Below are 288358 nucleotides of genomic sequence, written 5' to 3'. Positions count from 1 at the left end.
GGAGGGAATAAGGGGCTCATAAAGGGAGACCTGGAAAGGGGAAAACATTTGAAATGTAAATAAAGAAAATATCCAATAAAAATGATACAGCAAAAGAAAATAATCTGAGCTCTTAGGAGATGAAAGGAGATTGAGGCCAGCCTGGATTATACAGTTAGCTTCAAGCCAGCCTGGATTATACAGTTAGCTTCAAGCCAGCCTGGATTATACAGTTAGCTTCAAGCCAGCCTGGATTATACAGTTAGCTTTAAACCAGCCTAGGCTGCAGAATAAGGCCCTGTCCCAAAATAAATTAATAGGTGCCTTGAGACTCAAAACAATTAAAATATAAAAGAAGACAAATTTCATACAGAAGAGCAAAAATGAATACATTGAAATGACCATTAAAATGTTTTCTAAAATCTCAGAGAAACTAAAGTGTCCAAAGTAATTTTTTAAATAGTTGTAGAGAAGTAGTACTTTTGGATCCAGATAAAGTAAGAGTGCATAAGGCATTGTGAATGCAAAGCAAGAGAAAGGGTAAATAGAATATAGAATCACCTGAGAAAATAAATATGTTACAATGTAGTAGTCACATCAAATTATTCAAACGTTAGAAATAGCCAGAAAATGATTGAGATGCTTTGTGAATGTATATCAAAGAACAATGTGATAATAAATGTAAAAAAAAAACCCTAAGAAACCATTTTTCATCTTACAAAGGAAATATGTTTGGTAATTCGGTATTGGTAAAAAACATGGGCATTTATTCAGTCTATTGTAACATACTTTTAAGAATGTCAGGTAATATTTAAAGGAAATATGCATATTACAAAGTTATTAAATTACAACAAATAATTATGTGCATATCTTAACATACTCACCGGGGTTAAGGGTATATATTGTTCCTTTTAATGAGAAAGAAGAAAGAAAATTATACAGTACTGAGACAATGTTCAATGCATAAGATAATATGGAATCATATCAATTCCACAGAAACTAGTTTATGAATTTGTTAGGACAAAATATGAATAGAAATGTTAAAAAATAGAGCAATTATGTATTCAAAATGATTCTATGTGAGAAATAATAACCAAGTATGGATAATCTGTAACAGTGCAATATTAATAAAATGCTACACTACTTATGAAAGATATATTTTGCTGAATGTGTATGTGGTGTGCATGTGTGTGTGTGGGTACATGAACATGTGTGTGTACGTGTGTGCGTGCGCATACACACACACACACACACACAGAAGCCAAAGGAGGATATCTATATCTCTGCCTTATTACTGCCTCCTTATTATATTCCTTATTATATTACGCAATCTTTAAATAAAAAGTCCAATGTGTTTTAACTGGAGAGATGGCTCAGTGGTTAATAGCACTCTTTTACCCATTGCTCTTCCAGAGGACCGAGGTTCAGTTTCCAGCACCCTCATGGGCGTTCACAACCATCTGTAATTCCAGATCCAGATGGATCCAATGCCCTTTGCCACTACTGACACCTGCACTCAATTGCATATAGAAACGTACACATATATACAATTAAAAGTAGTTTAAAAATATAATGTTAGATCATTGCTTGGAATTAAGGACTAAAAGGCCTTTTTAAAATAAAAACAGTTTTTAAAGTGAGGATTTTACAGTAGACATAAAATGAACTTTGTCAAGATACATGTAAAAATACTCCCAACTTTTGTTGGATAGCATAATAATCCTGTCTTACAAGATTGCTGATGACAGTACTTCTAAGACATATAAATAAAACCATGTCAAGGAAAACATATCTTAAGTTTAGGTGTAAAATTTTTCAAAACCTACTTTATTTAGGGTTCTTACATGCTTCAACTTCCCTTCTAACCCACTGACCAAAGGTAGGGAAAAAAGGTTAATATGAAATAGGTGTTGTGGACCTGTTTAGAATTAGTTCTTTGGGAGCGATTCAACTCTTCCTTGTCAGGATACCAGCAGTTCAGTTCAGTAGCAAACACCAAACACAAACCAATAGTGGCAGCTCTATCCAACAGAGAGAGCAAGGTTCTGCTGAATCTGCAGAGGTGGCCAGAATCAGCTGGAACACTACAAGAGTTCTTTACTGCACTTCTCTCTACAAAATGAAGACCAGCAAAGACCAGCCAAGACCAGCAAAGAAGCACAGCACAGCACAGCAATGCAAGAACGACCTCTCACTATTTATGGGGTTTCATTTACACTCTTTCCAAACATCATATGCCCTCTCAAGCAAAACATCACATGCCCTCTCACATGTCTGCTTCAGCAAAACATCCTCTCACCAGCTTCTTGAAAAACATCACATGACACAATGGAGTCTCCAAAAGAAAAAAAAAAAAACAGAAATTCCCACTTACCTTAAGTATGAATCAAATAAAATATGTTATTAATTTTCCTAGGGGAAGATTTTTTTCTGGATAGATTCTTAGTGGTATACCATAGTATTTGAAAGTCTGAGAGAAAGAAGATGGCTCTGGGCCTCAACAAAAATTTAATATTGTAAACTTATCGATACTTTAGATATACTGGAGGATGGTAAGAATCCAGCAATAAGTTGATCAATATTGCTTACAAACCAAGTAGAAAATATGTGATTCATATTTAAAATAGCTATAATAATATTATTCTATAGTTATATTGGTAATTCATGTGTGCTTCTGAAGTGTCAAAAATACTGAAAGCATAAACAAAAAGATAAAAAACAGATTTTCAATCGTAGAAAAAAGCCTTGTTGTTTTGTTATATATATTCTAAGTCTCTACAAACATATTTGTGTCCCACAGTCTTACAGTCTGATTTTAATTTGTGAAAATTGAAATATATTCTTTATGAAAAATAATCGTTTTCCATTTTATAATACAGATTTTTTATTTTAGCTCAGACAGAATTATACCTGAAACAAAAATAAATTAAAAATATATGAAACAGTGATTTATGAAATCATGATGGTTGAAGTTTCAAGTCTAGACACAGTACAGATTACAATGCACAGACCAGGAACATTACTGTCTCTTTGAGTTCTGAATACTGCTTTGAACTGACAGCAAAGGAAGGTATAGCTTGCAGAACAAAATTTCAGAGACCTGAGAATTCGTGGAAATCTCTAGAGATTATCGACAAAGTTTGGGCACACTTTCTGATTGCAGAATTCAGAATGGAAAACCCTGTAACTCAAGAGGCACTGATTACAATATGAAGAATGTAAGAACCAGAGGACCAGGAAGTCTGTTGTGAGAGTGTGCCTCCTAGAAATGATGGAGAACACATGTTACATAAACACTATGGCCTCTTAAACAAGACTTGGACAAAGAATACACATACACACACAAACACAAACACACAGCACATATATGCTAACATGAAAGGAGTAAATTTCACAGGGCCTCAATCCTATAGGCAACTAAAGAATGCTGAGATCAGGAGAAAAACTCTTCAGGAATGAGACCATTAGGTGGTTATCCAATACACACTAAACATCAAGTTGTATTTATAAAGTTATGTATGTATGTATAACAATAATAAAAAAGAGGCCATGAAGAGAGTGGGGAGGAGAGGGTGGAAGACATAGGAGGGATGTGAGGAAGAAAAGGGAAAGGAGAAAAGCAATGTAATTAAAATTTAATTTTTAAAATAATATGTAGAGTGGTTTTGCTTTAGAAGTAAGGAAATATCATCCATACACTAAACACTGTTGTTGGTTTTTTGTTTTTTGTTTTTTACTTAACAGTATTTAAAAGCAAGACAATATTATCACACACATTCCAAGTAATTTAATTGTACCTCATGATGAAGTTCAGGTATATTATTTATTTATAGAAACATAACAAGGCTGAAAAATATAATTTTTGACATCTAATGCCAGATTATCAGACATTCAAAGAAGCAGTGAAGTATGTCAACTAATGAGGAAAAGTGAGTTAAGACTGATTTAGACTGTTTATGGTTTATATAAAGGAGAGCTACTGATGTTTTTGAGTTAATTTTGTATCCAGACACTTTGCAAAAGTTGTTCATCAGCTGTAGGAGTTCTCTGGTAGAAATTTTGGGCTCATTCATGTACACTATCATATCATCTAGGAATAGTGACATTTTGACTTCTTCCTTTCCAATCTGTATCCCCTTGATCTCCTTTAGCTGTTCTATTAGTCTGGCTAGAACTTCAAGTACTATATTGAATAGATAGGGAGACAGTGAGCAGTCTTGACTTCTTCCTGATTTTAGTGGAATTGCTTGAGTTTTTCTCCATTTAATTTGCTGTTGGTTATTGGTTGTATATTGGCTTTATTGTGTTTAGGTATGGGCCTTGTATCCCTAATCTCTCCTAGACTTTTAACATGAAGGGTTACTGGATTTTGTCAAAGGCCTTTTCAGTATCTAATGAGATGATCATGTTATTTTTTTTCTTCAAGTAAATAGTAGATTACATCGATGGATTTTCATATATTGAACTATCCCCGCATCCCTGGGATGAAGCCTATTTTACAATGGTGGATGATTTTTGATGTGCTTTTGATTCAGTGCATATTTTATTGAGTATTATTGCATCAATGTTCATAAGGAAAAAATGATAAATAGCCTGAGAAAGAAATCAGGGAAACAATACCCTTTTGTTGCCACAAATAATATGCAATATGGTGTAACTCTAAGCAAGCAAGTGAAAGACTTGTATGGCAAGAACTTCAAGTCTCTGAAGAAAGAACTTAAAGAAGATATCAGAAAATGGAAAGATCTGTCACGCTCAAAGAACAATGGGATTAGCATAGTAAAAATGGCCATCTTACCAAAAGCAATCAACCAATTTAATGCAATCCCCATCAGAATTCCAACACAATTATTTATAGATCTTGAAAGAACACTTCTGAATTTCTTATTGGAAAAACAAAAAACCTAGGATTGCTTAAACAAGCCTGTACAATAAAGAACCTCTGGGGGAATCACCACCCCTGATATAAAGCTGTACTTCAGAACAATAGTAATAAAAACTGCATGGTATTGGTATAGAAAATAGATAGGTTGATCAATGGAATAGAATTGAAGACCCAAAAATAAACCCATACATCTACAGACTTAAGACCCTTGCACATATATAGCAGATGTGCAGTTTGGTTTTCATGCAGGTTCCCCAATAACTGGAATGGGTCCTGTCCCTGACTCTGTTGTCTACCTATGAATTCTGCTTCCCTAACTGGACTGTCTTGTCTGGACTCAGTAGAAGAAGATGTACCTAGTCCTATAGTGACTATGTGCCAGGATGGGTTGGTACCTGGGTAGATGGGGGGAGGACTCCCCCTTCTCAAAGGAGAAGGGGGGAGGAAAGGGAGGGAGAGAGTTATGTGAAGGGGGGATTGGGAGGAGATGGGTGGCTATGCTCAAGATATAAAGTGAATATATAAATTAATGAAAATAAAAAACTGATTTAGAAATGAAACATGGCAACATTGGTAGAAAAGGACAAAATTGAACTATTACTATATAGACATCTCAAGGTTCAGAAAATTATGCAGAAGAGGAGGCAGTAAGTTTCTAAAAGACAGAGGTTGTGTATGACTCCAAGTAAACTGTGTCTTCCAAACACAACAGGGATAATGCAAATCTGAACTCAGAGACTGTAGCAGCACTCACAAGGCCTTCACAAGTTCAAAACAGACAGTGCCCAGAACTGAGAAAGAGAAGTAAAAACAGGCTCCCTTACCAGAACATATCTCCAACTGATACTGACTTTCAAAGGATAAATATTAGTTCTTTTTTAGTTGAGTTGCAACCACATTTCAGGGCAGGCCTCATGCCCAGAAGTACCTGGGCAACAGATAAACTCAAAATTTATCAATTATTAATTTTCTCTAGTTTTGTTTGTATATACTTCTTTTATTTGGAGTATTTTGTTGTTACTTTTGTTTTTGTTTTTTTGGTTTTTGGTTTTGGTTTTTGATTTTTGAGACAGGGTTCTCTGTGAAGCTCTGGCTCTCCTGGATCCCACTCTGTAGACCAGGCTGGCCTCAAGCTCAGAAACCAGCCTGCTTCTGCATCCCAAGTGCTAGGATTAATGGCATGCACCACCACTGCCTGGCCTGTTTTTTGTTTTTTTCTGTTATGACTTTTGTTTTTGGTTCTTTTTTATTTTTGAGAGAGAGAGAGAACATGAAATTGAGTGAATAGGTAAGTGAGGAGAATTTTGAAGAAATTGAGGGAGGAGAAAGAATATGATCAAAATATATTGTATATAAAATTTTTAGTATATGGAACTGTATTCTATAGGTTCAAAAATAACAATATAGATAGGTTAAACATATTCCATAGGGACAAGTTTTTTCCAAATATATCAAGCTTTAAAATAGAAATATTTTAAAATTGAAATGCTTGAGTTGTAAAACAAACACTTACCTGGATTAACAGCAGATAAGTCATCTATGAAAAAAGCATTAGCCAGGCAGTGGTGGCACATGCCTTTAGTCCCAGCACTTGGGAGGCAGACGCAGGCAGATTTCTGAGTTCAAGGCCAGCCTGGTCTACAGAGTGAGTTCTGGGACAGCCAGGGCTACACAGAGAAACCCTGTCTCAAAAAACAAACAAACAAACAAACAAAGCATTAATGAACGTGAAAGCAGCAATAAATCTTATAATTAATCATAAGACCATAAATAGAACCATAGAGATATATGAGACAAGTATAAATGGAAAAATAGAAATATAGTTCAAGATCTTGAAAGAAACAATATAAAAAGATTTTTGGGAAAAATGAGTTAAAAATCTTCAAATTTCAAGAAAAATAGATACCCACAGTACAAAAAAAATTAGACAATTCCCAACATAAAGAAATAAAAAAACCTGAAGAGATGGAGGTGGCTCGGTGGCCAGGAGCTCTGGCTCCTCCAAGCACACACATGTATTCATTTACACAGTCTGTGACTCCAGTTTCAGGGGATCCTACGTCCTCTTCTGGCTCCATGGGTGCTGCATGCACATGGTACACAGACATGCATACAGGCAAAATACCCATGCACATAAAAAATTCAAAATATATTTTTAAAATGAAAAAAGTAAGCCAAATTCTCTGAAAATTAAATTACTGAACTGGCCCCCCTTTTCCCTTCCCCTCCTCTCTCCTTCCCAGATACCTCTCTCTCTCTCTCTTTACTTCCCAGAGATTAATCTCTTCCCCCTACTGAGCAGGACTGTAGCATCCACACTTTGTTGTGACCATCTTTCTTCTTGAGTTTCATATGGTCTGTGAGTTATATCATGGGTATTCCGAGCTTCTATTTTGACTAATATTCACTTATCAGTGAGTACATATTGTGTTCTTTTCTAACTGGGTTACCTCACTCACAACAGGGAGAACATTAGCCAAAATACCCAACAAAGGGGAGATAGAACCTGCAGAGACTACATCCAGTGGATAGGCATGGTCTCTGTTGATGGATGTGATCACCTACCCACCTCAAAAATATTAATCCAGAATTCCTCCAGTCAAAAGGAAATGCAGGGACAAAGAATGGAGCAGAAACTGAAGGAAAGACCATCCAGAGACTGCCCAACCTAGGGATGCATCACATCTGTAGACACCAAACCCAGACACTATTATTGATGCCAAGAAGTGCTTGCTGACAGGAGCCTGGTATAGCTGTCTCCTAAGAGGCTCTGCCAAAGCCTGACAAGTACAGAGGCAGATTCTCATAGCCAACCATTGTACTGAGCATGGAGTCCCCAATAGAGGAGTTAAAGAAAGGACTCAAAGAGCTGAAAGGGTTTGCAACCCCATAGGAAGAACAACAATATCAACCAAACAAACTCCCCAGAGCTCTCAGGGACTAAATCACCAATCAAAGAGTACACATGGTGGAACCTATGATTCTAGCCTCATATGTAGCAGAACATGGCCTTGTCAGACATCAATGGGAGGAGAGGCCCTAGATCCTGTGAAGGCTTGATGACCCAGCGTAAGGGAACACTAGGGTGCTGAGGCAGGAGTGGGTGGGCAGTTGGGGGAGCACCCTCATAGATGCAGGGGGAGGAAAGAGGGGATGGGGTAGTGGAGGGGAAACTGGGAAGGGGGATAACATTTGAAATGTAAATAAATAAAATAACCAATAAAAAATGGGGAAAAAAAGACCAAAAAAAAGAGTAGCTTGTTTCCCCAGTGAGACTCCTCAGAGAAAAACTAAATTTCTATTTGCAAGTGGCTGTCAGTTGGACATAGCTTCTGGGTTAGGGATCAGAAGATGTGTCCACTTCTCCTTTTCTTGTACCTTTTTGCTGGGTTCCTTTCCTTCTGTTCTGTTTTGTTTTGTCTACTCTGATGTGTTTATTTTATTTTATCATATTATAATCTTATGTTATATTATATTTTTATAACTTATAAGTCCATTTTCTAATGAGAGACTAAAAGGGATTGGATCCAAATGGGAGAGAAGGTAGGGAGGAACTGGGAGAAGTAGAGGGAAGGGAAACTATAATTGAGATCTATTATATGAAAAAAACCTCTATTTTCTTTTTTTTTTTTTTTTTTTTTTGGTTTTTTTTTTTTTTTGGTTTTTTCGAGACAGGGTTTCTCTGTGTAGCCCTGGCTGTCCTGGCACTCACTTTGTAGACCAGGCTGGCCTCGAACTCAGAAATCCACCTGCCTCTGCCTCCCGAGTGCTGGGACTAAAGGCGTGCGCCACCACGCCCGGCTTCACTTCTTTTTTTTTTTTTCTCTATTTTCAATAAAAGAAAAAAATAAAAATGATATTCATCATTATGGAAGGATTTGGGATAGAAAAGGGAGAATGAGAAATATTGTAATTGCATTATAATCTAAAAATGATATAATTATGTATCACTTACCAACAGTCTATTCACAATTTAGAGCCATTATTGCTTGAGATAATTGATTAGGTCAGAGTCTTCATGAAAATGCCATCACAAACATACATCAGGGTATATTTTACTGATCTGCTAGGCATCTTTCAATAAGTTGTTATTCAAAATTAAACCATCACAACTTCATGTCCATGGGAAGTTAGTATCAGGAACTTTCACAGGTACCATAATCCATGCATGTTCAATGTTCCTTACATAAAATAGGGTAGTAGTTACATGGAATCTTAAAGCACTGTTCTATGTACTCTTATCTGTAGATGAATTATAACACTAAATATGTTAATCCCATGTATTAATATATATGTATATGTGCTTATATAATTACATACTACATGATTTAGGAAATGACTATGAAACTACCTGTAACTGTCTAAAACAGTCACACTTTTCCTAATTATTTTCAAGTGAAGGGCATGGCTTTCAGAGGCCAAATTGATGACAGTTCAGTAATCTAGTTTCCTGTTGGAAAGTTCAGAATCTGTACACAACTGTTGACTACAGATAAAAGTCAACTCTTAAGAACCAAGAGAAAAAAACAGAGGATAACAGATTAATATCCACAGACAACCCCAAATGTGTATACTTCCTATGTGACGTGCATTTTCTCTTCATCTGAGTGCTTTGGACAGAAGATCCTTTGTGTTACCTAATACACACTAAATACAGCCAGGAAGCCCTATCTTTTTTTTTTTTTTTTTTTTAGTTTTTTTATTGGATATTTTCTTCATTTACATTTCAAATGTTATTCCGAAAGTTCCATATACCCTCCCCCCGCCCTGCTCCCCTACTCGCTCACTCCCACTTCTTGGCCCTAGAGTTCCCCTGTACTGGGCATATAAATTTTGCAAGACCAAGGGGCCTCTCCTCCTATTGATGGCCAACTCAGCCATCCTCTGCTACATATGCAGCTAGATACATGAGCTCTGGTGGTACTGGTTAGTTCATATTGTTGTTCCACCTATAGGGTTGCAGACCTCTTTAGCTCCTTGGGTGCTTTCTCTAGCTCCTCCATTGGGGGCCCTGTGTTCCACCTTATAGCTGACTGTGAGCATCCATGTCTGTATTTGCCAGGCACTGGAAGCCCTATCTTTAAGAGGCAAAGTGTTTAACTTCCTTCCCCTCAGTTAACTGTTCCCCTTTCCTTGACAAATGCCACCCCTTTTTAACATCACTGCCCACTGCTATTGGGCAGTGGGCTAAATATTATTATAATTATTTAATTATATTCAAGGGCCATTGAAGCTCTATGAGGGTAGTGGTGATACAACTGATGTATTTCTGGTGCCTTTCCAAATGTCTTCTATAGTTCATGTCCAGTGAATTTTTAATGGAACACTAACCAGTGACATTGAGATTGTACTCTGTTAAAGTGAATCAATGTACAAAACTTAAGGTCCATATATACTTGTAGATACTGTGTATTGATTGCATGAAGTAAATTTAAAAATTAACTTTTATAGTCTCCTTTAAAAAAAATAAAGTCCAAGGGTTACCAATGGGCCAGGAGCAATGAAATGGTTCAGGCTCCTTCAGTATCTTCACATACACGGGGGGGGGGGGGATTCCTAATGCTAGGAGTTCCAAGGCCATCCCCTTAGGAAGCAGGTGTGATAAAGCCTGTTCATCAGAACTTCTGGAACACATCTGCTACTTATAAACTCCAGTGCAGTGCCTTGTGTGAAAGGCAGATGGATGTTAGTTCCCTTAGTTATGTTACTCATACTTTTAAATTTTATTTTTATTGAATGGATAAAATAAATTTTACTTTTATTTAATAGATTTTTCTAAAATAATACTCTGGTTATGGTTACCCTTCCCAATCTTCATGAAGGCTGCAGAACACAGAGAGCTAACCAGCCACAGTGAAATTTCATGAATAAAATTAACTGAATCATCTCTCATGTGAAAACCCTGGCAAGTATTAGTCTCCATCATAGAGAAGCTTCCCTCACTCCTAACTTCTTTTCCACCCAAATTACTATGTTCAATCATTCACCAACATGACAAACCCAATGCCTCCTTAAGGTTGGCCAAATTGCACTGGAGATAATTGAATTAAAATGTCATCTCAACAGTGGGCGCTGTCTTTTCTGATTAGATGGGCTGAAGAGGTCCTGGCCAGAAGTTCTAGGCCTTGCTTTCCCATGATTCCTTCTTATGCACCAGGGATCCCTTGCAGAGAGGTACTGGGTAAACCATGCAGGCCACATGGTGTACTCAGCCATAACTCCCATCCCTGCCTCAGGACAGGGATTCTGTCTGAATATTTTGGGTTTGTAATTTGAGATGACTGCATTTGCTACCCAAATGTTCTACCACTTAGACATCCTAGTTTGATTGCCCCTGCAGTGTCCACCTCCAATAGAAAATGCTGAGAGCAGTTTCTCCTCCTCTCACCTGAAGACAGTCACAGCTCCCAAGGGCCTGAACTTAATTACCTTGCAGTCTCCCTCCCCCAACTCCCAAGTTTCCTTGTGGTGTTCACCCTAGGAGACCCCCTCTGCAGTCCTCTTCCTGTACTAGTGCTTGTGCTCTGAAAGGACTTCTCACCATCTTCCTCACAGCGCTGCGGCTCCTACACTCACCCCATCTATATGAAAGCATGGATCTATTTCTCCTAACTGCTAACACTTGCAGCCTTGCACAGGTTATATGCTTAATCAAAGTTTGGAGCATGTGAGCCCATTTCCTATACTTTATTTAGGGTAGAATTTAATTAGTTAGCCAGAATAAGAAACTAAAGATAATAAGGCAATTATTAACAATTATTATTATTCTATTATTAACAACTTTATTCTGTTTATCCAGTTCTTCCTCATAGCTGAGGAAATAATCCCAACACCATGGTGTCTTGTGACAGATTGCAGATCAGATGGAAAACATCCCAACTTGTTTTACAAAATTGCAATGCTTTTTCAACATGGATAAACAACAGTAAGTGCATGACTAATATAAACTGGAAGCTTAAAACTCAGCCTAATGAGCCTTCTAGAAAATGTAGCAACATTTTAGAATACTAAGAGGAAAAATTCCTGAGTCACTCAAACAGAACAGCGAGAGTGGGGTGGCTCATACTCTCCTCCCACCAGATCTAGATTGAGGGTCCACTGCTTAGTTCACTGAGTCTATGTAACTTTATCTGAATTGGGAACTGTACGTGCACTATAATGTGTGCTGCTCAGAGCAGTAGTATCAGGGGCCAGACTTTTCTAGCCTATTCCTGCTGTTCCTCATCTCTCAAAGCCTCTGCATACCACACTGGATATGATCTAGGATCACTCCCATTGATGCTGGTCAAAAAGGTCAAGATTTTCATCTTGGTGGTTTCAGCACAGGCTCTTGGGCCCCAGAGGAACTCATAGGAAGGAGGGTGGCTGCCAGGCACCTGCCTGTACTCCAAGTACCCTTCTTGTACAAAATTATCAGTGATGAGCTTTCTGGGATCTCCATATATAAAGTGTTCAGTCCCAGCATACAAGCCTATGTTATTCAATATACCCCATACCATGTCCTCACGGACACAGTTGCCTTCCATGAATATTATGCTCAGTACCATGATCAGAAGGCCTGTCTTTGGTAGGCCCTGAACATCAGTCATCATCCCATCATAGGTGAGCTCTAGGGCTACAGTAAGGATATAGGTGTGGCTAGCAGGATCTATTTCCTTTAATTCAAGGCCAAAGACTAATTGCATGCACTCTGAGGCTTCTCTAAATATAACAGCAAAGTAGTCCTGATAATTTCTAATGATATTACTCAGGATTTCTGCCTTGCTGACTGGCTCTTTCATAAGATACTTAAAGAGCAGATATTTTACCAACTCATCTACTTTGGCATCCATCTCACCTGTAGACATTGAAGTACCACATGGCAGGGCCTGTGAGGAGCCTAGACTCTCCATACCTTCAGAGTCTGCACTGACCTGGCTACGTGGAGAGGAAATCATATCAGTGCAGGAGGAGCCAGCTCCTGGAGGACTATGAGAAGGACTTGATGCTCTAGAAGCAGCACAGCCCTCCTCTGAGTTGCCTGATGTTAGAGCATAGGAAGAAGAGGTAGAAGAGAAGGAAGAAGGGAAAGAGGAGGAATAAGTAGAAGAGGATGAGGAGGAATAAGTAGAAGAGGATGAGGAAGAATCTTCTTCCATTGAAACCGCAACACTTTGGGCCTCGGGCTGTCCCTCAACCATACATCTCCTACGCTTCCGAGGTCTAGGCATGATGATAACTCTAGTCTTGAACACCAGGCAGGAGCTTGAAGATATAGATCCAGAGACCTAGGGGAAAAGGGGACAGTAGAAGTATTCATTGTTGACGGTTACTTCACTGGAAAGGCTCACAAAATGCCAATAACAGGCTTTCTATTATGTGTGTTCTAAAGCAACAAGCAGTCCTATCTCCCTGTCACGTCTGTCTCTTGAGAGACTGAGGGGAGTAGTGACAAGTTTCCTCATACTGAAACTGGGGCAGAGCAGAGGCTTCAGGGTTTCCAGAAATGTGCATGAGGCTAAGCAAAGAGTTTTGGTGTACATGTGACATATTTGTGGTTGCACCTCAGCTTTACTCTAGACCTGCCTGGGCTTCCCCTGATGAAATCATCTCAGATCAAGATCCTTACCTAGCTCTTGTAAGAGAGGATGAGGCACCCCACAATCATAGACTGCAACGCTAATACTGGATCCCCATTCTAGATAGGAGCTTGAACTGCACTGTGAAGAGTTAGGCAACTCTCAAATTCCCTCTGTGTTCACTGTGGGTCCTCCCTTGTCTCCTGTCAGGGCCTGGACTCCATCTCATCTACTGGCCTAAAACAAACTCCTGGACCCCACCCTTCTGCTGTCCTGAGGCAAATCCCTGAAACAAACTGCCTCCTCTCTGAAAAGGCAGTGACGGTGCCTTCATCTTGCAACTATTCAAGGCAACTGCAAAAGGTGTTCTAGTTAAATGTGGTTCATAAGTAGGGGATGAGGGAACTGCCCAACTTTTAGCTTTATGGCTTTGCTTCCTGTGATGAGCTGAGACTACAGGGCTTAAGCAAAGGTCCACTCCACTGAGACAGAGGAAAGAGGAAGGGAGGGGACAAGAGGGAGAGTAGGGATATGCCTCTCTTTCATAGGGTTCCCCCAGCTGGCAGGAGAGTAGTTGGGGGCTGGACCCCATCTGTATCGGTGACTTGACTTACTCAGTTCTTACCTTGAGTCCTGGCCGACCTGAGAGCCTCCCTTGATGACTTCAGTCAGGGTTCCTTTAACCAGGGTCTTTAGATCTCTGAGACCAATGTCCTAGAACCAAGAAAAGAGATCTGACAATCCAGCCCTGGAACATGGGAGTCACAGGAGATAAGCTTCTGTGGGTCCTCTGTCTGTGCTCTGAGTTGGAGTTACTTTCAACATCCCCTAGGGTTTCCACCTACTCTGATGATAGATCATGGAACCACAAATAACCAAGGTCACACACTCAGATCAAGTCCCTCAACACCAAGAGATCATGAAAATAATCAGAAGGTTTGAACTGGTGGTCCCATTGCTTCTATGTTGAGTGGGATCCCTAGAGATGCATGCATGGTCCAGACCATGTTGTGTCCATTTACTGCAGCATCTTTATCTGATCTGTGCTTCCCAACAGGCTCACTTTATACTGGTACTCCTCTTCCCATCTGTGTTCCTCTTTCCCACCTGTATTAGTTTAAGTAAGCCGGTCATTCAGCTTCCCCAAGAGCTGGTCCCAGGACACAGGCAGACAGCAAGTCCCTTCTTTCTGGCTGCAGAAACATGCAGTCATCACAAGAGGTCCATGCCTGGGGTCTGGCTCGTCTGGGACTCTCCTCTTTATTTGACATCTGAAGACCTTACTACCAAGGTCTTCACATCCCTCAGACCTCCTATCCCCAGACCTGAGGCAGAAAGGTAATGCAGCCACAACAACCACCCTTCCAGGGCATCCTAGGCAGGAGAACAAGGGCAGACCATGTATGGAGGACGATGTATACTTTCTGATGTTCAGTTCTTACCATGTCTACTCACCTTGATTGCCGGCAGATACTACACACCTACTCTGGTAACCAGGTGTGGCTCTCTTTGCTTCTCTGGTAATCCTATTTACTCAGTCTCAACTTCCTGAAAGACACAGAAGTTAAGAAGGACATCTAAACACTCTTGGGAGTGTTTCTCAAGACTGGCAGAAGGATCAGGAGTCCATTCTTGTCTTAGGGATTCTGAAGGATTTCCTATTTACTTCCAACAAGGTACCTGCTGACCCTCACATCTATCATTAAGGCCCAGGCCACCCTTGCTCCCCACCTTATACCCAAACATAATTCATAGTCTTCCCCAGATTAGTCTGTACATACAACAGAGGCAGCTTTTATATGTATAGTATCAGGGGTCTCCTTGTTCCTCCTTCAGGGATCTGGTGCCTTACCGCTACAGAGGCCTTTACCTCAGAACAAGGCCTGATTCTCCCTCATACCCTACAGGTTGAAGCAAAGGTGCACTACATCAGGTTACTTTGCCCAGAGCTGAAGGGAATGTGGAAGTCTAAGATCTGAAGTGCAAGGGACTCATTTCTAAAAGTGGGCCTCACTGGGTACCAGAATGTGTTGAGTACCCTCTACCCAGAAAATGTCTCAAAAGTACACCTTCATCAATTTTAATGGTTGTCTCCCCTCCAGGAACCTTACAAGCATCTTTAAGTCCACAAGTCCCCAGATGAGGAAGTAGAAGTGTGGAAAGTGCCTCATGCTCAGTGTCTACATGATATCAAAGGGGTTAAATTGCATTGACTGAAGAGCCTGTAACCAGAATGGAAACACTACTCGCTTACAAAGCACAAAAGCTTTTTCATGGCCATCTCTTCTCTAGGAACTTTACAAAAAGGGTCCAGGTCCTCACAGCCACAGATATGGATATGGAAGAGTAGTGTGGCAGGGCTTACTCTTATAAGTCAGAACTTGGACCTCAAAGCTCCAGGACCTCACAAAAATGACTCCACGGACCCCAGGTATCTGGTGGTGGATGTTAAAGGAGAGGGAACTTATTTCTGTACTTCAGCCAGGTTTTTAGGACTATATAGAGGCATGGTTTGGTATACTATCCCTGCCTTTCGATCTACGGTGGCACTTCTGCAACCTAGTTCCCACCATGACTGAAAGACATTGGTGCTCCTCCTCTATCTGAAACTCCTAAATGGCTCCTAGGTGCTGAGTTCTGTGAGAGGAGCACTTCTAGTGGATCCCAACTGAAGCTTCTGCATTCCACTTAAAATTTCCAAATACACTCTGAAAAGAACATTGCCCTCTGTTTTAAAGACCTCTAAACATCATTGTTCCATATGTGACAGACTTGGCAAAATACCACTGGCCCACTATTTAAAACACTACTCACCACAGGAGTGCAGCTAACAATTTGAAGTTCCCTGTACTAGGCGTGCCGCTTCCCCAGGACACTCTCCGGTCCAGTGGGACGTTAACCTCGAAGAGTAGGATTCTTATGGGAACCTCCAAGTGGCCCCACTTGGTGCCAGTCTAACTAAATGGGTTAAACTGCATTATGTGGACACTATCCATCCTGAAAGAGGCCTTTTCCACCCACCTCACCTCAGCAGAAGCACTCACCTCAACACCGAAAGTGTGGCGGGACCGCCTCCAGCATCCTCACAAAATGGCGCTGAATCCTCAATGTCCCAGAAGGCAAGAGGGTTGGGGAGGGGCTCTTTTCCGCAAGTCAGCACTGAGGCAGCTTCTGGGCTCCGTGAATCTCACAAAATGGCGCTGAATCCTCAATGTCCCAGGATGCAAGAGGGTTGGGGAGGGGGCTCTTTTCCGCAAGTCAGCACTGAGGCAGCTTCTGGGCTTCATGAATCTCACAAAATGACTCTAAAACTCCTAGGAACCCAGATATGAAAGCTTGGGGAGAGGCTCATTCCCACATGGTGGCCTAGAGTTTATGCTTGACCTCCAAAAGGATACAATGTAGCAGAGACCCGTGTATCTAGGGGAGCTTCTGAGTCACACTCCCAGCTCCGATCTGGATCAGAAAGTCACACGGTCCACTCCTCTCTGGCAACCTCTGAAATTGTTCTTATGACAGTTTGCACCTAGAGGGAGGAGAAGGGGCTTATTTGCGTAAGTGACCCCTATGTGGTGCAGTCTAGCAGAGCTATATGATGTTGTGTCTTTATAATCAGCTCCCACAGCCCATTCTCTCAGGTCTTACTTTCTCCTCCACGAACAATACTCCTTTCTTCCCTTCTGGGAATGTGTAAAAATAGCACCCCAAGAATGGAGGAACTAACAATTAGGGCACACCACCTTATGCCAGGTTATCCTGATGGGTAAAATGACGTTGCTTGGAGATCTTGAACGTTGCGTTTACAGTCCACCCTAAGCTCTCACTCAACTTCAAAACTACAGCATAACTGTCTCCCATACAGGATACTCAGAGAATGCATTGAGTCCACCAAGTCCTCTGATGAGAATGCAAAACCTGGGAAAAAACTCATTTTCACAAGTCAGTCTGGATTTTGTTCAGGACCCTCAAAAGGATACTGTTGCAACATGGTCCAGGAATGGAGTTATTCAGGTGAGAATTCTGAGTGCTTTCTGAGCTCCCATGTCTGTTTCCAGATGAATACTATGTGACCTCAGTGCATCCATTTAACGCATTCTATTCTGTGGCCCATGCTAGTCCAATCAGAGTGGACTCTGCACATTTCCAGACATGTCTTGGGGTTTTCAGTGCAAATGTTGTCTTCCTATCCAGATGTGAGACATAGAAAGGAGACCCAGAACAGGTATTACAGTGCTGTTTCATCACAGATGTTTTAATCTACTAATTGTTCCTTAATAAACTGACTTCCTCACCAAACACTTGGAATTCATTTCAAAAACGTGGTAAGGATTCTTCTTCCTTTCAATCATTCAAGTAGGAGCTAAACAAGTTCTAAAAAAGTAGTTTAATGACCATCCTTCACAATATAGCTAGAAACCTCTCTCTCCACACCAAACAATAGTATTCTCTTTTCTTCACCAACAGGCCACAGTAACTCTCTAAAATTGTTTCATTTGTTGCATGTTAAGCTTCACTGGCAAAAGCAAACTCTATTCTTTCGTCACTAGAGGAATGTTTTGGGTCATTTGACAATTGATCTTTGTCAGTATAGGAGACTAAGAAAGGATGGCAAATATACTAAGCAGAGAAACCACGGCTCTAGACTCTCAATCCCTGCCAACCGGACCTGAGCCTGAGTTCCAGAAAACCCTCCAATTCTGAGAGAAGATCCAATTAGATCACTAACTGGGGGCTGTGGTAGAGGATTATTTTGCTCATGCACCCATCTTCTCATCTTGAAGATTCCCGGAAGCAGATCTTTTCTAATATCATTGGAAATAACTTTCCGTCTATGAACAAGTTAGTGACGTTTACCTGTCCAATCCTGAGGATTATATATGCAGATTTTGTTACAGCACTAGATTCAGGCCCAATTTATACACAGATTCATTTTTATCTGGTCTTTCCTTTCCCTAAGTCCAGAAACATCATTAAAAAAAAAATAATGTAAGGTAATGTCTATCTTTGGTGGAAGGTGGGGGGAACTGTGTGGGAGAAGTGATGAGGAGGGAAATAGGAATGAGGATCAGGTGTAGGAAGGGGGGTGTGGGAGAGGGCTGAGAGTGATAACAGTAATCAAAGGGGAGTGTTCTGGGACTTGCTAGAGACCTGGGACAAGGGAGATTCAGGGAATCTATGGGGGTGTGTACTGGCCAGTTTTGTGTGTCAACTTGACACAGGCTGAAGTTGTCACAGAGAAAGGAGCTTCAGCTGGGGAAATTCCTCCATAAGATCCAGCTGTGGGGCATTTTCTCAATTAGTGATCAAGGGTGGAGGGCCCCTTGTAGGTGGGACCATCTCTGGGCTGGTAGTCTTGGTTCTACTAGAGAGCAGGCTGAGCAAGCCAGGGGAGGCAAGCCTGTAAGTAATATCCCTCCATGGCCTCTGCATCCGCTCCTGCTTCCTGACCTGCTTGAGTTCCAGTCCTGACATCCTTTGGTGATTAACAGCAGTGTGGAAGTGTAAACTGAATAAACCCTTTTCTCCCCAACTGCTTCTTGGTCATGATGTTTGTGCAAGAATAGAAACCCTGACTAAGACAAATTGGTACCAGCATAGTGGGGTATTCCTACGACAACTTGACCATGTTTTGGGGAGGACTGTGGAAGGACTTTGGAACTTTGGGATTGAAGATCTATTTGATGTTAAGAGCCCTGTGGGATGTTGTGTAGGAGCTTGGAAGATAATGTTGAGAACAGTGTAGAAGATGGAGGCCTGGCTTGTGAAATTTCAGAGGGAAAATTAAAGACTCTTTTCAGGTCCATTGCTATTTTGATTGTGAAGATTCTGTGGTTCTTGTTAGCTGGGGCTGAATAATCAGATGTGATTAATAAGATACCAGAACTATAAAGTGAAACCTTTGTATTACTAGGACTATTGATGCTGGTTAGCTGGAGCTAAGAAATTCGCAGTGATTAAGAAGAAGACCAGCATCATTGAGGTGACATCTTCTGGGAAGTGTTTTCTGAGAGCACAGAGGCTGTGTTCCAGAGATAGCCAAGGTTGTACCTTGTGCTGTGGCTGGACTTGGTAATGTGTAAGAGTCACCCAGGTGGTACCGGTTTTGAAAGGCATGAAAGTGTCATAAAGAGCAGCTGAGGTTTGGCACTTTGAGAGGCCATGGAAGGCCACTGGTGAAGGTGCAGCCTCAGTTGCAATTGATGGCCCAGGACAGAAGGGGTCATGCAAAGGAGTTGAGGCTTGGCACCATGAAGAGAGCCTATGAGAGGCTGTTGGTGAAGCCTAGTTACAGCAGAAGATAGCAGTGTTTGGAGATGCCAGCACCATGAGATGACCACCAAGGACAGCAGCAGTGGAGTACAGGCACCTGGAGCCTAGAAGACAAGATGTGTGCTACAAAGAGTAGGGCTGGAAAAGTGACCCAAGCCCTTGGAGGAGCCCAGAAGATTTTGAATTTGATCCCAGACATTGGATGTTTGCAGTTTGATTTTGCTTTTGATTGTGATTCTGCCCTGATATTTTTCCCTCTTGAAGGAAGAAAATATTTTAGTGGAGCTCACAGTTAAGAGATTTTGAATTTTTAAAAGACTTTGAATTTTAAAAGATATTGGATATTTTAAAGGGCTTGAACTTTTAATATGTAAAGACTGTGGGACATTTAAAGTTATTTAGGTTGGAGATGAGTACGAATGTAAGGGTTGAGGTTTAACAGTGATGTGTTTGTGTGTCAAGTTGACAAGGGGTCAATTGTAATGGCCGGTTTTGTGTGTTAACTTGACACAGCTGGAGTTATAACAGAGAAAGGAGCTTCAGTTGGGGAAATGCCTCCATGAGATCCAGCTGTGGGGCATTTTTTCAATTAGTGATCAAGGGAAAAGGCCCCTTGTGGGTGGGACCATCTCTGAGCTGGTAGTCTTGGTTCTATAAGAGAGCAGGCTGAGCAAGCCAGGGAAAGCAAGCCTGTAAGTAACATCCCTCCATGGCCACTGCATCAGCTCCTGCTTCTTGACTTGCTTGAGTTCCTGTCCTGACTTCTTTCAGTGATGAACAGCAATGTGGAAAGTATAAGCTGAATAAACCCTTTCCTCCCCAATTGCTTCTTGGTTATGATGTTTGTGCAAGAATAGAAACCCTGACTAAGACAGGGTGACCCTAGCTAAGACTCTTAGCAGTGGGTGATATGGAGCCTGAAGAGGCCACCTCCTGTAGCCAGGTGGGACATCCAGTTGAGGGAGGTAGACATCAACCCACCCACAAAACCTTCGACCCAAAATGTGTCATGCTTACAAGATCTGCAGGATTAAAGAAGGGGCAGAGACATGAGGAAATGGACAACCATTGGCTGGCCAACTTGATCACATCCCATGTGTGAGAGCCAACAACTGACACTATTAACCATAATCTGCTATGCTTGCAGACAGGAGCCTAGCATAACTGTCTCCTGAGAGGCTTCATCCAGCATCTGACTGAAAGAAATGCAGATATCCACAGCAAAACATCAGGCAGAGCTCAAGGAGTCTTCTGAGTGAGGGTGGGATAGAACTGAGCAAGCTGGAGGGGTCAAGGACACCACAAGAAGACCTACAGAGTCAACTAACCTAAGCCCATGGGAGCTCACAGAGACTGAACCACCAAGCAAAGAGCATGCAGTGTCAAGATTTAACCCCACCCCACCCCCTGCCATTTTTAGCAGATGTGCAATTTGGTCTTCATATGGGTCCCCTAACAACTGGAGCAGGGGCTATCTTGGGGGAAATCTTGGGTATTCCAAGCTTTTGGACTAAGAGAGCTCACTTTTTAAAAATAAGTTTTAAATTATTAGAACATCATAAATGAGCACCGACATCACTGCTGTTCCTTCCTCCCCTTCCTTCAAGTCTTCCGATGTCCCCTCCTCACAAATTTATGATCTCTTCTTTAATTTCTGTTCTTACATGTATATAAATGTGTGTGCACATGCACATGTTCACATGTATACATAATTTGATGAGTTCATTTAGCATTGTTCCTATGTATGTGTACCTGGCTGACCACATGAAGTTGTACAACCTATGTGGGAACTTGTCCCTTGGAGAAGACTGATTATATCTAAAGAGCTCACTTTTCTTTCCACTGAAGAAGGAATCTGAAAATGGGCCAGACACTAAGAGAACTCCTCTAACTCAATGTCCCAGTAACTGTCTAGTTGACAAATACCATAGTCCTATGTCCCACCCATCAATAAAAGGGAGCTACAGAAGACTTTGGGAGAAAGGCTTATTATTCTGTCAGCAAAGTGAGACCTAATTATAGACCTAATTAAAGGGTATGGAAATTTAGATGATATAATGAGATGTTCTACTGTTCCAGGGACAACTATTGAGGTATTTGTTAGCATTCAATTGGGAAACAAAGGCTGATTTCAGTCCACAGCTGAATGAAGCAAGGAGTCAAGGGAGGAAGGCTAATGCCAGGAATGAGAGAAGAGGTTCTGACGGCTATTCTTGCTTGTCAACTTGACTACATCTGAAATGAACTAAAATCCAAAAATGGGGGGCACACCTATGAGATATTGTGTCCTTGGTTTGAAGTGGGAACTTTGAAGTAGGTCCACATGCCTTTAGATCTTGAGGCAGGAAGATATAGCTTTAACCTGAGTCAAACCTTTTACTGGAAACCTATATAAGGACCTGGATGAAGAAAGCATTTGCTCTTTCCCTGCTTGCCCTTGCCTTGCTAGCACATCCATTTCTTCACTAGCTTTAGAGCTTACTTCTTGGGATTCCAGAGGACTGAACAACAACTGATTCTTGGACTTTCCATTTACAGCCAGTCATTGTTGGATTATCTGAACCGTAGCCTGTACGTCCTTCCAATAAATCCTCTCTCTCTCTCTCTCTCTCTCTCTCTCTCTCTCTCTCTCTCTCTCTCTCTCTCTTTCTGTGTGTGTGTGTGTGTGTGTGTGTGTGTGTGTGTCTGTTCATTCTGAAAGTTCTGTTGTTCTAAAGAACCCTGATTACCCTGACTAATACAGAGGTCTGCCAGGTAAGAGGCCAAATAAGTGGCTTTGTCCTTTTGTATTATGGCCATCATGCCTCAGTGTGTCTGGTGTGCTGAGCATCTAAACATATCTGATTCCAGCAGAGCTGTAAACTGGTCATAGATCCCTTCATGCTTGTCACCACATTTACTATGAAGTCTAGTTTGAATACCTAGGGGACCTGAAAGAAATAAAAGTTGCCATTAATTTATATAGTCTATCTATTCTCAACAGTTGTAAGATCTCACAGACCCTGAGCCAGGAAGCATAAATTAGCTGGTACAAGGCCCTGGGCACACATACAGCAGAGGACTGCCTGGTCTGGCCCCAGTGAGGGAAGACACACCTAACCCTAGAGACTCTTGAGGCCCCAGGGAATGGGTAGGGCTGGCAGTGTGTGTGTGTGGGGGGGGGTAGTAGAGGCATCCTCTTTGGAACAGGGGTGGGGGAAGGAATGGAATGAGGAACTGTCAGAGGGCAAAATGGAAGGGGGATAATGACTGGACTGTAAAAAATGATTAAAGATAATAAAAGCATAGGTAAACATTTTTTCCTGAAGATGAGCTACTTTTTCATTTACAGTCTCAGAGATAAAATAAGACTAATACTTTGAATAAAACAGGGTTCAATCAGAAAAAAAAAGATACCCTAGTTGTATCTTCCATGCTTCTAGGATGTTATATATATTAGTACCTAGAAAACATTTTTTTTTTTTTTACTTATCCAATTGCCCCATGTGGTAACCCTAGTAAACCAAAGAAGACAGGCTCAAGAGACAAAGGGGTTACTGATAGCTACAAAATCAGGGAGCCAAAATAAAAGTGGAATACAGAATACAGTCATTCTAAATCTCTTTTTGTAAAATTGCAAATAGATTTTTTTTAGATTTATTTATTTATTATATGTAAGTACACTGTAGCTGTCTTCAGACACTCCGGAAAAGGGAGTCAGATCTTATTACAGATGGTTGTGAGCCACCATGTGGTTGCTGGGATTTGAACTCTGGACCTTCGGAAGAGCAGTCGGGTGCTCTTACCCACTGAGCCATCTCTCCAGCCCCAAATAGATATTTTTATACAGGGTATTATGATTGTGGTTTCCCCTCCCTCTACTTCTCTCAGCTCCTCCTATGTCCCTTCCATCCACAGCTGTTTCTCATGAGAAGACAAACAAGCATCTAAGGGTTTATACAATATAATTTAATATAATTAGTATACAAACTAACACATCAAAATAAAACAAGCGGAAGAAAGGGGGCCCAAGAAAATCTATAAGAAACAGATATAGACACAGACCTACTCATATTCTAAATCTCATTTGGCCCATTATCACTATTATTCTGCTGTCTCCACAGTTCTAGAGTAGAACCCCAAGTCATCAACAAAAAGGCCTCTAAGGCACTGAGTAGCAGGAGTGTATGCTCTGAAATCTAAGATGTGAATTCCAATTCTAGCCATATAGCTTTTAGAAAGTGCCATTTTTGTGAAACCATGTTTAGGTGCTTGGTAAACTGATCCTCTCAAAGTTGTTGGGGATATTCACAGAATCCACAGAAGCATCTTCAAAGGCCTAGTCTATCAGCCTTAGGCCTTTTGTGAAAGATACAGCAGGATTGGTCCTAGACTATCTAGGGAATTTTTGTTCCAGGCATGTGCATGCCTGAGGGAAACCAAGAGAATCTGTGTGACTTCTGGTGGTCACCAGTGGGTCCTTCCCTAGAGGGTTGAGGAGAGAGAGGCTTTAAGAGAAACATAGAGGAAAATGAAATCCTGCTGCTCTGAGAAAATGCCATGACTAGTAGTTATTAATACCTCACTTTTGCCTTGGAAAGATTTGCTGCTAACTTAGGGTTAAGATCTTGTTTCTTAAAGTTGTCATTTTTATCCTTCATACTAGAACCACTACAAAAGCTTCTATCATATTTCCTTGCCATTTAGTGTGTGTGTTGAAATGGGGTAGCTGTAGCTGATCAGGATATATATGTTCAAGTCTAGATGAGACACATTTGCACCTCAATGCCCAGATTTCTCATATATAAAATGGAAATTGAGAAAGACTTGAAGTGAATTCTATCAAATCAAAAATGAAACAAGGATGTCCACTAGACCCGTTTCTTTTAGTTTAGTGTTTTTAAGCTGTAGCTAGAGTAATAAGACAAGAGACCAAAATTAAAGAGGTACAAGTAGGAAAATAAGTCAAATGGGAATGATAATACATGAGATTCCCAAAACTCCACCAGAAAACTTCCAGAAATGATCAACACTTTCATTGTACTTACATTTTATTTTTTCGTTAAAAAAAAAAAAAAAACCTTTTAAACATTTTACATGTCACTCAATATGTATACAGGTTCTACCTGTTCTCAGCAGCCCCTGGCATGGTCAGTCTTTTCAGGTTTTATTATTTTAATAGATTAGTATGTCCCAATGTTGTTTTGATTTGCATCATCCTAACAAGTGATACTGTGTTCTTTCTGTCTAGGTGATCATTTGCCATCAGGATGTATTCTATTTGACCACAGTGGAATAAAACTGGACCTCAACAACAGAAAACTCTGTAGAAATTTTGCAAACTCATGGAGATTAAACAGCACATTAGTGAATGATGAAAGTAAAAGAAGTAAAGAGAGAAATTAACTTGTCCTCTATTGTTTGTTTACTTTCTCTTTTAATTAGGAAACTGTTGAATTTACTTTAAAAGCTTTAAAAGCCATCAACATGATCAAAATTTTTATCATCTAATTTGCATGCAGGGAATTTAAATTGAAAGCATTTTCTAACATTAAATCATATTTTACCCTTTGCAGCTGGCCTGTTTGTTCATTTAATTTACAGCAACGCTGAATGTGCTATTAAATTATTTAGAATATTTGCTACTGTGTGAGAGCTCCTGGCTTAAAAGTTATTTACATATAGTAGTCTCATCTGGTATTAGAATCAAGGAGTACTGGCCTAGCAAAATGAATTGAACAATTGTCCATATCTCTGTATGCTTTGGCAGAGGTCATGTGTGATAGTAATTTGTTTCTCTTAGACCCTTTTTTATAATTGTACATAAAAACAACCTTTTCCTGGAACATTTAATGGTGGCTTATGTTTTAAAAATAGTTTCAATACACATTCTTCTTTCAAATAAACAATTTCATCCAGAATTGCAAGTTTAACAAGAGATAATATATTTAAAGTCTAATTTACATATATATTATATCTATATTTTGTATGTGGGGCTAGGGTTCAAACACAGAGCCTCATGTATACTAGCATACATTGCAAGCCCATAATATAATATGTAAGAGAAAACTATTGATAACACATCTATAGAGACAACTTTATTACAGAAATTCACACTTTCTTATCTTTCTGCTGGAATAATTGGAAGTAAATACAAGCCATAAGATTTTATTTCTAAGATTTCCCAATACTTTGTATATAAGATAAGAACTTTTATGTAACATAAAGCCAGTGTAATTATACTTCCTAAAAATAAGTAATCATTGATGGGCTAGCAAGGTATCTCAGCATGCAACTGCCTTGTTGACAAGCCTGAGAGCCTGAGTTCAAGCCCTGAAGCTCACATAGTAGAAAGACAGAATCTGCTCTCCAAAGTTGTACTCAGACTGCTGCATCCAGTGCAGCTTAGCTCTGTACACATGTCTGGGATGAATGAATAGAGGACAGACACAGGTACAGAAAAGCTGAGACCAGCTGGGCCATGTTTGCTCTGATGGAGCTTCAACAACTATGCAACAACTCAGAACCTCAGTGCAGTTATTATTACAGCACAAAAATGAGGGCTTAGCTAGTCTCAGTAGAAAGACTCCTTAGGGGAGCAGCCTCAGGCTGTAAACATGCAGGATGAGGACCCAGCACATTAGATGCTTTCTGACAGGTACTCTGTCAGCATTTGCAGACAGAGGAGAGGAAGACTTTGCCAATTTCCTGAGACTGACTCAAGGAAGGCTTTATCAGTTCCCATTGGTCTGAGGCGCTGGTCCTTATCAGGAATACACATCTGCTCAGGATTTTACCTGCTTATTACACATTCACTCAAGGCTTCTTTGCTCCCCCCATCTGACTGCTGTGTGCAATCTGTGGCATGTGCACATGTGTGAGATACAATAAATAAGTGTAAACAATTTAAGTAATCATTGACTGCTCAGGTGCTTTTCTTTTTTTTTTTTTTTTTTTTTTTTTTTTTTTTTTTTTTTTTTTTTAATATTTTTATTACATATTTTCCTCAATTACGTTTCCAATGCTATCCCAAAAGTCCCCCATAGCGCCCTCCCCACTTCCCTATCCACCCATTCCCATTCTTTTGGCCCTGGCATTCCCCTATATTGGGGCATATAAAGTTTGCAAGTCCAATGGGCCTCTCTTTCCATTGATGGCCGACTAGGCCATCTTTCGATACATATGCAGCTAGAGACAAGAGCTCCGGGGTTCTAGTTAGTACATCATGTTGTTCCAACAATAGGGTTGCAGATCCCTTTAGCTCCTTGGGTACTTACTCTAGCTTCTCCATTGGGAGCCCTGTGATACATCCAATAGCTGACTGTGAACATCCACTCCTGTGTTTGCTAGGCCCCAGCATCGTCTCACAAGAGACAGCTATATTTGGGTCCTTTCAGCAAAATCTTGCTAGTGTATGCAATGGTGTCAGCGTTTAGAAGTTGATTATGGGATGGATCCCTGGATACGGCAGTCTCTAAATGGTCCATCCTTTCATCACCGCTACGAACTTTGTCTCTGTAACTCCTTCCCTGGGTGTTTTGTTCCCAATTCTGAGAAGGTGCACAGTGTCCACACTTTGGTCTTCATTCTTCTTGAGTTTCATGCGTTTAGCAAATTGTGTCTTAAATCTTGGGTATCCTAAGTTTTGGGCTAATATCCACTTATCAGTGAATACATATTGTGTGAGTTCTTTTGTGATTGTGTTACTTCACTCAAGATGATGCCCTCCAGGTCCATCCATTTGGCTAGGAATTTCATAAATTCATTCTTTTTAATAGCTGAGTAGTACTCCATTGTGTAAATGTACCATAATTTCTGTATCCATTCCTCTGTTGAGGGACATCTGGGTTCTTTCCAGCTTCTGGCTATTATAAATAGGGCTGCTATGAACATAGTGGAACATGTGTCCTTTTTACCGGTTGGGACATCTTCTGGATATATGCCCAGGAGAGGTATTGCTGGATCCTCCGGTAGTACTATGTCCAATTTTCTGAGGAACCGCCAGATTGATTTCCAGAGTGGTTGTACAAGCTTGCAATCCCACCAACAATGGAGGAGTGTTCCTCTTTCTCCACATCCTCGCCAGCAACTGCTGTCACCTGAATTTTTGATCTTAGCCATTCTGACTGGTGTGAGGTGGAATCTCAGGGTTGTTTTGATTTGCATTTCCCTGATGATTAAGGATGTTGAACATTTTTTCAGGTGTTTCTCTGCCATTCGGTATTCCTCAGGCGAGAATTCTTTGTTCAGTTCTGAGCCCCATTTTTTAATGGGGTTATTTGACTTTCTGGAGTCCACCTTCTTGAGTTCTTTATATATATTGGATATTAGTCCCTTATCTGATTTAGGATAGGTGAAGATCCTTTCCCAATCTGTTGGTGGTTTTTTTGTCTTATTGATGGTGTCTTTAGCCTTGCAGAAGCTTTGTAGTTTCATGAGGTCCCACTTGTCAATTCTCGATCTTACAGCACAAGCCATTACTGTTCTATTCAGGAATTTTTCCCCTGTGCCCATATCTTCAAGGCTTTTCCCCACTTTCTCCTCTATAAGTTTCAGTGTCTCTGGTTTTATGTGAAGTTCCTTGATCCACTTAGACTTGACCTTAGTACAAGGAGATAGGAATGGATCGATTCGCATTCTTCTACATGTTAACAACCAGTTGTGCCAGCACCATTTGTTGAAAATGCTGTCTTTCTTCCACTGGATGTTTTTAGCTCCCTTGTCGAAGATCAAGTGACCGTAGGTGTGTGGGTTCATTTCTGGGTCTTCAATTCTATTCCATTGGTCTATTTGTCTGTCACTATACCAGTACCATGCAGTTTTTATCACAATTGCTCTGTAGTAGAGCTTTAGGTCCGGCATGGTGATTCCACCAGAGGTTCTTTTATCCTTGAGAAGAGTTTTTGCTATCCTAGGTTTTTTGTTATTCCAGATGAATTTGCAGATTGCACTTTCTAATTCGTTGAAGAATTGATTTGGAATTTTGATGGGGATTGCATTGAATCTGTAGATTGCTTTTGGCAAGATAGCCATTTTTACAATGTTGATCCTGCCAATCCATGAGCATGGGAGATCTTTCCATCTTCTGAGATCTTCTATAATTTCTTTCTTCAGAGACTTGAAGTTTTTATTATACAGATCTTTCACTTCCTTAGTTAGAGTCACGCCAAGATATTTTATATTATTTGTGACTATTGAGAAGGGTGTTGTTTCCCTAATTTCTTTCTCAGCCTGTTTATTCTTTGTGTAGAGAAAGGCCATTGATTTGTTTGAGTTAATTTTATATCCAGCTACTTCACCGAAGCTGTTTATCAGGCTTAGGAGTTCTCTGGTGGAATTTTTAGGGTCACTTATATATACTATCATATCATCTGCAAAAAGTGATATTTTGACTTCATCTTTTCCAATTTGTATCCCTTTGATCTCCTTTTGTTGTCTAATTGCTCTGGCTAGGACTTCAAGTACAATGTTGAATAGGTATGGAGAAAGTGGACAGCCTTGTCTAGTCCCTGATTTTAGAGGGATTGCTTCAAGCTTCTGACCATTTACTTTGATGTTGGCTACTGGTTTGCTGTAGATTGCTTTTATCATGTTTAGGTATGGGCCTTGAATTCCTGATCTTTCCAAGACTTTTATCATGAATGGGTGTTGGATCTTGTCAAATGCTTTTTCCGCATCTAACGAGATGACCATGTGGTTTTTGTCTTTGAGTTTGTTTATATACTGGATTACGTTGATGGATTTCCGTATATTGAACCATCCCTGCATCCCTGGGATGAAACCTACTTGGTCAGGATGGATGATTGTTTTGATGTGTTCTTGGATTCGGTTAGCAAGAATTTTATTGAGGATTTTTGCATCAATATTCATAAGGGATATTGGTCTGAAGTTTTCTATCTTTGTTGGGTCTTTTTGTGGTTTAGGTATCAGAGTAATTGTGGCTTCATAGAATGAGTTGGGTAGAGTACCTTCTGTTTCTATTTTGTGGAATAGTTTGTGAAGAACTGGGATTAGATCTTCTTTGAAGGTCTGATAGAACTCTGCACTAAACCCATCTGGTCCTGGGCTTTTTTTGGTTGGGAGACTATTAATGACTGCTTCTATTTCTTTGGGGGATATAGGGCTGTTTAGATCATTAACCTGATCTTGATTCAACTTTGGTACCTGGTATCTGTCTAGGAACTTCTCCATTTCATCCAGGTTCTCCAGTTTTGTTGAGTATAGCCTTTGGTAGAAGGATCTGATGGTGTTTTGGATGTCTTCAGGATCTGTTGTTATGTCTCCTTTTTCATTTCTGATTTTGTTAATTAGGATGCTTTCCCTGTGCCCTCTAGTGAGTCTGGCTAAGGGTTTATCTATCTTGTTGATTTTCTCAAAGAACCAGCTCCTTGATTGGTTGATTCTTTGAATAGTTTTTCTTGTTTCCACTTGGTTGATTTCACCCCTGAGTTTGATTATTTCCTGCCGTCTACTCCTCTTGGGTGAATTTGCTTCCTTTTGTTCTAGTGCTTTTAGGTGTGTTGTCAAGCTGCTAATGTGTGCTCTTTCTAGTTTCCTTTTGGAGGCACTCAGAGCTATGAGTTTTCCTCTTAGAAATGCTTTCATTGCGTCCCATAAGTTTGGGTATGTTGTGGCTTCATTTTCATTGAACTCTAAAAAGTCCTTAATTTCTTTCTTTATTCCTTCCTTGACCAAGGTATCATTGAGAAGAGTGTTGTTCAGTTTCCACGTGAAGGTTGGCTTTCTATTATTTATTTTATTATTGAAGATCAGCCTTAGTCCATGGTGATCTGATAGGATGCATGGGACAATTTCAATGTTTTTGTATCTGTTGAGTCCTGTTTTGTGCCCAATTACGTGGTCAATTTTGGAGAAGGTACCATGAGGTGCTGAGAAGAAGGTGTATCCTTTTGTTTTAGGGTAAAATGTTCTGTAGATATCTTCCAGATCCATTTGATCCATAACTTCTGTTAGTTTCACTGTGTCCCTGTTTAGTTTCTGTTTCCATGATCTGTCCATTGGTGAAAGTGGTGTGTTGAAGTCTCCCACTATTATTGTATGAGGTGCAATGTGTGCTTTGAGATTTACTAAAGTTTCTTTAATGAATGAGGCTGCCTTTGTATTTGGAGCATAGATATTCAGGATTGATAGTTCCTCTTGGAGGATTTTACCTTTAATGAGTATGAAGTGCCCCTCCCTGTCTTTTTTGATGACTTTGGGTTGGAAGTCAATCTTATCTGATATTAGAATGGCTACTCCAGCTTGTTTCTTCAGACCATTTGCTTGGAAAATTGTTTTCCAGCCTTTCATTCTGAGGTAGTGTCTATCTTTTTCTCTGAGATGAGTTTCTTGTAAGCAGCAAAATGTTGGGTCTTGTTTGTGTAGCCAGTTTGTTAGTCTATGTCTTTTTATCGGGGAGTTGAGTCCATTGATATTAAGAGATATTAAGGAAAAGTAATTGTTGTTTCCTGTTATTTTTGTTGTTAAAGTTGGCATTCTGTTCTTGTGGCTGTCTTCTTTTAGGTTTGTTGAGGGATTACCTTCTTGTTGTTTCTAGGGCGTGGTTCCTGTCCTTGTATTGGTTTTTTTCTGTTATTATCCTTTGAAGGGCTGGATTCGTGGAGAGATAATGTGTGAATTTGGTTTTGTCGTGGAATACTTTGGTTTCTCCATCTATGTTAATTGAGAGTTTGGCTGGGTATAGTAGCCTGGGCTGGAATTTGTGTTCTTTTAGTGTCTGTATAACATCTGTCCAGGATCTTCTGGCTTTCATAGTCTCTGGTGAAAAATCTGGTGTAATTCTGATAGGCTTGCCTTTATATGTTACTTGGCCTTTTTCTCTTGCTGCTTTTAGTATTCTATCTTTATTTAGTGCATTTGTTGTTCTGATTATTATGTGTCGGGAGGTATTTCTTTTCTGGTCCAGCCTATTTGGAGTTCTGTAGGCTTCTTGTATGTTCATGGGCATCTCTTTCTTTAGATTTGGGAAGTTTTCTTCTATAATTTTGTTGAAGATGTTTGCTGGTCCTTTGAGTTGAAAATCTTCATTCTCATCCACTCCTATTATCCGTAGGTTTGGTCTTCTCATTGTGTCCTGTATTTCCTGGATGTTTTGAGTTAGGATCTTTTTGCATTTTCCATTTTCCTTGATTGTTGTGCCCATGTTCTCTATGGAATCTTCTGCACCTGAGATTCTCTCTTCCATCTCTTGTATTCTGTTGCTGATGCTTGCATCTATGGTTCCAGATTTCTTTCCTAGGGTTTCTATCTCCAGTGTTGCCTCATTTTGGGTTTTCTTTATTGTGTCTACTTCCCTTTTTAGGTCTAGTATGGTTTTGTTCATTTCCATCATCTGATTGGATGTGTTTTCCTGTTTCTCTTTAAGGACTTCTACCAGTTTGGTTGTGTTTTCCTGTTTTTCTTTAAGGACTTGTAACTCTTTAGCCATGTTCTCCTGTAGTTCTTTAAAGTCCTTCTTGATGTCCTCTACCATCATCATGAGATATGCTTTTAAATCCAGGTCTAGTTTTTCAGGTGTGTTGGGGTGCCCTGGACTGGGCGAAGTGGGAGTGCTGTGTCCTGATGATGGTGAGTGGTCTTGGTTTCTGTTAGTAAGATTCTTACCTTTACCTCTCGCCATCTGGTAATCTCTGGAGTTGTTATAGTTGTCTCTGTTCAGAGGTTGTTCTTCTGGGGATTCTGAGTATCCTCTGTCAGCAGACCTGTACAGACTAAGTTCGGCGGAGTCCCGGAGCCAAGATGGCGCTCCCTGCAGGGCAGGTCACTGTTCTCCGGCTGGGAGGGTGTCGGATGTCTGCGGCCCCAAAAGGGTGCTGCCTCAGCGGTTCTGTGGCTCCCGCCTGTCCCAGAAGCTGTCTGCCTCTGTGGTCCTCACTCTGTCCTGTGCAGACTAAGTTCGGCGGAGTCCCGGAGCCAAGATGGCACTCTCTGCAGGGCAGGTCTCTGTCCTCCGGCTGGGAGGGTGCCGGAAGTCTGCGGCCCCAAAAGGGTGCTGCCTCAGCGGCTCTGTGGCTCCTGCCTGTCCCAGAAGCCGTCTGCCCCCGTGGTCCCCACTCTGACCTGTAGAGACTAAGCTCGGCGGAGTCCCGGAGCCAAGATGGCGCTCTCTGCAGGGCAGGTCACTGTCCTCCGACTGGGAGGGTGCCGGAAGTCTGCGGCCCCAAAAGGGTGCTGCCTCAGCGGCTCTGTGGCTCCTGCCTGTCCCAGAAGCCGTCTGCCCCCGTGGTCCCCACTCTGACCTGTAGAGACTAAGCTTGGCAGAGTCCCGGAGCCAAGATGGCGCTCCCTGCAGGGCAGGTCACTGTCCTCCGACTGGGAGGGTGCCGGATGTCTGCGGCCCCAAAAGGGTGCTGCCTCAGCGGCTCTGTGGCTCCCGCCTGTCCCAGAAGCTGTCTGCCTCTGTGGTCCTCACTCTAACCTGTAGACTAAGTTCGGGGAGTCCCGGAGCCAAGATGGCGCTCTCTGCAGGGCAGGTCTGTGTCCTCCGGCTGGGAGGGTGCCGGAAGTCTGCGGCCCCAAAAGGGTGCTGCCTCAGCGGCTCTGTGGCTCCTGCCTGTCCCAGAAGCCGTCTGCCCCTGTGGTCCCCACTCTGACCTGTAGAGACTAAGCTCGGCGGAGTCCCGGAGCCAAGATGGCGCTCCCTGCAGGGCAGGTCACTGTCCTCCGACTGGGAGGGTGCCGGATGTCTGCGGCCCCAAAAGGGTGCTGCCTCAGCGGCTCTGTGGCTCCCGCCTGTCCCAGAAGCTGTCTGCCTCTGTGGTCCTCACTCTAACCTGTAGACTAAGTTCGGGGAGTCCCGGAGCCAAGATGGCGCTCTCTGCAGGGCAGGTCTCTCTCAGGTGCTTTTCATATTTACACTAGAGACATGCATTTTATTCTCTTTTTTTAAATTATAAATACATCACTTCCCCTCCCTTTCCTCCCTTTAAACCCTCCTTTATACCCTCCCTTGCTCAATTTCAAATTAGTTCCCTCTTTTATATATTCCTAAATATGTAAGTACAACATTCACAGTTTGTATAATGTTACACACACACACACACACACACACACACACACACATTTCCAGGGCTGGCCATTTCACATAGGATAACCAATTAGTGTGCCCTTCCCTGGGGGAGACTATTTCTCCCACTCTATGCATTCCTTAGTTAACTGTAGTTCTTTGTGTAGGATTGAGGTTCCCTGGGTTTTCCCCCTTTCACTTTGGCATGTCTATTGTCCTTGTTGAGCTCCTGTTTGGGGAGTCCTGTCAGTAAGACTTTATGGGTGTAGCTTCTGAAATTCCTAGGAGACACAATCTCACAGCAAACTTCTCCTCCTCTGGCTCGTAGAGTTTTTCTGCTCAGTCTTCCACAATGTACCTGAGCCTTATGTGCACAAGTTGTCTTCTAGATAATATATCTGAATCAATGTCAAAATATGCTACAATTACTTGTTACATTCTTACTTAATTTTTATTCTCTGATTTCTTCTTTCTTTACTTTTTTTTCCTGGAAATTCAACAAAATAAACAGTCATAAACTTGAGTTCTGTTCAGTCTCTCAAAATGTGAGCTCTTCTGAATGCAGCATTTATGGACTATGAGATACAGCAGGTTCATTGTACAGAGTCAGTCTTTTATCTAAGGCATTCTACTTTCTTTTTTGAGTAATTGGTTCAGAAACCTAGGTTTCAGTGCTTGCATTGGAGACTCTCTCAGCTCACAGAGCAAAATAACTATATGTATATAATATAAAATATTTTATACTTCATATTATTACATATGTAAATATAGTAAGCAAAGTATCCATATGGGCATACTTAAACTATTTATATACTAGTGTCAGATTTCAAACCTGGAACAAATGGCTGAGGTGCCTATTTAACATATTAAAGCAGACCTGGCCTGCAGCTTCTCCCTGTATCCCTCAGCCTCTACATGTTACAGGGTCCTCCTGGCTAACATTCCCCACCCAGTACACTGAACGCTCCAGCCCAGTAGGTTGCACTGCTCTTCCCTGTATAATCCAACAATTTCAGCTATCTGCTCTTTTTGTACTTTTAGGCCTCCTGACTGCTGCACCTGGTTTGCCACTCTCCTCTCTCCCTTCTCCTTCCATCTCCCCACATGGCACAGCTCAGTCTGATCATGGCCACTCTGAAATCTCCCAGAGGTCTTCTCTCTCTCTTCCTTTTATCAACAATAACTTTCTCCTGTACCATACCTAGGAGCAGTCATGTCCTTTCTTTTTCCTTTTTCATACTTGTTTTCATTTAACTAGTTACCTGTATCTGTATTAAACTGGGCATAAGTTTATGCTGATTATGTAAACTCTATTTCATCACCAACAAGACCACCTCCTTTTTCTTATTTATAACTCATTCCAACAGTAAGAGATTTGCCTCACATCATTCACCCATGCATTCATTTAACTATTCAGCCCCAGTATACTTATATTTATATACTATTGTTAACAAATATCCATATAGGTTAACCTGTGCTCCTTTAGGAGAGAATTTTAGGAGATTTTAGGAGAGAATTTTACACACACACACACACACACACACACACACACACACACACACACACATATATATATATATATATATATATTCTTTTACTTTAGCCTGTGACATTCATTTCCATGTCACTTAGGGAAGCAAATTCTGCTTTTAGTGAGGTGAATGTGCCTCTTGCATTACTACCATAATTATAATAATTCCCTTACCTTCTATATTTCATCTTGGAATATTTTTTTAAAAATAATGCAAGAAAGTTCATATGAAAGGTCTGGGTTTTCATCCTCATAAGTAGAAAAGAAGGAAAGAAAGAATTCAATCTTTGTGCTGTAAATTTTTGTGACCTTTTAAAAATGTATATTATGTATGTATCATTACATTAAACATTATAAAACCATTAAACCATCACTGTTCTAACAAGTATCCTATGATTAACCAGTTTACACTTTTCTCTGCTGTCCCAATAATTCTTCTCTTACCCAAATTCTGTGTGAGTGGAGGTATATGCCGTCCAGTAAATTCCCAACTGACTCTGTCACAGAATTATATGCATTTAAGGATTACTTATGTCTTGTTAGGTCTTATATATTCATAGGCTGAGTGAATGGTTTTCTGTGCCAGCTGTTGGCATTATCTGTGTTTGTACTTGTTCTCCAGGTTGGAGTTGCAGCTTTCTGTGTGATCCCTCTGTTACACCCACGAAAAGGCATCAAGTTGCATCTCACTCAACCTTCCCCTCTTTGTGACAATGAGAAACATTTAAATACAATTTAAACTTTATTTAAAATCATAGATGTAAAAAAATAAAATATGTACAAAATAAAATAATTTGAAGATATTCTTATAACCACTCTGTAACTTAATTTGATTGAATGAAACATAAGTGTCAGGCCAGTCAAGGGTCTAACTGAAAAATGTTTGGGTCTACTCTGGGATAAGCCCATTGTGGAAGTTTGGTCTCAGTAGGGCAATTAGGATTTTCCTAATCTTTTCATTACAAAGCTATGGCTCAAAACTAGAACCTCATATTTGCTAGACCATTGCTGAACTACAGAGCTGCATTATCAGCCTCAGTTAATATATATGCATGCTATTATCAAACCTGACACTACCAGTAATGCATGACATGCTATGTATATGTATGTAGGTATTTAGAGTAAATTCATGGTGGAAGATTATTTCCAAGTCAAGTTATACATACATTTTCCATTTCTTTAGCCAATCTTGGATATATGCCATAGTTTTATTTTTCTAAAATGCTGCCCTTTACCCATAAATTATCAGGTATTCTTGTATATTATCTTTCTCTGTATCTTTGTTATAGTTTATTCTTTGGTTATATTATCTTCTCTTTTAAGTTCTCTGATGTATTTGTCACTTTTTTTCTCATATCTACTTTAGTTTTATTTATAAAGGTTTGCCAGAAATAAGACTTATTTTTTAAGAACTACCCCTATACTAGTTTTTACTCATCATTTCTACGTTTGCTGTTTGTGTATTACCTCTTTCTTCAGTTTTTTACTCCACTTGATTATTTCCTTTCTTCTGGATTTTTTAAAACCCAGTTATGTTATGTGAATATGGTTTTGTTTTAATCCCAGGTATGGAATAGGGGGTTGCCTCAGATTGTCCACAGCCACTAACTGTGATTTTCTCGTGCTCTAAGAGGGGCATGAGTTTTGCAGATACTTATATTTGTTTCTGTTGCTGCAGTTTGTCAGGTGGTCATGAGCCAAGAAATGAGAAGAAGAAACTGAATACCCTGACAACAAAGTTTGAACTTGCCCGCAAGGAGCTCAAATCCCCTAATCAGCAGGATGTAGTCTGAAGATGTCTAGTACCCCTTACCCCTCTAATCTTCTTCCTCTCCTACCTACTGTTAGAGGTTTGGAAGAGATAAGGGTGGAGAAGGGTAGTAGGTAAAAGAACCCAATAAAGTAGCAAAAAGTATGGGCTACACAAATATTTTGTTCTTTGTTAAGTGTTATATATTTTTAACAAATCCCTTTAAACTACATTTCTTCAGGTAAATACACATGAAGATCTCATGGGCTTCCAGATTCACACATTCAAAGATTTGAACTTTAATTTCTTATATTCAAAAGTTATTTAAGAACATAGAACCATTTTTAGTAATTTTACATATATGTATGCCTGTATCTGTCTGTCATCATCATAATTCATATGACATTTTTCTCAGATTGTCACTTGTTTACTTTTGAAGCCTATTATGGAGGTAGGTTATGACCTATATAATTTGCATGTAGAAATATTGAGGAAAATTTAGTGTTTTACTATATAATAAATTTTGGCACCAATCTCATTACATTTTCTACTTCTTACATTTTATTAAAATGTTTTTGATAGTATCCCACACGTGTATAGTGCATTAAATTAATCACAGTTTTCCACTCTTTTTTAATATTCCTCCTAGCCTGTCAATCCTTTCTCTAACCCTACAAATTCCTTGCCCATATTAATAGGTTTTTTTTTTTTTGGTTTGGTTGTTTGGTTTTTATGTCCACTAAGTTTAAGCGGGGCTATCTGTATCAGTGTGTGTCCAGTAGAGCCTGATGCACTCACCCATGAGTATAGAACTGAAGACATGCAATTTTGTACACGTCTGTAGTTTGGGAAAAAAGCTTTATTGTATAACTAATTCTCTACTATCTAACTCTGTGTCTATTACTAATAATGTTCTTAATCTATGTGACTCAGGTTTAGAAACAATTTTGCTTTATTTGGTCAGTGTCTAGAACCCATGATCCAGTTATCTTGCTATTCCACTATATCTCGAATGTTATCTAGGTCTACTCATTCAAGCTACAATTCAAGCATATCTTTGCTTCAGACACTGACAATTAGAAAGAGCATGTCCAATACAAATACTTTTATTATGTTAATGTAGACATAATTGGTACATATAATTATTACTTATACTATGTTCATTTGATCGCATACATGTTAATTAAGGTTTATTAAATTATACTATTAAAATTTCTTTTACTAAATTTTCCTCTCAATGTTTCCATTCTTGGAGAAGAATTGGTAAATTGTTATTAATATGTACATCTTTTTTCTTGCATGTCTGAAGTTTTGTTTTGCATATTCCATAGTAAAACTATCAGCTTAATAAATGTTAAACCTCATTATAATTAAGGCATTTCAAGTATAGTTAGATATTTTGGCCTTGACATACATTCTGTCTGTGGGATGACAATACTGTCCCTGTTTAATTTTATTTTGACATTTGTTACTAATTTTTTTTTTGAGATGGGGTCTCACTCTGGAACACAGGCCTGCCTGGAACTCACCTGAATTCAGGACAATCTTCTGTTCTTTGCTTCCTAGGTTCTGTGATTGCAAGTTTGGCTTCATGAATATTTTCCGTTTATTTATTTTCCTGGTTTGTGTGTGTATGTGTGTGTGTGTGTGACCATTTTATTTAGGCAAGGCCATTATTATGGTTAAAGTCTCAAACATCTCCCAATGGCTCACATAATGAAAGCTTGTTGCCAGCATTTGTCACTGTTTGGAAAATATGGAAACTTTAGGAGGTGAAGCTAAGTGGAATGGAATTAAATTGTTGAAGGTATCAATGGGACCACTGACAATTTCCTTTTAGCCATTCATTCTGCTTGTTTTAAATCTCAGTATTTTAATCTGCAATTTGACCTAGACAATTCTGTTCCACAATGAGGTGAGCAATTTTTTTTTACATGCTTCTTACCATGATATCCTGCCTCACCACAGACCTAAAAGAATTGAGCCAACAAACTAAAATCTCTGAAACCATGACACAAAATACATCTGTTCTTTAAGTTGCTTTTCTTAGTTATTATTGGTAATGACAAAATTACACACCATACAGAATACAGATATATTTCTTTTTAAAATGAATCTGATAGTTACTTTTAACGATATGTATTTAATTACTCTATATTTAAATTACATATTATTGACTTAAATTTATATGAATTTACTGAACTGTGATTAGCTTGCAATACAAACAGCATTAAATTTATCCATTTGAAGTATATAGTTCTACTTTTAGCATACTTGCAAATTTGTGCTATTATCAGCCTAGTAACTTTAGAACGTTGTTATCATCCTTTAAAAAAAATGCTTGTGCACTTTAGTTATTGTCTACTGGCCTATCAAATTCCCGCTAGATTTAGATTATCATTAAAGTACATTTTTCTTGTTAATTTGACTACTCTGGAAATTTTATGTAAGTGCAATAATCACATATGATCTCCAGAGATAGTGTTCTTTTACATAACTTAGTGATTTTACGGTTCACTTCTGCTCGGAATGTATCAGTGTGATGTTACTATTCTAGATGACAGACACTCTACTTGCATCATACTCTCCTTTATTTGTCAGGATCTCCTTTGGATTTCTGATAACTTAATTATACTGGTAGGCAGAATCATTGACTTTTCTAATACTTAAATATTTTACTTCAGTGTTTGTGGGGGATGCATATGGGTGTGTGGTTTATGAATGCATGTGTGTATAGAGAAGCAAGAAAAGGGCATCAAGTGTTTTCCTGTATCACACTCCATCTATTTCCTTTGAGACTGGGTCTCTTTCTTTAAAGATTTTTTTAAATTAGATGTTTTCTTCATTTACATTTCAAATGCTATCCCCTTCTGCTACATATGCATCTGGGGTGCTGGTTGGTTGTTGTTCCTCCTATAGGGTTGCAGACCTCTTCAGCTCCTTGGGTATTTTCTCTAGCTCCCACATTTGGGGGCCCAGTGTTGCATCCAATAGATGACTGAGCATCCACTTCTATATTTGCCAGGCACTGGCATAAACTCACAAGAGAGAGCTATATCAGGGCCCTTTCAGGAAAATCTTGCTGGCATATGCAATAGTGTCTGGGTTTGGTGGTTGTTTATGGGATGGATCCCCGGGTGGGGCAGTCTCTGGATGATCCTTTCTTTAGTCTCTATTCTGAATTTTGTCTCTGCAACTCCTTCCATGGGTGTTTTGTTCCCCCTTTTAAGAAGGAACGAAGTATCCACACTTCGGTCTTCCTTCTTCTTGATTTTCTTGTGTTTTGCAAATTGTATCTTGGGTATTCTGAGCTTCTGGGCTAATATCCACTTATCAGTGAGTGCATATCATGTGTGTTCTTTTGTGATTGGGTTACCTCACTCAGGATGATGCCTTCCAGGTCCATCCATTTGCCTAGGAATTTCATAAATTCATTGTTTTTAATAGCTGAGTAGGACTCCATTGTGTAAATGTACCACATTTTTAATGTATCCATTCCTCTGTTGAGAGACATGTGGGTTCTTTCTAGCTTCTGGCTATTATAAATAAGGCTGCTATGAACATAGTGGACCATGTGTCCTTATTACAAGTTTGAACATCTTCTGGACTGGGTCTCTTGTTGAACTTAAGAGCCCAAGTTTTTCTGCTAGGCTAGCAGCCATCAAGTTCCAGTAACCTTGCTGACTTTACATCAGACTCCATCTGTGTGCTGGGCTTGCAGGTGTGTATAGGATCATGTCCAGTTTTTATATGGATGCTAAGTCTAGTCCACAAGGACTATCGAGTCTCTAACCCCATAAAACATCACCTCCGTATAGTTTGTTTTCATTTCTCTTAGTTAACACATTTAACTAACATTTAACATTTGTTCCTGAGCATCAAAAAGTTAGCATATGTTTAACCCAGTATAGTCCTAATTTCATTGATTTCCTTTATGCCACAACAAGAAATACTTTTCTATGTTACATTTCCAACAATATAATTAGTTGCATAGTTTTATGCATTTATTTTCTACTTATTTAAGAGACCACACAACTTGGAGTGAATTCACTAATATTAGCCTTTATATTTACTTAATTCTCTTGTTTTGTACTATAAATTATTTCATGGGCTTGCATTATTTTAAATTACTTGCTTCTATTCTTAGAACTTCCTTTAATAGTTTTGATAGGGTTACTAATAATGAAGTCAATCCATTTGCATATAAGAACAATTCTATTAATATTTTCCCTTGATTTTTGACAGGCACCTCTCACAAATATGCAGTTTAGTTGATCATTTTATTGAAGTATTTATAATACATTGTGTGACTATATTATTTTTGAAGAATATCAGTTATTAAACTTTGTAGCTTTCCCGTGTAAATGAGTCATTTTCCTCTAGCCTTCAAGATTTTCTCATTTTTGCTTATCAGAATTCTTACTATGCTTTGTCTATTGAAAATTTCATTGTAATCATTTAATTTGGAATTCATGGAGCTTCTTAAGTGCTTAAATCACAGTTGTCATCTAATGTGGAATGTTTATAGCTATTAACTATTAGAACATTTTCTTCTACATCTCTCTTTTTTATAATTATGTATATGCCAATGTGCCTTTTCATATGTCAATGTTCTCCAAGACTCTATTCAGTTTTAAAATTATTTTCTTTGTTTCTCAGACAGCATAAAACCCATTGGTTTTCTTTCAGTTTCCTAATGCATTTATTATTTTATTAATTTTGAATATTTCATACAATATATTTTTAATTAATTAACTAGCTAATCAATTATTTTTTTTACACTCCAGAATTCATTCCTACATTCAAGGGTTCTATATCTGTGATATCTGTATCTATCTCAATGGTCTTAAAGGCTTCTATACTTGCTAGCCTTAAAAAACATAATTGAAGGACTTTCTAATAAACAATATTTTACATTCTTTTTGAATTCTCTTTTTCCTTTGCCAAAGTATACCTCAACAAAATCATTTCATTCATGTTGAATAAGTTGTCAGTTTCATGGGCTGATTATCTTTGAAATAGACTCTTTCTTTTCCATAGCTAATGACACTTTTTTTTTTTTTCTGGCTATAGTACCCTACTTTAAAACACATTTCCCCTAACAAGATTGTAGATATCACTTCTTATATTTTGTTTTTTTATAGACATCAAATATGATCTATATGCATATTTTAGGCTCTCGTGTATAGAAATTTGCAGTACCTGCTTTACACACAGAGTTTGATAAATAATCTTGGATATGTCTAGATTTGTCTGGAGAAATTATGGCTGCTGGGCACATGTTTCTTGTTCTCCTCTTAGACACAGGATAGACTTGCTTGCCATTCTTTTGGAGTTACATGTGATCTATATTGGCTAATATGACTTTCTAGGAAATGACAGCACCTCAAGACATGAATCACCAGGCTGCAGATAATAATTCTTGTTTCAACATAGATAAAGTATACTGCAATACTAGAAAATATAAACTTTTCAGTGGCTTAACAGAACAAAATGTTTATTTCTTGTCTCTCTAGATGTCCAGTGCTACACAGCAGAGAAGCCTTTGCGGTAATAGTTTCACTGAGAAACTATTTATCTTTTCTTTTCTTTTTTCTTTTTCAAAGATTTATTTATTATTATATCTAAGTACACTGTAGCTGTCTTCAGGCACTCCAGAAGAGGGCGTCAGATCTCGTTATGGATGGTTGTGAGCCACCATATGGTTGCTGGGATTTGAACTCAGGACCTTCAGAAGAGCAGTCAGTGCTCTTAACCGCTGAGCCATCTCTCTAGCCCCAGTTTGGTTTTTCTAATATTGTAGTATCCAGAAGTAGAACATTACTTTAACAAAACAAGTAACAATAGTATCCATGGCAACATTAATAACAGTACATATGTAGCAGTGGCTGAGGTGCCAGATGGGGAGTACTGAGTAAACTACCATCTGCCGCTTGGTGATTCACGTCTTGAAGTGTTTAAATATTTGCTGAAACTGTTGCTTGCATTAATTTTTAAGGCAGAGTGTATAGCTCCCCATGAAGCGGGCTGAATGGTGGCACGGAGAGTTCAGTACTGTTGACCACCACTTTAAAGCTATTGTCAGAAAAGAATCATCTGGTTTACAAAACAAGGACGGAAATGGAGACAGACTCTAGAGTTGTGAGGACCTGCAGAATTAGAAGAGATTAGTGCTTCTCAGCATCCCTGGTTGAAGGAAACAACAGAGATATTTTTGGTGACAAAAGGTTTTGGAACTCAGACTATAGGAAGAATTAAATCTTGGGGATGGAGAGTTAATCATAGGGGAAAACTTGGAACAAACTGTTGACTCAGAATAACAAAATTAAAGCTATTGTCACAAGTAAGTCCTTTTCACTGGACAAAACATTTTAGAGGAAATGAGCTTCATTTGTAACTCTCCTATTTAAAAAAAAAAGTTTTATAGGCTCAAGAGAAAAGAAAGAAAGTGCATGCAAAAAAAAATTTACTAAGTATTTTTAGAATGGAATTGTTGATGTTATTGACATTTGGCCTAAATTAACTATGACTCTTTGGTTCTGAGATGATTCTTGGGCTGTGAACATCCTAAGAACAGGAATAAAATTATGGAGATTTCAGCCTCCAAACAGGATAAATGGGGGACACATGAAAATATTTCATTTAAATGTGGTCAGCTAGGTGGGGAAAATGAAGGCAACATTCTCAATGCAGACAGAAGCTATATAGAAAAATCAAGAACTAGCCCCAGCTCCTGAGCAGGCAGGAGACTCTGTGGATCGGCCTCGTGGGCTTTCAGAACTGATTTTTAGAAGTGCCTCTAATGGAGCTTTCACTCTTTTCTCCATTGAATTGTTTTTGTGTTTATCTTTTCTTTGCTCCATCACCATATTTTGATTATGAGAGAATGAACAATTATTTAGTTTATAATCTGATAAATACAGAAAACCTTCAGAAGAGATTTTAAAATTCCAAACACCACTCAGAGATCTTAGGTTTTGAAGGCAAAGAGGAACAGAATGAAAACTTTCTGTTCTTCTGTCACAGGGAATAGTTGCTATGCACTCCAGGGAGGAAACAATATATTTTGTGCCCAAAATGAAAATTTATGTCTTTTGCTCAAGAATGTAAGACTGCTCCTCTTACTCTCTGAAGTAAGGAGTAGCAAAATGATTGACATTGCCTAAGAAATTTGAGGCAGAATTATATATTTCACCCAAATATCAAGATCAAGAATAAGCCTGTGATTTTCTGCACTTTTACCCCATTTGTAATCAGAAAAGCAGGTGTTCTGTGAGCCGTTCATCACCATGTTTACTTGAATGTCTATAAGATGATTAAGGTTCCTTTGTTGAGGTTCAGTGAGCACACAGGGAGTGGGGGAAACCTTTGATAGGTTAAAGTCTGTGATCTACCTACTTTATTCCTAATTTCTTTCATTCTCTCCCTCCAATCCAGGGTCTTGACATGATCCTTGACATGGTCCAGACATGATCTATCTATAAGATAAGTCATGAAAGGTAAATAAAACTTTTCAGACACAGGTCATAATATCTCTATTTATTAATACCATATGGAGTGAACATAAAATATTATGGAGCAGAAGTGAATTATTAGTAGTGTTAAAGCAACACAATCAAATATGTGGACCCTTAATGCCTTGGAAGTAGAATGTCAGTTCACATAGCTAGAATTTGTACTGCAAGCATGATACATAGAAGTGCACGTGGGCATTCATAAGAGAGGGAAAGCTGAAAAGGAAAGAGAAAATCCTTACTATTTTGGAAGGATCTTATATCTTTACAGCCGTTTTACATATAAATAAATTTCTCTGTGGAGAATTATAGGATATTTTCAGATTTAAAATCCACCCTTGAATGATAGCACAAACCTCCAAAAGTAACGAACTGATGTCCTCTGATTCCATGAGCTGAAATAAATATCTCTATCTCCTTCATTAAGTGGCTTCTGTCAATTATTTTGTTACATGAATGAGAAAAGTAATGCAGGTTAACAATCTTGAAAACAACCTTGAAATACAAAAATCAATGCTAAAAGCCTACTGCAGACTTTTACCAAATGGTGATTGTATTTGTAACTATTAACCACAAGGTAGAAACGACAAGACGTGCAAGCCAGGAATTGTTACTAATACTGTTCTGTAGAAATGAAACAGACTGCTGTCTCAGATTTTCAGTAATCCTAGGAAGGAAGCTCTCATTTGGAAGGCCAGCAAATGGTAACTGAAAAGCATAGTTTTGATTGAGTTAAAATGTTGATTCCTACCTAGGTTTTGTGTATGTGTAGTAAAGTACAAAATTTCAGTTGGAAATGATCATATTTCATTATATAACTTATACAAAATATGAAGTAATAAAAAGTATAGTCAAACTTCAATTGTATTTTCTCAAATAACTATAACATATATCTTTAAAATTGAAAGTTCCTATCAAAAAAGAGTGTTAAACCTTAACAAAAATGTATATTGAAGAAGAGAAATAGGAAAGATTTAGTTAATAAAACTGAGCTATGTTAAATTGAATGTTTTCTTATTAGTGTGGACAAGAGAAGATAAAATACAATTGAAGTTCAACTACAATCTTCAAGTAAAAGCAATGCAAATATGAAATACACACACACACACACACACACACACACACACACACGAAATGGATATAAGGCCTATTCCATGAGATTGAATTCCTCATTGGCATTGCTTATGTGACCAGGAGCCTGAGATGAGATAGGCCATACACATAGGGGAAAAACAAATACTACTGTTCTGCTAAAGAAACAACAATGAAATGACTCCTAATGACATTCTACTATACTCATGGATCAGTGTCTTGTTCAGCTAGCCACCAACAGAGAACCTTCCTACAGCAGTCCGTGGCAAGAAGCAAAGACCCACACCTATACAATATGCAGAAAGGAAGAGACCTTGGAACACTAAGTCCTAAATGGAATGCCTCCATTAATTCCTTCCCCTCATAGCTCAGAAAACTCTGTAGAAAAGGAGGCAGAAAGACTCACAAGTACTGTGACAGCATTCACAGGGCCTGTACAGGGCTAATCCAGATGGGGTCTTAGTGCTGAGAGAGGAAGTAGATATAATTCCCCCATCCTTAACCTAGAAGATATCTCCAATTGCTAACTGCTCACAAAGGAACATCTTTCTCCAATGGAGTCTCACTAGTTACAGTGTAGCAGGAATGGTGGGACATGTAAAATGTGAGAATTAATTATGTTTGACTTTATAATTCAATTTTTTATTGTTTGAATATTTCATAAATGCATATGGTGCATTTTAGTCAAATATACCCCATTCCTACCCCATCTCCTCTAACACATTTACCTCTTCATTTCATGTGCTCTTATTTTAAAGATGCACTGAGTCTATTCATTGCTGCCAGAATGTGCAAGTATATGGGACCATCTATTGGAAGCAGAAGGGATATCAAATGCAAAGTATATCTCTGTATCTGTCTGTCTATCTGTCTGTACACGCATGCATACACACATGTATATGTACTCAAGGTATAATAACCTTATCCCGGTTAATGATATAAGTCAAAGGTTATGAAACTTATGTAAAGGACCAAATGCTTTTAACTATAAAGTCTGGATTCTTTTTTAATTCTCTTCAACTTTTGCAGTGCAAAACCAGCCATAGACAATCTGTATGTTTGTGACCATGTCTGTGTCCACAGAATTTGACAGAAGCAGATGTTATGTACAGTTCAGTCCTTGAGCTATAGTTTGTTGATCTCTGGCATAGACCCCAGAAAATTTGCTTTTGCCCTTCTCCTCTATAAGATAACTATTTTTAGTGTCAATGTTTTATTTTAATTTAATTTAAATAAAATATAAGATAAAATAAAACTAACATATTGTAATTGGATAAAACAAGCAACTAGAAGGAAAGCAGCCTAAGATAAAGTACAAGAAACAGACCCACTCATTTGCACACTCACAATCTCCTTAAAAATGCTAAAATTGGAAGTCATAATAGGTATACAAAGGACTTGGTACAGAATCATGTAGGCCCTGTGCTTGATGCCTGTGATGGTTTGTATATTCTTGGACCAGGGAGTGACACCATTTGGAGGTGTGGCCTTGTTGAAATAGGTGTGACCTTGTTGGAGTAGGTGTGTGATTGTGGGTGTGGGCTTAAGACTCTCATGCCAGTTGCCTGGAAGTCAGTCTTCCACTAGCAGCCTTTGGACGAAGACGTAGAACTCTCAGCTCCTCCTGCGCCATTCCTGCCTGGATGCTGCCATGCTCCCACCTTGATGATAATGGACTGAACCTCTGAACATGTAAGCCAGCCCCAATTAAATGTTGTTTTTATAAGACTTGCCTTGGTCATGGTGTCTGTTCACAGCAGTAAAACCCTAACTAAAACAATGCCTCAGTCTCTGTGAGTTCATATGAGTTTTAACATGTTGATGTAGAGGTCCTCATATTCTTGGATTCCTCCATCCCCTATGCTTTTAATAGTATTTCTATCTCATTTTCTGCAGGATTCCATGAACCCTGGGATGGAGGGATTTGATGGAGACATTCCATTTATATGTCAGAATGTGTGTTTCTGTATTTTTTCTGTTTACTGTAGGAGTAATCTCTGATAATGGCTCAGCAAGGCACTGAACTATAAGTAGAGCAGAATGTCATTAAGAGTCATTTTATTGTTATGGTTTTCAGTTGTTTGCTTTTAGAAAATATTATTTGCATTACCTTCGATCTCCAGGCTGTCTAGTCTCAAGTTATTTGTTACCCAAGCAGGGTCCGGTATGGGCTCCATTTCATCAAGTGGGACTTAAGTCAGATCAGCTATTGCATGGTTACTCCCACAAACTTTGTAGCACAATTGCCCCAGTATATCTTGCAGATGGGGCACCATTGTGGATCAGAGGGTTTGTGACTGGGTTGCTGTGTGCTTCTCTTTTGGTAGAGTACAGAATACTCCCTAACAAAGATGCTAGACTGTTTGGGTGAAGGCTTTATGTAGGTACTGGATCAACTTCTTCATGTTTATGGGTTCTGTAGGTGTTATGTTCAGTCATAGGCCTTGCTATCAGGTTGTGGAGAGCAATAAATAGTCTTGGCAACAGCCTGGGTTGTTTAGGAATTTCCATGGGACCCTTTTGGCCAAAAGTTCAGTTAGATGCGACCCACTCCCAGTATTAAAAGTTTCATTTGGTGACAAAAGATATCCAGTTGGGGAGACATTTGAGGGATAATATGGAAACATAATGCAGTAGAATCATCCTAAAATATACATATATATTAAGGTGATCTGAATGAAGGCACCAAATTATAGTGTCATTATTTTAAATCTATGTAAGTGATTATAATATATAGCTATCATATAGAATCATGAATATAGACTAGCTACTGTTCATAGGTGTGTATATTATAACAGCATAATCAAAATGCCCCATTCTTTTTGTTATTTATTTACTTTTTATTAAGTATTTTCCTCATTTACATTTCCAATGCTATCCCAAAAGTCCCCCACACCCTCCCACCCACTTCCCTACCCACCCACTCACACTTTTTGGCCCTGGCGTTCCCCTGTACTGGGGCATATAAAGTTTTCGTGTCCAATGGGCCTCTCTTTCCAGTGATGGCCTACTAGGCCATCTTTTGATACATATGCAGCTAGAGTCAAGAGCTCCGGGATAATGGCTAGTTCATAATGTTGCACCTACAGGGTTGCAGATCTCTTTAGCTCTTTGGATACTTTCTCTAGCTCCTCTATTGGGGGCCCTGTGATCCATCCAATAGCTGACTGTGAGCATCCACTTCTGTGTTTGCTAGGCCCTGGCCTAGTCTCACAAGAGACAGCTATATCAGGGTCCTTTCAGCAAACGCTTGCTAGTGTATGCAATGGTGTCATCGTTTAGAGGCTGGATCCCTGGATATGGCAGTCTCTGGATGGTCCATCCTTTTGTCTCAGCTCCAAACTTTGTCTCTGTAACTCCTTCCATGGGTGATTGTTTCCAGTTCTAAGAAGGGGCAAAGTGTCCCCACTTTAGTCTTCCTTCTTCTTCAGTTTCATGTGTTTTGCAAATTGTATCTTATATCTCACTATACTAAGTTTCTGGGCTAATATCCACTTATTAGTGAGTACATATCATTTGAGTTCTTTTGTGATTGTGTTACCTCACTCAGGATGATGCCCTCCAGGTCCAACCATTTGCCTAGGAATTTCATAAATTCATTGTTTTTAATAGCTGAGTAGTACTCCATTGTATAAATGTACCACATTTTTTGTATCCATTCCTCTGTTGAGGGGCATCTGGATTCTTTCCAGTTTCTGGCTATTATAAATAAGGCTGCTATGAACATAGTGGAGCATGTGTCCTTATTACCGGTTAAAATGCCCCATTCTTAAGACTGGCTACTCTAGACTCAGTGTCTTTTCTGGGAGCTTTTCACAGTAGATTCACAGCCTAAACTTAAAGTGACAAAAACAGATGCTTTAAGAATTGATTATATATATTGGATATTAGTCCCTTATCTGATTTAGGATAGGTGAAGATCCTTTCCCAATCTGTTGGTGGTTTTTTTTTGTCTTATTGATGGTGTCTTTAGCCTTGCAGAAGCTTTGCAGTTTCATGAGGTCCCACTTGTCAATTCTCGATCTTGCAGCACAAGCCATTACTGTTCTATTCAGGAATTTTTCCCCTGTGCCCATATCTTCAAGGCTTTTCCCCACTTTCTCCTCTATAAGTTTCAGTGTCTCTGGTTTTATGTGTAGTTCCTTGATCCACTTAGACTTGACCTTAGTACAAGGAGATAGGAATGGATCGATTCGCATTCTTCTACATGTTAACAACCAGTTGTGCCAGCACCATTTGTTGAAAATGCTGTCTTTCTTCCACTGGATGTTTTTAGCTCCCTTGTCGAAGATCAAGTGACCGTAGGTGTGTGGGTTCATTTCTGGGTCTTCAATTATATCAGCTATTAAAAAGAATGAATTTATGAAATTCCTAGCCAAATGGATGGACCTGGAGGGCATCATCTTGAGTGAAGTAACACAATCACAAAAGAACTCACACAATATGTATTCACTGATAAGTGGATATTAGCCCAAAACTTAGGATACCCAAGATATAAGATACAATTTGCTAAACGCATGAAACTCAAGAAGAATGAAGACCAAAGTGTGGACACTGTGCCCCTTCTTAGAATTGGGAACAAAACACCCAGGGAAGGAGTTACAGAGACAAAGTTCGTAGCTGTGATGAAAGGATGGACCATTTAGAGACTGCCGTATCCAGGGATCCATCCCATAAGCAGCTTCTAAACGCTGACACCATTGCATACACTAGCAAGATTTTGCTGAAAGGACCCAAATATAGCTGTCTCTTGTGAGACGATGCCGGGGCCTAGCAAACACAGGAGTGGATGTTCACAGTCAGCTATTGGATGTATCACAGGGCTCCCAATGGAGAAGCTAGAGAAAGTACCCAAGGAGCTAAAGGGATCTGCAACCCTATTGTTGGAACAACATGATGTACTAACCAGAACCCCGGAGCTCTTGTCTCTAGCTGCATATGTATCAATGGAAAGAGAGGCCCATTGGACTTGCAAACTTTATATGCCCCAATATAGGGGAATGCCAGGGCCAAAAGAATGGGAATGGGTGGGTAGGGAAGTGGGGGGCGCTATGGGGGACTTTTGGGATAGCATTGGAAATGTAATTGAGGAAAATATGTAATAAAAATATTAAAAATTTAAAAAAAAAAGAATTGATTAGCTGTCAGCCACCGCAGCCATCTTCCAGTAACTCGCCAAAATGACGAACACAAAGGGAAAGAGGAGAGGCACCCGGTATATGTTCTCTAGGTCTTTTAGGAAACATGGCGTTGTTCCTTTGGCCACATACATGCGAATCTACAAGAAGGGTGATATTGTAGACATCAAGGGAATGGGCACTGTTCAAAAAGGAATGCCCCATAAGTGCTACCACGGCAAAACCGGAAGAGTCTACAATGTCTCCCAGCATGCCGTGGGCATCATTGTCAACAAGCAGGTTAAGGGCAAAATTCTAGCCAAGAGGATCAATGTGCGGATTGAGCACATCAAGCACTCAAAGAGCAGGGACAGCTTCCTGAAGCGGGTGAAGGAGAACGACCAGAAGAAAAAGGAAGCCAAAGAAAAGGGCACCTGGGTGCAGCTGAAGCGCCAGCCTGCGCCACCCAGAGAAGCACACTTTGAGAGGACTAACGGAAAAGAACCTGAGCTGTTGGAACCCATTCCATACGAATTCATGGCCTAATGTACACAAAGAAATAAAATACCAGCACCAGGAAAAAAAAAAAAAAGAATTGATTAGCCATAAAGATGCTCCCCAGCACTATAATTACTGTATTCATCTCCATGGCCTTTCCTTCATCATCCAGTTATAACTTTCCCTTATCTTTGGGTGTTTCCCCCTCCCTCTCTTTTTCCCATAAATGACGTGCTGGAAAGGAGAAACTAATCCTCCTCCTGCCTCGGTACAATGCCTTCCCCCTTCTCTGTCCCGAGAGCCTCCATGTCTACCCATAGAGCACAGGGAAGCTTATTGTCTTTGACAAGACTAATAAAAATAGCCCTGACCTTTGAGAAAAAGCCACTCCTCTAAGGATTGGTCATCAGTAGTTGAATTTATCTGAAAAGGAGCTGGGACTATCAACTCTACTCTCTTGGCTCCTTCCCTATGGTCTTGCATTCTTTAAATGCATTTACAACATTTGATCCCCTAGAATTTCAACTCTGAGTTAGTGCTATGATCATACCACGACTATCATTGACAAGGGATCTAGTGAGGAGAAACCAACTGAAGAATTTCCCATTAGGCACTGAACTTCCACACTGGCCTGGCCCATTTGGAATTTGGCAGGCCCCTTATTAAGGTCTTAGTTTCTACTCCAGGGTCAACATCCCATCCCATAACCCAAAAGTATCTTGCAAATGGGCAAGAGTTTTCTGAGTTTGAGTCTGTATTTCAACAAGATCCTGAACTCGCAATCTTTTCAGTGTGTGTGGTACACATGGACTTCTGACACTTGCTTTCAATCTGTATGGAGACAAAAGCAATTTGAGTGGGAAGAAAGGTTTACACAATTATGACTCAGTTTCTGCTTTGCCTAGTCCTCATGCCTGCCTGTAATTTTGTATCTATTATCTCTGCATTCTACAATTACCCTAGCAGAAAAAATTATATGGCCAAATATTATCATTTCCACCCACAAATGGAATTATTTTTGTTTGCTTTGTGTTTTCAGTCCATAGCCATAACATTCACTTGATAATTCCATTCCAATTATGTATGTCTGTAGCCCTAAAATACAGGGACATCAGAATAATAAGTCTCTAAGCAGATGACTGTACTGTGAAATACAGCATTTATGTCTCATATTTGGAATGTCTAACAGCCTTAATAACAAATATTTTCTGTGAGTAAAAGTCATACTTGGAGCACAGATCCCACTGTTTTGGAGAATGAGACCTATGATGTAACCAAGGGTTCTGAAATGGAACACCATATGCAATAGACAGAACAAGTGTTGGGGGCATGGTCATAGGAGAGCAGGAGTTTGCCAGCATTGTACTGAATTGTTTTTATATTTTCCTAGAGTCCAGAAACCAAAGACTTGAGCCCATCTGTGTTTCCATAGCAGCCACTGAGGAAGCTCTTAGACTAGGAGTCAGAATAGTAACCAGTCATGAGATTAAACCCTCAGTAACCGCCTCCTTCTTTGAGAATTGTTTTGGCCATTTCTGAAAGGTCCCCATATTCATTCTATTGAGAGTAATTATGTGTCTGAAATAAGAACTCTTTTCACTGGGTTCCACATTTTTCTAGTTCTACCCAGTTGAGTTCTTAAATTCATTATCAGTTTATTCATTGATTCACACACTGAGCATGCTATACAATGTTAGGTATAGGATTATTTGGTAGTATTCTTCTCACTTCAATACTGATAGCTTTAATTTCCTCTTTATCAAAAATCATTCCTTTGGGCTGTCAGTCATCCTCTCTGCATCAAGCTCTGAGTAGTGATAACAGCCAGGTGGAAGCTCAATCCAGCACTCTTTGGTTTCCATCTACCAATAACTTACACACATTAGTTGTCCATTTCATTTCCTATATTTTAAATCAATCTACTTTATTTTCCTCTAATCACAGATGCTGCTGCTGCTGCTGCAGGTCATTCCTCTCTTCTCAATACTCTTGTTTTTCAAATTCTTTACAACTTACATCTCTACTTCCAACTGCCCTGGTCAATATTTCTAAGTTCTTTACTCTTTGTGTCCCATTTTCCCAACCAACTTTTTTTTTTAATGACTTCATTTCTTTAGTACAGTGAATACTGGCTGCTCATGAAAAGCCTACCATTTGGCAAACTGGCATCCATGAAAATTCATAGGTTCCATGATCATATTGTTGCACATCCTTCAGCCTGTCTTTGTACCTTCATAATTTTCAAAGGAAATAGAACTGATCAAGCAAGAGTCTCTCCTACTCCACTAATCTAAATCTTCACATACAACTTAATCAAAATGATTTTGTAAAAGATTAGCATGGATTCCCTCTTTACTAAACTCAATAATAATTCCTACACAAACAACTTTTTGATGTACATACCTAACTCACATCTTTCTTTGTACCATGGATCTATAATAACTAACTTCCTATCTCTAATTAGATTTCTCTGAACATAAGACCATAATTAACAAATAGTAAGTCATCGATTCAAACTCCAAATTAGAAATCTGACTATCAATCTGTGTTCCTTCCTTCCCTACACTCCCATACTTGGAAATATATTAAGTCCCATGTATTCATTGAATTTTCGAAATATTCCTTCTGTTTATCCTTGGTTAGAGTCTCACAGAGGCTGAACTTCCTTTCTTCAGTATCTCCGTTGAGAGAAGTGTTACCTTAATGAATTTTCTACCTCACTGATACTGCTCTTACTCCATACCATTCTGTTCTATTGGCACCAAAGAGACTTAAATCTCATGTGACCATGCTGTTCTATATAACATCCTTCAGTGGTATTATTCAGATAAAATCCAGACTCTTTATTATGCCATGTTAAGCTCAGTCTGGGTACTTTTGACCTTACTTGGCACCCCAAATCTCTATATTGTACCAATCCACTATTTTCTACTCTAAGGAGTGCCATTTGGCGCCACATTTGACTCTTCACTTATTCATTAGTACTTAGCTTCTTATTATGCATGATTCCTAAAGAAGGACTACTTTCTCCTATTACAGACTGCCACAGACTGTTACAGAGTGGAAACATAGGAGCACATTGGGCAGTGTGGCACATTTTGGGGAATTTAACTCAAATTTTATCTTAATCTTTGTGACTAGAAGAAAATGGATATATTTATGTATCCTTGAAAGAGGAGATAGAAGGAAGGGTCATCTGCTTTTGATCTTTTGTTTCTGTACTGTCAGCCCCCAAACTTCCTCTTCCATTTTAATTTCCACTGTCCTGTCAAATGATTGACAGTTAAATGAAATTCACATGAAAGATCGTTTCAGTGGGGAGTCTGGGAGGAAGCTAGTGACTGGGACATTGCTATGAAATGAACATGTTTCTCCATATCTCCCAGAGGAGGCTGGATGACTCTTCTTCCTTGGTTTAAAATTGCATCTGTTATGTTGTTATTCCTGACTTCAAGCCCTTGTGGAACGAAGTGAAACTTCCACTAGCCTGAGGTATATCTCCCAAGCAAAGGGGCACAGAAATGACTGTGAATAGATGGGTGACTAAGTGCTCTTTGCATTTGCAAGCCATGACAGAGAATCATTAATACAGCAGCTTTGTGTCTGATCTGCTGATTGAATCATTCTGAGAGACAATTTAAAAGCTCATTCTATGCATCAATTCAGTTTATGTTTATAAAAGAAATGTATATATATATATATATATATATATATATATATATATATATATAAAACTAATAGTAAAAAGTTAAGTGGGTGTCATAAAATGAAGCAGCTATTGGCTTCTGGTTAAAGCTTTTCTAGAAGCCACAAACAGCAAAACACTAGTCCTGTCTTTCTTCAGATGCCATTCTCTTCCATGCAAAAATATGGTCTTTACCTCCTTGGGTGATAAAATGTGATTATTAGCCAACTTAGCAGCCCCTGTACCAAGACATCAGGGAGGCTTGTAGAGGCGCTGGAGATACTGTTTCCCAGCCTGTATTTTTTCTTATTTCTTGACTCTGTTTTAAAGTAAAAATCCAAGGCCCTAAGTGATTAGGGAAGAAGTAAGCATCCTGTCTAGAATTCAGAGCTCAGAAGCTGCCCTAAGAGCCCCCTACCAGGACTGTCAATGCAGCTGACTCTGCTTGCTCACCCTTCATTGCCTGGATTCCTCATTCTTCCAGACTGCTCATTGATGATATCTTTCAAGTGAGATTCATTTAGTTGTCAGTCCCACTAGGAGGTGGGTTGGAAAGGGAAAAATGAATAATGGAGGAAGCTTAGAGGTCTCTCCAAAGCAGCAAAAGATCAAACAACAATGATTATGTCTCTCTAGCTCTCAGTCACATCTCCTCACACAGCCTTCTTCCTCATATAGTGTGGCTTACAGTTTCCATGTGTCTCTTAAAATCAGAGGAACATTGACTAATCTCACATTCATGGACCTGGGAAGTACAGAAATAAAATCTCCTCCCTTCAAAGAACCCAGTTTGTGTAAAATGAGGAGGAAACACAAATCTTAAAATTTAACTGTCCCAGTAGTACAGGTGGTAGAAGTAGGACTGGGCACAGCATATTCAGAGGCCAGGCAGATGCTCTGGCATTCTACTACCTTTCAGATATCAACCTCTGCAACTTTGGTTCATTTCCTAGATGTATTGGCCCCTTGTCCTTTAGTCATGGCATTTAGCAAGATCCCTGCTTGTGTTGCAATTCAGTCTTCCCTGTGACATCTTAAAGGTGTTTTTTTTTTCCTCTATATGTTCAAAATCATTTATTGATAGTAAAAAAAACCTGTTTGATCTATGATGGATTTTTTTATAGATAAAACGCTAATGATTGGATACATGTGTTTTAGGTAACATTGTTGCATATACTAGGAAACTCCTTTCTTGTCAGTGCAGTTTGCCCTTGTCTGTTTTCTTTTCTGCTTTATTCCTGGCACTTTGCATAAGGCTGTATATGTATGGATATTTGTGAAATGCTCCATGCTGTGCTGCATGAAGTTGGAACTTAATTTGCATGAAATGGTTAGGATGTGGGACCTCTAAACATTTACCAATGCTGATTAAGGTGCATTGGAGTTTGGGTCATTTCCTAACGACAAAAATAAAGGTGAGGGAGGCACACTGGCTCCCCATGGCTAGCTTAACAAATGACTATACACATAACTCTTTGAAACATGAATGTATTACCTTTCAGTTCCGGAGGTCACAAGTGTGAAATGAGTCTCACTGGGTTGAGTCTCTTTTGGAGGACCAATGTAAAATCTGTTTCCATATCCCTTTCAGTTTCTATTATTTACCTGTATTCTCTCTCTGGCTCCTGACTCCATCTCACCACCTTCATAGTAAGCAATATCCACCATTTGGAAGGCTGAGACAGTAAGATCTTGATATAGAGACCAGCCTCAGTTATGTAGCAGTTTTCAAGGCCAACCTGATATATATACTATGGCCTCGTCTTAACCTCAAATGCTAGATAAATGTGATGGAACTTTGTCCAATCTGTGGAGCTTGTTGGGGAAATCACTTAAGCCTCAGTTTCATATTCTGTAAAGGAATGATGATGATGATGACGAAGACAGTATTCTTTCCAGCAAACAATTAGAAGTACTTAGCATAGCACCTGTTTCCTAATAGGCAACAGTTAGATGGCAGCTCTCTCTATACAACTTTTTGTCATACATATCTCTTAAAAATTATTACTTTATTTAACTAGACCCCATATTCATTTGTAATCCTTTTGTTTTCTCCCAATTTATTCTGGGTTGAGATTTTAGGAAAATATATTTTCATCTCTTCACTCCAGAGTCATTTCTTTAGCCTTTTTCTATCTTTTAGGCACTATACTGGTATCTATAGATGTGCACAGATTAATAGAAGAGTGGAAAGGAGACTCAAATACCTACCACCAATTAGGTGTTTAGTAGATATTGTATGTTTGGTTCCAATTCTGGTAGCCCTCCTCCTAGGGATGTAGTCTTTTCTTTCCTCAGAGATTTGTTCCCAGGGACAACGAAGATATTTTTTTAAAAATCAAACTAAAGAAAGCCATAAATTACCAACTCATATTGTAAAGCATATAATTGTGTTGAGAATTGTGATAATAGCTTACACTTTGCTCAGATCTGATTACAGCTCAAGGGATAAACACAAGCATGGCAGTCAGTGTTTACCCTGCTAGGCAGTGGGACTCTGGGATTTCAGAAGCATTGCTTTTCCCTCCTCCCAATGCCTAGTTTATTTCAGTTTGCACCCAAAATGCATACTGCACATTTCCTTTTTATAAACAATAAAAATATTCCAGAATGCCTTGGGCTCAAATACAACTGACTTCAGCTCTGATAAATTTGGCAAGATGTCTGCACCATCAGTCCCAATGGAGTCCTTAAAGGTCAGGTAGCTCCACATCCTCATTATACAGGTACGTATTTGATACCTCGAGATGGTGGGACAGTGTTGGGCTTAGACAATTTATTCCTCGCATATAGAGTAGCAATTAAAAATGCCAATAATCTGTTATGTGTTACAGCTCATTGAATCCTTTTAATTATTGTTAGGAATATTTTCTTACTATAGTTGTGTTAAAGAGGTTAAATGAGTCACAAATCTGGATAAAACAGCTGCTATGCAGTGACCTAATAACCTGAGTTTAGATTGCTGGAATTCATGTAAAATCTGAAAGCAGTAATGTGAACATCTGTAATACTATCACCTCTATAGAGACATGGGAGGCAGAGACAGGAGAATCTATCTTTAAGTTCATGGCTCAAATTATCTGGCATATGCAGCAGTGACATATAAGAGATACACTGTCTTATTTTTCACCTTCAAACATCTGAGGTTGCCTTCTGACTTCCACATGTGCACTTCTGGCCCACACATACACACATACGTTGTACACACATACAAAATAGAAATGAAACACACACATATATCATCATACACACTTAAAAACCATCTTCAATGGTCACATATTAATACATACAAAAGGGAATGATAACCTCTCCAAGATTCTTGTCAAGCTATATCTATCACTTTGACTTATTCAAGAGAATTGTCCTGTGATCTTGATCCAAAGCTTTGAGCCTATAGCTAATTCCCAGTTGAAACAACCACTGAACACCATCTCCCACTCATCTTAACCTAGAAATGTTAGCACCCTCTTATTGCCACATAAACCTAGAAAATGTTGATTATGACTCCTTACAAAACAAAGTTCAACATGAATATAATTTGAAAGACTGGGCAGCTTCAGTGTTATTAGGAAAAATTTCTGATATCATCATATAGTAATTGCGACTTGATTTCATTGGCTGGTGCTGTTTTAACTAGGATGTCATTAGCTCCATGCTTTTTTAAATTAATTGATGAACTAACTAATTAATTTGTTTTTCTGTAAACCAGATTGCAGTTTCCCCTCCCTCTACTCAACCCTGTCTGCCCCCCAACTCCTTCAAGCGTCCCTCTCTTGCTCCCCCAACATCCACTCTTCCTCTTTTTCCCTTCAGAAAAGCAGCTCTATACTTTTAATAACCTTCGTTACATTTCTTCAAATCTCCTCCATCAAAATGCAGAAAGGAGGCTAGAATGATCTGAAGCTGTGTTTCAGGAAGTGGAATCAACTTAAAGACCTAACATGATACTTAATTTGCTGGAATGCAGAGTCTCAAACTAGGGTAGCTTAGAGGGTCATTTTGAGACTATGATTAAAAAGCAGTCTTCAGGGAAACGGGTCAGTGCTGTTAATGCATTTCATGTACTTCCTGCTCAATTCATTTGCAGTTTATTTATATCAAAAATGGACTGTAAGTGAGAGGATTGTGTAATAGTGAAACTGGAGAGAGTATGAAAGGATGAGAGTAGGAAACTCTAAGATGCTGGATCCGATGGAAGTTGACTGGGAATAGTGACATCAATCCCTGTTTACCTTAAAGCACCTTATGTGTTTTGTTATCATTTTTTCTAGAATTTCTTTTTTTTCTGCCATATTGTCTGAAATTTCTATAACCTTGTTCTGGAGAGAGCAGGGCAAGGCCTCAAACCACTTCAAAATTGTTCTGGCAAGCACTATAAGAATGCACAGGGTCACTGCAGACCCAAGCATGCTGGTGGCTTGCTAGGAAAACTTTATTCTCTTTTTTTATTAGGTATTTATTTCATTTACATTTCCAATGCCATCCCATTTTCTAGGATTTCAAGCCAGCCTCTTGGTAGTATGTGGCCACATTATTAGATAGATGACAGCCTGTTTTTCATACCATTTTCTCAGGTCCTGAGCCACTATATTTACCAGCCATCCTAACAGTTATCCTGGACAGTTTTGACAAATTTAGCTACATAACTAACTTTTGTCTCTCAAACATCTGAGCCTTTGTGCATCCTGTTGTTAGTGTTCTTCCCTGCCTGAGGACTTTGACATTATCATTTAAGGGTTAGCTCACAATTTATTGTGTTTAATTTTTTTCTTTGTATGTGTGTTGTATGCTTGTGGATATGTGCTTGTGGTTGTGCTCTCCTATGTATGTGTGTATGGAGGACAGAAACAAGATCTGTGAATATTCCTTTATTATTCTTCACATTTAATTGTATCTATGTTTGTTTGTTTGTTTGTTTTTGAGACAATGTCACTTACTGAATCCAGAGAATGACTGATCATTAAGTCCCCAGGATCCATCTGTCTCCTCTCCCTACTGTGGATACAAATATGTACCTACCTCAATGCCTGACTTTGATATATATGTATTTCAGTACTCATCATTGTGCATCAATCTCCTTAACTACTAAGCTATATGCACAGCCCATCTTTTGAGTTCTGACTATAGCTTCAGTCATGGTCTGGGGTATACTTGGACCACTCTCCATTATAATGTTTAGACTGGTGGGGCATTGGAACAAAACTGATGAACATCAAGCTAGAGCAGAGTAAATGCACATGGCACTGCTAGATATGTATTATAGAAAACAAGAACCAAGGGATTTGTAGGAGATGAAACTGGGAGGGAAGGAACATTATGCACCAAGGAAACACCTTGCATGAAGTCCTTATGGCAGTTCATATAACTGGTACATTGTAATTGAGAAACAGCAATTTTGGAAAAAGGAGGCTAAGAAGTAAGCAAGAGCACTGCACAGGACTTTTAAGGCAAGGGATACACCTTGAACTTTATTCTATGCTGAGCAAGATGCCATCAAAGGACAAGTGACATAATAATTACCTGTAGTAATCCAGGTGACTCATCATGACGGGAGTGTAGATAATGTAAGTGGGAAGGAGAGGGTACAATATGGGATTTAAGCTGGAGACATGAGTAGAAAACTTTCAATGTGTGAGGCATTAAGATGCAAGAGAGACATATGGAGAATTTTATCCTTAGTTGTTGCTGCTGTTGCTATGGAGCATCTGGGTGAATAATTCATCTATTACTTGATAAAGGAACAATCAAGGCAAGCATCTCGCTCGCTCGCTCTCTTGCTGTGTGTGTGTGTGTGTGTGTGTGTGTGTGTGTGTGTGTGTGTAATGAGAATTCTTCTGAACATATAAAAAAAGAATTCATTTGAAGGACCTAGGTTAAAGTTATCAGTTTAGTTATTATCCACATAAAAGAGATGTAGTACTTTTCAAACACACTTATATCATCCTTGGTCCTGACTTTTTTGTGTCCCCTTTCTTCATGCTTCACTGGTCTATGATCTTCTGGGTTTCCTAACATGAAGCAGTAAAAAGTCAGCTTCTTCCAGTTTCCTTTCAGACATTTGTTCCCCAAAGACTCCCTCTCAAAGATAATTCTCTTTCAGATCCCAGATGCCATACTGTGCAAAGTCACACAATGTGAAGATGAACAATCCTATATGAGTTTGTCCTTAGCTCTTCATGGATCATTTGCTAGGGAGGTGACTTGAGATCCTGACCCCTTCTGGAATCTCTTTGATCTTCTTTGTTTAAGATCTAACTTTTGTCCTTCTGAACAGAACTGGAGGTTGGCAACTAAGGCGTCTACATCTCAGTGCACACAGGTCAGTCAGTGCATTGCCAAGGAAAAGATTGGTCTGTTTCAGATATTTCAGTTAATGAAGTTACTCCACATTTGCTTGAATTATCCTGTTTGTGGCTCCAGAAATCATGGAAGAGAGACAAGTTATACCTGGTGTGCTCTTCAAATAAGATTAAGAAAAGCTGTTTCACTCAGGAGTGGTGTGTTACAAAAGGGATAACTAGAGTGTGTGGTAACCTAAGCCATCAGGAGACATCAGATCAATCAGGGACAGTGTGAAGAAGGAAACAAAAGCACCATAGGGGACCACAGACCAACAGGGAAAAGGGATAGTTGAGCAGATTTTTAAAAACCCAAAACTCACAGAAAGGTCATTCTCTGGAGAGTGTGATGTGTCATGGAACCAAAGTAAGTTTCAAGGATAAAGTAGTTGTGAACAGTGTGAAGTGCTGCTGTCAGGTCAAGGCAGGTAAGTGGGAAACTTAGGTTTTAGGAAGGAGGACAGTGGTGACTCAGAGAGAGCAGTTTCACTGAAAGCAGATAACAAAAGTCTTTGAGAAGAGAGCAGAGAGGAGGAACAAAGGAAGGGCTACCCTTAGGCCAGAGAGACCTCATTCCTATGATAAAAGAGAAGTACTTCTCTGGTACTTTCATGGACATGCTTTACCCATGCTATCAAATTATTGAATCTGAAGAAGAAACTAGATCAGGACCAGGTTATCCCTACCATTTGTCATAAGATGGCTCTGGAGGTCATTATTTTAAGTGTAATAAGCTGGTAATAGAAAGACAAAGGCCTGGTGATATTACTCATCTTGAAGTATAAAGTAAAAGAACCGCACTGTGATGGTTAATGTTAAGTGTCAATGTGATAGAATCTAGAATCACTTAGGAGATAACTTCTGGGCATGGCAGTGGGAGATTATCTGAATTATCTTAATTGAAATGGGAAAGTAAGCAGGATGTAGGCAGGATCATTCCCTCACTGGGATTCTGAGTATTTAAATGGAGAAGGTGAAGTGAGCAGTGTGCGTGCATGCATACATTACTCTTATTCTTGATTATGGACAATGATTCAAGCTCTTGCTGCCGTAACTCTCCCGCCATGATGTACATTGAACCATTAGCTAAAGTAAGCCTTCCTTAAGTTGCTTTCGTCAGATCATTTTATCATTGCATCATAAAAGAAACTAAGACAAAACCACAGCCCAAACATAAACAAAATCCCACACCCAAATTTAGGCTTGACATTGATAATAATTTCACTATGAACATTTGCCCAAACATCATATTTTATACTTTAAACATTACAATTTAAAGGACAAGGCAGAAAGCAGTTTTATCAACAAGTGCAGGCACCTTTAACCACACTATAATATATAGTCACATAGTTGATGTGCTAGATGAAGGAAGGCTGTGTAACTATAAGCAATTAAAGCCAGGAAATCCCTGTCCCAAAATTCTGGGACCTTATTGAATGAATTTCCCCAGATTGTATCTCCCTGTACCCTCTTAATAGTTCCACTTACTGCTGGACCTTTTACAAGGACTCTGAGTTCTAGGGTGTCTCCTTTCCAAGCTCAGCCTCTGAAGGAGTTGGTAGGTATACCTGATGTTTCAGAGTGGTCTGCTACTCAGTCAAGACTTCCTACCTGCCTATAGGTCTTTAGGGAGAGGAGCTAATGGATTATTAATGAGACCTCTATGTTTAAATGCACACAGGAACAAACAACGATTTAATTAGGAAAAAAGCTATTTAAAGTGGTTTAAAACCATGCATGTTTATTAGTACTGGAATGTTCTCAGGGTTGCTTCAAAAGGGTGCACATTATATTTGTTTGTTTCCACTGATATCTACTGATCATAGATAGAGCATCAACTTTCTCCAACACAACCATTAAGAACCTCCTCCACATGGTTCTCATGTAAATTAGCATCTTCTCATTCAGTAAACATTTAACGGGCATCTACCATATGCAAAGGGGTACTTTTTTGCCCTGGGGACCTCCTCCCACTGTTTTTTCCTTTTCCTCTTATTTCCTTCTATCTTTTAATCTCTTTCCCCCTTTTCTGTTCCTTTTTCTCATCCCCCTTCTACACAGACACACACACACACAGACAAACACACACACACACACACACACACACACACACACACACACACACACACACACATGGTTTGTAACATAAAATATTCAAGCCTAGATTTACTGGTCTCAGCAACCAGAAGTGTTGGTGGCAACAGCTGGTGATTTCCCCCTAAAACTAATCAATTAGTTTTCAGAGGTAAAGTGACTTCAGAATGTTGTTGAGGAAACAAGAATTAAATATTGTGTGGAGGAATTTTATAAGCATGGCTGCTTTTGGCATTTTGCTGTATCACTATGAGGTGACATTGAATTGCATGGACCTAGATCAAGGAATTTGTGTTAACAGTAGCATCTATTACATGATCATAGAGCTAGAATGAGTAACAGTGCCCAAGTCCTTCTTTCATTTTGGAGAATAACTTGTGTGTGTGCGTGTGTGTGTGTGTGTGTGTGTGTGTGTGTGTGTGTGTGTGTGTGTGACAGGCTGCACTCTTCCAACTTTTCCTATTCCTAGAGGCCAGATAAATTTCTCAAGTGTATCTCTTAAGATTAGTTTTACTTTTAAGATGTCTCCTAACACTATGAAAAAGAAAGGTGGTTTGCATTGCCTAACATCTTGTTTAGCCACTCACATGTTCTCAATCACTTGACTTAAACTATTGCTGAATGGAAACAGTACTCACTAGCAAGGGAAAAGTGTCTAGAACAGCAATGAAAATACTGTTCTCTACTTCTTAGGACTTGGTGAACTTAGCAGAGGAGCATCATAGATGTTTCCTCCTCTTTCCTGTTGGTTAAGGATGACCTTGAGTCATTCAAAGCTGTATTTTCACATAGGATCCATTTTGGATCACTGTAACCAATCTTGTTCCCTGGAGATACCCTCTCCCAGTATACTCTATTGGTGTTAAGAAGTGGAAAGTTGATGGTACCAGAGTAGATGTTAAAGTGACTGTCTGTAAGACTAATAGCAACCAATGAAAGTATCCCAGCACAAGTTCAATTCATAAAGAGTTTAATGAACAGCCGCTAAACATTGCACCAAAGCATTTTAAAACACAATTTCTACAGAGAGGCAAAGATCAGGCTTCCATTCTAAATTCCTTAAGACAGCCCCCCATCCCACCCCCCATCCCCACACATCCACAAGACTACACACTCTTCTAGTCATAAGTTTACCTACAGACACAGTCTTAAGAATAATGGGACTGGCATGCATTATCCCAACAATGGCAAGGAAGCAGGGAATAATGGAAAGATGGATGAAAAGACAACCAGCAGCTAATGATACACCCCTTAGGAGCTTTGTTCAGTGGGTGGGCAGGAAGAATCTGCTTGTGGTGCTACTTGTGGCTTTTACCTTTGACCTTAAGGATATGCTGGACTAGTTGAGCTATTCAGATCCAAAGTGGCTGAGGCTGTTGTACTAAACAATCTCACTCCTTTGAGCCATTACTACTAGAAGTGATCTTCTTGGGTAATAAAAGACCTCTGTAGTGTCCAAATTGTCTCCATAACCCAGAGGGCCTTCCATGGCTGTGCTGGTTCTAAGGTCAAAATGGCCCTAGCTTCTCAGCTATTCCTTCACATTGGAAATGAGTGTGGAATATTTCTTTATTAAAGACATTTGTAAGAGGTGCAGGCAAATTATTCAAACTTCTGAGACTACCTTATAAAATTTGCCTCTGTTCTTTTTGTTCACTTTTAAGAACACATGAGATCAAATGGTCTTTAATACATTATAAAATTGGTAATAAAATTAATGATTTAACTGACTCAAAAAATAAGTACAAGTATTTCTATGATTCTACAATTCACACCTCATTACAACTGGCATCCAAATCAGGTAAGGAGTCCTTGACATAATGGGGAACAAAGTGACTGGGCCTGAAAGAGGACAGCATATATACAATCTGTTTGTGGCCCTTTCTTCTGAGGCAGATTTTAGCCTTTAGCCACCACCATCATATTCCATCTACAATTTAACTAATTGCTTTGGCAGGAAGGTGAGTTTCTTATATTCACCATCTTTGAACAATTCTAGTCATTCGATCTAGATCATTTTGTTTGTACATGTACCATTTTAATTTAACTCAAAAATGTCTGTTCATTTTTTTCCTGGAAGATTTTGTAGGCATCCATGAATCCAAAATAAGCAATACTCAACTGGCTACAAGGGGCTCAGTATTATTGAAGCAATGGGACTTTCTTGAAGGAGACATTTATTCAGGCACTACTTTCCTGAGGGGCTGACTAAAACTACAATAGAGCCCACTACTCTAACGTTGGAATGACCCAACTAGTTTTCTCTCTCTCTCTGTCTGTCTCTCTGTCTCTCATATACATATGTTTGACAGAGGTAAGCATCAATTGTCCCCCACTGACCTCCAAGGCAAGAAACTATTGGTTACTTCAAAAGTTTCCATAGGCTTCTTCCCATTCTACCAGGTAGGCCATATGCCTAGTAAGCACTAATGGGTATCAGGTAAGTAAGATTATATGAGATAGCCCAGCCTGACTCTGTAGTGAGTCAGAACCATCCAATGAAGCCCCAGTCACTAGTGCTCCTGGATCTCAACACCCTAGACCTCACACCGCCAAGGTTTCCACTAGAAGTAGAGTCTCCTGTCCTTTCTCCAGTGGGCAGAGTGAAATTAAACACATGCAGTGCCATCAGCTGGGGGAGACTGGCATACTAAGATGAGAAACTGGACAAATGGCAGTGTTTGGCTCAATCCAAGCAATGTTCGAAGGACAAGTCATTTTTCTGTTTTACATTATCATTGAGGCTCATAAATACGAATTGAGAAAGTGATTACACTCAGTTTGGAACAGGGTTAAAAAGAATCCTGAAACATATGAGGGGAGCCCTGGGGTTTCGAGTTTGGATGCTTCCTGGGGTATACAGTGCTCTGGTTGCTGTGCTGCCACTATTATCTACTGTTTGCGGATCATGCCCTTGATAGCTGATTCCCGGTTCACATATGTAGCCCAATAGACAAGATTAAATATGGCAAAGAGCACAGGGAAGATGATGCGGGAAATTTTGTCAACCTTGCTGACACTGTTGTAGGTCTTCGTCTCAGCAGGACTGTCTTGCACATAAGTAGCCTTGGGTGAAGCAATCGCTGTTGGAGTTGAAGAAGCAGTAGGAGCAGCAGCAGACTTGGAGATGGTGGAGAACTCAGTATCCTTGGCCAGATTGATAGGATAGGTGGTGCCCACTATGTTGAAGGTGGTGCTTGTTTTCTTTGTTGGAGCTGCTGGTGTTTTCTTCTAGAGGCAGAAAAAGAGGGGAAGTGGGGAGAACAAAACAAACAAAAGATAATGAATTCACAGCACAAATACACTCAGAGACTGCAGGGAAGAAGAACCATGGGGGTGTTAAAGAACCTACTAAGTAGTCAGGTTTATATGTAGGGAATATATTTTAAAAACAGAAAACCTGCATGCACAATTTTGACTATCCTAGTCAGCCCCAACTGTCACCTTGACACAGTGAGTCTCAATTTAGGGATTGTCCATATCAAGGTTGGCTTTTGGGTCTGTCTGTGGGGACTTGTCTTGACTGTTCACTGATGTAGATGGGTCTACATTATTATGGACATCACTACTTTTTAAGCAGAGGGTCCTAGACTATCATGAGAAAGCTCTCTAAACATGGGCCTTCAGATCAGCCAGCAAGCAATAGTCTTCCATAGTTTCTACTTCAAGTTCCTGCTTGAGTTCCTGCCCCAGCTTCCCTGGGTAATAGACTAGAACATGAAAGTGTAAGCCAAATCAACCCTTTCCTCTCTTACATTGCTTTTGGTGAGTGTTTTATCACAGCAGCAGAAAGAAAACTACAAGATTTGCTTTCTAGTTATATGCATTTGAGTAAACCACATTTCCTTTGTGAGCTTCTGTTTCTTCATTTGTAAACTGAAGATGAAAATAGCTGGCAGACTGATGAGATCAGGGCAGAGTGGCAGTGGGAACTGACAGGAAATGTGAGGTCTTATAGACTGTATGATTTCATCCTTCATAGTAACCCTATGAGTAGGTGACATTCCCACTTGATATGTAAGTCAGCCTCAGATTAAATGGCAGAACTCATACTACCAATCTGATTTCCTGACTTCTGTCCATACATAGTCTGTGCTGCTTTCTATAGCACAAGATACTCTTGGATACCCGAGGAAAAAAACTCCAAAAGGCTGCGACCGTCAAGGGGCACACCTCCTGTGAAGAAGAGAGCTTGGTGAATCTGCAAAGTCATTCTATCTTAAAGATAATAATAAATAATATGGAGTATTTACATGCATCATCACAACAGCATGCTGTTCTCATGCACTATAAAGGTGCTTATCAAAGCAGGGTACGTACAAAGGTTTCCCACTCTTGTTTGGCTGCTGACAAGAACCACAGCCTCCTTCCCAGAGAAGGAGGTTTTTTTTCAGCATAAACTATCTCCAGAACATAGTAAGAAGTGTTCTCTGTCTCTCTCTCTGTCTTTGTGTCTCTCTCTGTGTCTCTCTGTCTGTGTCTGTGTCTCTGTCTCTCTGTCATGCTCACACACACACACTCATGTTTATGTGGTGCTGCACTGGGGCTGCCATCTTGCAAAACAAAGGAGACAATGATTAATGCTTAATAATAATAATTATTATTAATAATGCTTAATAATAATTAATGCTGCAATAGAGATGCTGTGTGACAAGGTGGCCAAAGGAGCAAGCTAGCTCCTAACTGCAACCCAAGGCAGTGGCCTACTTCAGAACCTAGAAACTCTTACCATGTCTTCCCTCCAGCTCTTCTTCAGACACCCCTGTCTCGTTTTTTGCCATTTTTGAGAACATAGAGTTAACTTCTTTACTCTAACAGATCTTTCCTGATTTCTTTCCTAAGTTTCCTGTTCCTTTTGTTGCCAGTTTTGTTGCATCTCTCTTTTATTACTTTCTTTCTTCAGAATTCTTATCACTTTTCTCTTTCTGCCATTAGACCACAGTACCATTTATTTTCCTGATCTAAATAAACTAATCACCTTTTTACATTTACTGAATAACAAGGTCAAAAAGTCAGGAAAGGCTAGAAGTTGTACTGCAGTCTCTTTCTCCTTCCTGCTCACAACAGTGTATTGTTGAAGAGAGCCTGTGAACACATGACTGTCATAATATGGAACTTGAGTCCTAACTGTTTAGAGTAAAGTGCTGTCAATGTGCCTGCAGGTGTGGGAAAGGCAGCTCAAGAAAAGCTGTGAGGTTTCCTGTCTGTATATTAAATGGAATCATCAGATGATACTGCAGCAAAGGCCAGGCTGAAGCCCAGAACACTGTTGAAGGCTGGCAAGGAGCTTGCTAAGACTGAATCACAGTTAGCATGGGCAAAAATAGTTGCAGGAATTGAAGGCACAGATAGAAAAGACCAGTTCTTGAAAGGGCTTGTATGCCACACTCTGTCTGCCAATGTTTTAGCATCAGTGTTCTCAGTCAGGGGCAGAGAGGGTTGGGAAAGGGGAGGGAGACTGTGCAAGATAAGGGGGTGTTCATGTAAGTGAATAAAAAGTCTGACTAATAAGACATTTCAAAAGCAATACTTTTCTTCCTGTTGGATGATTGTAGTTACAGTGTTACAAGCAGAAGGGGCACAGAGCTGAAAGCCTTCTAAGAACCTTATAAATGCTTTAAATACTACATGAGGCTCATTTATAATTAGCAAAGTCATTGTATGAATAGAGTCCCGCTGCTAAATGCTTTTGCTATTAAATAAAATAGTGCTTTACTTCTTTGCCTGCTTATTAGCTTGCTTGGTAATTTCTTTTTTCCATGGGTAGACAAAAAACAACAACCAAAGCAGGAAAAACAGAAGGGGAAGAAAACATTACCCTAACTTTACTAAAAGCATTTACATTTAGTCATGTTATAAGCTGCTTATGACTAGGTCTTAAACAATCACTTGTGGCTATGAACACATTCTTTGTTTCCTCGGCCACTTTATATTCTATAGGTAAAAAGATGCAACAGTGGATTTAATCACAAATTATTTAAATGGTAAAGTAAACTTACCTTTTAGTTTCTCTTACCGCTTCCAATGTGACATATTCTAATCATTATTACATTTCTACCTGCCTTGTCAGGGCAGGATGCAGAGAAGTTGTCCTTTCATGAGTGGAGAATGTTAAGTTTTTTGAGATTAAAAATTATTCTGGAGATTAATTGTGAGTGTGCTTAAAACATTATTGGATTATACTTTTCATTGTTTAAAAACTACACTGTTGGGAAGGAGATAAGAGAGAGTGAAGGTGACAGCAACCAAATGAATTGCACACACAGAAGAAATTGTCAAAAACAATATTTAAGTAATAAAAATAAAAACAGAATTGTTTTACCACAATTTAAATTTTATACATATATCTCTATATGTGATAGTAGTTTTAATTGTCAACTTGGCAAAATTTGGAATCGCTTAGGGAGACAGTCTCAGTTAAGAGGCTTTCTAGATCAGGTTACTCCATGGGCAATCTCTGTGACATAGGGTCTTGTGTTAATTGATACGGGAACGCCCACTAGAAAAGTGGTTGGTATTATTCTCTAGACTTCGGCCCTAAAATAGTACAGACAATTAACTGAGCAGTAGGCATTCATTTCTCTCTGCTCTTCACTGTGGATGTGATGTGACTGACAGTTCAACTTTTTGTCCTCTTACAGTGTTATTCCCTGAAGTGCTGAGCTCTAACCTGGAATTGGGAACTGAGTTACACAACTGTATTTATTTAATTAATTAATATAATTAATTAATATATTCATTAATTAATATAATGAAGCATATTGTTTAATTCTGCCCATCTAACTGGAACTATCCATACTATACTGTTTATGATACTTTACATAATATGTTTGTATATGAAAATATATAATTAATCAAAGACCTTGCCCTCAGAAAACTCAGAGAGAGCATTCAAAGATAAAGATTAATTACAAAAAACAAAACAAACGCAAAAGACAATTTGAGGATGAAGAAATAGTTCAGGGAGACCTAAGTTAACACCATTAATAGACATGTAAAAACTAGGTATGGCAGCACATGAAGAAAACTAAAATCCTAGTGCTGGGAAGACAGGAGAGTTCCTGTGGCTTGATGCATAGACACTTTAGTTGAATTAGTGACACTAGGTTCAGTGAGAGACTCTGTCTTAAATGAGGTAAAGAATGATAGAGGAAGGCAGGATCAATTTTAAAAAATTCTGTGGTATAGTTGGGTTCTCAGGTAGTACTATGTCAAATTTTCTGAGGAACTGCCAAACTGATTTCCAGAGTGGTTGTACCAGCTTGCAATCCCACCAACAATGGAGGAGTGTTTCTCTTTCTCCACATCCTCACCAGCAACTGCTGCCACCTGAGTTTTTGATCTTAGCCATTCTGACTGGTGTGAGGTAGAATCTCAGAGTTGTTTAGATTTGCATTTCCCTGATGACTAAGGATGCTGAACAATTTTTTAGATGCTTCTCATCCATTCGGCATTCTTCAGTTGGAGTACTATGCAGCTATTAAAAACAACGAATTTACGAAATTCTTAAACAAATGGATGGATCAGGAGGATATCATCCTGAGTGAGATAACACAATTACAAAATAACACACATGGTATGCACTCATTGATAAATGGATATCAGCCCAGAAGCTCGGAATACCCAAGATACAATTCACAGATCACATGAAATTTAAGAAGAAGGAAGACCAAAGTGTGGATACTTCAGTCCTTCTTAGAAGGGGGAGCAACATACCATATAAGGAGTTACAGAGATAAAGTGTGAAGCAGAGACTGAAGGAATGACCATCTAGGGATTGCCCCACCTGGGGATCCATCCCATAGACAACCACCAAACCCAGATACTATTGTGGATGCCAACAAGAGCTTGCTGACAGGAGCCTGATATAGCTGTCTCCTGAGAGGCTTTGCCAGTGCCTGACAAACATAGAAGTGAATCCTTGTAGCCTACCATTGGACTGAGCACAGGGCCCCCAATGGAGGATCTAGAGAAAGTACCCAGGGAACTGAAGGGGTTTGCAGCCCCATAGGAGGAACAATAATATGAATTAACCAGTATCCCCAGAGCTCCCTGGGACTAAAGCACCAACCAAAGAATACACATGGTGGGACTCATGGCTCTAGCTGCATATGTAACAGAAAATGACCTAGTGGTTCATCAGTGGGAGGAGTGGTCCTTGGTCCTATGAAGGTTCTATGCCCCAGTATAGGGGAATGCCAGGGCCAAGAAGCAGGAGTGGGTGTGCTGATGAGCAGGAGGAGGGGGGAAAAGATAGGGGGGGGGTGGAGGGGAAACTAGGAAAGGGGATAACATTTGAAATGTAAATAAAGAAAATATCTAATAAAAAAAGAAAAAGTATCTTTAAGGAGGGGATCTAAGACCCAAATAAGAGCAAACAAGCTCTTTAAATAAAAGCATCTTGTATTTGGAAGAGAAATGACTTGTTCTAGGTTAATAGAAGATACAACTATGGATTGAAGAGAGTGAATGAAAAGTTTAAAGGGTGATTGCAAAACTGAGTGTAACGATACATGTCAGAAATTCTACCTACTTTGAAGATTTAGGTAAAAGTTTCACTAGGTGAATGTCAACCAGGGCAACACAGAAATATTCCATCCCAGAAAAAGAGGGTGGCACATGTGTACATATGAAAGTATTCTTAAATCAGAACTAATTTTTGTTATGACTTCATGTGCTAGAACTAACTCTTAGAATTGAATTGATATTTGTTCTTAGTCTCTTTTTTGTTGTCTCTTAATTTTAATCTGTCCTTTCAAACTTCATAAGTTTTTCTGATTCTTAATTCAAAAATTAATCATTCCCCCTAACAACCATTATGTATTTGAATCTTCTACCTTGTATTTCTTAATTTGAGTCTCAGAGGACAGCATGTTGAGAGATTGGAGTTAAAACCCATGAATCATCCCTCAAGAGCCGATGTTCAGGCCAGCTCAATGTCTGTCCATTGATGAATTCTGATTGACTTCAATTGGTCAAAAATTATATCAGCCTAATTGTATTACTTTAAGTGTTTTCTATTCCTCACAGAGCCTAACAGACAGAAAGTTAATCGATGGGTATGAAGTGATGGCTCAAGAGAATGTGCTCTTCTTGCAGAGGATCTAGGATCAATTCTTAGCACCCAGATGGTAGCTCACAATTCTAGTCACAGGGTATTTGATTCTCTCTCTCCTTTGGCCTCTGGGGAGCACTCCATGCATTAGTGTACTTAACTAATTATACATATAAGATAAAAGAATTTTAAAAGTTAATTAAGCATCTTGATAAACTCTGGCATTTCCAGGTCTATCAGTTTATTAGCCATAAGTTTGTTATAAATTGTCCTTAATAAGCATAAACTATATCAGATATTGATCTAACTTCTTTGAAAATATCTAATTAACAATATATTCTAGAACTTTTTGTTTATTAGACCTGGGTCATCTTTACTCTTTGGATTTGGTGGGGGGAGCTGTTTCACTTAATCCCAAGCCCAAAATCTTTTGATGATAACAATTAAAATGTCTGTAGCTTTCAGGTTCTGGCCCAAAAAAGAATTTCAACAAGTGACTAGCATTGGACATGAGGAGAAACAAATGATCCTTATCTTTAAATACAATACTGGTAGTAATAACATCCAAAAAATAAAGGATATAGCCCCAATTGGGTAGTTGAAGGTGTGTGGGGGGGGGCACACACACAGAAACACAAATATAGAGAGTGCTTTCAACTGAGCAAGGAAAGCTTGTTACTTAGAAGCAAAATCATTACAAAGGAGTTTAGACAGACAGAAAATGATGCTCAAATTACAAAGACTACAAATCACTCTCAAGTGCTCACCCCTCTCCTAATCATCCTCTGAGTCACTTCCTAAAAGATTTTTTCCACACATAATAGGTAGTAAAGAATTGCTCTATTATAACTTAAAGTAATAACTGATGCAAAATGTGCTGCAAGAGGGACGGAGATGAGCAGTAAAGATTGATGAAGAACACACAAGAGAAAAATGGAAAGCATGAAAGCAAGATGTGAAAAATCATGAAATAAATATAAGGTAATTGGGCTAGAGAGAGAGAGAATTCAGTGAGTGAACGAGCTTCTATGAAAACATGAGGACCTGAATTTTGTCTCCAGAATTCATGTGAAAATTCAGGAATAGAATCAAGTGTCTGTGATCCAAATATGGAGGAGGTAGAGAAAAGAGATTATTGGGACCCACTAGCTAGTAAATCTAACCAAATTAGTGAACTTATTATTAAGCAAGAGACTGTCTCAAAAAAGTATGTTGTATATGTGATTGAAGAAGATACAACAAAAAAGAAGGTGAATAGGAATTTTTGAAAATGACCAGAGACATAGAAGATAGACTTGAGGAAAATGGCAGTGAAATTAAATGAAAAATAATGTAGTTAATTATTATAGAAGAAATGGTATATATAGAAAACAACAAAAATCTCTGGTATATATAATTGGTACATCTAGGAAGAGAAAAGAACAAGTCTATGATATCAATAAAGCTTTCTTTATATATGAAAACCAAAATTTTACAACTTTTAAAATAAAATGTCTGTTAATTTTGTATCCAGCTATTTTGCTGATTTTTTTTTAATTAGAGGTAGGAGTTTTGTGATGGAGTCCTTCAGGGACTTTTATATATAAAACTATATTATCTACAAATAAAGATACTTTGACTTGCCTATTTTCATTTCCTATTTTTCCTTTGATCCACTTTACTTGTCTCATTGATCTAGCTAAGACTTCAAGTATTGTGTTGAACAGGATTAAGGAAATTTGACATCCTTGTTTTGTTTTTGTGAAAATTATTTAATGGTTTTTTTCCCATTATGATGATGTTGGGTGGAGGCTTCCTGTATATGGTCTATACTGTATTGAGATATGTCTCCTATATCCCTAGTCTCTTAAAGACTTTTAACATGGAGGATGTTGGATTTGTGTCAAAAGCTTTTTCTGAATCAAATGATATAATCATGCCATTTCAATAGTTTAGTTATGATTATATTTACTGATTTACATATGTTGAACCATCCCTTCATTTCTGGGATAAAAATTACCTGAACATGGAAAATAAACTTTTTAAAATTATTTTAATTAGGTGTATAAGGATTTTATTGAGATTATTTGCATCAATACCTACATCTGAGGCATTGGTCTATAATTTTGGTATATAATTTTCTTTTGGGGGGTTGGACCTTTATTTGGGTTTTAGTATCAGGGTAATAGTAGCTTCATAAAGGAAATTTGGAAATGTCCCTTCCTTTCCTATTTTGCAGAAGATCACACATCTAAGATTATTGGACAATACAAATTGATCTTGAAAGGTTTAAACACACACATACACACAAACACACAAACACAAAATGTTGGATGGATGGGTAAGGGCGTGTAGATTTGAAAACTAAGGAAGGAGGATAAATGTTATCAAAACACATTGCATGAAACTCTCAGAGAACAAATAAAATCCATTATAAGGCCATGTAGTGGCCTTCACAAATGAAACATACACACACACACACACACACACACACACACACACATATATGTGTGTATGTATATATGCCATAAACCAAATGTTTAAGGATACGAGAAATTTCCAAGTATGCTCTATTGCTGTATAACACCATCCAGTGTAATGCTGATAATAGCAAGTGATTCCTACAACATCTTAGACAGAGAATATGAACTACAAACTTAACCAGAAGTATAATTCACTACAAAGACATGTGATAGATATCTTGCACATGCAAGAAAGTGGGAAATATGGTTCCAATAAGTCCTTAAAAATCTTCTAGACAACAAACTTAAGATAACTAAGAAATTAGTGGAAAATAGATATATTGACTTCTGAGAAAATAACACATTTAAATGTAAAAATGTAACTAAATATTGGCAGGAATTATAGCTGCAAAAATGAAGTAAATATTATAAAACTTGACAAGCCCTCACTATTCCTTGTACAAAGTTGAGCAATGAATAGAGAAGAAAGTGTGAGAAGTAGGTTGGGTATATGAATTTCCTTATGTTTTGTAGATGAGGTCATTATTCTTGGATCATAACTGACAAGTGAAGATGTAGAAGGGTTAATGAATGGCAAGGATAAAAAAGTAACAACTAGAGAAAGTACAATAATAAAATAAACAAAAACCCTATAGGAGAGTAGGTCAAGAAAATTAGAGACAATTTTTCTTCATTTACACCAAAGTTAAGTATCTGTTTAGGTAAGCAATTGCATTCTATTTCAAAGATTGCTAACTCAACATTTTATTCTATGAAATATACGTTTTAACCCAGCTTGAGTGGCTTCAGTACCATTTATCTTATCTATTATTTTCTGAAGAATAATTATTGGACTGTATTTCTAGTACTTTTTAGAATGCTATAATGTACATTATAGTGGTTTGAATAGGAATGGTTTCCATAGGTTGTGTTTGAAGACTTGGTCCATAGGGAGTACCACTAGCAGGAGGTGTGGCCTTGTTGAAGTAGGTATGGCTTTATTGGAGAAAGAGTTTTACTAGGGGTAAGATTTGAGGTCTCAGAAGTTCAAGCCAGTTCACTTCCTGCTGCATACAGATGTAGATGTAGAACACTTAGGTACTTCTCCAGCACCATGTCTGCCTGCATGATGCTGTTCTTCCCACCATGAAAATTGTGGACTGAACCCCTGAACTGTAAGTCAGCTCCAATTAAATGTTTTCCTTTTATAGGTATTGCTGTAGTCATGGTGTCTCTTTACAGCATTAATACACCAACTAAGACATACATTTAAGTCTAGATACCTCAACTCCTTCAAACCATTGAGTAAAGATATACTTGATCTCATTCATGATTAATTCCTATTGGTCCAGTGTTTTTATCTTGACTCTGTTCTTTATCTACCTATTTAGCCAACATCTCTTCAGCTTTCATTCTTATTCAGATAAGCTACAATATTCAAGATGTGTATAACCCACTAAGGAGGCAAATTAGTAACTTTAATAGAACTAAATTATTTTAATATCAGAGTACCCATACACAGATCAGTCTTTATGAATCCTGACAGGCTCTACAGAGAAAGGAATGTTTTAGTTGGGTTTGAAAAAATAAGTAGGTCTTTACCAGGATGCAGGCAGGGGTGGGGGAGTGCACTATAGGTAGAGAATGCAAAATACACAAATACTTGGAAGGAATGATGAGTACTTCAGTTTTACTAGAATGTGGATATTCTGGAGAATGAGGGGTAGAAGTGGTCTTAGAGACTGTGCTGTGGATGTAAATAAGACTCCAAGATTCTGGGTGGCTTTCTAAGTACCGATGAGCTTCTCCAGAGTACAGTAGCATCATCACATTTATATTTAATCCAACACCAGAAGACATAAGCACTACATGTTATTTGCTGTCTTTTAATTGTTCCTAGTTAAGTCCAGATTACCAAGAAGCACTCCAGTTGAGAATTGTATTGATGACCCCAGTGAATAGAACATAGCTCTGCTGAGTTCCTGCGGGCTACAGGCTATTCACTTCTGGTCCCAATACAGATCTCTCAGGAAGTGCTTCCCAGCCCTTCCTTTGCTTCCACTCACCTTCATCTCCAGGGCCTCTGGTACCTTCTTGCCTTCCCAAGCCCAACTCCGCTTGGTGAAGTAGTTGACAGTAGCAAATTCAATCAGTGCAGAAAATACAAAGGCATAACAGACGGCTATGAACCAGTCCATGGCCGTCGCGTATGCCACTTTAGGTAAAGAGTTTCTGGCACTGATACTCAAGGTGGTCATGGTGAGAACAGTGGTGACACCTGAGGAGAGAAAAGTCAAGAGCCAGTTGCAACTGGAAGACAGTGGCAGTGTACTTGGTGAAGGTCACCAACTTCCCTCTGAAGGGAAGTTCTTCATCGCACTCAGTAAGGACCTCAAGTTGTGTTGTCTATGGAGCAGCCTGCTGTACATTTCAGTAATAAACGTTTGCTTTTCCTTTGCTTCAAGTAATGGCCTGTTTTTAAGTAAATTTTATAGAATATCAAGGCTGAATAGATCAATCTAGCAAATATTTCATTCCATCTGCCATTAGAGTAAGATTCTTCAGTCTACTGTATAGCTAGCTATCTGCTAGTCTCAGACTAAGCACTTCTGCTGAAGAATAAGTAACCCATTTTATTGTAATAGAGCTTCTTAGAAAGATTTTTGACCTGAATCTGTTTCCTCCAATGGTTACCCTACTAATGGATCTCAACGTTCTTTCTGTGACCCAACGGGAAGTGAAATATTCCCTTTTCTCCAGGATAGGCCTGAAGAGACCCAAGAAGAGTCTTTTCATCTCCAGAGTGATGTAGACCAGTGATTTCCTCATGTCTTCCTTTTGGTCATCTTTCTACCAGTCCTGGTCATTTTCTTTCGACAATCTGAGGCCATGATTCAGAGCATAGGTCTGAATTCAATCTGGTTTCCATATCTCCTCTTTGTGATGTTATAATAATGCAACAAACTAATATGGAATGTGTTTCAGTCACTGCTTCAAATTTTGAGTTTCCGAGCTTTCTGGGTATTCAAAACTATTTAAAAATCTGTATTTTTTTTATATAACCGGAGTTTCTTTGGCTGCCACTTACTTGTTTTTTGTCTTAGAATTCCTTTAATCTCTCTGAGCCTTCTTTATCCCAATCTGTGAGTGTTAGATACCCTGGGACTTTCATATTCTCAAAGTCAATCAAATTTGAAGGAGAAATGATAACAGTATATTCTGATTGTTAGAAAGCTGGGGAGGATGGGTAATATGTTCATGGGTCAAGTAGGGCACAGGGTGAAGAGACATTACAGAGTAAGGCAACCAGAAGACTCACCGAGTCTATTAACTCTCCTGGGAGAGTAAGGCATGTGAGCAACCGACCACCCCTGGTGCCTCTTCTTTTGTCTTGGCCCTTTGAATTCCTTACTTGCACATTTTCTATATACATGAAAATCTAGACTGGAGAAGAATTTTCAACAAAGACCCTAAAGGTATACTTTAAAACAAACATAGCATCAAAGCTGAGTTGCAAAAACACATTTTTACCAATGTGAGGGTCAGCTACAATGTTAGTACTTATGAACAAAGAGACCTCACCAATCCTAATATACCAAGGAGTGTATGAGCCATGCATACCCGTGACTCATGTATGAAGTTCTCAAATAAAATTAGATTTAAAAAGGAAGTAGAGATTTATGGGAGAAATAAGCTATCTCATTCCTGGCTATGAACAAATGCACATCCCCATGAGCACATTTATAGCAACTCTCCTGCACCATAAATGCTTCTGGGCCTTATCTCCATGGAAAGTTTTACTTAGCTTTTGGTGCTTAATTAGACCTGTCACCTTATGGAGAGCTCTTAGCTGGTCAGATTTGGAAGTGCTCTCAATCAATCATTCCATACACTTCCTGGAGCTTTTAAAAGGAGAACCAGCTGCATGGTGATTCTCTCTTAAGACTTCTAGAAAGCCCTTCTTCAATGACTAAGGTAGAACTGGCTGACCTCCTCATTTCCTATGAGTATTTCTAGTACACTTACTTGTTAAGATATGTCTATTCTACCAAACTGCATGCATAATGAGGGGAATTAACATGACTCCTCAGTCTTTTAAAACTCTTTCTCATAGACTCTTTTATGTACCTAAGATCTCTACTTGGTCTCTGCCCCCACCCCCAGTTTTATGTCATTATCATATAGTATGTGTTCATTTGTGTCTGGGTACAATAATTCAGTACAATAGCTTAGGTTTGTTCTTATTTCATCTATTTTGAGAGTAATTTTATTGATTTCAGAGTGATCTCATAGGTTTAGGGTAAACTAATTAGTTTATCTATTCACTTATTAATGGGCATCTCAATTGTTTTCAATATCCAACTCTTATTATAAAAGTGTCTAAACAAATTGCATTAAATATTTATATAGATATGTTTTTCTTCTCTTCATAATACATAGCAATGGAGGTGGAGGATCATATTATATGAATACATTTATGCTTCTATGACATTGTAAGGCTTTTTAAAGTAGTTGCACATTTAACATTCTCAGAAGATATACATTTTAGTCAACATGCATCACTCATTTATGAAATTTTAGTGCTAATTGATATTTTCCTTGATAATGAAAGTATATAGAGTATTGTATATTTTTCCACACCAACTTACATAGGTTACAGTAGACTATAGTATTTTCCTTATAAGTCACTGCTATTATTTGTATATTCAATACACAGTCACCAAAACTCATTTCTTTATTATTTTCACTAACAATGTCAGCCTTCCTTCTAAGATACTTTTCCTTTCATTGCATGAAGAACCATCAGCATTTCTTCCTGGGAAAGTATAATGATAACAATCTCAAGTTTACATTCTTTCACCAGCTTTTCTTGGAAATGTAACGTTATATCCTTCTTGAGATAGTGCCAGTTTTAGGCTATTATCTCTTTCAAGTTTTTGAAACCACTCTTTTCCTTCTCTCATTCTTCTGTGCTGTACCTACTCAGTGAATCTCATGACAAGTCTCTCTGTACATTTCATATTTTTGTCGTTTTACTCATTTTCTTTTGACCTATCTTTCTATTTTTTGATCTATTTATTTTATTAGATATTTTCTTTATTTACATTTCAAATGTTATGCCCTTTCCTAGTTTCCCCTCCAAAAATCCCCTATCCTCTCCCCCATACCCTTGCTCCCCAACCCACCCACTCCTGCTTCCTGGCCCAGGAATTCCCCTATACTGGGGCATAGAACTTTCACAGGACCATGGGCCTCTGCTCCCATTGATGACTGACTACACCATCCTCTGCTATATATGCAGCTAGAGCCACAAGAGCTCTGGAGCTCTGGGGGTACTGGTTAGTTCATATTGTTGTCCATCCTATGGGACTGCAATCCCCTTCACCTCCTTGGGTCCTTTCTCTAGTTCCTTCACTGGGGACCTTGTGCTCCATCCAATGGATGACTGAGAGTGTCCACTTCTGTATTAGCCAGGCACTGGCAGAGCCTCTCAGGAGACAGCTATATCAGGCTCCTGTCAGCAAGCTCTTGTTGGCATCTGCAACAGTTTGACCTATCTTTCAATTTAGGAGTAATATAACAATGTTTAAAGAAATGGATGTTAGTTTGTATTTTTAAATTCTATGATAACCAATATGCCTTCTCTCCTGAATGTTCTCTATTTGTATTCATTTATTTATAAATATTCATCATAAATGTTTGAAAGTTTCTATCTGATTACTCCAACATCTATAGTCCTACATGTTTGTATTTTAAACTGTGGTATAACTCATATACAATAAGATGAAAATATCTTGCACATTTGATCTCATTGGGAAAATGTATACAATTGTATCTATATATGACCAGCCATTGATGCATTTTTGTGAATGAAACATATATACATGCTTATGGAAGTGTTTTTTATTTAATGCACTTTATTAACATTATTCAATTCAATTAGTTATATATGTAAAAGATTAGGAGGGTTATCCAAAATTCTTAAAACATTAAAGTTCCTATTCCAAAAGATACATAGTATATCATTTTTATGTTTTATTCTGAGACATATGGAATTTTTAATTTAAGTCCATGAATAATTTCAAGTAATTCTCTCCAATAATGTCTTTGTGGTAAATTAAGTTTCTGTTTACAAGGGATTGCTTCCAATCACACTCTAGTGTTTTATTTCCTTTTACTTAGTCTTCTTTTTTTTATGCCAATACAAGGCTGCTTGGATGACTGCTGCATTTTAATCATCTTGACATCCTGTGGGGCATGTCTCTCCACTCTGTTTTTATTTTGGCTATTCTTAGCTCTTTGTTCTTTTAAAATTAACTTTTCAACTTGGCAGTTTTCACATTAATGTAGTTATTGTACATACGTTCTGAATTCTCAAGGAAACATGAATTTCACACATACCCCTTGCCAAAATAAAAATGTTTTCACATTATCTCTATATCTTTTGTGTAGTTTCTTAATGTTCTCTTACACTGAAGTCACAGCTCTTCAGTGGTATTGAATTTGTGGGAATGGTTTTTCTCTTAATTTCATATGATAGATGTAACAAGTTATCACAACTCTAATGGCTTAAAAGCACCACAAACGTGTATATATGGATCTAGGCACAATTAGCCAGAAATTACTTTTACAGAGTTAAAGTCAGTCTTGACCAAGGCCCTACTCCCTCTGAAGGATCTGGTATAATAATCTATTGCGTCTTTCAAAACTTCATTAATTGCATTTCTTGGTTAGTGAGACTTTTCCTCTTTCTACAAGACAACAACAGATCATCTTTCAATCTGGCCTGCTTCCTTTATCACAACACTTATTCTTCTGTAGTTAAATACCTGACAATGCAGAATAATCTCTCCAGCTTGAAATCTTCAACTGTGTCACATCTGGAGATTCACTGTCATCACATACAGTCACATTTCCACATCCAAGAGACTTGGAGATGAATTTTTGGATGATATTATTCAGCATTTCACAGCTTAAGTTATAATCCTTATCAGCACCCTCTTTTATATTTTAAAACTAAGATACTTGTTTACCAAGACCAGTAACCCAAATAAACTGGCCACATTTTATTGAAAATAATTTTTGTACAAAATATTCTGATCATGCTTTTTCTTCTAATAACAACCACTTTCACTCATACCCATAAACTTTGTTATTCCTCTACTTCAGTAACATCTGAGTATATCACAGTAATAAACAGACAGCTTCCACCTGGGTTTTACAGAAATGTATAGTGGGCCTTCATTCCACATGATTATTTCCTGCCACTAAATACTTTCCTCTTGAGTTCTATAATGTTGTACCTTTCTTAGTCTTTTTTAACTTTCTCTTTCTTTGCTGCCATCTCCTTATGGACCTGACCCAATGTGCTACCTCTCTCTGAAACATCATTTACTATTAATGAAACAACATTGGATAGCTTCAAGGTATTGGTAGAAATGCCTTCTGTATGTGTATCTAGTATATATGAGTGTATGCTTCACAGTCTGTGAATCTGCAGTGGTTCAATGGCCTAAAAAAATTAATCTTTGTGCTTCAAAAATCTTGCTGTGGGAAAAATAGGTAGAAAATATTTTGTATGCTTTAATTCTCAGAGGAAAATGGGCTAATGATTTGCAAACTTCTTCCTAGATATAAGTAACTTCATACTAAAGTCAATTTCTCTGATTCTACATAGTGTTAGAGAAACCATTTAAAGTATATATAGCCTTTACTGAATATCAGTGAATTTACACACTCAAAAGGCCGGAGCAGATGCAACAGGCCATTTATATACACACAAAATCATTTCTGGGCATTGGAGAAATGGCTCAGCAGTTAAAAACACTTGTTCCTTTTACAGAAAACCTGTATTTCACTCCCATCAATTCCATGATAGCTCACAGCCATCGATAGTTCTAGTTCCAGGTAGATTCTTTTACCCTCTTTTGACTTCACAGGCATCAAGCATGCACACAGTGCACATACATACATACACACACATACAGGCAAAACGCTCATATACATATAATAAATCTTTATACAAAAATGGTACCTTATAAGACCTAGTCTACTTCTCTGATTTGAGGCTTGTTTTCCACCTTTGACTTTTTATATTCTCTGCACTAAGTTTGTATATTTTTCACTGAAGACTCTATTGTTTTTCCTGGTTCCCAGAACAAAATGAGATAAAGAACATTTGAGTAATTGTACTACTTCAACATTTTTATCCTTGATCCTTTCTTTGTTAGAAATTCAGTTGCTTGAAAAAAGAAAAGAAAAGAAACAAAAAAGAAAGAAATTCAGTTGCTTGAAATCCCAGAAACTGATGATGACATTTCTGCCACCTTTCTCCCCTCTACTGTGCCTTTGCAAGGGTCAGAGTTCCCCATTCTCCAGGAAGCAACACTTACCAAAGACTGTGCGGGCAGGGACAGATTCTCTATTAAGCCAGAAAGACACTTGTGACAGAATGACAGTCATGATACATGGCAAGTAGGTCTGGATGACAAAGTAGCCAATTTTTCTCTTCAGATGAAAGTGGGTTGTCATGACGACATATTCTCCTGGACAGAGAATAAAATTAGGCAGTATGGAGTTATACAAACACTGTTAAAGCAACTTGAGCCACAGTTCTGTGATTCTCAGGGATCCTCAATCTTATATTCAAGTTAAGATTTCCTAACACCTTCTTAACTCTTGAGTTCTAAAGCAAAATTATGAAATAGTATTTTGGATGTGAAAGATACAGTAATAATGTACCATAACAACTTGCTGAGAGCAAGTCTGATGAGTTTATTTAAATCATGTCTTCATTTAAGTAATGAGAAATAATGACATTTTATAAAGAAAGCACTTACTGTATGATACATACTCATGTAACATTAAAATATTTAATATTCATAATGGACCTGTGAAGTAGGGACTCCAATGGACCTCATCTTACAGGTGAAAAAAGCCTAAAACAACAAGAGTGTGAACACCTTGCACAGGTACCCAGCTAATAATTTGTAGTGCCCCAAATTAAGCCCACATAGGTTAGTCTACAGTTTATTCTTGCTAACACTATGCTTTGTTATTCTGCAGGCATTTTTATAACAAAAAGATCAAATAGGGTCCAAAGAGAAGGATCAAATACAATGAGCATGCACAGGTTCCTGTGGAGGACTCTGGTTTAATTTTTAGCACCCACATCAGGCAACACCTCAGATTTCAGCTCCAAGAGAGCTTATACTCTCTTCTCGCTTCTGTGAGCACCTACATATATGTGCTGTACATACAGACAAGCAGACACTCTCATACATATGAAAATATAGATTGTTGAGATATGACAAACAACATCCAGATTAATATTTTACTCTTCTAACATCAATCAGTAAATCCTTGCCTTCTGTATTTTTCAGCAGCATTTTCCATGAATAGCAGAGGCAGAGAACAGTGGGTTGTATCCTCAATTCAAGCACCACTAAAGATTGCTAGCCATCTGCAGAAGCTACTAACAGGCTAGGAACCAATTCTTCTTCACAATCTCTAGAGAATAATCATTCTAGCAGTGTTCAGATTCTTAACCTCCAGATCTGAGAGATAAGAAATTTAGTCTGGTTTAAGCCAACCAGGTGGTAATAGCTTGTTAACAGGAACACGGGGTTCCCAACTGTAGCTAGATCTAGATATTCATCCAGCTATTTGGCATAACTATTTGGGTATTTAAACAGGCATTTTGACATTTTACTTTCTCTATTTTCTATTCTCTTCCAAACTGAACTTTCCAGCAAATTATCCCACCTCAAAAACGAGTAGCTCTAAGTGTCTAAGACCAAATTTAAAATATTCAACATTCTTTGCATCATATTCTTCCTCTGTCCCTGTATTGTTTCTATACCTGACTTCCTTCTTCCTTCCTTCTCTTATTCTCCCTTCATGACCTCTATTCTCCTCTTCTGTTACCTTTGCTTTACTCTTTCCTTATAAGGAGTTTAGGATTTATTTCTCCCAAGAGTTTGACTTTGATTAGCTTGACAATTTTTCCTTACCAATTTTAGTTTCATAGTTCTTAACCCATAATATCAAGCATATTCCCAATTCATATGAAATATCTAATATATAATTGCTATATTAATATTACTATATACTATTTAATATTCATGGTTCTTAGAGATCCTCAATCTTATATTCAAATTAAGATTTCCTAACACCTTTTTAACTCTTGGGTTCTAAAGCAAAATTATGAAATAATATTTCATATTTCTATGAATCTAAAAATGGAGACAAATATACTTTTACTTATGAAAATTTATCAAATCAACCATTTGTTTGAAGTAGCTGAACATATCTTCTTCAAGCTTTTCTCTCCTTTCTTCATTATTAGCCTTGCTTTCTCTGTCCCAAATGGAAACCATCTCCTTACTGAGAACTAAATGGTTGTACTGGTTGAGGAGCCATCCCTTATTTCTGCCTTTAAGTTTTTGTTTTTGTTTTCTTTTTTTTCAAATTATCTGTGTCCACTGAAAAAAGACAAGGGGAAAACAAAAGGCTACTTTAACAAATTCACAGATGTTTAGAAAATTAATCCATTGTATCAATTCACTGGCAAGTTATTTTCAAATACATAGCCAGCATTTTCTATCATCTCTTCATATTTTTTTCTGTCAAAATCAGAACTGATTTTGGAGGATTTTTTTTCCATCTTCTCTTATCCTCTTACCTGATTTTCACTAGTGAGCTCTACTTTTTTTTTTTTTTTTTTTTTTGGTCTTGTTTTGTTTTACTTTATTGAGTACCATCACTGTTGTGCTTTAAATAGTAAATATGGTGCATATTTTATAAATAATTGTTACCTATTATTCAAGCCAGAACTGTACAATAGTTTGCCAAACTAATGTTAAGGTTGATTATATGAGTCCTTCCTTTGTGCTTCCATTGCTGCCTTTCTTTGTGTATTTGTTTTTATGATGGATGACTATGTAAGTCACAAATTAACTTCATCTACACAGAAGGTAGTTTTCCATGTCTTAAATCCATGTTTGGTATTTTTCATCTCTCTATGTCCATTTGACAAATTATTATATTAGTTTAATTTTCTAGGAGGATAATTAGGATTCATACTTTAATTTTTATATTATTATATAAGTTTAAACTTTATTACTGTATCATTTTATTGCAATTGTTTATGCTATCTCTACATGTATACAGATCCAAAAATAAGAAAATGAATGAAAAAGGCATAAAGAAAACACAGAGACATGAAAATTAAAAGCCTATGTAGGCTCTTTCTACAGATAAATAACTAAATTGAAATAGATGGTGCCCAATACAGAAAAAATGCAACCGCAACAAAAGATAGTTTTTAATACTTCATCTGTGTGTTTCTATTTTGTTCTGTTTCAACTTCTAAAGCCAAATTTAAAAATCTTAATTATGAGCACAGGGCATTATTTGTTTTTGGAACTATTTACAGAAACAAAGTTCAGAGCTGAGATGGAAAGAAGGACCATCCAGAGACTGCCCCACCCATGGATCCATCCCATGTACAGCCACCAAACCCAGACAGTATTGCATATGCCAGCAAGATTTTGCTGAAAGGACCCTGATATAGCTATCTCTTGCGAGGCTATGCCAGTGCCTGGCAAATACAGAAGTGGATGCTCACAGCCATCCATTGGACGGAGCTCAGGGTCCCCAATGAAGGAGCTAGAGAAAGTACCCAAGGAGCTGAAGGGGTTTGCAGCCCCATAGGAGGAACAACAGTATGAACTAACCAATACCCCCAAAGCTCCCTGGGACTAAACTATCAACCAAAGAAAACACATGGTGGGACTCATGGCTCTAGCTGCATATGTAGATGAGGATGGCCTAGTCAGTCATCAGTGGGAGGAGAGGCCCTTGGTCTGGAGAAGGTTCTATGCCCCAGTATAGGGGAATGTCAAGGCCAGGAATGGGAGTGGGTGGGTTGGGGAGAAGGGGGACGGGGAGGGGAGAGAGGGTTTTCAGAGGGGAAACTATGAAAGGGGATAACATTTTAAATGTAAATAAAGAAAACATTTAATAAAAATATATTTATAAAACAAATTTATGCTCTCACACTTCAGGTCAGAAATTTGTCCAATTTTATGAGGAAATGTAATATTTTAATACCCACATACATCACTGGCTAAAGCTGCATTCTGTCTGCTGGTTCTAAGGAGGAGGCCACAAGTATTTCTTTGTTTGTAACCCTGCTTTACATATCTCTGACTGGTTTGTGCTTCATGAGAAACTTTTTGTAATTATGCTGATCCTCCTTTCATGATCTAGGATTTTGTCTTTATTAAATACCATCATAACAACTCTTTTCATAACCTAATATGCTCACAGGTACTGGGATTAGGATGTAGCATCTTTAGGGTGTATTCATGCCATTCAAAACAACTAAATGTACCTTTAATCTTCTAGAAATAAAGAGGACAAGGAAACAAAGACTTATATTGAATCTGGTAGAGGAGTGGAATGGTAGAGGGTGAGTGAAGTATACTATGTATTCATATACTTCACACAAACAAATCCATGTTATATCTCTAAAAGTACGAAAAGGTGCAGTAGAAGCACATTATAAATGTGGAGGGAATTAAACTATACATGTTTAAGGCATTGAATTTATCTGATCCATAATTTCTTTATGCAGAGACCTGGAACAACAATATTGCTTGCCTCACAGTGCTGCTCAAGGCTAAAATGAGTTGATATGTCCATAGTGCTATGTCCAGTACATATTACATGACCACAAATTAATCATCATTAATGTCACTACCATGCTTGTGTTAATTTTATCATTGGTAAGAAAAATAAAATGAGAGTTTCCTGATGCATTAGTTTGCTGAGGCCGCCCTAATAAAGTACCAGGTATCGGATATACTAAAACAAGACAATTGTATCTTCTCAGAGGTCTGCAATGAAGGCTTATATAGGGCCAGGTTCTGTTTAAAACCCATAAGGGACTCGTTCCTCTTACAAGTTTCAACTTGTTTGCAGGCAAACTTTGACATTTCTTTGCAGATGAAACAGTCTACCTGATCATGCTTACTCTTCATAGAAACAATTATATTACATTAGTGCAATATGACCTTATCTTCAGTGATTACATTTATATTACACTATCCCCAAATAAGATCATGTTCTAAGGTAGTAGTACAGTTAACACTTTGACATATCTTTCGTAAAAATAATTGAATCCATAATTCCAGTATTTCTAAGGAGAAAAGAAAACTTGGGTGTACATATAGAGGCACTGGGAAAAAGAATTGGTTAAATTTTCAGAGCAGCAGTTTGTCAACATGTATTATTTTCAAAAATGTTCTGTCTGGATCATAGACAGATAATTACACTGTAGCAAAATGCTGTCTGGAAAAGGAGGGTATACACAATATTTTTTATAGAATTAAACACAGGGCATAATGGTAGATAATTGGTTAAGTAGGCTATGAGCGAGTCGAATCACTCGGGACCTGAGACTGCTTTGGTTGGGGAGGCAGAAATCCGGCCTACATAGGGCCACAAGCCTCTTCCGGTCAGAAAAGCACCGGGGTAGCTAGGGTGCAGGGTCGGCTGACACTCGCCAGCTACCCACAACACCCTCCACAGGATCTTAAGACTTCTGGTGAGTGGAACACAGCTTCTGCTCCAATCCAATTGCGCGCTGGACCTGAGACTGCATTAGTTAGGGAAGCAGAAACCGGCCTGAGTAGGGCCACAGGCCTCATCTGGCCGGATCAGCACCGGGGTAGCTAGAGCGCAGGGTCACCTGACACCCGCCAGCTACCCACGACCCCCGCCACAGGATTTTGGGACTGCTGGTGAGTGGAACACAGCTTCTGCTCCAGTCCAATCACGCAGGAACTGAGACTGCTTTGGTTGGGGAGGCAGAAATCCGGCCTACATAGGGCCACAAGCCTCTTCCGTTCAGAAAAGCACTGGGGTAGCTAGGGCGCAGGGTCGGCTGACACTCGACAGCTACCCACAACACCCGCCACAGGATCTTAAGACTTCTGGAGAGTGGAACACAGCTTCTGCTCCAATCCAATTGCGCGCGGGACCAGAGACTGCATTAGTTAGGGAAGCAGAAAAAAAGCCTGAGTAGGACCACATGCCTCTTCCGGCTGGACCAGCACCGGGGTACCGCCAGCTACCCACGACCCCCGCCACAGGATATTGAGACTGCTGGTGAGTGGAACACAGCTTCTGCTCCAATCTTTAAACAGTGACAACGACAACAACTAACCCCAGAGATTACCAGATGGCGAAAGGTAAACGTAATAATCTTACTAACAGAAACCAAGACCACTCACCATCATCAGAACCCAGCACTCCCACTTCGCCCAGTCCAGGGCACCCCAACACACCGGAAAAGCTAGACACGGATCTAAAAGCATATCTCCTGATGATGGTAGAGGACTTCAAGAAGGACTTTAATAACACACTTAGAGAAATACAAAGGAACACTGGTAAACAGGTAGAAGACATTAAAGAGGAAGCACAAAAATCCCTTAAAGAATTGCAGGAGAACACTGCTAAAGAGTTACAAATCCTTAAAGAAAAACAGGATAACATAATCAAACAGGTAGAAGTCCTTACAGAAAAACAGGAAAACACATCCAAACAGATGATGGAAATGAACAAAACCATACTAGACCTAAAAAGGGAAGTAGACACAATAAAGAAAACCCAAAATGAGGCAACACTGGAGATAGAAACCCTAGGAAAGAAATCTGGAACCATAGATACCAGCATCAGCAACAGAATACAAGAGATGGAAGAGAGAATCTCAGGTGCAGAAGATTCCATAGAGAACATCGGCACAACAATCAAGGAAAATATAAAATGCAAAAAGATCCTAACTCAAAACATCCAAGAAATACAGGACACAATGAGAAGACCAAACCTACGGATAATAGGAGTGGATGAGAATGAAGATTTTCAACTCAAAGGACCAGCAAACATCTTCAACAAAATTATAGAAGAAAACTTCCCAAATCTAAAGAAAGAGATGCCCATGAACATACAAGAAGCCTACAGAACTCCAAATAGACTGGACCAGAAAAGAAATACCTCCCGACACATAATAATCAGAGCAACAAATGCTCTAAATAAAGATAGAATACTAAAAGCAGTAAGAGAAAAAGGCCAAGTAACATATAAAGGCAAGCCTATCAGAATTACACCAGATTTTTCACCAGAGACTATGAAAGCCAGAAGATCCTGGACGGATGTTATACAGACACTAAAAGAACACAAATTCCAGCCCAGGCTACTATACCCAGCCAAACTCTCAATTAACATAGATGGAGAAACCAAAGTATTCCACGACAAAACCAAATTCACACATTATCTCTCCATGAATCCAGCCCTTCAAAGTATAATAACAGAAAAAAAAACAATACAAGGACAGGAACCACGCCCTAGAAACAACAAGAAGGTAATCCCTCAACAAACCTAAAAGAAGACAGACACAAGAACAGAATGCCAACTTTAACAACAAAAATAACAGGAAACAACAATTACTTTTCCTTAATATCTCTTAATATCAATGGACTCAACTCCCCGATAAAAAGACATAGACTAACAAACTGGCTACACAAACAAGACCCAACATTTTGCTGCTTACAGGAAACTCATCTCAGAGAAAAAGATAGACACTACCTCAGAATGAAAGGCTGGAAAACAATTTTCCAAGCAAATGGTATGAAGAAACAAGCTAGAGTAGCCATTCTAATATCTGATAAGATTGACTTCCAACCCAAAGGCATTAAAAAAGACAGGGAGGGTCCCTTCATACTCATCAAAGGTAAAATCCTCCAAGAGGAACTATCAATCCTGAATATCTATGCTCCAAATACAAAGGCAGCCACATTCATTAAAGAAACTTTAGTAAATCTCAAAGCACACATTGCACCTCATACAATAATAGTGGGAGACTTCAACACACCACTTTCACCAATGGACAGATCATGGAAACAGAAACTAAACAGGGACACAGAGAAACTAAGAGAAATTATGAATCAAATGGATCTGGCAGATATCTACAGAACATTCTATCCTAAAACAAAAGGATATACCTTCTTCTCAGCACCTCATGGTACCTTCTCCAAAATTGACCACATAATTGGTCACAAAACAGGCCTCAACAGATACAAAAATATTGAAATTGTCCCATGCATCCTATCAGATCACCATGGACTAAAACTGATCTTCAATAACAAAATAAATAATAGAAAGCCAACCTTCACGTGGAAACTGAACAACACTCTTCTCAATGATACCTTGGTCAAGGAAGGAATAAAGAAAGAAATTAAGGACTTTTTAGAGTTCAATGAAAATGAAGCCACAACATATCCAAACTTATGGGACGCAATGAAAGCATTTCTAAGAGGAAAACTCATAGCTCTGAGTGCCTCCAAAAGGAAACTAGAGAGAGCACACATTAGCAGCTTGACAACATACCTAAAAGCACTAGAACAAAAGGAAGCAAATTCACCCAAGAGGAGTAGACGGCAGGAAATAATCAAACTCAGGGGTGAAATCAACCAAGTGGAAACAAGAAAAACTATTCAAAGAATCAACCAATCAAGGAGCTGGTTCTTTGAGAAAATCAACAAGATAGATAAACCCTTAGCCAGACTCACTAGAGGGCACAGGGAAATCATCCTAATTAACAAAATCAGAAATGAAAAAGGAGACATAACAACAGATCCTGAAGACATCCAAAACACCATCAGATCCTTCTACCAAAGGCTATACTCAACAAAACTGGTGAACCTGGATGAAATGGAGAAGTTCCTAGACAGATACCAGGTACCAAAGTTGAATCAAGATCAGGTTAATGATCTAAACAGCCCTATATCCCCCAAAGAAATAGAAGCAGTCATTAATAGTCTCCCAACTAAAAAAAGCCCAGGACCAGATGGGTTTAGTGCAGAGTTCTATCAGACCTTCAAAGAAGATCTAATCCCAGTTCTTCACAAACTATTCCACAAAATAGAAACAGAAGGTACTCTACCCAACTCATTCTATGAAGCCACAATTACTCTGATACCTAAACCACAAAAAGACCCAACAAAGATAAAAAACTTCAGACCAATATCCCTTATGAATATTGATGCAAAAATCCTCAATAAAATTCTTGCTAACCGAATCCAAGAACACATCAAAACAATCATCCATCCTGACCAAGTAGGTTTCATCCCAGGGATGCAGGGATGGTTCAATATACGGAAATCCATCAATGTAATCCAGTATATAAACAAACTCAAAGACAAAAACCACATGGTCATCTCGTTAGATGCGGAAAAAGCATTTGACAAGATCCAACACCCATTCATGATAAAAGTCTTGGAAAGATCAGGAATTCAAGGCCCATACCTAAACATGATAAAAGCAATCTACAGCAAACCAGTAGCCAACATCAAAGTAAATGGTGAGAAGCTTGAAGCAATCCCTCTAAAATCAGGGACTAGACAAGGCTGTCCACTTTCTCCATACCTATTCAACATTGTACTTGAAGTCCTAGCCAGAGCAATTCGACAACAAAAGGAGATCAAAGGGATACAAATTGGAAAAGATGAAGTCAAAATATCACTCTTTGCAGATGATATGATAGTATATATAAGTGACCCTAAAAAATTCCACCAGAGAACTCCTAAGCCTGATAAACAGCTTCGGTGAAGTAGCTGGATATAAAATTAACTCAAACAAATCAATGGCCTTTCTCTACACAAAGAATAAACAGGCTGAGAAAGAAATTAGGGAAACAACACCCTTCTCAATAGTCACAAATAATATAAAATATCTTGGCGTGACTCTAACTAAGGAAGTGAAAGATCTGTATAATAAAAACTTCAAGTCTCTGAAGAAAGATACTATAGAAGATCTCAGAAGATGGAAAGATCTCCCATGCTCATGGATTGGCAGGATCAACATTGTAAAAATGGCTATCTTGCCAAAAGCAATCTACAGATTCAATGCAATCCCCATCAAAATTCCAAATCAATTCTTCAACGAATTAGAAAGTGCAATCTGCAAATTCATCTGGAATAACAAAAAACCTAGGATAGCAAAAACTCTTCTCAAGGATAAAAGAACCTCTGGTGGAATCACCATGCCGGACCAAAAGCTCTACTACAGAGCAATTGTGATAAAAACTGCATGGTACTGGTATAGTGACAGACAAATAGACCAATGGAATAGAATTGAAGACCCAGAAATGAAGCCACACACCTATGGTCACTTGATCTTCGACAAGGGAGCTAAAAACATCCAGTGGAAGAAAGACAGCATTTTCAACAAATGGTGCTGGCACAACTGGTTGTTAACATGTAGAAGAATGCGAATCGATCCATTCCTATCTCCTTGTACTAAGGTCAAGTCTAAGTGGATCAAGGAACTTCACATAAAACCAGAGACACTGAAACTTATAGAGGAGAAAGTGGGGAAAAGCCTTGAAGATATGGGCACAGGGGAATAATTCCTGAATAGAACAGTAATGGCTTGTGCTGTAAGATCGAGAATTGACAAGTGGGACCTCATGAAACTACAAAGCTTCTGCAAGGCTAAAGACACCATCAATAAGACAAAAAAACCACCAACAGATTGGGAAAGGATCTTCACCTATCCTAAATCAGATAAGGGACTAATATCCAATATATATAAAGAACTCAAGAAGGTGGACTCCAGAAAGTCAAATAACCCCATTAAAAAATGGGGCTCAGAACTGAACAAAGAATTCTCACCTGAAGAATACCGAATGACAGAGAAGCACCTGAAAAAATGTTCAACATCCTTAATCATCAGGGAAATGCAAATCAAAACAACCCTGAGATTCTACCTCACACCAGTCAGAATGGCTAAGATCAAAAATTCAGGTGACAGCAGATGCTGGCGAGGATGTGGAGAAAGAGGAACACTCCTCCATTGTTGGTGGGATTGCAAGCTTGTACAACCACTCTGGAAATCAGTCTGGCGGTTCCTCAGAAAATTGGACATAGTACTACCGGAGGATCCAGCAATACCTCTCCTGGGCATATATCCAGAAGATGTCCCAACCGGTAAAAAGGACACATGCTCCACTATGTTCATAGCAGCCCTATTTATAATAGCCAGAAGCTGGAAAGAACCCAGATGTCCCTCAACAGAGGAATGGATACAGAAATTATGGTACATCTACACAATGGAGTACTACTCAGCTATTAAAAAGAATGAATTTATGAAATTCCTAGCCAAATGGATGGACCTGGAGGGCATCATCTTGAGTGAAGTAACACAATCACAAAAGAACTCACACAATATGTATTCACTGATAAGTGGATATTAGCCCAAAACTTAGGATACCCAAGATATAAGATACAATTTGCTAAACGCATGAAACTCAAGAAGAATGAAGACCAAAGTGTGGACACTGTGCCCCTTCTTAGAATTGGGAACAAAACACCCAGGGAAGGAGTTACAGAGACTAAGTTCGTAGCTGTGATGAAAGGATGGACCATTTAGAGACTGCTGTATCCAGGGATCCATCCCATAAGCAGCTTCTAAACGCTGACACCATTGCATACACTAGCAAGATTTTGCTGAAAGGACCCAAATAGAGCTGTCTCTTGTGAGACGATGCGGGGGCCTAGCAAACACAGGAGTGGATGTTCACAGTCAGCTATTGGATGTATCACAGGGCTCCCAATGGAGAAGCTAGAGAAAGTACCCAAGGAGCTAAAGGGATCTGCAACCCTATTGTTGGAACAACATGATGAACTAACCAGAACCCCGGAGCTCTTGTCTCTAGCTGCATATGTATTGAAAGATGTCCTAGTTGGCCATCAATGGAAAGAGAGGCCCATTGGACTTGCAAACTTTATATGCCCCAATATAGGGGAATGCCAGGGCCAAAAGAATGGGAATGGGTGGGTAGGGAAGTGGGGGGCGCTATGGGGGACTTTTGGGATAGCATTGGAAATGTAATTGAGGAAAATATGTAATAAAAATATTAAAAATCAAAAAAAAATAAAATAAAAAAATAAAATAAAATAAAAATAAAAAAATAAAAAGAAATTAAAAAAAAAAGTAGGCTATGAGCCCTGCACAATGCCATTACAAATGAAACTATTATTTTGCTTAGTTTCAGCAATGAAATGCTACATTTTCCACCGAAAACCACAAACAATTGTTCAGAACTCTCTGGCCTTGAAAGAGAGAATTTATTATTTTACTTATATTTTAAGTATCCAAAACAAGTATTAATGCCTTTATTATAATTGCTAGTATATTGTTACTAATTTATATGTGCATTTTGCTTGGCTCCTGGACATCTAATAACATAAAAACTGTTTAAAGCTTATAATATTAAAAGTAGATAAAAATAAAACTACAAGTACCATTTATTTGGTACCACTAGGAACATTTTGGTGTTCTAAAATGCCATTTAATTAAATTTTTTAATTGCTAAGAATGCAAAAAGAATTCTGTATATAAATATATATCAATAAATGTACTAAAGTTTTCTAATTCTTTTAGTTTAGATTTTTAAATTTTTATTTCTATGCTTGTGTCTGTCTGCCTATCTCCCTCACCCTACCTCCATACCATCCTTGGTATGTATGTGTGTTTCTGCACCTGCATGTGGGCACATGATTGTGGATGTCAGTGTAGGTCAAAGGAGGGTGTCAGATCCCCTGCATTTGGAATTACAGATGGTTGTGAGCCACCAAGTATATGTTGGTAATTGAACCCAGGTCCTGGTTAAGAGCAGTCAGGTTTTGTTTTTTTTTTTTTTTTAACTACTGAGGCATGTCTCCAGTTCCTTACTGACATTTTCCTATTGAAGAGTTAAACTGTTACTTTGTATCTTGGGTTTCAGAAACCCCTATTAATATACAATCCCTGAATTCTCGGGTCTCTTGCATAAAATTGCATGATATGTATATAAAAACCTATGATTTTCAGCTTCACTAACCTTTAAAACTAAAATATCAGATACAATACAAATAATCCATACTATATTTTATAATGACAATAAAACTACACATGTTTAGTCTACAATTAAGACAAATTTGCATTTCTATTTAATTAAATATGTAGATAGAGAGCCCATGGATACACTGAGTTGGTTGGATCTGAATTTCCTTTGTTGGCTTCTCCGTGCATTTTTAGCATTCCTATGATGAACATGTAGTTTCCATATGATAAAGGTGGTTTAAACTGTGGAATAACATCTTGAACTGCTTCCATAGCCAGTAAGGCTGACTTTTAAATTTGATACCAAGTATCAAAATTCAGAGGGCAACCAGGAAAAGTAACAAAATTAAGTGGTGCATAAGTTTTGGGGATGGGACCTCCATAGCCCTGGGCAAAAGCATTTCTAGTGTGTTATATTCTCTCCTGTGTCCTGAAGTAAAGGGCAGACAAGATGGCATGCTATAACATCACCAAGTCATAACATATATCTTAATAATGAAAGAATGACTGTATGCCAAACTTCACTGATAATTGTGGACTCACAAAGATTAGTGTTTGAAAATGACAAAAACATTACTCCTCAAGAGACATCAGGGCACTGGGTTTCAGAGGGACTAAGAGTTTCCTGCTTGGATTCACAATTTGACTGTGACACTGCATAACAACAAGGGAAAAATCATTGAATTCATATATGCTTCAACTTTATCACTGTAATGGTATTTAAAACTGTTTTTAAAGATTAAGTAAGTTAGAAATATAATCCTGTCATATGGTAAAGATTACATAAAAATTAAGTAAACAAATAAGACCATACCTGTACTAGACCGGATTATCTCTGTCCCAACAACATGGCCAAGCAAGTCATACTGATTCAGGCGTGAGCCATCCTGTGCTACTTCCACAGATTTGTTCTTCCCAAGAGTCCAAGAATAAATTACTTCAGCTTTGGTATAGGCATCTATGGCGGGAGTAAGTAAAAAAGAAGTTTAAGGGGAAGGAAAATCATTTCCTATCATTCTTAATGTGTATATGATTCAATAACATTTAATTTAATACAGCTTCCATCCCAAAGACTTCAAGATACATTTTTGTCTTCTTTTAAGTCCAACCTTCTATTCATCCACCCATTCCTCTAATAAACACTCACTACTTATTATAGCATGTAGAACCTACGTGAAATGAAACCACAATATTTTGTTCCTTTAATGACTGTCAATGCTCTAGACCTTTTCTTTTCTTGGAGGAAAGAATATAGAGATGAAAAAGAATAAAATATCCCCTTATTCACAAACATCAAACTAAAAAGAGGCAATATCTGTGGAAATAGCCAAAGTGAGTGAACCAGGCTGGTAATAAAACATAAACTGGTGGGAATATAATAAGATTTTCTTTAATTAATGATGAAGGACGTATATGAAATTAAGATGAAAATTCAAACTAATGATATTTTAAGTTAAAATAATAATCCAAATTAGAATAGCAATAATTAATGATCACAATTTTATAAATTATTTATTACCACTTTAGTATGCAAAGCAGAAATTTCATGTTTTCTTTCATACCAGGTTGTCAGTGTTTTCTCTTTGATTTGAAATTAAAACATCAAATGCAGAATTTTGTGCAGATTAACAAAGGTGTGTGATGGATTTTGTCAATACCATAATGAATGAGATTATTCCTTTCCAGAGAAAGGCAAATCTTTCTACATTAGATTTCATATTTAGAGTGAACACCTTGACTTAATTCAGGCACCTAGGTTCACAAAGGGAAGCTAATCAACATACATTTTAACACTGTACTCCAAGTTTCAAGCTATCTTTTGTTAAAGTCAATGATGGGAAGTATCTCCGCCTTATCAAGACAGCTATTGTGTCTTTAATATGCTCTAGTTACAGCTGGGCGTGGTGGCGCACGCCTTTAATCTCAGCACTTGGGAGGCGGAGGCAGGCGGATTTCTGAGTTCGAGGCCACCCTGGTCTACAGAGTGAGTTCCAGGACAGCCAGGGCTATACAGAGAAACCCTGTCTCGAAAAACCAAACCAAACCAAATCAAACAACCCCCCCCCCAAAAAAATATGCTCTAGTTACATAGTTTATCACAGAGCAAAGAATTTCTGGTGAATCTTCTAGTAAACCAATGTAAATTCTGGGTCTCTTCAAAATTTTATAATACTAAATATACTGACCATAAGCAGGTCTAGCATTAACACATACTCATGTACATTAATTGTTATCTATGTGCATTATATTGTTTTCAAATTATTAAGCAAACCATTCTATGATTTATTTCTGATGAGCAATATGCTAAGAACTCATTTAAATCAAAATGCCCATTGGCACCATGACCAAATATGTATAATTTTATGGTAGTTCTATATCTGTCATGCCATGTGTGTCTAAAGAAAATCTTATAAGAGGGGAATAGGGATGATGATGGCTCAATTGGAAAAGTACTTGCCACATAAGCATGCAAGCCTGTGTTCAGATCCCTCATCAAGCATATGAAAACTTTGGTGCATGCCTATAGCTCTAGTGCTAATAAGGTGACGCTCAATGACTAGTTTGTTTAGCTAAATCAATAAGAGCCACACTCACTGAGACTGCCTCTAATGAGAGGTGGAAGGTGATGGAAGAAGGCACCCAGGGCCAATGTGTCTTCCATCCATGTGCATGCACACATACAATTTTAAAGCTGAAAATATATAAGAGATTTAACTTTTTCACATAAATAGCCCCACAAATGATCTCAATTAGTAGACACTTCCTTTAAATTTTGCTGAAAGGACCCTGACAAAGCTCTCTCATGTGAGGCGATGCCAATGCCTGCCAAATACATAAGTGGATGCTCACAGTCATCTATTGGATGGAACAGGGCCCCTAATGAAGGAGCTAGAGAAAGTACCCAAGGAGCTAAAGGGGTTTGCAACCCTATAGGAGGATCAACAATATGAACTAACCAGTACCCCCAGAGCTGTGTCTCTAGTTGCATATATGTAGCAGAGGATGGTCTAGTCGGCAATCAATGGGAGGAGAGGTCCTTGGTATTGCAAAGATCATATGCCCCAGTACAGGGGAATGCCAGGGACAGGAAGCAGGAGTAGGTGGGTTCAGGAGCAGGGAGTGGGGAGGGTATAGAGGGCTTTCAGGATAGCATTTGAAATGTAAATGAAGAAAATATCTAATAAAAAAAGAAAAATATTTATGTTACATTTAGGTTTATGTGCATGTATGTGTGTGTGCTCATACACACATGCACACACATATCTTAGAGTACATATAGAGGTCAGAAGAAACCTTTTTAAGGGGAGCCAGTTCTCTCCTTCTACCAGGTGAGTCCTGGGGATTGAACTCACGTTGTCAGGTATGGAGGCAAGTACCTTTGACCACTGAGCCATCTCATCAGCCACAGTAGATACTTTCTTATATTAATAATATATTAAATATTTTGATGCCTAGAGTTACCCAGTAGCAACACTTACTATATGTACTAAAACATAAAGCCTGTTGAACTTCAGCCTAGTTTTCGCAATTTAAATTTAATCATGTATCTTTTCTATGTACTAACATTCCACCCTACTTATCTGTGTTTTCTCTTTCCAAGGATTCAGTTTTCTGTGGTCAAAGTAGTCCAAAAATCTTAATGGAAAATTCCAGAAATAAAAAGTCCACAAATGTTAAGCAGCAAGCTCTTTAATGTAATGCCTTTGCTATTGCATTCATTTCTACTGGGGACTATCTATTAATCACTTAGTCATTTCCTTTGTACTCAAATCAGTTATTGTAGCATCATAATGCTTGTGCCTCATTGGAACCTTATAAACTAGCCTGACACCATTCATTTCACCTCATGTCATTGGGTAAGATTATTATCACAAGAAGTGGAAGATCAAGTACAGTAAATAAGTTCAATTATTCTCCTGTTAATAATTTATTAATCTTTCACTTTGTCCAGTTTAAAAAGTCAATTTCTCCATGCATATTTTTGTATAGAAAAATAGTAAAAGGCCAACTGTTGTAATCCCCACCAGGGAGCTTGCTATTTTCTGAAGGAAACAGAGACAGGCAATCAGTTGTAATGCAATTGTGAACATAAAAAATATGCAACTTGGTGGGGAAAAACAAGTAAGTATTAACTCAAACTAGACATTAACACTAGGGAAATTGTTTTTAAAAATGACACTATTGTGGATGCCAAGAAGTGCATGCTGACAGAAGCCTGATATAGCTGTCTCCTGACAGGCTCTGCAAGAGCCGGACAAATAAAGACAGGGGATCTTCACAGCCAACCACTGGACTGAACACAGGGTACCCAGTTCTCAGAGAGAAGGAGCTAGAGAAAGGACCCAAGGAGCTGAAGGGCTTTGCAGCCCCATAGGAGGAACAACAATATGAACTAACCAGTACCCCCAGAGCTTCCAGGGACTGAACCACCAACCAAAGAGTACACATGGAGGGACTCATGGCTCCAGCCTCATATATGGCAGAGGATGGCTTTGTCGGGCATCCATGGGAGGAGAGGCCCTTGGTCCTGTGAAAGCTCGATGCCTCAGTGTAGAGGAATGCCAGGGATGGGAGGCAGGAGTGGGTAGGCAGGTGGGGGAGCACCCTTATAGAAGCAGGGGGAGGAAGGATGGGATAGAAGGTTTGTGGAGGGGAATCTGAGAAAGGGGATAACATTTGAAATGGAAATAAAGAAAATATCTAATTAAAAAAAAGAAAAATATACTCTTCAGGTTACTATGATCCTTTTGCTGATATCTGGAAGTTGTTGAAAATTTCTTCTGGCAACTTTGAAAAACTTTCATTTTTAACATCATAATTTCATTATTTCGCCCTTCTTTTTCCTTGCTCCTAATTGTCTCATATATACCCTTCCTTGCTTCCTCTCAAATTCAAGATCCGATTTTCCATTAATTGTTGTCATATATATATGTGTGTGTGTGTATGTGTGTGTGTGTGTGTGTGTGTATATATATATATATTCTGCTCAGTCTGTATAATGTTATACATGTGCATGTTTTGGGGGCTGAGCTTTTGATATTTGGATTAGTAATTGATGTGCTCTTCCACGGAGAGGAGTTTTTCTCCAGATCTCAGCATTCTCTAGTTTCCTATAATGTTTTAGATAGGATTCAGGACTTGTGGGTCACCACTCCTAACTACTTTGTCATGTTCATTGATGTTGCCCTTGTTCAGCTCATGTCGTGTTGGTGACACTATGGAGATGGTTACTAAAAACCACAACCATATAAAATGTGGAGTGGTGGTACCCACTCCAATTGGATGTTACATCTACAAAACATACCTAGGGCTCAGGGAACATTGTGGAAGAAGGGGGAAAGGGCTGAAGGAGCCAAAGGTCTGGGGAGTGTTTTGTGATATCGTGTGTCCAAGTAATTCAGAAGCTGTACTCTTTTGACAACGTTATTAAATTCTCTCATTGTTTTAATATAGAAGTCTTGAAAGCAAAAGTTGTCAGAGGAAATGTCAACCGAATGATTTAAGAGTGTGAATCACTCACTTCTTTATGTGCTCAATTTCCTTCCCTTACAGTGTTCCTTAATTTCACCTGCTATGTCCTTCACATTGGTTGTAGTCTTCTCTAGCCTCTCTAGTCCTTGAGTCTCTTCTCATCTTTATTTACAGTGATTTCTTTGCTAATCCAACCATACCATCTGGACATATTACAACAAAATTAAACCCCCACTCTGAATCTTTTAAAGCACTTAGAAATGAACAAAGTTTTAAATGTGTACTTTTCTATCAGAATTAAATATTTTCTTAGTAATAGGTACACAGATATTGCTAATTTGACTAAGCCATTGTTGCAAAATCAAAAGAAGGAAGAAGCTGATATACTAAGTCAAAATTTTTTGAAAATTTCAGGAATATTTTAAAGACTTATGTGATCAGTTCCTGCCCTGCTTAACTTCCTGTTCTGACTTCCTCCCTTGGAGAGAAAAGGCTTTATTTGGCTTCCACTTCCACATCACTATTCATCATCAAAGGAAGTCAGAACAGGAAGTTAAGCAGGGCAAGAACCCGGTGGCAAGAGCTGGTGTAGAGACCATGGAGGGGTGCTGCTTACTAGATTGCTCCCCATGGCTTGCTCAGCCTGCGTTCTAATAGAACCAAGGACCACAAGCCTAGGGATGGCACCAGCCACAATGAGGTGGGCCCTCCCACATCAGTCATTAATTAAGAAAACACCCTACAGAGTTGCCCACAGCCTGATCTTGTGGAGGCATTTTCTCAAATGAGGTTCCCTCCATTCAGATGACTCTAGCTTGTGTCAAGTTGATATAAAACCAGCCAGAACAAAGACTAACATGAAAGGTATTGTTTCCCTGACTTTTTTCTTAGTCTGTCATTCATATATAGGAGAGCTACTGATTCTTTTTGTTGTTTTGTTTTGTTTTTTTTTTTTGTTTTCTTGTTAAAAGCTTGTATTCAGCATCTTTGCTGAAAGTGTTTATTAACTGTAGGAGTTCCCTGGTAGAATTTTTTGGGTCAGTTATGTATACTATCACATCATCTTCAAATAGTGATACTTTGACTTCATCCTTTTCAATTTGTATCCTGTGATAACCTTCGGTTGTCTTACTGCCCTAGCTAAGACACAAAATGAATAGATATGAATAGATACGGAGAAAGTGGACAGTCTTGTCTTGTTCTTGATTTTAGTGGAATTACTTTGAGTTTCTCTCCACTTAATTTTATGTTGGCTCTAGGGTTGCTGTAAATTGCCTTTATCATGATGAGGTATGTTCCTTCTATCCCTAGTCACTACAGTACCTTTATCATGAAGTAGTGTTGGATTTTTGTTAAAGGCCTTTTCTGCATCTGCATGATCATGTGGTTTTTGTCTTTCGGTCTGTTTTTATGGTGGATTACATTATTTTGAGTTACATATGTTTAACTATCCCAGCATTTGGGGGATACAGTCTACCTGATCATGTTTGATGATCTTCTTGATATGTTCTTGGATTCAGTTTTCAAGTTTTTTATTGAGAAATTTTGCATCTGTGTCTTTATGTACTTTAGCTATCAAGGTAATGTGTGTTCATTAAGAAAACAGGCAATGTTTTTTTTTTATTTTCTGTTTCTTTCTTGCAGAATAGTTTGAGAAGTATTGGCATTAATTCCTCTTTAAACATCTAGTAGAATTTTGTGTTGAATCTGTTTGGCACTGGGCTTTTTGTTTGCTTTGTTTTTGTTGGGAGACTGCTTCTATTTCACTAGAGACTATAGGCCTGTTTGGTAGCTTATCTGATCCTGATTTAACTTTGATAGGTGGCATATATCAAGAAAATTCTCCAATTTGATGGGGAACAGGTTTGTAAAGTATGTCCTGGATTTCCTTGGTGTCCGTTGTTATATTCCCCCTTTTCATCTTTAATTTTATTAATTTGGATCTTCTCTCTGTCTTTCAGTTAATTTGGCTGTGTTTATCAATCTTATTGACTTTCTTAGAGAACCAACTCTTCATTTCATTGACTCTTTGTATTGTTTTTTTTTTATCTGTACTGATTTCAGCTCTGCATTTGATTATTTCATGTCATCTCTTCTTTGGAGTGTAATTTCTTCTTTTTGTTGTAGAGTTTTCAGATGTGCTGTTAAGTTACTAGTATTAGATCTCTTCAATTTCTTTATGTGAGCACTTAGTGCTATGAACTTTTCTCTTAGACCAATTTCTTTATGTCCCATAAGTTTGGTTATGCTGTGTATTCATTTTCATTAAATTCTAGAAAGTTTTAATTTCTTTCTTAATTGCTGCCTTGACCCATTTTTATTCAGTAGAGAGTTGTTAAGTTTTGTTGAGTTTGTAAGATTTATGGTTTTGGGTTTTTGTTTTGTTTTGTCATTGTTGATATTCTGCTTTAACGGTGAATTTTTGGTAATGGTCAGATAGGCTTCAGGGTACTATTTCAATTTTCTTGTGCCTGTTGAGACTTGCTTTATGACCCACTATGTGGTTGATTTTGTGAAAGTTCCATGAGGTATTGAGAAGAAGGTATACTCTTTTATGTTTGGGTGAAATGTCCTGTGAATACTCACAAGGTCCACTAGGTTTATGATTCCCTTGGCCCCATTATTTCTCCATTTAGTTTTTGTCTGAATGACCCATCTATGAGAGAGAGTGGATATTTCTGTGCAAAGGTCAATATGTAACTTAAGCTGTAAAAGTATTTCTTCTGGGTGCCTTGGTGCAAAGATGTTTAGAACTGCAATGTCCTCTTGGTGGATTGTTTGGCTTACACTTCCATCTCATAGTCCATCATTGAAAGAAGTCAGGACAGGAGCTCAAACAGGGAAGGAACCTGGACACAGGAGGTGATATAGAGGCTGCTTACTGGTTTGCTCAGCCTGCCTTCTTATAGAACTCAGGACAACCAGCCCGTGGATGGCACCACCCACAATAGTCTACGTCCTTCCTCATTGATAGCTAATTGCGATAATGCCTAATAGCCAGATCTTATGCAGGCATTTTCTCAACTGAGCTCTTCTCCTTTTAGATATCCCTAACTTGTACCAAGTTGGCATAAGACTAGCCATCATATACTTACTGGCAGCTCATCTGAATGAATGGGGTGGTTTTTCTGTGCTGAGGTGAATGAGTCTGGGCCTCCTGTGCTCTCTGGACCAACCTTTGGTTGCAGCAGCCAGGAAACACGGGGATAGAGTAGGTTGAAAATAGAAAACATGGAGGCAGATATCACAGTTCTTCAAAACAAGCTCAAAGCAAGTGAAAAGGAGCAACAAAACACTGTACAGGATGGCTTACAGTTAGTGCAGAGGTAAACTAAATTGAAGAATCCATTGGATAATTATCATGAAGAAATTATGACAAGTGAGGAGTATAACCAAGAGAAGAAGTGTGCCTGTCAAAGAGAAGGGGCTCTCAAGAGTCACATGTTAGACAGTTTGAGCTGTGAATGTGAAGTTGTGAAACATCAAATGAAAATGCAGCTGGAGCAGTTAGAAATGCAGCTAAAAAGAAGCCCCAGGCAGGAAGTGAATGACCTAGAAATAAGCCAGGAAAATCTCAAAGTGGAATTAGATGAAGCAAGGCTTAGTGACAAACAGTTGCAGCAGAAGCTGGATCACCTGGAGGAACTTTTTCTCACAAATCCTAAGAACTCCAGCAGCATGTGCTCACTAGCATGTCTTAGAGGTGCTGGATCTTCAGACTGAGCTAATTGAAATGGAAAGGGGTGAAGAATGCCTTCAATGAAGAGGTGAACAAATTGCAGCACACACAAGATCAACTAGAATGTTCCAGTACCTCCCTACTGCACCAGGTAGGCTGACTTAAAGAAGAAAAGGGGAGCAAGAGAAGAGATAATGTCTTGGAGAAAGCCTGCATAGAAAAGCAAGATCTTGACGTAAAATAGGGTCATGCACTTCAGCAAGACTTGGATTCAAACAGCAACTTCTGAGTTCACAGAGGTGGAGGGTAGCAGTAGAATGGCAGATCAGCTTGATGAAAGTCAAAAATATCACTCACAGAAGAAGCAAAATACATTCTCCAGAGAGCAGATGAGCAACATGAAATTACAAATTTCTACAGTGCTGAGGATAAAGAGATCAGGATCTCAAAACAAATTTGATCACCAGGAACAGTTGTCTGCTATTTTGGAACAGAAGAATGGTGAAATAAAACAACTTTTAGGTGAAACTAGTAATCTGGAGAAATTTAGAAAATTATATGAAAGATGGAATCTAAGCCTTTCACACTAGCCAACTCTTGTACCCTAGAAGACAGTACCTATTATGCAGACATACTTTTTCTGGAGTTTGATAAACTAAACAAAGAAAGTGAAGGCACAAAAAGGCAAACTTTCTATCCAGAGACTGAAGAAATTATTTGAGATCCAGGGGACCCTGGATATTGAGTGGAAACTATTTGCAAATGAAAGACACCTGCAGCTTTTAGAAAGTGAAATCATGAAGTTGAGAGCTAAGCTAGATGAATCAAAGATGAAGTGTAAACCTGAAGAGATAATTGAAGTACCTGTCTCAAAGAATCTTAAGGTATTGTGTTTGAATATAACCACCTTGGAAGAAACAGCTGCTGCCAGTGCCACTGAGGAAGTTTCTAGATTCCCATTTATGACAGAGGAGAAGGAGTCCTGTCTTAACAACTTAAAAGGTAACCCTGTGCACTGAGAACTGCCAGCCTCTTTAACTATTCAGCCATCTGGTTTCTCCTTACAAGAGCCTGCCTGTGGATACTCAGCCAAAGGAGATGAAATGTGAAGCTTATATATGATCCAGCTTATGCTGAGTCCCTACCTGAACAGAGTGGGAACACCCTCGGTTCTCCCAGGTTAACTGCAGAATTAAGGCTTCAAATGGAAGTGAGGGAAAGGAACGAGACTGTAAGCAAATTGTCAAGAAGCTGGAAAGAACCCAGATGTCCTTCAACAGAGGAATGGATACAGAAAATGTGGTACATTTATACAATGGAGTCCTATTCAGCTATTAAAAACAATGAATTTATGAAATTCTTAGGCAAATGGATGGAACTAGAAAATATCATCCTGAGTGAGGTAACCCAGTCACAAAAGAACACATGGTATGCACTCAATGATAAGTGGATATTAGCCCAAAAGCTTGGAATACCCAAGATACAATTCAAAGACCACATGAAGCTCAAGAAGAAGGAAGACCAAAGTGTGGGTGCTTCAGTCATTCTTAGGACCAACCAAGGAGCCTTCATAGGACTGGCCTAGGCCCTCTGCACGTATGTAACAGTTGTATAGCTTGGTCATCTTGGATTGCTAAGAATGAGAGCCAGAGCTGTTCCTAGCTCTTTTGCTTGCTTTTGGGACCCCTTTCCTCCTAGTGGGCTGCATCTTCCAGCCCTAACATGAGGGAAGTTGCCTAGTTTTAGTGCAACATGATATGACATGCTTGGTTGATACCCATGAATGGACTGATCTTTTGAAAAGGGAAACCAAGGGAGCAGTGAATCTGAGGGAGGGGGAGAGGGAAGAGACTGGGAGGAGAAAATGGACAGGAAGCTGTAGTCATAGTGCAATATGAGATAATATTTTTAATTAAAAAAAACCACCCTGCTATTGGATATTATAGAGGAATTTTCTCAATTGAGGTTCTCTCTCCTTTCAAATAACTCTAACTTGTCATGCTGACACAAGACTAACTAGTACACAATTTGATTACTTGATTTTATCTAGTGTGTTTGTGTGCTTTTAGTACTAAATGCTGCTGGTGGCAAGTCTTCCTTATATGTGTATATAGTTGTGATGGTTAGCTTAAATTATCAATTTCATATAATCTAGAATCATGTGTTTACATTGTGCTGGGCTGTGGGCATATGTGTTGGTTAGTTTTCTGTCAACATGACATAAGCTGGAGTTATTTGAGAAGAGGTGGGCTCAATTAAAAAAATGCTTCCATCGTATTGGCTTAAGGCAAGTCTGTTGGGCATTTTATTTATTATTATTAATGTAGGAGGGCCCAGGCCACTATGGGTGTTGTTTCTGTAGGAAAATGGCCCTGGAGTGTATAAGAAAGGTAGCTGAGCAAGCCAGGAGAAGCAATCCAATAAAGGACAGTGATCAGGGAGTATATAGGTCAAATAAACTTTCCTCCCCAAATTGTACTGGTTTAGAATTATTCCTACACAAGTAGAAAGCAAACTAGAAAAGCATGTCTGTGGACAATCGTCTTAATTGACTTGAGAAAATCCAGGCCAGTGTTGGTGGTGCCATTCTCTAGGCAGGGTTTTGAAAACTATATGAATAGAGAAACTGAGCTTAGCACAAGGAAATAAGTCACAATGAATGCTCGTGTCTATGCATGTGAGGTGGCTCACTGGCAGAATATTAACCAGTGGAGAGCCAGTTGTTGGGGAGCACACCCTTCCATTTTGCATAAGCATCCATCATCAGTAGACTAGAAACCTCCTGGACCATGAATGTATGCACCACTGCTTGCTTCATTTACATTTCAAATGCTATCCCCAAAGTCCCCTATACCCTCCCCCCGCCCTGCTCCCTACACACCCACTCCTGCTTCCTGGCCCTGGCATTCCCCTGTACTGGGGCATATAAAGTTTGACATTTAAAACTGAAATAGACATTACATTGCTTTCCTCATCCAGTCCCTCCCAAATAACCTTCCTCAAACCGTCCCATATCTCTCCTCAAGTTGATAGCCCCTTTTCCTTTACTTAAAGTTCCAATACATCTGGATTTTATTTCTGCATAGATTTGATATAAAATAAAACCTAAGATCTCTCTCCATGTCTCATTAATTCTGTTCTATTTATTTTTGTAACCATAAAATCACATCTAAATTACTATAGCTTCAAGTAGATTTGATTTCATTGTGAATTCTGTGGATTTATTTTTATTCATTATTCTTACTAAAGAATCTTAAGTATTCTTAGCATCTTCATATTACCATACAAACTTTAAAATCAGCATTGTTTTCTTTGTATTTATCATACTTAGTGACTATGTGCATTTTGAGACTTCAGATTAATAATTTTCATCAGTTTTAGAAGTTCCTTTTCTTTCTGTAAAATATACATCTATGAATTTCTTACAATTTTTAAACTACATATCATAATTTCTTCTACATGATTTTACATTTTCCTGTGTATTTTCTTGAGAGGTCAGAGGTTGACACTAGGTGTCTTCTTCAGGCATGAGGCACATTACTCATTTTTAGTCAGGTTTTCTTACTTTAACCTAGCATAGGCTCAAATATTGACCTATACTGACTGGCTACAGAGGTCCAGAGATCCAGCTGTCTCACAAGCAATCAGTCACTCCAAACTAAGATAATGGTTGTGTGTTACCACAAATTGCCAAATTTGAAAGTCCTTGTCCATAAACTCTGTTAACAGGTCTCTGTGTATATTGTTATTTAGCTTTTAGATCTTGTTTTAAGAACATATGTCACTACCCATTCGTATCTAATGATTTCATTTTATTTAAGTCCAAATATAGTTCACAAATTTTCCTGGTGGGAGCCACATTTCTAACATAGAGTCTTCATTCTTCCCTGGCTGAGCAGACAGTGTGCAAGACTTATCACTTTATTTCCATAAAGGATTATGATGGATTTAATGTAACCCTTTTCTTCCCTTACAATTAGGACATAGTTCTCTAAATTTTAAAACTGATAGCTTGATGACTGCTCCCTTTCTCCACCCTTCCTTCCTTTCCTCTCTCCCCTCTTCCTCCTCCTTTTAGCACTACAGAAAACTACAGAATAGGCAATGTTTTTAAAAAGTTGTTCATATTGGGTTTTGGATTCATTCTATGTCCATGAGATGAATTAAGACCAACCTGTGAATGATCATGAGAACTAGTATACATTCCAGGGTTGGAGAACCACGGGCACAAGTTCATTTATAAGAGGCTCTCTCCTTTCTTCAGAAGTATTGTTACAATCCTTATCCTTCTATGCTTGGTTGTTTTTTGGTTGTTAAGGTTTTATCATGATAATAGTGGGCACCAACAAACAACTAAATCCTCTTGAGAAATGAAGTACTACACATTATATCATGGACCTAATTCATTAAGATGATTGCAACCTTAACAGATAAGATACTGAGCCTGGAGCAATCTGGCTATCCAGCTCCTGCTCTGGTTTCTAGCCCCATAGAAGAAGTAAGAGATAAATACACGTTCTTTCATACCTTTGCTGCTCTTGTCTCAGGAAGCAACTTTGACACTTTCCAAAAGCTGGTTTTGAATTATGGTTAGGCTGTTCTCTTTTCCCATGAGTCTTTCACATCCCTCTCATACTGTACATGATGCCTAGCTCTCTTAATCTTTCACTTTAAGCTATATTTTGAGCTCTATTTTAAGCCATTTTCCTTCATGAAGTTCCTTTGCAGGTTTCAAGGAAAGTGTCTCTGTCCCTTTTAGGCCCTGTCTTGTTGCCACTATTCCTTCTAATTGCTCTTCGACCTCAAGACTTGCTCAGGCTCTCATGTCAGTGAGGTGCTTTCTCCTAATAGAGAGCATTTCTAACAGGTAATTTCAAGATAGCTCCTTTCTCAAACCCACCAGTCTGATTTCTAACACTACTTGTGTCATTTGAAATCAAAATCATTAGGCTATCTCTTGGTTACTCTTGAGTTTCCCTTCTACTATACAACTAATGTAGCAGGGGGTCTTGCTGTAAGTCTTTTCCCAGCATACCACTTTTCATCACCTTTATTACTATCACAGGTTAGCTGAGTTATTACTACAGGAAAGATTTCAATAACCTCCATCAGCATATCTCACCTTAAATACTGCAATATAAAATTAATTGAATTCTTTATATTTTTCTCAATTAACAAATTTCAAAACCCTAATAATGTTCTCCTTTCAAAATAAGTAAGACAATAGTAATCATGCATTCAAAGTATTCCACTTAGTCCCTCTTTACCCACAGAATATAATCCAAGGCCCCTTAAATTTTTAGAAGACTCTAGAGGCTCTAGCTGAGTTTATACTCTAATCTCTACCTGATGGTTTCATTATTATGCCCAGTGGTCATCCACACGGCTGCTATGATGTTTATTAAGCAAGCCCAAATACAATACTTTCCCCACTTAAAATCTTTTTCTGAAATGCTACTATACCACCTAGAACAATATTTTCTCATATGTCTACATCATTTGCCCCATTGCAGCTTGTGTCACTTTTTAAAATATTTAATTGATACATAATAAGAATAAAGGGAATGAGTAGTGCCTACAAGGATAAGATGTTTGTTATCAAAAAGACTGAAACAGATTGGTAAGGATTATCTTATTAGAAAAAATTTACAGGTAAGTAAAATTGAGGAGATAGGTATCTGAGCTATCACAGTTAGGAGGAATCGTGTAGCACTTGATAGCACAACAGAGACACTATACTTTGCAGGCATTACCTGTACACTTCCAAGTGCCGAATGGAAGATGCTGAATGCTCTTAGCACTAAGAAATGATACATACTGGAAATAATAGATCTGTTAGTTACCCTGAATTAAATATATAAATCACATATGTATGAGTATGTTTGAAATTTCATACCATATCTTATACACCTCTATAATTACTATGTATTCAGTGATAATTTTTCATGTTTTTACTTACTTTATGTCTACTTTTACCCTATTTTTATTGTATTTTACTATCTTCCCAGTAATAGAAGCTCCATCAGGCTAGGGATTTTTTTTTTATTAATGAATGCATTTCAAGCTCATAGAGTAGAGGCTGTCATGCAAGAGACAGTGTGTAAATGTTTGACAAACTAATGATTGATAAAATATGTCACATATAATTGAAACCTTTAAAATGCAATTTCTATTTCAATATCATTCAGATGTGATCAATGCAGATCTTAATATATTACTCTGATAATAACTTACTCAAATACTCTTATGCTCAAAACTGCTCTCAAGTGTATTCAATTTTGATAGCTGTAGTTTCGCTGTAAATGGCTCTATTTCTACTGTCTATTCTGTAAGAGTTACAACAAATGGGAAAAGCAGTATTCTAAAACATGAGCAAATCTCTACAGCTGTCACTCCTATTAACCATCTACTGTTGGGACCTGAATATTAGTAAGTAGAGATGTGAGGAGAATGGACATTTTAAAAATGGATGACATATTCTCTTGCCCTTAGGAAGCTAACATTTTTTTATTTTTCCTTTCTCTGTCCTCTGGCAAAGGACAAACTTTGAAGTTTCCATCTAATGATAGAAATTAATCTGAAATAATGGAATAAGATTTGTTCCAGGGTGGGTATTAAAAACCAAGTCTACCACTTTTGATCAGTTAGTACTACTTGACCCCATTCTCCTGACCCACTCCATACCAGCAAGGATTACAGTCGGTATTAAGAACTTCTTAGGAATATATTGCATTTCCTCTGGAAACAGATCAGACAAACAAAACTCAGAAAATACATACAGCTTCCAAACTTCAGTGGGCAGGCATGCACATCCATGGGGAAATCTTCTAAATGCATAGGACATTCAGCATGTATGGTTAACCTGAAAGGAAGGAGGACAGAAAATGAAAGATAGCCAAGATAATTTTGTTAAACATGAAATTCTATTTGTGTTAGAATGGAGTATACTCAACAGCAATGGAGTATTTCTAAGAATACCATGGTGTTTTACTTGTTTCTTTTCACTGAGAGAAAAAGCCTGTGTGCAAACAAAGGTTGAATTATGTGAACTTGGGTGTTTCTCAAAGTAGCAGCCAATATTGCTTATTTTTGGTTGAGGCTGATGTGAATACCACCTTACCACCTTTAGAAATATATATATAATGGTACTTCCTTAACTACCCTTCAATAAGCATAGAAACAGCAGGTCCTATCTGACTCATTTGCTACTGATCACAGCTTAATTATTTCAGAAAGAATTCTCAGCAGGCTATTATATGAGTTAACCAATTTAAAGAGTGCATAGTGAGGGACAGGGTAATAGAAAGAATATATTTGTTATGATAACTAACAGAAAGAGGAAAAGAAGCCATTGCAGTAGAAGAACACACAAACACACAATCACACAATACACATGCATACCATTCCAATACTACAAAAGCAATGGAGGAAATCAGAAACCTCAAAGGTCAAATCTGAAGAACTTTGAAAAGAATTATAAATGGAAAAGACCATGCTTAAATTCTTAAATGAAAATACTGATGGAGAATTATTTGTCATATTTATATATTCATTTATTTTCATTTGGCTGTCAAAATAATCCATTTTAATGTTTCTGTATGAATTCTTGCAAGTCTTTTGAGGTTGATCTTTCATTGGCCCCAACTTCATTCTCATGTATGGGCATATGCATGGGTATATGTGTACATAAATAATACCTACACAGTAAACATTTAGACTTGCTTAGGCCCTGGCATCAACAGGTTATTACTATCTAGTCTTTATAACTCCTGTGTATATGTGAGACAGCTTCTGTCATGCTAATGGTATTTTAATAAGCTGAGAAGCTGGTCATCAATAGAATTTTTTTTGTTCATTCTTTCCATAGCTTCCTTCTTTACACAGGCATTTTTGTTCATAGCTTTTTTTTATTAGATATTTTCTTTATTTACATTTCAAATGCTATCCCGAAAGTTCCCTGTTCCCTCCCCCTACCCTGCTCCCAACCCACCCACTCCCACATCTTGGCCCTGGTGTTCCCCTGTACTGGGGCATATAAAATTTGCAAGACCAAGGGGCCTCTCTTCCCAGTGATGGCCAACTAGGCCATCTTCTTGTTACATATGCAGCTAGAGACACAAGCTCTGGGGGTACTGGTTAGTTCATATTGTTGTTACACCTATCGGGTTGCAGACCCCTTCAGCTCCTTGGGTACTTTCTCTAGCTCCTTCATTGGGGCCCTATATTCCATCCAATAGATGACTGTGAGCATCCACTCCTGTATTTGCCAGGCACTGGCATAGCCTCACTCGAGACAGCTATATCAGGGTCCTTTCAGTAAAATCTTGCTGGCATATGCAATAGTGTCTTGGTTTGGAGGCTGATTATGGGATGGATCCCCGGGTGGGGTAGTCTCTGGATGGTCCATCCTTTCTTCTTATCTCCAAAATTTGACTCTGTAACTCCTTCCATAGGTAATTTGTTCCCTATGGGACCCAAATTTACCTTGGGACCATGATTTCTGATTAATAGAATATCAACAGATTAAACAAAGGAATTTGTCCTGTTTCATGTCAAGGCAATAGAGAGAGGCATGTAAGGAATCCAATATACAGAGTCTCCATTCATTATTCTTCCTAACCATACTGCTACTATAATAGTGTTAGCTAAAAAATATAAGCAGGTGGTAAATTGTCAGGACACTCTTGTCCAATATTGCTTCAGTTTGGTTGGAACAAGTGAGATACCAGGAAACATTTATATTTAGAGTAAAATTGTAGATGTTCTTACATCTAGGAAGAGATGGGAGGTTCAGTGTGTAATTATTATCATTACAAGGATAAATTGCTAATAAGTTGAGCTATTCATAGCATTTTACAATTTCTAAAACACATTCAAATTGAATAATTCCATTCAGGTCTGCTCCTAAGACTTGTGTCATAGGGATTCTAGTTGCCTGGAACAAAAGTGGATGTTCCCCTCCATCTGCTCTCCCATGCCCTCATGGTGGCCTTGTAAGGAATATACTGTGAACATCATCACCTGTTTCAGATAGAAGAATACAGAGTGCATGTGATTTGCTCAGAAACACACGACATAGAAGACAGGAGCAAGTCTAGAGCTCTTGCTACATTCATTACCTTCTATACATTAGCTTATGGAAAATGTATTCATCATTTAAGAAATGCTTTATTTACCTTGGGTTACCTTTGGATAAACATTTCCTATGTATAAGGTAGCTGTAGTAAAATATGAAGAAAATGTGAAAAAAAAATAAGAGACTCATAGGCCACAATTATTGTTCTCACAGAAACTGGTATAGGAGGAGAAAATAATAATTACCTATTTGGTCAACACATTAATATAGAGTAGTAGTTGTGAACATTAGCCTGGTTAATGTATTGGTCTTTTTCTTTTGCAGAAAGAGCTTGGAGAACCAAAGAAAACAACACAGTATAATCTGACTAACAACAAACTCTGCCCACACATAGACAGGCTTTTTCTTCTTTACTCAGGTGAGATGGACAAGAAATGGATAGAAAAGCAGACAAAAAAGTTATTGTAGATCAGTTCTGTTTCTAATCAGAAATCACTACCATTGCATCCTGCCTTTATAATCTATTTGCTGTGGTCTCATTCTCTACATCCAAAAGGCTGCTGGGTAGACATAAAATAATTTCGCTTGACATTACTCATAAGAGGCAGTATCTTGGAAATAATAATGTAAGTGAAGAGAAGGAACACAATTTTCTTTATTAAATCCTCATGGAAAGTTTTCAGTATCCAACAGGAGGAATAGGTAAAATATATTTCTCTTGTCTCTGCTTCTGTGAATTGTGAAGTAACCCTTTATTCTTTTAAAAAGTGTCAGATTGATAGATATTATAGGCTGACTTAAGACTTGAGGTTTTCCCAAGACACATGAGCATTTTGTAAGTATCCAAGGGATTAGCTAGAGCTGTAAATGTTATTGTCATCATCTAGTTCCAACCTTTGTTGCATAAATGACATACTGAAATAAAAGCCTTGTAGGTGTTTGCTAAAGGGCACACACCTAGATACACTTATTGTCTAGGAAGAATTTGAGAAATGTATAAAGCCAGTCCCAGAACAACTAATAAAGTTCTCTTAAAGATACAGAGAAAATGAAAGAATTGTTATGTTCAAACTTCAAATAGAAGGTCTTATGAAACCAGGATTAACCAAGATGAACTGGAAATGGTAAGCAAGATACACATGCTTAAGTACAAACTTTGGTTTTGGAACTCTGTTGAAACTTTTATTTTTGCTGAAAACTTTTTGTTCAGTTTTCATGCAAATTTTTCCTTAAATCTTTTATGGTTTTTAAAAGAATTCCATATATGATTGCTATGTTTACCTCACTTGTACCCCTCCTGTGTCTGCCCAACTCCCTCCCATATCTATCTATCTATCTATCTATCTATCTATCTATCTATCTATCTATCTATCTATCTATCTGAACACAGCCTTCTCCAGGGATAAGTCCCCTAATAGATTATCCAATTCTAAGTGATCAGCCTTAAACAGGTATGCTATGTATATGAGCAACACTAAATATCTCAGCAGGTTGCACTGCCTGGAGGTTTTTAATGGATTTTTCAAAAAAGAAAGATCAGGGACTCTTCAAAGTACAACACTGCTATCATAGGATTTCCACCATGATCCAGGAATTTGGCTGCTTTTATTTCTGTGTAAATACCAAGGAGTAAAGAAGTGATAATCCAGGAGACTCTTTCCTTTAGAGGAGGCAGATGCAGATGAAAATCCAAAAGCTTTTAAAGTTTAGTCACAAAGGGTATGCCCACACAAATCCTGCAACCCTCATTATTAAAATACCCTCATTTTACTTGCATTGAGGTACTCTGGTTCCTTTGTAGACCAATCCATTGCTTGAAGCAGAATTTTTTTAATGCCACCACAGTAATAAGTCCATGTTGTTATTACCATGGCCTCCTAACTTGCCACTCTGTTAAGAGAAGATTCGATGTAATCCCAAATGCATTCAGAATCAACATTTATATCTACTCAGATTCTAGTATTGTGCTACCATACATTACAATCTTCTTTATCTTCCTGGGTCACTGGGCTCTGGCTCTTTCCACACTCTCTGAATATTTGCTGTTGAGGTTGTGTCCTGTCTGCTCAGAATGTTCTTTTAATTTTCCTTTTGCCATCTTGACTTAATTTAGTATACACTTCATTTTGAACTAGATTTTAGCCATTCAACGAAGGAAACAATCCAACTGAGCAGACTGTTAAACTCAGTTTGATGTAGAGTTCCTTGTTTCTCAGTGCTCAGAAATCTTCCTTTGCACTTTCCTTAATCTTAGGCTAACTAGTAGTTTCTAAAGGAGACCTTCAATGAATGAACTCTGCTCAGTTTCCTACCCCTCACCCTATAGACAACAAACTTTATCATAGTCTTTCTTTTTCTTTTCTCATACCACCTAAGATACACGATACCATAGGTTTTATATTTCTATGTATTGTCCATTCCTTTCTTTACAGAATTTTTGGCTGATTTTTATGCATGCCAAGAGCTAGCATACTGAATTATTTGATTGTTTTTTATTCACAAAGATATATATTTCTATTGAAACCTTGAACTGGGGGGTTAGACAACACAGTTCTAGAAAACTGTGATTTATTTGTAGGATAATATCTTTCTTTTCTCCCTAATGAACTTTTATTTTTTTCTCTCTTTACCCCTCACATAATAAATCCTGATTATGGTTTTCCCTCCCTCTACTTATCCCAGTTCCTCCCCAGGTCCCCTCTCATCCAGATTCACTCTTTTTCTATCCCTCATTAGAAAGTAAACAGGCTTCTATTGGATAATTGTAAAATATAATATAATGAAGATGAAACAAAACTAATATATAACAATCAGACAGAACAAACAGATAAAAGAAAAAGAGCCAAAGAGAAGAAACAAGAAAGAGAGACCCATTTGTTCACACAATCCAGATCAGATTCCCATAAAACACTAAACTAGAAATCATATATATATATATATATATATATATATATGTATATATATATATACACATACATATATGTGTATATATACATATACATGTGTATGTATACATATATGCAAAGAACCTATGTGTGTGTGTGTGTATATATATATATATATGCTTTGTTTTATATGTTTTATTATATGTTTTGTAATATATGTTACATATGTTTTACATATAATATATATGGCTTTTATTATATAATTTATATAATTTTATTACATATACTAAAAACAAAATGAAAATAAAGATAAAATTAAAAAGGAAAAGGAAAAGCCTTTTTAACATGATATTATGAAACAACGAACCTCCAAAGATGCCATTGACTTAATTTTCTGTTGGCCATCTACTATTGGGCATGCAGCCTACCCTTAAGGGTAGTTTGTTTCTCCAGGGAGAGTCCCTTAGAGGAAATTAAATTTTCACTTGAGAGTGGCTGTCAATTGGAGATAGCTTCAAGGTTAGGTATAGGGCATGTGTCCACTTCTCTTTTCAGCTCTAGGACTACACCTGCTGCAGATCTTTGCCAACCCTATGCATGCTACCTCAGTCTCTGTAAGCTTATATGGGAGATTTTGTTGATATAGAGGGCCTTATGTTCTTGGTGTCCTTCCTCCCCTCTGGCTCCTAGACTCTTTCAGTCTTTTCTTCTGCAGGGCTCTCTGAATCTTGGGGCGGGGGTGGGGGTGGTTTTGATACAGATATCCCATTTAAGATTATGTGTTCCAAAGTCTCTCACTCTCTGCATAATTTCTGACTGTGGGTCCCTGTATTTGTTCCCATCTGTTGCAGAAGGAAGCTTCTCCAATGAAAGCTGGTGGCACTGACTTATGATTATAACAGAATGTTGTTCAGAGCCATTTTATTGTTCCTTTTATATTTTTAGTTTATTATCTATGATATATAGATATAGATAGATAGATAGATAGATAGATAGATAGATAGATAGATAGATAGATAGATAGATAGATGCAGTAGCCCTTGGTTTTACTCTAGGTCCTTGGGCTATATAGTTTCTTGTTCTTTATCACTCAAATAGTCTGTTCCATCTTGTGGAAAGAACCTTAAATCAAACCAGATATTGGTTGCCTACTCCCACAAGCTTTGTTCCATTGCCCTAGCATGTCTTGCTGCCAGGATACCATTGTAGATGGTGGCTGGATTGATGTTTATGTTTTTCCTTTGGTAGTATGCAGAGAACCTTCCTGTACTGAAGATGCTAGTACGTAGGCTAAAGGCTCTATGTAGGTGCAAGCTGGATTTCTCCAGGTTCAATAAGTTCAGGTGGTGTCTTCAGCAATGGAACCTTGATGTCAATTTTTGGAGAGCAACCTTTACTCTTTGCAACAGCTTTGGTTGTTTAGGGGTTCCCATGGGAATCCTTTGGTCAGCATCTCACTTAGATGTAACCTAATCCCAATACTGGAAGCTTCATTTGGGACTTTATCTCCCTCATTATTTGTTGAATTTATTTAGATCATCTTCATATATGTATATATTATATATTAGGCTTCATTACACCCCTTCAAATAGCCTTTAATTGTATCTATCTTACCCAACAATCCCTTTCTCACCCCCCCCTCTTCTTGATATTCTTGTTCAAGCACACTCCCCATTCATCTATGACAATTTATCCTACTTCTCTTTCCTAGGAAGATCTGTCTCCCTCCCCCTACTGCCCCAGTCCCTTACTGTATAGCTACCCTCTGTGGTTCTATGGATTGTAGCTTGCTTATCATTGACTTAAGACTTAATATACACTTACAAGCAAATACATATCCTATCTGTCCTTCTGGGACTGAGTTATTTCAGTCAAAATGACTTTTTCTATTCCCATGTATTTACCTGCAAATTTCATGATTTCATTTTTTTTAATGAGTAATACTCAATTGTATAAATGTACCATGTTTTCTTTATTAATTCATTTGTTGGTAGACATCTAAGTTGCTTCCAATTTCTGGCTACTGTACATACAACAATTTTTTTTCTAGTCCCATCCATTTACCTGCAAATTTCATGATTTCATCTATTTTTAATGGGTGAGTAATGTTCCATTGTGTGAAGTACCACATTTACTTTAGCCATTTATTTGCTGATGGACACCTAAGTTGCTTCTAATATCTGTAGAACAACAATATGAACTAACCAGTACCCCCAGAGCTGTGTCTCTAGTTGCATATGTAGCAGAGGATTGCCTAGTCGGCATCAATGGGAGGAGAGGCCCTTGGTCTTGCAAAGATCATATGCCCCAGTACAGGGGAATGCCAGGACCAGGAAGCAGGAGTGGGTGGGTTGGTGAGCAGGGCAGACTGAGGGTATAGGGCGCTTTGGGATAGCATTTGAAATGTAGATAAAGAAAATATCTAATAAAAATAATAATAATAAACAATATCTGGCCATTATGCATATAGCAGCAGTGAACATGGTTGAAGAAGTGTCTAAGTGGTAGTATGAAGCAGGTTTTTGAGTTATGTTCCCTGTAAGGGTGGTAGCTGGATCTTAAGGTAGATCAATTCCTTAGGAACCACTACACTGATTTCCATAGAGGCTGTACAAATCTGCCTTCCCACCAACCATGGATGAGTGTTCTGCTTACTCCGAATTCTCCCAAGCATGAACTGTCACTTGTTTCATTGATATTACCCATTCTGGTGAGTGTAAGATGAAATTTCAATGTAATTTTGATTTGCATTTCCCTGCTACTATGGATGTTGAATATTTCCTTAAGAGTCTCTTGGCCATTTGAGTTTCTTCTTTTAAGAATTCTCTTTTTAGGTCTGTACCTTATTTTAAATTGAGTTATCTTTTTCATGGTATCTAGTTTTTGAGTTCTTTATATATTTTGGATATCAGCCCTTTGTCCAATGTAGGATTAGTGAAATTTTTCCCATTTTGATGGCGCTGCTTTGTCCAAATGATGGTGTCCTCTGCCATGCAGAAGCTTTTCAGTTTCATGAGGTCCCATTTATTAGTCATTGATCTTAGTGCTGGTGCTGCATTCTGTTCAGAAAGTCTTTTCTTGTACCAATAAGCTCATAGATATTCCCCAGATTCTCTTCTATCAGGTTCAGTATATCTGGTTTAATGTTGAAGTCTCTAATATTTGGAGTTGAGTTTTATGCACGGTGATAAGTATGGATTTATTTGGATTTTTCTACATAAAGATACTCAGATTGGCCAGAACCATTTGCTGAAGATTCTGTCTTTTCTCCAGTGTGTAATACTGGCTTCTTGATTAAAAAAAATCAGATGTTCATGGGTATGTAAATTTAAGTCTGAGTCTTTGATTTTATTTCATTTATCAATGAATTTGTTTTTGTGTGAGTACCATGCTGTTTATATTACTATAGTACAATAGTGAAACTTGAAATCAGGGTTGGTGATACCTACAGCAGTTCTTTTATTATTCAGTAGTGTCAGATTGTTTTATCTATACTGAGTTTTTGTGTTTCCATATAAAGCTGAAATTTTTCCTTTCAAAATCTGTAAAGAATTGTGTTTGGACACTGATGGAGATTGTATCAATCTGTAGATTGCTTTTGGTGGAATAGCTGCTTCTATCATATTAATGCATATTAATCCTTGAGAATGGGTGTTTTTCCATCTACTGATATCCTCTCCAATCTCTTTCTCCAAGTAGAATATTATCTTAATCTAACTCCATTATCCATCAGTGTCATTCCTAGAATCTCAGAAAATCCTGGAAGAAAGCATATAATTTAATTCCCCCGTGATTTTATATATGAGTTAAACAAAAGAGAAACTTCTCCAAAGTTATGCAACATATCAGATTCCTGACTCAGTGCTGCACTCATTGCATGATTACAAATCACCTATCATCTAAACAGTGAAGATACATCAGGGGCTTGCTATCATTTTAAACACTTAGAGCTTACTTTTGGCTATGGGAAAAATTGATAAAATTGTTAAGTTATATTGTATGCTAAAAGATGCCATGCTCTAGGGAAAAATACTAAGTACAGGACATGAATTTACTTGATGGAGAGGAGCACAAGTAAGAAACAGGGGAGATGAGCAGTGAACAGGAAGAGCAGCAGATGCAGATGCTCTTGGGTAGAACTGTATCTGTTTTTCTTCAGGAATAACAAGATGGCTTCTATACATACACTTGAGAGATTATGATAGAATATTCATAGAATATAAGTTCTGAGAAGAAACGGTGGGGCTGGATCATAATGCCTTCTAGGACATTTGGTTTTTTACCAGGTGAAAAATGGAGGCATTGGAAGAGTTTCAGTGTAAATGTGACTCAATTTCACTAATGGTTTAGGATCACATTGGTAGCTGTGCAAAGAATAAATTAAACTAAGACAAGGGCAAGAGCAAGGGGATGAAAATTTCAATACCTGTCATGATTTAAAACTCTCAAAATCTGGGAATAAAAAGGCAATTTTCTCAAGTAATAAATGGACTAAATTGCTCAGCCTGAAGATCCGACAAAGCTTTCTGCTCATTTTTGTTCAGTTTTTATTAAAGATTTTGGCAATTCCAAGAAGGAAAGAACTGTGAGTGTGGAGTTTCCACTGGTGATGGTTTTTCAACTGTAAATATATTAAAATACTACTTATGCACTTTAAGAGAATGAATTGCCTGGCATTTAAATTATATTTTAAGAAATATATCTAAAAATTAGGCAATATAACAAAATAAAAAAGATAAAACTGGAAAATAAAAATCAAAACTTACTTTATTTGAAGTTACAAGCTCATATATTCTAAATATAATTAAGATGCCACTCTTACCAAACTGCTTTACAAATTCAAAGCAAACACCAAAACAGGAAAATGATAATTGCTGGTGAGAAGATAGACAGAAAATGGAATTCTGATCTGCCATTGGAAGAAAGCAAGTTAGTACAATGGTTATAATAAATAGCATGGAGGGTCTTCAAAAAGTTAAAAATGTAATTACCATATGAGCCACCTATACCAGTTCTGAATATTCAACTTTAAAAAGTAAAAGCAGAACATTAAAGAGCTATCGACATACCCATTCGGGGCACTGTCATGACTCATGATACTAGTCCCAATGCCCAAGTTGCAGAATCAGTCTAGGTATTCACAAATGGAGAAAAGGATAAGTGAATCTGCTGTAACATACAATTGAGTACTGTTCAATGGCAAAAGAAGAGTGAAATCTGTCATTTTGAAGGAAGTGCGTAGAACTGGAGAATATCACGTTAAGATAAATAAGCATGACATTCACTTAAAATAGATGCATAGAAAATGGTACAAAATAGAGAACACATAAATTTATATATTCAGAGCCAATTGATTTTCATCAAAGATGCCAAGAACACAAAGAAGAAATGGCATTCTTCTCAGGAAATGGTATTATTCAAACTGCACATCCACATGCAGAAAAATGAAACTACATTATTATGTCATACCACATACAAACATAGAGTCCAATCTAATTAAAAGCATAAGCATAATACATAAAACTATGGCTTCAGGAAGAAAACAATGGGGGAAGTTCCACAGCATTATTGTATACAATGAATATTTGAACATGGCCTCAAAAAAGCACAGGTAAAATAACAAAAACAGATTAATTGGCTTACAACATTTTAAAAATTACCACACAGTAAAAACAAACAAAGAAAAAAAAGACAACCAGTCAATACAATAATTAGGTAGCTTATAGAATGGGAGAAAATATCTGGAATCATACATCTCACAATGGATTAATCCAAAAGTATGATGAGCCAAGCCAACATAATAGCAAGAAAATACAATCTAATAAAGTATGATGGACTCAAATACACATTTCTCCAAAACATGGCCAACAGGTGTAAGAGAAGCTGTTCAGTATCACTAATCAGGGGCATACAAATTAATACCACAATAGGCATGGAGGGATGGCAGCAGTACAAGCCTGGCAACCTAATTTCAATCACTGGAACCTACAGGTTGGAAGGACAGGACCAAGTTGGCCTCTAACCTCCACATGCAGGTTTGTAGCATAGTACATGTGCTTCTCTTGTGCACTCTCCTCCCTCTACATATACTGACACTTTTAAACAATAAACAAAACATTACAACCATATTGTACAAGAATAACTTTAGTTAATAACACATTACAAACTTGAAAGTTGCCAAGTAGAATCAATGCTATCACCATGAAAGGAGTCTGGCAATGCATTTGGTAATTAGCTTGGTTTACCATTTCCCACTGTAAGCCTATATAAAACCAGGATTTCTATATGCCACAAATGCAAACAAGATTTATTTGTCAATTTACAAAATAATACCCTAAAATTTAAATCCCACTTCTGCTGGCTAGAATGCATGTAATGTGCCTTGCTGGCTAGCATATTTATAGATATTAGTTAAAGGTCTAAGAATGAATTGTATTAGGAAGGAGAATTTGCAGATTCAGAAGAATCCAGATTTAAAGAGAAAGATTAACACCACTGGCTTAATGTATTGCTACAACCTCAACATATGAGTGATATTAAACAATTCATCCATTTCCCACAGCCCAGGGAAGCTTATACACCAGACAAAAGATATATGCATCAAAATCTCAAAGTAAAACCCTCAAGGTGAAAAGGAAAAGAGACATAGGAAGGAAGGAAGGAAGGAAGGAAGGAAGGAAGGAAGGAAGGAAGGAAGGAAGGAGGGAGGGAGGGAGGGAGGGAGGGAGGGAGGGAGGGAGGGAGGGAGGGAGGGAGGGAGGGAGGGAGGGAGGGAGACACAGAATGTGACAGTTTGAGGGATTTATATTCTTACCACTGAACTAAGAGTCCTGACTAACTAATTTCTATCTTTTTGGATTAAGATGAATTGGTGACTTAGTGTCCTATGCCATCCTCCCTGGAAACATAGTTTCAAAAGGAATACACCTGTGAGAGATTATACTTTCTATGGTATTTGCTGGATATTTCTTTTTACTATATGATTCATGCAAAGACTAAATATGTTCTTTGTATTTATCATACTGTGTTTTGCTTTTTAAATAGGATTTAAGGGTATATGCATATATTTTCTCTCTTGAACTAGATTGAATATCATGTGTAAACTATTTGATTTTAGATCAGAATATACTCAAAAGCACCAAGACAGTGAGACTAAAATCAAGTCCAAAACTATAGATTGTAGGTTCATAGCTAACTATAGTCTCTTCTTGTCCTCTTGAAATTCATGTTGGAACTTACTCGCACTACAATAGTGTTTGTTGATGGTACTGTTCCGAGGTGATTAGGTTATAGGGGCTCTACCCCTCATAAATTGAATTAGGGCCATTATCAATTAGGCCAGAAGGAAGTTTGTTGGCAACTGTGATTAGGTAAGAACACAGCAAGAAGGCATTATCTACAAAGCAGATAACTTAAGGCAGACAACACATTTGTTGGAGCCTTGATCTTGGATTTCTAATTCTCCAGAACACTGAACAATAAATTTGGCTGCCTATAAATTACCTGCGGCAACATTTTTGTTCTAGCTGAGCCAATTAAGACTGTTCATTTGCCCTTGTCACAAGCACGGGGATCCTCTAGAAGATGAGGTGCTGGTCCTTGTGACTTGAAAATAACTCTGGCCTTGCTAAACCACTGCCCTTTTCAGTACCTTCCTTACACTGCCAACAGTAGTGTTCATTATGCAGAATGCTGTGGAGCTAGCCACAACATTTTCCTCTCTTAAAATGTTCATGGTTACTTAATTTACATGATTTTTATTTAAGCTAGAGAATTAATATAGATGCAAATGAATCAAGTATATTATAGTTGCCATGGGAACAACATCTGAATGATTCTTAGAATTTTGCTAAGTGGAGACACAAACCAAGTGCGACCCTAGAAAAACCTCAAGTATAAAAATGCCTGGGGTGACTTGAGTTTCAAAGGCTAAAGAATATCCGATATGTGTGTATGGCCTAACTGTTTAACCAGGAGAGAGACCTGCTAAGAGTAAACATAGGATGTCTGTCGCAGTTTAAACTTCACAGGATAAGAGCGTCTTTGGAACTCAGTGTGAGCCCCAGCATTGGCAATCTGTCAACTAGGCCATTTGGAATGTGCTCAGAGCAATGTTATTTCTTTGTTCTTTTCTTTTTTTCTTGGATATTTTCTTCATTTACATTTCAAATGTTATCCCCTTTCCCAGTTTCCCCTCCACAAACCCCCTATCCCATCCCCTCCCCCTGCTTCTATGATGCTGCCCACCCACTCCTGCCTTCCTACCCTGGCAATCCCCTACACTGGGGAATCAAGCCTTCATAGGACCAAGGGCCTCTCCTCTGATATGGCCATTCTCTGCTACATATGCAGCTGGAGCCATGGGTTCCTCCATGTGTATACTCTTTGGTTGGTGGTTTAGTCCCTGGGAGCTCGGTGGGGGGGGTCTGTTTCTAAGATCAAAAAAGATGGTTAACACTATCTAGAAAGCAGTTGAGTTGCCAGGCAGACTATTTCTACAAGCATGGACTAAAGGACAGGATCTGGAATTTATGGTGCAAAAGAAAGCATAGTAAATCACTAATAGCCATTATCAGTACAGGATGAGTCATTTGAAATATGCCCTCCCATACACCCAAACCAAGCTGCACATTAGTCACCAGAATCCCAGTTGTCTGCAGAGTAACCATTAAATCCTCAAGCTAGAGACAGGAGACTCAGTGCATGGGCAGAAAGGCCATCCACCTTATCACTGATTGTAGCCTTCAGAGGGAATGCATTTGAGCTCAACAACTACCTCAGAGGTATAACTCCATCCTCATTTTCTGATGTTCTTGCTTTCTCCCATTCTCCATCAATGCACAAATACTTGAGATTTCACAGAAAGATGTGTGCATCTTTGTCCCCTGCCTAAATGCCTATTCTTTCTATGTACCACCTTCAAATCTCCTTCAAATATTTGTTTGAATACTGCCTATACCATGATATTTTGTTAATGCCATATGGACATCATGATTTTCTCCAGCTCCAAGTGATACCAGAGTACTTTGTACAAATATTATAATCCTTGACATATAGGTGTCTAAGCTTCTGACAGAAGCTTCTAGCTTCTGACAGAAGAATTTTTGTTTGTTATGGTAACATCCCTAGGATAGTGGTTGACACATAGCAAATCATTGCTATGTGCTTCTTCATGCACAGTGTGTGTCATTACACTCAACACACAGATCCATTTGTGACTGATTTCTGCTCTTTATTCATTCTTTCCTCATTCTAAGCTCTCTAGATCCATCTCTTCTATGCTCTTGCTGCTGTTCAAAGAATAAGGGACTGCAGGTAGAGACCCCTAGAGTAAAAACCATTATAAAAAAGGGTTGTGTGAAAGAAAACTATCAATGTTTGGTTGCCTTTATTATACTAAATTCCAAACTATTTAAAATCCTGTCCAAATGCTTTCCCTGTTTTCCTGGTCATTTCAGAGGCATTCTCTATAAAGAAAATTCAGGTGCAAGGTATTTTTTACTTAAAAACTAGGAATAGAGGAGCATTGCTACTAAAGTTTAGGAGAGAAAGTTCCTGGTATCATGCAGTTTTTAACATTCAAACAATCTATCTCTAACACATCCCAAGTACATTAGCAAAACTGACCCAATCATACAATCAAAGCATGAAAGAAGGAATCATCATCTCAGCATGATAGCTATTGTCTCTCAGTTGGTTCAAAACACCACTTTCATCTTGACGACTCAACATGGAGACAGCAGTGACTATTTCCTTTGTTTTTGTTTTATTTATTTTTTTTGCTAAATATAGGAAACTATTACTGCATAGCACATCACATAAAAGACACTTTGTACAATATATTCCAATCTACAAACCCCTAATGTGTGAAAGCTCTCCTGGTTTCCAGACCTGTACTTCCCAATGCAGTTCATCATGTCTAGCTCATATTCATTACTTAAAAGTGGTCCCCAAGCATCAATGTATTTCAAGAAGTGGTACACAGTAGTGTGAGAGAAAGTCTGCTTTAACTTTGAACTGGATCTCCATATCAGCTCTTCTTGTAGTGTTGTGACTTTGGACTAATGAAATGGACTAATGAAATTCCTATTTCTCTAGTATAAGTTTGAGGATATCAACAACAAAATAAAGCCTCCAGAAAGAGTGGCCACAGTTCTCACACCTTACCATATTTACTATTGCCAATGGCTTTAATGCACAGATATTGCTATTTTCCATGTCATTTTACAGAGAATAACCTAGGAACTACCTTAATGCACAATTCATTTCCTTAATCACCATCATAATGCTTCACTATGCTCTAGTATTAAATGCACATAATTATTGCTATGAAGATTAAGGGAGGAAAATATATATAAACCACCTAGCATAGTGTCTGGCACATTACAAATTCTCAAGAAGTACAAAATTGCTAGCCTTCACCTCTCATTAGCTAAATATTGAATTATTCTTTAATATTTAGAGATAGATTTTTATTATTCTTATTAATAGAACTGTAATCTATTATGTCCAAGGAAAATATACCATAGACATTCTGAATGTTTCTTTTCAATTGTGTACTTGGCTTCTGATTTCTGTAAAAAAAAAAAATCTCCTTTATTCTTGCTTGCTTTACTACTCTGAATTTCTACTTTGTCCAAGGCATTGTCATTAACTGGACTATGCCTGATTCACTAACCAGTATCCTCATTACCAAGTGATCCTTCAAGAATACAACCCAATGATTCAGTTTTCAAACAAATCTAGAATTTTCTTTGCACACAGCAGTATTTCTTTTCCTAGCTTGGCTCACTAGGAAGGCAAATACAGATAACACCTTCCATCAAAAGAAGACCAGTAAAGATGCAGAAGACTTCAAAACAAAGAAGAAGGCAGCTACTGGAGATGAGTGTGCTCTCATAGCCTAACCCACAGTCACCTCCCAAATACGAATATCTGTTTGTTTCTCTGACTCACTTCATACAGAAAAGCCAGTGCTGTTGAAAATTATGTGTTTAATATGGTAGAGCCATGAGATGAGTGGACCTTAGGTCCCTGAACACATCACTTCTAAGCAACCCTCCTGTCAACGAAAAATATCTGCTTTGAACTTAAAATAAAAATAACCAAGAAATATATTTCTATCCCATTGATTACATTTGAACTTTCATACATTTCTGAGTTCAGCTGTTTGTATTAGCACAAAGAATCTCACCATATTCTTCAAATTTATTTCTATTTTTATTTGTTTACTTTTTATGTTATTTGCATTTATTTCTATTTTTATTTGTTTACTTTTTATGTTATTTGCATAGGTGATTTGCTTGCATATATGTCTGTTGACCACATGCATGTGTGGTGTGTAAGGAGGCCAGAACTGGCTATCAACATCCCAAGGGACTGGGGTTACAAATGGTTGTGAGGAGCATGTGGGTGTTGGTAATCAAATTCAGGTCAGAAAGAGCAGCCAGTACTGCTAGATTCTGAGTCAACTCTCCAGTCATAATGATTTTTTAAAAATTTCACTATGTCACCAAAACTGGCCTTGAAGTCATAATACTGTCTCAGCTTCTCAAGTGATAGAATTAGAGAAATATGTGAGACATCCAGTACATTACTTACAAAAAATCAACCAAAAAACCACCATAATAGTACTTCCCTGTTATTGTAGAATAAAGGTATTCTGTATCTCATACTGAAATCTTTCTAAATAGTAGCATCATTTGGCTATGCTTCTCTCTTCCCTTTCTTTTTTACTTTTGAAATTAAAATATAATCACATTGTTTTTCACAGTCTCTTTCATCTCTCCAACCTCTGTTCTTCCCTACTATTGTTATTATCCAAAACCAATCTATACGAATGTTAATATTTGGATCATTTTTTACATATTTTCATATTTGTAGTTTATGGCTATAGAAACCTCCCTTGAACCACCTAGAACCATACAAGCCTCTGACCAGGCATCAAGCACTGTGAGTGCTACTTTCAAAATGTACTACACTAAAATTTTATTTGCTGGTATCGAAGTAGTTTGAAGTCATACATATATTATTTGTATATACCAAATAATGGCAACATCTTAGGAAACACACTTGTATTTTTTAAGTTATGTCTTCTATATCAGTTCAATAAGCATAATAAATATCTATAGGCATATATATTGAATAGTTACTACAAGATTTAAGATAATGTAAGTGTCTCACACATGGTAGGCATTCAGTACTTCACAGTTCTCTAAAGTTCTTTGTGTTAGGAGGTGAGAATTGTAGCAGCTTCCTTGTTAGGAACTTTCTTCATCATTCCTTCACTTTGATCTGCCTTGTTTATGCACTCAGAGTGGTGTATCTAAGAGGTACATCTATTTGGTGTATCTAAAGGGTAAATCTTTTTTTTTTATTTCTTCCTCTGCAATCCATTTTTCTCATAAATCCCCACCATTGTTCTTTCAACATTATCTTGTACATGTCTTTCCCCAAGCCAGGCCAAATCTATAACTGTTTTCTGATCTTTAGTGTGTATTACTACCTCAACCCCTGATATCACAGGCCTATATACCTTGCTATACTCTTTCTCTACTATTTTCCTTGTCTCTTAATATAATCTACATATATCTATATGTTTATATATATATATATATATACCTATATCTATCTATCTACATCTGTATCTATCGATAGATTCTATATATCTATATCTATATTAGAACTAAGTTTAAAAGTGATTTCTCACAGTAATGCATGCCTTTCATCCTAGCACTGAGAAGAGAGAGGCCAGTTCATCACTGTGAGTTCAAGGCCAGCTTAACTTACATAGCCAGTTCCAGACTACTCAGGGCTATATGGGAGATCATATCTCAAGAGAAAAGACAATTTCTCATAGGATTTACTGTTGATGCACCAGTAGGCTAATTTTGTTGACCCTGCTACATTCTTACTATGCTAGCTAGTTTTATGTCACTTTAACACAAACTAGAATATTTCGGGAAGAGGGAACTTCAACTGATAAAATGCACCCTCCAGACTGGCCTGTGGCCAAGCTTGTATTATATTTACTTAATTAGTAATTGATGTCAGAGGATCCAGATGATTGTGGCTGGTGACACCCCTGGGCAGGTGACCTTGGCCTGTATAAGAAACCAAGAAGCCCTAAAGGACAGCAGAAAGAATGGCAATAGGCAACCTGGAGAGGTAGGAGGTGGGAGGACCCTCTAGAATGTACCAGAGACCTGGGAGGTAAGAGAATCTCAGGACTCAAAGAGGGGACCTTAGATGAACTGCTCTACAGTGGGGAAGGTGAATTTGTAGAGTCCACTTTCAGTGGAGGGACAGGACATCACTTGGAGGGATGGGGTTACCATCCCACAATCAAAAGCCCTGACCCATAATTGTTCCACTCTGAAGGAACTCAGAGACAAAAATAAGGAAAAGCACGAGGAAAAGGAGGTCCAGTGACAGGCCCAAATTGGGATCCAGCTCAGAGGTAAGGCCCTGACACTATTGCTGATGCTGTGGTGTGCTTACAGACAGGAGCCTAGCATGGCTGCCCTCTGAGAGGCCAAACAAGCAGCTGAAAGGGTCAGATGCATATACTAACACCCAACTAATGGACAGAAGCTGGAGACCCCTGTGGTTGAATTGGGAAAAAACTGGAAGAAGCTGAGGATAAGGGCTGCCCCATGGGGAGACCAGCAATCTCAACTAACCTGGACCTCCAAGATCTCTCAGACACTGGGCCACAAACCAAGCAGCATACAGCAGCTGATATGAGGCCCCTGACACATATACAGCAGAGGACTGCCTGGTCTGGCCTCAGTGAGAGAAGAAGCACCTAACCCTTGAGAGACTTGAGGCCTCAGGGAAGGGGGAGGTCTGGTGGGGTGGGATGGGGGTAGGGACATCCTCTTGGAGATGGGTAGGGGAGGCATGAAATGGGGAATAGTCTAGGGCAGACCAGGAAGGGGATAAAGTCTGAACTGTAGGATATAATAATAATAATAATAATAATAATAATATCAGGTAGTCCAAGCCTTGGAGAGCAAGTCAGTAATCATCATTCTTCCATGGCTTCTGCATCACATTTTTTCTTTGCTATTTGCTTTTTGATGCTGGGGTGTTATTTTTACACTATGATTCTATGACATTTGTACATCTCCCTATGAAGGGAATTTGTATTATTTTATATACCTCCTTAACTACAATACCATAAAGTGTTTAAGAACTAAGTGATGTCTTACATATCTCTGTAGCTTCATACATATTCCAGAGTCTTACACATACTAAGGTATTATAAATGTGTTGTTAGGCAGGTGATGCAGTGGAATAAAATCTAGTTAAATTTTATGAGGACTTTCCATCCTATTAAGAAATTTAAGGGGTTCTTACTATATTACTGACAACAAGCATTATGAACATTGTATATTTATTCTTTCATTAGTAAGTACAATATCATTAGTAAAGAAAGGGTTCAACACACACACACACACACAAACTTGGGTAGTTTAGAATAGTTCCTAAATGTGGATATCATCTTGGGCTAGTTTTGTGAAACTTCTATATGTTGTTCCAATATTAGTATGTGTGCAGCTGAGGTAAGCAGTAGATAATAGGGCTTAGTCTACATTTCATGGTCATCCTGAAACACACTCATGAAAGACCTGGTTCAATTTTTCTGAGCAGCTGTCCTCCCTTCGTTGTGTTCTCATGGAATCCAGAATAAAATTCATGAACATCACAACAATAAGAACAGTGCTACAGAATGAGTCTTTCTGAAAAATTCTAAATGGTCTGCAGGCCTTATTCAATTTCTACTTTGTATGTTGCTGCAAGGCAGGCAGCAGCCAGGGTTATTAAATGAAGAACTGAAAAAAGGAAACAGCTTGTGACTCGTGAAGGTCACTAGATGAATCACTTGTGGAGCCATAAAAAGAGCCAAGATTTTACCTCAGAGTTTTGAACCTCATTTCTCTTCCGCCCACCTTCTGGGATCTAAGGTGTACTCTCTGCTGTGCTAGGAAAATAATGGTTTCATCAACCTTCTGTACCTCTGTTCTTCCTCCCTACTATACTCAAAATAAGCATAAAGGCATCAGACCTGTCCACATTAAGCCTCGCCTTCTTGTCTGCTTCAGGGTAGAGAGAGCTGAATAGCCATCCTCCTCCTATTACCTTTTCTTTCTGGTGACTAAGAATTTGCTCTGCTTCATCGTTGGTCTTCCTCAAGATGAATCTTTGTGTTTTCTTTTACATCCTCACTTGTCTTCTCTGCCCCCCTTTTCTCCAAAACTCAAATACATATTAGAGAATATTTATTTTTATTTCTGTATATGTGAGAGCAGAGGGATGTGCATTTGAGTGAAGCACTGGTAGAGGCCAGAAGAGGGTGGCAGATCTCCTGAAGCTCTAGGCAATTATAAGCTGCCTGGGGTCCTGAATATGGAGCCCTAATCCTCTGCAAGATTCTCCTTTACTATTTTAATCCATTCTCTGCTCTATTGTTCTCATTTTCATTCTTTCCTATCATTTTCTGTTCCTTTTAAATTATATTACTGTTCAGATTTTTAACAATAAACATACCTAGTTTATCATTCTATTAACTCTATTATATCATTGTGTCTTTTGCTTACGTGTAATATACTCACAAAGGTGTTAAATACAATGTACTACCAAAATCTTTTTTTTTCATCCACTTTAATACAATTGTGACTCTCTCCCATCTATTACTATTCTGATGTTCTATTATACCCAAATTCTTTTATATCCTGTGCATTCAAATGCCTTTCCCATTCTCTCTACCTCCTTTTAAGCATACATATTTTCATATATAGTGAAAAAATAACTGTAGTTTTGATGCCAACACTTATGCATTTCTCTGTCATAAAAATGTTATTTATGCACTGTCTTCAGAATTTATCTTTTGATCTGCTCTTTTTTTTCTATCTTACAAATACGTACTAGACTCTCCAGTCAGAAAAAATAGAACCTGACCTTTAACTACTGTATAGACGTTATATAACGCTGTTTTTCTTTCCTCCATTTTTTCTCAGTTTCTTCATCTCTAAGTTAGTAATAATAGTCCCTTGGCCTTAAAGTAGTTAGGAACTTTATAAAAGTTCAGTGACTAGAATAATGTCAAGAACTGAATTCCTGTGATATAGATGCTGGTGATTGTAAAGAGCTCTTGATACTACAGTGTTCTAGCATTGATTCTTGTCTTTTTAAAATTATCAAATCTTTTACCATATTTATCAATATTTACAGTGCCTATAAATAATTACATCCTCATTTTATGGATTGTCACTGCCAATATAGCTTAGTTCATTTTTTTGAAAAATACTTGGCCCATACACAGAGATGTTCTTTACCACTCTCGCAGGCACTCTTCAATTTCTACTAAGATGGCAATCAAGATTATTCAACACAAGTCCGTGCTTGTTAACTTTGATACTTAAACATATCTCCTCAAGCCATATGTAACTTCTGAATAAAGTTATGGCAAGATCATACATAATTTCATCTAACACTATACATTTCATCTAAACTACATTAATACTTTCTCTTAAGTTTGAACACTGAGGAAAGGGCCAAATTCTTTACGATACTTGAGACAAACTTTTTTTTAAATTAGGTATTTTCTTCATTTACATTTCCAATGATATTCCAAAAGTCCCCCATAACCTCATCCCACTCCCCTACCCACCCATTCCCACTTCTTGGCCCTGGTGTTCCCCTGTACTGAGGCATATAAAGTTTGCCAATGGGCCTCTCTTTCCACTGATGGCCGACTAGTCCATCTTCTGATACATATGCAGCTAGAGACATGAGTTCTGGGGGGCACTGGTTAGTTCATATTGTTGTTCCACCTATAGGGTTGCAGATCGCTTTAGCTCCTTGGGTACTTTCTCTAGCTCCTCCATTGGGGGCCCTGTGATCCATCCAATAGCTGACTGTGAGAATCCACTTCCATGTTTACAAGGCCCCTACATAATCTCACAAGAGACAGCTATATCTGGGTCCTTTCAGCAAAATCTTGCTAGTGTATGCAATGGTGTCAGCGTTTGGAGGCTGATTATGGGATGGATCCCCAGGTATGGCAGTCTCTAGATGGTCCATCCTTTCGTGAGACAAACTTTTTTTTTTTTTTTTGGTTTTTCAAGACAGGGTTTCTCTGTATAGCTCTGGCTGTCCTGGAACTCACTTTGTAGACCAGGCTGGCCTCGAACTCAGAAATCCGCCTGCCTCTGCCTCCCGAGTGCTGGGATTAAAGGCGTGCGCCACCACGCCCGGCTGAGACAAACTCTTAATTCTGACCTCCTTTAAAATGAAAAAAAAATCTTCCAATGTAAAATGACACAAATTAAAATATCGCCATTTTAAAACAGGAGAATTAGGATCATGGACGGGGGATCTGGCAAATGAAAAGACTCAGTAGGGGATGCCTTTTTTTTTTTTTTTTTTTTTTTTTTAGATATTTTCTTTATTTACATTTTAAATGTTATCCTCTTTCCTGGTTTCCCCTCTGAAAGTCCCCTATCCCCTCCCATTCCCTCCCCCTGCTCCCCAACCCACATACTCCCACTTCCCAGCCCTGGCATTCCCCTATACTGGAACATAGAACCTTCACAAGAGCAAGGGACTCTCCTCCCATTGATGGCCTACTAGGCCATCCTCTGCTACATATGCATCTGGAGCCCTGAGTCCCTCCATGGGTTTTCTTTGGTTGGTGGTTTAGTCCCAGGGAACTCTGGGGTTACTGGTTAGTTCATATTGTTGTTTCTCATATGGGGCTGCAAATCCCTTCAGCTAGAGAATACTTTTCTATACCTCTGTGTTTAGAATCCCAGGTCTAGAAAGGACTTAGGCAGCCTTGACTCATGAATTTTCCAGTTACAGCCTATATGGCTACTTTGGACTGGCTCTAGTCAGACCAGAAATTTTCTTCAGCAGAATTGCATTTTCTGGGCATGTCTAAATGTCTGCGTTTTCAGCTTCACTCTCACAGATACACATAGCTCCCTCCCAAGGTTACTCCCAGGGAATTTATCTCCTGGCCTTCTTATCTTTCCATTGAAATCTTAGATGAAGCCTGCATGATCCCATGACTTTTGCATTCTTCATGCCTACAAATTAGCATTAAATATAAACTGTAAAGGTCTGCTGCCAGCTTGTAAGATAGAAGGATCCACTTGGACTACTGCAGTAGTTGTTTAGAATTCTGGATGAACCTATAATTGCAGGTTTACATTTACCTGTTAGAATCAGGTTATCTTAATAACTCATAATTTATGTTCATAAATATGGGCACACGGTTAAGGAAGTATAAACTGATAACAGTGAAGCTATCAAAACATACAAAATGTAAGAACAAGAACCAAGAAAATTTCTTTGTTAGAGCAAAGAATACTATATTGCAAATGCTTCCAAAATTAATCCTTTTTGACATCAAAATGCCATGACATTTTTCTTAGTAACTGTTCTATTGCTATGAAGAGACACTATGACCATGGCAACTGTTATGAAAAAAAAAACATTTAATTGTGATAAACCAAAGGAATTTTTGATATATAACATAAAATCCACAACTTCCAAATTAAGTCCTAGCTCCACTATATTCTGGTGTGTGTTAGCACTCTCTTACCTCATTGTATAGAGGAGGGTCCCATTGTCTACCAGTCTGAGCAGCTTGTTGGGTGTGGTCATATTGTGAGCCACTGATTTTTTACCATTGTGGAAGAAGGTATCAGGAGTCCATATCTTACTAGCCAGAAGATTGTTCAGTGGAAGGATCTTCATTGGTCCATCAAATTTCAGTCTTTCATCATGCCATGTCTGTCTAAAAAATACATCAATAGTATATTCCTACAACAGAGAGACCAAGAAAGAAAGAGTGAAGCAATGTTTTGTAGGATTCTGATGTGGATCAGCAATACTCTTGGCAAATCTTAACTGAAATGTTTTCTGTGAGAGAGAAGTGGAGTCTATTAGAAGTACTTACCAGTGAGTATGACAAATTACGATGACTGAAAATTATTGCCATATTTTGAAATTGCAGATGATACATATATCTAACCATATGTTTAACACATACTTTATTTAAAAAGTCATCCTCTACATATAATAAAAGCTGAGCAAAAGACTTTTCTTCTCTGTGCTATGATATCTCTAGTTAAAAAAAATCACCTCTTTGTCTTTATTTATGAATGATCTCATATGAACATTAGAGGTCATTACAAGTGTTACCATAAAAGCAAAACATGTATTTTAATACAAATTTCATCTGAGTCTGAGCTCCAGCTTTTTATATGTGTTCAGAAGAACCAAATAGGTCCTCATGCATATAAAGTGACATCCTCACCCAGGAAGCCATTTCTTTCCCTTATTTTTTCTTTTTAAAAAGTTTCTTTCTTCAACATGACCTCCAAATATAGAATTCTCCTGGCATACGCAAAATTACTGGCCAAGTTGGCAGAAAATCTAGAATACTGAGTGTGATACTTCTGGAAGCAATAGTGCCACAGAAGGAATGGGTTCCCCCCAAATGAGTGTATCATCTACTTCAAACCCTGGAAGAAAGTTGGACTACTCCATAATTGTGTAAAGATTCAAAACATGACAGAATAGAGAAGGAGAGGGAGGAACAGTTTCCAATATAATAATGGATGAACTTTTCCAGAACTATTGAAATAGATGCATCCTGAGATTTAACAGACCATAATGAGGTGCAAAGTCAATAAACTAGAGGTAAGCCAATCTAGCACACAGCAGACTCAAAGACTGGCACAAAGAAGACCACATGAACAAAACTGAAAAGGCATATTACCTATAAAGAGCTAGTCAAATTTGGTTGATATCAGACTTCTTCAAGGTAATAAGAAGCCAAAAAGAGAATGAAAATATATAACAAATACACCACAGAGCTGTGTCTCTAGTTGCATATGTAGCAAAGGATGGCCTACTTGGCCATCAATGGGAGGAGAGGCCCTTGGTCTTGAGAAGATCATATGTATGCCCCAGTACAGGGGAATGACAGGGCCAAGAAGTGGGAGTGGGTCGGTTGGGGAGCAGGGCATGGGGGGTATAGGGGACTTTTGGGATAGCATTGGAAATGTAAATGAAGAAAATATCTAATAGGAAGAAAGAAAGAAAGAAAGAAAGAAAGAAAGAAAGAAAGAAAGAAAGAAAGAAAGAAAGAAAGAAAGAAAGAAAGAAAGAAAGCAGGGAGGGAGTGAGGGAGGGTAGGAGGAAGGAAGGAAGGAAGGAAGGAAGGAAGGAAGGAAGGAAGGAAGGAAGGAAGGAAGGAAAGAAAGAAAGAAAGAAAGAAAGAAAGAAAGAAAGAAAGAAAGAAAGAAAGAAAGAAAGAAAGAAAGAAAGAAAATAAATATATCTTGGACAAGAAAGAAAGAAAATATATCTTGGACATGCCAGATAGCAGAAAAGTGTTATGCCTGCATTCTATAGCTGATAGAGCTGGATCGGCATAAAGCTAATTCTACACAAGTACAGTAAGACCGAGAATTTAGTACTCAAGAGACATTTTAACTCTAGCCTTTTTTTATGGCTAGCTTCCCCACAGCATTTGGAGAATTCAGTTTTGTCGTACTGTACAGTAAAGTCACAGTCTTTGATCATTTTACCATGAACAAATAGTAAGCCTCCTCTCCTGACCATTTGTTATTTTTCTTCTTCACTTCCAACAAGCTGGAAATTCTATTCTGATAGGGACTTCTTTTCTGCTCACTACAATTTCTTTAGCATCTACCTAACTCTACCTAATATAAAGTATGCTCTCTATGCACAATTATAATTAAATGATTAAATGAACACTCATAAAATGACTTCTAAAAGAATATCTCCCTGTAGTGATAAGTGAAACTCTTATGAATATGTAACATGGAATGACAAGCATCAGTACTGGCAAATGCATAAGTTTTTAAAATGGCTAATAATTGCTAAGAAATAAGGTAGAAAAACTAACTAGAACAGGTTCCCTGGAAGGAGGTAGCAAAACATTTGAGGTAATACAGTCTTATAAGATTTGGAAGGAGAACGGAGACATAAAAAAAAGTCATTTGATTGTTAAGTATATATGCTAATATTTAAGGTAATCACTTATGAATGTAATTGAAAGGATATAAATTACAAAAAAATAGGGAAAACAAGTGCTTCAAGTCTATGAAAATAAGGAAAGTGAATCAAATATAAAAGATATTAGGGTAAAGCTCAGAAGACATAAAGTAGTACAACTGAGATGATACCCATGTATTTGAGAATGATCAAAAATACACAAGATGGACTATGTAATAAACATTTTGCCTTTCAATAAAGTATCATTCTAGATTTTTTAAAATTAGGTTTTTATTTCATTTACATTTCCAATGCTATCCCCAAAAGTCCCCCACACGCTCCCCCACCCACTCCCACAACCACCCACTCCCACTTCTTGGCCCTGGCGTTCCCCTGTACTGAGGCATATAAAGTTTGCATGATCAATGGGCCTCTCTTTTCACTGATGGCCAACTAGGCCATCTTCTGATAAATATGCAGCTAGAGTCAAGAGCTCCGGTATACTGGTTAGTTCATAATGTTGTTCCACCTTTAGGGTTGCAGATCCCTTTAGCTCCTTGGTTACTTTCTCTAGCTCCTCCATTGGGGGCCCTGTGATCCATCCAATAGCTGACCGTGAGCATCCACTTCTGTGTTTGTTAGGCCCCTGCATAGTCTCACAGGAGACAGCTATATCTGGGTCCTTTCAGCAAAATCTTGCTAGTATATGCAATGGTGTCAGCATTTGGAAGCTGATTATGGGATGGATCCCCGGATATGGCAGTTTCTAGATGGCCCATCTTTTCATCTCAGCTCCAAACTTTGTCTCTGTAACTCCTTCCTTGGGTGTTTTGTTCCCAATTCTAAGAAGGGGCAAAGTGTCCACACTTCGGTCTTCGTTCTTCTTCAGTTTCATGTGTTTTGCAAATTGTATCTTATATCTTGGGTATTCTAAGTTTCTGGGCTAATATCCACTTATCAGTGAGTACATATTGTGTGAGTTATTTTGTGATTGGGTTACCTCACTCAGGATGATGCCCTCCAGGTCCATCCATTTGGCTATGAATTTCATAAATTCATTCTTTTTAATAGCTGAGTAATACTCCATTGTGTAAATGTACCACATTTTCTGTACCCATTCCTCTGTTGAGGGGCATCTGGGTTCTTTCCAGCTTCTGGCTATTATAAATAAGGCTGCTATGAACATAGTGGAGCATGTGTCCTTCTTACCGGTTGGAACATCTTCTGTATATATGCCCAGGAGAGGTATTGCGGGATCCTCCTGTAGTACTATGTCCAATTTTCTGAGGAACCACCAGACTGATTTCCAGAGTGGTTGTACAAGCTTGCAATCCCACCAACAATGAAGGAGTGTTCCTCTTTCTCCACATCCTTGCCAGCATCTGCTGTCACCTGAATTTTTGATCTTAGCCATTCTGACTGGTGTGAGGTGGAATCTCAGGGTTGTTTTGATTTGCATTTCCCTGATGATTTAGAATGTTGAACATTTTTTCAGGTGCTTCTCAGCCATTCGGCATTCCTCAGGTGAGAATTCTTTGTTTAGCTCTGAGCCCCATTTTTTAAGGAGCACCTCAAGTGGAAAACATAAGTCCTTTGATCAGAGACATTCCTTGGTCATTCTGTTAGAAATAATAGAGCTAGAAATCTGGAATGCTAATCCTTCCAGCATTGTTCATGCTGCTTGACAAGGCATTGGCTTTCTGGAGTCTTTTGTGGTTCAATATGAATTTTTGGATTTTTTAAAAATCTAATTTTGGGAGAAATATCTGGTGATTGATCAGGAATACATTGAATCCTGATCAGGAATACATTGAATCAATAGAATGATTTGGGTATGATTGTAATTTTCACAATACAAATTCTGCTAATTCATGAGTATGAGAGATGTTTCCATTTTCTTGAGTCTATTTCATTCTTTTTGTTCAGGAATAAGCCACTTGATAGGTTATCTGATCTCAAGTGGTCAACACTTAATGCAAACACACACACAAACACACACATTTGAGCAACTGTATATGGATTCAGTGCATTATGTATTTGTGTGTGTGTGTGTGTGTGTACATTGTGTGTATACTTGTCTATGTGTGTGTGTATAATTAAGGAAAAAGTAAAAACTTTAAGAGGGAATGAGGGAACATGAGAGGAGCTGAGGGAGAAATATAGGGGGAAAATTATGTAAATATAGTATTCATGTATGAAATTCTTGAAACAAATTAAAATCGAAAAATCCCTTCATTTCTTACTTTTTCACAGCACTTAAAAGTGTTAAAAGTCTCTATTCTACATGTATTAACAATATATAACCAAAATAAACAAGTCAAAAATTAAATTGCATAGAAAATCAACAAACACCTAATTTCTCAATAAATAAAAGCCCAATCAAATATGTAATTATACTTAAAATTAAAACCCAATGATTAAGCATGGAATAATGAATACCCATAGTCTTGTCAATTTAAGACATACTAACCTGTCAGAAAAAATGAGATACTAGAAAGAATACTTACCTCTTATTGGAAGTGATAAATGTTTACATCTGAAGTCTTGTTTTAGCTTTCTAAAGTGGCACTTGGAATGATATTGATACAGAAGATTTAAAGACAGTCATAAGAAAGAGAAAAATCAATATGTGAAAGTACCTTAAGATTCTGGAAGGACCACAGAACACATCCAAAGTAAATTAAAAAATGGACAATCCATACAAGAGCAAAATTAAATAGGAAACACAAAGAAATAGTACAAGTAAGATAGACAGACAGGCAAAGGTGACTTTGAAAACAATAATTTTAAAACATCTCACAAATTTAATGAAAAAAAAGAAATGAGTGTGGAAATCATTGTGGAAAGTGAGCACCAACAAATCATAAAGAAAGAAGGAATTAAAATTAAGTTTGATTTGATCAATGCATATCATATGTATGTGGTGAATCATCACACTATAACTCATATGTACATTAAGTATTAATTAAATAAAAACAGAGGCAAGGAAGTCAGCTAAGAGCTTCTTTCAATTTCATGAGCTAAAAGTAACCGTGGGATGGACAAGAGTAATAGCAAAAATGAGTAACATTTGAATTCGTGAATACCTGTGATCATAGGCAATACATAAAATCATAATATAACAAACTAAGTAATGAATCAAAATATTACATCAAGGCATGGTTAATTTTTCCAATGAATGTAAAGATAGTCTAATACTGGATTATGGATTAATGCAAATAAACAGAAATATTAGAAAACAAAAAGTCATCTTAATATAGGTCAAAGGGAAGTTGTACAATTTCAATTATGTTCATAAACATGCATCCCTCAAAAATTTTTTAAAGATAAAATCTCAAATTAGTATTAATTTTCATTTCCCTGATACATAATGATGTTGAACTTTTGTTGTTATTTGTGAATATTATATCTTTTATTATTTTTAATACTCCATATTTCTTAAAGATTTATTTATTTATTTTACGTATGTGAGTACAGGGTTGCTGTCTTCAGACACACCAGAAGAAGGCATCAGATCCTGTTTTAGATGGTTGTGAGCCACCATGTTGTTGCTAGGAATTGAACCTCTGGAAGAGCAGTCAGTGCTCTTAACCACTGAGCCATCTCTCCAGCCCTATACTCCATATTTTTAAAAATAAAATGAATCCTGAAAAAAAAGAATGGAATATCAAGTGGATGTATGTCATGTTCTCTAATTAGAATTATCTGCCATCTGACCTTTCTAGGAAATCACATAATTATGAGTCTTACCTTGTAAAATTAAGAATCAATACCAAATTTTCATCATTTCTTGAACCTAGACTCACTCTAATGACTTAGAAATCATCACTTAACTAAATGTGCATGTGAACATGTGCAAACTCTCACTCTCTCTGTCTCTTTCTCCTTCACACACACACACACACATGCAGGGAGAGAAAGAGAGAGAGAGAGATAGAGAGAGAGAGAGGTGCATTCGTGTGAAAGCAATCATAAAAGATAAATCTCAATTTAAAACTGAGAAAAGGGAAACTGTGGTCAGAATGTGTTATATGAGAGAAGAATGTTTTTTCAATAAAAAGTAAATTAATTTAAAAAAGAAACCCAATGGGGTAGCTAGAGAAAGTACCCAAGGAGCTAAAGGGATCTGCAACCTTATAGGTGGAACAACAATACGAACTAACCAGTACCCACAGAGCTTGTGTCTCTGGCTGCATATGTAGCAGAAGATGCCCTAGTCAGCCATCACTGGGAAGAGAGGCCATTGGTATTGCAAACTTTATATGCCCCAGTATAGAGGAGTGCCAGGGCCAAGAAGTGGGAGTGGGTAGGTAGGGGAGCAGGGTGGGGGAGGGTATAGGGGACTTTCAGGATAGCATTTGAAATGTAAATGAAGAAAATATCTAATAAAATAATTGAAAAAAAAAGAAAGAAAAGTTGCAAAATGGGGGCCAGCACTGTGGTTCAGAGAAGAACAGCCACAAAGCTTGATATCTTAACTTTGATTCCTGGGAGCCACAAGGGAGAGGGAGAGAACTGACTCCATGTTGTCCTCTGACTTCCACACACATGAATAAATGTAATAAATACTTTTTTAAAGTGACAGCACAAAGATATAGGATATTTGTTATATTTGGTTACAGGGGTGTATCATAGTTTGGAAACATTCTTAACCCTTATGTAAATCAGGAAAATGTGAATATAATCAATTAGGTTTTATTTCATGTCCATAAAAGTATCAAATATAAAGTGTGACAATTTGAAACAAGAAAATTTATAGAAATGGAACCATTGTACAGTGATAATGGGATTGTAAATTGGCACATCACAAAACTATTTGATCTGAAACCTTTTAAATAAAAAAAAAGATTATATGAATTGCAAAGTTTATATGTAAGCACATGCCCTAAAGAAACACAGGGCATCAAGTGAGGGATGGGGTTGCCATCCCACAGTCAAGACTCTGACCCATATTTGTTCTTGTCTGAAGGAACTTCAGGGATGGAAATGGAGAGGAGCCTGAGAAAAAGAAGGTCCAGTGACAGGCCTAAAGTGGGATCCAGCTCAAGGGGAGGTTCCAACGTCTGACACTATTACTGAAGCTATTACTGAAGCTAAGCTAAAGGGACCTATCATGACTGCCCTCTGAAGGACCCAACAAGCAGCTGAAAGAGTCAGATGCAGATGTTTACACCCATCCAATGGAAAGAAGCAGCTGACCCCTGTTGTTGGATTAGGGAAGACTGAAAGAACCTGAGGAAAAGGGCGATCCTGTAGGAGGACCAGCAAGTCTCAATTAACCTGGACCCCTGAGATCTCTCAAACACTTGACCACCAAACAGGCAGCAAACGCCAGCTGATATGAGACCCCAACACACATACAGTAGAGGAATTCCAGGTCTGTGTTCATTCAGAGATGATGCACCTAACCCTCAAGAAATTGGAGGTCTTAGGGAGTTTCGAGGTCAAGTGGGGTAGAGGTGGGGGTGGGTGGTAGGGACATCCTTGTGGAGACAGGGGGTGGGAAGGAGGTATGGGATGTGGAATATGGAATGAACAGTCAGAGGGTGAATGGGGGGCAGAATAAAATCTGGAGTGAAATAAATAAATAAATAAATAAATAAATGACAAAAAAACTCAAACATGCTCACTGGACATTTGTCCAATTTTTCGTATCATTAAGTTTATTATTTTAAAATAAGAAGCAACCTAAGAGCACACAAACAAAAGAATTGATGAAAGGATGGAAAATGGATATCATAATAATTGGTAGTTGTTAACTTAATTCAAATTAAATGTATCAAAAGGAATTGCTTTCAATGTATAAAGGACTTTTTATCTGTACCTAATAGTTATTTTTTAATAATAAGACATACTTTAAGGATATTTCCATTAATTAATCAGTTTTAAAATTTAGACTATATAAACCAATTTTTATAGATTTGTTTTTGTCCAGACTCAAAGCTGGTGGAGAAAAATCAGACAGTAACTGTTTGTTCCTTAGGTATCCCACAACCTTTGATCCAAAGCAATCTGATTTTGACCTAACCATTCTAAAAATGCAATCAATTACTTCTTTACAAATTGAGCCCTTACATATTTTCTAAGTATGGTTGTGTCCAAATTGACAAATGAGTTTTGTTGTTTTCTGAGGCACTTAAATCAAATCTTTCAGATAATAAGACTAAGTTTGCCCTCTGGGAAAGGTACTTAATACTTTTCCTACATAGGCTTCAACTCTCGAACAATGCCATGTCAAAGCAAGCACCAGAAAAAAATCTTGCAAGGTCCATGCCTATTTAGCAGAATATGGGGTTCAACAACCATGACAAATGAATTAAAGTGAAAGTCTTTTGATTTTTTTCCAATTTTGAGTTCCTTCTTTAATTTACATTCTCTCCATTGTTATGCATTTGGAGATATTATGTATATGCTAATCCATAGCAATTTTTTCAGTGATGTGTGGCTCTTAAAATGGTTTTCCAAGTATATGCATGTGGCCTGACAATGAATATTACACAAACCCCAGGAGAGAACTGATCATGGACTCCTAGGAAGAAAATCATGAATATAGACATTTCTTGGTTACATCGGAAAATATACTTATGGCAATAAAATGAGAGGCATTCAAACTAGGCCAATCCACTGTGATCCTTGACAGTGGTAAGGAAGGAGCTTAAGTGGCCATAGCCTCTTTGCAGTGCTAGAGAGGAACAGATTTCAAGTCTACCACTATCAATAAAGTAATCCTTTCCTGAACTTTTGTTTTCTTCTTAATGACCACTCTTTTCTTTGTGATATTTACAAGTTTTGATATCTCTGCACAATTCCCATAAGCATTTGTCAAAGCAGAATATATATTACTTGAATTTGCTATCAAGTATTATGACTATAATGTGTAATATGTATCCCCTTTCCTCAAACTTCTGGATTTTTTTTTTTTGCATTAAGCTAGATGGTCAGTTCTATGACTATATTATTTACTTCCATCATTAATTGGATGCACATTGTATTTCCCAGGAAGATCTCCAGCTGTTACTTGTTACCTTAGTTTCAGCAGTCAGTGAATCCTTCAGGAAAGAGTGAGCAATACCTAGAGCTAACATCTAAACTTTCCTATTTAACAGGTCCCCAGCCTCCACAGTAGACACTAACTTCGAAGGATATTAGCAATAATAATAGGGGAAGAAGAGGCTATCGATATGAGAATGGAGAAGGGCACATGGAAGAAGTTGGAGGAAGGGATTGGGAGAGGCAGAAAGGGAAGAAAGGGAATGGAACAGTGATACAACTATATTTTAATTTTAAAAAATGTACATCTTAGTTAGGGTTTTACTGCTGTGAACAGACACCATGACCAAGGCAAGTCTCATTTAAAAAAAAAAAAAAACACTTAATTGCGGTTGGCTTACAGGTTCAGAGGTTCAGTCCATTATCTTCAAGGTGGGAGGATGGCAGTATCCAGGCAGGCATGGCACAGGAGGAGCTGAGAGTTCTATGTCTTTATCCAAAGGCTGCTAGTGGAAGACTGACTTCCAGGCAACTAGGGTGAGGGTCTTAAGCCCACACCCACAGTGACACACCTACTCCAACCAGGTCACACCTATTCCAACAAGGCCACACCTCCAAATGGCACTCCATGGTCCAAGAATATACACACCATCACAATGTATAAAACAAAAATTAAGAAAGAAAACTGGCTATACAACAGCAACAACAACAACTATGTTTTAAAAGAGGTCGTGGGATACCATGAAGAATTTTTCCATCTGTCAAGATTTGTTTTTTGCTGTAAAGAGATAGACAGCCCCAATGCAAAAGTGCCTTTTCACCAAATTATTTGTAGCCATTCTGTCATGGCCACCTTTGTGCCACCTTCCCATAATTCTGATCATGAAAATGGCCTAATCACTGCTAATAGTAGATAGTTACAGAAAGGCATATGGCCTTAATTCACTCAAGGTGGGAAAAAGTCTTTTGATGTCTCAGTGTTGATATTACTACCGAGGATCCATGTATTATTTCACCCCATTTATTGCAGAGTTATCATGACCTGTTCAATCATGACGTCTAAAAAATCCCAATTACATCCAGTTTCCAACTCATTTCTTGTACTTTGAATTACATTTCATTTACTTTTTCATGTACTCTGTTGTTGTTGATAAGTTTTTGCTGCAACTTATCACTAAAGTGTATATTGTCCTGCTTTAACAATACCGTTGAAGGATATAAAATGAGAATAACCAGTCTTGGAAAACAAAGAAACCAGAAGCCAGGTGAAAAGACTATGTGTATGTGTCATTGGCATCTCTGGATTCAGATAGCTGTATGCAAGTATATGTGCCCATGGGCTGTGGGAAATCTCTGTGTGATTGGGGAATATGTATACATTTATGGGAATGCATTTGTGGATGGGGATAAATGAGTGGCAACAGGTAAATGGGGTGTGTGTGTGCATTTTAAGAGAAAATGCATAAAAAATTGATTTGAAAGTTCCATTTTCTTAGGGTGGAGAGGTCATTTACTAAAGTACTTGTACAGGGTGATGTGGGTTCAGATCCCCAGCACCCACCAAAAGGGCTAGGTGTGCCACATTAAAAGTAGACATACAGTGCATAGTATCCACTGCCCTACTGTTCGGGCCTGATTATGCTCTCTCCCTCTGCTCACGCCTATAAAACTGGAAAACATTTAAAGTGATTTAGATCCAAGCTCTGGAATCCTTGGTCCATCCACGTCTTCAGTGAATGGAACAGACTTCTGCAATGGCTTTATTGGTTACGTGACTAACAATAGTAACTAACATCACTTTCTTCAAATGACCTGTTTGGACAAACATGTATTGGTGCCAGAAAAATGTGAAGAGACAGAAAACTGCCAATAGAGGACTAAACCAATTTTTAAAGATATGGAAGAAGAGACAGGTATGTCTGTGTGGCTAAGTGTAATTTATGGATACAGGTCAAGGGCACATAGAAAAAGTAAAATTGTCCCAAAAATGCTAATAAGGAATTCATGGGACAAGATATCTCCTGGAAAATAAACTAGGAATCTGCTGTGAAAAAAAAAAATGGCAGTTTGTTTTCTTTCACCCACTGAATCATCTTTCTCTTTTCCTTTTTTAGGAGCTATACTTACCATGTCAGTGTCTGACACAGGGCCAAAACTGGTCACATAGATGTCTGTCTTCACTTCAGTCACTGCATCTGAGTAAAATAAAGTAGAAAAAATGAACCAGTGTCTCCTTAGGTCAAAGAGTGCAGTGCAAATGTGCTCTGAACTGTAACCAGCATGGTCTTTCTGAGAAGGGACATCTAACACTGTCACATATCGCCCTCCCCCCAAAAAGCACTTATGTCTCACATATGCTATTCCTTTGTAGAGTACATGTTAGGTTCAAGTATAATTTCTACCATTTTACATATCACTGAAGATGATAGCAGAATTCCCAAACATCAAAACTTACAGGAAGCTGTTAAAATGCCCCTGATATCTCCACCTGCTGGGCTCTCACAATGGCTTACCCTTACCTGTGGTCAATTAAAATAAAATAATCCAAAATCTAACACTTTTCAACATCTAGAACACAGTATGGTGGCATCCCCACTTCCCTCAAAACTAAAGCAGGGAGGAGAAAGCCAATGGTTCCAGTTATAGTAAGAAATACTAACTTGCTAGAACAATTAATGTGTGGTACTAGACCCTCTACTCCATGATGAGCATGGAAACAAATACTCACTGGTGGGGTGCTACCACCAGGATGAACAGTCGAGGATGATGAACCCAAGGAGGATAACTGTACAGCCATCAAAGTCTGTCCACAATGGACTTTGGTAACGAAAGAGAAACTTTTATTGAATCAAGTAACAGAAGTTTGGAACTAGCTGATGTAACGTTATACACTATACATCAATTTTCTTTTATTTTGATATCTGGTCCTTTTTCTGCCTTCTGGTGGACACCATCCATGTCTTATTTTTTAATTTTCATTATTTATTTTACTTTGTTTATTTTCTTTGTGGTTTTGTTTTGGTTTTTAGGGTTGTTTGTTTTTGGTTTTTTGTTTTGTTTGTTTGTTTGTTTGTTTGTTTTGAGACAGGGTTTCTCTGTGAGGCCCTGGCTGTTCTGGAACTTGCTCTATAGACCAGGTTGGCCTCAAACATAGAGATCTACTTGCCTCTTCCTCCCAAGTTCTGGGATTAATATGCCATCCATGTTTTATCCTTGCATCTTCAGTGTATAGATAGGGGATTATTTCTTGGAAATTAGTCACTAAATACTTTTTTCAGATTAATGGATAAATCTCTTCCCATATTTGTCATTAGAAATGATGTTCTCCCAGATGTCCCTCAACAGAGGAATGGATACAGAAAATGTGGTACATTTACACAACGGAGTACTATGCAGCTATTAAAAACAATGAATTTATGAAATTCTTAGACAAACAGGTGGATCTGGAGGATATCATCCTAAGTGAGATAACCCAATCACAAAGGAACACACAATGATATGCACTCACTGATAAGTGGATAAAAGAACACACATGATATGCACTCACTGATAAGTGGATATCAACCCAGAAGCTCAGAATCCTTCTTAGAAGGGGAAACAAAATAGCCATGGAAGGAGTTACAGAGACAATGTTCAGAGCAGAGACTGAAAGAACGACCACCCAGAGACTGCCCCACTTGAGGATGCATCCCATAAACAACCACCAAACCCAGACACTATTGTGGATGCCAACAAGAACTTGCTGACAGGAGCTTGATATAGCTGTCTACTGAGAGGCTATGCCAGTACCTGGCAAATGCAGAAGTAGATGTTCACAATCATTCTTTGGACAAAACACAGGATCCCCAATGAAGAAGTTAGATAAAGTACTCAAGGAGCTGAAGTGACATCAATATGAACTAACCAATACCTCCAGAGCTCCTCGGAACTAAACCACCAATCAAAGAAAACACATGGTGAGACTTGTGGCTCTAGATGTATATGTAGCAGAGGATGGCCTAGTCGGTCATCCATGGGAGGAGAGGCCCTAGGTACTGTGAAGGTTCTATGCCCCAGTATAAGGGAATGCCAGGGCCAGCAATGGGAATGGGTGGGGTGGGGAGCAGGGAGAAGGGGGAAGGGATAGGGGATTTTCGGAGGGGAAACTAGGAAAGGGGATAACATTTGAAATGTAAACAAAGAAAATATCTAATTTAAAAAGATGATGTTCTCTTTGCCGCTATAGAAATATATCTTAGACTAGTAATTTATGAACAGCATAGCTCATTATAATGAAGACTCGGAAGTCTAACATCAAAGTTCCAATCGACTTACTTGATATCTGCTGAGAGTCCATTCTTCATGGGTGATACCCTCTGTATCCTCACATAATAGAAGGAATTAGAGAATGTGCTAAAATCCATTACACAATCCCTTTTCCCATTGAAGGCTGAACTATTCAACTCGAAAAGTCCCTATATCTTGGTATTATCCCCATTGGAAATTAGATGTCAATACATACATTTTAGAAACACTCAAGCATTCAGAAGACAACAGAACAGATAGCGATGTTACCTTTTACTGAGTTTCTCTTCTACCAGGATCAGTTTTGATAATGTTATTGAAGTGCAACTAGACATTTCATAGAAAATTGTCTCAAACACAGCATAAACCACTGTAGTCTACTGTAGCTCAATCAAACCCATTTCAACCTGCTAAGACCTTTATAATTACTGTAATGTCCCACTCCAGCCCAACATAACTGACACAGGTTGACACACAACACAGATAATGTAAGAAAAAAAGCTCATACAAGATCTGACAAGTATAATCTGGCATGTATATATAAGTTGGTCACATTTTGAAGTCTATATTAGTATTTCTTTTCTGCCATTAGTAAGCATAAAACACCCTCTTGCATCTACATCATATTCACTCTATTCACACAGCCATGGAGTATGATCCAAAATTTCTTTTTATCTTCATTTCTCACTTGTTCGACCATCCCTAAGGCTTACTATAGTATATGCCTCTCCCAGGGCACTGGCGTGTTCCATGTGCTCAAAGCTACTGCACCCATCTGAAATCATTCCATTTACACAAGAGTTTATAAACATCATTTAATATTAATCAACACTACAATCAATTTACCAAAAGACACAATTTACTCCCAAGCTTAATCAACAAAAACGTGACTCTCAAAATAGAACTATGTTTTAAACAGTTGGGCTCTCATTCTGAGCACAGTCCTCCTTTAAGCTATTTCTGTACTTGGATCAGCAGAGACTATGCCTAAGAACCAATGATATAATTCATAAAAGTGTTTCATAAGAAATTCATTGGCTGGTGAAGCAAATATTTTTGCATGTATGGTATGGCACAATTATTTCTAATTTCCTTATGCATATCTTCATTAACCAAAATAGATTAATTAACAAAATAGAGCACAATTACACTTGAATCCAACATTGCACAGGCTATTTTCAAAAACTGAAAAAAATGTCTGAACTATTATAACTGTAAATTTTTGAGTCATGGAGAATTCTAACAGAGGACTCATCTTACAAATACACTAAAAGAGATCGTGATGAAACTCTCCATAGCTGACTTTATGATAGTCATGGATACTTAATATGAAGTGACCAAGAAAGTTCCCCCATCAGTATTTCCTACTTCTTTTTTCCCCTTTCAGTTTTTTTATTACTATTTTCTTTATTTCAAATGTTGGCCCCTTTCCTGGTTTCCCCTCTGGAAATCCCCTATCCCCTTACCTCTCCTCTGACTACCAGCCCACCCACTAGCACTTCTTGGCCCTGGCATTCCCCTATACTGGGGCATAGAATCTTCACAGGACCAAGGGCCTCTACTTTCATTGATGCCCTACAAGGCCATCCTCTGCTGCATATGCAGCTAGGGCCATGAGTCCCACCATGTGTTTTCTTTGGTTGGTGGTTTAGTCCCAGGGAGCTCTGGGGGTACTGGTTGATTCATATTGTTGTTCCTCCTATGGGGCTGCAAACCCCTTCAGCTCCTTGGATACTTTCTCTAGCTCCTCTAATGCTCCCAAGGCCAATCAAGTTCTCAATAACACAGCAGAAAAGTGACATGACAGGAAGGTGCTCTAATTCAAAGGGACTCTGGAATCATTATGGCACTGAGAGAGTCTAGACTGGATTGAAAGGCTTGGGCTCAATAACTGATCAAAGAAAACTATATAGAGAACTCAAGAATGGAGGATAATACAAACAAGAGTGGGAGAGCAAAACTAAAAGAGAGAGGTTGGGTGGTTTCAACAGTGATGCCTCATGAAGTGGGCTGTGGAGCCAGGATATTTGTTTACATCATAGAAATGTAAATAAAGAGAATGCATTGAATTTATGCTATCATCCTTAGGCCTTTAGCCTTATACATTAAGCAGGAGTAAGCAGAGATATTTTCTCTAGTAATCTACACAGGGTCCACATGCTCCAACAGCTTGTCTCATTTTCTGGCTAAGAAATCTAAAGCATCCTTGAAGCATGATACCTGAGAATACATAGAACATGCAGACAGATAACATAGTGACTAGCTGGGTTGGATTTAGGTCCTAACAGTATCCTTGGTGGCATTTTTGTTATTCAACTTCTATGTATATACTTTACCATCTAGAAAAATTGGAATGGTAGCAATTACCTCAGCATAGCTCTAAGGCTCTAAAAAGATTATGTTTAAGTTGGGTTAGGTAGATTCAATGGCCACTATGCAATAATTTTGCTATAGTTTATACTATTTCGGGAGTTAGACTACATGAACTGTGCATAGGACCAGCTGGTTAGAATCACACAAAAATATGACATTCATGTTCTAGTCTCAGAGGACAGTATTCACCTGGAACTCAGACTCCTCTGTGTGAAGGAACAATGGGGGGGGGGAGGTTTACAATTTCCTTTGAATGAACATGAAGTACAGTTAATTGTACTGAAATTGTGGTCTTCTCAAAAGATATAAATGGGAAATGTTCATTAATAAAAGACAAGAAAGGCTTTTCATATGGCATACAGATGCTTTTGTCTCATTTTCATTTGTTCTGGGAACTTAATTTCCTTCCACTATAACTCTAAAACAAAATGTAATTTATTATATTTTCCTTTTCCAAATTTGCTGTAGTATTGGAAGTGATTCAATGGTCTGAAGTGACTCAGACATAGATATAGTCTATAAACACATATATATGTATATGTAATCATTAATGCTCATTGATGCTCAAATTGGTAAAGAACACATTGGACCAAATCCTACATTATTTCCTTCTGGAGCATATCTGAAAGGACAAAGACTTAAATAATTACTGTGTTTATGATGTTTTGTTGTTCATAATAACCTTTATTTTCTAGTTTAACTTCAAGTGTATACCCAAGAAACCTTTCATTTTCTCCTTGAAAACCTTGAATTAGGGCTGGAACAGTTTTTATAGGCTTTCTAATTCTCCCTGTTCCATCAGTATGTGCATGCATGTTCTTCTTGGTTCTAGCCTTTTAGGCACACAAGATAAAATGAGTGTCCTATTTACTTTAAGATTTAAAGATCTGCAGATCCATCTGTGCCCCAGAGCTAAGGATGTCCCACAGCCCACCATACCCATATCCTACCCACAGAGAGCTAGTTTCCCAGGTGTGCTCTCACTCCTGAGCTCACAGATGAGATAGCCACTTTTGCTCCAATAACTGTACAAAGAGGGACCCACCAGGAGCTAGTTTCCCAGGTGTGCTCTCACTCCTGAGCTCACAGATGAGATAGCCACTTTTGCTCCAATAACTGTACAAAGAGGGACCCACCAGGAGCCCATAAGGCACAGGAACAGCAAACCAGCTGGAGACAGGATCCTTCCAGTTTCCATCAGTGCCCTGGAGCTAAGGGTGTCCCACAGCTCCTGTGGCCCAAATCCTTCCTGGGAGAGAGGTGGTCTTCCCAAAAGTATTGACACATCTAAGACCACAGGATCGCAGGCCCACAGGAGAGACAAGCTCCAGTCAGAGACAGCAATACCAAATAACACCAGAGGTAACCAGATGGTAAGAGGCAAGCACAAGGACCTAAGCAACAGAAACCAAGGCTACTTGGCATCATAAGAACTCTGTTCTCCAAACCACAGCAAGCCCTGGATACCCCAACTCACCAGATAAACAAGACTTTGATTTAAAATCACATCTCATGAGTAGGATAGAGGACTTTAAAAAGGACATAAATAACTCCCTTAAGGAAACACAGGAGAACACAGGTAAACAAGAAGTCCTTAAAGAGGAAACTACACCGGGGCCTAGCGAACATATAAGTGGATACTCACAGTCAGCTATTAGATGGATCACAGGGCCCCATATGGAGGAGCTAGAGAAAATACCCAAGGAGCTAAAGGGATCTGAAACCCTATAGTTGGAACAACATGATGAACTAACCAGTACCCCAGAGCTCTTGTCTCTAGCTGCATATGTATCGAAAGATGGCCTAGTCGGCCATCTCTGGAAAGAGAGGCCCATTGGACTTGCAAACTTTATATGCCCCAGTACAGAGAAACGCCAGGGCCAAAAAGTGGGAGTGGGTGAGTAGTGGAGTGGGGGGGAGGGCATGGGGGACTTTTGGGATAGCATTGGAAATGTAAATGAGGAAAATACCTAATAAAAAAACAAAAAAACAAATTTACATAATATCATTCCAAAAATCTAGCCCTACAAAGGATAATAGATGGAAAATGCAAACACAAGGAGGGAATCTACACCCTAGAAAAAGCAAGAAAGTAATCTTCCAACAAAGACCCAAAAAAGATAGCCGCACAAACATAATTCCATCTCTAACAACAACAACAACAAAAATAACAGGAATGAACAATCACTTTCCTTTAATATCTCTTAACATCAATGGACTCAATTCCCCAACAAAAAGACATAGACAACTAGACTGGATATGTAAACAGGACCCAGCATTTTGCTGCATACAGGAAGTGCACCTCAGTGACAAAGACAGACATTATCTCAGAGTAAAAGGCTAGAAAATATTTCCAAGCAAATGGTCCTAAGAAACAAGCTGGAGGAGCCATTCTAATATTGAATAAAATCAACTTTCAACCAAAAGTTATCAAAAAAGATAAGGAAGAACACTTCATACACATCAAAGGTAAAATCTACCAAGATGAACTCTCAATTCTGAACATCTATGCTCCAAATGAAAGGAAACCCACATTCATAAAAGAAACTTTACTAAAGCTCAAAGCACACATTGTACCTCACACAATAATAGTGGGAAAATTCAATATCCCACTCTGAGCGATGGACATCATGGAAACAGAAACAAAACAGAGACACAGTGAAACTTACAGAAGTTATGAACCAAATGAATTTAACAAATATCTATAGCACACTTAATCCTAAAACAAAAGAATGTACCTTCTTCTCAGCACCTCATGGTACCTTTTTCAAAATTGACCATAGTGATCCATCCAATAGCTGACTGTGAGCATCCACTTCTGTGTTTGCCAGGCCCCAGCACAGTCTCGCAAGATACAGCCATATCTGGGTTCTTTTAGCAAAATCTTGCTAGTGTATGCAATGGTGTCAGCGTTTGGAAGATGATTATGGGATGGATCCCCAGATATGGCAGTTTCTAGATGGTCCATCTTTTTGTCTCAGCTCCAAACTTTGTCTCTGTAACTCCTTCCTTGGGTGTTTTGTTCCCAATTCTAAGAACGGGCAAAGTGTTCACACTTTGGTCTTCGTTCTTCTTGAGTTTCATGTATTTTGCAAATTGTATCTTGTATCTTGGGTATTCTAAGTTTCTTGGCTAATATCCACTTATCAGTGAGTACATATCATGTGAGTTCTTTTGTGATTGGGTTACCTCTCTCAGTATGATGCCCTCCAGGACCGTCCATTTGCCAAGGAATTTCATAAATTCATTCTTTTTAATAGCTGAGTAGTACTCCATTGTGTAAATGTACCACATTTTCTGTATCCATTCCTCTGTTGAGGGGCATCTGGGTTCTTTCCAGCTTCTGACTATTATAAATAAGGCTGCTATGAACATAGTGGAGCATGTGTCCTTCTTACTGGTTGGAACATCTTCTGTATATATGCCCAGGAGAGGTATTGCAGGATCCTCCAATAGTACTATGTCCAGTTTTCTGAGGAACCGCCAGACTTTTATGAATATAGGTTCCCTTGCATTTGGAGCATAGATGTTCAGAACTGAGAGCTCATCTTGGTAGATTTTTTTCCTTTGACCAGTATGAAGTGTCCTTCCTTATCCTTTTTGATGACTTTTGGTTGAAATTTGATTTTAATCGATATTAGAATGGCTACTCCAGCTCGTTTCTTGGGACCATTTACTTGGAAAATTTTTTTCCAGTAATTTACTCTGAGGTAATGTCTGTCTTTATCAGTGAGGTGCATTTCCTGTATGTAGCAAAATGCTGGGTCCTGTTTACACATCCAGTGTGTTAGTATATGTCTTTTTATTGGGGAATTGAGTCCAATGATATTAAGAGATATTAAAGAAAAGTGATTGTTGCTTCCTGTTATTTGAAAAGTGATTGTTGCTTCCTGTTATTTTTGTTGTTAGAGATGGGATTATGTTTGTGTGACTATCTTCTTCTTGGTTTGTTGAAAGATTACTTTCTTGCTTTTTCTAGGGTATAGGTTCCCTCCTTGTGTTGGTTTTTCCCATCTATTATCCTTTGTAGGGCTGGATTTAAGGAAAGATATTGTATAAATTTGGTTTTGTCTTAGAATATCTGGGTTTCTCCATCTATGGTAATTGAGAGTTTTGCTGGGTATAGTAGCCTGGGCTAGCGTTTGTGTTCTTTTAGGGTCTGAATCACATCTGCCCAGGATATTCTGACTTTTATAATCTCTGGTAAGAAGTCTGGTATAATTCTGATAGGTCTGCCTTTATATGTTACTTGACATTTTTCCTTTAGTGCTTTTAATATTCTTTCTTTGCTTTGTGCATTTGGTGTTTTGATTATTATGTGACAGGAGGGATTTCTTTTCTGGTCAAGTCTATTTGGAATTCTGTAGGCTTCTTTTATGTTCATTGGCATCTCTTTAGGTTAAGGAAGTTTTCTTATATAATTTTGTTGAAGTTATTTACTGGCCCTTTAAGTTGGGAATCTTCACTCTCTTCTATACCTATTATGTTTAGGTTTGGTCTTCTCATTGTGTCCTGGATTTCCTGGATATTTTGGGTTAGGAACTTTATGCATTTTGCATTTTCTTTGACTGTTGTGTCAATGTTTTCTATGGTATCTTCTGTCCCCAAGATTCTCTCTTCTAACTCTTATATTCTGTTGGTCATACTTTTATCTATAGCTCCTGATCTCTTTCCTAGGTTTTCTTAATCCAGGGTTGTCTCCCTTTGTGGTTTCCTTATTGTTTTATTTCAACTTTTAGATCTTAGATGGTTTTGTTCATTTCCTTCTCCTGTTTGGTTGTGTTTTCCTGTAATTCTTTAAGGGAACTTTGTTTCCTCTTTAAGTGCTTCTACCTGTTTATCTGTGTTCTCCTGTATGTCTTTAAGGGAGTTATTTATGTCCTTCTTTCTTTTTAATTTATTTTTTATTAGGTATTTTCCTCGTTTACACTTTCAATGCTATCCAAAAAGTCCCCCACACCCACCCCCCCAATCCCCTACCCACCCACTCCCACTTTTTGGCCCTGGGGTTCCCCTGTACTGGGGCATATAAAGTTTGCAAGTCCAATGGGCCTCTCTTTGCAGTGATGGCCGACTAGGCCATCTTTTGATACATATGCAGCTAGAGACAAGAGCTCCGGGGTACTGGTTAGTTCATATTGTTGTTCCACCTATAGGGTTGCAGTTCCCTTTAGCTCCTTGGGTAATTTCTCTAGCTCCTCCATTGGGGGCTGTGTGATCCATCCAATAGCTGACCGTGAGCATCCACTTCTGTGTTTGCTAGGCCCCGGCATAGTCTCACAAGTGAAAGCTATATCTGGGTCCCCTCAGCAAAATCTTGCTAGTTTATGCAATGGTGTCAGCGTTTGGAAGCTGATTATGGGATGGATCCCTGTATATGGCAATCACTAGATGGTCCATCCTTTCATCACAGCTCCAAATTTTGTCTCTGTAACTCCTTCAATGGGTGTTTTGTTCCCATTTCTAAGAAGGGGCAAAGTGTCAACACTTTGGTCTTCGTTCTTCTTGAATTTCATGTGTTTAGCAAATTGTATCTTATATCTTGGGTATCCTAAGTTTCTGGGCTAATATCCACTTATCAGTGAGTACATATTGTGCTAGTTCCTTTGTGATTGGGTTACCTCACTCAAGATGATGCCCTCCAGGTCCATCCATTTGCCTAGGAATTTCATAAATTCATTCTTTTTAATAGCTGAGTAGTACTCCATTGTGTAAATGTACCACATTTTCTGTAACCATTCCTCTGTTGAGGGGCATCTGGGTTCTTTCCGGCTTCTGGCTATTATAAATAAGGCTGCTATGAACATAGTGGAGCATGTGTCCTTCTTACCGATTGGGACAACTTCTGGATATATGCCCAGAAGAGGTATTGTGGGATCCTCCAATAGTACTATGTCCAATTTTCTGAGGAAACGCCGGACTGATTTCCAGAGTGGTTGTACAAGCTTGTAATCCCACCAACAATGGAGGAGTGTTCCTCTTTCTCCACATCCTTGCCAGCATCTGCTGTCACCTGAATTTTTGATCTTAGCCATTCTGACTGCAGTGAAATGGAATCTCAGGGTTGTTTTGATTTGCAATTACCTGATGATTAAGGATGTTGAATATTTTTTCAGGTGATTCTCAGCCATTCGGTATTCCTCAGGTGAGAATTCTTTGTTCAGTAATGGGTTTATTTGATTTTCTGGAGTCCACCTTCTTGAGTTCTTTATATATATTGGATATTAGTCCCCTATCTGATTTGGGATAGGTAAAGATCCTTTCCCAATCTGTTGGTGGCCTTTTTGTCTTATTGACGGTGTCTTTTACCTTGCAGAAGCTTTGCAATTTTATGAGGTCCGATTTATCGATTCTTGATCTTACAGTACAAGCCACTGCTGTTCTATTCAGGAATTTTTCCCCTGTACCCATATCTTCGAGGCTTTTCCCTACTTTCTCCTCTATAAGTTTCAGTGTCTCTGGTTTAAGCGGAGTTCCTTAATCCACTTAGATTTGACCTTAGTACAAGGAGATACAAATGGATCAATTCACATTTTTCAACATGATAACCGCCAGTTGTGCCAGCACCATTTGTTGAAAATGCTGTCTTTTTTCCACTGGATGGTTTTAGCTCCCTTGTCAAAGATCAAGTGACCATAGGTGTGTGGGTTCATCTCTGGGTCTTCAATTTTGTTCCATTGGTCTACTTATCTGTCACTATACCAATACCATGCAGTTTTTATCACAATTGCTCTGTAGTACAGCTTTAGGTCCGGCATGGTGATTCCACCAGAGGTTCTTTTATCCTTGAGAAGAGTTTTTGCTATCCTAGGTTTTTTGTTATTCCAGATGAATCTGCTGATTGCCCGTTCTAATTCGTTGAAGAATTGAGTTGGAATTTTGATGGGGATTGCATTGAATCTGTATATTTCTTTTGGCAAGATAGCCATTTTTACAATGTTGATCCTGCCAATCCATGAGCATGGGAGATCTTTCCATCTTCTGAGATCTTCTTTAATTTCTTTCTTCAGAGACTTGAAGTTCTTATCATACAGATCTTTCACTTCCTTAGTTAGAGTCACGCCAAGATATTTTATATTATTTGTGTCTATTGAGAAGGGTGTTGTTTCCCTAATTTCTTTCTCAGCCTGTTTATCCTTTGTGTAGAGAAAGGCCCTGACTTGTTTGAGTTAATTTTATATCCATCTACTTCATTGAAGCTGTTTATCAGGCTTAGGAGTTCTCTGGTGGAATTTTTAGGGTCACTTATATATACTATCATATCATCTGCAAAAAGTGATATTTTGACTTCTTCCTTTCCAATTTGTATCCCCTTGATATCCTTTTGTTGTCTAATTGCTCTGGCTAGGACTTCAAGTACAATGTTGAATAGGTAGGGCAAGAGTGGACAGCCTTTTCTAGTCCCTGATTTTAGTGGGATTGCTTCCAGGTTCTCACCATTTACTTTGATGTTGGCTATTGGTTTGCTGTAGATTGCTTTTATCATGTTTAGGTATGGGCCTTGAATTCCTGATCTTTCCAAGACTTTTATCATGAATGGGTGTTGGATTTTGTCAAATGCTTTCTCAGCATCTAAAGAGATGATCATGTGGATTTTGTCTTTGAGTTTGTTTATATACTGGATTACATTGATGGATTTCCATATATTGAACCATCCTTGCATCCCTGGGATGAAATCTACTTGGTCAGGATGGATGATTGTTTGATGTGTTCTTGGATTCGGTTAGCAAGAACTTTATTGAGGATTTTTGCATCTATATTCATAAGGGAAATTGGTTTGAAGTTTTCTATCTTTGTTGGGTCTTTTTGTGGTTTAGGTATCAGAGTAATTGTGGCTTCATAGAATGAGTTGGGTAGAGTACCTTCCGTTTCTATTTTGTGGAATAGTTTGTAAAGAACTGGAATTAGGTCTTCTTTGAAGGTCTGATAGAACTCTGCACTAAACCCATCGGGTCCTGGGCTTTTTTTGGTTGGGAGACTATTAATGACAGCTTCTATTTCTTTAGGGGATATAGGACTATTTAGATCATTAACCTGATCTTGATTTAGCTTTGGTACCTGGTATCTGTCTAGAAACTTGTCCATTTCGTCCAGGTTTTACAGTTTTGTTGAGTATAGGCTTTTGTAGGATCTGATGGTGTTTTGGATTTCTTCAGAATCTGTTGTTATGTTTCCCTTTTCATTTCTGATTTTGTTAATTATGATGCTTTCCCTGTGCCCTCTAGTGAGTCTGGCTAAGGGTTTATCTATCTTGTTGATTTTCTCAAAGAACCAGCTCCTTGATTGGTTGATTCTTTGAATAGTTCTTCTTGTTTCCACTTGGTTGATTTCACCCCTGAGTTTGATTATTTCCTGCCTTCTACTCCTCTTGGGTGAATTTGCTTCCTTTTGTTCTAGAGCTTTTAGGTGTGTTGTCAAGCTGCTAATGTGTGCTCTCTCTAGTTTCTTTTTGGAGGTACTCAGAGCTATGAGTTTTCCTCTTAGGAATGCTTTCATTGCGTCCCATAAGTTTGGGTATGTTGTGGCTTCATTTTCATTAAACTCCAGAAAGTCCTTAATTTCTTTCTTTATTCCTTCCTTGACCAAGGTATCATTGAGAAGAGTGTTGTTCAGTTTCCACGTGAATGTTGGATTTCTATTAGTTATTTTGTTACTGAAGATCAGCCTTATTCCATGGTGATCTGATAGGATGCATGGGACAATTTCAATATTTTTGTATATGTTGAGGCTTGTTTTGTGACCAATTATGTGGTCAGTTTTGGAGAAGGTACCATGGGGTGCTGAGAAGAAGGTATATCCTTTTGTTTTAGGATAAAATGTCCTGTAGATATCTGTTAAGTCCATTTGTTTCATAACTTACATAACTAACTTCTGTTAGTTTCACTGTATCCCTGTTTAGTTTCTGTTTCCATGATCTGTCCATTGGTGAAAGTGGTGTGTTGATGTCTCCCACTATTATTGTGTGACGTGCAATGTTTGCTTTGAGCTTTACTAAAGTTTCTTTAATTAATGTGGCTGCCCTTGTATTTGGAGCATATATATTCAGAATTGAGAGTTCCTCTTGGAGGATTTTACCTTTGATGAGTATGAAGTGCCCCTCCTTGTCTTTTTTGATTATTTTGGTTGGAATTCGATTTTGTTAGATATTAGAATGGCTACTCCAGCTTGTTTCTTCATACCATTTGCTTGGAAAATTGTTTTCCAGCCTTTCATTCTGAGGTAGTGTCTATCTTTTTCTCTAAGATGAGTTTCCTGTAAGCAGAAAAATGTTGGGTCTTGTTTGTGTAGCCAGTTTGTTAGTCTATGTCTTTTTATTGGGGAGTTGAGTCCATTGATATTAAGAGATATTAAGGAAAAGTAATTGTTGCTTCCTGTTATTTTTGTTGTTAAAGTTGGCATTCTATTTATGTCCTTCTTAAAGTCTTTTTTTATCATTATGAGAAGTGACTTTAGATCTGAGTCTTGCTTTTCTGGTATGATAGTATATCAAGGACTTGCTATGATGGGAGAATTGGGTTCTGATGATGCCAAGTAAGGTTGGTTTCTGTTGCTTATGTTCTTTGCTTGCCTCCTGCCATCTGATTATCTCTAGTGCTACCTGCCCTAACTATATGTGACTTGAGCCTGTTCTTTATGTGATCCTGGTTGTTTTAGAACTCCTCAGAATCCAGCTGTCTCTGTGATCCTGTGTTTCCAGGATCCTATGATCCTGAGATCCTGGGTGTTTCTGGGATCAACAATTGATAAATTGGATCTCATGAAACTGAAAATCTTCTGTAAGGAAATGGACACTGTCAATGGGATAAAAGGGCAACCTTTTCATTGGTTTGGGAAAGATTTTCACTAACCCTATATCTGATAGAGGGCAATTATGCAAACTATACAAAGAACTCAAGGAGTTAGATACCACCAACCCAAATAATGGAGTACAAAGCTAAACAGAAAATTCTCAGCATAGGAATCTAGAATAGCCAACAAGCACTTAAAGAAATATTTAATATCCTTAGTCACTAGGGAAATGCAAATCAAAATGCCCCCTAGATTCCAACTTATACCAATCAGAATGGCTAAGATAAAAAAAAAAAAAAAAAAAACTCAAGAGATAACCGTTGCTGGTGGGATTGCAAACTGGTACAACCACTCTGGAAAACAGTCTGGTGGTTCCTCAGAAAATCAGAAATAGTTCTACCTGAAGACCCAGCTACACCACTCCTGGGTATATACCTAAAAGATGATCCACTATACCACAAGGACACATGCTCCACTATATTTCTAGCACCCTTATTTGTAATAGCCTGAAGCTAGCAGGATTTTGTACTGCTTAAAATTATACAATTTCTTTAAGCATAAACGTAATTTATTTCCATCATGAACTCTTTCATCATGAACAAGGAAATCTTACATTTCAACTTTATCTCATTGTAGCTGAGTGACCTTAAACAAGATATTTATCCTCTCTTGAACTTTAATATCTTACCTTGTGCTACAAATATAACCATAATCATCATACCTTTTAGCTGATTTTCTCACCCCTTTGTCAAGTCTATACTCCTACTTACATATCCATATCAAAAAGATCTGTGGTATATTATTCTACTTTACTAATTGTGATGTTTAGCACCCATCCTCTCACTTGAATGGTAGATTTTTTTTTATTTTAAGTCTAATACTAACATTGTGTGCTTTTGAAAAAAGAATGTACAATATGGTTCACTGTTTTGCGTAGTAGCACTGTAATTGCTAAGATAATAAAGATGTAGAACAGTTCCATCAACTTAGAAGTGTCCTCTTGCTTCTTTGCTGCTATTTAGTCCACTCCAACCATCTTTTAGAATCTGGCAATGACTGATCTGGCTCAAATGTTGTACAAACAGAATCAGACAGCAGTGTCCTTTTCTGTATGTCTTTGACTTTCTGATATCTGTTTGAAATTCACCCATGCTCTTGCATTTACTAGCAATTAATTAAATATTTGATTGGTACTCCACAGAACATGTATATTATACTTTATTGATGGATCAATTGGTTATTATGAATAAAGAAACAGTAAATATTTATATACTATTTACCATTGCCTTAATTTGTATTCATTTGTACTCAAATAAAAGTAGCATTGCTCATTAATAGGGCAAAGGGATGTTCCCTTTTGTAACACATTTTAAAAATATTTTCCAATGTCAGTATACAATTTTGCATTTTTACCAGTAGCATATGAGAAGGCTTACACCACCATATGCTTGCAAGCATTTGACACTACAGATAACGGCCCCCCTATATACACAAACATTTTTGAAGTTTATCTTCCAGTCATTTACTAATGATACCAAATTCTGTTTAAAATTTATATTTACAGCTTGCATATTTTAAATAATTGATTTCTCCTATACACTCTCTTTTATAAACTCTGTAAAGATAATTAGAAAAATTTTGACTAGGTTGTTTGGTTTTCTTATTTAGTTTTGATACTAATTTTTGTATTTATATTCTTGATAAGAATTCCTTGTCACAAGAAACTATTCCACATTCTGACTTATTTCCTGGACAAGAGGATTTTAGTTTTGTTAAATTCTCTCTTGTTTTGAAATTTCTTTTGTTGTGTCACATCTCTACAACACAGCTTCCTTCAATAATAATTCTTCTTCTTCTTCTTCTTCTTCTTCTTCTTCTTCTTCTTCTTCTTCTTCTTCTTCTTCTTCTTCTTCTTCTTCTTCTTCTTCTTCTTTTCACAGTCCAGTCATTATGCCCCTCCTGGTTCTTCCTCTGGCTGTTTTGCATCCATACCTCTTCCCTACATTTTTAAGAGGATGTTCCCCCCACCCCCACCGCACCAGGCCTCCCCCTCCCTGGGGTCTCAAGTCTCTTGATGGTTAGGTGCATCTTCTCTCACTGAGGCCAGTCCTCTGCTGTATATGTTTCAGGGGCCTCATATCAGCTGGTGTATGCTGCCTGGTTGGTGGTTCAGTGTTTGAGATATCTCAAGGATCCAGGTTAGATGAGACTGCTGGACTTCCTTTGGGTTCGCCGTCCTCCTCAGCTTCTTAAATTCTCACTGAAAAATTTGTTTTTCTTTATTTTGTGACTTTTATGTCATATCCTAGAAAGTCTTTGTTTGACTCAAATATATACAACTTAAAACTACGGGGCTCATAAGATGACTCAGTGGATAAAGGAACTTGTCACCAAGATGATAATCTGAATTTCTTCCCTGGGACCCACATGGTAGAAGGAAAAACCGAAAACACACATCATGACATTTGTGTGAACACCTCTCTCAATCTCTTTCTCTCTCTCTCTCTCTCTCTCTCTCTCTCTCTCTCTCTCTCTCTCTCTCTCCCTCCCTCCCTCCCTCCCTGTTTGCGTGTGTGTGTCTTTCTGTGTCTGTCTTCTTCTCTCTCTTTCTCTCAGTCTCTCTCACATATACAACATTCATGAACACGTGTATACAGACACAAAAAATAAATAGATATAAAAGTAATGAAATATTTGGAAACTTTCAACTATATTTCCTTTATCAAGTTTTTCTGACTCTATTAGATTTTTCAATTGTGGCCTTCTACCAATTTTTATTTAATTGTCATGTAAGCTGTAAAAATTGTGTTGGAGTTCATGTTTTGATCTATGTCTGTGTAACAAAATTTATTGCAAAGTTTACGTAGTTTATTCTGGACTATCAGCATAAGCAAAAAAAAAATCAATTATCAATCCTGTTCTCTGGAACATTTTTTTTACTCTATAACCAACATCACATTCTTATTATTGATATAGTTTTATGGTACTTCTTGAAACTTATATCCTGTATACAAACACATTTAGAAAACACATTTGGTGTTTTTAGCACTGTCCTTTTTTGCTTACATTTTACATTTGTAAATTTCTACCAAAGAATAAAAACAATACAAACAAAACTCTATACAAGACAGCTTTGACTTTATTTTATCTTATTATTTGGAGATTGTGTTCAATCTACTGATGTGTTTATGGAGAATTGAGACTATGTTAGTTTAACTACCCCTTTGTGTAAATTCTAAATATCAGTCAGTGGCAAAAGCCTTGTTGGATCACATGTCTACTCATGTGCATGTGTATAAAATTATCAATTCCCTGATATATTTGCATGCTTCATAAAACACGAGTTCACTCAAATTCCCCCTTTTCCCATCTAGATTCACTTCCAATTTTCTTCTCATTCCTTGTGCTGACAAAAATATCAATAAAATTATTCCTAATGATATTCTGCTATACTCATAGAATGGTGCCTTGTCAAGTCATCATCAGAGAGGTTTCCTCTTCCAGCAGACAGGAGCTAGTGCAGAGACCCACAGCTAGATATTATATGAAAAGAGTCTAAATTGGAGGTCTTCATCAGGTTTCTCCCCTCAGAGCTTGTGGAACCTCAGAGCAGAGGAAGGGGAGGAAAAGACTGTAGGAGTCAAAAGGGATGAAACATGAAGAACATGGCTCACTGAATCAACCAAACAGGGCTCATATGGGCTCACAGATTGAAGCAGCAGTCATAGGGCTTGTAAGGGTCTGGACCAGGTTCTCTGCTTATATTTTATGGTGGTTAGCTTGGTGTTTTTATGCAATTCCTAACATTGGGAGCAGGTGTATCTCTGACTCTTGCCTGTTCTTGGGACTCTTTCTCCTACTGGGTAGCCTTGTCCAGCCCCATCACAGTCCCAGTCCTCTCCTCCCAGTTCCACCCTTACAGCACCCCCCCATTACCCTCTTTCCTTCTCCTCAGACAAGGGGAAGCCCTCATGGGTACCAACCTATCCTGGCACATCAAGTCACAGCAGAACTAAGCACATCCTCTCCCACTGAGGCCAATCAAGGTAGTCCACATACAGGAAAGGGATTCATAGCCAGACAAGAGACAACAGAGTCAGAATCAGCCCCCACACCACTTATTAGATGACCCTTATAAAGACCAACCTGCACATCTGTTACAAATCTATAAGGATTTTAAGTCTCCCTGTTTGTTCTTTGCTTGGTGGTTCAGTCTCTGTGAGCCCCCTGGGCCCAGTTTAGTTGATTTTGTAGGTCTTCTGGTGTTGTCTTTGACCCATCCAGCTCACTCAGTTCTATCCCTCACTCTTCTACAAGTCTTTCCAAGCTCTGCCTGATGTTTGGCTGTGAATCTTTGCCTCTGTCTCCATCTGTTGCTGGATAAAACCTCTCAGGAGACAGTTATGCTAGACTCCTATCTGCAAGCATAGTAGAGTATCATTAATAGTGTCAGGGGTTCTCTCTCTCACATGGAATGAGTCTCAAGTTGGGACAGTTATTTGTTGTGTTTGGTTGTTCTCGTTTGGAGAGCTGATCTGTTCTGAAGGGAAATGTTAGTGGAGTGGATCTGAGGAGATGGAGCTAGAAAGTATGGTGTGAAGTGAAACTGTGGTCAGAATGGTTTGTATGAGAGAGTACAATCAAAGAAATCTACAATAAAACAAAATGAGAGAATTCAATTAAAAAAACTGTGGTTGGTGGTAATTTTATGGAAGAACATCAAAGATGTGCTGCTGTCTTCTCTTCTCTGTAAGAATGTCAAATATATTATTTGTCCATATCTTCCTTATAAACTTTCATTATTTTTTCTGTTTACTAGTTAGATAGTCAGTGTATGTCTTTGAAAATGTTTCTCTGTGCTAATTTCTTTGCTTTGGAATCACTAATGCTTTAATGACCTGACCATTTCATCCATAATTTCTAGGAACTTCACATAATGTTCACTGGCACTTTCTTTTGTCATTTCAATTTTGCTGAGACAGTGGATCTTTTCATTTTGTAATTTCATATTTTTTAAACTTCAATTTGTTTTAGGTTTCTCTTTTAAGAAATTCTGCTATCCATGTTTTTGAATTTTCTTGTGACTCATTGGATATAGTTATGATAAGTACCATAAAATCTTGACCTCTCCAACACCAGGGTCATATAATTTAATCTCATTAATTATATATTTTCCTTTATATTTGGTAGAATTTTCCTGGTTCTTGTTAAGTAGGACATTTACAGTATTTTATCATGGAGTCTGGATCCTCTTATAGTACTATGAGAAGATTTCTTTATCTCATTTGTTTTAAAAGGTCTCTCTGGGTAATAGTCTTTGTTGCTTAAAGTTTTAAGCCTTTCTTTTGATGCCTTGGTTTATCTCATGTTCCACTTAGGAGACAGTATATGGCCATGGTTGAAGTCTAAGTTCATTTTAAATACTCAAAGGCTGCCATGCAGCTATGGGTCTGTTCCATACTTTTGCTGCTCATGAAGTCTCCTAAAATAGAGGCACTAAAGTAAATTGTATTTTTCTTCTCAAACCTTTGGTATGCTGACATTAAGTCAGGCCATGCATATACAGCCTGAAGATTATCATTCAGAACAGGTGGAATACTTTGCTTAACATTTTTTTTTCTATTCTGGAATGTCCACATATTCTTTGTCCCCCATGAATCCCTTTCTCTACTTTTCCTAATAAGATATATGAGGTTTCTGTCATAATTTCAGCCACTTGTGCCACAGCCCCACCTTGCAGTTACTCCTTTAGAGAAAACTTGTCAATGAAAGTAAGAAAAAATAGGAAACTTTTTCCTGCACAGGCTGTTCTCTCAAATCTCTGCATACCATCATAGTTACCTTTCTGTGTATTTTCTAGCCAAGGTACATACTTAATATGTTTTCAGAGGTTTTATTAATAATTGGCCATAATGTATTTGCTGTATTTACTTGTTATTATTTTTGACACACTATGGAGTTTATTTAGTCTGTGCTACTCCTCAACCATATTACCAATCCAAATGCATTTTCCCATGTCAGCCTCAAAAGTACTAGGACTTCAGGTAAACATTACCAAGTGCCTCCTGCTAGATTAGTTATTTGTACTGCCACTGTTAACTTTAGTTTATTCTATATTGTCTTTGTGAAAGTCAAGATACTCATTTATTCTAGTAGAACAACAGTAGAGTTCTAAATGTAATGTGTCAATGATTATGTTCCTTTAAATGTCTCCTAAGTTTTATGTTACAAATATGTATTGTGCCAACTTCTTATTTATAGTCTTTAACAGAAAGGCAGCTGGCTATTGGAGTTTTTCTGAACATTCTAGATACAAGACAATCGATGGAGTAGCATAGACAAGAAACATAGACCCAAAACATGCAAAATGCCAACAGTGTGATGTGCTTGTAGACACATGCCTCTATTAACAGGCATGCGACTTCTTCCTTTCCAATTTGTATCCCCTTGATCTCCTTTTGTTGTCGAATTGCTCTGGCTAGGACTTCAAGTACTATGTTGAATAGGTATGGAGAAAGTGGGCAGCCTTGTCTAGTCCCTGATTTTAGTGGGATTGCTTCAAGCTTCACACCATTTACTTTGATGTTGGCTACTGGTTTGCTGTAGATTGCTTTTATCATGTTTAGGTATGGGCCTTGAATTCCTGATCTTTCCAAGACTTTTATCATGAATGGGTGTTGGATTTTAGCAAATGTATTCTCTGCATCTAACAAGATGATCATGTGGTTTTTGTCTTTGAGTTTGTTTTTATAGTGGATTGTGTTGATGGATTTCCTTATATTAAACCATACCTGCATCCCTGGCTGAGACAAAAGGATGGACAATCTAGAGACTGCCATACCCGGGGATCCATCCCATAATCAGCCTACAAACGCTGACACCATTGCATACACTAGCAAGATTTTGCTGAAAGGATCCAGATATAGCTGTTTCTTGTGAGGCTATACCGGGGCCTAGCAAACACAGAAGTGGATGCTCACAGCTATTGGATGGATCACAGGGCACCCAATGGAGGAGCTAGAGAAAGTACCCAAGGAGCTAAAGGGGTCTGCCATCCTATAGGTGGAACAACAATATGAACTAACCAGTACCCCCCAGAGCTCATGTTTCTAGCTGCATATGTATCAGAAGATGGCCTAGTCAGCCATCATTGGAAAGAGAGGTCCATCGGTCTTGCAAACTTTATATGCCTCAGTACAGGGGAACGCCAGAGCCAAAAAGTGGGAGTGGGTGGGTAGTGGAGTAGGGGGGAGGGCATGGGGGACTTTGGGGATAGCATTGGAAATGTAAATGAAGAAAATACCTAATTAAAAAATGTAATTAAAAAAATAAAAAGAACCGGGATCCGGGACTCCGTTGAAAGTAGTCTGCACAGGTGAGAGTGTGCACTACAGAAGCTAACAGCTTCTGGGACAGGCAGGAGCCACAGAGCTTCCAAGGCAGCCTCCCTTTTCGGGCTCCAGACATTCGGGCACCTTCCCGGCCAGAGGATAGGTGTCCGCCCAGCCCTGGAGGGCTTTGCTCAGCATCTTGGTTCTGAGACGCCACTGAAAGTAGTCTGCACAGGTGAGAGTGTGGACTACAGAAGCTAACAGCTTCTGTGACAGGCTAAAACAACACAGCTTCTGGGATAGGTTCTGTTTTGGGCCTTCATCTTTGGCCAGGAAGGAGGTCTGAACGCCAGATATCTCTGTGCCTTCCCTGTAAGAGGAGAGCTTGCGTGCATAGAGTGCTCTGACCACTGAAACTCAAAGGAGAAAGCTAGTCTCCCATGTCTGCTGATAGAGGCTAACAGAATCACCAGAGGAACAATCTCTAACCAGAGACAACTATAACAACTAACTCCAGAGATTACCAGATGGCGAAAGGTAAATGTAAGAATCTTACTAACAGAAACCAAGACCACTCACCATCATCAGAACCCAGCACTCCCACTTTGTCCAGTCCAGGGCACCCCAACACACCTGAAAAGCTAGACCCGGATTTAAAAGCATATCTCATGATGATGGTAGAGGACATCAAGAAGCTGAAGTGATCTGCAATCCTATAGGTGGAACAACAATATGAACTAACCAATACCCCCCCCCCCCCGGAGCTCGTGTCTCTAGCTGCATATGAATCAGAAGATGGCCTAGTCGGCCATCAGTGGAAAGAGAGGCCCATTGGTCGTGCAAACTTTACATGCCTCAGTACAGAGGAATGCCAGGGCCAAGAAGTGGGAGTGGGTGGGTAGGGAAGTGGGTGGGGGAGCGTGTGGGGGACTTTTGGGATAGCATTGGAAATATAATTGAAATAAATACCCAATAAAAATATGGAAAAATTAATTAATTAATTAATTAAAACATTAAAAAATAGACTTTACTAAAGCTCAAAGCACACATTGCATCCTATGCAATAATAGTGGGAGAGTTCAACACCCCACTCTCAGCAATGGACAGATCATGGAAACAGAAACTAAACAGAGACACAGTAAAACTAACAGAAGTTATGAACCAAATGGATCTAACAGATATTTATAGAAAATTTCATCCTATGGCAAAAGAATATACTTTCTTCTCAGTACCTCATGGTACCATCTCCAAAATGACCATATAGATTGTCACAAACAAGCCAAAACAGATACAAGAAGATTGAAATAATCTTATATACCCTATCAGATCACCATGTACTAAGGCTGGATATAAAATTAACTCAAACAAATCAGTAGCCTTCATTTACTCAAAGGATAAACAGGCTGAGAAAGAAATTAGGGAAATGCACCCTTTACAATAGTCACAAATAATATAAAATACCTCGGTGTGATTCTAACTAAGGAAGTGAAAGATCTGTATGATAAGAACTTCAAGTCTCTGAAGAAAGAAATCGAAGAAGGTCACAGAAGATGGAAAGATCTCCCATGCTTATGGACTGGCAGGATTAATATAGTATAAATGACTATCCTGCTGAAAGCAATCTACAGATTCAATGCAATCCCCATCAAAATTCCAACTCAATTCTTCACTGAGTTAGAAAGAGCAATTTGCAAATTCATCTGGAATATGAAAGAAAGAAAGAAAGAAAGAAAGAAAGAAAGAAAGAAAGAAAGGAAGGAAGGAAGGAAGGAAGGAAGGAAGGAAGGAAGGAAGGAAGGAAGGAAGGAAGGAAGGAAGGGAAAAAAAGAAAAAAGAAAAAGGAAAAAACCCAGGATAGCAAAAACTATTCTCAACAGCAAAAGAACTTCTGGGAGACTCACCATCCCTGACCTCAAGCTGTATTACAGAGCGTTAGTGATAAAAACTGCATTGTATTGGTACAGAGACAGGCAGGATGATCAATACAATTTAAGGCCCAGAAATGAACCCACACACATATGGTCACTTGATTTTTGACAAAGGAGCTAAAATCGTCCAGTGGAAAAAAGACAGCATTTTTAACAAATGATGTTGGTTCAACTGGAAGTCAGCATGTAGAAGAATGCAAATCAACCCATTCTTGTCTCCTTATGCAAATCTCAAGTCCAACTGGATCAAGGACCACCATATAAAACCAGATAAACTGAAACTTATAGAGGAGAAAGTATGGAATATTACAGGAATATTGCATACTAATGAATTTTAGAAAGATAGAAAATATCCCAGTATGGCCTATACCCTCAAAAACATGGCAACCACTTTTTCAAGAACTAGTAAGTTGATTCTAAAATTTATCTAGAATTATGAGGCATTATTTATAGCTTAAAAACCTAAAGCCTGAAAAATAAAAACAAATCTGACTTATATCATCACATATTAAACCTATCATTAATATATAATAGAATTATTTATCATGAATGAAGTTTGAACTAAATGTTTGAAACCAATCAATGTGCTTCAACTCACTGACTCAACATACACTAACAAGACAAAAACATATAAATGACACACAAAAATGAATTTGAAAAGGTATCACTTTCCCATTAAACATTTTCAGAAACCTAAAGATAGAAAAGAAGATTGCAGGCAGCCATGGTGGCATATCCCTTTAATACCAGCACTTGAGAGGCAGAAGCATGTAGATCTCTCTGTTTGAGACCAGCTTGGTTTGTAGAACAAGTCTCACGATAACCACACCCACACAGAGATACCCTATCTCACACAAAAAGAAAAAAAGATTGTGGAACATCCCTTGATATGATCCTTGATACAACTGTAATTGGGGATAAGGCACAAAAGAAATGGGCTCTTTTTAACATGAGTTAACATTGTAAATCATCTCTCAGTAGTAGTGACACCAGTTCAAGTTTTTAAATAGATACTCCTAGAGCTGATGTTGAGATACCCAAGGAATCAACTGAGGGAGGAGAGAAATTAAATACATTCTTAAAAAAATATGTAATAGAAACTGAGCATAGTGCTACACACCTTTAAGCCCAGCACTCTGGAGGCAGAGACAGATTCTATGAGTTTTAGGCCACCCTGAGTTCCAGGACAGCCAGAGATACACAGAAAATCTGTCTAAAAATAAATAAAATAATTATTTCTTTGGAATAAAAAGGAAACAAGATTGCGAGATGTTATGAAATTGAAAAGCTGACATAATCATCTATATGATTGATGAAATCAATCTAATGAAATCCAGGGAGGGGAACTACTCAAATTCTACTTCTGGCATTAGAGCACCAGTGAATTGGATATTTGCTTTTAAATAAACATTTGAAGTTCCTGAAATTGGTCCTAATGGCATACAGAAAATGAAATATATATATATATATATTGAAGAAAATCTACTAAATTTTAAGGAGGAATGCAAGAACCCATGATATTTAAAACAAGAGCTAAGCTATTCTTGCTTATTGCCCTTCTAGCTCAGCAACACAGAAACCATTCCACACCTGTGCTTCCAGCAACTGTCTGGCCCCATCTTTCACTTGGATTTCTATTTTACACATGGGCATAGAACAACAGGATTTCCCACACAAGCTTGTGCTGAAACTGAATTTTGCAAAACTTTGACTTGGAGGTAGGTTGTCCCCTTTAACCCTAATACTCCACTTATGAGGTCGAGACTCTAATGTACATATAAATTTGTAGTTCCAAATGCCTTTTAATTTGGCTGAAAAATAAGCTGATAGGATCTGAGCCATGGCTAACACTCCTAAAAGCTCAACTAGTATAATGAAGATGCCTCTCAAACAAAATGTGTTGCTGTTTAACATTTGACAATGGAACAGAAAATATTAAATCTGTGCCAGAAAAGAATTCACTTAATTTGTAATGAGGTATGCATTCACAAAACATGAGAGATTGTGGTAAAAGACAATGTTGGGGAAATGGGAAGGTTTATAGGAAATTGGAATACCCTCTAAACCACCTAGAGAAACTAGGAAAGGAAAATTAGGAGAAATATTGTACCCAGGGCTCATTTTTCATCTCTAGCCCTTACACTATGAGAGAGAGAGAGAGAGAGAGAGAGAGAGAGAGAGAGAGAGAGAGAGAGAGAGAGAGAGAATGAATGAATGAATATGCACCATGAAGCCAGAAGTCAACATCCGGTCTCTTCTTCAGTTGCTTTCCACATTGTTCCACATTGTTTTTTAGACAGGGCACTAATTGAACCTCATCCTGGCCAATTCGGACAAATCTGGCTGATAAGCCTGAGATTCTCTTGTCTCTGCCCCATCATCACTAGGATTACATACATGCACTGTATGCCTAGATTTCTAAGTGGGTTCTGAGGGGCCAAACCGAGTTCCTTGTTCTTGCACAAGCATTTTACTAACTGAGCAATCTTCCCCAGATCTACATAAGTTTTTGAAGGATTTTTTCTTAGTTCAGTACTGTTATCAGGGAAGAAGAAAAAATGTTAGGTCCCAAAAGGGCAATTGATGAAACCTGTGAAAATCCCTTTTTACCAATCAGAGAATAACATTCACTACTAATGGTGAGCTTCTATCCTTTTGCCTAACAATCACTCACCCATCCCAGAAATCCAACAGTATAATATGTCAATGGAAAACATTTTTCTTAAACATCTTACACATCTATGAATACTTGGATCCTTTATGAAAGTGTTGTGATTTTCTTATATCAAAAAAATTAAGTGAGACCAGGAAACCAATAAGACCAGTAGAGTTACAATTTTTCAAGAACAGCTAATTAAAGAAAGAAAATAAGCTGTGAGCTGAACTCTTAGAAACATCCCATGTTTCTAATTCAGTCTCTCTAGAGAACATTGTATTATAATTTCCAGAAGCTAGTTTGAAGAAGGGATTTTTTCCCCAATATTATAAAGAAAATAAATTTTAGGAGTCAGAGAATAATATGTCTCAAAGGGATCGCAATTGTTTCTCTAATTCCCTAGCAAACACCTTCAATAAGAGATCTGCTTACTACAGAGACAACTCCGAGTCACAGATGTACTCTAATTCTTCTCACAGATGGATGTGGTTTTGTATAACACACTCATTAAAAAATGCTGCGAGAGACTACAGGTTATATTAGCAGGATGATGCGCTTTTGCAGACATTACAAGATAATAACTCATTTGGTCTGGAAAAACATTGATTAAAAGATTGACCAGGCATAATGGCACACCTCTTTAATCCTACCACACATGTAACAAAAGTAGATAGACCTCAGTAAGTTCAAAGCCAGTTTTAACTACATAGTGAGTTCCAGGGCTGGCAGGTCCACAGAATGAGATCTTGTCTAAAAATAAGAGATATTAATAGATGTAGAAATGCATTTGATAAAATTCAACCAATCATCTAATTTTAAAATTATATATATATATATATATATATATATATATATATATTACTGTTGACATAATACTAAATGAGAAAAAAAGCCAAAAATTTCTCTTTAAGATCAGGAATAAGCTAAAATGGCTACTTTCATCAATTTTACTCAAGATACTCTTGGAAGACTTTGGCAGGGTAATTAGGAAAGAGAAGGAAATAAAGAGCATCTAACATGGAAATGCAAAAGTCAAATTGTCACTGTTTGTAAGTAACATAATGTTATATGTAGAACAAACAAAAAATGCCCCTATGATCAACATGACATCTACAAAATTGTTATATGCCAATCGTGACTTACAAGTCACTGAATAAGTAATAGAGCAATTTCATTTGTAAAAGGTGTAAAATGTAGATACTTAGCAATAAATCCTCAAAGAGGAAAAGGACCACTGCAGTGAAAACTACAAAAAAAAATGAGGAAAGAAATTGAAAATTACACAGAAACTAGAAGTTATCCCATTTCCATAGATTGAAAGAATCACAGTTAAGATATCCATACACCTAGAATTGTCTGCAAGTTCAATGCTCACCATATAAAAATACTAATTAAGTGTTTGAAAGAACTAAAATAACCCTAAAATCATATGATATCACATTACATCCCAGGAAGTGTGCAAACAATTCCATGTAAAATGAACAAAGCAAGAGGTATTGTACTACTAGACTCCAAAGGATACTACAAAGCTATGGTAACAAAAAAAACATTAAAACCACTGTAAAATACATACACTGGCATAAAATAGACATGTAAGACAGAAGACAGAGTACTGTAATCAAGTCCAGTTAAGTGATTTGAAATACAAGTGTTATGAATGCAAATTGGAACCAAATTAGTATTTTTATTAAGTTGTGCTGGGGAAAAATGGATACCAGAAATGAAATTGGATCTATATTTATCAGTAGTTACAAAACGCAACTCAAAAATCCTGAAGGATTTAAGGATTTTCAAGTCTTACTTGAAAGCACAAAATTACTAGGAAAACCCCAGGGTAAACACTAGATCATAAAAATAAGCAAGATAGAGAAAAAGAGAAAATTTTTGATACCTAAACCTCAGACAGGAAGCTAATATCTAGACTACACAAATAACTGAAAAGTTGAAACATGAAAATACTCCCAAATTGCCCAATTATAATGGATGAAGAATGGCCTCACTAGGAATGGAAGGCTACCAAATAAAAAGTCTAGCTTCAGAAATGTGTTATCTCTTTCTGTTTGGTTATCCAGTGATGTCCCATAGATTTCCAAACATTAAAGATATGCTCTTGGTTATCATACTGAAATTAACACTAAAACACTATTGCTGAAGACACCATATATTTGAATCATACAACACAGGGGAAAAAAAGTCTAGCTTGTACTCAACTAGAAGCTTCATCAATACTGACTAGCTTTCAGAGTGCTACTAAGTACTATGCACACTACTGTAGAGAACAAGTCATCAATAGTACCCAGCTGTGAACTCTGGGAGCTAGAAAAATGACTGGCCTAGAAAAGACATGTCCACTGTAAATTAGTGGTGTGAATGTCATGGAAGAAAGCAATGATGCTCTGTTTGGACTTTTATGTCCCACTGTACAAGATGAATTACAGAACTGGAATCATTATTGGGCACAGAACATACACGAAGACAGGTCATAGTCCCTAGGAAAGAAACTGCAAGCATTATTCTGCTAAATAGACATAGTAGTAAATCAACTACTAATGATTTATCATTATACTTGTAAATTAATGTATCCATTAACCCCCATCAGAGAAGCTTCTATTTGCATTAAATGGTATTTAACACAGAGAGCCACAGAGTTCAGAATGTTCAACCTTAAATGGAACATCTATATAATACCTACTTTTCCTGTGATTCAGGAATCATTGTGGAAGGGGGAAGATAAAGACTGTAAGAAACAGATATGGTGCATGAAACAGTATCTTCTGGACAGCAGGACAGCTGCACATATAAATTCACAGTGGTTGGGACAGCATGTGCAAGACCTGTGTAAGCTCAAGCCAAACAAATCCCTGCACAGAGAGGGGAGCTGGACATTAAACACTCCCCAGAGCTGTGGAGTGACGATGGGTCCTTTAGAGGCACAGTGAAGTTTCCTTAAGGATGTAGCCCCTGGTAAGTTGACCATACTCCAGTCGAAGGCAATACTTCCAAGAATATATGGATACACAAGTTGGAAGTGGTGTGCATAGGAAAAAAGGACACAAAAGTTGAGTGGGTAAGAAAAGGGGGTAGATCTAGAAGCAGTTGAACAAGGAAAGTAAATATGATCAAAAGAAATTGTACAAAAATTATCAAAGAACTAAAAATTATGTAAAGTTTATTCTACTTTGTGTATTTTTGTTATTTGGTAATATTTAATGATTCACTATTTGGTTTTTCTAGCTACTAAAGGTAAAACTTGAAATATTGATTTTAACTTCTTTTCGAATGTAGCCATCCTCTTAGCACTACTTATGTTTATATATTTCCATGGAAATTGTTGAAAAATTTTCCATTTTAGCTCTTTTTGACTCATAGGTTTTACATAGAAGTGTGCTGTTTAGTTCCAGTCTATTGACAGATTCTCCAAATATATTCATATCATGAAATTCTAATTTAGTTATGCATTTTAATAGTGGATCTGGATTTAAAAGACAGGATCTTGGGGCTAAGGAGCAAGATAACACTTTTTATTCTTTATTTGTTAAGAAAAAAAATTCTCCCAAGCATGAGGACCCGAGTTCAAGCCCCACAATCGAGGTAAAAAAATTGCTGCACAATTGGGGTACACTTGTAATTTAAATGCTGGGAGACAAAGAGAGGGATCCTTGAGCTTCATTGTGCATCAATTCTGGTTTAATGAGTGAGCACCAGGCCAGTAAGATATCAGTGGCTTTAATGAGGATTGTCATCTGGTCTATACACACACACACACAGAGAGAGAGAGAGAGAAAGAGAGAGAGAGAGAGAGACAGAGAGACAGAGAGAGAGAGAGAGAGAGAGAGAGAGAGAGAGAGAGAGAGAGAGAGAGAGAGAGAGAGAGAGAGAGAGAGCGCTAGCAGAATATGTTTTGTCTTAGTAAATATTACCAGGAAACCTGAAAACCTATCATTATGCTGTTGTTTATTAGAATGCCATTAACTCAGACTGTTTGTTGATGTGTGATCATTTTCAGCTGCTTCTTCTTCTTTTTTCTGTTCTGTTTGTAACTTTCTCAGGTTTCTACTTTCTCAGGTTTTTTCATTTGCCTACAATCTGAGATATTGCTTTTCCTTTAAAGTACCTTTCTCAGGGAGAGGAAATGGGAGGAGGGACTGTGTAAGGGAGGACCAAGAGGAGGGATAAGACAAAAATTTTTGGTTTTGCTTTTTCTTATTAAAGTATTTTTGATAACATCATATATGAGCACTGCATCAACATCAGTCCTACACTTCCATCCTCCCCTCTGTCTTCGTCCCATGCCCCTTCTCACTTTCATTACCTCTTCCAATTTGACTTGCTCTGACTTCCAGTATTAGTGTGAAAAGAAATACTGTGCCTTTAAAAAATGTTGTCTGGAAAATGTACAGGAATAATGGAATTCACTGTCACTATTTATGCAAGGTGATTTATAGTTGTTGAAACTATTGGATACAAGTTGGAAAATGCAATCAAAATAGTCTCAATGTCCCATACCATACATAATTGCCTATTTAATGTAAGCTAAAAATGGTAATTTTAGGATATATAACTTGGTAGACATCAATCAACCTTAAGAATTAAACACACACACATACACGCAAACATACATGTACCACACATATACACATGCATACATACACCACACACATACATATACATACAGACTTACATACATATATACATATACCACACACACACAATGTCTCCTTCTTGAATAATTCTCCAAGAAAGATCCAATTAGTTCTTGTGCTTTTATTTCCAAAAACAAATAAGGAACACCCTAGCAACATCATAAAAGATTATTACCAGGTTATATCTTGAAGAGGAATGAGGATGTTCAAGCCTGGATGTAAATCCAAATCAAGAGAGATTGTTGTAAGGAACATTTTGATTATAATTAGAAAATTTTAATATGGATGCAAATTATATTAGGTTAAGTTATATGTGTATTATTTTTAAAGGTTTTTTGTTCTATGGAAGTATGTAATAAAAGTCTTTAGCAATGAAAGAGTACAGAATAAGTGACTATCAAATTGAGGAGAATTAAAAACATACACATTCATACTTTCCATTCAAGATAGTCCATAGCATAATATATTTGTCTTGCTTAATGAAATTCTCCAAAAACAGATGACAGGTCAGTTGCTGAAGTAAAGGATCAGAATAAAATCCTGGTGCTCAGAGGGAAGAAACTCAACTATAGACTAAGTACCTCCATCAACAGAAGGCACATTATTATGTTTTTAAGGGGCATTATCTCATCAGAGGAATTTTAAAAGAGTAACTGACCTCCAAGTCCAGGTCGAAGCCGGTTATCATAGCCATCCAAAAGCCGATCCAAGATTCTAGTGAAGATAGTGATATTATCTGTACTATCATCAGGAATATCTGGGGCATGCTTGGGAGAGAGTCTGCAAAGGAAAATAAGAGTTCTTAATAGGAAACAATTACATGACAAAACATTTGAATTCTAGAAGATTTCATTAAGTAGACCGGGCAAATTTAATAGCTGTACATCTTGACCCACAAAGTAAACAATTCTTATTTGTTACAATAATTGCCTGTGTAGGAAAAGAACAGTACTCCAAACTTGAATTCTCCCTTCTACACTTGAATGAGATTTGCCAGGTACATGTTTCAGCCTCATCTCAGCAACAGACAAACACATGCAGAAATCTCAGAAATCTCAGTATTACTGGAAACAATAAGTGGCAGACATTTGATTGATCAAATTAAAGAAGACCGTTATTGAGAACTTGCCTCCAATCTAGTCCAGAGAGATCCATGATTACAGAAGTCAGACAAAACTTTGAACTACCCTCAGTCACCACCATATAAAGACAGAGCAACCAGTAAGAGTTTAGAAAATACTAAAGCTATGAGGAATAAGCTTGCCCCAAAATCAGGCCACCTGATTCTTCCAATCCCAAGCCACCCTGAAAAGCAGCCCTACCCAATAAACCCTATACAGGCCCATGTTCTTCCCAGTTCTCTGCTGCTTCTCACCAGAACATAGGCAGCCACTCTCCCAGGTTTTTCCCTCTCAATAAATATTTTACATAATATTTGCTATGCAATGTGACTTCATTGTATTCCTTGGCTCCTGACTTCCAGGATATCTTTCCATGCAAGCTGTAACACTTAAACCTATCCCTATCTGAGGAACTATTGTCAGTTGGTGACTATTGGGAGAGGGAAAATCAATTTTCTGTCAGAATGTGGCCCCTGATAGGTCCATGATGCTCCAGGGGAAGACCACATTCATCAATAAATGGGCAGTGCAGACTCATTTGAATGTTCTAAAAAGAAAAGAAAAGGAAGGTGAAGGATACACGATAGAATGTGTACAGAAAAGAGGAGTGGATATGGGAGGAGTTGGAGTAGGAACTGGGTATAATAAAGAAAAACTGTCCAAGATTCTCACTCAACTTTTAAAAAAAATGCTAAATACAGCTTCAAAACATTCTTAGTAAATTTCTCCATGATTTTACACTTGATCAAGTTCTCAAGGAACTAAAAGAAGTTAATACTAAGTACAAGCCAAAAATATTCTCAGGAAATTTTTCTATGATTTTACTTGGTTACTGATACATTTTTCTCTTGCTTAGAGAACCAAATGTTGATTTGTAGTAGAATGTTCATCAGAACCTTCTCTTCAATAACTGAAGTAGAACAGGATGTTGTAGCTTTTGCTTATCCAAAGGTATAGGAAAATAGTACATCACGATAGAAATCACATAATTCTTTTCGCTTTTAATTTACCTAGGAAATATCTCAAGATATTAGTACCAATCAAAGAAAGAAACTGCATAAAACTATACATTTATTAAACTGATGAGATGTATCCCATAGCTATGCCCATTGTTATTCATTCCTATCACTGTCGGTTAGATCAAATAAGATAATGATAGTTTTCCATAAAGAATAAAAATAAGTCTGCAAATAAACCATCTGTGAGTCAAGCAACTTAGTAATATATTTAATCCTAAAAATATATTGGTAGTATTTTCAGAAAATTAAAATCAAATATTTGAAGTGTCAGTTTTTTATCACAACTTCATATAGATGGTTTATTTCCTTTTAAAAATCAGTTTATTTTGAGAATTTCATGTATGAGCACTGTATTTAAATCATTTACACTCCCCTCCTCCTTTCAACTCCTCCTATGTCCTCCTTATTCCCTCTCAAATCTTTATTATGTTGTATAGAATATGATGAATATATGTACATATACATACATTCTTCTAAGTCCATTTAGTATTGCTTAAATGTGCCTGTGTTTAAATGTAAAAATTTGGAACAGGAAAACCTATTGTGGAACTTGTCCCTGAAGATTCATCCTCCCTATTTCATCAGATATTGTTTGTAGCTCTTTACCTGTGGGTGCGACCTTGGAAAATGTCCCCCATCCATGTTGGCATATAAACTTTGAGTAAAATATTTCCTTCCTTGGAAATCTTTGGGAGGGAATGAAAAAATTGCTTTGCAAGTGAAGACTGTTTTTTAATTTCTACCCCAAGGATTAAAGAATAAAAATAATTTTTTTAAAGAAAACTTCTAATAATGAAATGAGAAACCTTTAAAAATGTATACTTTTATGCTATGAGATGAAGTTCATGGACCACATACAGATTAAGTACAGGATATCAGTCCTATCAGCATTAGTTCAACCTCATCAAAGATCCCAGTGTGTTTACGTTCAGGAAAAGCCAGAGAAGCACAGCTGCAGAGTTGCTGATGCAGTTCATACAACAAACCACAGAGAAGAAAAATGCACTTCATTAAAAGAATGCCAATTTCCTTAATTTTGCATGTCTACTAGAAGAAAAATAGAATTTAAAAAAAAAATTAAAAGGCTCGGCAGATCATCTCTCTCTACTGCACTCAAGGTTTCCATAAGGCTTACAAAATAGAATTCCAGTTCCTTAGCCTGATATTCATAGCATTATATAATATATTCTGAATATATGTGTACAGTTGTAAATTTCACTACTTTACTTTAGTATCAGAAATTATGGCCAGATTAGTTTATTTCATTTCTTAGTGTCCTCAAGGTTTCCATTCTCCAAGACCAGTGTTTCCCAGAAGTGGGAAGTCAAACAAAGTTTTAACCATTATAATACGCATTATATATCCAAAACCATCAAAAACACCTACAATCCAATTGCATGCATTATACTGTCTTTCCAGAAGGTATTTAATGAATTAAGAATGGGATTTGGCTAGGTCATGTCTATATTATCTATTGTGGTTCTCATGTAAAGTATCTTCCTAAAAGGTTCTTATTTTGAAGGTTTAGTCCTGAGCTAGTGGTTATATTGATACAGGGTTTTACTGTGAGGGAGATAACTTTATTAACTGAATCAATACTTTGTATTATGTATTATTAGGAAACAGAGTCTACTGAATGAAACAGGTCACTAGGAATATCCCCTTGAAAGGTGTGTGTGTGTGTGTGTGTGTGTGTGTGTGTGTGTGTGAGAGAGAGAGAGAGAGAGAGAGAGAGAGGTCATTACAGACATTAGAAAGCAAGCTTTAGGACTGTTAGGGAAATCTGGGGTCAGGGCCTGGCCACTGCAGCTTCTTAGGTGGGGACCTGGACACTTATATGCCTTAAGGGTTTACAAAGTTTCAAAGTATACAAAGTTTACAAAGAGAATATCTGTCCAAGACCCCAACCTCACTTTCTAGGCCTTCCTCTGGAGGAGTTCCACTGGTCAGGTCCTGGCCCCAGGCTTCCCTAATAGTTGTAAAGGCTGTTCTCTAATGACAGTAACAGCCTTTCTAAGCCCCCATCCTAAAGAAAAATTCCAACAATCCCTAAACTTCCCTCTATATGTTGATGCTGAGAACTGAACTCAGGTCCTCTGTGAGAGCAATATGCACTCTTAACCACTGAGATCTTTCTCAAGCCACAAGAATGTAAATTTCAAATCAATACATCTATATCTTTGGTTCGATGACACTAAATCAGGCTATGTTATGTAACGAGAAGTAATAAACTTCCCACCATCTTCTCTTCAACTTAAAATATCAGCTATCACCATTATCACTACCATACTATCTTGAGGCAGAAAAAACTGTGCCAATATAAGTGTTCCATATCTCTAAATCACAGCTTCTAATGTACATTGTACTGTGCAAGTATGAGGCCTGCTCCCCAATATTTACCCTCCTGGATGCAATTTTTGAAGCAGAGTTTCATATAACTTAGGTCGTGTATACAACTTCTAATCCTCCTGCTCCTACCTACCAAGTGCTGAGGTGACAATCATGCACTACTATACACAGTACCAGATACAGTTTTCATTTTTTTCTCTTTCCAGAATTCTGACCTGTGTTAACTATAAGGTTCCTCAATAACGTCTTCTCAATTTTAACTTACTTTGTCCACCATGGCTAAAGGCCACATAAAGAAAGATAAATTTTAGGTTCATAGTTGCCGGGATCTCAAATCTCCTCAGGTTCTTTTTATCCTTAACAAAAGATCTCCATATTTCATAAGAAAGCATTCATTACATGATTTATCATCTATTTTCGGTTCTTCATTTATTCCTTATGACTTCCTTATACCCACACCACAGTGACTCACCTTTCAAATTCGCCTTCTTCAAATCGACTTCAATGAAGTGCCTCATTTGAGAATTGGACTGACTAAACAATCTACAAAACTTCAATATAATATTCATTGGGCCTTCACTAGCTGGGAATATTCCCGTTAAACCATTAGTGAATTACTGATAGTCATTCATTTTTACCCAGAAAAGAACACTTACATGATGGTTAAACAGACCAAAATATGGATACCACTTAAGTCCAACTTGGTGAACTAATGAGTTTAATGGGAGTTACTTATAAGAGCAAAAATGACTTAAATACATTGGCATCACCAAAAGCCATCCCCAAAAGGAAAACAATCCAAAAAAAGCTAGAAACTTGGAGCACACTATTCAACCTACAGGTAACTCAACTTGTTGGTCTGAGCCTCTTCCAGCCAGTTAAGCTAGTGTCTGCTTTTTCCAAGCATCTCAATTGTCTGAGGATGTCTCTAAGCAGTCTTTACAGCATAATTATACTAAGGAAGGGTAGAGCCTAGTGAATCCAGTCAGTTTCAGGGATGTCCTGAAGCTATTAAATTATTAAACTTCCTGGCCTTAATGTACTTCCATGAAGGATGTAAGGTTTCACCCGTCTTTAGAACAACCTCTAGTTTTACCTCCCTTTTGATAGCTTATTTTATAACACATTTCCCTCAAAGATCAAAGATTTTTATCTCAGAAAAAATAGCTACACAACAAAGTATCAGAAACCTATATTTTGACCTGACTTTTCTATTAACTTGCTACAAGGTTTAGGAAAATAATTTATTTGTTGACCTCAGTTAATTTGAGTAAAAAATGAGAAATTAAACTATATGTTGTATATGGGTTTTTCAACAAGTTCCCTACTAAAGCTCCAGGATCTGGTATTCCTAGAAAACATTAACTGTCTTTCCGAAGTTCTTTGCACCAGAATGGTCTGGAATATTTGATCAAATACAAATTATTAGTCAGTGTTTCTGTATTACAGCCTTCTGGTGTAAAGCCTACATTCTGGCTTGTAAACACCAAACACTGAGAATCATTGATATTAACATGTGATTTAAATGAAATACGATTCAATAGGCCATTGTTGACTGTCAAAGCTGCTAGAATATTCTGCTTGGGTGATCTGCTACAATAAAGAATAAAATAATACAGCAAGTAGATTTCTTCAAACATATAATTAAGAGGACGTGGAAACAAAGAAAAGCAAACAATAGCTCTTTTAAGTATGAGAACTGTCATATGCACCATGTATTTTTAAATTGAACTAGTTCATTTATTTCTAAAATATATAAAGAATGCCAAACTTAATATCCAGAGTCAAGTCTTTACTAGTCTCCTGTGTACAAAGCATGAATTATTTTTAACTTGAAAGAGAATAAACAGGAAAAGGTCTCTAATTCAAGAGGTATGCAGTCATTTTGTCCTTGCTTTAAAACCAAATACGTTACTCTGCTGTTTCAGGGTTTCATTTCCTCCTATTTAACATAATTGCTAAAATGCTTGAATAGCTGTTTTTCTAAATTTGAGCAGGAAGTTAGAAAACAATATAAACAGGAAAGGTGACAACACTAAGGATAAAAATAAAAAAAAAACAGCTAGCTGTGGGAGAAATATAATAAGTGCTTTTTCTAAGAACAAAAATTTACCAAGGAAAGGAACTACTCTGTTCAAAATCTTTAAAATTATAGGAAAATATGTAATGCATTTTAGAAACTTGATCCCCTAAATGAAACTGTAAAAACTTTAAGACTTGAAGAGGTGATATTCACTCATTTAGAATTTCTATGTCATTTAGAACACCTATGTTATCCCAGGGAAGTCAGACACAAAGAATCAAATATGCCAAAATTCTATAAACATAAGTCCAGTAATCTGTAACCCCAGAGATTACTATGCAATGCTCATAGAAAGTGACATACAGGGACAAAGAGTAGAGCAGAGACTGAAGGAATGACCATCCAAAGACTGCTCCGCCTGTGGATGCATCCCATCTGCAGACACCAAACACATACACTATGGTGGATGCCAACAAGTGTTTCTGACAGAAGCCTGACAAACACAGATGTGAAAGCTCGCAGCCAACCATGGGATTGATCACAGAGTTCCCACCCAATGGAGGAGTTAGAGAAAGGACTGAAGGAGCTGAAGGGGTTTGCAACCCCCAGGAAGAACAACAATATCAACCAACCTGATCCCCCAGAGCTCACAGGGACTAAACCATCAAAGAGTACACATGGATGGACCCATGGCTCCAGTGGCATATGTAGCAGAGCATGGGCTTATCTAGCATCAATGGGAGGAGAGGCCCTTGGTCCTGTGAAAGTTCTATGCTTTCATATAGGGTGGTGAGGAAGGAGTGCATGGTTGAGTGAGGGAGCACCCTAATAAAAGCAGGACGGGGACAGGGATGTGATAGGGGGTTTGTGGAGTGGAAACCCGGAAGGGGAATAACATTTGAAATGTAAATAAGGAAAATATCCAAAAGAGAAAGAAAAAAGAGACATATTGCATTTAATATTTAACCTCACAATAGTAATATGGAACAAATTTGATTTCTAGGAATGTTGGACAATAGCCAAATGTGAAAAAATTTGAAGGGCAATACCAAGGAATAAAATAGGTATAACTCAGAATCTAAAAAATAAATATTAGTTGTTTTCTTTTATATGTAGAATCGGGATTTTAAAATATATGAAAGCAAAAGAGATTCCATTAGTGAAGAGAAAAAGAACTGGTCAGAGAAGATGTAAAGAGATGTAAAAGATGTACAGCAATGGAAGTAATAAAAGAAATATATACATGTATGAAAATGTCACAAATAAGCATTTTCAACAAATGGTGCTGGCTCAAATGTCAGTTAGCATGTAAAAGAACGCAAACCAATCCAGTCTTATCTCCTTGTAAAAAGCTCAAGTCTAAGTGGATCAAGGACCTTCACATAAAACCAGAGACATTGGAACGTAGAGAGGAGAAAGTGAGGAAGAACCTCAAACATATGGGAAGAGGGTAAAAATTCCTGAACAGAACACCAATGGCTTGAGCTGTAAGATCAAGAATCAACAAATGGGACCTCATAAAATTGCAAAGCTTCTGTAAGGCAAAGGACACTGTCAATAGGACAAAACAGCAACCAAAAGATTGGGAAAAGATCTTTACCAATCCTATATCTGACAGAGGGCTAATATCCAGTATATACAAAGAACTCATGAAATTAGACTACAGAGAATCAAATAACCCTATTAAAAATGGGGCACAGAACTAAACAAAGAATTATTGACTGAGGAATACCAAATGGCAGAGAAGCACCTAAAAAAAGATGTTCAACATCCTTAGTCATCTGGGAAATGCAAATCAAAACAACCCTGAGATTCAACCTCACAGCAGTCAGAATGGCTAAGATCAAAACTTAGGTGACAGAAGATGCTGGTGAGGATGTGGAGGAAGAGGAACACTCCTCCATTGCTGGTGGGATTGCAACTACTCTGGAAATCAGTTTGGTGGTTCCTCAGAAAATTGGACACAGTACTTCTGGAGGATCCAGCAATACCACTACTGGGCATATACCCAGAAGATGCTCCAACATGTAATAAAGACACATGCTCCACTATGTTCATAGCAGCCTTATTTATAATAGCCAGAAGCTGGACAGAACCCACATGTCCCTTAACAGGAATGGATACAGAAAATGTGGTACATTTGCACAATGGAATACTATTCAGCTATTAAAAACAATGAACTTATGAAATTCTTAGACAAATGGATGGATCTGGAGGATATCATCCTGAGTGAGGTAACCCAATCGCAAAAGAACATACATGATATCCTCTCACTGATAAGTGGATATTAGCCCAGAAGCTTGGAATACACAAGAAAAACACATGAAGCTCAAGAAGAAGAAAGACCAAAGTGTGGATAGTTTGATCCTTCTTAGAAGGAAGAACAAAATATCCATGGAAGGAGTTACAGAGACAAAGTGTGGAGCAGAGACTGAAGGAATGACCACCCAGAAACTGCCCCACCTGAGGATCCATCCCATATATAGCCACCAAACCCAGACACTATGGCAGATGCCAACAAGAGCTTGCTGACAGGAACCTGATATAGCTATCTCCTGAGAGGCTCTGCCAGTGCCTGACAAATACAGAAGTGGATGCTCACTGAGCATAGAGTCCCCAATGGATGAGCTAGAGAAAGTACCCATGGAACTGAAGGGGTTTGCAGCCCCAAGAGAGTAACAATATGAACTAACCAGCACCCCCAGATCTCCCTGGGACTAAACCACCAACCAAAGAGAACACATGGTGGGACTCATGGCTCTATTTGCATATGTAGCAGAGAATGGCCTAGACGGTCATCAATAGGAAGAGAGGCCCTAGGTCCTGTGAAGACTCTATGCCCTGCTGAGAGCCATGGACTCAGCCATGGCCTTGTGGATATTTTCTAACTTACATAAACAATCCTGAGAGAACATTTGTGGTCATAACAGTAAGAATGTTTGTGGGAAAAGAGGACACTGTGACTGCTGGTTCCAGGAGCTGAAGATTGCCCCCAGGATCTTCCCCCCTTCCTTGGAGCCTCATCTTACTTATGCTTATATTGTCATTCTTGAATAAAGTTTTCAGAGCTTTTTCAGTATGATTGACTTTCTCTCATTCTTCCTGTCTTCTCCTTCTCCTTCTCCTTCTCCTTCTCCTTCTCCTTCTCCTTCTCCTTCTCCTTCTCCTTCTCCTTCTCCTTCTCCTTCTCCTTCTTCTTCTTCTTCTTCTTTCTCTCTCTCTCTCTCTCTCTCTCTCTCTCTCTCTCTCTCTCTCTCTCTCTCTCTCTCTCTCTCTCTCTCTCCTGCCCTGGGTCCCTGCTGATTATCCCTGCAGGTCAGAGCAATGCCCCAGTATAATGGAATGCCAGGACAAGGAAGCAGGAGTGAGTGGGTTGGTGAGCAAGGTGGGGGGATATGGAGTTTTTGGAGGTGAAACCAGGAAAGGGGATAACATTTGAAATGTAAATAAAGAAAATATCTAATAAAAATAAATAAATAAAAGAAAATGTCATAAATAATTCTTTTAAATATATGCTAATAAAGTTATAGTAAAAAACAAAATGAATGAAAACCCAAATGAAAGCAGTATAAATGTTTCAAATCAAAACAATATAACAATACTAAAGTATTCCTTGCCTAAGGAGTCATTTCTAGCAGTGATAGTACACATAAGAATTTGTTATGTCTCAGGGAATATTAAAAGGGGACAATAAGATTGTAAGATCCAGAATACTAGGAAGTTTGATGTGAAACAGTTTGTCCTAAAAATGGCTGCAATAAACAAGTCCTGAATAGCAATATCAACGGACAGGACAATATAGAAGAAGAGGGGAATCTCAAGGGGCCACATTCCTAGACAAAGAACTACAGGCAACTGAAGACTGCTGAGAGTGGGAGAGTTAGCATTTTCTAGGGATGAGCCCTCTAATTACTTGTCCAACAAAAAGTGAAATCACATATAAACAATAAAAACAAACTAAACAGGTTGTATTTACATAGTTGTACACACACTAATAATTAGGGAAGAAGAGGCTAACAATTTGAGAACAGGGATGTAGAAGGAGTTGGAGTGAGGGGACTTGGGAGAGGCTGGAAAACAAAGTAATGTAACTGCTTTTAAAATAAAATATTTTAAATTTAAAATAAAATAAAATAAATATGCTTTTTATTACTAAGCACAAATCAGTTAACCTGAATAATGCAGGTAATAAATGCTGAAGAACACCAAGTTTGGGTAAGAGGACTAAGAAATAAGGTTAAGAAGGTAATTTCAGGAGTACTGATTTTACTCTCAAGGCAAGAAGATGGCATTAATTCTTCAAATATATGATTTAACTTGTATTATAGAAGAAAATAGCTACAGAACAAAGATGAATGAGAATGAAATTTTAGTCAGTAAGTTAACTAGAATCTCTTGCTGGAGTGTAAGTGGAAAACAACATTGAAGAAATTAAATAGTTCAAGAGACATGGAGGGTAAAAAATCCAGATGTGGTAAAGTGCTTCAATTTGGAGAGGAAAGGTAGAAAACTGGCAATGATGATGATGATGATGATGATGATAATAATAACAATGATAATAGTTTCTTGGCTTAAACAGTTGGGTACATGATAGCATTATGGACTCGAAAAAAGAAAAAAGGGATGTTTTATTATGTTTGCTCTTAGGGAAAGGATGAGAGGGAATACTTTAGTTTGAGGAGTTTGTGGAATACCTAAGAAAACATGTCAAGTAAAATTGTGAATATAGATATAAAAGATATCAGAAATAGAAAGTAAAATGTAACACTTTGACATTCATGTTATATTACTATGTTCCTTTTTAATTTCCTCACTTCTGTATCTTGCTGTCGGTATCCACTTAATCTCCTCTTAACAGAAAAGAATTTTCTCAAAGGATATTGAGTGATGTACTTTAGAGAACCTAAGCTAAACACACAGGAAGTATGTCAAAGATAAATCAAAGAAAGAATTATATTTATATTATGGGCATATTTTTGTATGTTTATATATACATGTTTCATTTCATGGCAGAAAGAAGTTAATGAAGGAAAATCCATTAAATATTGCTACTTGTTACTAAAGAAATTGAGTAACAGAAGTATACGATTGTTAATGGAGTTAACATTAACCATCTTAGTTACAGAAGTTGCCTTCTAATCCTGTAGTCAGAATTTTGACCTCAAGATGTATAAGAATGGGTGTGAGGAATGTATAGATAATAATATTATTATTTCCTCAAGAAATATGAATGTGAACATGGGCAAAGACTTGAGAAATTTTCCACAAGGAAGATTTTTAAGATAAGAGATTAAGGAAGTCATGTTTAAATGCTAAATAGACATGATCCCCAAAAGGGGTCACATTAAGAATCTAAGCGAGAATTAATAAAATAAAATAACAAAATAAATATAAAAATTAGAGTCATCCAAGAGAAACTTCCATTTTTCTTTAAAGTGTAACAGTTTGATCTGATATTTTATTTTGTTTTGTTTTCCAAATGAAAGTAATGTATAAGTATCATTGATCAAAGTATTTTAGGGTTTTGGGGGGAAAAACTCGGAGGTGAGCATTTACAACATTACATATTTTTTCCAAGGACTAAGTTTTCTTACCCTCCAATATCTTGTTTCACAAAGTCCCCAGGTTCTTGTCGTCTTGATTCCCCTTGGCTAGTGGTTCCAGGGAGAATACTAATCAGGAGAAGAAGTACAACTCTGGTCACATAAAAGTGCCACATTTGTGTGATTATCATCTTCTTAGACAGCAACTTGGAGAGACCTGTGAGATCCACAGTACAAGGGAAAGGAACCAACAAAGGGGTAGAAAACAAAGGGGGAAAAGAAGGTTAGAAAGGTTTGAAATTACTTAGTGTATCTAGTATATACCCAGTTATTTGATACTTCCAACCTAATCAAGGACAAAATATACATTCCCAATATGTGCTTCTCCCGAACATACCAGAATCCTCCCAAGAATAGCAAAAAGCAGAACAAATCTCATGTACGTCAGTAATCAGCTGCATCTCCTTCCTTGGTTTCCTGCGTGACTGGGTGAGTTGTAGAACTTCCTCAGTTACCTCTTGTAATAGAAGAGCTTAAAATAGTCTCCCATGACGCAGGAGAGATGGTCCAGGGCTTAAGGTACTCTTTCAGAGGACCCTCCCTGTTCAACACTTAGTAACCACAAGGTAGCTCACAACTCTCTATAAAGCTCAGTTTCAGGGTCTCTGCCATCCTCTTCTATCTTCTGTGCACACCAGGCACATACACAGTGCACAGACATACATGTAGCCAAAATACTCAAAAATACAATAAAAATTACAAATATTTTTTAAAGATAGTTTCTTGTGCCTCCTTTCTATTTCTCTGAATAACTTGTTTGATCTTTCACACCACAGAGGACTTTGGTCTAATTAACTATATAACACTGCAAAAATCTACAATAATAAGATCTAAAGACTCTTTATAGCATTATAAAGAAAATCTCACATCTTTCTAGAGATAAACAACTTTTCAAAATATTGCAAGCCTTAAATGGATGTTCCCCAGGTAGGAAGAATGCGGAGTGATACAGGATGATGTGTCTCAAATAAGAAAGCATCTCCCTATAAAGACTTACTCAAGGACAGGTCAACTCCTTTAGGAAGGGGTAACAACATAAGAGAAATATAAGCCTAGCTGCAGAGCAAAGACATTCTTCAATCATCACATTATACCAATGACTAAAATTAGTAATTTGGAGTATGTATATACAGAAAGCAAGAATTGTTTCATGGACTATATATGATTAAAAATGTATACAAGATATGAGGTTAGAAAAAGAGCTAACCCCTCTGAGACTAGTCTGCACAGGTGAGAGTGTAGACTACAGAAGCTAACAGCTTCTGGGACAGGCCAAAGCAACACAGCTTCTGGGACAGGCCCTGTTTTGGGCCTTCATTGTCTTCCAGGAGGCAGGTCCGAACGCCAGATATCTGTGCACATTCCCTGCAAGAGGATAGCTTGCCTGCAGAGAGTGCTCAGACCACTGAAACTCAGAAGAGAGCTAGTCTTCCATGTCTGCTGATAGAGGCTAACAGAATCACGAGAGGAGCAAGCTCTAACCAGAGACAACTATAACAACTAACTCCAGAGATTACCAGATGGCAAAAGGCAAACATAAGAATCTTACTAACAGAAACCAAGACCACTCACCATCATCAGAAACCAGTACTCCTACCTCAGCCAGTCCTGGGAACCCCAAAACACCTGAAAAGCTAGACCCGGATTTAAAAGCATAACTCATGATGATGGTAGAGGACATCAAGAAGGACTTTAATAACTCACTTAAAGAAATACAGAAGGACACTGCTAAAGAGTTACAAGTCCTTAAAGAAAAACAGGAAAACACAACCAAACAGGTGATGGAAATGAACAAAACCATACAAGACATAAAAAGGGAAGTAGACACAATAAAGAAAACCCAAAGTGAGGCAACGCTGGAGATAGAAACCCTAGGAAAGAAATCTGGAACCATAGATGAGAGCATCAGCAACAGAATACAAGAGATGGAAGAGAGAATCTCAGGTGCAGAAGATTCCATAGAGAACATCTGCACAACAATCAAAGAAAATGCAAAATGCAAAAAGATCCTAACTCAAAACATCCAGCCCCAAGAAACTTTGAATACCCAAGTTACAAGTTGCAAAACACATGAAACTCAAGAAGAACGAAGACCAGTGTAGACACTTTGCCCCTTCTTTTGGGATAGCATTGGAAATGTAAATGAAATAAATACCCAATTTAAAAAAAGAGAAAAAAGAATACGATAATTGGTGAAGTGATGAATAAAGATTATTCCTTTATACTAAAAAAAAAAAAAAAAAAAAAAAAAAAAAAGCATGTACCACCACTGCTCAAGGAATAAGGCTCCTTTTAAATGTACTCTATTCTTACAAAGAGAGCCATTAGGTACTTTTCTAGGTTATCTGTATGGATCTGGAACAGGTATCTGAAGAATCATACTGCTGCATACATGGACTTTTGATATGATCCAATGGGTACATCAGATATGAGAATCATCATGGTATTAGCTCTTAGCATGATACTAGTAATTTCAAACATTTCTGTTTCACAAAACACTATTTCTTGAGTTAAACTTAAATAGTCTGCACACAATTAATGATTCATGAACTGTAAAAGAGTTGTTGGCAATTTTATATGAATGACCATACCATGTAAGCAATAAAATAGACTTACATTATTAGACAACTCTGAGCATAAATAGCATCCATAGTAGATGCTCAAATGTCCAGAGGACCTAAGTACTCTGTAATGATTTATGATCATATGACAAAGGGTAACCCTTCTGTAATCTTAATATATGATTTGATTGCTACTCTACAAGAACAGACATCATTGACAACAGATAATAATGCCCAGAATGTACAAATAAACCACAGAATAAAATATATAAACATAGGACCATGATGTATGTTCAGGATGCATGAGTAACAATCTTGGTTAAAGAGAAGATTAACATTATACACAAATGAAAATGTCAATGGTCAATGTTCAAATTCATGTATATAAGTACAGGATTTGTATAAATAATGTTAAATATTCAGTAAAACCTCATAATAAAATAAGTGATACAGATATAACTCCTCATGACATACAAGCAGAAAATTATGTTATAGCATATGATGCATAAGAAGGCAAAAATATCATGTGAAATCCTAAGAAACAAACATGTTCAAATTGCCATTATGCACATATAAACATATAAAATAAAAGGAGTTGGGCATAATATGTGCCCTCCAAAGACCATATCATTTTGCTAGCAAATATTGTGATTATTGTACATAAGAAGGGATTTATGAAGTAAAATCATTTGGTCATCATATCTGTCGGAAAATCATAATTCATAAGTTGTACAATCACAAGACAAAAGAATATTTGGAGAATTGGATATATTCTCTTTTAAGACATAGTAAATGCAGAGTACAATGTTCTGGTACCAAGATTTCATTTCCTTTGACTATATACCCAGTAGTAGGACTGATTGTTCATGTAAAATATCTATTTTTGTTTTGACAGATCCTTTATATTATTTTCCATAGTGATTATATTAGTTTATAATCCTACCAATAGTATACAAAAAATTCCTCCCACAAGCTCCAAAAGTAAAAACAAAAAATAATAAACTAGTAGATAACAAAGAAAAGTCAATGAACTAGAAGACAATTACAGAATGGGAAAAATATATTTGATAACAAAGAACTGACATCAAATGTATATAAGGAACTAGAAATAATGGGCTTTATAACTAACAGACATACACTGAACCAGAAATTAAAAGAAAAAATGGTTTATTTCATTGACCATCAGGGAAAATTGAATGAGAACCAAGATAATCAGGTATTATTTAACCTCAGCATAACCATCATAAAAACAAAACAAAACAACTCTCTGGCCATGGAGCAAAAGCCAGGAAATTATTTGTATAGTGTTGGTAGGATTGTAAATTAATATAATCAATATGGGAAACAAAATACAGGTTCTGCCAAAACAATAGTAGATATTATATATGATCAATCAGTTCTACTACTGGGTATATAATCAAAGGAAATGAAATATTGTATCAGATACTTGTACTCATGTATTTGTTGAAGTTTTTATTATTTTTATTAGATATTTTCTTTATTTACATTTCAAATGCTATCCCGAAAGTTCCCTATACCCTCCCCCTGCCCTGCTCCCCTGCCCACTCACTCCCACATCTTGGCCCTGGCATTCCCCTGTCCTGGAGCATATTAAGTTTGCAAGACCAAGGGGCCTCTCTTTCCAATGATGGCCAACTAGCTTCTCCATTGGGGGACCCTGTGCTCCATCCTATAGATGACTGTGTGCATCCACTTCTGTATTTGCCAGGCACTGCCATTGCCTCACAAGAGACAGCTATATCAGGGCTCTTTCAGGAAAATCTTGCTGGCATATGCAATAGTGTCTGGGTTTGTGGCTGATAATGGAATGGATCTCCAGGTGGGGTAGTCTCTGGATGGTCCATTCTTTCATCTTGGCTCTAAACATTGTCTCTCTAACTCCTTCCATGGGTGGTTAATTCCCTATTCTAAGGAGGAATGAAGTATCCACACTTTGGTCTTCCTTCTTGATTTTCTTGTGTTTTGCACATTATGTCTTGGGTATTCTAAGTTTCTGCGCTAATATCCACTTATCAGTAAGTGTATATCAAGTGACTTCTTTTGTGATTGGGTTACCTCACTAAGGATAATATCATCCAGATACATCCATTTACCCAAGAATTTCCTAAATTCATTGTTTTTAATAGCTGAGTAGTACTCCATTGTGTAAATGTACCACAATTTCTGTATCCATTCCTCTGGTGAGGGACATTTGGGTTCTTTCAGCTTCTGGCTATTATAAATAAGGCTGCTATGAACATAGTGGAGCATGTGTCCTTATTACCAGTTGGAACATCTATTGGGTATATGCCCAGGAGAGGTATTACTGGATCTTCCAGTAGTACTATGTCCAATTTTCTGAGGAACCACCAGACTAATGAAGTGGTTTTTTTTTTTTAACTTTTTAATATTTTTCATTACATATTTTCCTCAGTTACATTTCCAATGCTATCCCAAAAGTCCCCCATAGCGCCCCCCACTTCCCTACCCACCCATTCCCATTCTTTTGGCCCTGGCATTCCCCTATATTGGGGCATATAAAGTTTGCAAGTCCAATGGGCCTCTCTTTCCAGTGATGGCCGACTAGGCCATCTTTCGATACATATGCAGCTAGAGACAAGAGCTCCGGGGTACTGGTTAGTTCATCATGTTGTTCCAATTATAGGGTTGCAGATCCCTTTAGCTCCTTGGGTACTTTCTCTAGCTTCTCCATTGGGAGCCCTGTGATACATCCAATAGCTGACTGTGAGCATCCACTCCTGTGTTTGCTAGGCCCCAGCATCCTCTCACAAGAGACAGCTATATTTGGGTCCTTTCAGCAAAATCTTGCTAGTGTATGCAATGGTGTCAGCGTTTAGAAGCTGATTATGGGATGGATCCCTGGATACGGCAGTCTCTAGATGGTCCATCCTTTCATCACAGCTCCAAACTTTGTCTCTGTAACTCCTTCCATGGGTGTTTTGTTCCCAATTCTAAGAAGGGGCACAGTGTCCACACTTTGGTCTTCATTCTTCTTGAGTTTCATGCGTTTAGCAAATTGTATCTTATATCTTGGGTATCCTAAGTTTTGGGCTAATATCCACTTATCAGTGAATACATATTGTGTGAGTTCCTTTGTGATTGTGTTACCTCACTCAAGATGATGCCCTCCAGGTCCATCCATTTGGTTAGGAATTTCATAAATTCATTCTTTTTAATAGCTGAGTAGTACTCCATTGTGTAAATGTACCATAATTTCTGTATCCATTCCTCTGTTGAGGGACATCTGGGTTCTTTCCAGCTTCTGGCTATTATAAATAGGGCTGCTATGAACATAGTGGAGCATGTGTCCTTTTTACCGGTTGGGACATCTTCTGGATATATGCCCAGGAGAGGTATTGCTGGATCCTCCGGTAGTACTATGTCCAATTTTCTGAGGAACCACCAGACTGATTTCCAGAGTGGTTGTACAAGCTTGCAATCCCACCAACAATGGAGGAGTGTTCCTCTTTCTCTACATCCTTGCCAGCATCTGCTATCACCTGAATTTTTGATCTTAGCCATTCTGACTGGAGTGAGGTAGAATCCCAAGGTTGTTTTTATTTGCATTTCCCTGATGATTAAAGATGTTGAACATTTTTTTCAGGTGCTTCTCAGCCCTTCCCTATCCCTCACTTGAGAATTCTTTGTTTAGCTTTGTATCCCAATTGTAATGGGGTTATTTGATTTTCTGGAGTCCAGTTTCTTGAATTCTTTATATATATTGGAAATTAGTCCCTATCAGATTTAGGATTGGTAGAGATCCTTTCCAAAACTGTTGGTGGCATTTTTGTCTTATTGACAGTGTCTTTTGCCTTACAGAAGCTTTGCAATTTTATGAGGCCCCATTTGTTGATTCTCAATCTTACAGCACAAGTCATTGGTGTTCTGTTCAGGAATTTTTCCCCAGTGCCAATATCTTTGAGGCTTTTGCCCACTTTCTCCTCTATAAATTTCAGTGTCTCTGGTTTTATGTGGAGTTCTTTGATCCACTTAGACTTGAGCTTTGTACAAGGAGAGAAGAATGGATCAATTCACATTCTTATACATGATAGCCACCAGTTGTGCCAGCACCATTTGTTGAAAATGTTGTCTTTTTTCCACTGGATGGTTTTAGCTCCTTGTCAAAGATCAAGTGAACATAGGTATGTAGGTTCATTTCTGGGTCTTCAATTCTATTCCATTGATCTACCTGTCTGTCACTATACCAATACCATGTAGTTTTGATCACAATTGCTCTGTAGGTCCTTGAGGTCAGGCATGGTGATTCCACCAGAGCTTCTTTTATTGTTGAGAATAGTTTTTGCCATCCTAGGATTTTTATTATTCCAGATGAATTTGCAAATTGCCATTTCAACTCAGTGAAGAATTGAGTTGCAATTTTGATGGGGATTGCATTGAATCTGTAGATTGCTTTCGGCAGGATAGCCATTTTGAACAATATTAATCCTGCCAATACATGAGCATGGGAGATCTTTCCATCTTCTGAGATCTTCTTCAATTTCTTTCTTCAGAGACTTGAAGTTAGGATCTTTTTGCATTTTGCATTTTCTTTGATTGTTGTATCCATGTTTCATATGGAATCTTCTGCACCTGAAATTCTCTCTTCCATCTCTTGTATTCTATAGTTGATGCTCGCATCTATGGTTCCTGATTTCTTTCCTAGGGTTTCTATCTCCAGACTTGTCTCCCTTTGGGTTTTCTTTATTGTTTGTACTTCTCTTTTTAGGTCTTGGATGGTTTTGTTCAATTCCATCACCTGTTTGCTTGTGTTTTTCTGTAATTCTTTAAGGGATTTTTGTGTTTCCTCTTTTAGGACTTCTACCTGTTTAGCAGTCTTTTCCTGTGATTCTTTAAGGACTTCTACCTGTTTAGCAGTGTTCTCCTGTATTTCTTTAAGTGAGTTATTAATGCCCTTCTTAAGGTCCTCTACCAGTATCATGAGATATGATTTTGAATTTGAATCTTGCTTTTCAGCTGTGTTGGGGTATCCAAGACTGGCTGAGGTGGGTGTGTTGGGTTCTGATGATGGTGAGCAGTCTTGGTTTCTGTTGGTAAGATTCTTATGTTTGCCTTTCACCATCAGGTAATCTCTGGTGTTTGTTGTTATAGTTGTCTCTGGCTGGAGCCTGTTTCTCCTGTGATTCTGTTAGCCTCTGTCAGCAGTCCTGGGAGTCCAGCTCTTTTCTGAGTCTCAGTGCTCAGAGTACTCTCCTCAGGCAAGCTCTCCTCTTGCAGGGAAGGTACACAGAGGTCTGGCATTCAGACCTGCCTCCTGGCTGAAGATGAAGGCCAGAAACAGGGCCTGTCCCAGAAGATGTGTTGCTTCTGCATGCTCACCTGCACAGACTGGTCTCCAAGGGACCCAGGACACAAGATGGCTGCCTCACCTGCTCTGGTGGTCAAAGCCCTCCCAGGTGGTCACCTCTCCTCTGACGGGGAAGGTGCCAGGATGTCTGAAACCTGAAATGGGGGTCTGTCCCAGAAGCTGTGTTGGTTCTGCCTGTCCCAGAAGCTGTGTAGCTTCTGCAGTCTGCTCACTCACCCTCCACAGTCCATGAGCTGATCTGCGCAGACTTGTCTCAGATGGACCCAGGAGACAAGATCTGTTGAAGTTTATTTTAAAAAGCTAAAAAAAATACTGGGTCAACCTAGATGTCTTGATAGATGAGTGGATAAATAAAATAGTACATACTTATATAGTAGAGTACTATTTAGTCATAAGGAATGAAATCCTGACATTTGCAGCAACAAGAACAGAATGGGTAGCAACAATACTAAATAAAACAAGGCAGACAAAGACAAACAAATGTCACACATACTTCATTTCTGAAAATCAGTAAGTGGGCATTGTAGAAGAAAGACATGTAGCACTGGTCTCTTAGGGGCTAGGAAGGGCAAGGCGGGGGGTGGGGAACAAAAGTATAGAGCAGAGAAACTTCTTACTTTCTATCAGTGTAGGATAACCATGCATTCAGAAAATATATGATATTTTTCCAAATGACTAGACAAGTATAAAATTTCAAGTACATAATAGTGATTAGATGTTGATTATAAAACTGTTTATTACACTTGCTTGATTAGTACACTCTGTAAGAATAGATCAAATTAACATAATGCATACACACACAAATGAACAAACCACAAACATAAGCACAAAGACCTGATGTATGGTTAAAACATGCAATTAAATTATTGGCAACAATGTAGATATTTCAACATTGCTTAAATATGCAATTAAAATGGTTAAGATGATACAAGATATGGTGGCATACACCTTTGAGAGGCAGAGGCATGTACCTCTTGTGAGGCAGAGGCATGTGAATCTTTATGTGTTTGAGACTAGGCTGGTCTACATAGTGAGTTCCAAGATAGAAGATAGTGGGCTATGTAGAGACACCGAAAGAAAGAAAGAAAGAAAGAAAGAAAGAAAGAAAGAAAGAAAGAAAGAAAGAAAGAAAGAAAGAAAGAAAGAAAGAAAGAAAGAAAGAAAGAAAGAAAGAAAAGAAGGAAGGAAGAAAGAAAGAAAGAAAGAGAGAGAGGTACTATTTTATAAAACAGTTAAGAAGGCACATTTTAGGCTAAGGAATTTTAACCTAAGGAATTTTAACCTGCTGCTAAAGTTAGCAAAAATTCATAGAGAAGAATTATGTCTAGTATATGGCTAAAGAAATATTTCACATTAGCAGTAAGCATTAGATGAACATAGACCCAAAGCATATGCTGCGATAACCATTACATAGACACAGAAAAGGATTGTGGTAACTTTGTTTTCAAGTGAGCGTTGTGAATAAAGTAAAAACTTTTAGAGCCATGAGGTACACTTGTCCTCAACCCTGATTGTATAGAAACATAGTATGTGCAACATCATAACAAAACTCAGGAGCTAGGCAACTTGACATAGGAACAGGTAGGCATGACAGTACACAATTATGAAAAAGAAAAAAAACCTCCTTGTCTATGATTGGGCAAACATGGTCATGTTTTTTCACTAGCAAAGATAGCCAAGATATACATTAAAAGTGGCTGTAGTGAACAATGATGATTTTATGGTAATAGTAACCATATTGAATAATTTCTTAAAGTGTATCAACATAAAATTAAAATGTACAAATTCACAGTGGATTACAGCAGTGTAACATATAATGATATGAACTGTCAGAAAACTAAGATTCAATGAAAGGAATTAGAATGTTATATATGTTTTTAAATTTGTGTGACAAAGTCAATCAATCGCATTGCAAGATGGAACCAAGAATGATAGATATTCATAAGAGTATATAGCAAATAGAAAACAGTAAGGTGATATGGGCTCACATGACATTGACATACCCTCCACTCATATCTATACAGTTATGATTCATATACAATTTTCTCCTTTGATTAGTAGCATGTTCACCCTTTCATTTGCTCAGTGAGCAAACTTTGATGCCATTCCTGACTTCTTTTGCATCCACTCTGCATTCAATCTATCAGGAACTCAACTGTTATTCTATTCTGAATGACATACCTCCAGAATAAAGGCAGTAGTAATCATCTCCTCTAATACAACCTATTTCATTACCTCTTAAAACCAGGAGCTGGTTCTTTGAGAAAATCAACAAGATAGATAAATGTGGCAAGATTTTCCCTGTCCAATATATTTAAATAGTGCATCAGGGGGCCTATGATTGGACAGGGAAAAGGGAGATAGAGCTAAGACTTGCAGAGACAGAGATCATCTCTGGAGAGATGGGGAGGGAAGCAAGATGGAAGAAGATCCTGATCCTGCGTGGTTTTAAATAGCCACAGGTAGTTATGAATATCCTATAGGGATAGAATAATTGGGATAACATGTCTGATCTAGGTGAGTAGCTTGTACCATTATCAATTGGCCATAAAATTATTGCGTGGGCATCTTGTGAATTGTGAATTTATTGATATATAAATCTAACTGATTAATTATGTTTCTAGTGTTTTGTTTTACTGGGTTACTGGAAGGTAGGACCTCCCACCACAGAGGGATTATGACTGAGAGGGTATTGGCAGCACGGAGGCAGCAAATCAGAGCTGGGAAGACTGCAATCTGTCAGAGCATGAGGCTAGCTGTGGAGGCAGCAGAGTTGGCAGACAGAGAGTAGTTGGATGGAGCATGGGAACTTGGCGGTTCTTTTTTAATATTTCTAAAACACATAAACACTTAGCCAGACTAACCAGAGGGCACAGAGACAGTATCCAAATTAACAACATCAGAAATGAAAAGGGAGACATAACAACAGACACTGAGGAAATAAAAAAAAAATCATCACATCCTACTACAGAAGCCTAACAAAACTGGAGAATCTGGAGGAAATGGACAATTTTCTTATCTTTTTAAATATTTTTATTAGATATTTTCCTCATTTACATTTCCAATGCTAACCCAAAAGTCCTCATACCCTCCCCCCACTCCCCTACCCACCCACTCCCACTTTTTGGCCCTGGCGTTCCCCTGTACTGGGGCATATGAAGTTTGCAATTCCAATGGGCCTCTCTTTCCAGTGATGGCCTACTAGGCCATCTTTTGATACATATGCAGCTGGAGTCAAGAGCTCCGGTATCAATGTTAAATCAGTATCAGATAAACAATATAAACAGTCCCATATCTCCTAAAGAAATAGAAGCAGTCATTTAAAGTCTCCCAACCAATAAAAGCACAGGACTCCAAAAATTCTACCAGAGAACTAAAGCTGATAAACAATTTCAGCAAAGTGGCTGAATATAAAATTAACCCAAACAAATCAGTAGCCTTCTTCTACTCAAGGGATCAACAGGTGTAGAAAGAAATTAAGGAAAAGACACCCTTCTCAATAGTCACAAATAATATAAAATACCTTGGCGTGACTCTAACTAAGGAATTGAGAGATCTGTATGACAAGAACTTCAAGTCTCTGAAGAAAGAAATCTAAGAAAACCTCATAAGATAGAAAGATCTAATGGAATGGCAGGATTAATATAGTAAAAATGGCCATCTCGTTGAAAGCAATCTACACATTCAATGCAATTCCCATCAAAATTCCAACTCAATTTTTCATGGAGTTAGAATGATCAATTTGCAAATTCATTTGGAATAAGAAAAAAACCAGGATAGCAAAAACCATTCTCAACAATAAAAGAACTTCTGGGTGAAATCACCATCCCAGAACTCAAGCTGTACTACAGAGCAATAGTGATTAAAAACTGCATGGTACTGGTATAGTGACAGACAGGTAGACCAGTGAAATAGAATTGAAGACCCAGAAATGAATCCACACACCTATGGTCACTTGATCTTTGACAAAGGAGCTAAAACCATCCAGTGGGGGAAAAAAAAACACCATGTTCAATAAATGATGCTGTTTCAACTGGTAGCCAGCATGTAGAAGAAGACAAATGGATCCATTCTTATCTCCATGTGCAAATCTCAATTTCAAGTAGACCAAGGACCTCTACATAAAACCAGATACATTGAATTTAATAGAAGAGAAAGTGGGGGAAGAGCCTTGAACACATGGGTACAGAGGAAATTTTCCTGCAGATAATACCAATGGCTTATACTGCTAGATCAATAATAGACAAATGAGACCTCATAAAATTGCAAAGCTTCTGTAAGGCAAAGGACACTGTCAATAGGACAAAACAGCAACCAACAGATTGGGAAAATATCTTTACCAATTCTACATGCAATAAATGGCTAATATCCAGTATATACAAAGAACTCATGAAGTTAGACTCCAGAGAAGAAAATAACCCTATTAAAAATGGGGAATCGAGATAAACTAAGAATTATCAACTGAGAAATATCGAATGGCAGAGAAGCACCTAAAAAATGTTCAACATCCTTAGTCATCAGGGAAATGCAAATCTAAACAACCCTGAGGTTCCATCTCATACCAGACACAATGGCTAAGATCAAAAACTCAGGTGACAGTAGAGACTGGCGAGGATGTGGAAGAAGAGGAACACTTCTCCATTGCTGGTAGGATTGCAAGCTGGTACAACCACTCTGGAAATCAGTTTGGTGATTCCTCAGAAAATTGGACATAGTACTACCTGATCACCCAGCTATACTACTGCTGGGCATACACGCAGAAGATGATCCAACATATAACAAGGTCACATGCTCCACTATGCTTATAGCAGCCTTATTTATAATAGCCAGAAGCTGGAAAGAACCCAGATGTCCTTCAACAGAGGAATGGATACAGACAATGTGGTACATTTACACAATGGAGTACTACTCAGCTATTAAAAACAATGAATTCATAAAATTCTTAGGCAAATGAATGAAACTAGAAAATAAAATCCTGAGTGAGGCAACCCAATCACAAAAGAACACACATGGTATGCATTCATTGATAAGTAGATATTAGCCCAAATTCTAAGATACAATTCATAGACCACATAAAACTCAAGAAGAAGAAAAACCAAATTGTGGGTGCTTCTGTTCTTCTAAGAAAGGGGAACAAAATTCTCACAGGAGGAAATATGGAGACAAAGTGTGGAGCAGAGATTGAAGGATAGGCCATCCAGAGACTGCCCCACCTGAGGATCCATCCCATCTACAGACACCAAACCCAAACTCTATTGCAGATGCCAAGAAGTGATTGCTGACAGGAACCTAATATAGCTGTCTCCTAAGAGGCACTGTCAGAGCCTGACAAATACAGAAGTGAATGCTTGCATTGGACTGAGCACGGGATCCCAATGGGGGAATTAGAGAAAGGACTGAAGGAGCTGAAGGACTTTGCAACTCATAGTAGGAACAACAATATCAATCAACCAGACTCCCCAGAGCTCCCAGGGACTAAATCACCAACCAAAGAGTACACATGGAGGGACCTATGGCTCTACCCTCATATGTAGCAGAAAATGGCCTTGTGGGACATCAATGGAAGGAGAGGCCCTTGGTCCTGTGAAGGCTTGATGTCCCAGTGTAGGGGAACATCAGTGTAGGGAGGTGGGAGTGGGTGGTTGGGTGGGGGAGCACCCTTATAGAAGCAATGGGAGGAAGGATTGGATAGGAGGTTTCCGGAGAGGAAGCCAGGAAAGGGTATAACATTTGAAGTGTAAATAAAGAAGATATCCAATAAAAGAATAGAAAAAAGTCTGTCCTTACTCACTTAAGTAATAAATTTGTTCTCCACAGAGCAAGCAAGGTACACTTTTAAGCTTCTCAGTTAAACCATGCTCTCTTCTGTCCAAACCTGGCAATTTCTCCTTCATTCAAAAGTCTCACTATGTATAATATTTCTTATATGTTTCAGAGCTGACTACACACACCACCACCACCGCCACCACCACCACCACTAACAACAACAAACAATAAAGGAAAAAATGCCATGAATTTAAAGGAGAGCATGTGATAACATGATAGGTTTTGGAAAAAGAAAAGGGAAAACAATCATGATGTAATTATACTGTAATATCAAAAATAAAAGAAATAAAATATATGCATATATTTGTCCACATATGATTTTTAAAAATCATATATACTAACTATAAAAACAAAAAGTTAGTTTTATGAATAGGAACAGGAATAATAACAAAAAATTAATAAGCAAACACTTGCAAAAGAAAATATGAAGTTAAAAGGAGATAAGATGGGGGTCCTGGGAAGAGTTGGAGAAGAGGAATAACAGTAGAAGTGCTCAAGATAAATGGCATATATTCATTTGCAAACATGACCTTAGCCTACCATCCTATTAGGCACTTTACTTCAGTCACTGTGGATTTCTTGCAAATCATTGTAATGTCAGACATGCTCCTGCCAAAATGTATTTACACTGCTATATATCCCACCTAGAGCTTGCTTTTATGCAATTTCTAGAATGTTGTTTCCTTGAGACCTTCAAGTTTTTATTGAAATAACACTTTTGCAATTTTGTTTTGTGAATGTCCTTGTCCACAGTACAGTTTGAGGTCAGTATGAACTGTGATTCATATTTATTTTATTCACAGATATATAATTCTTCTTTCGTACCTATGAGGGGTTCACTTAAGGATTCCCAAATATAAAGTATCCTCAGACACCCAAGTCTCTTACATAGAAAGGCACAGCACTTGCCTAGAATCTATGCACATCCTCCTAAATAGTTTAAATGATCTCTCTAGATCATGCATATATATATATGTGTGTGTGTGTGTACGTACATATATATATATACATACATGTATATATATACATATATATATATATGTATGTATATGTGTGTGATACAATATTTATTCAGCACATCATTATATTCCTGAAGGAATAATGAGAAAAATATCTGCACATAATCAGCACAGACATGAACTTTTAAATTATTCTTAGTCTATGGTTGGTTGAATCCATGTGAAATGTCTGCACATATTCAGCACAGACATGATTTTTAAAAATATTTTCAATCTGTGATTTATTGAATCTGCAGATCCAGAACTTGTCAATACAACAGAGGGCTTGCTGCATGAGTAATGCATAGCAAAGTGCCTGATAAATAACAGGTGTTTTAAGAACAGCAAATGAATAAACGGATGTTATCGTGACACAGGCAGAACCCTAAATGAAGTTAGATACTATAAAAGATGGGGTTACCGGGTAGGCTTTGCAAACTATTTGATCCAGAGGCTATTGGGAACTGACAAATTCTAGCTGAAATAGGCTTTAGTGGGAGCTGGGGGGAGGGGAGTGGGGGGGAGGGTTTGGGGGACTTATGGGGTAGCATTGGAAATGTAAATGAAGAAAATACCTAATTAATAAAAAAAGAATAAAAAAAGAGTCCCCCTTCTTCAATGAAAATTAGATTTGGCAACATAAAAACTATAAAGAATAGGTAAAATCACTTACATAATATTCTGAGCCCAATACCTGTTACCAAGAGGAATATACTGATAGATCCCATCCAAAAACAAGTTTGTCTTATGAACATTTGAGAAACTGCTGTGGACACAACACAGCTACAGGCAAGACTTCTACTGAAATCCCTAAAACGTATTTATTTCATTACTTAGCAACCAGATCATGCTAAAATTTTCCCACCAACTCCTCAGTTTTTATAATCTGAAGTTATATCTGCTAGAAATTTCCCAGATACTACAAAAGAAAGCATTAATTATTTGCCCTAGGTTGTCACTAGAGAGTTTCCTCTAAGGCTGTGCAATCCTATCCAGCCTCAAAGCACTGTCATTCAATCATTATCCTTGACAAGCCTCAGAGAAATCGGATAGTGGACAAACTGTATGACAACATTATAACCTATAAAACGCTGGTAGTTATAATATCATCACATAGGTTATAGTGATAACTAAGCGAACTAAATTAAATATAAACTAAAGCACCAAACTTGTCATATAAACTACAGTGGTTCATAGCTGTCAAGTAATTTTACCTGTAGCTCTATTAAACTTGTCTTCTTGCTTTTAACTCAAAACTTATGAAGCACCATCTTATAAGCCAGGCACCATTCCACAGGAACAAAACAGCCAAAAAATGGAACCAGAGAAATCAGAAATAATAGATCAATTTATACAAAGTCTATGTTCTCCTAGGTGATGAATGCTTTGAAGAAAATCCCACAGCATATTCACCTTCTATAAACCCAGTACTGGTTAATGCTTTGAATCCTGATGAATGCATTTCTTTCCCTACTTTCTAAACTTTTATTTTAAAGGCCACTTGGGTGGCTCTAAATATATATAATAGCCTCTGGATCAAGTAGTTTGCAAAGTCTACCCTGTAACCCTATCGTCAGCTTTTTAACTCCTGTATATAAAACAGGCTTAAAAGCAGGACTGACATGAAGAAAGTTGTAAATTTTTCTGTTCACGAACAGGGACAATGCTAAGGTATAACCACAGTTTCCATGGCATCTTGCTTTATGTCCCACCTTTAATTAATTTGCATTCTTCTCTACCTTTCTCTATTCTAGTGTTTGTATTCTAACAACACTTCATATAAACACTGCTTCATATAAATCATGCTTATTTCTATTGGATCCTGACCCGCGCTACCATCTCGCCAGCAAAATGCATGCAGGCCACTCGGATCCTTCTGCAGTAAAGCTTTAATACATCTCCAGAGATAGATGATCAGCTTCAGGAGAGGAGACCCAGAGAGCAGAAAACCCTTCCCTTTTATAGGCTGAGAAGTACGATTGGAGACGTGCACCACCTGGATTGGCTGCCCACTATCAGTCAGTTAACGCCACAAGAGAGGCAGGGCTCAGGTAATGCAAAGATACCCTGACGCCTGCGCACACTTTACTACGAGCAATGGATGTCAGCGCCATCCTGTAATGGCGACTGTGAGGGCGGCTCCTCACAGGATCCCTTTGTGGATTTTGACTCAGTAACTTCTAAATTGAGATCCCAATCCTCTGAATTAATGTGATTCAAAATACATTTGCCTATTAAAAGGGAAAAGTAAATGAAAAAGATAGTGGGAGAATAATGTTTGGGTCACAAAGATAATGATGGGGAAAGCCAAATTATAATATCTGAAGGTAGTTGTATTATATACACTGGTATTAAGAATGGACTTAGGGACTGAAGAGATGTCTCAGTGATGGAGAGTACTTACTGCTCTTCCAAAGCATACAGGTTCAGTTCCCACAACCATCTGAAACTCCAGTTACAGAAACCCAACATCCTCTTTGGGCCTCCACTGACACACACACAGATACAAGTAAAGGGTGGATTGTGATAAATACTTTTGGACTATGCAAGACACAGTCCCTCTTCTGAAATACCATATATAAGAATCAAAGGTGACATTGTTCTTTGAAATGCACCTAAATTGTTGAAGTAAATTACCACAGCATTCAGTTTTCAACAGATTGTTAGCAAAACTCAGCAAAAAAATAAATTCAAATACACAATTAACATAAATGAATAGGAAAAAAAACCAAATACTACTGATTTTTCAAAGACTATTCCCAATAGAAATATTAAGGAAGTTAAGCTAAGCAAAACTTTGTATTTCAAGTGAAAATTAACTCAAAGCTACATGGAATATGTATATAATTTTACATAAATGCATAATTACACTATGATTATTCACTGCCTTTGTGATTGTGACCAAAGGAGAAAAAACTCAAGAAAATGTTCTTTTTAAAAAGATAAAGACAAAGATATTTTCAAAACTGAATTGTGGTTTTGACAGTCTCAGAGCAAGATGAGTAAAAAGCAGAGAGAGAAATTTTCCACGGATAGCTAATGTAATACCACACATGCACACACACACTCACTCTCTAGCATACAGGTCAGATTCTCCAAGTGCTATAAATTCACTTTATGAATGAATTTAAAAGCAAGTCTGTGCCTTTATCCTCGGCAGACTAAAGGAAATGCTACGTTAGTTCAAACAGAGCTTATAAGGGAACAAAGAAGAACTATAAACATATTAAACCACCAACAAATCACTCTTGAAAGAATAAAACACACCATCACATTATTTGGTCAAAAAAAATCCTAAAATCATGGAATTAATTTAAAATGACTATAACGTGTGTTTCAGGTGGCATGCAAGAGTAAACAGAAATCATCTCTGGATGATGACATTTTCATCCACAGCTTTGAAGAATTCCAAGAAATAACTTCAAGGGCACTGATAATTTCTCAAACACAACCACACACAAGGAATCTGGATACTATGAAAGAGATGCGACAAAAAGTACTAGAACAGCAGCACATATTTCAGATACTAAACTCATCATTATCCATAGTATAAAGAGCTTATGACCACCATAAAATAGCATTATAAACAATAATCTACATGACTTAAAAGCAAAACTCCCAAAATAAAAATACTTTGAATAGTGATGCATATGTATTATTAGATTGCACTAGATGAGACAAAACCCCAACAGACTGAAATCTATCAGTCCAACCAAAAATGAAACAAATGAGAAATGAACTTAAATGCAAGTAAGATGACTTATCCAAACCTAGATTTACCAACAAAAATTTACAAGTAATTAAACCAAATGTTCAATTATAATAAAAAGGTTATCAGACTTGGTTAAATTTGCCAAATAATGGAAAACAAGGCTCCACTAGATATCTCTTGTCACCAAATGAAAGTTTTAGTAGTGGGAATGGGTTACATGTAATTAAGCTATTGGTCAACAGAACCTCATGAAGACCCACAAACAATGTAGGCTATTACCAAGGCTATTGGTGGCTCTCTAAAAACTCATGGTAAGTCCCTATTATTGAAGACAACACCTACACAACTCACTGAACATAGAGAGGTCAAACTGATGTCTACCCAGTGGTTTCATTCATACTGACTAGTATCCATGGTACTAGAAACTCCTCTGTATGTTACCAACCAAACCATAAACCCTGTAGTCCACAAAAGGAACCTGCTTTCACGATACACTGGTGCGATAGTGGCACAAATTTTGTGGGAGTAATCAATCAATATCTCCTTGGATTTAAGACTCACTCCATGAGATAGAAAGAACCTTTGCACAGCACTGCTTGAATGGCCAAGAACCTAAAACTAGATAGGCTTGTATCTAGGGGAAAACCAAACAATACTGTTCTGCTAAAGGCATGCAGCAATAAAATATCTCCTAATAACATTCTGCTATACTCATTGATACATGCTTGCTCAGCTATCATCAGAGTAGCTTCCTGCAGCAACAGATGCAAAGAAATACAGGCCGCTTCAGATGACAACAAATACAGAGATCCTCAGACAGACAATGTGAAGGCAGTGAGATACCTTGGACACCCAGACCTAAAAGGAATTTCTCTATCAACGCCCCTCACCAGGCCTGGCTCAGGAACACTGCATAAGAGAAGGCAGAAACAGTGTAAGAGCCAGAGAGCATACAGAACACCAAGAAATAAAGTCTCTCTAGACACAACAGGGCTGACATACATATGAACTCACATATAATGTGGCAGGCTGCAGAGGGCCTGCAGGGGTCTATAACAGATGGGGTCCTAGAGCTGGAAGGAGAAGTGGATTCACACCTATCCTTAACCCAGAATCTATCTCCAACTGTTAGTTACTTGTAAGTGAAAAATTAGTTTTCTTCAAGGGATTCTCAATGAGAAAACTACTCTTATGGTATGCTCCATGCCAAGCAATACATGGTCAATAAGAAATCAAACATAATGGCATCTTTGGACTTCCTATCTCATAATGTTAAGTCACAGGTTATTTTTTATGTGTTTGTATGTTTACTTATTTTATCTTATAGGTACTTTGAATATACAGTATAGCCTTCAGATTTGAGATTTTATGGGGTCCTATGTGTGTCTATGCATCTATGTACACTACTAATGCCATTTCATTGGTTCTTTTTCTTGTTTGGTTGTTTTGTAATATTCTGACTTGTTTGTATTTATTTATTATATAATTATTCCTTTGATGCCTATTTTTTTTCTAACAGGAGACAAACAGGAGATGGATCTAGATGGGAGGAAATCAAGGAGAAGAATCTTACAAGAGTAGTAGGAGGAGAAATCATTATCAGAGTGTATTGGTTGAAAAGATGTGTATTCATACAAGAAAAATAGCAAAACTAAAGCATTTTCATAATATTTTAAAATAGTTATATACAAAAGTAAAATAATATTTATGTTTGACAGTTAAAGATATTTATAAATATGAACCAAAATATTTTAATATACCTACTTTTCTGAACAAAGTGTAGATAAATTTTTAAAAATTACTGTAGATAAAAACTTCGATATAATTGATTAACACACCAGATCTATTGAAAATCTATAAAGCAGTATACTCATTGATGGCAAAAGATATATATTTTATATCACTACTATGCATATTTTTAAATCTATGAGGTTATAATGTGTTTTAAAACAAATTAAAACTGCTTTGAGAATCCATCTCAGCCCATAAATTTTTCTGCTGTCAGAATGTTCTGACCAAGCAGAAGAAGCAACCATGGGGGAAAAACTGTGAGCTAAGTTAAATCTTTCCTTCTTTAAATTATACTCTCAATTATCTGGGCATAGTGAGGCAAAATAACTAAAACAAGTACATTTAAAGTTTTCGTGGCCTTAAGTCAAAGATCCATTTGGGGTTGATTTTTGTACTGAGTACAAAGGAAGAATCCAGGTTCATTCTTTTGGATGGAGATAAACAGATTTGTCTTAATTAACTTTTTATTGCTTTGATAAGACACAACAATCAGTGTAGCTTATAGAATAAAGAGTTGATTTCAGGCTTGCAGTCCCGAGGGTTAGAGTCCATGACCATCGTGTCAGAGAGTAATGCAGCAGGTAGGCAGGCATAGTGCTAGAATAGCAGCTGAGAGTTTGAATCTTAAAACACAAGCATGGGGCAGGGAGATGCTTACTGATAGATAAGTCCTTTGAAACCTCAAAGCTCACTCACAGTGATGCACTTCCTTCAGCAATGCCACCTTCTAATACTTCCCAAACTGAACCAAATTCAGACCAAATATTGAGCCTATTGGGGCCATTATTGTGCATACCATCAGATGTCTTCAAACATTCTAGTTACTTGTGGTTTGAGTATGAATTGTCCCTTGCAGGCATATGCATGGGAGGCTTAGTCCAAAGCTGGCAAGTCCAATATTTGAGAGATAGAAGGATTAGGAAAATTTGATCCAATAAATTGTCCAGCAGTAGAGTCACAATTCAATGGTTGGTAATAAGAACTTTCAAAGAAGAAGGTTATGCCTTTGAAAGTAATTTATTGTAAAAAGTACCATCATTTTTATTTTTATTTCCTGGCTATCATATGGTTATAACCTTTGCATCATCTGGCCCTATTCACTACATTTTGTCTTCAATTTTTTTACCACAAAAATGGAATGAGCCAAACATGAACTAAAATCCTAAAACTATCACCCATTTTTTCATCCTTTCTAGTTGTTTATGGGACAAATCATGTAATAGTAACAGATGGCTGACTAAAATATTACCTTTGTCAAAAAATCAACTGACTATAAATGCATAGGCTAAATTTTTCTGGCTTGTATCATGTTCCATTTTATGTGTCTGTCTTACGCTAGTATCATGCCAATATAACTGCTGTAAAACAATCTTTGTAAATAAAGTAGTATAATACCTCCACTTTTGTTCTTCCTTCTCAAAATTGCTTTGGCTATTTTCAATCTTTTGTGGTTCCATACAAATAAAATAATAATTTTTATATTAGAGGCTATAAAAACTATATATGAATACTTAATGTAAGAAAAAATCGGAGGTCAAGTTTACTGATGACAAATCTTTAACTAACCAAATTCAAACACATTAAAAATGTCAATCACAGGGGCTGGAGAGATGGCTTAGTGGTTAAGAGCATTGACTGCTCTTCCGCAGGTCCCGAGTTCAAATCCCAGCAACCACATGGTGGCTCACAACCATCTGTAATGAGATCTGAGACCCTCTTCTGGGGTGTCTGAAGACAGCTACAGTGTACTTACATATAATAAATAAATAACTCTCTTAAAAAATGGCCTAGTTGGCCATCAGTGTAAAGAGAGGCCCATTGGTCATGCAAACTTTATATGCCTCAGTACAGGGGAATGCCAGGGCCAAGAAGTGGGAGTGGGTGGGTGGGGGAGTTGGTGGGGGAGTGTGTGGGGGACTTTTGGGATATTGTCATAATGACGAGAAAAAGAGCTAGTTAAATCACAATACATGATCAAGAAGCCATAATATGGGATGGATCTGCTGGTCCAGGAGCAAAGAATAGAGAGAGAGACACAATGATGAATGGGAAAAACAAGAAAAACAGTTTTTTATTACAATACACTCAAGCATACCTTGAAATGTGTTACCAATTATGATACAAGTAAAACTGGTAGTCAACACAATGGTGTTCTTCCTGCTCAGAGAAGCATTCTCAGTTATGAAAACCTCAATAAAGCAGTGATTACCTTTTCAAAAAGAGTATATGACACTTATCTAAAATAAGAAACCAAGATATAAAATATAAAGATCATCTAGAACAAGATATAATGCAAATAATACAATATGAGGAAGGATTTGCAATTTACTATGTGCCAGGCACTAAGCATGTTACATTCAAGATGCTGAGTACTCACAATAACCCTAAAAGATAGTAATATTATTATTTTAAAGTGGACAAAACGTAGACAACGGAGAGAAAAATCTTGTTCAAGAACATCAAACTATTCAATGACAAAACCAGGTTTCAAAACCAGAATCTAGTTTTAGAGTAAACACTGTCTACTACTCTGATGACATGATTCCTTAGAGCAATGTGGCAAAAGTAAAACCATAGAGCACAGAAACAAATGGCTTAGGTCCAGAAATAGAAGACAAGGTAGCAAAAGTAGAGGCCATAGAACATGCTCACACATCCATGATGCATGAGCAGCCACCACAGGAATGTAAGCATTTGACCATGGTGCACACTGAAGGTTCCACAACATGAGTGGATATCCAGCATATAGTAGTAGATACTGAGGAAGCAGAAGGTGGTAAAAACATTGAAGTATGAAGTAATTATGGTGTCCAAAGTGATAGTAAAGGTACAGGAATTTCCAACTTTATTACAAAGCAGACAATGATGGTTGCAGTTTCAATGCAATAATGAGGAATGAATGCATAATTACAGTAGAACTTCCAACACAATAAAACAGCAGAATATGTCATAAAAGTATTGAAAATGAGCCCCCACACACATAGATCCAAGAGACAAGGTATAATAGAAAATAGCCATGAGTAGCTAATTCACACATGTGTATGTTATGTTACAAAGCTAAAAAAATAAAACACCTCAATACATGAATATTTATTCAGGATCATGTAGCCAAGACACCTAGAGAAATCCCGCAGAAATCCAGAGGTTATGAAAGCCATGAGAAGTGTTTGTACATTTGATAGGATCTCACAAAAGAAATCTATACTGTGATGTAGTGCTAATGCCACCCAGTCAGATAGTTTTGTGCCTTATAAATGAGCTACGATACAGGAACAAAAAGCTTTATTCTATCTATGACTAGATATGACATATGTAAAGGGAGACCTGGCAGAATATGCCCAGATAATCATATGACTATGATATACAAATAGACATCATTTGTTCTGGAGCATCTGATCATGCTGCTTAGTTATATGGTTTTGTGATATAAGTTAAAAATTACACTGTAGACTCAAGCACCAGGGTGCCTTGCCAGAGGAGTCTCCGGACACCCGCTAGGACCCGCACAGGATTCCCCACGGGATCCTAAGACCTCTGGTCAGTGGAACACACCTTCTGCTCCAATCCAAATGAGCGGGACCTGAGACTAAATTAAATAGGGAAGTAGGCAACCCGGCCTCTGCTGGGGCACAAGTCCCTTCCGGTCCACTCGAGCACTCGGGTGCCTTGCCAGTGGAGTCTCCGGACACCCGCAAGGACCCACACAGGACTCCCCATGGGATCCTAAGACTCTGGTGAGTGGAACACAGCATCTGCTCCAATCCAATCGCGTGGAACCTGAGACTGCATTAACTAGGGAAGCAGGCAACCCGGCCTGAGGTGGGGCACAAGTCCCGTCTGGTCCACTGGAGCACCAGGGTGCCTTGCCAGTGGAGTCTCCAGACACCCGCAAGGACCCACACAGGATTCCCCACGGGATCCTAAGACTTCTGGTGAGTGGAACACAACTTCTGCCAGGAGGCAAGTTTGAACACCAGATATCTGGGCACCTTTCCTGCAAGAAGAGAGTTTGCCTGCAGAGAATACTCTGACCACTGAAACTAAGGAGAGAGCCAGCCTCCCAGGTCTGCTGATAGAGGCTAACAGAGTCACCTGAGGAACAAGCTCTAACCAGAGACAACTATAACAGCTAGCTTCAGAGATTACCAGATGGCGAAAGGCAAACATAAGAATCCTACAGAAATCAAGACCTCTCACCCTCATCAGAACGCAGCACTCCCAACCAACCTAGTCCTGGGCACCCCAACACAACCGAAAATCTAGACCCAGATTTAAAAGCATATCTCATGAAAATGGTAGAGGACATCAAGAAGGACTTTCATAACTCACTTAAAGAAATACAGGAGAGCACTGCTAAAGAGTTACAGGTCCTTAAAGAAAAACAGGAAAACACAACCAAACTGGTAGAAATCCTTAAAGAAAAACAGGAAAACACATCCAAACAGGTGATGGAAATGAACATAAACCATACTAGACCTAAAAAGGGAAGTAGACACAATAAAGAAAACCCAAAGTGAGGCAAAAATGGAGATAGAAACCCTAGGAAAGAAATCTGGAACCATAGATGCAAGCATCAGCAACAGAATACTAGAGATGGAAGTGAGAATCTCAGGTGCAGAAGATTCCATAGAGAACATCGGCACAACAATCAAAGAAAATAAAAAATGCAAAAGGATCGTAACTCAAAACATCCAGGAGATACAGGACACAATGAGAGGACCAAACCTACGGATAATAGGAGTTGATGAGAATGAAGATTTTCAACTTAAAGGGCCAACAAATATCTTCAACAAAATAATAGAAGAAAACTTCCCAATCCTAAAGAAAGAGATGCCCATGATCATACAAGAAGCCTACAGAACTCCAAATAGACTGGACCAGAAAAGAAATTCCTTCAGACACATAATAGTCAGAACAACAAATGCACTAAATAAAGATAGAATATTAAAAGCAGTAAGGAAGAAAAGTCAAGTAACATATAAAGGCAGGTCTATCAGAATTACACAAGACTTTTCACCAAAGACTATGAAAGCCAGAAGAGCCTGGACAGATGTTATACAGACACTAAGAGAACACAAATGCCAGCCCAGGTTACTATACCCGGCCAAACTCTCAATTACCATAGATGGAGAAACCAAAGTATTCCATGACAAAATCAAATTCACACATTATCTTTCCATGAATCCAGCCCTTCAATGGATAATAACAGAAAAAAAAATACAAGAATGGAAATCACGCCCTAGAAAAAGCAAGAAAATAATCCCTCAACGAACCTAAAAGAAGACTGCCACAAGAACAGAATGCCAACTCTAACAATGAAAATAAAAGGAAGCAACAATTACTTTTCCTTAATATCTCTTAATATCAATGGACTCAATTCCCCAATAAAAAGACATAGACTAACAGACTGGCTACACAAACAGGACCCAACATTCTGCTGCTTACAGGAAACCCATCTCAGGGAAAAAGACAGACAGTACCTCAGAGTGAAAGGCTGGAAAACAATTTTCCAAGCAAATGATCTGAAGAAACAAGCTGGAGTACCCATTCTGATATCGAATAAAATCGACTTCCAACCCAAAGTTTTCAAAAAAGACAAGGAGGGACACTTCACACTCATCAAAGGTAAAATCCTCCAAGAGGAACTCTCAATTCTGAATATATATGCCCCAAATGCAAGGGCAGCCACATTCATTAAAGATAAGTTAGTAAAGCTCAAAGCACACATTGCACCTCACACAATAATAGTGGGAGACTTCAACACACCACTTTCATCAATGGACAGATCTTGGAAACAGAAACTAAACAGGGACACAGAGAAACTAAGAGAAATTATGAATCAAATGGATCTGGCAGATATCTACAGAACATTCTATCCTAAAACAAAAGGATATACCTTCTTCTCAGCACCTCACGGGACCTTCTCCAAAAGTGACTATAAAACTGGTCACAAAACAGGCCTCAACAGATACAAAAATATTGAAATTGTCCCATGCATACTATCAGATCACCATGGACTAAGGCTGATCTTCAATAACAAAATAAATAATAGAAAGCCAACCTTCACGTGGAAACTGAACAACACTCTTCTCAATGATACCTTGGTCAAGGAAGGAATAAGGAAAGAAATTAAGGACTTTTTAGAGTTCAATGAAAATGAAGCCACAACATACCCAAACTTATGGGATGCAATGAAAGCATTTCTAAGAGGAAAACGCATAGCTATGAGTGCCTCCAAAAAGAAACTAGAGAGAGCACACACTAGCAGCTTGACAACACATCTAAAAGCTCTAGAACAAAAGGAAGAAAATTCACCCAAGAGGAGTAGACAGCAGGAAATAATCAAACTTAGGGGTGAAATCAACCAAGTGGAAACAAGAAGAACTATTCAAAGAATTAACAAAAGGAGGAGTTGGTTCTTTGAGAAAATCAACAAGATAGATAAACATTTAGCTAGACTCACTAGAGGGCACAGGGATAACATCCTAATTAACAAAATCAGAAATGAAAAGGGAGACATAACAACAGATCCTGAAGAAATCCAAAACACCATCAGATCCTTCTACAAAAGGCTATACTCAACAAAACTTGAAAACCTGAACAAAATGGACAAATTTCTGGACAGATACCAGGTACCAAAATTAAATCAGGATCAAGTTAACGAGCTAAACAGTCCCATATCCCCTAAAGAAATAGAAGCAGTCATTAATAGTCTCCCAGCCAAAAAAAGGCCCGGGACCAGATGGGTTTAGTGCAGAGTTCTACCAGACCTTCAAAGAAGATCTAATTCCAGTTCTGCACAAACTATTCCACAAAATAGAAGTAGAAGGAACTCTACCCAACTCATTCTCTGAAGCCACAATTACTCTGATGCCTAAACCACAGAAAGATCCAACAAAGATAGAGAACTTCAGAACAATTTCCCTTATAAATATTGATGCAAAAATACTCAATAAAATTCTCGCTAAACGAATCCAAGAACACATTAAAGCAATCATTATCCGGACCAAGTAGGTTTTATTCCAAGGATGCAGGGATGTTTTAATATACGGAAATCCATCAACGTAATCCATTATATAAACAAACTCAAAGACAAAAACCATATGATCATCTCGTTAGATGCGGAAAAAGCATTCGACAAGATCCAACACCCATTCATGATAAAAGTCTTGGAAAGATCAGGAATTCAAGGCCCATACCTAAACATGATCAAAGCAATCTACAGCAAACCAGTAGCCAACATCAAAATAAATGGTGAGAAGCTGGAAGCAATCCCACTAAAATAAGGGACTAGACAAGGCAGTCCACTTTCCACATACCTATTTAACATTGTACTTGAAGTCCTAGCCAGAGCAATTCGACAACAAAAGGAGATCAAGGGGATACAAATTGGAAAAGATGAAGTAAAAATATCACTTTTTGCAGATGATATGATAGTATATATAAGTGACCCTAAAAATTCCACCAGAGAACTCCTAAACCTGATAAACAGCTTCAGTGAAGTAGCTGGATATAAAATTAACTCAAACAAGTCAATGGCCTTTCTCTACACAAAGAATAAACAGGCTGAGAAAGAAATTAGGGAAACAACACCCTTCTCAATAGTCACAAAAAATATAAAACATCTTGGCGTGACTCTAACTAAGGAAGTGAAAGATCTGTATAATAAAAACTTCAAGTCTCTGAAGAAAGAAATTAAAGAAGATCTCAGAAGATGGAAATATCTCCCATGCTCATGGATTGGCAGGATCAACATTATAAAAATGGTTATCTTGCCAAAAGCAATCTACAGATTCAAGTCAATCCCCATCAAAATTCCAAATCAATTCTTCAACGAATTAGAAAGAGCAATCTGCAACTTCATCTGGAATAACAAAAAACCTAGGATAGCAAAAACTCTTCTCAAGGATAAAAGAACCTCTGGTGGAATCACCATGCCTGACCTAAAGTTTTACTACAGAGCAATTGTGATAAAAACTGCATGGTACTGGTATAGTGACAGACAAGTAGACCAATGGAATAGAATTGAAGACCCAGAAATGAAGCCACACACCTATGGTCACTTGATCTTCGACAAGGGAGCTAAAACCATCCAGTGGAAGAAAGACAGCATTTTCAACAAATGGTGCTGGCACAACTGGTTGTTATCATGTAGAAGAATGCGAATTGATCCATTCCTATTTCCTTGTATTAAGGTCAAATCTAAGTGGATTAAGGAACTTCACATAAAACCAGAGACACTGAAACTTATAGAGGAGAAAGTGGGGAAAAGCCTTGAAGATATGGGCACAGGGGAAAAATTCTTGAATAGAACAGCAATGGCTTATGCTGTAAGATCGAGAATTGACAAGTGGGACCTCATAAAATTGCAAAGCTTCTGCAAGGCAAAAGACACCGTCAATAAGACAAAAAGACCACCAACATATTGGGAAAGGATCTTTACCTATAGTAAATCAGATAGGGGACTAATATCCAATATATATAAAGAACTCATGAAGGTGGACTCCAGAAAATCAAATAACCCCATTAAAAATGGGGCTCAGAATTGAACAAAGAATTCTCACCTGAGGAATACCGAATGGCTGAGAAGCACCTGAAAAAATGTTCAACATCCTTAATCATCAGGGAACTGCAAATCAAAACAACCCTGAGATTCCACCTCACACCAGTCAGAATGGCTAAGATCAAAAATTCAGGTGACAGCAGATGCTGGCGAGGATGTGGAGAAAGAGGAACACTCCATTGTTGGTGGGATTGCAAGCTTGTACAACTACTCTGGAAATCAGTCTGGCGGTTCCTTAGAATTTTGGACATAATACTACCAGAGGATCCAGCAATACCTCTCCTGGGCATATATCCAGAAGTTGTCCCAACCGGCAAGAAGGACACACGCTCCACTATGTTCATAGCAGCCTTATTTATAATAGCCAGAAGCTGGAAAGAACCCAGATGCCCCTTTACAGAGGAATAGATACAGACAATGTGGTACATTTACACAATGGAGTACTACTCAGCTATTAAAAAGGATGAATTTATGAAATTCATAGCCAAATGGATGGACCTAGAGGGCATCATCCTGAGTGAGGTAAAACAATCACAAAGGAACTCACACAATATGTACTCACTGATAAGTGGATATTAGCCCCAAACTAGGATACCCAAGATATAAGATACAGTTTGCTAAACACATGAAACTCAAGAAGAATGAAGACTGAAGTGTGGACACTATGCCCCTCCTTAGAATTGGGAACAGAACAACCATGGAAGGAGTTACAGAGACAAAGTTTGGTGCTGTGACGAAAGGATGGACCATCTAGAGACTGCCATATCCAGAGATCCATCCCATGATCAGCATCTAAACGCTGACACCATTGCATTCACTAGCAAGATTTTGCTGAAAGGACCCAGATATAGCTGTCTCTTGTGAGACTATGCTGGGGCCTAGCAAACACAGGAATGGATACTCACAGTCAGCTATTGGATGGATCACAGGGCTCCCAATGGAGGAGTTAGAGAAAGTACCCAAGGAGATGAAGGGATCTGCAACCCTATGGGTGGAACAGCATTATGAACTAATCAGTACCCCCAAGCTCTTGACTCTAGCTGCATATGTATCAAAACATGGCCTAGTCAGCCATCACTGCAAAGAGAGGCCCATTGGACATGCAATCTTTATATGCCCCAGTACTGGGAAACGCCAGGGCCAAAAAAATGGGAATGGGTGGGTAGGGAAGTGGGGGCGAGGGTATGGAGCTTTTGGGATAGCATTGGAAATGTAATTGAGGAATAGATGTAATAAAAATATATTAAAAAATTACGCTGTAACAAGTAGACATGGAATCATTTTGAAATTAGTAAATCATGGTTCCCTTCAGACTAGGAGAAGATCATACTGATAAATCACATGAGAAATTAATGTTACATGCTTAAGCATTCATAGTGCATGGGGTGCATTTGAGCATTGGACTGTGATGCACACAGGAAGTCTAGTGACAAGGTAACATCTATAGAATTGGAACAGATAGAGATGGTACAGGAAAAACACCAGTATGTTGAGGGAGCAGAGGTCCATGTACTAGGAAAAAGCAACCAGAAAATATAAACTGATACATAAAACACTGTTTTTCTATGGAGAAGTAGACAGTTAAGATTCCTGCTCAGGAACCATAGGGTATGAGCAGACAAGCATGTTATGTGCACAGACAACCATGGTGCATGAGCAAAAACCTATATGGATTCTATAATACAAAAGTAGATGTGATACAGGAACAAATAACATGGGAATATGCTAAGATAAAAAAGATATGGGAATAAAGGTAGCATTCATAAGGCCACCAAGACATGGCAATGATGCTAAAGGCAATAACACAACATATATTCATAGGATTCTCTGATGATGGAGCATTGCACCAAGGTGTATTTCCGGACATTACAAGGAAATAATTTGACTATAACTTAAGAGTAGATGGTCAAGTATATCAGGGGAAAATGATTATAGAAGAGCAGAAAATAAAATAATCATGTTATGATTAATAGAATACTCCAGATAGCATTGATTCGAAGAGAGTCAGCACTCCATTGCATAAGCTTATACCACAGTCTTTAAAACACTATTGCAAGTATCATTGTTTTACCATAAAGACATGTATATTAGCTGCAGAACTGAGACTGGCACCCATGACAAGAAATTAAGGAATATCATATCATCACCATCATTACTGTTGTCACATATACTTCACAACATTCTACTCAGTGTTGGAAATGCAATTATGTATTAATATGTACAAATTTATGAGACATCTTTGGCATTTTGTGGAAATGAAAGAACAGAAATGCAAATTGAGGTATTCAAGACCCCACAGTTAACAATCAATACTTTCAAATTCAAACACAAATATTTTGGCTTCACCACCCACCCTTTTAAGTACAATAATAAATGACAATATGCTGTGAGTCACCTGACAGACAGACATGGAACATGGTTTAAAAACAGAGTAATGAATGGCTTTGTTCCAGAAGCAGATGGCAATGTTGTAAAAGTAGGTACCATAGCACATGCTCAAGCATTCGTGGTGCATAAGCAGCCACCACAAGCATCTGAGCACTTGACTAAAATGCACACACAGAGCATCTTGCAACAGGTGTTAATGCCATGTTACAAGCAAAGACAACAATGACAAAGGAGAGAGAAACTCATATTAGTAGGAGAGCACACAGTGTACAGATTAACATGAAAGGAGCAAAGTATTCTATTTCTGAAAAATACAGACTGTCATTATGTATTTTTACAAATCGTATAACAACTTCAAACACACGACTGAAAATTTTTAGATATGTTACCATTTTGGATAATGAGTCAATTCACATATGAAAAATGAAATGCATGTGATGCCACAAATAATAAAATAATATAATCCATTCAACTTTTATTAAAAGAATGAATGCATGCCATTGGTCTAAGAGAATATCTGAATAGTATAGAGTGCTTAGATGACTAAAATGTAAGAAAAAGTCTTGGAATATATGTTTCTAATATATAGCCATACACCTACAGAACACAGGCTACTAACTGTAATACCAGTACATGTCGACATATTACAGAAATAAACTGTGATATGATTATTACTCAGACATGGTATGCTAATAAGAAAAGTATATAAGCAATGGATACCTCTGCTTCAAGAGGATGACAATGAAACCAAAAGCAAGTTACATGTAATCAGGCCATGGCATATGTGGATTTGTGCCTGTTTCTGGTAAAAAAAAAAAAAAAAATCAAAGGTATCCCATTATATGAAGAAACAACTATTAGTACTGATAATAGAAACTGTATATGAGCAGTCAGCATAAACTGAGGGATCCTTCCCTGTACAAGATCTACTGGCCACAATAACACAACTAATATTCATACTAATGCAAATCATTCTATATTCAGAAGGAAATCATGATTTTTTTGTCTTTTATACTCAGGATGGGTTAGTAGCTTTCATCATGTATCTTCAGATAACAATAGTGGTTGATAATGTACACACATAATAAGCAATCAGATAAACTACAGTAGTGGGTCGAGACAGAAAGATAAGCTCAATTCAACATCCACAAACAAAATAAAGTTTTCAGTCAAGAGAAGAGGTAAACAGTACAAAATGAAACCTTATGCCAAATGTTCAGATGAACATCTTAACCTTGAGTTCTTAATTATGATTCATATCTTTAAAACACAATTAGTTATAACTCTATTTCCCGGGAAGCAGATGCCCTTTTCTAGACCTCCAATTGGATTGCAAATATGTAGTAAAAGACATATACCCAAGAATATGTATGAATGCATATATATATATATATATATATATGCATTCTGGAACTATATATTTATAGTTCCAAAGTAAAAAAAATGACTATATGTGTATGAGTGTATGTGTGTATACAAATAAAACTTAACTTAATGAAATTTAAAAAAATTAAAAGCCACAATACAAAAGCGTATGTCTTCAAGTACAGAGGCTATTATGAATTGAATTATGTCCTCTCCAAAGAGATTTTGAAGTTATAATTCTCAATACCTGCGGTTGTGATCTTATATGGAACTGAGTCTTCTCATAATAAACTCAACATGAAGTTATGCTATAAACATTTGAGTATGTCTTACACCTGAAACTCATATTGAAATCTGAAAGCTACTGTGAAATGTTAGAATGCATGGCCTTTTAAGAAGCTGAAAGGGATTAATTTTTTTTTCTTTAGAGAGTGGATCAATCTCACGGAAGTAGTATAGGTGTTGCAGGTCTGGGTCATAAACTGAATGTGCTCCTAGAGCTTTCTCTCTTTTACATGTTTCTATATCCCTACTGTTTTACCATCATGTTGGATGTAGCCTAAGGCTATCTTCAGCTATGAACATCTTCTCTTGGACTTCCATGCTCTAGAACTATGAGGTAAATAAGCTTCCCTTATTTATAAATAACTCAATCACATCTATTCTATTTTATCAACAGAAAATGCAGTAATATGTTTGCATGGTCCACAAATCCAGTGACTACAGTCTGTATAAAAAAAAAAAACAGAGTGAAATTTGAACAACAACAAAAAAGATAACAGCATGTCTCAACAGAGCTAGTGATGATGCCACAAGCCAAGAAATTCTTGAAGCTAACAAAAGCTATTAAATTTTTCCACAGAACCTACAAAAATAGCATAGCCCTGCCAATATTTTCATTTTGCAGTTATAGCCTCTACAAATATGAGCAAATAAGGGTGCAATTATATTTTGTGTTCATAGCCCTTGGAGACAATAGTGAATGGTATTGTTCCAAAAGACAAACTTCAGCACCTGTGAGGTGATCAGTAACTTGACATCCATATTGTACTATACTAACAATTATGTATTAGAATGAGAACTTATCAATAAGCATTAAACTACAGTTATGCACCAGAAAGCAATGCATTCAAGAGATACAGTAATACAAAGCATTTGGGGTTGCTGCCAACATAACACAGCATGCTGATTTATAGTAATGTCATGTGCATAAGCTCTTATTTTTTTTTTTTTTTTAGAAATCAGTAATACACAAGAACATATTATAAAATTAACAAAGCCAAACTACAGTTCTTCTAAAGGTCAACCTGGTTCTGAAGAGAGATAGTCAGCAATGTTCTTGTCACACAGCTATAAAAATGGGAGTTGAGACTCTGAGCACTCAGGTAGAAGCAGGGCATGGCAGCACACATCTGTTGAGAAGATTGTTCCCTGGAGTTTGCTGGCCAGACTGTCTAGCCAATCAGGAGCTGCTCCAATTTCAGCAAAAAGAAAAAAAAATCTCCAAAAGTCAGAGTGGCAGAACAGAACACCCAGAATTGATCACACACACACACACACACACACACAGAGAGAGAGAGAGAGAGAGAGAGAGAGAGAGGCACACACACATATTCTCCCTCTCTGTCTCTCCGTCTCTGTCTCTCTGTATGTATGTATGTATGTATGTATGTATGTATGTGTGTGTGTATCTCACATACAGTACACACACACACACACACACAGTGTAACTGGCCAGACCCCCCGGGGGCTCCCAGGGACTGGACCACAAACAAAGAGTACACATGGAGGGACCCGTGGCAGAGGATGGCCTTGTCGGTCATCAGTGGGAGGAGAGGGCCTTGGTTCTGTGAAGGCCCGATGCCCCAGTGTAGGGGAATGCCAGGGCAGGAAGACAGGAGTGGGTGGGTGGGTGAATGGGGGAGCACCCTCATAGAGGCAGGGAGAGGGGAGATGGGATAGGGGGATTCTGGACAGGAGACCTGGAAAGGGGATAATATTTGAAATGCAAATAAAGAAAATATCCAATAAAATTAAAAAAGAATCAAAAAATAAAAATCAGCAAAAATCAATAAATGAGACTAGACAAGAAAAACAAATTAATGCGAGTTAATATGAGAAATGAGTGAGTGATATAATTATAGATCCAATAGTTCAAGTTGATATTTAAACAGTAAAAAATATGTGTGTTGCTCAGTCCAAGTTGATACATCTACAATACAATCCCTGCAGTTGATGCTCAGGGATCATCTCTGAAGAGGAACTGGAAAGACTGTAAAATCCAGAGGAACAGGAAGCTTTCCATAAGAGTATGTCCCTAGAAATGTCAGAGAAGCTACACATTAGCAGCAGTCAAAACTATATTATCAGACACAATGTCTGTTTGCTTTGCTGTTTATAATGCAGTAACACTGGTGTTACTAATGATGATAAAGTTGTTTAAAATAGCAGAACAAAAACAAACAAGCCAACTCAAAGACCATAGAGGAGGTTCAGAATCAGGAAAATGTAGTAAAACATGAGGACTAAGTGCAGCATTAAATATAAAAAGCCACAGTAATAAACAACCATGACACTGGGGTAGACAGCCTTTATGTGGAAGCTGTCAATTATACAATTAGAAAGAAAATTATAAAACAAACAAAACAAAATGTACTTGACTTCATGAAATTCATAGGGATATGGAACTAGAAAATATCATCCTGAGTGAAGAAATCAATCACAAAAGAACACGCATAGTATGCACTCACTGATAAGTGGATATTAGCCCCAAAGCTCAGAATACCCACGATACAACTCACAGACCACATGAAACTTAACAAGAAGGAAGACCAAAGTATGGATGCTTCAATCCTACTTAGAAGGAGGAACAAAATAATCACCAAAGGTAGAGGGAGGAAGGGGCCTGGGAGGGAAAGACGAGGGGGAGGGAAAAGGGGGTGCAAAAAGTACTTGAATAGATGATCCAAGTGCCTTAAAAGATAATCGTAGCCCATTGTGTTTGGTGGCATTAATTACTTTTATTACTTTTATTTTAATTGTATGTCTACAAACATACATACTAAAATTGAACACAAAAAATGGTTCTCTCAACATAGTATCATGATTTTATTTCCCATGATCTTTATTCACTAATATCACACCTCTGTATATGTTAAGATCACATGGCCAAAGTGCCTTTGCAGATGGTAGTAAATGATAATCTAATATGTTTAACATAAAGGGAATACCCTATATTCTCCAAGTGGGTCCTTTAAAGGATAAAAGCAATGCAGAATAAAAACCAGAAGAGAGTCAAAAGTGGTGAGAACTAACTGCTGCTTCGAAGATAAAAAGATCCATGAAAAGCAAATATATGTGGCCTTGAAAAGCTAAGAAAATGCTCTGGCCAATGACCAGCAAGAAAATTGGGACCTGAGTTCAGCAATCACTAAAACTGAAATCTATCAATAATTTGAGGAATCTTGGAAGCAAATTTGTCATCAAAGCTTCTAGAAACAACACACTGCTGATAGCATTTTAACTTTACAGACTTTTCAAATCTATTTTTTTAATGTTTATTGCTTTAAAGTGTTCTAGTTGTGATAGGTTTTTATATCAGTGATAAAAATTTAATACACTTGTTTCCTTCATCTCTGAGAGAAGGGTAATTTTCTGTTTCTTTTTTATTGTAAAATGATTTAAAAGAAAGATAAAAAACAAATATAATTGTTGATTATATATATATATTTGATTAAAGTAGATAATATATGATAGGTATGCAATCAGTAATTATGTTGTTCTAATAATAATTTCTGTATATTCATGATATACTTTGGCATCTGTTATCATATTTTATCCTTAACCCAATCAGGATATGTAGGAATGATAAGAAAGTTTCAACCTAAAAAGATATAAATCTAAAACATGAAGAGATTTTTACTTGCTCAGAAAGCAATACCGGAATGTTAGAGGAAAAAAAAACTAAGCCCAAATTGAATAACTTTGGTCACATAGCATTTTCATAGTTCATTTAAAGTTGAAGGTGCCCATAGGATTGGAGAGAATTCAGTTATATTTTTAGGAGGGAAAAAATACTTCTTGGCCAATTTGCTATTTGATATCTCCCATATAACAAAGAGCCAGCCTTGTTTCTAGAAACCAATCCTAAGCATGTGCAAGAAATATAATTTCACTATGGATCTGCTGGGAAAGCATTTTAGGAGAGCAGCAGAGAATGTACGATAGAGAGATTTGGATAATGCCATGTACAAACCAGCACTAAGGGATTTAAAAATCTGATATAGCTGTCCAAAGAACAAAACCCATGTAGTTCTTAAACCCAGGGTGCTTTGGTTTCAGCCAAAGCCATTAATCCTCTTCCCTGCTTCCTGCCTCTTCAGCTTTCTCACATACCCCTCCCAACGGAGCTCTACAGTTCAGTTTATTTCAAAGTTCAAGTATCTCAGATATAAACCCAGCATGATACTTGAAATTAGAAAGCAACCATGGGTAACAAAAACAAAGGTTATCTAAGGTATTTTAATATATCCAAATAAAGAAACTCAAGACTAAAAGTTCACCCCAAGGAATACTATTATCATCTCAGTAAATGGTGAACCAATGCACAATTTGTATGCCAGAAACTGATGTATAGAGGGGAACAAACACACCATCTTTCCCTCTGTACAGACTAAATCAATGCCATGAGCAAATGCTGATCTCTACACCACCCTAACCTCATCTGCATACCCAGGTAGAAAATCACCACATGGTATCTCTTTTGCTGCAAAGATAAATTTATGGAGTAGATTATATATTGTCTCTGAGTTTAAAGTCCTTCATTTGCAAATAGATCCCAGGTTTGTTGTTTTTTGTTGTTGTTTGTTGTTGTTGTTGTTGTTGTTGTTGTTGTTGTTTTTTAAGGATTAATGAGTCAAACTAGACAATGGTGGAAAATGTCCCACAGAGGCTCATCTGGTTTAACACGTAGTCCTCAGCTGGTAACATTGTTTTGATATGAAAGTAGAATCTGTGAAACTGTGACCCAGATGGCAGAAGTGGGTTGCTAAGGTTGAGTTTCAAAGATATCTTCTTGCTGAGACATGAGCAAGCCATACTATAAATTCTTTTCGTGCCTGTCACAAAATAAATGTCTCCCGTCAGATACTTTTGTCAATTATTTGGTCATAGCAATGAGAAAATCAGTTATTATAATAACTAAAGTTCCAGATGGAAAATTATATAAGCCAAAGGAATATCAACTGAGTATTAAACAAGAATATGACCACTTATTTTCTAGGTCAAAGCTATCCTTAGGATCAAAAAATCTCCAACTTGAACAATTATATAGTCATAATTAAAGAAAATTAAAAATGTAGACAGCCAAATATAATAACAAATTATAAATGAGATAGTCCATTACATAGTTATTAGTTTTATGGCAAGTAACTGATAGTATGCCAAAAATAGAACTAAAGATTTTTTTTCAAAGTAAAATCTTTTCCAGGGACAGAAAAGAACTAACATTTGTTTCAAGTCAGAATTAAATAACTGAAACAACACTATAAGCACTGAGCCATCAGTCTACTGGATAATAAATCAGTCATGATTTGAAAGACCAAAAAAGTAGAAAATTAGAAACATGAGATTGTAAGCCAGCAAGATAGCTCCACCATTAAATATGCTTGCTACAAAGCCTTATGACCTGAGTCTGACCCCCAGGACCCACACAGTGAAAGCAAAGAACTAACTTCTACAAGTTGACCTCCACAAGTATGTCACGATACACATGCACACATACTCACAAGCAAATCAAAAGATGTAGTAACTTTTTAAGAATTATGCAAACTACAAATGGTTGATATATGCAACATTATAAAGAATATTTGAAGAAAAGTTTAACCAAAAGCCTTTTTAACGTTGAAAAATGGCTATTTTCCTGTTATAGTCAGCGTCACAGTGTTTATTCTCAAAACTCTTACAATGACAGTGGAATCTTAAGCAGTATAGCAAGAAATGACAGTGGAAAGAGGAAAATGGAAAGGCTAAAAGTAAAGCAAGGCCAGATTCCTATATCTAACTAACAAACACAGACTCACATACACTAAAAAATCTGTACACTGATAATAATACTAACCCTATTTTTCTTTCATTTTGTTGTACAGTGAGTTTTAAGAACACAATTTTGTAATAGTTAGTTGTTAGCAGAAATGTATATACATTAATGTGACTGTACAATTTAAAATATTTGAAGATTTCTGTCACTGCACATGATAACCAATAGATTTTTGAAGGTTTATAGTATTTTTTACAAACATGTAAACATATATTTAGACTTTGTGTGTGCATGTATGTAATGTATGAGCAAGTATGTTTGCTTGCTTATGTGGATACTCAAGCATTTGTATGTCTGTGTGTGGAAGCCAGAGAGCAAAGTCAGGTATCTTCCTCTAGATCTACTCTTAAGAGTTCCAAAATTAGGACAACACACAAAAAAACCATTTCATTAGATAAACAAATTCAACTATACTCCTTCTTCAAAATAAAGCTCAGCACTGAGAGAAAATGATTGCTGCTACAAGGACCAATTTGCAGTGAACTCAAAGAGATCATGCAGAAGACATCAATATCTCATCACAGAGAATAAAGAATTTTCTTAGCATCATATGGCATTACAAAGTGCAAATTCAAACAACCATGACTTAGTCTTTCCTTTTGTAAGAATGGTCGAAATACAAGACTTTGAAAACACCAAATGCTTATTAAGGGTATGCAGAAATAGCAGAGCTCATTCATTACTGGTGAGAATGAAAGATGAGAGGATAACTTTCAAATCCAAACATATTCCCAAATATAATAAAGGTTTTAAACTTTTGGATATTTATCCAAGTAAGTTGAAAACCTATATACATATGAAAGTCTATACATAAATGTTGACATCAGCTTTATATATAATGACTGAAAGTTGGAGGCAATCAATACATACTTATAGAAATGAACGCCCTGTGGCACAGTCATATAATTAAATATCATTTGTTACCAAAAAGTGAATGAATTGTGAAGCCACAAAGGAAACTCTGAAAGAACCTGACATGTCTATCATTAAGTCAAAAAGACTAGCCAATTATGTGACATTCTAGTAAAAACTATATAAAGTTTAAAATGTCAAGAGAAGAAGAGTGGTGTATAGAGGACACAGAATTTCAATAAGTGAAAATGCTCTGTAGTTGTGCAAATATAACATTATACATTACAAGCTATGTAGTTAACAATATTGCTTTAAGAACTGATGCACCAATAATAATAAATACATCACACTAATACTCAATAATAGAAAAAACATAGAAGAAAACTTGTACTGTTTGCTCAGTTTTCTGTAAACCTAGAACTGGTCTAAAATATAATCTATTAAATTTTTAAAGTCAATTTCAAAAGGTTATATAATGTGTAATTAAAATTTTATAATATTATTAAACTGGCAAAAGTATAGAGAGAGATGGAGAACATATTACTGGTTTGAATGGAAGAGATGGATGGATACTACTGGAATTGGGTAACATGACAGAGTTTTAACTCTATACCTTGATTGTAGTAATGTCTTTACAAATATATATGTCTTTGTGTCTGCATATGATTAGGCTGCATAGAAGTATACCCACAGATACTCAAAACTGGCTACATATAAAAAAATCCTTATATAGCTGCATATACTAAAGTAAAATTGGTGTGGAGTTCATAAAGATCTATGAATTGTTTATGTATCTTTCCATGAATTCATTTTCTATGAATTATTTCAAAATTGAAAAAATAAAAATAATGTAGCCAGGACCTTTTCCATTTTTATTTAAAATAACGTATTCAAACAAAACTTACAAGGAATAATTTAAAACCAATAAAATTTTGATATACTAAAAACAAAAACAAAATCTCACATGTAATCCAGGTGCTGTATTATTCTGATGTCCTACAAAATAGTGAGAATTCATTGACATATACAGAAGATGAGGCAGAAAGCCATAAAAGCCAGAGGGGATAGATGTCACTGAGCAAACAGTATCTTCCAGACACAACAAGACTGATATATATATTTTTTTCACAGAAACTACAGCAGCATGAACAGGGCCGGCATAGGTTCAAATCAAAAACACTCCACTTTTGATTGGAGGAAATGGACATAAACTCCTGCTCCCAACCAAGAAGCTATGTCCAGCATACAACTGTTTGTAAAGGACAATTCTGCCCTGCTGCGGTGGCACACATCTGTAACCGCAGTATTTGTGAGGCTGAGGTAGGAGGACTGCAACTTAAAAGCTAGCCTGCATTACAAACAAGTTTGAAGCTTCCTTGAGCTACAAAGTAAAATTTTGCATCAGGAAACAAAAGAAGACGAAAAGAAAAGAAAGAAAACTTGAATAGAAAATAAATTTGAATAAGAAATTAAGCAATTAAAAAGAAAAATGAAGTCCAAAAATACCTTGTATGACATGAAAACAGATATATAGCAAATGAAAAGTCTGAGAAACAATAGATTCATTATGAGGGTGAAGTTTATTGCCATGGTGGAGTATATTTGAAAATTAAGAATTAGAAAACCTTTTATTTAATGGACATGAACTCCTGCTCCTAACTAACATACCACATACAACTGGATTAACAAAATATAATCAAGCTAAAACCAAAGAAAATACAATAAGTATTAAATTTAAATTGATGAAATAAAAATCTTGTAATAAAATAGAAATGAACAAATAACAATAAACATCATCTTGAAGACTGATAAATAACTTTTAAAACAAACAAAAACCCAGTGCTGGGAATGGGAAGGAGGGCATAATTGTATATCCAATTGATTTAAAATGGATATATTTATGCCAATAATGTGAAATTTTAGGTGGACATTTCAAAAAACAACACTGACAGAAGAAAATATATAATCTAAATATTCCTTCAACTACATAAAAAATTGGCAATGCAACTAAATATACTCCCCAAAGAAAACTTGAAGTCCAGATGGCATTAACAGTGAGTTCCTCTACACATGCAAAGAATAAATAGCCTCACTATTACATAATGTCTTCTAGAATGTACAACTAATTGTTTTCATTCGTTTTTTAAAGCTAGCATCATTTTCTAAAACCTAAGGAAAATTTGACATAAAAGAAAAATAATGCTCTTCATGCATTCCTGGAGACCTGCTGGCATCAGAGACAACCAGGTGAGACCCCTGCTCCTCCCACAATACCCTGCCTGGTGGTCCCCCCCTGGGAGCACATTTAACAGCAGTAAGCTGTGCCCTATCCCCTGAGCTCTAATTTCGGGCTCACAGCTCTGCTTGCTTTTCTGAAGGCCTGCCAGCACCTGAACAAGCAGGTATGACCCCACCCCAGAACCCTTGCCTGCCAGGTCTCCCTGGGAAACACCCTACAGTGGCAAAATACACCCTGTCCCCTACATTCTATTTTCCAGCCCATAACTCTACCTGCATCCCCAAAGGCCTGCCAACAGCAGAGAAAAATCCGGTCAAAACCCTCCCTCAACCACTATCTACTAAGTCTCCCGAAAGCATGCATGCTGTAAGCTGCATCCTGTCCCCTGAACGCCATTTTCCAGCCCACAGTTCAGCCTGCACTCCCTGAGATCTACTAGCACCAGGGACAACCAGATGCCTTAAGACCCACATAAGAACACAAACAAGAGCCAGGGCAATATGGTATCAGGAGAGTCTAGCTATCCTACTACAGCAAGCCCTTGATATCCTAACACAGTTGAAACACGGGAGAATGACTTTAAATCCAATCTTGAAGATAAGTGAGGGCTTTAAAGAGCAAATGAACAAATCCCCTTTTAAAAATCCAGGAAAATGCAATCAAACACGTGAAGGAAATGAATAAAACTGTTCAAGACCTGAAAATGGAAATAGAAACAATAAAGAAAATACAAAATGAGGGACTCCTGGAGTTGGCAAACCTAGGGAAGGGAAGAGAACAGGAACAACAGATACAAGCATCACCAACAGAATACAAGAGATGAAGGAGAGAATCTCAGGTGTAGAAGACAAAATAGAAGACATCAATACATAGATCAAAGAAAACATTAAATCTAATTTTTTTCTCTGACATAAACCATCCAGGGAATTTGGAACACTATGAAAGGAAAGGAATAGAAGAAGATCCCCATCTCAAAGGACCGGAAAAGGTTTTCAACAAAATCATAGAAGAAAATTTCCCTAACCTAAAGAAGGAGATGCCTATAAATATGCAAGAAGCTTACAGAACACAAAATAGAGTGAACCAGAAAAAAAATCCCCCTGCAACATAAGAATTAAAACACTAAATGTACAGAAACTAGCAAGAATATTAAAAGTTGCAAGGGAAACGGGGCCAAGTAACATATAAAGGCAGGCCTATGAGAATTACACCTGATTTCTCAATAGAGATTCTAAGTCAGAAGGGCCTAGGCAGATATCCTGCAGACTAGAAGAGGCCACAGATGATAGTTCAGACTACTATGCCCAGAAAAACTTTTAATCACCATAAATGGAGAAAACAAGATATTCCATAACAAAGTCCAAATTTAAAAATTATCTGTCCACAAATTTAGCCCTACGCAGGAGATACAAAGTAAAACTCCAACCCAGTAAACCTATCTATCACACAAGAAAACACAAGAAATAAACAATTTCACACCAATAAAACAAACAAACACACACATATACTACCACCACCAACACCAAAATAACAGGAATTACCACTCATTTGGTCATTAATATCTCAACCCCAGTGGTCTCAATTTCCCAATAGAAACATGGGCTAACAGAGTAGATGCATAAACAGAATCCATCATTCTGCTGCATACAAGAAACACACCTCAGCAAAAATGACAGAAATTACCTCACATTAAAGGGGTGGAACAAGAAGCAAGCTGGAGTAGCCATTCTAATATCTAATAAAATAGACTTATTTTATTATATATTAATTAACCCTAATTAATCCAAAGAGAGGGGAGAAACACTTCATATATATCAAAAGAAAAATCCACGGAGATCATGTCTCAATTCTGAATATCTATGCCCCAAATACAAGTACACACACATTTGTTTAAAAGAGAAAGAAAACATTGCTAAAGTTTAAATCTCACATCGACCCACACACATTGATAGTGGGAGTCTTCAACACCCCACTCTCACCAATGGATAGGTCATCCAAGCAGAAACTAAACAGAGAAATAATGAAACTAACAGATGTTATGATTCAAATGGACCTAATGGATATCAATAGAACATTTCACCAAAACACAAAAGAATGTACCTTCTTCTCAACACCTCATAGAACCTTCTCCAAAATTGACCATATACTCTGTCAACAAAGCAAGTCTCAACATATACAAGAAAACTGAAACAACCCTCCACACTCAGACCACCATGAATTAATGCTGGATATCAATAACAACAGAAACAACAGAAAACTTACAAACTTATGGAAATTGAATAACTCAATGACCACTGGGTCAGGGAAGAAATAAATAAATTTAAGACTTTCTAGAATTCAATGAAAATGAATGCAAAAACATACCCAAACTTATGGGACACAATGAAAGGAGTGCTAAGAGGAAAGTTCTTGGCACTAATTGCCTTTATAAAGAAATTGGAGAGATTTCATACTAGCAAATTAGCATCAACATGAAAGCTCTAGAACAAAGAGAAGCAAACAAACCCAGGAGGAGTAGACAGTAGGAAATAATCAACTCAGAACATAAATCAATTAGAAACTAAGAGAACAATACTCTCAGCTATTTGCAGATGATATGATAGTATACATAAGTAACCCCAAGAATTCTACTAGACAAGTCCTAAAGTTGATAAACACCTTCAGCAAAGTGACCAGATACAAAATTAACTTAAAAAAAATAGTAGCCCTCCTTTATACAAACAATAAACTGGCTGAGAAAGAAATTAGGGAAACAATACCCTTTAAAATAGTCACAAAAATATAAAATATCTTAGATCAAGTGGACGATCTGTGTGACAAGAACTTCAAGTCTCTGAGAGAGAAATTGAGGAGGATCTCAGGAGATGGAATGATCTCCCATGCTCATGGATGAGTAGGATTAATATAGTCAAAATGGCCATCTTACCAAAAGTAGTCGACAGATTCAATGGGATTGCCATCCAAATTCTAACACAATTCTTTACAGACCTTGAAAAAACAATACTCAACATCAAATGGAAAAACAAAAAACCCATGATAGCTAAAACAATCCTGTACAATATAAGAACTTCCAGAGGTATTACCATCACTGATTTAAGCTGTACTACAGAGCAATAGTAATAAAAACAGCATGGTATTGGCATAAAAACAGACAAGTTCATCAATGAAATTTAATGAAACACCCAGAAGTAAGCCCATATACCCACATATACTTGATTTTTTACAAAGTCATACAATAGAAAAAAAGAAAGCATCTTCAACAAATGGTGCCGGTTTAACTGCATATCTGCATTTTGAATAATGCAAAGAGATACATATCTAGCACCTTGAATGAAAGTCAAGTCCAGTGGATCAAAGACCAAGTGCATTAAATCTGATATAAGAGAGAGTAGAGAATAGCCAATAACATATTGGTACAGAGGACAACTTCCCAAGCAAAATGCCAACAGCTAAGCAACAAAAATCAACAATTAATAAATGGGACCTCATGAAAATAAAAATCTTCTTTAATGCAAAAGACACCATCAATAGGACAAAATGTCAACCTACAGAATGGAAAAAGATTTTCATCAACCCTGTATCCCACAAAGGACTTGTATCCAATCTTTATAAAGAATTCAAGAAATTACACACCAAAAACCAAATAACCCAATTTTTAAAATGAGTGAGAGATCTAAACAAAGAATTCTTGACAGAGGTATCTCTACTAGCCCAAGAAGCACTTAAAGAAATGTTCAACATCCTTAGTCTCCTTAGCCATCAGGGAAATGCAAATCAAAATGACTCTGAGATTCCATCTTACACACATCATAATGACTAAGATCATAAATGCAAGCAACAACTTGTGCTGGCAAGGATGTTGAGAAAGTGAACACTCCTCCATTGTTGGTGGGAGTACAAACTTGTACAACTAACTACTTTGCAAATGAATTTGGTTGTTTCTTGGAAAACTGGAAAGAGTTTCTACCTCAAGGCCCAGCTATCCCACTCCTAGGCAAATACCCAAAAGATGCTCCACCATACCACAAGGAACATGCTCAACTATGTTCATAGCAGCTTTATTTGTAATAGCCAGATATTGGAAACAACCTAGATGTCCCTCATCCAAAGAATGGATAAGAAGAATGTGGTACATTTACATAATGAAATATTACTCAGCTATTAAAAACAATGACATCATGAAATTTGAAGGCAAATGGATGAAAATAGAAAAAAAATCATACTGAGTGAGGTAAACCAGACCCAGAAAAAACAAACATAGAATAAAATAATTTATAAGTGGATATTAGCCATAAAATGCAGGAAAATCATGCCACAGTCCACAGATCCAGTAAAATAGACATGGTGGAGTGGATGGATGGAGGGAATAAGGTGGGAGAGCAGATGAGGAGGTAACATGTGGGTTCAAGTCTGGGGAAGATGGAAGAAGGAAGAACTATGAAGGTGAACTGAAATTGATGAGGGGCATCTCTAGGATAAGGTAGAAATGTAGGACAATGAAAACTCCCAGGAGTCTATGAGAGTGACCCTAGATAAGACTACTAGTCCTATAAAGTAATGAAGGGAAAGGAAATAACAAAATTCATATTTTATAATTAAACAATGGAATTTTTAGGTGACATAAGAAAGAAATTACAAAATACAATTATTTCCACTCATCTAACATGGTACTGGAAGCTACAGACAATATGCTAAGACAGAGCAACAATATAATATGAAATATACAAATAATAATTTTAACAATAAATTAATTTATAGATGAATAAATGATATTACTAATTGGATTAATTGCTACCTCGAACATAAGATCAACTACTCAAAATTGGTTATATTTCTATGCCACTGTAAAAATACTTAACTCAATCCCATAATGATGCATATATAATACTATCATAGTAAAACTTTTATTTTTTACATTTACAAAATAAACTTATATCAATAATTACAGTAAAAATAAAGGTACAAAATAAAACTGTGTATGACAAAAAGAAATTTAAAATAAGTTTTAAATGTATTTATTTATAACAGTATACATATCATATAAAAGAATATCCAAAATATATAAAGAACTCAAAAACTAGATATTAAGAAAACAAGTGAATTGAAAAATGGAGTACAGATTTAAACAAAAGAGAAAACTCAAATGGCTGAGAAAACAAGAAATGTACAACATGCTCAGTCACCAGGGAAATGCAAATCAAAACTACTTTGTTTGCATCTGACACCCATCTAATGGCTAAGATCATTAAGACAAATAATAGCTCATGCTGGAAAGGATGTGGAGCAGAGGAAACAAGCCTTCATTACTGGTGGGAGTGCAAACTTGCACAGTCACTATGGAAATCAATATGGTGCTTCTTCAAGAAGATGGAAATTCATCTACCCTCCAAATCCAGCTATACCACTCTTGGGTATATACCCAAAGGATGCTTCATCCTACCACAGAGATACTTGCTCAATTATGTTCAGTGTTACTCTACTCCTAATAGCCTAAATCTGGAACAACCTAGATGTCTCTCAACAGAAAAATGGATAAAGATATGAAACTGCCAAAAAATGAGCCACCACTTGTCAATAAATTAACCTACCAGTACAAAGATTGGGCTACATCTCAGTGAGTTATTGGCCAAAGGGATCCCATGGAAATCCCCAAACAATTTTTTTTAAGATTTATTTATTTATTATATGTAAGTACACTGTAGCTATCTTCAGACACTCCAGAAGAGGGCGCCAGATCTTGTTACGGATGGTTGTGAACCACCATGTGGTTGCTGGGATTTGAACTCTGGACCTTCGGAAGAGCAGTAGGGTGCTCTTACCCACTGAGCCATCTCACCAGCCCCCAACCCCAAACAATTAAGGCTGTTGCTAAGTCTAAAGTTTGCTATGCACAAACTGACAAGGCCATCACACCTGATTGGACATACAAAACTTGCATGCCCACATAGAGCCTTCACACCTGCATGCTGTTTTCTTTGGTACAGGAAGGTACTCTTCATGTTAACAAAGGAGAAACTTAAACACCAACCCAGCCACAAACTCTTTGATCTACAATGGTGTCCTGCCTATAAGATATCCTAGAACAATGGTGGGACAAATATTGTGGGAGTGAACAACAAATATCAGATTTGAGTTAAGGCCCACTCCACAAGATGGAAACCATGTACAAAACTGCCTGGGTGATCAAGAGCCTGAGAGTACATAGCCTAGGGACCTAGGGTAAAAACTAAATACTACTGTTGGAAAATTAACAGTAAACATGTAGCAATAATGTGCTTGCTTCAGCAGCACATATACTAAAATTGGAACAATACAGAGAAGATTAGCATGGGCCCTGCGCAAGAATGACATGCAAACTTGTGAAGCGTTCCATACTTTCTTCACAATAGTCAGCAACAATATAAAATATCTTGGTGTGACTCTAACCAAGCGAGATCTATATGACAAGAACTTCAAGTCTCTGAAGAAAGAAATCAAAGAAGACCTCAGAAGATGGAAAGATCTCCCATGCTCATGGATTGGCAGGATCAACATTGTAAAAATGACTATCTTACCAAAAGCAATCTACAGATTCAATGCAATCCCCATCAAAATTCCAGCTCAATTCTCAATAGACTTAAAAAGAGCAATTCTCAAATTCATTTGGATTAAGAAAAAAAATCCAGGATACTGAAAACTGTTCTCAACAATAGAAGAACTTCAGGGGGAATCACCATCCCTGACCTCAAGCTCTACTACAGAGCAATTGTGATAAAAACTGCATGGTACTGGTACAGGAACAGGCAGGTAGATCAGTAGAATAGAATTGAAGACCAAGAACTGAACCCACACACCTACAGTCACTTGATCTTTGACAAAGGAGCTAAAATCATCCAGTGGAAAAGAGACAGCATTTTCAACAAATGGTGCTGGTTCAACTGGCAGTCCACATGTAGAAGAATGCATCAATCCATTCTTATCTCCTTGTACAAAGCTTAAATCCAAGTGGATCAAGGACCTCCACATAAAACCAGATACTCTGAAACTAATAGAAAAGAAAGTGGAGAAGAGCCTTGAAAACATAGGCACGGGGGAAATTTTCTTGAACAGAACACCAATGGCTTATGCTCTAAGATCAACAATATACAAAATGAGACCTCATAAAATTGCAAAGCTTCTGTAAGGCAAAGGATACTGTCAAAAAAACAAAAACAAAAACAAAAACAAAATATCCAATATATACAAAGAACTAAAGAAGTTACACTCCAGAGAACCAAATAACCCTATTAAAAATGGGGTACAGAGCTAATCAAAGAATTCTCAACTGAGGAATATCAAATGGGCAAGAAGCACTTAAAAACTGATCAACATCCTTAGTCATCAGGGAAATGCAAATCAAAACAACCCTGAAACTCTACCTCACCCCAGTCAGAATGGCTAAAATAAAAAACTCAGGTGACAGCAGATGCTCATGAGGATGTGGAGAAAGAGGAACACTCCTCCATTGCTGGTAGGATTGCAAACTGGTACAACCACTCTGGAAATCAGTCTGGAAATTCCTCAGAAAACTGGAAATAGTGCTACCTGAGGACCTAGCAATACCACTCCTGGGCATATACCCAAAAGATGCTCCAATATATAACAAGGACACATACTCCACTATGTTCATAGTAGCCATATTTATAATAGCCAGAAGTTGGAAAGAACCCAGATGTCCCTCAACAAAGGAATGGATACAGAAAATGCAGTGCATTTACACAATGGAGTACTAGTCAGCTATTAAAAACAATGACTTCATGAAATTCACAGGCAAGTGGATGGATCATCCTGAGTGCGGTAACACAGTCACAAAAGACCACACATGGCATGTACTCTATGATAAGTGGATATTAGGAAAAGAACATGAAATATACACAATGCAACTCACAGACCACATGAGGCTCAAGAAGAAGGAAGACCAAAGAGTGAATGTTTCAGTCCTACTTAGAAGAGAGAACAAAATAATCAAGGGAAGTAGAAGGTGGGAGGGACTTGGGAGGAAGAGAAGAGAGGGAGAGGGAAAAGAGAAGAGTCAGGTATGGGAGGAGATGGAGGAGACTACAGAGGGTCAGAATATTGAACAGAGGTGTGTAGCAATAGGGAATGGGGAACTGAGGATAGCAACCAGAAAGTCCCAGATGCCAGGAAAGCAAGAGCCTCCCAGGACCCCACTGGGATGACATCAGCTGAAATACCCCACAAAGGGGATGGAGAACATATCCAGAGGTTAGACATGGCTCCCTAGTTGAAGTATGGGGCCACCCACCCATCTCCAAAATTTTAACCCAAAATTGTTCCTGTCTAACGGGAATACAGGGACAAAGTGTGGAGCAGAGACTGAAGGAAAGGACATCAGAGACTGCCTCACCTGGGGATCCATCCCACATGCAAACAAGAAACCTAGACATTATTATGAATGCCAAGAAGTGCTTGCTGACAGGAGCCTGATATAGTTGTCTCCTGAGAAGCTCTGCAAGATCCTGACCAATACAGATGTAGATTCTTGCAGCCAACCATCAGACTGAGCACAGGGACCCCAATGGAGAAGTCAGGGGAAGGACTGAAGGAGCTAAAGGGGCCTTATCTGGCATCAATGTGAGGGGAGGCCCTTGGGCCTGTGAAGGCTTGATGTTCCAGTGTAGAAAAATGCTAGGTCAGTGAGGTTGGAGTGGGTAGGTGGCTGGGGGAGCACCCTCATCGAAGCAGGATAAGAGGGGATGGGATAGGGGGTTTGCAGAGGGGAAATTGGGAAAGGGGATAACATTTGAAATGTAAATAACTAAAATATCCAATAAAAATTCAAACACACAAAAATGTAGCAATAATATGATTTTAATGACATTCTGTTAGAATCATCTATCAGTCCTTTGCTGAGCCATCATCAAATAATCTTTCTCCTGCAGCAGATAGGAACAAATACAGAGAAATACTGCCAGATAATATACAGAAAATGAGACATCTTGGAACACTCAGCCCTCACCAGGATATCTCCATAAAATCCCTCCCCAGGGCTTTAGGGAACCTTGTGGAAGAAGAGGCAGAAATATTTTAAGAGCCAGAAAGGATGGAGGGCAACAAGAAAACAAGAGCCATTAAATAATCTTGGTCTAAACATATTAGTGCACAGAGAGTGAGGCAGTATGAACATGGCCTGCACAGGTCTACACCAGATGGGGTCTTAGAGCTAAAAGTGGACACATATCCCTATTCCTAACCCAGAAGCAATCTCCAATTGATAACCACTTGCAAATGAAAATTTACTTTTCTCCAAGGGAGTCTCACTGGTCAAATAAACTATCTTAAATGTATGCCCAGCAGTAGATGGCCAAAAGGAAAATTTCCCTGTGCCCATGAGTTCAAGGCTCTTTCCCACTTTCTCTTCTAATAGTTTCAGTGTCTCTAGTTTTATGTGGGGGTCCTTGATCCACTTAGACTTGAGCTTTGTACATGGAGATAAGAATGGATCAATTTGCATTCTTCTACATGTTGACAGTTAGTTGAATCAGCACCATTTGTTGAAAATACTGTCTTTCCACTGGATGATTTTAGCTCCTTTGTCAAAGATCAAGTGACCCTAGGTGTGTGGGTTCATTTCTGGGTCTTCAATTCTATTCCATTGATCTACCTGTCTGTCACTGTACCAGTACCATGCAGTTTTTTGATAAAAAACTATTGCCCTGTAGTACAGCTTATCGTCAGGGATGATGATTCCACCAGAATCATCAACTATTCGTTGAGAATAGTTTTTGCTATGGAGGGACCCATGGGTCCAGCTGCAGATAGATGTAGCAGAGGATGGCCTTATCTGGCATCAATGGGAGGAGAGGCTCTTGGTCCTGTGAAGGCTTGATGCCCCAGGATAATGCTATGTAGTAGGTGGGTGGGTAGGGAAGCACCCTAATAGAAACAGGGGGAAGGGAGTGGGATGGGGGTTCTCGGAGGGGAAACTGGGGAGGGGGATAACATTTGAAATGTAAATAAATAATATAACCAATAAAATGTTAAAAAACAAAAATTCTGAATATATATATATATATATATATATATATATATATATATATTCAGCCTCAATAACAACCAGATATATTTTAACTAGACATTTGAATTCTAAATCTGGGAAATGATTTTATGTTAACTTGGAAGTTAGCTATGTTAGGGCCATTCATGCATACTGTGATGTGGGTAGCATTTCTGTTTGGTATCTTTATATTTTGAGGCTTCTAGCCTGGAACTTGTGATCTTCTAGCTTTAGCTTCCAGACTGTGAAATTACAGAAATGTGCCATGTCTACCTTATCTTATTTTTGCACTTTGCAAATTCAGTTGCAAATTTTTTCTAGGTTCTTAGTTTCTTCTGAAATCAGATAAACATTTTCCAGCATTGCATACATCATTTTTCATTTCCTACCCTACATGTCATAGCTAAGGTCATATTTAAAAATCTGATTTGTCAATAGATCCCCATTTAGCCTCTCATGCCACATGGTCTTCCTTCCAGATTCTACAATATACCACCGTCTTGCATCCAACACAGACATTGAACAACAATGATCACAGTAGTTGTTTGTCCATGAAACTCATACATATGTGCTCAGAGAAGTAGAAAATATTGTGTAAAAATGAATTACAATTAAATACATCAATAATTATAATAGATGCCAATTAAGTGTTCTGATTAAAGATAATTGGCTTAAGGAAGACTATATGTAGCATACAAGAAATATACTTATATGAAGAAAAGTTTAAATAAACACTATAGGAAAAGTTATAAAAATCCAAAATTAATCCAAAGAAAGTTTATGGGGCTAAATCAACATCAGACAGATGACTTCAAGTTAAAATCATTACTGGCAATAAAAACAGACACTCCAGAATGACAAACTGTCATTCATGAAGAAGACAAAAACCAATTCTAAATTTCTATATGTACCTCAGAAGATATGAAGTAAGATGAAATCAAGAAAACCTAAGCAAGCCACAATAGGAAATAGATAATATAAAGTCATACTAGAAAACTTTAATATCTCTCTCAACAACTGACAGTATAAAGACAGTAAAGGCATACATAGCTGCTCCATGTGTTGATCATGTTTGATCCAACTGAAAAACTATGCTCTTTAGAAACATGGAACGGTTACATACATTGACCATATTTTAAGCTACAGTTCCTTTGAACTTTTCTATGTATCTTTGATGCATATGTCTGTGTTTATCTGTATGTGGTACATATGCACATGTGTGCAGAGGTGTATTCACATGTGTGCACATATACAAAAGAGAGATGAGAACATTTAGATGCCCTGATTTATCACTTTTTGCCTTATTCTTAGCAACAGAGTCTCCTACTGAACTTTTCCCCACCCACCAGTGTTGGGATTACAGGTATAGTTATAATCATGTGTGAATTTTTTACATAAGCACTAATATCTGAACATGCTTACATGGTAAACACTGTTACTCACTGAGGTATCTCCCCATAATCATAGCATCTTAAACTGCATTCCATGATTCCTTGTACCAGTCACACAACTGAATGGGGTGATGGCGGAAAAAAAAATCAAGCAACAGTAAGTTTTCTGAATGCAGAAAACAAATGCATTTTCTGAGCCAAGGCTGCAGAGAAGTTGTAGCACATGTAGGTATTGCCAGAAACAACTTAGATTGATTAAACATTTGATTTTTAATTTGTTTTCACTGAAAGTCAGTGTTTTATTATACATACAAGTATTTCTGTTTTTATATACACATAAAGGTTTAATTATAGAAAAGCAAATATAATATTTCCTACCATCATTCTTCAGCTTGTATGTAAGTGGTATACCTTTGAATTTAATGTCAGAATATTTTAAAAACTGTCTTATCCCAGATTGTCAGAAAACCACCTTCTGTGGCCTCTCCTTTCTCTCTGCCCCAATTCCCATGACAGTAAGCAGATGGCTCCTACAGCCTTGTTTACCCCATCCCTTTGAATCATGGACCAACACCTTAGCCACTCTTGCCCTGGAATCACTCACCTGCCCTTCCCATCTGCTGGGGCCCATCTTTTCTCTCTTCTGCTACTCACTGTGGACTCCACAGAACCTTATGATAGACCCAACTTTCCACCCTCCTGTGGACACTCTCAGCCACTCTGCTACACCCCACTCCCTTCTTGCCCACCTCCATTCCTGTGTGTCAGTTCTCAATGCCAACGGCCACACCTGGCAGAGATTCAGAAGCATTACCTACTAAGCAACTCACGGCCAACACTTGCTCCTAGGCATTAAGAATCGGAAAACCCACCCAACAAAAACAAGACCAGATTACAATAATCCCAAAGCCCGATGCTCAGATGCCAACATCAGGAACAACAAAAATCAGTTGATAGCAAAGGTAATATGTCTCCAGTGGAGTCCAGCAATCTGACTACAGTAGGCCTTGAGAAATGCAGAATAGTTGAAGCACAAGATTTCAAAATAGTCTTGATGAAGATGCTCAAGGACATTGAAGAGGAAATGAGCAAATCTATTAAAGATGCCTACAAAAACACAAACACTAAAAAGAAATTAATAAAGTGGTTCAAGAACTGAAAGTAGAAATAGAGTCAATTACGAAAACCCAAACTGAGGGAAATCTGGAATTGACAAGTTTAGGTATTTGAGCAGGAACCTCAGAGGCAAGCCTCATGAACAGAACACAAGGGATGAAAGAGAGAATCTAGGTGTTGAAGACCAGATAGAAGAAATGGATACCTCAGCCAAAGAAAATATTAACTCTGAAAAAGAAAATCCTGGCACAAAACAGGCAGAAAATTTGGGACAATATGAAAAGACCAAACATAATTATAATACGGATAGAGGAAGGAGAAGAAACCCAGGTCAAAGGCCCAGAAAATATATTTTTTTTATTTTTAATATTTTTATTACATATTTTCCTCAATTACATTTCCAATGCTATCCCAAAAGTCCCCCATAGCGCCCCCCACTTCCCTACCCACCCATTCCCATTCTTTTGGCCCTGGCATTCCCCTATATTGGGGCATATAAAGTTTGCAAGTCCAATGGGCCTCTCTTTCCAGTGATGGCCGACTAGGCCATCTTTCGATACATATGCAGCTAGAGACAAGAGCTCCGGGGTTCTGGTTAGTACATCATGTTGTTCCAACAATAGGGTTGCAGTTCCCTTTAGCTCCTTGGGTACTTTCTCTAGCTTCTCCATTGGGAGCCCTGTGATACATCCAATAGCTGACTGTGAACATCCACTCCTGTGTTTGCTAGGCCCCGGCATCATCTCACAAGAGACAGCTATATTTGGGTCCTTTCAGCAAAATCTTGCTAGTGTATGCAATGGTGTCAGCGTTTAGAAGCTGATTATGGGATGGATCCCTGGATACGGCAGTCTCTAAATGGTCCATCCTTTCATCACAGCTACGAACTTTGTCTCTGTAACTCCTTCCCTGGGTGTTTTGTTCCCAATTCTAAGAAGGTGCACAGTGTCCACACTTTGGTCTTCATTCTTCTTGAGTTTCATGCGTTTAGCAAATTGTATCTTATATCTTGGGTATAAGATATAACAAAATTATTGGAAAAGAATCCCTAACCTAAAGAAAAGTGATGTCTATCAGGGAACAAGAAGCATATAGAACATCACATAGACTGGACTAGAAAAGAAATTTCCCACAACGCATAAAAATCTGAAACACTGAATGAACAAAACAAAGGAAGAACAGTAAAAAGCTACAAGGCAAAAACAAAAAACAAGCAAACAAACAAAATACAAGTTATATATAAGGCAGACCTATTATAATTACATTCAACTTATCAGTGGATATCTCAAAGCCAGAAGGGCTTGGACAGAAGGTCAGCAAACTCTAAGAAACCACAGATGCCAGCCCAGACTACTAAATCCAGCAGAACTTTCAATCACTATAGGTGGAACAAATTACATTCCACAATAAAACCAAAGTTAATCAGTATTTACTATTCCAGCTCTACAGAGGCACTAAAAGGAAAATTCTAACCTAAAAAGGTTAACCATGCTCAAGAAAACACAAGGAATAAATAATCCCAGACCAGCAAATCAAAGAAAGGAAAAACAAACCCTCACCACAACAAAATAATGGGAATCAACAAACACTGTCCATTGATATATCTCAACATCAGTGGTCTAATTTCCCATCAAAAGACATAAACTAACACATTGGATATTAAAACGGGATTCTTTCTAGTGGTATATACAATAAACACATCTCAGCATCAAGATGGACAAAAAAGGAGGATCAGATGTCCAGCCCCTTCTTATTGTATTTATCTATATAGGTAGGGTCATGTAAATTTTTCTCAAGTCAAGAGAGATCATGAGTGGAAAACTCTAAAAATCCCAGCTGTGGATATATTTATATATATTTATATATTTTGGAGGGAGAGAGAGAGAAAGAGAGACGAGAGACAGACAGACAGACAGACAGACAGACAGAGAGAGAGAGAAAATAAAATATAATCTTTTCTCACATACTATATCCTGAGTACAGCTTCTCCTCCCTCTACTGCTCCCAATTCCTCCCCTCCCACTCTGTATACATGTTCTTTCTGCCTCTTATGAGAAAAGGACAGGTTTCTAAGAAATAATAAAGGTATAACAAAATAAAATATAATAAAATAAACATAACATTTAAATTGGATAAGACAAAACAACTGAAGAAAAAGAGCCCAGGCCAAGGCACAAAAATTAAAAAGTGACTCATTCACACATTCAGGAGTCACATAAACACACTAGACTGAAAGGCATAATATATACACAGAAGACCTGGTGCAGACCTGCGCAGCCCCATGTGGATGCTGTCTTAGTCTCTGTGAGTTCATTTGAGCTTTGAGCATGTTGATTTAGAGGGCCTTCCTTTCTTGCTGTTCTTCAGCCCCTCTGGCTCTTACTCTCTTTCAGTCTCCTCATTCTTAGGATTCCCTGAGCTCTAAAACAGAGGGTTTGATGGAGATACCCCATTTAGGGCAGAGACATGCACATCATGAATTTAAAATAGACCAAGAGAGTTTCATGTAAGGATTTAGGGGGAGGAACAGGAAGGAAGAAATGAGGTAATTATATTATGATCTTTTTAAAAATTAAAGTGTTTTTAAGCCCTGCTTTAGAATGTGTGCTAACAAAATTCTGTAAAGACCCAAAGAGCAAATTTAGAAAAAAGAAAATGAAGCACGATTTCATGTAGTCCAGGCTGACCTGACTTCTGATCTTCTTGCTTCCATCTTCCGAGTGCTGGAATTGCAGCTATGTGTCACATGCCAGTTTTATTTAGTACTAGGAAGTGAACCAGGTTTCATGCATGTAAGGAAACAGCAACTAGGCCACACCTCTTCCCCCTAGCAATTTACTTTTCTGAAACTATAGGCTAACCTGGCCTGGAACTCATGACAATCCCTGCCTCACCCTCTGAAGATCTCAGATTACAAGTGTGAGCCACCTTGCCTGGCCAAATTTAGCATTACTTTTCTCAGAGAGCATCACAAACAATTCCTCATATAACCTCTGTCACATGGTTTTTTTAGCCACCTTTCAAACATCCAGGAGCATTTACATCTTTACGGACTATATAAAAATACTTCATGACCCAGACTCGACCTATGGGGAAAGATTTCCTGTTTTCTGTTCCATATAATCAAACAATTCTCAATAAATTTCAGAGGTTTTATTAGTATACTATCTGGTTATGAAGCAATTAAGCAAGAAATAAATAACTAAATGATAATTTGATTATCAAATCCCCATCTTGTGGAAATTAAGTAATATACTTCTAAATAACACTGGGCAAAAAAGAAAATTACTCTGGGATTTAGGCAATATTTGAAGCTGTATAATATTGAAAATAATTACTATCAATACCTGTGAGGTATAGCTCAAGCCATGCTTAGAGAGACATATCTGGCTTTAAAATGTTTGTATTAGCAAAGAATAAAACTTAAAAGAAGCCTATACTTCATCAAATGACTTTAGAAAGAGCAAATTACACCAAACAAAAGCAGAATTTTAAAAGATAAGAGCAAAACCTTATTAGAAAACAAATGTACATTAAAAATAATCAATAAAACACATTTGTTAAGCCGGGCGTGGTGGCCCACGCCTTTAATCCCAGCACTTGGGAGGCAGAGGCAGGCGGATTTCTGAGTTCGAGGCCAGCCTGGTCTACAAAGTGAGTTCCAGGACAGCCAGGGCTATACAGAGAAACCCTGTCTCGAAAAACAAAAAAAACAACAAAAAAACACATTTGTTTCTTAGAATATATCAATGATACTGATAAACTATAATATTGATAAATGAAAAATAACATATTAGGCATTAATAAAATATGAAATGATAAAACAGGAGATATATGTATATAGAGATGATAGATAGATAGATAGATAGATAGATAGATAGATAGATAGATAGATAGATAGATAGATAGATAGATATCAGAGATCCTGGGATAGTATGAAAACATTAATGTTATTAACTGTAAAATATTGAAATGATAAAAATCAGTGAAAAATACAACTTAGTGCATCTAAGTCAACAGCACAGATTCATGTGCTGCAATGGTTCATGTGAGCAAGTCACTGAAGTGATTGCCACATTTTTAAGAGTGCTGCCACGTTTTTAAGACTCTTAAATGAGTCTTTTAGCTTTTGGTTTTGATTCCCAATTGGAGGAATTCTGGCGCACCTCTATTTCCCCAATCTTACTCTGTCCTCTGCCTTCATGTTCTTAAACAAAATATTCTTTTTTCTGTCTCAGAGCACATACCCAAGACCAAAATGGTATTCATCGCCTTACTTTTCTTTTTATTTTATTGTTTTCTTTTCTTTCTTTTTTATTGTTTATTTACATTTCAAATCTTATCCCTCTTCCCAGTTTCCCCTCCACAAACCTCCTATCCCCTCTCCCACCTGCCCACCCACTCCCTCCTCAGTGTCCAATCATTTCCCTATCCTAGGTCATCAAGCATCCACAAGATCAAGGTATTTCTCTCCCAACGATGCCAGATAAGGCAATCCTCTCTCTACTTCATATCCAGCTGGAACCATGGGTCCCTCCCTCCATGTGTGCTCTTTGGTTGGTGGTTTAGTCCCAGGGAGCTCTGGAGATACTGATTAGTTCAGACTGTTGTTCCTTCTATGGCACTGCAAACCCCTTCAGCTCCTTGGGTACTTTCCTTAACTCCTTCATTGGGGACCCTGTGCTCAGTCCAATGGTTGGCTGTGAGCATCCACCTCTGTATTTGTCAGGGTCTGGCATAACCTCTCAGGAGACAGCTATATCAGGTTTCTGTCAGCAAGCACTTGTTGGCATCCACAATAGTGTCAGGGTTTGGTGTCTGCAGACGGGATGGATCCCTAGGTGGATCCATCATCATCTTACTTTTCATGGCAGGCTTCTTTTCATCCTTTAGAGTCAGCTTTAAAAGGGACTTGGTAGAAGGGCTATATTTGGTTGCCCTTTCTAAATAAGGTTTTCCAAGTGTTCTCAGAAGTTCACTGTTCTTTCTTTCCTATCACTTTTTATACTTGGAAAATATTTATTTATCTAATTGGGAAAAAAGTATCATTCTGTTTCTCCAACTTGACTTCTTTACTTGACTCTAAATTCCACAAGAGCAATAACCTTTCTGCCTAATTTACTTATATCCCTAAAGCTTCCTACACAGGACCTGGCAACACATAAGCCTCATTGCATATATAAGTAACTACCCAAATTCTTCCTCTTACTGTAAAAACTGGCATTTAAGATACCACTTAGCATGGGGGAGTGGTTGTGCAATCACACAGATTCAAGTTCACAAATTCAAATCACTTTGAACTATCAAGAGGTTGAATTTCCTTATATGAGAATAAGAGACACCATCCATCACGTATCTTACTGGGTTACTAGGATTAAATTCTTTTTTTTTTAAAGTCTTTCTTTTTAATTTTATTTTTAATTCATTTTTACACTACATATTCCATTCCCTGCCCCCCATCCACCCTCTGACTGCTCCACGTTAGGATTAAATTCTTATAAAACAAACTAGCATAATGCTTAGCACATAAAAAGAAGTTGCATCAATGATAGACAAGGTTAATCTTCTTTCTGGATTAAAAGATATTCAGTCTTTATAAGAAGCATTCTTACAAATCATACTGCTTAGCTCGTTAGTCATTCACAAGTACAGGTAAATTAACTCCCAGGAGAACTCATGTCCCTGGAGTCAACTCTTCACACTCAAGTCTTTTATGAACTCAGCACTGTGGTGGTAATGACAAATCCTATCTTGCTTCTAAAAGCTTCTTTAAATGAAGAACAGTGTCTCTAAATCAGTGGGTAGACATCCCCACTTTCTGTCACTCCTTTCCCCTGTACTTTCTTGTCATTCCTGTATTTTTTCTGTCACCACATTTTGACATGCTAATAAGAATAAAATAATGACAGCAGCAACGTGTCTATACCATTTACTATCGTATTTCATTTATTCTGAGTTTCTACCAACTTAATATACACCAATATTTTGTATAGCACCTAAAAAAGCAAATGTGCTCTCTAATGAATAATTGATGTCATTGGTACTTGAGATTTGTTCCAATGTTAGAAATGTTAAAATGTAAGAGAAAATAGTGCTTCTTAAAACTGATGGAACCTGATCTGCATTTGACACTGTTCTAAGTCCTTTGCATTTATTAGGTTACCGAACCCTCACAACAACTCTGTTAGGTAGGTAAGCTAAATGATTCAATACAAGTGGCTTCTAATTACCTCTCTCTTTTCTAGCTACCCGAGCACCACCAAACACAGAAGTATCATTGTGGCTCTCATCAGCTAATTTTTCCCCATTTCTACTTTTGACTTCCTTAACAACCAATTCGTTCCCTGCTGCCATAATTAGCTCTGAAAGTTGCAAATTGGACCATGCCATTCCATATGTTCTCATTCTCTTCCCTCCTAGGATATAACCTGTGTTTCCCACAACTAGGGCCTCTACATAACCTGGGCTTTCTCCCTGAAATACCTTTTAATCCGCTTCCTTTTCCACCATGTCTGGAATTGCTAGAAACTACAGATCTTTACATTCTATTATTAAATAATTATTAAATAATTCTATTATTACTCCAATAAGAAAATAGTGCTGTCTCTTGTGTCCCAGCTAGACTAGGTCTGAATTTGTATTGCTTTAGAGCACCCTTAGTTACATTCCCAAAGCACTAATATTACTCGAAAACTCATTGTTCAAATGTGCCATTTTAGATGATAAGATCCAGGAACAGAAAGAAGGCAGGTCTATCTGATTTACCATTAATTCCTCAAATGTTAACAGTGGCCTGATATATTTCACATAATGAGGAGATGATGAAAGGAGGGAAATAGTCTGTGTGTCCTGACCAAGAGAAATTTCATGACTGTGGTTAGAACTTGAGTATTCTAAGAAGTTTGGTAGAAACCAATCACACAGGATTTCCAAAACATAAACACTAATTTTTGTCAGTTCTGCCCATAATATTCACAACCAAGCTCTGACTGGGGGAAAACACATCAAAATATCTTGATAGCTGTAACTCATATACATATGCTACATGGTATATCTTCATATCAGTGGAGCAAGGAAACCATCTATAGACTCACAGGCCCAGGAATTAGAAACAGTAATTCAAGAACTAAATTACTGAAGAAGGAGCCACACCCTGTCTCATTTGCACACTCTCCTTGGGCTGTTAAATGACTCATGGTCCCTTGGGGCTTAGAACTGGGGTTCCAACACATGCATACACTGATTCAGATCTGGGGAAGCTATGCCTACACAGTAGGTGGTATCCTGTCTCCATTCCAAAGATATACCCTGAATGGTAGTACCTGGAGCTGCAGGGAGATGACAAAGTTGTAGACTAAAGAGCAACTACAGATTTGTAGTTTGTCCCTAAGACTTGGGAACTATAAAAAAGAATGTGTAATGTATATATGTATATAGTTGAAAAAACCTGCATTTGTCTAAAACTGGGAAATCTGCAGACCTGACCAAAAAAAAAAGGAGAGATGCATGTGTGTGCGTGTGTACATACATATATATGATATGTATACATATATGATATATATATAGAGATAGATAGATCATTATATATGAATGAATGAATTTCCAGCCTCTAATGCCCATTGAACATATGACCAGGAGAATTTTTGGTAGCTTCTGAAGACTGTGGCAGTTTCAGACTTCTGCACAAGCACTCAGAAAACAGGAATAAATCATTCCAAATGTAAAGATGAGAGTAGGTTCTAAAATTGAGTATTTAGTTCTTCTTGCCAGTGTGTTAAGGAGCTGGAATGGCACTTATACAATGAGATAGTTCTTGTAAACATTTGGCAAGCATACATCCACTCCCTAAGAGCAAGAGAGTTTGTCTCAAGCTTGTTCCAGCTGGAAACTGAGAAAGATGAATTGAAAACAAACAAAAGTTAGGAACTAAAACCCAAAAACAAAACAAAAGACCACTAAAAATGAACAGCATTATTAGTGAAGCAATGTAGAAAGCAGCAAAAGAAATTAAGTATGCTAATAATTGGATCCTGGCACAAAATTACAGCCCAGTCCTTATGTCAGAAGCAAAAGGATGATATTGAAAGAAAAAAATCAAATTAAATGGCAGAAAAGAACAAGAAATCTGTTGATATGAGTGCTAAAGGCAGAGCAGGAAAAAAATGGTAGAAAATCAATTTAATTTTTTAAAAAAGGCAAGCAAACAGGCAAGTTCAGGTACAGCAGATGTCCTAGTGTTTGCTAACAATCCACCCAATATTGCCACCAGCTTTGTAATACACCTTTAAATCGCACCTTCTCTCTCCACATGGCACCTTAGCCAAAACAGTCTTCCTGGTCTCTTCACATTCATTCTAACTATCCTTTGGCTGCATTACTCCATCCTTCACAGAACAACCAGAAGGGACCATTAAAATGCAAATCAGATTGCTTTACTCCCTTGCTTAAAACAATTGGAAGGCTCCCTACTGTTCCTGGAGGAAAAACTGAAGTCTTGAATCTGGTCTACAAAGTCCTTAAAGAATTAGCAAAATCTTATGTCTTCAACCTCAATTCCTGTATCAGGGTCTCATGGTAGCTTCTGTTAACTCTCTCTAATGCAACAGCATGGTGTCTGGCCAATTTAGAAATCATTTCAAGTCCAGACAAAATTTTTCTCACTCACCCATTCCAAACCAACCAGAAGAGCTACCTTCAACCAAAGGATTAGTTGTTTCAGATCTATTTCTGTTTAAAGCTCCAACCATGATTTTCCCCATACTCTTGTCCTTTCTTCTTCCTTCTACAAAAATGTTTCCTGCTGGGCTGCCTAATGCCACTTATCCAGTCTACAAAAATCCCTTGCTATTAATATGGGCCCCAACTTTCAGACAAGTCCAATAGTCCTTCCATGATAAAAACGATAAATAAAAACACCTGCTTGCTATATTCAACTTCAGTGCACTCATGTCTCTGCTGTTTTATACCCTAGAACAATAAATACTCAAATATATGAACAGTACAATCTGTGATTACAAGTTCAACACAAAAAAAACTAATCAAGAGCAGTTTGGCTTAACTCATGACTCAAGTAATGAATCCTGGTTATTTGAAGAATTTGTTATCCATCTAGAAATCCCAAGATCACATCAAGAAAGCAACATTTCACACAGGAGACATACCCTATCTCAGTTCCAAACACTTGTGATTATTGCTAAATAATAAGGTATACATTAAAAACAAAAGCATAATAACAATTGTAATAGAAAAATGAAATGAAACATACCTATAATGCTCGAAAATATTAACAGCTCACTCCACCCTTGTGGGATACTGCACAGTGGGGTACTACAATCCAGTGCTATAAAAAAAGTGGCAGATTGAGAAAACTAAGTCATTGCAAGAAACCAGGAGTCAAGGCAGGGGCTTCCATACAGAATAACTTTAAATATGTTATGAACAGTATAAGAAGCCAAGAGAGCCAACTGAGGTGCATCCTAGGAGGTCAGACAAATAATTATATAACCATGGCTCACATCACACTACCCACTAGCTCAAAACCTAGAATTGTGCTATCCTGAAGGAACAAAAGCCTCTAGCTGTGAGTATAAGCAATGTTTCTGAACTGACTGAATAAAACATCATCTAGACAGAACTAGGGAAAGAAAACCATGAAGTTTTCCATTCAGAGTAACTATGCAGTGATCTAAAATTGCAAAGGCTGACAAAAAATGTCTTGAGAAAATTATAGTCAAAATATGAAATTATAATCCTGGAGAAACAACCAGTTTAAAGGGAATTAACAGTAAATAGATTTTTGCATCATCAAAGAACTAGAAGACTAAGATCTACAAAAAGCAGGAAGGATACATTTTAAGGTAGAAAGCTACAGGAAAAAAAATGCTCATTTTCAAATGAAAAATATGAATACTCTAAATCAAGACTGTAGATTCTGACACAAAAGTTCAAATGACAGTTTAAACTACACATTCAATACAGCCAAAGAATCAGCTAATTTTAAGACCTATGTGAGAATAGAATTAAAACAAAACACATTGCAGAACTGATAAAATTAACAAGAAATTAAGATATCTAGACAGGACTTAGACACTATAACCAAAGCCTAATAGGAGTTCCAGAAACAGAAAATAAAAATAGTAGGTATAGAGATGATTTAGACATCATGCAAAAGTAGTGGTAGCAAAAAGACAGACACTTGAATACATAACAAACTAGAAATCTTGAACCATCTGTGGTTAACAACAGTTGATTGAAATTGCTTGTTTCAAGCTAAAATTTCACTGAAGTGGCAATAAATCAATTTGTTTTAATTCACAAACAAGGATAAAAGGAAAGAAAAAAATGAAACAAATAATATCAAAAACAACAACAGCAAAAACAAAACAAAACAAAAAAGAGTGTTTAAGTCACCTCAAATGTCATCACCAAGAATGCAAGAAATTAGGTTGGTTCCTTTGATTATAATACTTGCACTATCCATATTATTTTGAACCTTCTCAATTGAAGTGAAAGTATCTAAAGATATGTATATCATAACATTAAAACCTCAACTCTGGCAATTATGATAATTCAAACAATTCTAGTCAGTATTTAATGTTTTACTCATATTGTATTATGTAACCTTTCCTGAGAAAACACAAACAAATGTCTACCCCAAGGAGGACACCTTTTTCCTTTTAGTTTCTGTCATAAAACATTCTGGCAAAAAGCAACTTTGGAAGAAAGGGTTTATTTCAGCTTAGACCCTATAGTGCATTACATAGGAAAGCCAGAATGTCAGGGCAGCAATCTGGAGGGAGGGAGAGAAGCAGAGGCCATGGAGGAGCACTGCTTACTGGCTTGCTCTTCATGGCTTGCTCAGCCTGCTTCATTAAACAGCCCAGGACCACCAGGCCAGGGGTGGCCCCACCCACAAAGTCTGAACTCATACATAACAATCAACAACCAAGAAAATGACACCACAATCTTGCCTACAGGGCAATCAGATGAAGATGTTCTCTCAATTGAATTGCCCTCTTCCCAATGACCTTAGCTTGTGTCAAGTTGACAAAAACCTGATAAATATAGCACCGATGACAGACACTATTTTATTAGAATGTAGCTTGGTGAAACAATGAATTTATTTGAGAGCTTACAGGAGCAGGGGTGAGAGGTTGTTTTAAGAGCACAAGTGACTCAAAAGCAGCTGCATCTCTGAAAAACCCACCTTCATATGAATGAGGGGCCATAAAAGCTGAATCTCTTGAGCTCAGTGTCTGGCAGCCATTTCCACAAAGAGAATCAGGGAGGGAGTATGTGTTCCCCAGACATTGTTTATTGCTTTCATAATGTTTCTGACCTTCCTGAGTCATATAACTTTTCTTAACTTCTTGACCCTTAACGTTCTCCCTCCATTTAGAGGATGCTGCACATAAAAACACATAAGGAAAAAACACAGGATACAGCGGGAAGCTATTCACATGAAAAAACAAAGAGCAAACATACTCCTTTACAACAAACTTGGAAAGAAATACTCTACAAAGGAGAAAATCATAAAAGTTATATTACTAAAAGCATCTAGGCCAGATTTGGTAGTGCACACCTCTAATCCTAGCATCTGAAAGGCAGAGGCAGGTGGACCTCTGTGAGTTCAAGGCCAGACTTCTCTACAGAGTGAACTCCAGGATGCCCAGAGCTACACAGAAAATCCCTGTCTTGAAAAAACAAACAAAAAAGACATCAAGATGGGGTGCTAGAGAGATGAGTCAGCAGTTAAAAATCACTGGATGCGTTAATTTTATATCCAGCTACTGAAGGAAGGTAAAATATTGTAACTTGTGAGTTGTTTAAGAGCCCACTGCCCAGGCCTGGGACTGAGAACAAAGCAGAACAGCCCCCAGGCCTGCCAGGGCAGGGCTGTTAAGGCATTCCTAAGAACATCTTAACTGTGAAGATGAAAAGAATTCAAGGACGCAGGCAAGGCTATCTTGTCTGAGTCCCCACCATTTGGCCGGAACCTCCCCCTCTATCTATTGCCCCTTGGCGCCAGGTAAAAGTCATACATCAACTGGTTGCTATGTGAACAAAGATAAGCCCCCAGCCCACAGGAACAAAGTCCTGTTGCTCTGTAATCCTTCTGTTAATGTTTGAATAAGCCAATAGTGTGTCGCTATGCTGAATTCCACACCCCTAAGCCCCTTACCCCATAAAAACTCCTAGCTTTCGAGCCTCGTGGCCGGCATCCGTTATCTCCTGTGTGAGATGCATATCGGACCGGAGCTCCGTAATTAAACGTCCTCATGTAATTACAGCAAGAGATGGTCCTTCGTGATTTTTTGGGTGCACGCCGAATCGGGAATGGGGTGGGGGTTTCCCCACTAGGTCTAACACTACTACACTGAAGCTGTTTATTATGGTTAGGAGTTCTTTGGTGGAATTTTTAGGGTCACTTATATATCATCTGCAAATAGTGATATTTTGACTTCTTTCCAATTTGTGTCCCCTTGATCTCCTTTCATTGTCTAATTGCTCTGACTAGGACTTCTAGTACTAAATTGAATAGGTACGGAGAAAGTGGGCAGCCTTGTCTAGTCCCTGATTTTAGTGGGATTGCTTCAAGTTTCTCCATTTAAGTGATGTTGGCTACTTGCTTGCTGTATATTGCTTTTATTATGTTTAGGTATGGGCCTTGAATTCATGATATTTCCAAGACTTTTATCATGAATGGGTGTTGGATTTTGTCAAATGCTTTTTCAGCATCTAACGAGATGATCATTTTTTTCCCTTTGAGTTTGTTTATATAGTGGATTACTTTGATGGATTTCCATATAATAAACCATCCCTGCATCCCTGGGATGAAGCCTGCTTGATCATGATGGATGATCGTTTTGATGTGTTCTTGGATTCGGTTAGCGAGAATTTTATTGAGTATTTTTGCATCGATATTCATAAGGGAAATTGGTCTGAAGTTCTCTTTCTTTTTTTGGACCTTTATGTGGTTTAGGTATCAGAGTAATTGTGGCTTCATAGAATGAATTGGGTAGAGTACCTTCTGTTTCTACTTTGTGGAATAGTTTGAGGAGAGTTGGAATTAGATCTTCTTTGAAGGTCTGATAGAACTCTGCACTAAACCCATCTGGTCCTGGGCTTTTTTTGGTTGGGAGACTATTAATAAATACTTCTCTTTCTTTAAGGGAAATGGGACTGTTTAGATCATTAATCTGATCCTGATTTAACTTTGTTACCTGGTATTTGTCTAGGAAGTTGTCCATTTCACCCAGATTTTCCAGTTTTGTTGAGTATAGCCTTTTGTAGTCGGATCTGATGATGTTTTGAATTTCTTCAGGTTCTGCTGTTATGTTTCCTTTTTCATTTCTGACTTTGTTAATTAGGATACTGTCCCTGTGCCCTCTAGTGAGTCTGACTAAGATTTTATCTATCTTGTTGATTTTCTCAAAGAACCAGGTCCTAATTTGGTTGATTTTTTACATAGTTTTTTTGTTTCTATTTGGTTGAGTTCAGCCCTGAGTTTGATTATTTCCTGCAGTCTACTCCTCTTGGGTGAATTTGCTTCCTTCTGTTCTAGAGCTTTTAGGTGTGGTGTCAAGTTGCTAGTGTGTGCTCTCTCTAGTTTCTTTTTTACTGCACTCAGAGCTATGAGTATTCCTCTTAGAAATGCTTTCATTGTGTCCCATAAGTTTGGGTATGTTGTACCTTCATTTTCAATAAATTCTAAAAAGTCTTTCATTTCTTTCTTTCTTTCTTCCTTGATCAAGTTATTTAGTAGAGTGTTGTTCAGCTTCCGTGTGTGTGGGCTTTCTGTTGTTTTTGTTACTATTGACAACCAGCCTTAGTCCTTGGTGATCTGATAGGATGAATGGGATAATTTTAATATTTTTGTATCTGTTGAGGCCTGTTTTATGAACAATTATATGGTCAATTTTAGAGAAGGTACCATGAGGTGCTGAGAAGGTATATCCTTTTGTTTTAGGGTAAAATGTTCTGTAGATATCTGTTAAATCCATTTGTTTCATAACTTCTGTTAGTTTCAGTGTGTCTCTATTTAGTTTCTGTTTCCAGGATCTGTTCATTGATAAGAGTGGGATGTTGAAGTCTCCCACTATTATTGTATGAGGTGCAATGTGTGCTTTGAGATTTCCTAACGTTTCTTTAATGAATGTGGATGCCTTTACCTATGGGGGCATATTAGAAATAATGTCCCTCAAGGCAGGAATAAGAAAGGACTTCTTCATCCCTGTGACTATAATCAATATTATGCTGTATATTCTAGCCAAAATGATAAGAAAATAATGTAACAATATAAGAATTTTAAATAGAATAATAGCTATCTATAGACTAAATGAAAACATATAACTGGCAAGAATCAAAATTTAAGAATGACTCCAAACCAACTTAAATAAAAATCACCACTCTTAGAAATGGAAGCAAGTATAACACTACACATTCCAAACATAACAAGTATACTAAGGAAATCTCACGAAGAAATTTCTTTTAAATTGTCATCTGTAGCTCAAGAGGAAATAAATAACCTGTACTGCACTTTATCTATTAAAGAAAATAAACTTACACATAACTCAGAGGTTTAAACCCTTGACTTGAGTGATGAATCATGTGAAGCTTTTAAAGAAGAAATAATATCAAGTCTTCACGTACAAATTTTTTTTACAAAATCCAAGTAGGAACATTTCCAGCTCAGTTTATGAAACCAGCTGTAGCTAAAAATGTATTACATAAAAAATTCAACATACCTAATAAGTATATGCACAAAAGTCCCTGACAAAGTGGTAGTCAACAGATCCCAGAAATATATATTAAGCATGATATATCTTGACTAAGCAGAGCTTTACCAGAGAATACAAGAGTGAATCAGCACTTGAAAATCAATCACTGTTTCCCATAGTAGTAGATAAAAAGAAAGAAAAAAAAAAAGAAAGACCATCTACATAACTTCAACACACTTATAACCAAATGGCCTAGCAAACAGTGACTAGATGGCGCTTTGCACAAACTCAGAAATTACAAGAAAGAAAAACCTCAATATGATAGTATACCTAAGCAACCCCCAAAATTCTACCAGAGAATTTTTACAGCTGATAGACAACTTCAACAAAGTGGCTGTATATCAAATTAACTCCAATAAATCAGTAGCTCCCCATACAAATAATAAATCAGGGAAACAACACCCTTCACAATGGCTACAAATAATATAAAAGGTCTTGGTGTAATTCTAACCAAGCAAGAGAAAGTTCTGTATGACAAGATCTTCAAGTCCCTGAATAAAGAAATTGACCTCAGAAGATGGAAAGGTCTCCCATGCTCATGGATAGGTAGTATTAACATAGTGAAAATGGCCATCTTACCAAAAGCAATCTACAGATTTAATACAATCACCATCAAATTCCCACACAATTCTTTACAGACCTTGAAAGAGCAATTCTCAATTTCATATGGAAAAATAGAAAAACCCAGGGTATACAAAACAATCCTAAAATATTAAAAAAAATCTCCCAGGGGAATCACCATCCCTGACCTCAAGCTGTGCTAGAGAGTAATAGTAATAAAACCAAAACAAACAAACTGAGTAAAATTAACAAGCAAACAAAACCCTGCATGGTATTGGTATAGAAAAAGACACATTGATAAATGAAATCAACTCAAAGATGCAGAAATAAACCCACACACCTATGTACATTTGATTTTTGACAAAGACGCCAAAACCATACAATGGAGAAAAAAAGCATCTTCAACAAAATGGTGCTGGTCTAACTGGAGGTCTACATATAGACAAATGCAAATAGATCCATACTTATCACCCTGCACTAATTCAAGTCCAAGTGGATCAAGGACCTCAACATAAAACTGGATACACTAGATATAATAGAAGGGAAAGTGGGAAATAGCTTTGAACACAGTGGACCAGAAGACAATTTCCTGAATATAACACTAATGGCTCATGCTCTAAGATCAACAATTAACAAATGGGACCTCATGAAACTGAAAAGCTTCTGTAAAGCAAAGGCACTGTCAATAGGACAAAATGGCAGCCTACAGATTGGGAAAAGATCTTCACTAACCCTATATCAACAGTGGGTTACCATACAAAATATATAAAGAACTCAAGAAGCTAGACTCCAAGTCGGCCATCATTGGGAAGACAGGCCCCTTGGTCTTGCAAACTTTATATGCCCAGTACAGGGGAATGCCAGGCCCAAGAAGTGGGAGTGGGTGGGTAGGGGGGCAGGGTGTGGGGGTGTGGGGTATAGGGAACTTTCAGGATAGCATTTGAAATGTAAATAAAGAAAATATATAATAAAACAAGAAAAATTTGCTACAGAGCTAAACAGAGTTCTCACCAGAAAAATCTCGAATGTCTGAGAAGCACTCAAAAGAAATGCTCAACATCCTTAGTGATCAGAGAAATATAAATCAAAACAACCCTGAGATTCCACCTTATACCAATCAGAATGGCTAAGATCAAAAATTCAAGTGACAGTAGATGCTGGGGAGGATGTGGAGAAAAAGGAACACTCCTCCATTGCTGGTGGGATTGCAAACCTGTACAACCACTCTGGAAATCAGTCTGGCAGTTTTTCAAAAAATTGTAAGCTTACAGGTAAATTCTTCCTATACAGCTCCTGGGCATGCTCTAACATATAACAAGGACATGTGTTCCACTATGCTCATAGCAGCCTTATTTGCAATAGCTAGAAATTGGAAACAACCCAGATGTCCCTCAACTGAAGAATGGATACAGAAAATGTGGTTCATTTTCACAATGGAATACTATTCAGCTATTGAAAACAAAGACATTATGAAATTTGCAGGCAAATGGATGGAACTAGAAAAGATCCTGAGAGAGGTAAGCCAGACCCAAAAAGATATACATAATATATATTCACTGATAGGTATATATTAGCCATAAAGTACAGAATACCCATGATATACCCCACAGACCTAAAGAAGTTAAACAAGAAGGCCCAGAGAAGGAGGATGCTTGAATCTCACTTAGAAGTGGAAACAAAATAGCCATAGGAGGCAGAGGGAGGGAAGGAAGGAAATGAATGGTAGAAGGGAGGGGAATGGGGGCAGGATCAGGTATGTAGAGAGACAAGAGAGAGACCCAAGGTCTAGGAGAATAAATGGAAATCTGCAGCTGCCAGTGGTTGGGGGTTGGGGAGGAATCTTTAGGAAGTACCAGAGACCTGATATGAAGGAGATTTCCAGGAGTCAGTGCTGGTGACCTTAGTCCAGATGCCTATCAGTGGGGACATAGAACCTGAAGAGGCCACCTCGGTAGCCAGGTAGGACCCCCAGCGGAGGAATAAAAACACAAACCCATCCATAAAACTTTCAACGCAAAATGTATCCTGCCTACAAGATGTGCATTGACAAAATAGAGCAGAGACTGAGGGAATAGCCAACCAATTAGACTGGCCCAACTTCAGACCCATCCTATGAGCAAACAGGAATCCTTGACATTATTAATGACACTCTGTTTTGCTTTCATATAGCATAGCTGTACTCTGAGAGATTCTAACCAGCAGTTGACTGAAACAGATTCAGATGCCCATGACCAAACAGTGGATGGAGGTCAGGGCCTCTTATGGAAAGTTGGGGGAAGGATTGAAGGTCCTGAAGGGGATGGGCACCCCACAGGAGGACCAACAGAGTCCTGGACCCCTGGGAGCTTTCAGAGACTGAGACACCAACTAATGAACATACACAGGCTTGAACAAGGCCCTTGGCACATATGTAGCAAACATACAGCTCAGTCTTCATGTGTCCCGCCCCCAACAACTGGAGTGGAGACTCTCCCTAAAGCTGTAGCCTCACTGAGGTATATGTTTCCCAACAAGATTGTCTTGTCTAGTCTCAATGAGAGAAAATAAGGCTAATCTGGCAGAGACTTGATGTATCAGGGTAGGGAATATCGAGAAGGGGGATACCCTCTCAGAGGAGAAGGGGGGAGAAGGGGAAGGGACTCTCTCTGCAGGAAGCACTAGGAAAGGACAGCATTTGATGTAAATAAATTAATTTAAAGAAAGAAAAATCTCAAGTATCACAGGTAATGAGAAAATGCTAAAGAGCTTTTGTTTTAAAATCAGAAGCAAGGCAAAGATCTGTTCTGGTCAACATCCTAATAGACATCCTGTCAAGTGGCAATACTATAGAGCAAAAGATGGATGTGTGAGTGGATGGATGGATTGGATGGACAGATGGATAGATGGATAATGGTACTGAGATTGAGAAGAAGATAGATAATGAAACAGATGGATACAAACTAGAAAAAATTAAATAAAATTATCTTTGTTGCTGAGCAGCCTAATCATCCATATAGAAATCATCCATAAAGAACATAAGTCAGTAAGACAAAATAGTGAGTTTCATAAAATACAGTCAGTTCACAAAATGTAATTCAATTTATACATTAATGATAAAATTCCTAAGTTGAAATCTTTAATATTGCTTATGTTGGTATACCAAAGTATGCAGTACTTGAGAAGAGACAGGGCAAGATGATAGTTTAAACTCGATTGACTACTCCCTCCCACTAAGCATCATTTTCAATCACTATCTACACAAATATACTTTCATAAAATGTGAAATCAATCAGGTGAGAACACCTTGTCATAATCCAGTACTAAGAGAAGGTGAGAAGGTGTGCTGACATAAGAACCATCTCGAAGTAACTTAAGTCATCACTGAACCAACCCCAAGCACCATAGACGAGAGAGAGAGAGAGAGAGAGAGAGAGAGAGAGAGAGAGAGAGAGAGAGAGAGAGAGAGAGAGAGAGATCATTTAGTTAGGATAAAAAGTAGCTAAACATAATATGTAGCTATAATTCCTAACATTGGGAACACCACAGGAAGAAAAAAATCTCTGAGCACTCCTCACAGTTGTTAAATTCAGGTCAGTACACATACCCTGAACCTCTAAACGCTTCATGGTTTTACACAGGAATTTGTAATTGCTACAAGACAGACATGAAACCAAGCCTGCATTCTTGCCACTGACCTTAGGCTCTAAATAGCCTAGAGCCAGGCAGGCCTTACCAGGTAAGAGCATAGATCCCAGCCTAAGCATGGGTCTCAGTGGTCTTGTACTTAGGGTGCCCCCTAGTGTTGCACTAGATGCCGTAGTAGTTGTGGGCTTAAAACCAACACAAAAAAACAACATGCCCAGAATTTCTGGACAGATTTATTGTTGACAGATGTTCTCAGACAATGCCAGAATTAAAAGATTGTTATAAGCATCTCATTCTTCACCACACAGGCCTTGATGTAGGACAACAAAGATGAAGGGCAATCGGGAAAACATGACATCACTAAATGGCCATGATGACGTGCCAGGGAATGACTTAAAGAGAACCCAAATAGTCAAAGAAATTTTGAACCAAAAGAACAAATCTGAAACACCACACTATCTGACTTCAAGTTGTACTTTGAAGCTTTAGCAATATAAACTGTGCAATATTCTCAAAACAGAAATATAATTAAATAGAACATAAGACAGAAATAAATTCATGCATCTACAGAAAACTGATTTTTTTGACAAATATTTGAAGAAGACACGATGGAGAAAGGTTAGTGGTACTGTACAACCAAATATCTAGATGTAACAGAGTAACAGTCAACTCCCATGTAAATCAGATTTTGTTGCTACAACAAAACACCCAAGGCTGAATAGCTCATAACTAAAAGATTCTTATTTAGCTCATAGTTTTGGAGGCTGGAAGCTCAACACTAAGCAGCCCCACTTATTTAATTAGCCCCTGGTGAACTCCTCCTATAGGTGGGAGTGCATGCAGAGAAAGTCAAATAGTGAGACCAGAAGGAAGTCAGAGAGAGTCAGATGCCAACCTTGTTCTTTTTATGATTTGCTCTCACAGGAACTAACTTAGCTCCTGTGAAAAATATGTTAGTATTTTACCTTTGAGGGGATCACTCCAAATTCCCCAATCACCTTCTACTAGTATCTCTGCCTCTGCCTCTGCCTCTGCCTCTGCCTCTGCCTCTGCCTCTGCCTCTGCCTCTGCCTCTGCCTCTGCCTCTGCCTCTGCCTCTGCCTCTGCCTCTGCCTCTGCCTCTGCCTCTGCCTCTGCCTCTGCCTCTGCCTCTGCCTCTGCCTCTGCCTCTGCTTCTGCTCCTGCCACTGAGATCCAATGAATGAGTTCAAAAGAACTAGCTAGGAATGAAATCTTTAGCAAGTAGTTTCTAGGGACTGTCTGCTAATGAATTCCCCTCTTAAGTCACAATTCTCTTAAGTTTTCATGCTCTGTTTCCTTTAGCTCTAAAACCATGCTGAATGCTGTCTAAAGCACCCACAAAATCTTTGTATGATTTTTAGACATTTCTTTTTCCAGATATAATAATAATATAATAATTTCACTTTGAAATTCAATCCTCTATAAAACTCTAAGGTAGGCTCACTAAAGTTCTTTGCAGTGGTTTACAAAGGTAGCCTTTATCCTAATTCTAATAGGATCCACAAATGCATCTGAGTAGATTCCCTGCACTTCATGATAATTGTGTACAATGTTGTTTACAGCATTCTATGTTTGGTAACCAGCTCCTTTGAACAACTTCAACCACTGTTTATTACCCAATTCCAAAGGAGCTTCCATGTTTTTAGATAGTTACAGAAATTACTTGATTCTCAATGCCAATTTTCTGTTTTAAGTCCATATTTGTATTTCTGTAACAAAATATCAATTCTGAAACTTCAGAAGAAAACTTTAAATTAGATAAGTCTTAGAAACTGAAAGTCTGAGATTAGGGAGCTCAAGTAAATAGCCACAGGTGAGGGCTTCATATTCATGGCTTCACCATGGCAGGTGCAGAGGTAGAAGAGAAACAAGAGGAGAAACAAGAGGTAGCCAGACTTGCTCTTTTTATGACAATGCCCTTTCATGTAACTAGCTAGTGTCCCCCTAAAAAAGACGATAATCATCTCTGGGAGTGCTGTTTTCAATGATGTAAATGCTTTCAGATAGGCAACACTTCCTAGATGTTCCATTCCGTCCACAACAGGTACCAAGCAAGCACCCAGCACATCTAAAACACAGAGATCTTGACCTCTCACCATGTACAAAATAAACTCCAAGTGCATTCAGGGTGAAGATGTAAGAGCCACAGCTATAAAGCCACTACAGAAGACACAGTAAAAGAATGCCGTGGAGTTAGTTTGTGCACTGACTTTTAGCATAACCTCAAAAGCATAGGCAACTAAGATGAGAAAAGACAAAATGAGATTCCCTAAAATCAAAAGTTATACAACAAATCCATTCGGTGAAGAAATCATTTACAAAATAGGAAGGGTGGGGAGCAAGTTGTACAAGTAATAAGGTGTTAATATGCAAAATATATGAGGAAATCAACTAACTCAGTTGCAAAATTACCAAGAGCCTGATTAAAAGTGGCCAGAGAACTTGAAAAGACATCTCTAAATAGTGGTCAACACTTATATAGATAAGTGATATCACTAATCTTCAGAGAGATTCAACTGAAAACCATGAAAAGATTTTATCTCACTCAGTCCTGCTATAATGAAAAGTGCTGATATATTGTTAGTGGGAATGTAAACTTGTATAACTACTGCAGAAGACAGTATAGAGGGTCCTTAAAAGCTGAAAAACAGAACTGCCACATGATCCACATAGACTACTGCAAGGTACATACATAAAAATACTGTAACATTTCAATGCAGTAGAATATTATTCTTTAATAAAGAGAAATAAATGACCTGCCAATCCATTAAAAGACACTGAGGAACCTTAAACCCATACTGACAAGTGAAAATAAAAATTAAAATAAGCCACTCTGCAAAAGCAAAAGTGGATAGTGAATAAAATGACAAATGGTTCATGTCATGTTTTCTGATATATGCAGAATAAAATTCAACAACATGAAAGTAAAATGGGAAGAAAGAGTTGTCCAGTGAAATGAGGGAAGAGGACAGGAGAAAGTAAAATGTCAAAATGAAATTCATTTTATACAAAATGTACTAATAAAAAAAAAAAAAAACAGCCCCGAAAAAAACCTAATAACATTAACTGAGTGAGTGTATTATACTAATGTATTTAGGAATACAAATGTATGTATGTGCGTGTGTGTAATTGTGTGTGTGTGTGTGTGTGTGTGTGAAAGTAACAGAATTAATGAAAAAGACCATGCATTTGAAAGAGACCATTAAAAGAATATATAAGAGGCTTTGGAGGGGGCTGGGCGTGGTGGCACACGCCTTTGATCCCAGCACTTGGGAGGCAGAGGCAGGCGAATTTCTGAGTTCAAGGCCAGCCTGGTCTACAGAGTGAGTTCTAGGACAGCCAGGGCTACACAAAGAAACTCTGACTCGAAAAAGAAAAAAAAAAAAAGAAAAAGAAAAAGAAAAAAAAAGGCTTTGGAGGAAGGAGTGGGGGAGGAGGGGATATGGGATAGGGAGTTTCTTGGGGGGGGTGTAATTGGGAAAAGGAATAACATTTGAAATGTAAATAAATAAAATATCCAATCAAAACAAAGAGGCTTTGGAGGAGAAAAAGGAAAATGATGGAATTATATCGCAATCTTAAAAAATACAAAGAAAAACAAAAGATCAGTGACGAGTATAGGTTCAGATGGCTGAGATCATGACTAGGTAAGTCACAGGGAACTGAATAACTGTAAAATAGTATAGTGGGGACTATATGCCAGTATACATGCTAAAACTCACACTTAACTGCAGGAAATGAAGATTAACCCCAAATGCCAACTATGAATTTTAGTTAGTAAAAACATCGTCGGTCCATCAGCTGTAAGAAATGTAGCACATGCTGTTCCAGGACAGCAAGGGCTACACAGAGACCCTGTCTAAAAAAATTAAAGATGCTAGCAGTGTGAGCTTTTTCTATACACTTTTTGATCTTCAAAATACAAAAAGATAAACTTCTCAGCCATGACTTCATAACAAATTTGAGCAAGGTGAGAAAATAGAAGTTAAATTATTAATATGAAATTCTCTGGAGACAAGCCATACTCAGTTAACTGCAACAAGAGTAGAAAGTTCTCCTTTGCAAAATTAAAGGTATGAAAGCATATTATACATGCAACACAAGTAAGCAAATTGGGGGTTGGTGATCCTACAGTTATAATAAGTAGAAAAGATGAGGTGATAGGAATTATTTAAAAGCTATAAAGTTTAAATAGTATTTTAATCATATTTGAACTTAATAACTAGGACAAAAAGAATCAGACCACAGAAATGGAGAGTAGATAAAGTCCCCCAAAGAACATACTATATATAACAATTTAGATATATTATGCAACAGTGGGAAAGAATGAATTATTCAATATTTGCTGTTGTGAAACAACTGAAGGAAAAACAATTAGAAAATTACCTCACACCATACAGCAACATAAATTTCCGAGGGATTAAGCAGAAGCAATGAAAACTAAACAAAATCTATTCAAACACTTATTAAATTTTCAATGAAGAACTACAACAGAATTCATGAGAAGAAATTACAAATTGAGAGATTGATCTAATCATGTACAAATTAAGATTGCTGTATGTAAAAGTTCTTTTAAAATGAAGACAGACAAAAATATTTTCACAGTGATGAAATGGTCTAATGTCTACTAAATATAGTAAAATGAGTAAAAATCATTTAAAATCTCAACGGAAATAACATACAGAAAAAGGAAACGAAGAAATATAAAAAGTATTCACATACGCTATAAAAACGAACAATCACTAAAGCAACGATTTTGCCTGTCAGGTTGGTGCAGCCGCAGGAGCAGCATCTTATAGAGCACATCAATGTTAGCATCCTGAGGCCCACCAATGCCTCTTCACCCATTTCAATAATTCATTTTTAAAAATTATCATATAAATTTAGTAGCTACTATGGGATATAATAATGAACAAAATAGGGGAAAATCCTGTTCTTACTTTCCAAGGTAAGGGTCTAGTATGGAATCTAGTTAGAGGATGATGAAAATCAAAAAGAAAATAAAAAAGCGGCGATATATATTGCAGGAGATGAGTTTAAAGCTTGTTTGTTTGTTTTTTGTTTTGTTTTACCTAAACTTATTATAGAAGACTTCAGCACAGTAGCATTTGAGTGGAGCCCTTAAAAAGGTAAAGTTGAAAGAACAATGATGTATATATGCATAAATATATGTGCTGCAGAGTTACTCACAATTGAAAACAATTTCGGCAGTCAATATTGGGACTGTCAGATAATGATGCCATAAAATTATGCAGCTGTTAAAAATTCTTTAAAGCTGCTTAATGAAGTGATAAGTCTCAGAATGTAGTATTAATGAAAAATAGTTATAACACACACACACATATGCTCATGCGTGCACACACAACCCTAACGGGAAAAAGAGAAACACATCTGGAAGGAAGCATTGCAAGTTCTTTCTGGAGTTGGATCTTAGATGCAATTTCCAAATTTTATATAATGAGGGTATTTGGGTTTTATATCATAAAAAAATAAAGGTATATTTTACAGTCTTGAAGTAGACAGACAGTTGTCCATGACTTAAAATTGAAGTTCTGGAAAGTAGTACATGAGAATGAGTTCAGGATTAGCCATCACCCATTCAGGGATCATGCTAACCCACTAGTCATATGACCTATGTGAACAACATTAGGAAAATGGTTTTCTGGACACAAAAGGACAGTTGCACATATGAAGTCATAGCTAACAGGCAGTCATATTTCTCTAATGGCAGTACCCTCGTAGTGCGACCACACTTCTAGGCAGGCTTCAGTCCCAAGTAGTTGGCCAACCCAAACCAAAATTTTTGGTGGAAATGAAAAAAATAAAAGGCTCAAACTTGGAAGGATAGAGAGGTGACAGTAGAGGCGTTTGATATAGGAAGAATTGGAATGAATATGGTCAAAATATGCCATATTAAAGTCTCAAATAATTGATAAAAGTATATTTTTTACAAGTTATTCTGAAAATGAAGAACCTGATAGAGAAGATATTCAAAAATATACAACATATGACCTGAAGGACTGAGGGTATATACAGTAAAGGAAAGGTGAAAAAAAAAAAAAGACTAAACCATCTTTCAAGGTGTGAGTGAAAGAAATAGAGAGAAATAGAAATCCATGGAGCAATGGCAATAGGTTAAATGTTAAAAATGTGTTTCAGATCAAAGTGAAGACTAACTTGCAAACAATAACATCTGCATAACGTCCAGTACTGATTAAGTCATCAGATAGTACTAAACAGACTTTCTTGAAAACATTCACACTGAAAACAGGTGGCACTGAGTGATAAGAGTGTTCTGGTCATGCGCATAATTCTGTCTGCAAGCACCCCAGTTCCCTTCAAGAGAATCTATGTAATACCCTTTCCTTTCAAGAAAGCATTTCCAAAGTGAAAATCACCCCTCTAAATACTCAGTCTGGAGATTTTTATTTTTCCTTCTGTGGATACTGAGGAGACATACTGTGTACAGATAGCAATATCTTTTAAATCATGTTTCAAGTACAAGTATAAAATTGTTTTTCTATTACTACGCAGCATTCACCCCTAGGAAGAGCATGCCTGGGCCATTGCATTTCAGCTTATAAGATAACCGCCTCTCTTCTGCTTCACAGTGCCCTGCGACATTTTACTCAGTGTCTTTCACAACTTTCAAAATGCCCATAATGGAAATAGCACCTAATAGCTAGCGTTACTCCAGATCTTAGGAGAAAGTTCCTTTAACTCTCAGGACAGTCACAATTTCAGCCATCTCAAGAATACAACAAAGAGGCCTCCCCTATGGTGTCTTGCAAAGCCTCAAAACACTCTGTCAAAATGTTCATTGTTACTTCAGTAAGTGGCTAAACTTGAAACACATGCACATGTGGTTCTAATACAGCATTCTATAAAGCAGTATAGAACCTTACAGCTAAGAAAGTCTTTATAAATGAGCAGGTCTAGTCCAATCCCCCTCACCACACAGCTATCAAAATTGAAGTTCATACAAGTTATAAGAAACTAACTCAGCATCCTGCTCAGGAATAGATTATAAACTAAGCTATCAGAAATCCATATAAGGAGAGGATTTTTAATATATGATTCTTCACAAAAATGTTTTCTCTGTCAGGTGCCTTTTTCTATAAATTGTTGACAGTACAAAGCCAGGGATCTGAGGCGGGTCCTGGTGCAATGAGAGTATAAGTTAAGCTAATGCATAGCATCTGATTTTAAAGTAAGGTTATGCTCCCATGGACCTGAGCCGAGAGGGGGTCATTCCTGCCAGATAGCTACAAAATGGTTATGCATCGCTCAAGTTAACTGTTAGTAAGCACTGTGAGCTTCAGAGTAAGAAAGACTGCACAAAATTGAGTGTCATTTGTTGGTACTCAACTCTCCTGCAAAATGCAATGGTGATCACATCTTCCCTCTTAGAATGATACATTCTCCTCCCCATCTAAACCTCTATTCTAGTATTTACACAAGTTTATCTCCTCTTATAACCCAAATATGAACATTCACAAAAATACCACAGTTGTGTCTCTTCTCTAATTTCAAAAGTTGAGAGACACTGACTTCACACTCCCATCTCCACATGGCTTCTTTACTGAGCTCTAAACCCACATTACAGCTACACTCAGCAGCTCATCTGAGAGTCAGCAATAGCATTCCTATCTGTGTGAGTTCAGAGAAATCAAACCACTCAGCCTGTCCAGATCGGATTGCTCACAATTAGTGCGATGCTATCTCTTTTGCATATCAATCTTTTTTCCAAGCAGGCCTTCAATATTGCTTGTAGTCAAGTTCTCCACCTATTTGTCAAACATTTCTTACACATACGTTATTTCATCATATACAACTGGCCATCCCCAAGCACTATTGTGTAAAGTCTGTCTAATCTTAAATGCACAATTCAAAATCCACTTTCAGCAGTTGTCTTTGTTCCCTTTGTAGCCCTTTGCTTCTCCTTTTTGGCTTTGGATCTTACATTCCTAGTACTGGCATTGCTTGCATATTTCTTCCCCTTCCTATTTTACGCTGTCATCTCGGACAACAGAGAATAACTCTAATCCGTACTGTGCCTCCCACACTTTCTTTGGACTATTTTAAACACTTTGTAACCCTCTATCAAATGGATCCCGCTTAGATTATGTCAATTACCCTATTTAAAAACCCTTTTCTCAGGCAACATATTTCCTAACCAAAGATTAAAATCCCTTCAAAAGATGATGTATATCTCCTCTCAGGTGCCAGTATGTACTTTCCCTCTCTTCCTCTCCCCCCTTCTCCATCCTTAACCCCTTCCCTGTCTATAAACAAAACTCCTACAACACTTCAATCCTAATTCCTATGCATTTCTATGTATCTTCAATATTTCCTCCTTATGGAAATAATGTTTGCTATATCCCCAAGCTTAGGTTAAACTCCAAGTTCTCTATTAGATATTTTCCTTGTACTTATGCTTCAACAGCATTTACCAATAACTAAAATGGCATAGTTGTGTGATCACCAGCCTCTTCCCTATCAATGACAAAGCTTAAACAAGCAGAGAATATGTCTCTTTTGTTCACCTTTATTATCCTCTTCACAGTGCCTAACTAAATAACCAAATGCACTGATAGTGAAAATAAACAACTGAATTAACGAAGATAGTTTAATGAGCATCACACTAGAACTTTGCTACTTTAACTGTGATCAGTGAAACAGTCTAAGGATCACAAGGTTCTGTATTCAACTATTCTAGCCCCACTCTAAAACTCCAGATCAGAATTAGCATTATAAAAATTTCCCATGTATATCATTGTATGTTAAACTCTGAGAAGCACTGCCCCTGGATGGCATCTGGAAACCTTCACACTACTGAGACTTTATAAACTTCAGACCAGGACTTTCAAATGTGAAATAGTCTGGTGGACTATAGTGCACCAAATTATTTTGTAAATGGAAAAACTAAGAGTCTTGAAGTCATGTGTCCAAGACAAGTGTCAAATCACCAGAGCCAGGAGTAGAACCCAAGTTTGCAAACAGTGCTCTGTCTGCTCTGGCATGGTTTATTCATTTTCTTTCTGGTCATACTGAATTCCTTTGGTGATAGCTGCCATTCTAACAGTTTTTCTTCCAGCTTCCAAATAATGTATGGATCTTAAAGTCACCACTTTTTCAATTATCTCCTTACTAATATTTCTCCTCATCTTGACTCTAGAACCCCCTATCCCTCATACCTTTTGTCTAGCTATTATGTCAACCTTTGCTTGTTTTAGAACAACTAGCCCCAAAGGGCCCATGGTCTTTAGAAATACAAAAGAGAACTTTGTTTGCAGCAGTCCAGATGACAGCAGAGAGCTAGTTCTTCCAATAACCAGAACTTATACTACCAAAGATTCTTGAGAAAGCTCTGGAATGTGAATCTGAAGCTGACAAGCAAATGGGCTATTATGCCACATGAATAAAAAGTCTAGTTTAAGTCGATCCTGATCCTTTAATTTGTATAGTCTCATCAGACCCACAACTTGAGGAGAAGGCATGATTACCATCTTACCTAACTGAGGAAAAATTATTTAAAAATAGCAAGTTTCTTCCAGACATCTCCAAAGAACCAAGAAACAGAAGCCATAGGTTATTCTAAAAATTCTGACATAGTTGCTCAAAACTATGAAGAACTACATAATGAACTCTCTATCATTGTGTGGAATTTAAATAGACAGCAGTCAACAAATGGGATGCTGAGAACAAACTCAAGAGCTAGGTACAAATCAGAGTTTAATGGCTTAAGAAGCCTTCTAGTTGGATGTTTTACAACTCACAAATGTTTGGCCAAGCTCTCAGAAAGTAACAGCAGGATCCATTCCTAGAAGATAGTCTGAAGCAAGACACAGAATGGTTTCGGCTGTGACCACAGAAAAGTAAAAAAGTTTTTCTAGGCAGCCTTTCCAAAACAGAAAGTAGGTTGGCCAAGAACAGCCTTCTAGGGCCCTTGATGAAGCCTGGGTCCCACACCACTCCCAGTTCCTATTGCTCTACAGAAGGTCAATAGTTGCTCCCCAAAGCCATGAGATGCCATTCCTGCTTCTTCTGCACTTGCCAGCAGAGAGTCACTGGTGATCCAGGGGCCTGTGCCTTCATTTCCCACTGAAAGTGGCTGTGCTCTGTCATTTAACAAGCTATTTAACCTTGCTGTACTTCAGTTTCCTCATCAGTCAAACACATTGAACCCTCAGCCCAGATCAAAAACATTAAACACTCAAATGTTAGTTGTTGGTACAATTTGTTCTAAAAATTATTGCCAGGGCTATGACAGTGTCACCAACTCCAGAGAGAAGCGTCTATCTTGAAACTAGAACCTGTCCCTTACAAGTTCAGGAATGATACAATAGTTTCAGCTAGTCCTCTCATAGCTTCAAATCAACCAAAGTGGAGGAACCAACCCTTAATAATCCAATCCATTCACAATGGAAATCCTAGCTACCCACTCTCTCCTCTCCTACCCAGCAGCCCCTCCCCCAGCCACAGGCAGAGGGGCAGCCTACTGGGAAGAAAGCAGTTCACAAACCATCAGGTGTTTCAGTCCTCCCAAGGACACATCTGGACCTAAGAGGATGCACATCTGTAGGGGATATGTGAAAGCTGAATACTTGGTCTAGACTGTCAGCACAGCTACCTGGGTTTAGGGGATGGGCAGGCACTTGGGGCTTCCCTCACTGAAGCAAGAAAACCCTCACAAGTTTGTAGAACTGGGGTCCAACCCCACAGGGAGCCTCTCAAACAAAGGGGGAAGGGCTCCACCTGCTTGAAAGGAAGCAGTTATTTACAACTTTCTACTCACTTGCATCTGGGGACTGCAATAAGGAAAGGGAAGGGGGCTGCACAGTCTCCTCCTTCCTTCTGATTTCCAGCAGCCAGACACAGCTGCAGAGAAAGAGTTAAAGGAGGGAGCTCCTGCCATTACCCCATCCTCGGTGCCTAGGGCTTTCTGAGGGGTCATGACACTGCTGTCTGTTCTGGCTAGGGGCCACACTGTAGCTTTCTGCAGCAGCTGTCGGGGCCCCCCAAACAATTCGCAAGGTCAATGCTGACCTGCTTCCAAAGAGGAACACAAAAATTCACTGACAATGAAGCAAATCGCGCATACACGACCACATTGCAACCCCCCTTCTTCAAACCAGGTTTTACCCCAGCGCCTCCCAGCCCAGATGCCGCCTCTGAGCTTCCACCAGCCCCACTGGGGAACCCACGATAGCAGCACAACTGCAGAGCATGTCTCGCCTCCCGACCAACCCAAGGAGACTCTCCTTAAGGGGGAGAGAGATGCTATCTGGAAAGGAGACCTGAGCTTGGGGGGAGGGGGAAGAAGGAGCATCTCTGTCTCTTACCGAGTGTCACAGTCACTTCCCCGAAGCAGAGAGGAGAAACAAGTTGGAGGCTAAGCCCTGATACAGCCTGGCTTCTTTTCTTTCTCTAGATATTTCTCCTAGTCCCTATCTCAGTCTGTCTCTCTGCTTTGCAAGCTAGCTAGCTAGCTAGCGCGCGCTCACGCTCTTCCTCTCTTCTCTTCTCCTCTTCTCTCTCTCTCTCTCTCTCTCTCTCTCTCTCTCTCTCTCTCTCTCTCTCTCTCTCTCTCTCTCTCTCTCTCTCTCTCTCTCTCTCTCTCCCTCCCTCCCTCCCTCCCTCCCTCCCTCTCTCTCTCCCACCCTCCCTCCTCTCTCCCTCCTTCCCTCCCTCCCTCCCTTTCTCTCCCTCTTTCCCTCCCCCTACCTCAGTCCCTCCCTCTCTCCCCTCCCTCTTTCCTTCTCTCCCTCCCAACCTTCCTCCCCTCCTCCCCCCAACCCCCTTCGCTGGCTTTACCACTGCCTAGTGCTGAGCACGCGGCTGAGCTGGGGTTCTGAATACAGAGCTGCAAAGGCTTAAAATCTGTGGTTGTTTTATGAAAGACTAAGTAGTATTTTATTCTTTGAGGTTTCCAGCAGATAAATCTAAGGAAGCTCAGAGAGAAGGGGAGGAGCAGGGCAAGAAAAGGGGAGGAAAAAAAGAGCAAAAGGCTAAGAGCAAATAGAAGATAAAGGAAGTATGGATTACCAAGCCGCTGTGAAATGCTTACTTCCCTCTTCAGGACCAAAGTGTGAGCTTCCTCCTTTTCTCTCTTCTCTCCCTTCCATCTCTATGGGTGTGCCTTCTAACCCAGTCTCCAAATAAAGGTTTGACAATCTTGTCTACTCACATTCCATCTCCAAGGATAATAATGAGCTCCTAAAAAGTGTACATCAAAAAAGTTGTCATTCACATTCCACTAAGAAGAAACAGTTCAGCCATACTGATCCCCACCCCAATGAAGTAGAAGTGTGGATCCAATTCAAAACTGTCAGCTCAGGCTTTCTTCAAGGGAATTCAGGGCAAGAGCAGGTTCATAGTGCTAGAGAGAATATACAAGCTCAAGAGAAAAAAAAATTGACTGATCCAAAATATAAAGCAAAGGAGGAAAAACAGCCTGAGTGAAGTAACCCAGCAATGTAACAGAGTGGTAAGAGACTGGAAGACTAAAACAAAGGAACTTAGGGTTGGAGGATGCCTCTGAAAATGATTATTGCCCTGGGTGAGTCATTTCTTCAGAATTATCAACAACTAATTGAAAGATGTTAAAGTATGTTGTCTTTAAAGACCCTGATACATCGAGACATCGAGACATTTAAGACATAAAAACTACTTCCATTCCACTGTTTTTTGTTTTTGTTTTTTGTTTTGATTTTTTTTTGTATTTCAGAAGCAACATGAATGTGGGTATGAGTGTAAATAATTACTGCTATCAAAAATCACTCTTTTTTATTCAGGATGATTAGGCTAAAGCTATTTCTTTTTAATTTTAAGCGTATGGCTGGTATGTCTACATGTATGGCTGTGTTCCACCAGTGTGCCTGGTGCCCAGGGAGACCAGAAGAGGGTGGCAGATCACCTGGAACTGGAATTATAGAAATTTGTGACCTGTTCTGTGTGGCCCAGAATTAAACCTCAGCCCTCTGCAAGAGCAACAAGTGCTTAACCACTGAACTACCTCTCCAACCCTCTAAAACCTCTTAAAAATCAAACTTTCATATTGTAATTTCTGGCCTATTCAGTCAGAGAAACAAAGGACTGAAAATCAATTAGTCCTCAATATTGAAACATTAACTGAGACCTAGTAGGCATTTGAAGTATTTCACAGTGTTCCATTTTTATTTAATCTATAGTGCTATTGTCTTTGTATTAATTCCTAATAATCTCTACCTCTATCCACCAAAGTATATAGAGCACAACTATATATTTTTGTTAAACTATATATCTGTAGATTGATAGTGTAGCGAGGGATAGACACATAAGCTTAGAATTGTGGAGCTGAAAGAACACAAAGATAAGCAGAATTATGCAAAAACAAAAATGGCTGAAGGAAAAACAAAATACACACAAGATCATGGTGCATCAGTGGTAGACTTAGGACCAACATCTAGACTGCTGACATCAGAGTTAGCATGTTTTTCTTCCAAGAAAACACCTATGCAAGTGCCTTCTTATTTTCTACATGTTTGCACAAATGTCCACTGAATGCAGTGAATTAGCAACCTAATAAAAAAGTCACATCATTGGGAGGAGAGGCCCTTGGTTTTGTGAAGATTATATGCCCCAGTACAGGGGAATGCCAGGGCCAAGAGGTGGGAGTGGGTGGGTTGGGGAGCAGGGCGGAGGGAGGGTATAGGGAACTTTGGGGATAGCATTTGAAATGTAAATGAAGAAAATATCTAATAAAAAATTGTTTTTGAAAAAAAAAGACACATAACTTTATGAGAATGAGGTATTGGTTATCTAGAACTTCCATAGTAAATGGTCACCTTTTCAATAGTATAAAGCAACAGCAATTTATTCGTCCACTATTCTAAAGGCCAGAAACCTAATTGAGATGTTAGCAGAACCACACACCCTCCACAGGCTTTGGGGGAAAATTTTATCTTCCCTCTCCTAGCTTCTGTTAGATCTTGACATTCATTGTCACCTAGAAACATCACTCCAGTGCCTTTTGTGTGGACAAATTTACCACCATTTTTCTTACAGTCACACTAAACCCAAGATGATCTCATCACTAACAACTTTTTGCAAAAGATTTATCATCTAAATAAGATTACAACTTGAGGTTATGAACAGATATGAATTTTAGTGGGACACTAGTCAGTCAACTGCAGTTATTAACTTTTCATTTTTGTCCAAGATACTAAACAAACAAATAAACCAACAGGATAATATCGTTTTGGAAAGATATCTCAATACAAATTATTTAGCTAAAGATAAGCTCAAAACAAACATTCTTTCTTACACCATAACATTCTATTTTCATATCTTCATTATGCAAAATAATAGGCTTATTTCTCTGTGATATTTTCATAAATGTACATCATGTATATTAATGTAGTGACCTGTCACTACTCTATGATGTCTTCCAATCCCTGATACTCCTATTTTTATGACCTATATGATTTTTTTTCAATCCAAAGGGCATGTATATGATATCACATGTATATGGTAAAGCATGTGATACTTGTCTTTTTTTTAGTATGCAAACATTAAAACTGATGAGCTAACCAAAAAGTGTAAACTAATAGAGAACAGAAAAAAGTAGAAAGTACACTATCTTGCAGACAAACCATAGTATAGGTCACAAAGAACATAATAAGCACCAAGCAAGTAGATGAAATAGAAAGGGAGTTGACACATGGAAGGAAGTTTTGCCTGATGGCAGCCCCCAGGCTAAAACAGTGAATAAAACTCCAGAGAAACTAGAATCACTTTTACATCTGTTAAATGTTTAGCAATAAAATTGTAAGGGAAAATATAAATAATAAGTAAATAAAAGCTTAATTCATAGCACTTGTCAAATGTACAACTCTGTGGATAGGAAGTTAAGAATACAAGTATACAATCCCCAACACAATTTTTCAGTCTATGTGACATGAAGAGTCAAAAGACAAATTTTTGGTGTGAATAACCTCAGTATATAAATAATGTGAGAAAACCAAAATAGATAGATAGATAGATAGATAGATAGATAGATAGATAGATAGATAATCTGAAAGTATTAAGCCACTTCGCTGTGTACTGAAACAAACAAAAATCAACTCTCTACAGAGAAATAAAAAGGAAGAAAGAAACCAAATAGACTATGTCATTCACAATGTGGAAGATGAGTTACAAATTTATAAGAAAACAGAAATATGAAAATATTAATAATACTTAAGACAAAATACACTCAACCAAGACCACCTTTTATTGAAACAAATGATGAAATTAATCAGTAAGGGTTTTAAATGATTACTCATTACTACATTAATAAAATAAGGAAAATATACTTGCAATAAATACAAGTAGGAAATTGTAACAAGATGAGGAATTTTTAAAAGATACAAATTCTGTAACTAAAAATGAAAATCACTTGACTAAAGTTCACTGGACAGCAGATTTGAAGTGGTAGAAAAAAGAGTGTTGATAATATATGAGGCAATAACAAATTTATCACATACATATAATTAAAGTTCCAGAAGAAACACAAAAAATGAAAGTATTTGAAAAGCAATACCTAAAACATTTCTAAACATAATGAAAACTCATAAAATTGAGTACATTAAGTATGCTCAGGTTATTGTAAATTAATTTCAATTCTAACAAAGTATTCTCTAAAAAGACAAATAATCAAGCACATAAAATTTCAAATTTAGCAGTCTGGATGAACTGTAAGCAATATACCCATTTAGGTATATAATAGACTTTGGGAAACAAAGACAAAGGGAAAATCTTGAAGCTATCCAACAACAAAGAAACAAAGAAAAAAGCCATACTTAGGAAGAATAGTAAAGTTAAACAAATATTTCTCATGAAGAAGCATTTTTATAATGCTTAGGCTAACAATTTGGGAGCTTAGGTCAATAGTTGAGCATGTATCTCTCATTTACAAAGCCCTGGATTCACCTAAGCATTCCAAAATTCACCCAATAAAATGATAACATTTAAAATTTGTAAATAGAGAATTATAGTCACCCAAAGAAATGTTCTAGAAGAAAACATAATTTTCTGTATGGTCTTGGTAATAATTTCATAAATACAATACCAAAAATATAGGGAACAAAAGCAGTAAATGCACAGATGAGACTTCATCAAATCCAAAGGTTTCTGACCAGCAAAACAAACAACTGAACTCTGGTCAAATTTTTCTGTATAACATTATTTCATATGTAAATAGGGATAGTTTGATTTCTTTTTTCTATTTCTATCCATTTAATTTTCTTCTCTTGCTTTATTGTTCAAGCTATTGCTTCAAGTACTATCTTGAAAATGATTGGAGATAATGAATAGCCCTGTCTCATTCCTGATTTGATCGATTTGAGGCTTAGGATGAAGTTGGTTATTGGTTTGTCATACATAGCAGTTATTATGTTGAGGTCTGAGAAAAGCAGCAGAGCAATCATTTTATCCAAAAAAAAAAAAAAAAGGACAATGACAAGAAATAGATAACAACTACTCAGCATCATATTCATCATGGAGGACATAAAAAGCTTCATGTGTTTCACAAATTGGATATTAAATCTTGGGTATTCTAAGTTTCTGGGCTAATATCCACTTATCCTTGAGTACATACTGTGTGAGTTCCTTTGTTATTGGGTTACCTCACTCAGGATGATGCCCTCCAGGTCCATCCATTTGCCTAGGAATTTCATAAATTCATTCTTTTTAATAGCTGAGTAGTACTCCATTGTGTAAATGTACCATAATTTCTGTACCCATTCCTCTGTTGAGGGGCATCTGGGTTCTTTCCATCTTCTGGCTATTATAAATAAGGCTGCTATGAACATAGTGGAGCATGTGTCCTTTTTACCGGTTGGGACATCTTCTGGATATATGCCCAGGAGAGGTATTGCTGGATCCTCCAGTAGTACTATGTCCAATTTTCTGAGGAACCGCCAGACTGATTTCCAGAGTGGTTGTACAAGCTTGCAATCCCACCAACAATGGAGGAGTGTTCCTCTTTCTCCAACATCCTTGCCAGCATTTGCTGTCACCTGAATTTTTGATCTTAGCCATTCTGACTGGTGTGAGGTGGAATCTCAGGGTTGTTTTGATTTGCATTTCTCTGATGATTAAGGATGCTGAATATTTTTTCATGTGCTTCTCTGCCATTCGGTATTCCTCAGGTGAGAATTCTTTGTTTAGCTCTGAGCCCCATTTTTAATGGGGTTATTTGATTTTCTGGAGTCCACCTTCTTGAGTTCTTTATATATATATATATATTGGATATTAGTCCCATATCTGATTTAGGATAGGTAAAGATCCTTTCCCAATTTGCTGGTGGCCTTTTTGTCTTATTGACTGTGTCTTTTGCCTTACAGAAGCTTTGCAATTTTATGAGGTCCCATTTGTCAATTCTCAATCTTACAGCACAAGCCGTTGCTGTTCTATTCAGGAATTTTTCCCCTGTGCCCATGTCTTCAAAGCTTTTCCTCACTTTCTCCTCTATAAGTTTCAGTGACTCTGGTTTTATGTGGAGTTCCTTAATCCACTTAGATTTTACCTTAGTACAAGGAGATAGGAATGGATCAATTCGCATTCTTCTACATCATAACCACCAGTTGTGCCAGCACCATTTGTTGAAAATGCTGTCTTTTTTCCACTGGATGGTTTTTGCTCCCTTGTCAAAGGTCAAGTGACCATAGGTGTGTGGGTTCATCTCTGGGGCTTCAATTCTATTCCATTGGTCTACTTGTCTGTTGCTATACCAGTACCATGCAGTTTTTATCACAATTGCTCTATAGTACAGCTTTAGGTCAGGCATGGTGATTCCACCAGAGATTCTTTTATCCTTGAGAAGAGTTTTTGCTATCCTAGGTTTTTTGTTATTCCAGATGAATTTGCAGATTGCACTTTCTAATTCATTGAAGAATTGATTTGGAATTTTGATGGGGATTGCATTGAATCTGTAGATTGCTTTTGGCAAGATAGCCATTTTTACAATGTTGATCCTGCCAATCGATGAGCATGGAAGATCTTTCCATCTTCTGAGATCTTCTTTAATTTCTTTCTTCAGAGACTTGAAGTTCTTATCATACAAATCTTTCACTTCCTTAGTTAGAGTCACTCCAAGATATTTTATATTATTTGTGACTATTGAGAAGGGTGTTGTTTCTCTAATTTATTTCTCAGCCTGTTTATCCTTTGTGTACAGAAAGGCCATTGACTTGTTTGAGTTAATTTTATATCCAGCTACTTCATTGAAGCTGTTTATCATGCTTAGGAGTTCTCTGGTGGAATTTTTAGGGTCACTTATATATACTATCATATCATCTGCAGAAAGTGATATTTTGACTTCTTCTTTTCCAATTTGTATCCCCTTGATCTACTTTTGTTGTTGAATTGCTCTGGTTAGGACTTCAAGTACAATGTTGAATAGGTAGGGAGAAAGTGGGCAGCCTTGTCTAGTCCCTGATTTTAGTGGGATTGCTTCCAGCTTCTCACCATTTACTTGATGTTGGCTACTGGTTTGCTGTAGATTGCTTTTATCATGTTTAGGTATGGGCCTTGAATTCCTGATATTTCCAAACTTTTATCATGAATGTGTTTTGAATTTTATCAAATGTTTTCTCCGCATCTAATGAGATGATCATGTGGTTTTTGTCTTTGAGTTTGTTTATATAGTGGAATACGATGATGGATTTCCGTATATTAAACCATCCCTGCAACCCTGGAATGAAACCCACTTGGTCAGGATGGATGATTGTTTGGATGTGTTCTTGGATTCGGTTAGCGAGAACTTTGTTGAGGATTTTTGCATAGATATTCATAAGGGAAAATGGTCCGAAGTTCTCTATCTTTGTTGGGTTGGTCTTTCTGTGGTTTAGGTATCAGAGTAATTGTGGCTTCATAGAATGAGTTGGGTAGAGTACATTCTGCTTCTACTTTGTGGAATAGTTTGTGAAGAACTAGAATTAGATCTTCTTTGAAGGTCTGATAAAACTCTGCACTAAACCCATCTGGTCCGGAGCATTTTTTGGTTGGGAGATTATTAATGACTGCTTCTATTTCTTTAGGGGATATATGACTGTTTAGATCATTAACCTGATCCTGATTTAACTTTGGTACCTGGTATCTGTCTAGAAATTTGTCCATTTCGTCCAGGTTCTCCAGTTTTGTTGAGTATAGCCTTTTTTTTTTTTTTTTAATTAATCACAATGATTTATTTAAACCCAAGAGAAGTAACATGAGTATATCAGCATAGATAGTAGAAACCAGGGAGTAGATGGCTAAAGACCAACCTCTAATTTATATACTAGACAGAGTTTAACAACCCAAATCAACATCAATATTTAATTAGAGATATCTAATTTAAAATATCACCTCACACATGCTGATCATATTGGTCTAATTCTAAATCTAACATTAACTATATAAAAATAATACACAACAAGTTTACAAAGATCACTATAAATTATTATATGTAATACTCATAGACTTTTTTTTTCTTTTTTTTATATTTTTATTACATATTTTCCTCAATTACATTTCCAATAATATCCCAAAAGTCCCCCATAGCGCCCCCCACTTCCCTACCCACCCATTCCCATTCTTTTGGCCCTGGCATTCCCCTATATTGGGGCATATAAAGTTTGCAAGTCCAATGGGCCTCTCTTTCCATTGATGGCTGACTAGGCCATCTTTCGATACATATGCAGCTAGAGACAAGAGCTCCGGGGTTCTGGTTAGTACATCATGTTGTTCCAACAATAGGGTTGCAGATCCCTTTAGCTCCTTGGGTACTTACTCTAGCTTCTCCATTGGGAGCCCTGTGATACATCCAATAGCTGACTGTGAACATCCACTCCTGTGTTTGCTAGGCCCCAGCATCGTCTCACAAGAGACAGCTATATTTGGGTCCTTTCAGCAAAATCTTGCTAGTGTATGCAATGGTGTCAGCGTTTAGAAGTTGATTATGGGATGGATCCCTGGATACGGCAGTCTCTAAATGGTCCATCCTTTCATCACCGCTACGGACTTTGTCTCTGTAACTCCTTCCCTGGGTGTTTTGTTCCCAATTCTGAGAAGGTGCACAGTGTCCACACTTTGGTCTTCATTCTTCTTGAGTTTCATGCGTTTAGCAAATTGTATCTTAAATCTTGGGTATCCTAAGTTTTGGGCTAATATCCACTTATCAGTGAATACATATTGTGTGAGTTCTTTTGTGATTGTGTTACTTCACTCAAGATGATGCCCTCCAGGTCCATCCATTTGGCTAGGAATTTCATAAATTCATTCTTTTTAATAGCTGAGTAGTACTCCATTGTGTAAATGTACCATAATTTCTGTATCCATTCCTCTGTTGAGGGACATCTGGGTTCTTTCCAGCTTCTGGCTATTATAAATAGGGCTGCTATGAACATAGTGGAACATGTGTCCTTTTTACCGGTTGGGACATCTTCTGGATATATGCCCAGGAGAGGTATTGCTGGATCCTCCGGTAGTACTATGTCCAATTTTCTGAGGAAACGCCAGACTGATTTCCAGAGTGGTTGTACAAGCTTGCAATCCCACCAACAATGGAGGAGTGTTCCTCTTTCTCCACATCCTCGCCAGCAACTGCTGTCACCTGAATTTTTGATCTTAGCCATTCTGACTGGTGTGAGGTGGAATCTCAGGGTTGTTTTGATTTGCATTTCCCTGATGATTAAGGATGTTGAACATTTTTTCAGGTGTTTCTCTGCCATTCGGTATTCCTCAGGCGAGAATTCTTTGTTCAGTTCTGAGCCCCATTTTTTAATGGGGTTATTTGACTTTCTGGAGTCCACCTTCTTGAGTTCTTTATCTATATTGGATATTAGTCCCTTATCTGATTTAGGATAGGTGAAGATCCTTTCCCAATCTGTTGGTGGTTTTTTTGTCTTATTGATGGTGTCTTTAGCCTTGCAGAAGCTTTGTAGTTTCATGAGGTCCCACTTGTCAATTCTCGATCTTACAGCACAAGCCATTACTGTTCTATTCAGGAATTTTTCCCCTGTGCCCATATCTTCAAGGCTTTTCCCCACTTTCTCCTCTATAAGTTTCAGTGTCTCTGGTTTTATGTGAAGTTCCTTGATCCACTTAGACTTGACCTTAGTACAAGGAGATAGGAATGGATCGATTCGCATTCTTCTACATGTTAACAACCAGTTGTGCCAGCACCATTTGTTGAAAATGCTGTCTTTCTTCCACTGGATGTTTTTAGCTCCCTTGTCGAAGATCAAGTGACCGTAGGTGTGTGGGTTCATTTCTGGGTCTTCAATTCTATTCCATTGGTCTATTTGTCTGTCACTATACCAGTACCATGCAGTTTTTATCACAATTGCTCTGTAGTAGAGCTTTAGGTCCGGCATGGTGATTCCACCAGAGGTTCTTTTATCCTTGAGAAGAGTTTTTGCTATCCTAGGTTTTTTGTTATTCCAGATGAATTTGCAGATTGCACTTTCTAATTCGTTGAAGAATTCATTTGGAATTTTGATGGGGATTGCATTGAATCTGTAGATTGCTTTTGGCAAGATAGCCATTTTTACAATGTTGATCCTGCCAATCCATGAGCATGGGAGATCTTTCCATCTTCTGAGATCTTCTATAATTTCTTTCTTCAGAGACTTGAAGTTTTTATTATACAGATCTTTCACTTCCTTAGTTAGAGTCACGCCAAGATATTTTATATTATTTGTGACTATTGAGAAGGGTGTTGTTTCCCTAATTTCTTTCTCAGCCTGTTTATTCTTTGTGTAGAGAAAGGCCATTGATTTGTTTGAGTTAATTTTATATCCAGCTACTTCACCGAAGCTGTTTATCAGGCTTAGGAGTTCTCTGGTGGAATTTTTAGGGTCACTTATATATACTATCATATCATCTGCAAAAAGTGATATTTTGACTTCATCTTTTCCAATTTGTATCCCTTTGATCTCCTTTTGTTGTCGAATTGCTCTGGCTAGGACTTCAAGTACAATGTTGAATAGGTATGGAGAAAGTGGACAGCCTTGTCTAGTCCCTGATTTTAGAGGGATTGCTTCAAGCTTCTGACCATTTACTTTGATGTTGGCTACTGGTTTGCTGTAGATTGCTTTTATCATGTTTAGGTATGGGCCTTGAATTCCTGATCTTTCCAAGACTTTTATCATGAATGGGTGTTGGATCTTGTCAAATGCTTTTTCCGCATCTAACGAGATGACCATGTGGTTTTTGTCTTTGAGTTTGTTTATATACTGGATTACGTTGATGGATTTCCGTATATTGAACCATCCCTGCATCCCTGGGATGAAACCTACTTGGTCAGGATGGATGATTGTTTTGATGTGTTCTTGGATTCGGTTAGCAAGAATTTTATTGAGGATTTTTGCATCAATATTCATAAGGGATATTGGTCTGAAGTTTTCTATCTTTGTTGGGTCTTTTTGTGGTTTAGGTATCAGAGTAATTGTGGCTTCATAGAATGAGTTGGGTAGAGTACCTTCTGTTTCTATTTTGTGGAATAGTTTGTGAAGAACTGGGATTAGATCTTCTTTGAAGGTCTGATAGAACTCTGCACTAAACCCATCTGGTCCTGGGCTTTTTTTAGTTGGGAGACTATTAATGACTGCTTCTATTTCTTTGGGGGATATAGGGCTGTTTAGATCATTAACCTGATCTTGATTCAACTTTGGTACCTGGTATCTGTCTAGGAACTTCTCCATTTCATCCAGGTTCTCCAGTTTTGTTGAGTATAGCCTTTGGTAGAAGGATCTGATGGTGTTTTGGATGTCTTCAGGATCTGTTGTTATGTCTCCTTTTTCATTTCTGATTTTGTTAATTAGGATGCTTTCCCTGTGCCCTCTAGTGAGTCTGGCTAAGGGTTTATCTATCTTGTTGATTTTCTCAAAGAACCAGCTCCTTGATTGGTTGATTCTTTGAATAGTTTTTCTTGTTTCCACTTGGTTGATTTCACCCCTGAGTTTGATTATTTCCTGCTGTCTACTCCTCTTGGGTGAATTTGCTTCCTTTTGTTCTAGTGCTTTTAGGTGTGTTGTCAAGCTGCTAATGTGTGCTCTTTCTAGTTTCCTTTTGGAGGCACTCAGAGCTATGAGTTTTCCTCTTAGAAATGCTTTCATTGCATCCCATAAGTTTGGGTATGTTGTGGCTTCATTTTCATTGAACTCTAAAAAGTCCTTAATTTCTTTCTTTATTCCTTCCTTGACCAAGGTATCATTGAGAAGAGTGTTGTTCAGTTTCCACGTGAAGGTTGGCTTTCTATTATTTATTTTGTTATTGAAGATCAGCCTTAGTCCATGGTGATCTGATAGGATGCATGGGACAATTTCAATGTTTTTGTATCTGTTGAGTCCTGTTTTGTGCCCAATTACGTGGTCAATTTTGGAGAAGGTACCATGAGGTGCTGAGAAGAAGGTGTATCCTTTTGTTTTAGGGTAAAATGTTCTGTAGATATCTGCCAGATCCATTTGATCCATAACTTCTGTTAGTTTCACTGTGTCCCTGTTTAGTTTCTGTTTCCATGATCTGTCCATTGGTGAAAGTGGTGTGTTGAAGTCTCCCACTATTATTGTATGAGGTGCAATGTGTGCTTTGAGATTTACTAAAGTTTCTTTAATGAATGAGGCTGCCTTTGTATTTGGAGCATAGATATTCAGGATTGATAGTTCCTCTTGGAGGATTTTACCTTTGATGAGTATGAAGTGCCCCTCCCTGTCTTTTTTGATGACTTTGGGTTGGAAGTCAATCTTATCTGATATTAGAATGGCTACTCCAGCTTGTTTCTTCAGACCATTTGCTTGGAAAATTGTTTTCCAGCCTTTCATTCTGAGGTAGTGTCTATCTTTTTCTCTGAGATGAGTTTCCTGTAAGCAGCAAAATGTTGGGTCTTGTTTGTGTAGCCAGTTTGTTAGTCTATGTCTTTTTATCGGGGAGTTGAGTCCATTGATATTAAGAGATATTAAGGAAAAGTAATTGTTGTTTCCTGTTATTTTTGTTGTTAAAGTTGGCATTCTGTTCTTGTGGCTGTCTTCTTTTAGGTTTGTTGAGGGATTACCTTCTTGTTTTTTCTAGGGTGTGGTTCCTGTCTTTGTATTGGTTTTTTTCTGTTATTATCCTTTGAAGGGCTGGATTCCTGGAGAGATAATGTGTGAATTTGGTTTTGTCGTGGAATACTTTGGTTTCTCCATCTATGTTAATTGAGATTTTGGCTGGGTATAGTAGCCTGGGCTGGAATTTGTGTTCTTTTAGTGTCTGTATAACATCTGTCCAGGATCTTCTGGCTTTCATAGTCTTTGGTGAAAAGTCTGGTGTAATTCTGATAGGCCTGCCTTTATATGTTACTTGGCCTTTTTCTCTTACTGCTTTTAGTATTCTATCTTTATTTAGTGCATTTGTTGTTCTGATTATTATGTGTCGGGAGGTATTTCTTTTCTGGTCCAGCCTATTTGGAGTTCTGTAGGCTTCTTGTATGTTCATGGGCATCTCTTTCTTTAGATTTGGGAAGTTTTCTTCTATAATTTTGTTGAAGATGTTTGCTGGTCCTTTGAGTTGAAAATCTTCATTCTCATCCACTCCTATTATCCGTAGGTTTGGTCTTCTCATTGTGTCCTGTATTTCCTGGATGTTTTGAGTTAGGATCTTTTTGCATTTTCCATTTTCCTTGATTGTTGTGCCCATGTTCTCTATGGAATCTTCTGCACCTGAGATTCTCTCTTCCATCTCTTGTATTCTGTTGCTGATGCTTGCATCTATGGTTCCAGATTTCTTTCCTAGGGTTTCTATCTCCAGTGTTGCCTCATTTTTGGGTTTTCTTTATTGTGTCTACTTCCCTTTTTAGGTCTAGTATGGTTTTGTTCATTTCCATCATCTGATTGGATGTGTTTTCCTGTTTCTTTTTAAGGACTTCTACCAGTTTGGTTGTGTTTTCCTGTTTTTCTTTAAGGACTTGTAACTCTTTAGCCATGTTCTCCTGTAGTTCTTTAAAGTCCTTCTTGATGTCCTCTACCATCATCATGAGATATGCTTTTAAATCCAGGTCTAGTTTTTCAGGTGTGTTGGGGTGCCC

The 288358-nt window shown here is 37.8% G+C and overlaps 2 protein-coding genes, 2 non-coding genes and 2 pseudogenes across 7 annotated transcripts; 3 read left to right on the top strand and 3 right to left on the bottom strand.

Moving 5' to 3' along the window:
• Positions 1–12069: 12069 nt before the first annotated feature.
• Positions 12070–13074, bottom strand: LOC110286499 (melanoma-associated antigen 10-like). The gene has a single exon (XM_021152864.2). It carries the CDS (start codon positions 13072–13074, stop codon positions 12070–12072), a length of 1005 nt encoding a protein of 334 aa, XP_021008523.1.
• Positions 13075–50741: 37667 nt separating this feature from the next.
• LOC147004720 (large ribosomal subunit protein eL21 pseudogene) lies at positions 50742–51247 on the top strand (annotated as a pseudogene).
• A 7928-nt stretch (positions 51248–59175) lies between these two features.
• Positions 59176–59308, bottom strand: LOC115030165 (small nucleolar RNA SNORA9). Its single transcript, XR_003835787.1, has one exon. It is a non-coding gene; the product is annotated as a small nucleolar RNA SNORA9 (small nucleolar RNA).
• A 5095-nt stretch (positions 59309–64403) lies between these two features.
• On the bottom strand, positions 64404–275392 carry Gabra3 (gamma-aminobutyric acid type A receptor subunit alpha3). Of its 4 annotated transcripts, XM_029473539.2 has the most exons (11): positions 274635–274718; positions 253569–253643; positions 190013–190178; positions 178565–178686; positions 147030–147097; positions 135487–135707; positions 111692–111774; positions 96576–96719; positions 83206–83358; positions 76879–77090; positions 64404–66547 (listed from the first exon to the last, which is right to left on the bottom strand). In XM_029473539.2, exons 3-11 carry the CDS (start codon positions 190150–190152, stop codon positions 66209–66211), a joined length of 1482 nt encoding a protein of 493 aa, XP_029329399.1. In that variant the 5' UTR covers positions 190153–190178; positions 253569–253643; positions 274635–274718; the 3' UTR covers positions 64404–66208. The 4 variants fall into 4 exon arrangements, with proteins under 4 accessions (XP_029329399.1, XP_029329398.1, XP_021008522.1 ...); XM_029473538.2 differs by lacking the exons at positions 253569–253643; positions 274635–274718 and adding an exon at positions 275338–275392; XM_021152863.3 differs by lacking the exon at positions 253569–253643 and having other exon boundaries at positions 274635–274846.
• Positions 104465–111342, top strand: LOC110287010 (protein Spindly pseudogene; annotated as a pseudogene).
• On the top strand, positions 238033–238139 carry LOC115030110 (U6 spliceosomal RNA). Its single transcript, XR_003835738.1, has one exon. It is a non-coding gene; the product is annotated as a U6 spliceosomal RNA (small nuclear RNA).
• Positions 275393–288358: the final 12966 nt, after the last annotated feature.

Source organism: Mus caroli, unplaced genomic scaffold, assembly GCF_978045245.1.
Source record: "Mus caroli unplaced genomic scaffold, Mus_caroli_1 scaffold_5, whole genome shotgun sequence".
NCBI classification, from domain to species: Eukaryota; Metazoa; Chordata; class Mammalia; order Rodentia; family Muridae; genus Mus; species Mus caroli.
The sequence above is the reverse complement of the archived record's forward strand: the minus strand, read 5'-3'. Positions and strand labels throughout refer to the sequence as shown.

Bases quoted from the DNA above. Each gene is read 5' to 3' on its own strand.
- Gabra3 (XM_029473538.2), bottom strand. From the start codon at position 190,152: ATGATAATCACACAAATGTGGCACTTTTATGTGACCAGAGTTGTACTT. The intron at 147,098-178,564 runs GTCAGTTACTCT...TATTTTACTCAG, and splicing joins GCTTCGACCTGGACTTGGAG to ATGCAGTGACTGAAGTGAAG. The intron at 111,775-135,486 runs GTAAGAGAGTGC...CCTTCCTTTCAG, and splicing joins ACCCTCCTCTATACAATGAG to GTTAACCATACATGCTGAAT.
- LOC110286499 (XM_021152864.2), bottom strand. From the start codon at position 13,074: ATGCCTAGACCTCGGAAGCGTAGGAGATGTATGGTTGAGGGACAGCCC.